This window comes from Eretmochelys imbricata, chromosome 7 (genome assembly GCF_965152235.1).
Source record: "Eretmochelys imbricata isolate rEreImb1 chromosome 7, rEreImb1.hap1, whole genome shotgun sequence".
Taxonomy (NCBI): Eukaryota; Metazoa; Chordata; order Testudines; family Cheloniidae; genus Eretmochelys; species Eretmochelys imbricata.
Genome location: NC_135578.1, coordinates 73,035,271 through 73,323,628, shown reverse-complemented (window position 1 = coordinate 73,323,628; position 288,358 = coordinate 73,035,271). Strand labels below are relative to the sequence as shown.

The following is a 288,358-nucleotide window of genomic DNA, read 5'->3' as shown; positions in this document are numbered from 1 at the left end:
GGAACCTGGTAGAGAAGTAGGGAGAAAGGCTACAGTGCTTCCAAGTTTTCTTGGAAGCAAGTAGTATTAGAAAGAAAGTCAGAGTGAGAGAAACCCTCCACATCACTACATGTGGCAGTCCCAAAGGCATTGTAGGTCTATGATACCTTCCAGTGGGAGTGTAAAAGGAATGAAAAACTGCTCAATGAAATCGTTCCAAAGTTTCAAGAATAGGTTGATCCCTGCCAAAAGGTCACCTGTGTAAGGTACATTTCCTTGACCAGGGGAGAGGATAGTCCATTATATTACAGACCTACATAAAGCTAAAGCCACATGAATTTGAACAGCTAACAGATGGGCGAATCAGAGACTGGATTGTCTGTGTTACAACTGCTAACCAAGTCAAAGCAAAGTTATTGCAAGAAAGAACTTGACTTTACAAAGAGCAGATATTTGCAAGGTCATTGAAATCTGTACTTCTCAAAGTCAAACTAAAGTGCATCTAATTAAAAATAAAGGCATGAAGATAGAACAGAAGAGTAAACAAGAAGCAGAGATCAAGTTTATTCATAGTAAACATGGAAGCAATCATAAAACGTAATGGCATCCAGTAGAGAGGGTGCAAATTACACAATGCAGGGGAAAAACCAGCCATTTTGTAAGAGTAACATTCATAGTACAAATGGAAAACAAACACAAAAGCAAGATACATTCATGAATGTACCACTGGAGGGCAAAGCTCTGATGATGATTGATAGAGAGTTCTTTGCTGGCACTTTTAATAAATTTACAAAGTACGGTTCAATAACAGATTAGTTTCTGACACTGGAAATAAGTACATTTTAGAGTAGATACTGATCCTAGTGCACACTATAGAATAGCTAGGATTACAAAGAGATTAGCCATAGCCCGTAAGAGCTGGTAAATAACTAATTTTTTTGTTTGATAGCCAAACCTCCAAACAAAAACAAAATAAAACCCTAATGTGTTTTTGTTTAGAGTCAAATGAAACGTTTTGTTTGAGGTGCTTTTCAAGTTAAATCTAGCTGCCTTTCTAAACAAATGTCATTTCAAAACAAAATGTTTTGACTCTCAAAAAATAATACTTTGACTGAAACTATTTGCTGAGTTTGATCCAAATTCGTGAACAAGTTTGGCTGACCCAAAACTGAACTTTTTGGTGAACAAACAATTCATTAAAAAAATTTACCCAGCTCTACAGCCATTGTTAAAATACAAAAAGTGAAGCTTGTTTCATACAGTAAACACAAAAATTAGCCCCTTCAGCAAAGCCATGGTGCCAGGTCAGTATAAAAGCAGATAATCCTGATAGTTTGAAACAGTGGCTCAGGAAGTCCCATCTGTGACTGAGTTCAAGAGCAATCTGCAAATGCAGATTATCAAATGAATGCACACATTTTCTATTAAGAGGATGCAAAAGGTTTTCTTAGAGTTTGATGTAGTACTCATTGGGCTGGAATGCCTTAAGGATATGATACCATTTATCACAGATATAAAAACCAATGTGTTGCCAGTTACATGCACCATATTCGGTCCAGTTAGCACTGAATGAATACGTAAAAGCTGAACTTAACTTAATTGTAAAATTAAATGTTAATATGCAAATACAGAGCAACTGATCAAGTTCATAGACGGACACCATAGTAAGACCAAACCAGCTCAGGATTTTAGTGATACCAGGCAAGTGCCACTTTGTGAGAACAGCTGAGAAGGTCATGTCTGCATTTCAAAATAGACAGCATGCTCACTCTTGCACAAAATCTGCAAGTCAGAATCTCAGCTAGTGCAAATCAGGTTAGCTCTACTGACGTTAGGGGAGCTATAATGGTCTACACCAGTAGTCACTAACTGGTTGATCGCGATCTACTGTTCGATCCTAGAGGATCTCCCTGTCAATTTTGATCTCCAGTGGTGTAGCGTGGCTGCGCTAAGGCAGACTCCCTGCCTACCCCAGTGCCACGCCGCTCCCTGGGGACGCTCCCTGGGGACGAGGTGGCAGGGGTGTCCCTCCACACGCTGCTCCTGCTTGCGAGCACTGTCCCCACAGCTCCCATTGGCTGGGAGAGCTGTTGGGGTGGTGCTTGCAAAGAGGGGCAACGTGCAGAGCCATGTGTTTCTTGCCCCCGCCAGGGGCTGCAGGGGCACATTGACCCCTTCCGGGAATGGTGTGGGCCCGGGATAGGCAGGGAAACTGTCTTAGCTTCACTGCACCCACCGTCAACTGGGAGCCGCCGGAGGTAAGTGCTGCCTGGTGGGAGGCTGCACTCCAACTCGCATCCCTGAGCCCCCTCCCAGAGCCAGCATCCTATACCCCCTCCTGCACCCCAAGCCCCACCCTGAGCCGCCTCCCAGAGCCAGGATCCCAAACCCCCTCCTGCACCCCAACACTCTGCCCCAGCTCTGACCCCCCTTCCAAAGCCAGCACTACGTGCCCCCCCACACCCTAACCCCCTGCTCCAGCCCTGACCCCCCTCGCAGAGCCAGCACCCGACACCCCCATCTGTACCCCAATACTGTGCCCCAGCCGGGAGCCCACTCCTGCACCCAAACTCTCTCCCCGAGCTTGCACAGTCCTCACCCCCTCCTGCACCCCAACCCCCAGCCCCAGGCTCAGCCCAGAACCCCCTCCCACACTACAAACCCCTTGATCACAGCCCAGAGCCCGCACCTCCTTCCGAACCCCGATCCCCTGCCCCAGCCCATTGAAAGTGAGTGTGGGTGGGGGAGAGCGAGCAATGGAGAGGGGAGGATGGAGTGAGCAGGGCGGGGCTTTGAGGAAGGGGCAGGGCCTCAGGGAAGGGTAGATCCTGGGTTGCCCTTAGATTCAAAAAGTGATCTTGGGTGTAAAAAGATTGGAGACCACTGATTTACACCAAGAATCTGGTCCTGCATCTTCAATTCCACTTTTGATAACTATAGATTTAAGTGACTCCCTGCCCCTTTTCAGAAGAGCCTTAGTACCAGAGGTGAACCAAACCATCATGTCCTGGATCCTTGAGGATCCAGGGTAAAAGAACACAATGTTCTGCCTCCAAGAAATCTCCAGAAGCTGGGGGCAAACCATTGTCTGGAATGGGAAGACTGGGTGTGAAACAGAAGACAGTAGATAGATTAAAATAAACTGATATGGTGACTGATAAAGTGAGAGAGACTGTTTGGTGTTCTACTGCTTCCCTTGGGAGGCTATTCCACAGCCTGGATAGATCTCAGAATATTCCTGATATTCACCCCAAATTTTTGTTCCCATCCCAAATCCAGATCAGTGTTTGTTGTGATGCCATCATGTTCTCACTGGGAAAAGAACTTAAAACACCAATAAAACCTTTGAACAGCCAGCTGATTATAAGGAGTTCTGGTGGATTCAGAGTAATGACCTATTGTGGAAATGAACATTTTGTATTGCTTTAGAAGTCCTCCCAGCAATCCAGTTCCCCTATTCCCTATCTCCCACCCCCATAAGAAGGATTTGGGCAAGAACAGAGGAAGACATAGCTCTAGGAAAGTTTTCTTTGAAGTCATGCACAAATCATGCATTATGTAGGAATCCTTTTATTTTAATTTCAATATTCAAACTCTCACCTGACCTGAAAAGCTCAGTAGAAGACTTTGAAGTTGTCCATCATGAAAATCTGTTGTAACAAATTAACCCATTTGCCTTTCATGAGCAAATTTTAAAGGGTCATGTACTTTATACAGTATGTACCTCCATACATTTGTATCCAAGAGAGCTCATAGAATATAGAAGTATAGGACTGGAAGGGACCTCAAAGGGTCAACTAGTCCAGTCAAAGCAGAATTAAGTAATAACTACACCAGGTATTTGTTTAACCTGTTCTTAAAACCCTCCAATCACAGAGATTCCACAATCTCCCTGGCAATTTGTTCTAGTGCTTAATTACCTTGACAGTTAGGAAGTTTTTCCTAATGTCCAACCTAAACCTCCCTTGCTGCAATTTAAACCCATTGCTTCTTGTCCTACCCTCAGAGGCTAAGGAGAACCATTTATCAGCCTTCTCCTGACAACTACTGTACATAAAAGGTTATCATGTCCCCCTGTCAGTCTTCTCTTTTCCAAAGTAAACAAATCCAGTATTTTCAATCTTTCCTCATAGGTCACGTTTTCTAGACCTTTAAATCATTTGGGTTGGTCCCCTCTACTTTCTCCAATTTGTCCACACCCTTCCTGAAATGTTGCACACAGAACTGGACACAATACTCCAGATGAGGCCTAATCAGAATGGTGTAGAGTGGAAGAATTACTTGCAACACTTATTTTTGTTGTCTTATTTATTATTGTCTTGCTTACAACACTTATTTATTTATTTAGTATGAATGGAATTTGGCCTGTGTATAACATTTGCTTTTGCCCCTACATGTCTCATCAATAAATAAGACTTTGTAACCACAGTTAGTATTGTTGCTTTCTGTTGGCCTCAGAAAGCTTCGCTAGTTACTTTTCTGTCACAGAACACAACTGGAATTTTGGCCTGCCCCACTCTTTGTTCCTGGATGTGTTTCGGAGCAGTGGAAGCTCATACAATTAAATGATAGCAGTGGTAAAATTTGAAAATTGGCATGCATTTGCAAGACTCTCTAGGCACGGTTGCCAGCTATTTCTGAAGTATAGGAGGACTCCCTTCCTTCTTTGAGGAGGGGAGGGAAATCTAATTGGCTCTTTCATTATTTCCTTTTTAAAAGCCCAATTAGCAATTGTCCTAAATCTTATTATAAAAGAGGAAGTCATAAGGCATTTTTTAAATTAACCCCCTGAGACACTGGGACTGTACAGTATTCAGCATAGTATGTTTATAGCCTGCTGGCTACACTGTATCTGATTACTTCATAGATCATAAGAAACAGAACCCATACACTAGTGGCCTTATATTGCACTCCCGGGTGTTCAATATCAAGTGATTCTTCTTTGGAAATGAAAATTCTTTTTCATTAGTAAAATCACAAGTGTTGGGAGCTTTTGCTTTTCTACTTTCTCCTCCCCCATGTGTGCTATTCCAGGCACACCCTTTGACAATGAATCATTGACAAGAGAAGCCATGAAATCAAATGCCTGCCTTAACACACGTGCCACATTTCGGTTCAATGTGAGGAGTTAATGCAACAATAATTTTTGCACCCTACACAGGTGCAGTTCAGATGGTGCTGTCATCATCTGATTTTAGAAATAGAAACAAAACAGGTGATAGGAAGTGTCAGTGGGAATTCAGGCACCAACAATCCACAAGAGAGATCAAAGGAGAAGAATTATACCCTTACCAGCCATTTTATTGACTTCAGAGATTTGAGGAGTCTGTTACTCACCCAGCACGCAAATTCAATGATCCTATGAGAAGAGATTAATATTTAGCATGAATTGCATTCTGTTAGTAACAATTTTACAAAATTTTAGTCTAAGGTCATATTACCATTCTCACAGAATTCATCTTTGGTAAAACCATGATAGTGTTCACTCTAATAGTCCCGCTGTTTAGATACAGCAGCTTTTGCTAGTGCTTCTAAATACCTGGAGTGCATTTTATATTTTTGTTTCTGCAGTACTCTGTACAGCTAACTCATCTGAGATCTCTGTGCACCGTTTTTTATTCCCTCAACTTTCTCGGGTTCCCTCAGAGATAGCAGATATCTAGAATTAGCTTGAAGTGTGGTTACACTCTGAAAAGTTATTCAAAATGACATCATTAGATTTCACTTTTATTACGTCTCATCAGTTTGCATATCATATTTGTTTTGTTTATAAATAAAGAAGTCTTTTTTCGAACAATCAGCCATGTAAACTCAACTTGACTTGCAGATCTCAGGCTATGTTCTTTCTTGCTCATCACCCATAAACCTGACCCTACTGACATATAGTTAAGGAGCACTGAGCTGTACAACTTGAGGTAAACATACTGCAGTTGGACCTCAGTTAACAATGCAATTGATTATGCAATAAGCCAAAGAGAATCCTGCTCGTTCTCCAATAGCTATTTGAGTTCTGAAATGCAGAAAGTAAAAATAGCAAAACTCAAAACCCCATGTTTGGCATCTCTCAGGTAAGCAGATCTGCCACGTATGGAAGTGCCATATTTATATATTCCCCGGGGTGTTCCTACACTTGAATTTTTAACATTCAGACTAGTTTGATTTATTCTGTGGGTAAAGCAATACCCTTCTAAGAATTCCAAAAGAATGTGTATTCTAAGCCTTGTCCCTACAACATTCAGATTCAGAACAGACAAATTATGTTCACGGCCTGACAAAGCAAAAACTTGAAAGCTATTCATATCCTGGGCAAGGGTCTCTGTCAGGCAGGGATGATTTTACACACTCCATTTGCTGAAATATCCAAGCATGTCATAAAAAATTAAGGTGAAAGCTCCTGTTTAACTCTGGCTTTTGACAGCCCCAAGCAAGACCCTTAGCAATATTTTGAAGGTGATTTTTGCCTGTGACCGTAATAGAAACATGTTATAGAGCCACTCTGATGTTCATTTACTGAATGCAAAAAAACTAGGTTAATACAGTGCTACCATGGCACAGTTAAGGAAGCAAACACATTTTGAGAGAAATTTGAACATGAAACTCTTCCTTGATTATTACAGTGGTTTTTATGTGAGCATGTTTCTAAAATATCATGATAGTCACCATTTTTCTGCCATCTCGGGTGCACACCATGCATTTAACCTAACACAAGTAAGAACTTGAAGAGTACCGCAAAGAACACATGCAAAGGGGCAGAGTTAAGTCACAAATCCAGCATTAGGAGACAAAATTGGAGGTAATATCTTTTATTGGACCAGCTTCTGTTGGAGAGAGAGACACGCTTTTGAGCTACACAGAGCTCTTCACTCCCAGCATCTCAGCAAAATGGAAGGTGGAACACATTGTTTAGCTTAGATCATTCAAGGTAGAGTGGCCTGTTCACACCTCAGCAGTCACTCTACCTTGAATGGTCCCTTGCCATATGTGCTCACTAATTATGGTAAGCAATCTGTTCCACATTGTATTTTTCTGTAATACTGGGAGTACCTTTCTCAGACCCGAAGAAGAGCTCTGTGTGGCTCAAAAGCTTGTCTCTCTCACCAACAGAAACTGGTCCAATAAAAGATATCACCTCTCCTACCTTGTGTCTCTATTATCCTGGGACCAACATGGCTACAACGACACCGCATACAAATTCAGCCTGATGCATTCCTACCATCTAAGCATTTAACCATGCAAATTCACACTTGATTAAATAAAACATTGTATTAATATCAAAGGTTTTCTTTTTTTTTTTTTTTAATTAAAGGAATAGGGGAGGAAATTGGAGTCCCTAGTCTTCTAGGCACTAGTTATCCAGTTAGCACCTAAAAACATCCTTCCTGAACTAGGCACTTGTAGATTTCACATGCTCTAGCTGGTGAGAAGAAACTAGCGCTTTCATATTGCAGGTATCAGGGCTACTACCGGATCCACATGGAGCTCCATTGAAGTTACTGGAGCGTCACATGGGTACAAGGGTCCACCTACATGGATCTGAATTGCAGAATGAGAACCTATGTATACATTTCCATGCAGCCTTAAGTTTAATAAACCAACCACCATCCAAACCCCTTGTGCTCCCCACATATTGGACATGCCTTGATAAGGATTTGCAGTTTAAACACATCTACTGCTTTATGCTATCTTGGACTTCTTAAATCACTTTAATCTCTTAGATCTTTTAAACATGTACAAAGCTTTCTATAAAGAACCTGGAGTTCTCCACTAGAAGCAGGCACAGCTTTAGCAGACTAGGACTGAAAACAAAGCTTTCCTTCTCAATGGGTTTTAAATGAGCATTCAGCAAAATACTCACACTGTCATTTTTTTTTAACCTTGTGTCACAGATCAGATGCTCATTTCACTGCAAACCAACTGTAGAAATCAGCCAAGTTCAGCCACCTCTCCCCATACTTCTTGCAACAAGAGTTCTTCACACAACTGCTCCTGCTTAGCAGCAGATTACAGAGCTCATGCTGGGTTAATTAACAGGCCACCTGTGTCATGAAAGACACTGACTACTTCTTAGCCCCTTAATACAGCCCTACAGTGTGTAATGGAATGGGGTTCATCTCTAATGCCACTCATTCTAGTGAGCCCAAAATGAGCAATGTGATGCTGGCAGATCAGATGCCTGCTCATGCCAAGGCCCTAGGCTTCAGCTGAACACTAACAAATACATAGGTAAAATCAAATTGGTCTCTCCTGTGTGTTAATGTTATTAAAACAGGTATTTGAGTTATAAAAATGTATCTGGTTTCAGTCTTTATGGAATGCCTGTAAAATGCTGCATGCATTAATCTCAAATATCTATATCCCATGTAATAAGGTAATATTTAAAGCCATGTCTACACTACCAGTTATGTCTGCAGAACTGATGTCACTCAGAGGTGTGAAAAAAACCACACCCCTGAGCAACATAAGTTGCACCAGCATAAGGGTAGGATGCACAGCGTTATGTCAATGGGAGAGCTTCTCCTGCCGACATGGCTACCACCGCTCGCTGGGGGGTGGTTTAATTATGTCGATAGAGCTACACAAGATCTTACAGCGGCACAGATCCATCGGCACAGCTGTGTCACTATAAGGTCTCTAGGGTAACCATAGCCCTGGCTATATCTACACTGCACTTTTGCTGGTGAAACTTTTGTTGGTCAAGGGTTTGGAAAAAAAACACCCTTGACCGACAAAAGTTGACGGACAAAAAGTGCTGGTGTGGAGAAGACATTCCAAATAAAAATATTGAAAAGTTATCTTCCTTGTTGGCCATACTATGTAGAAATTCACTAAAAGTCCCCTCTCTTTCAGGCAGTTCTCAGAAGAAGCGAAGAAAAACAAAAGCTACTCCACCCCTCGATATTTAATTCCTTCACAAGACACAGTCATTTCCTTCTAGAAGTTGTATCGGACAAACTTAGCTATATCACTTTAAGTTCCCTCTGAACTCTGACCTTGCATTTACAGAGCCATTCAAATCTTCCATCTCTGGTTTGCCATATATTCCATATCAGCTGAACTGGAATCCTGGGAGATATTCATTAATGAGCACGGACAGCCTCAGATATGGTCTCCAGGAGAGACTAGACAGCAGAGGCTAATGCCAGGTGTAGTGTTAGGCAGGAAATGGGAGCATTCCCCTGCATTCAGCACTGCCATTGTGTCGCAGATATGATCAGCGACACCCTATTTTTCTCTAGTGCTGGACTTTCCCCAGTAGAGGAGGTGGTTTCTTCTCTTAAACACCCATCCATTAGAAAGCTTGGTCACCGGCTGCTCAGTACAATGAAACAACTGCGAGTGTAAAAAAGGAATTGCTCCTGGAACCATGGGGCTGTGCAAAATATTGTCCATCCCCAGTCTTGTCAAAAATAAGAGTATTCGCATGCATTAGAATAAAAATCAGTTAGACTAATAGAAGGTAGAAAGGACACATGGTTGTAGTTCTCATACTGTTTGAGCAGTTTGGGCATTTTTTTAATTGATGCTTTGGCTGTGCTTTTAGCCAGTCATCTCCTAGGGATGTAAGTCAGGGCTATTAAGTGCTGCTCAGTTACAGGCTGATTCATGTTCAGAGGGTTTTCTTTTCCACATGCTGTAGTCTCTCATCTTGAATTGGCATTGCACTAGGGAGATCAGAGTGTGTAATCTACAGCAGCAGCATCTGAGTGATAAGTCTTCATGTTTACCTCTATGAATGTCAGTCACTCTGCATGAACAGTATTCAGACTTTATCATCAGTTCAGACACACTGAAATTGAGCTCTGAATAAATGCTAGGAAGAGGAAGCCTGCAATATGTGAGAACAGTTAACTCAAAGAAAGCACAGCTTTTGTCAATTGCAAAGCTAGCATTTGCTATCCATTTGAGTCTGCTTCCTCCGTAGAAAAACCAATGGCATGATGGCAGCTTATATGATTACAGATTGTGTGTGTGTGTGTGTGTGTGTGTGTGTGTGTGTGTGTGTGTGTGTGTGTGTGTGTGTGTGTGTGTGTGTGTGTGTGTGTGTGTGTGTGTGTGTGTGTGTGTGTGTGTGTGTGTGAGAGAAAGCTATGCTGTAGCTCAGTGATTCTCATACTTACATCCATGCACCCCATGTGGTCACCATAGGTCCCTCTATCAAAATGGGGAAACATCTGTCAGTTTTCAAACAAAAAACACTTTCTGCTAGTAGCGGCCAGTCCAAAACTCTCTATAGAGCCCTTTTCATCTAGCTCTACTCAAAAATAAGTGTCTTTCTCTGCACTTTGATCAGATCAGATGATCAGATTTGTGAATAACTCTAAAACTGCCGGGATAGCATATACTGGTGGACAAAACCAAACTACAAAGTGTCCTGGATAGGCTAGAGCCATGGCAGCTGCCAAGCATTAGGAGAGATTTGGCATTAATAAATACAAAGGTCTATAAATCAGTGGTAAGAGAGAGCACAGATACAAACTGGAGGGATGTAATCAAACAAGGTATTTTAATTTTAACTGCTTAAAGGCAACTTATAAAAGGGGAAAAAATAGGTTTGTGCCCCTTGTCCTCCCATAATGTAGGAAAAAATCCCAAAAGGTTTTCTTTAAAAAAAAAGAAAAATCTGCTTTTTTTTTTAACATTAAAATATTAGGAACATCAGGTCTGCTCTTCCCTGATTTGGCTGAAGATTTTCTTTGGACAACCCAGAGATATGGAGCAGGATGCTTCTCAGCCCTTAAGTGAAGAAGTGGAGGTGTTGAATATTTAACAAAGATGCCCTTTTCTCCCTACTGTTATCTGGTATTGGAGTTTAAAGGGGTTAACAAAAACAAATAGAAGGATTTCTCAGTGTCAGATACTGAGTATAAGAAATATGTTCTGTGGACCAGGTTGTGTACCCAGGCTCATCCTGCTGCTATCTTCTCCTAAGAAGGAGAGAGAGAGAATGAATGCAATTAGGCTACAACTTTCTTCCCCACACTCTTCAAAATAAAAGAAGAAGAAATTTACACACAGAGGAAACTGCAACATCCTGGACTTAAATGAAATGTTTGTGAAAGAAATATGAATGGCAGTTATATATTGAAGACCATATCATGCTTAGAGATGAGATCAGAAAAGAACAGGAAGAAATAGCCTTAAATGAAAAGGAAGGAATGAAAGTAATTGACAGAGGAGGCTTAAGAGAAAGCACAAGTGGGATCATTAAACTGAAAGTGAACAAAACAATATGTAAATTAGTTATCACTAGAATTAGATGCTACAGTACATGCAAAGGACAAGCGGCCTAATAATGTACTCTGGGACTGTAGAATTAAGGTTCATGATTCAATATGAACTAGCCAATTTTTTTAAAATTTACAGCCTAGATATCTTTAAAATGTTATTGGACTTAGACAAACATTGACATCCTCATGCATGGTATTTGGAAGAAATAATGATCTGATCACAAATAAGAGATCAATAAGGAGCTGAAGTGCTGCACTGATGTATCAGAAAGAACCTACATAGAAGTTTGGAAGAGATAGGAGTCATCATGGATTCATAAGAGGCAGATTAAAACTAATAAAAGTGAATACTGGGAGGACGTGAGAGAAGGGGTTGAGTGGGGGTCAGACCTGACATGATGTACTTGTGTTTTTAAGCAAAGTTCCTGTATAGGAGCACACAAAAGATTCACTGACAGAATTGACTTTAGCATAGCTCTAGGGTACCTCATGGGAAGTAGTAAGGGGCTAGTGGAGTGCCACAAACAAGAGAGTAATAGTCTCCAAAAATCAACAGGCTGTCCTACTCATTGCTAGCCCATGTGTTCCTAGTGGGTTAAGATACTGGAGGAGGTTTGAATATATATCCTTCTTATCTACTGAGGTATTTATACAATCCTCACCCCCATTGTAGTTAAGCACTTCAAATACCCCTGTCAAGCTTGGAATTATTATCCCCCTTTTACAGATGAAGAACTGAGGCACATGGTAGCTTAAGCAATTTGCCGAAATGTGTGGCTGAGCTGGGAATCGAAATCTGGTTTCCTAAATCCCAGTCCAGTCCCTTACGCACTAAAACAGTGATTCTCAACCAGGGGTACATGTACCCCTGGGGGTACACAGAGGTCTTCCAGAGGGTACATCAACTCATCTAGATATTTGCCTCGTTTTACAATGGGCTACATATAAAGCACTAGTGAAGTCAGTACAAACTAAAATTTCATACGGACAATGACTTGTTTATACTGCTCAAGATACTATACACTAAAATGTAAGTACAATATTCATATTCCAATTGATTTATTGTATAATTATATGGTAAAATGAGAAAGGAAGCAATTTTTCCAGTAACAGTGGGCTGTGACATGTTTGTATTTTTAGGTCTGATTTCGTAAGCAAGTACTTTTTAAGTGAGGTGGTACACAAGATAAATCAACCTCTTGAAAGGGGTACAGTAGTCTGGAAAGGTTGAGTCGCTGCACAAAAACATTCCTCCGACTTTCTATGAGGCTCAAAAGGGATCCATTGTCCCCACATAATATATCAGTGACCTGGAGCAAGAAACAAACTCCAAACAAATCTGCTGACCATACCACTGTGGGGAGAGAGTCAGTGTAATAACATTCACAATAGCCACACCAGGTGCATTGGCAGTAATTCAGTTTAGAGCAATGTGAGGCAATGAGAATAGATTCCAACAGTTTAAGTTAGATCACACTGTGGGACAAACGTACAGGGCTAAATCTTCATTTAAAGAAGCACCTAGCAATAATGCATGCAAACCCTTTTTGTTGTTGTTCCACGTATTTTCCCCTGACAACTGGAAATTAATACTGTTCAAGATGTAGTCAATATGTTGCAACTAGTTAGAGGACTATTGTCACATTAATTCTAAAATCAGTGATGCAAGATATTTGCTAATTGGACACAGCGGATACCACGTTAAAGGAGCCCTTCCAGAACTATTTTCATTACTTTACTTACAATGAACGTGTGGCTGGGGAAGGTGGAGTATCTCCATAGTAGAATATGTTCTGCCCAAGAATGCATGTGAAGGTATTGCAAAGGTTTCTCCCCTGTTGCGATTAATTCAATGGAGGTTCTGCAGAATGCTTTGCTGTCTTGTTAAAGCCATCATTTGGTTTCCTTGTAATCAAAGCTGAAGTGTCTGGTATTCTGCAATCATTTTGTTCCTCCTTTTTTACTGCATTATGTGATGATACTCTGCTAACAGATTTATATAATTATTACACCAATGCCTACTGATATCTCCAGCAGGATTCACAGAGTAACACATTGTTAGAGAAAGTGAATAAGGAAGTGTTATGTACCCCTTCACATAACATGAAATTCAGGGATAACCCAATTAAATTAGCAGGCAGCAGGTTTAAAATGAACATAAGGAAGTACTTCTTTACACAATGCATAGTCAACTTGTACAACTGGATGCCAAGGGGATGTTGTGAAGGCCAGAAGTATAACTGGGTTTAGAAAAGAATTAGAAAAGTTCATGGAGGATAGGTCCATCACTAATTATTAGCCAAGATGAACAGGGACAGGGACAGAAGCTGGGACTGGACAACAGGACATGGATCACTTGATAATTTCCTGGTTCTGTTCATTCCTTCTGACACATCTGGCACTGGCCACTGTTGGAAGACAGGATACTGGGCTAGACTGACCATTGGTCTGACCCAGCATGGCCGTTCTTATGTTCTAAATAATCTATGTTCTGCATGTCTTACACGAGGTTACAAAAAAATCAAAATCACTCTCACATGTAGCATAAAATAAAAAGCTAAGTAAAACCTATAATATACATAATTAAAAATGCTTCTTTACTTGTCTACCAATTAACAATTTAACTATCAAATTAATAAAAACCTTAAAGAGTACCTGATACTGAACAGAAAGCTTTGAGATGAGAAACGAGTCTGCTTCTCTTCTGAGAGGAGGGGAGAATTTTCTATAGTGCAGATGCAGGTAAACAGAGTTCACCCACTTCTAACTTGGGGAATATGGAGTTTAGGTTAGGTTAGTTTACTAAAAAATAATTTACCACTATACCACTGGTATAAGTTTTGTTTATATTATGAAGGCAGTTAGCATGAAAACAGTGTAATTATTTAACGTTTCATCTGCTCCGACTGCTTATTCTCCCAACTGAAGTCAGAATCATCTTGTGACACAACCACTTCCACACCAACTATTCGTGATATCACACACTGATTAGGACTTCAGATTGGGAATTAGCAGCAGAAACAGATAAACTCTTAAAAACTAAGATCCTGTTTTCAAAAAATAAACAGAGAGAAGAGAAATTAAGGGAACATATGATACTTCAGCAGAATGGCCTCTAAAAAGAGTGCTTTTCAAAGCTTCCCAAGAGGCATCAGTGGCTCCTTAAGAACATTCATGGTTGCATGATGAAATAGGATTTTTTACAGAAGTGAAATTCTTGTGACAAGGTGTTTATTGCTAGCAGTAATGTGCTCAGCAATTTAATTGGTTTCTTTTATGTCTGAGGCTAACATACTCTTTTGCTAGGGAAACTTTTCAAAAGTTTGCCTAAACTCCGCTGGATATACTCACACTCAGCCCCTCCTCTGCAAATAAATGGGCACAAGAGCTTCAGAAGTGTAACATATGCCAACACATTAATGCAATCTTGTCTCTGGAAAGCTGCTTTATTCCTATTAGAGAAGCAGGTGCTGTAATAAGAAACATTGTTTTAAACACTTGCTTTGAAAAGTCTGTTGCTGTGGCAGAGAACATGGACTGAAGGGGAGTGGAGGGGAGGGGAGGGGAGGAGGAGGAGGAGGGCAATGAAACCACACAAGGAGGGAGAGGAGTCAACTTAGAAAGCATATTCCACCTCCTGCAGGAGTACATCCCTGCGCCTAATTAGAAAGCTAACATAAAGTAATTATTTGGCCACAAGTAGCATTTGACAAAGAAGGGAAGAGCAAGGGGAGTATGGTTTAGTGGTTAGAACACAGCACTGAGAATAAGAGTCCCGCCACTAATTCACTGTGTGATCACGGGCAAGTCACTTAAACTTTGTGCCTCAGTTTCCTCTGTGACAGTTCGGGGATATGTCTGTTTCAGATTGTGAATTCCATTTTGTTTTGTGAATGATTGTAACCCTCACTCTGGATTGGAGGATCCATTCTATAGCAGTGTGAGAGGTTTTATACCTAGTGGACAGACCACATCAGAGTAATCAAGGCCCTCAACATTAAATGACTCTTCCCTACTGGATCAATATATTTTCTACTAGCAGGACTGTTGACTTTGAATGTCTCTATACTTAGAAGTCTGGGGGAGCATGGTCCTGGCCCCTCCTCTCACACAGACTATAGCACCTGTGCAAACAGGGAACAGAGTTGGTTTTAATAGGAATGCGTGTCTAAGCAAGGGAGGTCATTCCACTGCCACAAGCAAGATGTCTGTGTCAAGAAGTTGCTAGACACTGGGTCTGCACCTGTGAGTGCTCCTGAGAGATCCAGAGGTAAGAACTGTGATCAGTCACTATCCAGATCTTGGGCATATAAGTGCACGGAATTCAGCAGTTGGATCCCATTACAACAGACTTGTGTTCATCCAGAAAGCAGATCTAAACCAGGTTGTGACATCCCCGTCTGTAAAATGGGGAATCATAATACTTTCCTACTCCCCAGAAGTAGGAATATTTGGGAAGCATTTTGAGATCCTTGAGCAGTGATGCTCTAGGAATACAAAGCATCACTGTTATAAAGAAAGAATCCATTTTAAGTGCTGCCAGACAGGTGCATTGGAGTATCACTGAGGGTGTGGTGATGTTTCCTAAGGAGAGTAACCTTAACTAACATTAAAGCAAGGGTTTTGTTTTTGAAGTTCCTTACTCTTTTAACTTCATTTTTATTGGTTTTATATAAAATATAAATACATAACAAAATAAGACATATATAAATACATACACCAGATGGAAATAGCATATAAATAACAAAATTCAAAGCTCATTATTTGTAAACCCAGGAACAAACAAAACAAAAAGCCTGAACCCATAGTGGTCATGCAGTTCATCAATTATTAGAATGACTAAATAGCTAAATAAGTGAGAACATAACCTATGAGTATTGGGGACTACTGTATACTAACTGCAAAAATATGCAACAGTTTCATGTGTAACCAGACATCCCCATATTTTTTCCTGGCATTTTTATTAGACAGATTCGTTTTTTCCATTAATGCTGTAGTAGAGAGATCACTAAACCAGTGTGTGTATGAGGCGGGATTGCACATTTCCATTTTTTCAAAATAACTTTTGGCCACTAAAATAGTAACTGCAATCCATTTCTTAATGGTAACTGGACATACCAATTCTCACCCAACCTTAACTATGATCTTACTACTGCAAGACCATAATTTGAGGCCCCTGATCTATCCGATATGGCCCCATTACCACAGTATCTGAGCACCTCACAATCTTTAAAGTATTTATCCCTACGACAACTTTGAGGTAGGGAAGTGCTCTTATCTCCATTTTAAAGCTAGTGAACTGAGACAAAGAGGCAACTGACTTGCTTAAAGTCATATAGGAAGTAAACTCAGGTCTCTCAAATCCTAGGCTAGTGCCTTAATCACTGGATGGTCTTTCCTCTCTGGTCATACAAGTGGCATAGATGGGGTTTCAACATCAGAGTGTGTTTCTAGAGGTAAAAGATTGTTGGAGAAGATCCATTTTCAAAGCCTCTCTCTAGATCCATAGATACATCACCTCAAGCTGCATCCTCATGCAACACCCTGGATGTGGCATCAGAGCACACCAGAGAGAGTTCTGGGACCTGTCTTTCAGTTCACTGCTGGTACTCAACTGTTTGGCTTGTATGATGGTTGTACTACCAAGCTGATGACCTCGGGAAAGAACTTTTAGATAAATGTATGACAAACGGGCCATAAAAGATGTCTCAGATTTGACAAGTGAAAATCTCAGGAGCAATCAATTACTTGTCATGGCAAAACTTTCACAGTTTAGAACACTTTAAACAACATCTTCCTCAAACACAACAGCAACTCTTACATATTAACACAAAGAGCAGCAGTTCAACACTATTGGTTTTCTGTTGCTATAACAGCTACAGTAGCCAGCTGTGATGATATTCTATCAGTTCTAGAAGCTATAAAGTGAATCCATATCAGTAACTGGCTCAGATATGCCAAGCTACAGAAGATACTTACTCTTTTATAAGTTAAATGGAAATATAAATCACAGCCAAAATTCCATGCTGAACCATCCACAGTAAAAGTTTGTTGATTGCATTTATTTATTTTTATTATTTATGATCCAGCTTGAAAACAGAAAAACTGAAATGATGGGCCAAATATATTGATGGAAGCTACGCAAGAGGGAAAGTAACTTACAGGAGAGTCAAAAACAAAGCAGGGTGAATGCCAGCTTTGATGTAAGCCCTGGTGCAATCGGGTGCAAATCCCTCTTTATTAAATGGGAATTTCACCAGCTTCCCCAAGAGCTGAATATGGCCACACGGAATACCCAGATAGTATGGGCTGCTCATTTCACACTCCCACTGAATGCCAAATCAATACACATTACACTACTTTGCCATGTAGACCAGTCTTAGGATAACTAGAAATGATCAGCCCCCCTACACACACATTTTCAACACATCTTTTGTTCAAGAAAAGAAAATCTGAGCGACCCCACCCCCATCAAATGAAATTTAACAGAAAAATTCCTCAACAAATTGAAATTTGGAAAATGTTGACCAACTTGCACACAGGGCCCAATTATTGAAGTGAATGGAAGAGGGATGTATGCAACCAACATTATGATCAGGCCCCCCCAGACTGCAACAAGCATCCCTGTTCATTCAACCACCTGTAATGCCATAGGTGAAGTCAGCAATATTATGGAGGCAAGGGGAGAGAAGGATCTCTCAAAACCCTTGAGACAATCCACTGAAGCATGAAGTTAAGTTCTCCTTATGTCAGAAGACAATATTCACTTCACTTACATAAAACTCAAGTAATCAGGCTTTATTTGTGTGGATGAAGGCTGGGTGGGAGGTGAAATACACCACCTCCTGACCAGCAGCCTCAGCTCCTCAGTACGAGTGGTGTGGAGTATGGGACAGCTACTGCAGCCACATAATCACATCCTGGGACACTTTCCCTGGCTCCATCATTGCCCTTTGCATTACCTATGCAGGACTGGCACAGAGAACACCCTCAGTACCTTTAAGACACCCCTCCACTGCTTCCCCCAATTTGCATTGTGCAGCGTAAGTTGCACAGAGGACCTCATGTTAGACCTCCACACCTGGATGAATTTCATCCAGTGTCTCCTGGATTCAATCAGCTGAAACTACTTGACGTTAAGGAGTACTTGTGGCACCTTAGAGACTAACCAATTTATTTGAGCATAAGCTTTCGTGAGCTATAGCTCACTTCATTGGATGCATACTGTGGAAAGTGTAGAAGATCTTTTTATACATACAAAGCATGAAAAAATACCTCCCCCCACCCCACTCTCCTGCTGGTAATAGCTTATCTAAAGTGATCACTCTCCTTACAATGTGTATGATAATCAAGGTGGGCCATTTCCAGCACAAATCCAGGGTTTAACAAGAACGTCTGGGGGGGGCTGGGGTGTAGGAAAAAACAAGGGGAAATAGGTTACCTTGCATAATGACCCAGCCATTCCCAGTCTCTATTCAAGCCTAAGTTAATTGTATCCAATTTGCAAATGAATTCCAATTCAACAGTTTCCCAGAAGTCACCTACTACAGGACAGGCCCAACAAAGAAAATAACAGAACGCCACTAGCCATCACCTTCAGCCCCCAACTAAAACCTCTCCAACGCATCATCACGGATCTACAACCTATCCTGAAGGACGACCCATCACTCTCACAGATCTTGGGAGACAGGCCAGTCCTTGCTTACAGACAGCCCCCCAACCTGAAGCAAATACTCACCAACAACCACACACCACACAACAGAACCACTAACCCAGGAACCTATCCTTGCAACAAAGCCCGTTGCCAACTGTGTCCACATATCTATTCAGAGGACACCATCATAGGGCCTAATCACATCACCCACACTATCAGAGGCTCGTTCACCAGGACATCTACCAAGGTGATATATGCCATCATGTGCCAGCAATGCCCCTCTGCCATGTACATTGGCCAAACTGGACAGTCTCTACGTAAGAGAATAAATGGACACAAATCAGATGTCAAGAATTATAACATTCAAAAACCAGTCGGAGAACACTTCAATCTCTTCGGTCACTCGATTACAGACCTAAAAGTGGCAATTCTTCAACAAAAAAACTTCAAAAACAGACTCCAATGAGAGACTGCTGAACTGGAATTAATTTGCAAACTGGATACAATTAACTTAGGCTTGAATAAAGACTGGGAGTGGATGGGTCTTTACACAAAGTAAAACTATTTCCCCATGTTTATTCTCTCCCCTCCCACTGTTCCTCAGACATTCTTGTCAACTGCTGGAAGTAGCCCACCTTGATTATCACTACAAAAGGCTTTTCCCCCCTCCGCTCTCCTGCTCATAATAGCTCACCTTACCTGATCACTCTCGTTACAGTGTGTATGGTAACACCCATTGTTTCATGTTCTCTGTGTATATAAATCTCCCCACTGTATTTTCCACTGAATGCATCTGATGAAGTGAGCTGTAGCTCACGAAAGCTTATGCTCAAATAAATTTGTTAGTCTCTAAGGTGCCACAAGCCCTCCTTTTCTTTTTACCTCTTTTCAGGCATCCTGTGTACCTATGACGAATTCAATGTTTCTTTTTTATTTTATTTTAGCAAGAAGAAAAAAGGGAAAAAAGACTGTAACTAACTTTCTTAGAGATGAACAACAAAGCTTTAAAAACAAAGCTGTTTCAGATCCCAGACAAACTAACAAAATGTGTGCATGTGTGTGTGGGGGAATAATAAATATGTTTTAAAAACAGAGGCCAAGATTTTCAAAAGTGACTTTCTTTTGTTAAAGGGGGGGTGGGTCCCCTCCTCCCCACCCAATTCTGGTGCCACTGACATGTGCAACCCCCAATACTGTCATTATGAGCTGCATTCCCAGAACAAGAGCAGCATCTGGGCCCGAGGAGTTACCTGCAAAGGGAAAGACAGCTGTCTGTACATTTCATAAGAAGCCAGTGCATTAGTGTACAGGTAATTAAGTTGGCGGAAGCACTTATTAAAATAAATGTGATTTGAAATAAGCATTGTAGCTAACCTTTATGTCCCTCTCTCTTAAACACACACACACACTCTAAACTGCTAGATACATTGTTTGCTACATCTAGTTATTTGAGGGAAATTCTCATGGGATATTTCAGTTTTGAATCTCTGGTCACTTCTGTCTTTCAAAGTTCCTGCAGAACTGTGAATCGACACAGCTTTCCTCAACAGGTTCAATCAACGGTACAAGCATCAACCAGCATAGTTATGTTGCGGCAGTGTTGACTAGGTTATCAGGAGACATGGATTATATTCCCAACTCTGCTGCTGGTTTATTGGGTGATCATGGGCAAATCACTTTTCCCCTCTGTGCCTCAGTTTCTCTATCTGTAAAACGGGGATAATGATGCTTGCTTCCTTTGCAAAGCACTCGAGATCTACAATGAAACTTTCTGCATAAGAGCTAGGTATTGTTATTACTTTCAAATGTCTTTTTCATACAGCATGTCATTTCAAACACTAATTTCAATGATGTGCTCTTTTTACTAGTCTGGGGTATGACAGTACAGGCTTCCTTAACATGTAAATATTGCCTTGCTTTCAGGGGAAAATAGCATTATTGCTCCAGCTTTCTAACAACTATGCAGCCTCACACAATAGGGTCCTAGTTCGTGACTACAGCTCATAAGCACTATGGAAATATAAACAAATAAATAAATAAATAAATATTAGAAGTCTGATTCCGGTGGCAAGTGTGCTATAATCTAATAAATCTTGTATCCTATATCAGGGGACTATATCCATCTCATACAGGGGAATGAACTCAATTAATAGGCTCTCTCCATTTCAGACTTCTGTGATCAGGAGAGTGATACTGCATTGTTAAAAAAATTGCAGCTCCAAAATGACATATTACTGCTTTTTTTTTACCTTTTAAAAAAGGTCACTTATTTCCCAGCTACTCCCAATGCATCTTCCTCACTTTGATTTAAAGAGGACAAACTGGTTGAATTTCTCTTTAATTTTTGCCAGGAGCTTTATATTTTGTGTTTGATGCCTCAGTATAGGGCCTGCTAACTAATTTCACAAAATTATGGTGCAGCTGCTTTGATTTGGCTGAGCAATAGCTCTCACAAAAATAATTGGTGTGATCATGACCGTAGCAAATGGATAGGAATAGAGTAAGAGGTCTGATATACATGCCCAAGTGACTCTCCCTATCCTTAATCCTGCTTCCTCCTTGGCACAGCACCTGGATTTTCCCATCCTGTGCAAAGAGTAAACTAGAACTGGGAAAACAAAGTAATCATCAGCTGTTGACTACTGGGTGGAGAGTGTAGGTGGCTCTAGTTGGCACCATGCTGGCCCAGGGCAGTGTAGGCTTAAAGACAAACTACATTTTCACCTCTAGGGAGGATCTTACTGTCTAAACTAGGATAAAGGCACAGTGATGGACTAATTCAGTTGAGCTTGTGCTGCATCCTGTGCGGTTTCTGTTCTTCTACAGATAAACATGATTTCAGGCTGAGAGCTGTCAAATTAACCACCTTTCACAAGAAAATAAATTTAAAATAAACTTTTTTCCCATTTCAAAGCCTACTTCATAAATCCATCATTTTTTTACTAACTGCCGTAGAGTCACATGGGTGCAGAATTTGGCTCTTTCAATCAGATCTGTCCTCCAGCTCATGTGCACCTTAAACACTGATCAGAGAATCGCAGAATATCAGGGTTGGAAGGGACCTCAGGAGGTCATCTAGTCCAACCCCCTGCTCAAAGCAGGACCATTCCCAACTAAATCATCCCAGCCAGGGCTTTGTCAATCCTGACCTTAAAAACTTCTAAGGAAAGAGATTCCACCACCTCCCTAGGTAACGCATTCCAATGTTTCACCACCCTCCTAGTGAAAAAGTTTTTCCTAATATCCAACCTAAACCCCCCCACTGCAACTTGAGACCATTACTCCTTGTTCTGTCATCTGCTACCACGGAGAACAGTCTAGATCCATCCTATTTGGAACCCCCCTTTCAGGTAGTTGAAAGCAGCTATCAAATCCCCCCTCATTCTTCTCTTCTGCAGACTAAACAATCCCAGTTCCCTCAGCCTCTCCTCATAAGTCATGTGTTCCAATCCCCTAATCAATTTTGTTGTCCTCCGCTGGATGTTTTCCAATTTTTCCACATCCTTCTTGTAGTGTGGGGCCCAAAACTGGACACAGGACTCCAGATGAGGCCTCCAGATGAGGCCTCACCAATGTCGAATAGAGGGGAACGATCATGCCCCTCGATCTGCTGGCAATACCCCTACGTATACATCCCAAAATGCCATTGGCCTTCTTGGCAACAAGGGCACACTGTTGACTCATATCCAGCTTCTCATCCACTGTAACCCCTAGGTCCTTTTCTGCAGAACTGCTGCCTAGCCATTCGGTCCCTAGTCTGTAGCTGTGCATGGGATTCTTCTGTCCTAAGTGCAGGACTCTGCATTTGTCTTTGTTGAACCTCATCAGATTTCTTTTGGCCCAATCCTCTAATTTGTCTAGGTCCCTCTATATCCTATCCCTACCCTCCAGCGTATCTACCACTCCTCCCAGTTAAGTGTCATCTGCAAACTTGCTGAGGGTGCAGTCCACGCCATCCTCCAGATCATTAATGAAGATATTGAACAAAACCGGCCCCAGGACCGACCCTTGGGGCACTCCGCTTGATACCGGCTGCCAACTAGACATGGAGCCTTTGATCACTACCCCTTGAGCCCGACGATCTAGCCAGCTTTCTATCCACCTTATAGACCATTCATCCAGCTCATACTTCTTTAACTTGCTGGCAAGAATACTGTGGGAGACCGTATCAAAAGCTTTGCTAAAGTCAAGGAATAACACGTCCACTGCTTTCCCCTCATCCACAGAGCCAGTTATCTCATCATAGCCTCTCGTCTAAGTGCTTCAGAATTGATTTAGCACTCTCGGATGCAGTGCATCCGGCCTCATGGACTTGTGAACCACTTCATTCTCCACAGAGGGCTGGTCACCTCCTCCCAATGCTGTGCTGCCCAGTGCAGTACACAGATCACTTCTGTTGGTCTCTTTGCTTTGAATTAGAGTCCTGTTGCAGCACAGTGAACATTTATAAACTCAGATCTCCTGAAAAGTAATCTGCTTTTCCAAACAAACATCAATAAAGGGATACATTAAGGACTGTGGTACATGGATAGCAGGACCTCTGTACCAGTCTGTTTACCGTTATTCATGTGGCTGGAGCTGCTGCCTCAATTTTCCTCTTCTGGATAAACAGAAAAGAATTACACATCTTCTGGGGTAAACAAAAGTCTAAACTAGTCTCACAGATTCTGAAACTTTCACCCACTCTTCCCTAGAGAATCATGGATATAGCAATAGTGGCCATTACTGGTTCAGAGAGTCAGGAGGGAGCTCACAATCTCCAGTCTTGGGAGCCCCTAAAAGAATAGCTGGCATCAGGTCTGACAACCGCTCTCCCCAATGCTACTTCCTCTGCTCTGCCAGTCTCTTAATTCCCTTGCAGGAATTGGCTGTCTGGTTCTCTACCCGAACTAACATCGCCTCTCCCAGGGTACCTTACTTAACCACCCGGTTGTCTTTTTAGGCCTCTTTCTGCATCCTCTCCATCCTTTCTGCTGAAAAGACACAGAGATCCTGCTCACAAATATTTTTTCTTCTTTCCCCAGTCTCTCATCCCAAAAGGGAGTTTATTTATAGCCCTGCCCCCTTTCCCAGCATTCCTTACAGCTCTCATGATCTTTCTATGAACTACAAGCCCCAGAATGCCTTGGTGCTTGACTGGACTAAGACCAAGTCTGCCCTGGGTCTGTAGCCTGCCTTAAAGCATCTGCAGACACTGTTAAAGCCTCCTGTCAAGGTTCCTTCCCCGCTCTGAACTCTAGGGTACAGATGTGAGGACCTGCATGAAAGACCCCCCTAAGCTTATTCTTACCAGCTTAGGTTAAAAACTTCCTCAAGGTACAGACTTTGCCTTGTCCTTGAACCCTATGCTGCCACCACCAAGCGTGTTAAACAAAGAACAGGGAAAGAGCCCACTTGGAGACATCTTTTCCCCAAAATATCCCCCCGAGCCCTACACCTCCTTTCCTGGGGAAGGCTTGATAAAAATCCTCACCAATTTGCATAGGCGAACACAGACCCAAACCCTTGGATCTTAAGAACAATGAAAAAGCAATCAGGTTCTTAAAAGAAGAATTTTAAATTAAAGAAAAAGTAAAAGAATCACCTCTGTAAAATCAGGATAGTAAATACCTTACAGGGTAATCAGATTCAAAACATAGAGACTCCCTCTAGGCAAAACCTTAAGTTACAAAAAGACACAAAAACAGGAATATACATCCCATTAAGCACAACTTATTTACCAGCCATTTAAACAAAACAGAAATCTAACATTTCTAGCTAGATTACTTACTAAATTCTAAGACTCCATTCCATTCAGCACAACCTATTTTACCAGCCATTTAACAAAAGGAAATCTAATGCATTTCTAGCTAGATTACTTACTAACTTAACAGAAGTTCTGAAGAGCATTCCTGACCTGGTCCCCGCAAAAGCATCACACAGACAGACAGACCCTTTGTCCCTCCCACCCTCCAGCTTTGAGAGTATCTTGTCTCCTCATTAGTCATTTTGGTCAGGTGCCAGCGAGGTTATCTTAGCTTCTTTACCCTTTACAGGTGAAGGGGTTTTGCCTTTGGCCAGGAGGATTTTATAGTTCTGTATACAGAAAGGTGGTTACCCTTCCCTGTATATTTATGACACCTCCTTATCTTGGTGAAAAAAGCCCCTCCGTCCTCTCATCTTTCCAGTTCTTCCTAGAAAATTCACTTGCTCCGCAAGGGCCATAAACATTAGATGCTCTAATTCTGCTGCCCTTTGTACCTCAACATTTTAGACTAAGGTGACAAAATGAAATTGTGCAAAGTTAATACTTTCCTCTGGGTCTCCCAGTGCCTACTGTTTTATCTGCACCTAACTTTTGGTGTCAGCCTTTTTTGGCAGGCTATATCTTTATGGGGGTCTTGAAAGGTACAGTGACCACTGAACCATCTGTCACTGCTGTGTATAAATAATTAAATATGCATTGGAGCAGGAGGACTGGCACCAGGGTCTGTCACCTCACAAGTGAATCCCCAAACCACTCACAGAATATCAGGGTTGGAAGGGACCTCAGGAGGTCATCTAGTCCAACCCCCTGCTCAAAGCAGGGCCAATCCCCAACTAAATCATCCCAGCCAGAGCTTTGTCAAGCCTGACCTTAAAAATATCTAAGGAAGGAGATTCCACCACCTCCCTAGGTAACCCAATTACCACTGTACTAAGTCATCAGTCTCTCTTTCTTCCTCTTGGCCAATGACTATTTAAGCATGTATATATAAATACATAAAAAGTGGAACAGCTTCAACAATTGAGATTGAGAGAGCCCTGCCCCATATACCCCATAGCCCTGTGGTTAGAACACTCACTTGCAAGAGGGAGACCCCGTTCTAGGGTGACCAGATGTCCCGGTTTTATAGGGACAGTCCCGATTTTTGGTCTTTTTCTTATATAGGCTCCTATTACCCCCCATCCCGTCCCCATTTTTCCACACTTGCTGTCTGGTCACCCTACCCAGTTCATATCCCTTTTCCCCATGAGGTGAAGGAGAGAAATTGAACTTGGGTTTCTCGCACCCTGTAGGAGTGTTCTAACCACTGAGCTAAGACTTATAGGGGAGGGCAACATCTTCACATGCTCCTGTGTTGTTTTCTGCAGCACCCCATCCAGTAGACTTCTTCTGAGACTGCCCACTGGATCGGGCCCCACAGGTGAGATAGGCAAGGGAACACCTCGTCTGAGGATCCTGCTGGGGCATAGGCATGAGATAGCTACCTCAGTGTAGGTGCATGGGGGCCTGTGTGCATGCACACTGGCAAATTTTTAGGTGCCCAGAGGAATTTGCCAGCAGAAATTTAGGGAGTTAGGGATTTTAGGCACCTAGAGCGTTAGATAGTAGCTGAGAGAAGGGTTCGAGAATCAAAATTTTGGATTTAGGCACCCAAAACTACATGTTAGGCACCTAAATCTCTTTGTGCCCTACATTTCTAGTCCTCCTGATTGTGGAGAAAAGCTTGAAATTGTGAAGCAAGTGCACCCTACAAAACCTTACAGAAACCAGCAGGCAAAGGAAAAGAACCCAACGCTTATTTATTTTTTAGTTTTATGAATTTGGCCCTTAGCCATCATATAGGACCAATTTACGAGAGGTGTGGTTAAAAGTATTTTTCAGTTTTCTCTTCCTGCTGTTTAGAATTATCCTGTGTCAGCTTGAAAGAGAAATCTACCTATTTCTGGAACTTGTTTTCCATCCATTGACGTATTATTACAGGACTTCAGGACTGCTTGTTATCCAAGGTTTGCTTAGGAACATTGGTTTGTAATTGAAATATTGCTCAGAAGAAAAAGTAGGCTGAATGCTCAACTTTTTAACTATTCACTTAGGGGGAGATTTTCAAAAGCACTTAGAGGATTTAGGCACATAAGTCCCATTGACTTTCAATGCCATATGTGCTCCTAAGTTCCATAGGTGCTTTTAAAAATCTTTTTTTTAGTTTTTCAGTAAATCTGCGTTGACGGGGTTCATGCCCCTATTGTGTTTCCTTTTCAGACATTCTATTGAACAAGAATATTTGCAGCAACAGCACTTTTTACCGACTAGTGGAGAATATTCATGGAATTCATAGAATGTTGACTTAATAAACGTGAGAATTCACACTGGAAACAATTCCAAAAGTTACGCGCCTCCAAATCAGGAGGCTGAAACACACTACGTGACCTAAGTATCCAGTCAAAACTCTTTGAATGTCTCCTTGTGTACTCACCACAAATTGATCATGAACATACCACAGGCCAAGACTTAGTGGTCAAAATAATTCGTCAGGTAATTTCAAATCATTACCAATAACAAATTTTAGATCATTGTGATCTGTAACCAGAAAGTTCAGGAACGGACCAAGAGCCAAAATAAAACAAATGATTCATCCACTTCCATTGAGGAGGGTGGGCAACGCTGTGGGTCAAATTCACACTTGTGGCTGTCAAGGGGTCTAATTAGTACTCTCCTGAGCCAGTGGGGCACTCTGCTGGAACACAGTGGAAAAAGGCAGCTCCAAATCCTAGCTAAGGCTCCTGGTGGTGTTCTGATTCAGCAGATGGAGCTGGGACTACTAGCAGGAGGGGAATAGTGGAAGTCTATCAGGTGCATGTACCCAGGTACCCCTCAGTACGTCAATCACTGTTCTAACAATCCTTTGTTGAACAGCAGAATGCATCCAGGATGTCTCAGTGAATCAAAAAAGAACTAGATAAGTTCTTGGAGGATGGGTCCATCAATGGCTATTAGCCAGGATGGACAGGGATGGTGTTCCTAGCCTCTGTTTGCCAGAAGCTGAGAGTGGACGACAGGATGGATCATTGTTGATGATTACCTGTTCTATTCATTCCCTCTGGGGCACCTGGCATTGGCCACTGTCAGAAGACAGGATATTGGTCTAGATGGACCATTGGTCTGACCCAGTATGGCCGCTCTTATGTTCTTAAACCAGTATCCCCGACTCACTGAGGTGGGGATCTTCCCATACGAGTGGGCATAGGAAAGCAGGGATTGGTCATTGCTTATGAAGCTGCCACTGGTATATTGCTTGTGAAGTTGCCCACTTGGCCAGCCCATCTCTAGGCATCCATTAATGCAACATTCACCCAACTATGTTGTAGTCTGTGTTAGTGGGGTGGCAGATTACAGTCTATCACAGACAACATGGCCCTAGTACATTACAATCACTGTACGAGATTGACATGTATTACAGGGGCTAATCTGCCAGCACCCTGATGCGAATGCCTTCTCCACGGTCTCTGACACATAACCATGTCCAATACATCGAGTTCTCCCCCAACTGGCTGATTCTCCCTCTGAACTCTCTGACATACAACCCAACGGTCTGCAATGAAACTATCAAATTCTTAGTCATTATTTTTAGATAACATTCACAGCCACCTAAAATATCCACCAAATTACAGTGGGCTGTGGGGCAGGTCTAGCCCCATCTCCATGAATGCTACAGTCCCCAGACAGTGGAGTCCTGGTATACAAGGGATGGGGCTTAGCACACCTTGAGAGTGCAGAACCCAGCTGTGCACAGGGGTCTGGTGGTAGTGAATCATGAATAAGTTGGGAAAGGGCCAGGGGATCTGCCACTGAGCTTATGTTGCAGTCCTCCCGGGCCCACAGCGAGGCTGCAGTAGGGGTCCACAAAGCTACTCTAGCCCCGTGGCCAAAGTAGCAATGGAGTCACTGTGTGCAACCCCACCCTTTTACCTTGCTTCTCCCCAGCACCTAGCTCAGCTACTCAGGCTTGCTTCTGGGTTTAAGGTTTGCCTCTATGTTCAGAACAGGTTTGAGCCAGCCAGCTTCATGTTATATCTTTATTACATTTTGCACAAGGAACAGAAATGTGTTAAATATTCAGAGCCCCAAAATAATAGTATTGTTATTATTTAGCATTCTTACATAGTGCTTTTCATCCATAGAGCTCAAATCACTTTACAAAGGAGATAAGTATTATTATCCCCATATGTGGTCTCTTCACTTCTCACTTTCAAAAATAAAAATCACTGCTGGCCTGAGAGCTGTCAGGCCAAAAATCAGTTATTTTTACAACCTGTAGGATAGATCTTCAGCTAGTGTATATTGGAAGAGCTCCACTGAAGTCGAATGAGTTATGTTAATTTAACCTATCTGAGAATCTGGCCCATCATGATCCCACGATGTTTCCCAAATACAACATAAAAACATGTAGGTTTTTTCCCCACACACATGTGGAGCATATTAAGCACACACCAGAGTCAGTGAAAATTTGCTGGGAAAAATACACCGCTTAAATATGTAGCTAAATTAGCTACATCAACCCTGATTCAGCAAGCTATTTCAGCACATGAATATTCCCTTTGACTTCTTGATGTCAATAGGTCTACTGATGTGATTAAAGTTAGGCATGTGTTTAAGTACCCTACTGAATCAGGGTCACAGTCAGAGACTAGAATTCAAATAAAAGGCTTGTAACTAAAAATATACTGAGCCATACAATAATTAAATTTGTGTTCAGTATACATAAAGAATGAAAAGATAATACAACATGCTACACATAGGTATATAAGGTTGTAGAAAAAAAAAAGTGGTATATTTTAACATTTGTGAAACAGCATGTGATTCTGTAATTATAACGAATATCATCGTGAATATACACACAGGGACAGAGTTAAGGTCATGAGCGTGCTAACTTACCTGTGGCATTTCCTACTTTGCGTGATTGACCACATGATCAAATTTGTAACTGTCTTTTAATGTGGTTTTCTACAGGAAATACAGAATCCATCAGCCAGAAACATCAGCAAAAGAAATTCAGCTGCCTGCGTCAAAAACACAAACAAGTCTTAAATGATTTCAGCAATTTATGATGGTTGAACAAAAAAATCACCCATTATTTTGGAACACAATTTGTAGAATGGTTTTTACAGCTTATATGGGAAGTGTTTCTTTTCTCCTCCTCCTAATTATCATTAAGGATTTAAGATGCAATTTTGCCTCTGATCTGCTAATTTAAACTAAAGCCATGGAAATTAGTAACAATGGCCCAAGGAAATTGAACGATTGAAATAAACAAGCAACTGACTGAGACGAATGCCAACCTCCCCCTGGTCAGCTAACCATGATCAAAGAGGAAACAGATCAATTGTAAGGTCATTAAAGGACAAGAGAAACACAATGGATATTGATGTAAGAGAAAACAAGCTTGGAAAAGTCTAATTGTAATACAACCACTTTAATAGAAGAGCTGTTCAAGTGGGACAAGGCCCACCACATGCCCTTGGATACAGAGGTCTCCTATTATTAGTGTACATGCCTGATTAACTACTTACTCACCCACTTGGCTGCAAACAGCTATCATTCTGTAACTGATCCCAGTGGGACCACCGGGGTTCATCCAATTCAGTGCAGTTATTGAATGTTTCATTATGGCGATCAGCAGTCATCCATGTGCCGAAGAAACTCATCGTATGTCGCAGAACTGCTTTGTGGCCCTTGCTTTAAAATGCTTTCAAGTGGGAGAGTGTTTTGTGAAATAGGGTTCCTTTGGAAAAAAAAAACTGATTGATGAGTGATTTCATCTGTTTCAATAGGTAGCCATTAGGACTACAAAAGCAGCTGGGCCTGCTATACATCTTTTCATTGATCCGCCTTCATTTTGTGGGAGAGGTAAAGAATGGAATGCATTTCAAATTATGTTATTTTCTATCTGATTGCAGAAGGGGGATAGAAAGAGAGGATGCCTTGTGTTGTACATTGGCTTCAGTAAATTAGTGTTGCTGATCGAAAAATATTAAAAGAACAAAATGTAACAAAATTCTAAGAATCATTTATCCCAGGAAATGAATCTCTAATGTCTGTATTCTGTTCCACTAAGAAGTCCAGAAGAGACGGAATTGAGGTAGATTCTGGAATTCAATTTACTAGTTAATTTGTTGGGGCAAGTTTACATTATGGCTGGGAGGCCTGTCACCATTCCTGCCATCTGAGATTTGGGCTTTAATAAGACAGGCTATTTTGATTTAAATTGTATCACTGATGTTGTTCACAGTGGCTAGAGTATAGCTGTAACTTAGATATAAAGGTTTCTTTGTGATAGATTTACCCATTTGGATGGGGGGTGGGGGGAGGGAGGGGGCGGGAAGTGTAATGATCCAACCTTTCAAAACAGAATCCCAATCTTAATTTCCTTTGTTAGATTCTCCCTGATTTGATATTAGCAGCATTATTAATAAACCAAGTCCTGAAACTATGTGTTCTGTAAATGTTAACACAGAATCAGTAAGATAAATACATTTTCACTGTTTCAGGGAAGATTGCAATGGAAAAAGCCCTATGATGAATATCTGGCAGGAATGGGATAATGCAGCCAATATAGAGTAGCCTAAGGATTGAAAGTGACCAGGGAATAAATAGCAATAGACTAGTTCTCATTTTCCTTGCCTGTGGTCTACATGATAATAAATCTTTCTTGAAAGAGAAATTGCACCTACCCATTTTCCCCCAAAAAAGGATGAGTCACTCAAGGTGACGCAAGGTCAACAGTAATTTATCTACATAACTGTCAGGCATCCGAATGACACATTTTATCAGCCTGTTTGCTTAATGGTGCAACATGATAGATCTGGTTATTTCCATTTGTACTTTTCGTTTTTCTTGTATGCCAACAGGCAGCTTTTGTAAAAACACAAAACACATACCAATAGTATGTGGAGAGTTTAAAAAATAAGCACATAAGGATTTCATTACCCACCTAGAGGGTAAAGGAAAACCTGGCCTAAAGGAAACCTCCAGCCAGCTGATTTCTAAGCCCTTTGGGGAAGTGACCACATGCTATTCAAGTCCAAAAGAAAGAATAATATGGACAAATCCATCTGGCAGACATTAACCTTGATTAAACAAAAATGTTGATTTTCAATGCTCTTCTGGGGAGTTATAGCACTAGAACATCCTGTGCTACCAGACACATCACACTTCAATGTACTCCTGCTTAGAGCCTCCTCTTAGTTTATTTTCCTGCTTCACCCCATTCCTCTCGCCTCTCACCATTGTGATTTACACCAGGTTAGATTCTGTTAGACTCGATGGGCAAACGAGGAGGCAATGGATAAGACAGCGTAAACTGCACTTGGGTAAGTGGTTTAGGGAGTGTGGGTGAAATCCTGGCACTACTGAAATCACTGGGAGCGTTGATGGGGCCAAGATTTCACCCTGTGAATCCAAGTTTATGTAAATTACATGCTGAAGTGCCCAGAAAGTGTAAGTCACAGTCACAAACTGTACTCATTAGTGGACCCTCCTGCTAGCCATTTTCAGGATTAGCTCCAGCCAGCCATTGCACCCTCCCCAGCAGGGTCTCTCCCACCACCCTCTCACTCTGTAGCTGTTCTCACTCCAGGAACTGCAGCCTCCACTTTGTGACTCAGCCCTCTGGCCAGGTCACGATGTGGTTTCCCCCTTCTAGGGTGATTGTAACAAAGTCTATCCCAGAACAAATCACTCAAGGCAGTCCACTGTCCTCTGCCTGGTATGTGCCACGTCCCTGGTGGCTGACAGGGGAATCCAGGCATGCCCTCTACTCTAGGTTGCAGCTCAGGGGCCCTCTGGTTAGTAGCCAAGGCCTACTCTCTTCAGAAAGAACAACTATTTTCCAGTGAGACACTGGCACTGTGAGATCACCACTGAGTTTTGGTGGAATAATATAGCAGCAGAGCCACCACAACTGATCTGATCAAGCTATTTTTTTTTTTAAATCCTCTCGATATTTTCCCCTGCCCAGGGATCTCTCTGTCTTGAAGGCCCTGTCTCAGGTGTCACCTTGTCACTTGTGTTTGTTCTCAGATCATCAAAAGATTTTTGCAACAATTCACATGTCAGACCTGACTGATTTGCAGAGGAGGGTAGAGAACAAAAATTCCAAAGGGATCTGAGAGTTGCAAGGTTCGATGATGAAAAACAGCTGCAGGATGATATGCATGTGCTTTGGATTTTGAAATTAAGCTAGTAGGAATATTTTAGGTCTCTTTAAAAAAATACCACCACCTTAGCTGTATGTGCAAGAATGCTTTCTAATGCCTGATTCACTGGCCCCTCAAATTACCAAAGATTTCAACAGCTAACATTCTTCACCACTGAGAGTCACAGACAAACACCAGTCTGGACTCTTAATGCTTCTGGGAATCCATTCTGGTCCACCATGTCCCATGTGCATGTGGAATGCAGCTTCCTTGTCAGTTATGTATGGATATGGGGCCTGAAGGATAATACCTGGCACTTATCAAATGCCTCTCATCCAAAGATCTCACAGTGCCTTATGAAAGGGTTGTATTTTAATACAGAGAAGGACGGCGATAGGCTAAGGGTAAGGTTTGTGTATAAGGACCGTGTTGACCAACACATCTACACCCCAAGAATATCCCAGGAGAGAGTCACCTGCCTGAGGAAGGGATTGGTGTTTGGGGAGGAGGTCAGACAGCAGTAGCGTAAAGGGGACCCTTTCCCTCAGCTCCAGAAATGAACAGTTTATTCTCACTCAAGCTTTAGACTCACCAAGGGAAAAGGAGGCCAATGATAGCTCCTTTTCAATCTCCTGTGGTGCTCCCCTTTCCTAGGCAGTCTATTAATTGAATAAGCAAAGCATGCCACAGCTATCATAGCCCCCTCCTGCCTTCCTGCATTTCTGAAACAGACCACGCTTCCCCCCACCTTGTGCTCATTTCCATTCAAAAGCAGGTGGAAATGAGAGACAGCAGAAGGGTGGGGAGGTGGTATCTTTACAACTGATTCTCACTGGATTAATCAAAGTGGATGTTGGCTGTCTCTTGTTTTCTTCCTGAACAGCGTCTAATAGGATTAATTTGAAGGCTGCGGATGCAAGTTGCCATTCTTTTTCCAAGTGAGGCACAGAGGGGCATGGGGCAGGCTGATGAAAGGCAACCTGCCAGCCAGTTCTGCTTCATGCTTCTCCACCAATTAGTCTTTCAATGTCTGTTCAAAACAGGCAGGTTACCAATAAGCTTGTTAGTTTAGCATCATTTTGTATGTATTTTCTCTGCAAAAAGTCACTCAATTTGATGCTCAGGAGCTGACAGCTGAGAGTCAGAGATGGAAGGGAGGGGAAACACAGGCATAAATTATATCACACATACATATACACACGCACACACATGGGCCAGTTTTGTTCATATCAATAACAAAATTCCCCATTGACTACCACGGGAACAAGTCCACATAAAGAAGGTGTATATCACAGATAAAATCAGCAAGGAGCTGTCCAAATTCTCTCTGTGACTGCGCGTAGGCAGCTGAAGAGCCTCTTCATGCAGCTGGAAGGAAGAAATTACCTTGAATAAAATCTATTGATGTTAAAAAAGCTTTTGTTTGAGGAGAGAGGTCTGGGTAAACTTGCTCTGAACGTGGACATTGCTCCACACTTGAATCCCAAGAGACATTTTCCACTGTTGATACATTAGAAACACTGACTCTAATCCCAAAACTGTATTTTTAGAAACCAATATGATTGTGATCATCAGTCCAATATAATTATATAAGTGTATTTAAACATTTCTAAGGGGGTTAGTTCCTTCTACAATCCCCAAAATGTTACTGTTTATAATAATTTTACTGTTTTGTACTAATACCTTGGAAGTTGGACACTGAAATTTATGTCCTTAGTACAGTTTTCCACTTGCACGGTGAAGACTCTGCTATGGAAGGATTGCTCTCTACCACTGGGTGTTGATTTTATTTATTTAAGACTTGAAGTATTTGCTTTGAACAAAATAACTACACACATGGGGCAGATCATCAATGGGTGTAAATCAAAGTAAATGGAATTGCACAGATTTACACCTGCTGAGAATATGGCCCAAAGACTAGCAGGGATCCTGCAACAAGAATGTCAGAGAGGGAAGCGGCTTGCAAGAGGGGCAACAAATCAGATGTCAAGCCTAATAATTCTGGCAGCGTCACTTTAACACAGAAAAATCTCTAAAAAGATTCTGAGCTAAGTGCACAGAACTCAGGACATTCTGAGTTAAGGCTCCTTATTCCAGCATTCTGCCTCCGTATTGTAATAAAATCATACATACCATGAGGCCAGCTCATCAGAACTGGAAAATATTGCTAGACATGTCTCTCCTAAACAGCTACACCGTGTCATAACGCTTCAGTTGTAAAGAGATGGCACTGAAAGGCTAAAAAAAAACCAGCAACCTTGCTGTGGTGGACGGATATTAATATCTTTCATAGGTTCTGCAGAATTTTCCTACCTGGTGTGCTTCATTTCAGAATCTATGGCTATCATTCAAAAACATCTGCTCCTTCTTTCTATGGTGCACTCCACGTCACAAAAGCAATTGCAAAGCTTTTCTGGGGAAATATTTACTTTTTCCATTCCCCACCACTCCCAAAGAAATCTCAAATGTTGGATCTTTGATGTCTGTTGCAAGAGTAATGAAGCATTTGCCTTCATGTAAGACATTGAATAAAACTGTAGGGGTGGGCTACAGTACAGAATCACAAAATGCAGTCTTTAAATCTGCCCTTAGGGCACCTTTATTTTACAAGAGGATCCTGTGATGGATGGATGTAGCTAAGAAACTCTGCTGCCTTAGTTTTCAGCATAGGGAACTTTTCCATTTCTAAGAACTCTGCCTGTGTGCAAAGACAACAGCCATTTTGTTCTCAGAGTAGTCACAGTCTCTTCTGGAGGTTACATACACTCTTTGCTCTCTCATAGAGACTTCAGTTGTTACTTTTAATTTTAAAAAGCCATTTTAGAGCAATTTAATTATATGGAAAGGGTGAAAAGGTAGTAACAAGCTGTTTGTTAGCTAGATACACAGGAAAAATGTGAGATTCACCAGAAAAAGAAAATCTCTATTTTTAATTATTGTTAACGACCTAACAGATTTACCTTAAAATCCTTGGAAAATTCAGTCTTCACTCATATCTGGGCTGCAAACTTGGTTAAGATACTCTGTCTTCATAAAAAACAAAGATGAAATTCCTACCTTAAGTGGAAAAATTCATTGCAACGTGAACTACAGTGTTACAATCGGCACTTCTGTAAGAAGTGAATTATAGGGCTATAATGCTACTGAGTTGTTCTGGTCTATCTGCTTACACCCATCAAGACCAATTTTAATCTGCACCTTCACTGAAAGAAAGACTAAATTAGGAGCATATTTCTGTTTAGATACAGTTTTCTTTAAAATAGAACATTAGAGTTCAAAGCAGCCTGGGCAGAGGATGAAGAACTATGTATAACTGCAGCCAAGTCAGCAGTATTACAGTGTAAAAGATCCCACACACTTCTAATCTAAAAACAGAAATGCATGCCTAAATTTTAGCAGCAATTCACCCACAGTCAGGGTCGTTTTCATTCTCTAGTAAATGTGCCAGGTGACAGAGGAAACAACAACAAACCAAGTCATGTATCCCACTGAGTTACTCAATAATAGACATTAGAAAATGACGCAGGTGAGGGTGAAACCTGTTTAAATGTCAAAAGCCTTTAGTGTTACAATATTTCAGCAAACTTCATGAGAAAGAAAACACAATTTCACTCTTCTCTTTGTTCTGCCCTTCCATGGCTCTGATTGTGACTCAGAAAATTATAAACATTTGCAGTCTCATTTGTTTAGAAATCAAAATACAGTAAGATGATGCTCCTATACATATGACACGTTGCACCTTTCATTCCTAAGAAGTCCAAATAGTGTACAAATTATAGTCCTAATGCTGCCCCCACTAAAGTCAGAGAGAGTTTTGCCACTGACTCCAGCAGAGCAGAAACAGGCACAAGCACATGAATCAGTTTGCCCACCCCTCAAGAAAGACAAGCTGTTTAGTACACCGTAGTTTAGGGCAGGAAGGAGGAGTGGATGTCTCCTATTGACTTATGGAGGAAATGACAGTAGTTTAATGGAATTATCCTGTTTAGGAATTTGGCAGGACACCAGGGCCAGCTAGTACTTCTGTTCTTGCAAAAAGTCCCATGAGATGTTTAATTGCAAGTCAAGAGCTGTGAGGGTAATTGTAGGAGGGAAGGAAACACATCCACTCCAGAAAAACCAACAACCCTTCCAGCCTGCAAAGTGTGAAGCACAGCAAAATGGGGAGATCGGCTGGCCAGCCCAGGAAGCCCCGTGATCAGCTGTTCCCCACAGAGGCTGCAGAAGCTTCCCTGCAATGCTTCTCCTCAGGCACCTAGGGCTAATATGGAGACAACTGGCCAGGTTAGCCTGGCTGCCTCTACTCCTGCCTTCACTATCTCTGCTGGCTCCCAGGCAGCAGCAAACACTCAACACTAAAAAGATGGGGGAAAAGATGGCAATGGTTGGTCTCTCACTCTCCAGAGGTCTAGCCCGAGTGTCTATTCTCCTCCAGCCCTCACTTCCCCAAGTCAGACCACAGACCCTTCAGGCCCCCAGAAATTTCCCTATTCCCCCCCCCAACACCTCAGGCTCCAGGTTTTCCCATGTGCCTCACAAACATCGACAAAACCCCTGCATCTAAACTCCCTCTCTGCTTCCCATGGTACCCTAATCCACCAATGGCCCAGGCTTCCCAGCCCCTCCACTACCTCCAAGCTGCTCCTTGCACCAAAATTCCTAGACACAGATACTCTGAGATGGAAGAGACAGGATTGGTTATGAAAGCCTTTAATAGAAAGGGGGGTAGTTGGTTTGTTTTGGGGGATGAGTTATGCGTAAACACCTTTGAGGGAATACATCTGCCATTAGCTACTGAGATTTATAACTTGGGGGGGTGACTTTAGACCCTCAGCTGCTGGAAGATCATATTACCACAGTGACCCATTCATTTTTTTACCATCTGTGTCTGGTTAAGAGCTTGCAACCTTTCCTTCAGATGTAATCATTACCACCATTATCCATAATCTTGTTACTTCAAGATTAGACTGTTGCAATGTGCCCTCCATGGGACAACACCTTCCAACCATTCAGAGACTGAGGTTATGCGGAAGGCAGCAGTTCATCTACTAAGTGGGGTGTGTTGCTGGGAGCACGTGACACCAGTGCTCTGGGGTCTGCACTGGCTGCCCACTGGTCTCTGTGTAGAGTTTAAGATGTTGGTTATGACCTATAAATCTCTCAATGGCTTGGGACAGACCCGCTCCAGGGATCACCTCTCTCCAGGCAGACTGCCACAGCTGCGGTCAGCAGCAGTGCTCTGGCTGGATCCCCCTTGTTACAAAAGCTAGGTAGCTGGCAGGGTGTGCTCTGTAAGGAATTTCAGACTCTGGAACTTGCTCCCTCACCCCTTAGACTGAAATGGCTCACATTTGATAAGCTTCTGGGCTCTCTGCAAAAGACACCTGTTTGATCAGGTTTCCAGAAAGCATGGAGGGTGTGCTTCCTACAATGAGAAAAGAAAAGGAGTTTTTGTAGGTGGCTGGCTGAGTTCCTGTTGAGATGATTACTGGTATGATCCAAGACTGGGATACAGTAGGTTTTTGTGGAGGATGGTAGCCATGTTAGAGAGAAAGATGAGCCTGGAGGTGTGAGCGTGCGGAGGGGATGGGGGACGACTAAAGGAATAAAAGAAATAATATCAATGCCACTACATCAGAATGTGCTGGCACCCAAGGATCTCGGCACTCCTTCACAAGAGATAACTACAAATAACATCTCTCCAAAAGGAGGTGTGAGCCCTCCATAAACTCCTGCGCAGCAGCATTAATTCCTCACACACCAACTCAACTCCCATAACCACACGCAGATTTACAGTGAAACACAGGATGCCCTGGCATGGGGCCCCCCAACGCCCCAGGGCCGGGCAGCTGCAGGGGCAGAAGCTTGGTCCTGCCGGCTCCTGAGGCACCTGCTGCAGGCTCTGCCCCCACTGGCAACGAAGCTCGCCCCTCCCCCGCCTCTTCCCCCGAGCGTGCCTTGTTCCTGCCCTGCCCCTCTCCTCCCAGCACTTCCCCTGCTGCCAAACAGCTCTTTGCCAGTGCTCAGGTCGCTCCAGGAGGGAGGAGGAGGAGCGAGGCCGCAGCACAGTCGGGGAAGGAGGCGGAGAAGGGGCGGGGCCTTGGGGAAGCGGGTGGAATCGCGGAAGGACAGAGCAAAGGCAGGGCCCCTGCACTCCCCCTACACATAACCCCCCCCCCCCCCCGCCCCTTGCCATGAGCCGCTCAGGGCAGGGGGCTGGGAGCACCCCCATGACCCCAGCCCCCTGTCCTGACTCCTGCACCTCCCTCACACACCCCAGCCCCCTGCCCTCCCTGATTCCTGTACCCCCCTACATCCTCCCCCACCCTGAGCACCAAATGGGAGTTCCTGCACATACACCCCACATTCCCACCAACACCCCTCACACCAAAGGGGAGCTGCCCAGGTAAGCACTCCACACCCCAACCTCCTGCCCCAACACTAACTCCTGGCCAGACCCTGCACCCCAACCCCCAGCCTGCTCCTGCACCCTAACTCCCTCCCCGACCCTGCACCCCGAGCCCTGACTCCTGCACTGCCTCGCATACCCCCAGCCCACCCTGACTCCTGCACCCTTCCCACATCCCCACCTGCACCCCTCGCATCAAATGGGAGCTGCCCCAGGTAAGCGCTCCACACCACAACCCCCTGTCCCAGCCCTGAGCCCCCTCCTGCACCCTAACTCCTGGCCATACCCTGCACCCCAGCCTGCTCCTGCATGCTAATTTCCTCCCAGCTCCTACACCCCCAGCCCCCTCCTGCACCATAAGTCCCAGTCAGACCCTGTACCCCGACACTTTTTTACATTTTTTTTTTTTATAAAGCACTCTTATCCAAAGCTCTTTACAGTAGTTAGCTAACGGTACAAACAATATTTGGAAAGTTCATTAAGCGGTCTGCCGAGACCCTCAGCGATTTTCAGGTGGTCAATGGAAATATAAGTTAGACTACAAAAACAATCAAGGTACCTCACTTTATTTTCATTTACTTCCTATTACTTATAGGAGGAGGAGGAGGAAGAAAAAAAGAATGAAAAACGGGGGCGGGAGGGAGATGAGAGAGAATGTTCTTTTTCTTGGCTGGGTCCCAAGGAAGGGCCCCAAAAATGAAGCTGAGCACAGGGCCCCACTAACTCTAAATCCGCCACTGCCCATAACAGACAGACAGCAAAGAAAAAATCCTGGTCTTAGCCATAAAAAGATACTACAGATAAACTGTGCTGTGTATGGAGGGAAAGAATCCTAGTTACAAGCTTTTAGTGATAAAGGCTGTATCTGCTGTAGAGGCTCAGTCTTCCCAGGTGGAACACAGAGGAGATGAGGGCCTCAGGGTAATATTAGGTAATATTTGCTGTGGGCCAGAAAGGATTTTCCCATAATACAAGAGTTTTCAAGATTTCAAATATTTTTCCTATCCTGAATTGGGATGAAAAGCCAAAATCTTGAAAATTTTCATAAACCAATCAGTTAAAAAAAATTAAAATCAGGTCAATCTAAATGATTTGTTTTCTATTTTGTTAACTCTTTTTTATTTTTTAAAGTATCAATTAACTAAAATTTCATAATGAAATTCAAACCAAAAAACAAAACTCAGTTTTGAAAATGTTGAAATGGGACGTTTTGATAATTTTGAAGTTTTTTTCCCTCAACTTTTTTTTTTGTCCTCCAAATCAGGAATGTAACAGGGTGCTTGCCTCTTAAACGCTAGAGGCCTGGGGCCAGCCAATCCTAGCTACTAAGGAGTCAGTCTTGAACAGAGAGCACCTGATTCCCCTACAAAAGGCAGTGGGGTGGGGTCGGGGGGATGTTCAGAAAGCTCTACAAAGCCTGAAGAGAGAGCGAGAAAAGCTTCTGCAGGGAAGATCCTGAGACCAGGGGAGTTTCGGGCTGTGCCAAACTGTGCAGAAAGACATCAGACCACAAGGGGGTGTGCAGGTGAAGCCCAGCCCATTGGCAGGCAGATTAATGAAAACTGACCCTTCCCTGAGAACAATCTGAATTTCAACGAATTGCAGTTTTCCAACCAAAAAGAAAAAAAAAATTTCATCAAAAAATCCCTCATCAGCTCTAATGAATATACCTGAAGTGCCAGCCCTATTGTGCAAAAAATCTTGATACATCTCTCTGGTGAATTACATGAACAGCAACAGTGAATGAAGTCAATCCTTCTAGCCTTTTATATCCGATAACATCTTAAAGAACAAAAGAGGTGAACACACTTCAGTATTGCCAACTCTCACAATTTTAATCACAAATCTTGCAATTTTGGTAATTCCCAGCTCTTTGAGTCATATTATTACATGAGAACTTAAGGCTTAATTTAAAATGTAATATAAGTTTCTAGCTCTCATGGTTGCAGAGAAATGTTGATAAATACAAAGTAATGCACATTAGAAAACATAATCCCAACTATACATACAAAATGATGGGGTCTAAATTAGCTATTACCACTCTAGAAAGATCTTAGAGTCATCAGGGATAGTTCTCTGAAAATATCTACTCTTTGTGCAGAAGCTAACCAAAAAAGCTAACCAAATTTCAGGAACTGTTAGGAAAGGAATAGAAAAAATAGTGGTACTATATAAATCCATGGTACACCCACACTTTGAATTCTGGTTGCCCCATTTCAAAAAAGATATATTAGAATTGGGAAAAGTACAGAGAAGGGGGTGGAACAGCTTCCATGTGAGGAGAGATTAAAGACTGGTTCTGTTCAGTTTAGAAAGAGAGACAACTAAGGGGGGGATATGATAGAGGTCTACAAAATCATGAATGGTGTGGAGAAAGTGAATAGGGAAGTGTTATTTATCCCTTTACATAACATTAGACCCAGGGGTCATCCGTTGAAATTAATCTCAGCATATGTGCGATGTGCCCAGCCCTTTGATAGCTTCATCATCAGCCAGGTGAAATTAATAGGCGGCAGGTTTAAAACAATTAAAAGGAAGTACTTCTTCACACAATGAACATGCTTTGTTTCCAGTTAGCTCCAGATAGAGTTCAAACAAGGTACAAGCACTGTTAATTCTCATCAATGAGGAAAGGCTCCTGATACCCACAAGGGCAGTTCTCCTACCCTCAGCAAGCAGTAATGTTCAGCAGTCGGCAAAAGACAACGTATAGAACACATGCAAAAATTGCTACACTAAATAAATGTTACTTCATCCTACTTGTGTGTGGTTTATTTTCATTTCTGCATTCACTAAACTGTCCCTGGGCTAGAACCAGCCCTGGCTGATGTCAACAGTCAGTCTGTGAAATTCTTGGCCTTCACAATATCCATTGGCAAGAAGTATAACTGGGTTCAAAAAAAGAATGAGAAAAGTTCATGGAGAATAGGATCTTTACTGGCTAACAGCCAAGATGGTCAGGGACGTAACCACATGCTGTTGGTGTCTAAACATCTAATTACAAGAAGCTGGGACTGGACAACAGGGGATGGATCACTTGATAAATGCCCTGTTCTGGGCATTCCCTCTGAAGCATCTGGCAGAGGCCATACTGGGCTAGATGGATCATTGGTCTGATCCAGTATTGCCATTCTTATGTTCTTAAGCTTGAAAACATGAGTCCTAATGGCTCAAACACCATGAGGCAAATAAAAAGAACAGAACACTTATTATTCTAAGGTTGGTATGCATATGTATGTCTTCGATGGCTCAGAGAATGATCAATAAGGTGTTAAGTATATCACTACTGAATCCCTGACCAAATGTTATCATGTACAGATATTCACTGAACTTAGGGGGATCAGTCTTAGTCCAGGTCCCCGTGGACAGGTGTAAACACCTGCACAAATGAAATGGCATCAAAGACACACATTCCACAAAAAGGAGTGCCTATCTTTTGCTTTATGTGCACTTGACACCCCTTAAAAATACAGGTTTCAGAGTAAGAGCCGTGTTAGTCTGTATTCGCAAAAAGAAAAGGAGGACTTGTGGCACCTTAGAGACTAACCAATTTATTTGAGCATGAGCTTTCCTGAGCTACAGCTCACTTCATGTAGCTCACGAAAGCTTATGCTCAAATAAATTGGTTAGTCTCTAAGGTGCCACAAGTCCTCCTTTTCTTCTTAAAAATACAGTTACACAAACAGATTATGCTAGGAGCACCTATTCTCCAAAGTAGTCACATAAATCACCCAGCAGTTAAAATTATATCTGATGATCTCTCACCAGAGTCCTCCCAGTCTCTCCCCGTCCCAGAAAACAAATGCGCGTTGCAGAGTGCCCTGAAGGTCATTAAAGGAGCTCTACTAAACTGGCACGGAAAGATCTAGGCTGACACGATGATGTGGGAGAAGCTTGCACTGTCATACCTAAACTACACCCAGGCTGTGGAAAGAGGGACTTCAGGACTCTCAGTCCGTGACCTTTCCTGCTCACTAAACAAACGGCTCCACCTGGCTTGCTTTGTGTGCTATTATTGTACCGTACCGACTTCAGTTATTAAACCCCCAGCCAACTGTATGGCGCCCCGGAGCTAGCAGTCACCAGGAGTCCCGCCAGCCCGTAGGGCTGCGTGTTACCTGCACGGCATGGTTTTACGGCTTCAGGAACACTCAGCAGCGCTCCAACATGGCTTTTAAAGCCACGTGGATCATTGAAAACTCCCTGACGCTATTTCATCCATTCCCAGACCCCAGCCAACGTGAGTCCCCCGCGCTGAAGGCGAGGTGCCGCTTCCAGCAGCAGGGGAGCCCAGCAGCGCGCTCTCGCGGTCCCGGGGCGGGGCGGGGCGGGGCTACTTTTCAATTGTCGCACGGCGGGGCCGGAGTGTGCGCGCCTTTCCAGTGGAAAAAATACCCCCGGATCTAATTGCATTTTGGATTATTAGGATTAACGTCTCTTTGATTCCTAGGGTCACGCTTCAAGGGCTCACTGGAGAGAAACTAATCCCCACTGACTGAATGCGTTTAATAGACTTTCTTTCTGTTATAAGTGACAAATTATTCACGGTTTAGCTTTGAGCACTAGCTTTGTTTTAAACCCCTTCTCCCCGCCCCGGGAGGGAACCTTTTCTGCCTCTCCACGCGTCCCATTTGCAATATAAACAAACCCACCCGTCCAGGTTTCTGGATACACTTTCACGTGTCTCCGAGAAAGGAGCGGGCGGGCGGGCAGATCTAAACTCTCTGTTTCAAGCGCTCGGGCCTAGGATGAAAGCCCGCTGCACTCCGGAGCCGGTAAGGGCGGGCGGCCACTTTCCCAGCTACCGTTTCTCAGCGCTGCCGCCCTGCCACTGCAGAGCCCGGGTGCAAAGGGAGGCGGCGGCGGAGGAGGGGAGAGGTTTCCAGGGAAATGCAAGGGATTTCCAGCCCGCCGGTGCTGCACGCTGGACAGTGACCGATGGCCGATTTCCCCAGGGATCCGTGAGCCCGCATCCCGCGGGACTGGCCCTAGTGCGCACCACAGCCTGGGGGGCCCCGCCTGGGCTCCAGAGGAAGAGAGCGCTGGCGGGCTGGGGATACGATCCTTTCGCGGGGCCATGGAGCAGACGGCGCCGGCGGCTGGCAGCCAATGCCCGGGAAAGGAGGCGGATGCTGGCTTTGAACGTGGCCTTTGATCGTCTGCGGAGCGTCATCCCGGCGCTGCGTAACGAAAAGAAACTATCCAAAGCGGAGACTCTGCAGATGGCCAAGATCTACATCTCCATGCTGAGCGAGCTGCTGCAGAGGGGAGAAGGCGCGGGCGGCCCGCGGGGCACGGGGGAGACGCTGGCCCTGCAGAAGGGGGGAAGCACCCAGGCACGGTTGCGCCCCCATCCACGGAGAAATGCAGCCCTATGCTTCCGCCAGCCAGGAACTCATCCCGGGCGCTTAATTCACGCCGGAGTGCTGCCAGGGAGCCGAGAGCCACACAGTCCTGACCCCACCTGCAGCGCCAAGGAGAGCAGCCCATGCCCACGGGTCTGGGAAGCGCCGGAGGCCCGGGTTTCAGAGACAGGGGCTAGCGCGCCCCGCCCGCCCCCGAAAACAGTGGAACTGCCTGCAGGAAACGAAGCTAGGCAGCCTTTCCAGGGCAAAACCCTACCTTGAAATAAGGCAATTAGAGAAAGTAAATAACTGGACGAATAAAACAGTTCAGGGCGACCTACAACATTGGCAAAAAGTGAAAGACGGCTGCAAAGAAAAGGACTGGGCTGGATGGAGAGAGACTGACAGTAGGTAGCTGTCCAAAACCTTGTTAGAGGCTATTTATCGTCTATGGGGGCTGATTCCAACTGTACTTTTCTATAGAGAAAGGCAGGAGACAAAGCAGGCGACTATGGCAACAGCTCTGAAGGATGGTTGCGTTACACTGAAGAGAAACACTTCAGTACCTTGGCACACTTCGTGCTGTTTTCATGTCCAGTGCTGCTTTTCTGGAGGTATGGTCTAACTTTTTAACTCCTTTAGTAGTAGTAGCCCAGCAGCGTTTCAGTGGCCATGCAGCTGTCTTCCATAAACGCTTTCCAGAGACTTGTCCTTCACCTCTTCCTTTCACTTGAGAATTCCCTAAATAGATTCAGCGATTTGGTACAGCAGGAGAGAGAAAATGTTTTGTTTCCAGTTAGCTCCAGGTAGAGTTCAAACAGGGTGCAAGCACTGTTAATTCTCATCAGTGAGGAAAGGCTCCCGTTCTCCTACCCTCAGCAAGCAGTAATGTTCAGCAGTCAGCAAAAGACAATGCCTAGAACACGTGCAAAAATTGCTACACAATAAATGTTACTTCATCCTACTTGTGTGTGGTTTATTTTCATTTCTGCATTCATTGAACTGTCCCTGGGCTAGATCCAGCCCTGGCTGATATCAACTGCCACTTGTGGAATCCAGGTTCCAGGAGCTCTGGCCTCAGGAAAGTCATCTGGGAGAAAACCAGAGGTGGCACACAGTGCCTGTAATTGCCATTGTAGCACAACTGGAGCTGGCCTGTGCACAAGCCTCCGTCACTGAGGAGGGAAAAGAGGCATGTGCCGATGCAGCACATCCTAGGTAGGCCCCACTAACAGCACTTTTAAAGCAGCCCTCTCCCTCCCCAGCACAAAACACTGAAGGATAGCAACACAGCAAATGTAGTCAACCCTTCCCCAGCAGTAAGGCCCCCATGTTGGGCAGGCACAGGAGGGTACAATTTGCATATCCTTCAAGAAGGGTGAATTGACTGAACAAGCACGAAAGCAATGACAACCAGCATAGCTCATGTTCAGAGAGGAACAGTAAAGCACAGCTGTCCTCTGAGCCTGGACTTGAAATGGAACTGGTAGGGATCTATATGCATTGCCGGTTGTACAGTTATTGTCATATTTACAGTTCAGTTATGTGCTGCCTTTAGTTTAGTGAGGATCTCCCACATTCCTGCATAGCCTGTGACAAACTCCATGTGGCAGAGTGAATGTGCTCATAGGGACAAAGGGAGAAGGACTGTCCCACTTTACCATAGTATCTGACCACCTCACAGTCTTTTAATATATTTAATCCACCACCTTTTGAGGTAGATAAGTATAATCATCCAGTTTTACAGATAGTCCCTGTGTGTAGCAATTGCCTAAGATTCTTACCCAAGGATCACAAAGGACTCAGGGGCAGAGAGGAAAGTTGGGTCTCCCACATCCCAGGCTAACCCTTGCACTATCATTCTTGTGACTAGCTAAGAAGAGCTTTTAAATTTGTTACCCTAGTTAAAGGTAAACGTCTCACAACTGAAGGAGGCACTCCTACGACAGTGCATTTTCAAGTGCTTTTGGGGGAAGTGCTTGCACGCTCTTCCTGAAAATATATTAACAATAGTCCACTGTTTCAGAGCTATAATTTAAAATACAGAGGTAGGAGCCAAGGCTGTGAAGGCCTTTTTGCAAAAATCTAGATCCAGCCTGTATCAGGAATTAACTTTTAAAATCTTAACACTTGATACTATGTGGTCCGTCCTAAAGGCAAAATATTTGCTCTTCCCCAGTACTTGTATAAGCTCAAGCTCTGGCACAGCAGGGTAAGCCAATCCGTTAGCAGAACCCCCAGTAAATGATCAGGAACAATTTAGTCAACTCCCTCAGAAAAAAGAAAACAATCCCATCCCACCCTTCAGTTTTAATAAGTAGCTGTCCCTCATCACTCTCCAGATTAAATTTATGGGCCTAACATCTGAACACTTCCCCCTCTCCCCAAAAAGCCTGCCCTGAACTCAGAGCAGGATCTGAACATCAAGCTGGCCTCTTTCATGTATCATTAGCAGTAATCCCTTCTCCCAGTACAGAGGGGTACTTGAACCACATGCTACATGAGTACCCCAACCACTGGGCTAAATGGAGGTCCACCTCCCTGCTGTTTTGGGCCCCATGTGTGACTTAGGCACCCAAACACTCATCTTTTCTCTGGTTCATTAGGGAATGCTTTGGGGCTTAGGTGGGAGATAGGCTTCTGTGTGCCTACAGTAAAGCAGTAGACAGGTAGAAACGTAGGTGCCTAGGAAACTTTTACTGCAAAAACTTAGGTGTCTATGGGGTTGGGCAGCAGCCAAGTAGGAGTTTTGTGGATCACAGTGGCACCTAAAAGTAGGACAGCAACACCTAAGTACCTTCATGAATCCCACCAACTGTAACTTAGTTAATTTTGTTCATGCAAGAGTTCTCTACTTAATACACAAGAGTACCAAGCCCTTATTATTGCAGTGGCACCGAAAAGGCATGAAGCACTTATCAAACAGGAAGATAGTCCCCGCCCTGAAGAAACTTTCAGACTTAAAGTTACAGCTCTAAAGGCAGTTACTGCAAGAAGATTGGGGAGGAGACTTTAACACAACATAAGGATGGCTTAATATCTTGCCATCAGATGAATCATAGCTGTTCAAGCTCACTGATTACTTTTTAAAAACCCCCTAAAAGTGGGTAGAAGGCCACTACGAATATGTAGAATGCCTATGAATTTTTTGTTGAAGAAACTTAACACCTATGCAAAAGCTGCATTTCTTTACAAGAATACAAGCGGAGCAAAATTTTCAAACTTCCATTTAAAAACCAAGTAAACTCTGAATAGTGTGACAAAGTTCCTGCTCTACCTTAGTGGGTCTTGCACTTATTGGCGGATTTGCTCGCCTTGGAGCTTCACAGCAGCCCTCAGTTTAGCTATTTTTCTGAATTCACAGTCCAGGTCGACTCCTCCTGTGTCTGACCAGGAGTTGGGAGAATTTGGGGGGAACACCGGCCCACCCTCTACTCCGGGTTCCAGCCCAGGGCCCTGTGGAATGCAGCTGCGTGACAGCTACAACTCCCTGGGCTACTTCCCCATGGCCTCCCAACACCTTCTTTATCCTCACCATAGGACCTTCCTCCTGGTGCATGGTAATGCTTGTACACCTAAGTCCTCCAACAGTCCGCATTCTCACTCTCAGCTCCCAGTGCCTCTTGCTCCCAGCTCCTCACACGCACACCACAAACTGAAGTGAGCTCCTTTTTTAAAACCCAGGTGCCCTGATTAACCTGCCTTAATTGATTCTAGCAGCTTCTTGATTGACTGCAGGTGTTCTAATCCACCTGTCTTAATTATCTCCAGAAGGTTCCTGATTGTTCTGGAACCTTCCCTGTTACCTTACTCAGGGAGAAGGGACCTACTTAGCCTGGGGCTAATATACTGTCCTATAGCCATCTAGCCCGATGCTCTCACAATAGCAAAATTGCAAAATAGCCAATTATTTGTGCTTTTAACTTAATTGAACACTTTTAATTTGGGGGAGATAGAGACATGTTCTTGTGGATTGATTTCCTTCCTATTGTGACTCTAGTGACTGTAGATTTATACTAGGGATAAAATTAATCCTGTATGTCACATTTCTGTTTACAGCAAAGCTTATGGATGGATTTCAGAGATGTTGAATTCCTGTAGCTTCCATTCACTGCAAGGGGAACAGCATTAATATGCTCAGCACTAATATGGCTTACTATGAAATGCAGGAATAGTCACAGAATACTTTATTTCTTCACCAAAATTTTGCAACTAACTATTATTTGTGTTACCACCTTAAAAAAAAGATTACAGTTCAGTTAAAAAACTCTGACAGTATTACTATGACTACTTTAATCCTGACTGTAGACCTGTATGGTGGGCAGGGGGTACAACCATATGGATTCATTTCAAGTTTGCAGTTTACATATATGCCCCTATTGTATCAACAGATAATAAAAAGTTAATTAATGTTCAACACCCCAGTCCAAGTTATAATGCACCATGCTACATTTAAGCCAGTGGTCCTTGACTGGTCATTTCTCTAGGGATACAGATAGTGTATTGTAATACCATATATAGAGGACTGTCTCTCTAAAATCCAGCAGTGTCCTTGTTATCATGTTCCAGCTTCTGTGCCAGTTTTACAAAAACTGGCACCATGTCTTAGCTTTTGTAAGCAGCTGCAAATTGTGCTTAACACACAGGTACCTCCAAATAAGCTAGTGATTGCCAACAGGCTTACTGATTGCATAATTATCTTGAGGGTCCTTTCCTATCAGGGCAGTCTCCTCGTTGGAGCTCACTAACATGAGACTGATTCAGCCCTCATCTGGGAACAGTCAAGTCCCCTGCCTGACTCAGGTCAATGACAACAATTGTGAACCACTACATACAAGTAGCTACTGATCCAGACAAATGATGCAAGCACTTCTGCTCACCTATGTGCCAGGGCACATATGGCAACCAAAAGGTTAATTAAAGAGCAGTACTGATGGGATTCAAAGAAAATTGTGTGTGGTAGAATTGAACCAGAATTTCATAGGTCAGAATGTTAAAGCAATGAATCATGATGGGACGTTAAATGTTCAAGAAGCAGAATACAGTAGACCTGGTGAATGTAAGCAAGCTTCAAGGAATACTATACTAGGAACTTGTTAGTTCTATAGTGTAGATCAGGACAGCAAAACAGTGCCCCATGATATATTTATGTGGCCCATATAGTACAAGTAAATATTGCAGAATTTAAGTTTTCATCTTTAAAAAGGTTTAGCCCTCATGGTTGTGAAAATAGCCTTCCAAAAATGAGCTAATTGTAAACTAATGCAGCATTGTCCAAGTCAGCAGGCAGCTTCAAACAATGCCTGAGAGTAGCAAACTCCCCCAGCTCCATTAACTTCCATCATGAGAATGTTCAAGTCTAATGGTGATTTGACAAGTCAGCATTAACTATTTCCTTACTGACCATTTTAGCAGATGGGATGAGGAAGAGGGCTGGAGCGAATCCCACAACAGGGAAATGGAGAGGAAAATTGGGTATTGCTGAAGGGAAGAAAATGAAGGAACACCCAAAGGCACGGAAGGCATGGACACCGAAAAGTGGATGGAGAAGGAAGAAACAGAGTAGAAATAGTGATGGCCCTAAAATGAGCCAGTTTTCCCTACAGTGCTATTGAATGTGACAATACAATACTAAACAAATACAATTTAAGTTGAGATATACTTGATCTTTGTGAAAACGTTCTATGGAGGTCTTTCTGTGGCTCGAGAATAGTAGATATTTCTAAAATTTATACCCTGCCCAACAGACCATAATTAAAAATAGGATTTAGCCGCCTCCATAGGATGAGTTTGACACCTCTGGCCTAAGAGCGTAGAAATAAATTAGAATATTCTTCTAAAGGAATGAAGACATACTCACATTAAATTGCATTCTACTAAAAGGTGTAGGTGTAAAAGGCGAATGCAACATGATAGTCACATTTACCTACGATTCAGTCATATTTAAAGAGCATAAGAACAGCCATATTGTGTCAGACCAATGGTCCCTCTAGCCCAGAATCCTGTCTTTCAACAGTGGCCAATGCCAGGTGCTTCAGAGGGAATGAACAGAACAAGCAATCAAGTGACTCATGCCCTGTCGTCCACTCCCAGCTTCTGGCAAACAGAGCTACAGGACTCAGAGTATGGTGTTACATCCCTGCCTATCCTGACTAATAGCCAGTGATGGACTGTTCTCCAGGAATTTATCTAGTTCTTTTTTTGAACTCTATTATAGTTTTCTACCTCTTTGTTAAACTAAACCTACAGTGAATGGGAAGGTGGAAAGATTCTGTAGCATTTTGTTTTGCCTACAGCTAAGGACATGAGCTTGCAAACAGTCACCCATTGTGTCCCTTACTCATATGAGAAGTCCCACTGTAGTTAATCATAAGTTTCACTAGTGGCATAGGTAAGGATTACTTTGCAGGATGAGACTCCAATTTAAGTTCAGCTGTAGAAACTCATCGGCCTCTTCAGCATATAGGAATTCTAGTTCAAATTTTATATTAGCAGCAAACCTTTCATGTTAAAAACAACTTTGCCAGGTTTTTAATGTATTTATAGCAAAGATGTTCATAGAAGACCCTAAGATTTTTGAATTGTTTATTAAGACAGTTTTGCCTAAAGGTTTGTGGGTTCGTTTGTTTTTTCCATCAGAATATAACTTCACAATAGCATTTTTATCTGGACAGATGTATAATGGTGTTTTCAATTTGGATCAGATATTTTCAGCCTCAAAAACAACCCTGTCTGAAACCCAGAGGATAAAATAATATGGAAACTTGGGAGCTGAGTCCACTAAAACTACATCAGATTTTACATAACAGGTTATACAATAGCCTTACTAAACTATTTCATAAGTTATAGCTCAGTGTGCTCATGGCAAAATGTTTAGGAACTCAGATGCACAAGCTGAGTAAAGTTACAGCACAAATCACTTCCTACAATAAGTTTGTCCTTCTGATTTCCATTTGAATTCCATTCACTCAGATACAACTATGAAGTAAATGGCATGTTGGAAAACAAATGGCACAAACTGGTTACTTTACCAGTTGTTTTTGTCTCAAACGAAACCTTTGGTCTGGAAGAGCCAAACACACCTGACAACATGCCAGTGGCATCACATCCACAAAAGATAGCCAACTACCTCAGCAGTCAGACTATTCTCAGGGGAAATGAGGTAGGTGTTCATGGGCCCATAGCTGAGCCAGAAGTCATCAATTCTGCAAAGCAGCAAGTCAACCCCTTCCCCACACTCCCATTCCCACTCCCCAAATGCCCTGTACCTTGATTTCCATTGAATACCTTTATTACATTGATAACAGCATTCAAATAGCTAAAAATTATCAAATATGCATTATTTCTCAGGCTTGTTTACTTAATCCCTAAATCACATTCCCTTGCTGGCCATGGTAAGCAGATTTCTTACCAATTATAGGGCTGGAATGCTAAAAGGAATCAAATGGCAGGTAAACCCATTGTTTGTCAGCAGGATTACAGCATAATGCTTTCATGCTTGTTGCCCATCATGCAAGGCAGTCTGCTAATAATTATATTTTTTCAATATCAGCTGAAAAGTCATGATTAGTTAATTAAGGTATTTGCAAAATCTAATTTTTCAAAAACTTACCACATCTTGTTAAGTTTCACAGTTTAATTAATTTCCATGGGTCATGTTAAAACAGCAAAAAGCAATCAGTATGCCAAGAAAATTAAACTTGTTACTGAAAGGGCTGGAGCTCAGAAGTTTGATCCTGCAACAGAGAGAGGATGTTTCTTTTTAAGGTGATATCCCATACTGAAGTTTTATTGCAGTAAGTGATTTTTGATCCAGCCTTAACTATTTTACTCCAAGGTATTGTTCCATTAGTGCTTCCTTTCATCCACCTGGTTAGCCTTGGTTCTCAGATGTACAGACACTTACATTGTCACCTATCTCAAAAAGGTGAGACTGCTGCATTTACCAAGGTACACATGCTGGGAACATATGAACATGGTGTGGAAAGGAATCTTGAGACCCTGTGGAGTCAATCACCTAACATCTATTAATCCTTCCTGTTAAGTGCCTACTAGGTTAGTTTTGCTACCATGTTTGTGCTAGTTCCATTTGATAATTTATCAACTTCATGCTCAATTAATATGTCAAACCATGGTTTCTAAACCTAGGGATCACGACACTCCCTTCTTATGGCTTGTGGAAGGGGTGCCCCAAAACTTTTCTTGTTGTAATTGAGAAATGCTGTGTTCAACAATAAAAACAATACTGGACCTAATACCAGGCTCCCTGTGAAGACTCCATTAATCCTTCCATTGAGGAAAGCAGCCATTCACCACATAACAATACTGTTTCCAATCACGTATGCAGTTTTTAAAATTTGCTACAAGACTTCACCATACCATTAATGGTTTTGTTTGATGCATCTTATACATTTTAGTCTGGAAGTTCAATTGCCATGTCTGGGGTCAAAGCTGCTGTTCTAGATTTCTTCTATTCAGTAGGTAGCTCCATGATTTGTGGTTATTAGTGTCCATGCACCTTGTGCACAACGTTAGGAGGTGAAGGTTTGACACTGGATCTGAGCCAGGACTCACTTCAATATCCTCATGAACGGACAACCATACTTACCATTTATCACTCGTGGAACCTCTTCCTTTATTTAGGGAGAAAACCCTAGTATGGGCTAATGTATATTGTTTAGCACCAAACATGTGCTTGGTGCTGTAAAGTAACTACAAAGACAAGGACCTCCTGTCCTAAAAAGCTGTCTAAAATAATTCCATGGATGTGGTTCTCTCCATGCCATTCCAGGCAAACACTCTAGTTTTGGTCAGGAGAAGGAGAGAAAGTGTCAGAAGAGCATTCTCACCTCTTCACAGGTACAGGAGAACACCTTAATCTTCCCCCTCAGGATAGCACAGGCAGAGTCACTTAACACAAAAGGAGCAGGGGATGGAGGAAGTCCTCACAATTAAACCAAGACTCAAGAAAAGGAGGTACATGACTGCTGAGGCCATGTGGCTAAGATGAGATGGGTGATCCCTGTGTAAAAAATGCCACCAGAGTTTCCCATGAAGGAGAGGAGGAGCAGGAGGATTTGGAAATTGGCCTGCTATTAAGAGGGTTTGGCTAGTAAATTGCAAAGGGATGAGTATTTGAGTCCAGCAGAGAAACAACTCAGATGAGGGAAAATGGGAGAGGTTGCTGATGAACTGGATATGAAAAAAGTTTTTTCCTCAGTTGGAGGAGTTATGAGCCTCAACACACCTGTACAGTCCAGAATGAGAATGCCCTAATCAGAACTTCACTACTATTCCAACTGTTCTTACCACAGATGTTAAGCATATGGCAAAAACTAAAACCTTTGACAGTGTTGTGATCACTGTCCAGTTTCTGATTCCATGTGGTTTAGGCTGCTGGCAGCATACAAAATAAACCCATTAGATGAGATTGGAAATATATACCCACTGCTGTTTTTACATTTAAGCTTTTGATATATCAAGTATTCACAGAGTGTTCCAGTTTACTTTTTCAGGATATAAATCAAATGTTGCAAAGCTGTCAACCTCAATCTTGAAACAATCTTATTCTCCTATAAGATCCTCACAACTGTTCTATTAATTTGAAAAACTCCTCAAGGTTATTTCAGAGATCTACTGCTCCCATTACACGTCTAAATATAAAGCAACCAGAATGGAAATATTTCTCCTACTGAATCTGCTCAGAATTTCTAGAGTCACATTTATGAGTACATAACGATATGACTGCCTTTTACAGTACTGTCTATGAATGATTTATGACTCCAGCACTTGGAACTCTTATTAACCACTCTTTACAGCACAAAGAGAAAATTCCATTATAATGATGCTAGTTGATAGAATAGAGTGGTAATGAGATGACACCACCATTTTCACATTCTCTCAAGCTTTTGACTTTTACTGCACTTTGCACCTGTTTGACAGAAAAGATTTAGCTGCATCATTTAACAGAAGAGGTGTTGGAGAAAATCCACCCGGAACAGATTAGAATACCATCATCATTCAGACTAAAACACAGCAAAATTTATTTTAATTTCCTTACTTCCCACTGAAGAGAGAAGAGGAAGTCAGTTAACATCCATGAAGTTATAGTGAGGACTGCCCCATTTTCCCCATGCTTTAATGAGTTTTCATTGTTCTGGCTACAATTCCCTCAGCTGTCCTGTTCCCCAATCAGCTGCAGAGTTGCTGTTGAGTTGCCTGGGGAACTCCATAACTCCTGTCAAGATGCCAATGTGGGATGTGTCCAGAGTACTTCAGTCCCTGCTGGTTTGGGTAATGATTGGCTAGGACCTTCAACTGAATGCTGGTATCTCACATGCAAATGCACAATGGAGCACTAACATCAGGCCTCATCATCAACTTCCTTTTTTTACTGTTCACCTGATACAGCCCTTCTTCTTTTGCAATTTCTCATGGAGAAAGTATGCTTTATTACATGTTAAAAGACAACATGTGTATTGAAAGTAGCAATTTTATTTGAGTTAAAATTATTTACAAAAACCCAAAGACATACTTCATGAAACTGGTACAAACTATTTTTCCTGCCGTTGGCTTTTGCTCCAAAGATCACAGCTGAGAAATACTGTATAAAATAAAAATAGGATTGGATTCAGAAAAGTACTCTACCATTCTAATTTCCAATTGAGAGTATTTACACAAATATTTACAATGGAAAAAAGTTACTTTAAAATTTTAATTTGCAAGTTGGCCTCAAGTACCCTTTAATGCAGTTATTTGAGGGTTTAACACACAAAAAATGCACTGCAGTTCACAGGGTTATTTCTCCCCGCACCCTCAAAAAAAAAAACCATATTCATCAGTGCTTGACAATTAGTTATCTAAAAAAACTGTTAAACACTGAAGTAAATCAATTCCAATTCAAACAATTACCAGTGTAACAGAGAAACATAGTTCCCCCACTTTTTTTTTCGCATTACATCTATATTTTATTATCTCTTGCCATCTGTCCTCAGAAACTTAACTGTTTAATCTTTTTGAATTCTAACTACAAATGAAAACCCATTAATTTAAAATCATAAGACTAAATGGGCAAAACATATCCAATAAATTCATCCTGCCAGAAATAATTTACATATTTCATTTTACTAAGTTTCTCTTTCTATACTGAGATTTTTACCCAAAGGGAAAACACTTCAAAATCCCTTCTAAGTTACACTGGTACACTAAAATTTTAGAAGGTGATGAGAGAAAATGCAAAAAAGTTATGACCAACATAGGATTTTTGCCTCTAATCAGTTACTTCCTTACAGAATTCCCAACAATCTGCATTATCAAAAATAGGAAGACATAGAAGGCAGCCACTGTATGTAAAAAATTTTTTACAGCTGGCACTGATACAAAAGCACGGGTTTGTAACTTTATACATGAAAATAACACAAGATCTAAAAGCAGGTTAGATTTCCTGTTATTTCCTCCATCATTATACATAGAGCTAATATTTTTATGGCTTCAAGTTTTACAAATTCAGTGGAGTAACATGATGTAATTACCCATACAGGTATTTAGAAAATGTTGATGATGCAGAACTCCTAAGAGTCTGCAAATATTCAAGACCAGCATAATAAAAATCATTACCAATTTTGTTGGTCTGAATAATGAGTGCAAGAAAAAACACCTATATTTAAAAAAAACCTAAATGTATTTTCTGGGATTTTTTTGTTCCACTAAAGTCTTCAAACACAATGCTTTGTGAACTAGACCTCAACCTGAACAAAATCTTAACTATATCAGCATTTTAAGGCTTTGTATTGTATGCATTTAACTTTGCCATACTACAGAAGAATGAAATAGAAAGATTATGTCAGCTGGAAACATTAATCCCCATTGGTGTTTTAGCTTCTTTACTGAATTGACCCTAAAACATCCAATTTCTTTGTATTGAGTATTATAAAATATATCTTAAATGCTCCCTTGTAACAAATCAAAACAGCATTTCAAAGTTTTTGCTTAGTATGAAGTGTAAACTACCCTGGGATTGAACATTATTTCACTATGTCCTTTAACAGGGCACAACTCTTTACAGTTACTGCATTTTTTGATAATACACCCTTAAACTGCTTGATGTGTTTATGTTTATGTATGTCTTTTAGAACTATGAAGCGTTATGGTTTATCAGCTTACAGTATATGGGCCATGACAGTTTTAGAACTGAGAAGTAGTTCAACCACCTAATTTCAATCAAAACAGTATAAAAATATAAACAATCCAATCCTTGCCTCTTTGGATTCCAACAATTTTAAATATAGACAGTAGTTAAAATCACCAAAGTATTTAAAAATTTATATTTTATGATTTTGGAATAATCGCGTAACAAAAAAGCAAGAGCAAATTAAACTCAAATAGGAGCGATACTGCTGTCCAGAACTTCTTTATTAGAACATTTGTTTGATACCTCAGTAGCTAAGCTGCCTTGCACCTGGCTGGCATGAAACAGTGGCTCAACAGTAAACAGCAGTTGCACTATCAGCAGCAAGTTTTTCCCCTTTAAACTTGTCATGAACGAAGCAGGAAAAAAAAGGGAGGGTAAACCCTGCCAAAAATATTTAAATACTGCACTGCATCGATTCTATATTTATTTTCTTCAGAACCTTTCCCCCTCATTTTTGATAGTTGCAGATTGATGTAGTAACTGTCTTTTAGAAAATGCTGAATGCATGGTTAAGAGACCAGGTAGCCTTAAAAATCTGAACACGAATGACACAGATGAATGGTCTTGGTGTATCTTCAAGGACTTCTTTCATGATTCCTTCCTTTGTCTAAGGGTAGCTCCAGCATTAGTGTGCCTGCAGCGGAAGTTAAGTATCTAGCAGTGTTCCAAGTATTCAATCACCCTAGAGATAGATTTCTGGCCTGTTGTTCCAACAGCACACTGAAAACAAGCAATAGAAAACAGAAGAACAACAAAAAAAGCATTTATGACATTATAAAAATCTCAGAAAGCTCTTCTCAATTTAGAACGCACATATTAGTAATACAAAATGTACTTTATTTAGGCTGTGGTTCTGAAATATTTTCCATTGACTGGTCATATTCAAAGGGGAACAAGGAAGTGTTTTCCTTTCCATGTACTAGCACAATAAAGGGTTGGCAAATGGACATTCTATATTAAAAATGAAGATATCACCTTCCCCGCCCAGCGACAGAGTTGACTAGCAGAAAAGCTGCAAAGCTTTCATCAATATTAATATCACTAGTGTATGAGATAGGAAATGAAAGAGCAGTTTAAAGTATGAAAAGTAACTACATCTGGCAATCTTAAAAATATGCAATACTTACAGTAAGATTCATGAAACTGAGAAATTTTTTGAGCATTTCAGTCATTATTGAGAAGTCTCCTTCAGGTAAGTATTCCCTCACAGTAGTCACATTGATCTGAGGAAGTCAAACATCTCTTAAGTTTCGAAACATTTTTCAAGCATTGCAATTAACATTAGAGGTCTGTATGTATGGTGTAATAGTATCTCTCTCCCCCCGCCCCCGATGTTTTCCTGAGCTGCTTATTGCTGTAGTTTCTACACTTCAAGTCTCTCACTACACATAAGATTTCCCCACAATCCCCACTGGCAATGGAGTCCCAAGGATGACTTCTCATGACTCACAGATATTAAGGTCAGACGGGACCATTATGGATCATCTAGTCTGACCTCCTGCACAATGCAGGCCACGGAATCTCACCCACCCACTCCTGCAATAAACCTCTCACCTATGTCTGAGCTATTGAAGTCCTCAAGTCATGGTTTAAAGATTTCAAGGTGCAGAGAATCCTCCAGGAAGTGACCAACCCCTCTAGCCAACAGAAGTTGCTACAGGTTTTTATACATAACATTTTAAATCAAGTCAGACTGCCAAGGATTCTTGAAGGCTAAACAGACAGACAAAAGTATCCTACTGACAGGGTGAGACCTGTCCTTTCCAGTGGAATAATATTTCTATTCCTTAAGGGCTGAGAAATACTGACCTTGCACTTGTCACTGTTCCAGAACTGATAATTATATAATAAATCAGCAAGAAGCTGCAGAACAGTGCTCTTCAGACCATATCTAAACTCATTGTATATCTTGACAAGTCTGATACCTCGTCAAAAAAAATCACCCACTTCTTTTCTTTCTGAACACAACTGAACATATGCAGTACTAAATTTTTATTTATATTTAGAACTCTGAATTCCTAAATTTTAAATTTCAGCTCTGAAGAATGTTTCCCAATCTGATAGAGGTGATCATCTTCAAAGAATGCGGGCATGTACAAATTTGGCATTCTAAAAATCACTGACAAAAATGAAATTCCTTGGACTATGATGGAATAATATGAAAAACTTAACTCATATTGAAACTATTGAAACACAGCGAGTTTATAATTATAAACATTTTCGCCAATTTCCTTCTTTTCCAGAATAAATTCAGCTATGAGACTAATCACAAGAAAAACCAGCCTGCAATATTGTCAATTATTATTGCATTAAAAATATATAGTAAGTGAAGACCAGTTTAGAATGGAATACTTCTGCAAACCTTGCACTGAGCTATATATGCGCCAACATGACCCTCCCAATATAGTAAACTTACACAAAATTCTAACTCAACAAAAACACTTCATGACTGCAAGTGGCTACTTCAATGAACATTTACAACCATTTTAGAATGAGTCATTGACTCATTTCCTTACTGGACTCTCCTGGCAGAGACAGCCCAGAAGCAATGCTGTGTACGAGGCCACGATGCAGTCTTCCATGTGCTTCCCAGCATGTTGAAGGGCTGCAGAAATAAGAAAAATTGCTTACATAGTATATATGATTTACGAAGTAGTTTGTTTTCTTATTAGAAATATATCTAAATTGTTCAGTGTCACTTCAAAGCTTTACATTATTGTAGAACAAAAGTAAATTCCTTCCACAGCTAAGGTATCTCAAAGGACTTTACAAAACTAAGTTATATGCAAAGTATAACATACAGTAACTTCTCGCTTAACGTTGTAGTTATGTTCCTGAAAAATGTGACTTTAAGCGAAACGATGTTAAGCAAATCCAATTTTCCCATAAGAATACATATAAATGGGGGGGGGGGGGTGTTAGGTTCCAGGGAAACTTTTTTCATGGGACAAAAAACATTTTTATACACACACACACACACACACACACACACACACAGAGTATAAGTTTTAAACAAACAATTTAATACTGTACACAGCAATGATGATTGTGAAGCTTGGTTGAGGTGGTGAAGTTAGATGGTGGGGTATTTCCCAGGGAATGCCTTACTGCTAAATGATGAACTAGCACTTGGCTGAGCCCTCAAGGGTTAACACGTTGTTAATGTAGCCTCACACTCTAAAAGGCAGCACAAATGGAGGGAGGGGCGATAGCATGACACACACCCTGTATGTGTGTGTGTGTAGGTGGGGGAGAGAGAGAGAGATGGGCATTGCCCCTTTAAGTACGCTGACACCACATTCTAAGTACATTGCCTTTAAAAGGATCAGGAAGTTGAGACAGCAGCTGTGGCCAGCTCTCTCCATCCTGAGCCCTGTTGTGTCTCCCCCCGCTCTATATGGAGAAGGGGTAATCAGGGGCCAGGAGTAGGGGGGAGGGGACACCCTGACATTAGTTCCCCTCTTCCCCCCTCCCCTGCACAGGGAGCAGGAGGCTCTGGGGAGCAGTTCCAAGGCAGAGGGCAGGAGCAGCACATGGCATTTGGGGGAGAGAGAGCTGAACTGCCAACAATTGGTAACCTGCTGGGCAGCTGCTAAACAGGGAACTTAGGAGAGCAGGGAGCTGATGGTGGGCTGCCGGTCCACCCTGGTTCCAAGCCCCCACCAGCTAAGCTGCAGCAGGCTGCTTTTCCTACAAGCAGTGGACAAAGCAGGCGGCTGCCAAACAAAGTTATAAGGGAGCATTGCACAACTGTAAATGAGCATGTCCCCTAATTGATCAGCCACGTAACAAAACATTAACCAGGACCACTTTAAGTGAGGAGTTACTGTACTTAAACATGGCAGCCATTATATAGGCGCAATCTCATGGGATATTGGAACTAATTACCAAGAGGGAATATTGGCTCAAACATCAGGGTTATTCACTATGCACTCTAAATAGCTTTATTATAAAAACTTAGTACTACTACAAGTAAGGTGCACACACAATACAAAACAACACAATATCAATATAGGAATACATGTGAATCTGGAAGGATATACCATCCTCCCTCCAACTCATCTAAATGTCAGTTATCCTTCATGTATTTTCTTTAATATTACTAATATAGTATCTTCCAGCTAGTGACCAGAGAAGACTTTTCGGCACACCTTGGACCAAGCACTAGAAGACAAACTATAAATGGGGAGTAGGGAGGAAGAGGACAGACGAAGGGCAGGTGGTGAGAAAAGAATTCACGCAGAGAGTGGAGTTGAAAAGTGAGAAAGGAAATCTATTTGGAGGGGAAGGAATGTGCTGGAGGGGGACAGGCAAATGAAAGGAGATGGTGCATCTGAAGATCTTCATTCTCCAGAGACGGAGCAGGTACATGGCCACCTGGCCCTGCAGATACCAGAGCTCCTGGGAGTCATTCCCCAAGGGTGGAGGGCACCAAGCCTTGAAACATTTCCATATACAAATTTTAGCTGCATCTGGAAGTGGATGGAGATTGGAAGGGTGGGGAGAGATAAAGACTGTCTGGTGTGTGGCCCAGGGAAAAAAAGTGAGCAGGGATGAGGAAAGATTCTGAGGGACATACAGAAATATTGTGGGAATAGAAAGGAATCGAGGAAAATGGAAATGGGGAGATGCAAGACAGTGGAAGAGAAATAAACATGGGACTTAAGGAAGAGGCAAAGAGATTAGCGGAAAAACTAAACCAAATGAGAAAACCAAAAAGGAGAGAGAATAGGGGAAATGAGAAGGAAAAGATAGACTATTAAGTAAAGGGAAAAGACAGACAGACCAATTTCAAGTTTAACAGTAAGCTCAGGCAAGTGTACAAATGGCCACCAGAACGTTATGTAGGAAACTTTACTGTATTAATGTGTCAATGAAACAAAAAGTCTTTAGAAAAGAATCTGAATTGAGGTCAGGATCCAACAAAGTGAAAAGGGTATTATTGCTTCCTTCACTCCTCATACTCCACAGCAACTGAAATGCTTTTGTTCAAAACTTTTCACAGAAGTTTCACATGTGGACAGACACCAAGCTGAGGACACTTCAGCCCAAGGGGTTATACGTCACTGGAAAGCGGAGGTTAGAATGGAAGCACTTACGCAGTTTTCACTACAGAGGCAGCTATATTGCAATCACACAGCTACTCCCCTCCCTTCATCTGACCAAAGCCAACTGATATACCTTTATTAAGGTCAAGTTCTTCATCATCCTCTTCCTTCTTATCTTTCTCTTCAGTATTATCTGCCTTTTCTGTGGAGACCCACTGAATCTCTCCACTTGTCTCTTGCCATTCGCCACTCTTATCATGCTGTGCTGTAGGAGCTTCTTTGATCAACTCATCTGTCTGGCTCTCTGCCAGCTGTGCTGCTCGTTCACGCTCAAGGAACAGCTGGTAGGAAAATTTGAGGAGACATTCAGTTATAGGCCAAACTCAAAACAGTACACTAATATTTTGAAATGTAATTTCCCCTTCCTATGCATACACCTTCCCATAGTTTTATTCTTCAGTATTACTCTTATTAATGACACTGGAGGAAAGGATTAGAATTCAAAACTATCTTGACAGAAGTAGTCAGACAGAAGTTGTCTAAATTAGAAGTAGTCTAAATTAAACAGAATGAAATTCAATAAGGACAAATGCAAAGTACTACACTTAGGAAAGAATACTCAATTGCACACACACACACACACACACACACCAGGAAATGACTGCCTAGCAAGGAGTACTGCAGAAAAGGATCTGTGTGGGATACTGGATCAAACTAAATATGGGTCAACAATCCAATACTGTTGCAAAAAAGCAAACATCATTCTGGGATTTCAATAGGAGTGTTGTAAGCAAGACAGGAGAGAAGTAACCCTCCCACTCCACTTAGCACTGAAAGCGTTCAAGTGCATAAAAGGCTGTTACAAAGAAAAGGACGACAAACTGTTCTTAACTACTGAGGACAGGACAAGAAGCAATAGGCTTAAATTGCAGCAAGAGAGATTTAAGTTCGACATTAGGAAAAACTTTCTAACTGCAAGAGTAGTTAACCACTGGAACAAAATCACTGGAGGTTTTTGAGAACACGTTAGACAAAGATATCAAGGATGTTCTAGAGAATAGTTAGTCCTGCCTCAGTGCAGGGGCCTGCACTAAATGACCTACTGAGATCCCATTAAGTCCCACATTTCTATGATCATTATCCTCTTTTTAAAAGGATTATACACATACATGACAAATAAGGGTGGACTGCCCCATGGTAAAGATCAAAGGCAACCTGATTCACCGCTTTGAAGGATAAAAACACAAAAGTTAATATAATTGTTTGAGTCAGAAACTTTCTCCTGAATAACAAATACAAAATTTTCTTTGACACTCTGGAATACCCAAACAGCACTTTTCATTTGTAAAACGTTCAGGATGATATTACTCTTATAGGAATCTCTGCATTTAACTTATTTTCCTGTTCTCCTCCACCCTTCCTTTTATGTCCTACAAATTCATAGTCTTTTTCCTGTAATCTCTATTTTTTGTGTCCTCCTAATTCCTGTTTTAGTTTATTTTTGTGCCAATTTTTTGCCCTTCCCCTAAGTTGCTCCAGCTCTCCAAAATGATCCTCTCCATGCATGAGTAGGGCAACAAAGTTCAAACAACAAGTTCTGTACTGGCGCTGCTGGATAAGCGGTAAGCTCCCTGTTTGTACTTCAGTTCCGAGTTTAACTTCTAGAACACCTTTTTGAGCAGCCCTTTGCAAACAGATGTATATTTAAGCATTGTTCTTTTCTATTACTCTGTGTAGTACTTTGATAACTGATGTCTTTTGTATCTGTAGTATACCCACACATATGAGACACTACATGTTTCTGAATAAAACAAAATTGTGACTTCAGTTTCACAACTGGGATAAAATATCAGCCTACAAAAAACAGCAAAAATCTGAAAGTGACCTCAAACTATCACAACATATATACACCTCACTTTGTACAGGTACTGACCTAAGGACTTATCTATGCACAAATTGGAGCTGAAGTTGCTAAATGGGTTTTAATTCATACCTGTAGTAATTTCAGGAGAAGTCTCTATACAGACATTTATTTCAGATTGAGTGGTTGTAATTAAACTGAAACAGGACACTCAATCCAAAATAAGAGCATCCACACACAGACTAGCATTGAAATAATTAAAGGTGTGAATTAAAATCCATTTAGCTACTTCAACTCCAGTTTGTGCCTGATAAGCCGATATAGAGTGTCAGCCTGTTCATTCTTCATGGCTTTTTTGTTTTTATGATTTAGTCAATCTGAACATCCTGATTCATTGAAACTGATATGATTCATGCTATATATTGGTAAATAACATGTTATGTCAAAGTAAATTTCTTAACATTCAATAAAGATGTAATTTTGAGAAGCCATTCATGAAAGGGGGTATGCAAGACAAATGTAGCTCATGATATTGTACTAGAACTACAGCGGGTTTGAACAAATCTAGAAATAAATTGGACAAAAAAAACTTTAGTGTGAATAAAAGCACTTTCAGTGTCAGAAATAATGGTACTACTGTCCTTTATATGGAAAACAGCTTCTGCAATAGAGGGTACTGAAAAAAGAAAAAGTATTGTCACTGGATAACTAAGTGAAAGCTCTGGGGGGAAAACCACAATAGGTTCTACATTTTGTAAGGTTCACAGGAATAGAAAACCTTTGACATGACACTGTCTCTTGTTAACTCGCATCTCCTCCATAATCAAGTAACTTCAGTATTACATGGAGAACTGTTTTGTGACTAAAGTTGCTACTTACCTGTACTAAAGCCTGAACAGCGTCAATCTGACCAGTTATCTTTATGCTCTCATCCCCTTCTCCTGAACAGAATGAATCAAAAGAACATGATGTTTCCATATTGACAAGACAGTGTCTATTCCGAGCACTATACTCTACCAGATTGATCAGCAGACCCAAGCCCTGGAAGAATCAAAGTCAAAGAAGATTATCCACAATGAAGAAAAAAAGAATCCAGATGCACTGATAAATACCATTTTTATACTTTAGCTGTATGGTGCTCACCAAGGTATGGGTACTCCTTTATCAAATGGTCTGACGTACAGAATATGGCCAAATTAAAAAAAAATTAGAATCAGAAGTTAAGTTCCCACATCCATATTTAGGCACCTGAATAAGTGGTCAGATTTTCAAGAATGATGAGTACAGAAAGCTTCTCTCAGCACTTCCAAAGCTCTGGCCCCTTATTTATAATAGAGATATAGGAGCCTAACTTTTGGCTCGATTTTTTGAAAAACATGGCCGATGCATTTTATCTTTTGCCATTTATGCCACGTAGATTTACTTCACTACTGTCAAAAGAGAAGCAAAGCAGATTCGGCAAACAAAACCTGTCCCAAACTGACTACATATACTGTACTTCTAAACTTGAATGGACACTGAAATGAGAGTTTTTTTCTTCTAAAGTGAGTCTAAGGTGATGTCTCCTGTTCACCCAATTAATAGTGGACTTTTACCACATTAAATATATATGGATTACTTCGTCAAGATTGTGTACTGTACGGCTCCCATTTCATTCTAAATTCTCATTTTGTAATGTCAAACATCTGTAAAGAAACATTTCTAGGCATTCTGTGTGCACACAGTGTGACCTAATTTTTAAAACCTTTGTTACAGACTGTAGTCACATAATGGGCACCTTAAAAATCCTTGTACAGTGCCAAGTTTATTCCTTCAAATGCAGTGTTGGTTACTCCTGAAATTCTTATTTTTCATGATTTGGGTAATGCTTAGGCAACAAATCCTTAAGTAATTAAACAGTGTTTCCTCAGACCATACAGAGGTAATGCTTCCATTGACTTCAGTGTGACATTTTCTTGAGAAAAAGCTCAGTAAAAACTTTAGAATATGGAAGTCATCATGAAAAACTGAAGTAGTTCAATACACATAAGGCTGGGGCAAACTCATCCTTTATATTAATAAAACAAAGTGTCTTTTTACTACTCTTAGTTTAAAGAATGGTATCTTACCAACACCCGAATATCAAATCTCTGTTCTTGAGGTAGGAACTTTGGAACCTGAAGCACACAATTCATAGCTGTGCCTATCAGACCATCTTGTTCACCCGTTTTTGTGCTGCCCCACTCTGTTTAAAAAAAAAAGTGGTCAAGCTTCTAAATTTTTAAACAATTTTTTAATAGCATGCAAACATTAACAAAACAAATCTTTTCTAAAAAACAATTAGTTTGTCCAAGACACTTTTCTTATTAACAATCTATTTCCCAGTCCCCATCCAATTTCTGGTGACAATTACTGGTTACTGTATTGCTAAGATCCAGCATACATGAGCAAATTACTATAGAATTTAGGAGGCTAAACATGGTTGGTAGGAATGGCCTACCTTATACTGTTTGATATACAAGTGCAAGCTCTGGAAAGATCCCTTACCATTATCATTTGTTAAGTTAAGTAAGACACCAATGATGGCCCTCATGCAATCTTCCACTGCTTTACCCACATGGTTAGTTACATTCTGGTGAGGCAAAGGCTTGCTGTATGGTAAACAGATGCTGTCTTCAGCACGGTTATATCGCTGGATCAATTCCTCACAATGCTGCAATGCTCTGAAGATAGAAAATGCAGAGAAGACATAATTAAGTAACAGTACCAGGGCATTTTATCTTTCATTATATGTGCATGATGAAAAAGATGATATAAATGTGATGTCTATGCAAAATGTGTTCTATATTATCTAAATGTACTCTAAAATTAATTTTTTGTTCTGTATGTGCCAGAGTTAATTACCTCCATTTCACAATAATTAAATAAATGCCAACTGACTTTCCACCAAGATACAATACACTTCATCGGAACCCTAGACTATGAGCTTGATTCTTTATTTTAGATCAAGTTTATGTTGGCATATGTGACAAAGTGGAGGTGGCGTGGGGGGTGTTCTTTTTTTTTTTTTTTCAATTATTTGCATGCAGTAGGGGTGGGACGCAGTTTCCCTGGTTTAACAAGGTGATGGGAGAGGGAGTTTGTTGTTACAGAGGACCAGCGAGGGAACCTGGGATCCCAGCCAATGGCCTGGAGAATGAGTACCCCAGTGACTGGATGACCGGGAGGCCCAGCTCGGGAGCCACAGCCGATTCTGGCCAGTGGGAGGACAATGGGCTGCGAAGAGAGGACCCCAGTGACCTGACCAGCAGGTTCCAGCCAGAGGGGGCCAGAGGACGGCTGAGGAGAGGAGGCCTGGGTGACCCTGTTTAACTGGAAAGAAGACAATGGATACAGGTGGGGTTTGGAGAAGGTGATATCAGATGCCCAGCTGGGCAGCAGGGGGGCTTGGGGCTGAAGAGAGAGAAGACAGAGCCCACTTAGATGCTGGGGAGACTTAGATGTGATGTGCTGAGGGAGGCCAGGCCTGAGGGCCCTGAGAGTTCCCTATGCTGTGTTCAGGCACTCAATAAACCCTCCTGTTTTACGCTGGCTGAGAGTCACTCTGGTCTAGAGAACAGGGTTGCTTTATTGCCTCTAGGAGTGGAGGCCCCGAAGATCCAGAGCGAGTGGACTCTCTGAGGGGACCCACGGCGAGAGACAGGCATGCTAAGACTCAGAGAAGTGTGGATCCAAGAGGCGGAGAGGCTTAGCCCCCGAGAGAGAGTAGATCCCCGAGAAGGGCTGTCACACTGAAGGGGGCTCCCCCCAGGGACCACACGGGGCCAAGAGTGAGTCCGTGACAGCATAACATACAATTTCATGGATTTCGGCAGTTACATATAAAACTGGGAAAATGCAGTTGAGAACCAGGATCTAAATCACAAATACACAAAGGTCTAAATAGAACACTACATGGGAGATTTTTTTTTTTTTTTTAAGTACTCACTCAAAATGTCTGATTTACCTGCCAATCATGCTTGAGATACTAATACCAAAGCATGCTTCCATTGGCTAGGTAGGGTCAGATTCTCAGCCCAGTTTTATCTCCTTTTTATCCTCCGAGTGGTACAAAAGGGATGCAATCTAGTACCAACTGGCTAGTTGAGAATTCCTCCAAATTCCACAGATGGCAAAGTGTAGAGAAGAACAGAATTCCACTATGCCAATTCTAAGCCAATTCTTTGGAACATAGCCAGCTTCTCTCGCTTGTATCAGAACCCAGGCAGCTTGCGAATCAGGTAACCAGCACTAGCTTCCTAATGGTCCATACTTCATATGCCCAGAAAAAGTCTTGGCACAGAATATTCACTACTTTTCTCATGAAGAGAAAATAGTAGCAACATAATAGTTTTATTCTAAACTATTTTAACAATAGTGAAGCATTACTGATTTTATGTTAGCTATGTTTACACTGGCCTTTTCCTCCCCACTTCAATTTCCCACGATTGCGAGCACTAGTGTAGAGAGTGTGCTCCAGGCAAGTGACAGTATTTTGTCTATATTCACTTAGCTACCACCATTTCCATTCCACTGGTTGTAGCAATATTTGGAAATTCTAGGGGAATAAGCATACATTGTAACCATGGCCTGTGCTTATTTTTGTCAGACCATGTACAAAAATATCGTCTTATGAGAACTTACTTAGCTGATGAGACTATGAGCTGAGAGTCTTTGTATGCTATCAAGTAGCTTTGATTCTCTGGGTTATGCACGGTTACCTAAAAAGGAAAAACACAAAAAACAACAACAGTATTAGGACTGACCTTTTGTTGGAAGAAGGAAGGAACAGTGAACACACCATATTTCTGTTCTTTACTCACCACTTTATTTCCTCATCAATATTTACAAAAACCAGTCAGAAGGCAATACTGAAATTGCCACTTGAAAACCTTATTCTCCATGTGTATTTTTACTTTTTTGTGACAATATTCTCCTAAGATTTTATCTTGTACCTGGCCCCACAGAAATCCACAGAATGCCCATCTCAGTTAGGTCCTACAGAACCCCATCGTCTCATACGAATCCATCTCTGGTATCGTAAACAGAGGAACTATGTGCAATAATACAGCAGAAAAAAAATAATCAATTATCCCATCAGGAAGACAGTATACCTGCTCATACTTACGCTTTCTAAGACCCGTAAACATCTTTCTGCTCCCCATAATGAAGCAACCAATTTTTCTTCGTTTTCGTCACTGCTTAGGTGATCCACACATTCTTTGACTAAGTAATAAAGAGAGCAGCATTAAAGAGGTCTTTCTGAAACCTGTACTTATAAAAGTATAAAGAGCAATGCATACAGTAACAGCAATTCTCCCAATACCTCATCAACCCTATTTGTCACACTTTTACAAAGTTGCTTTATTAATAGGAGTGTGGTGATCATAAAATTAATTAGTATTTCAAAAAGTGTTCTATTTATCATAGTAAAATCCTTTTAAAGAATCCTTTTAGCATGGTCTCAGATATTTTATGTATGCCAAAGTAACACAAAACATCAGCTGCCAAACAATAATGATGTGAATAAAGACTCCTCCATACTATTATTTAAAAGATGGAAAACACTTAAATAGGTTTGTCAAGAGGAGAGAAAAAACAAGTTTATTTTTCTATTGACCAAGAAGAGATTCTGCAGCAAACTCCCATGGCACAGAGCTGTAGATGACTCAGCACATTTTTTGACGAGTAAAGAAGCAGAGATATCTAGCACTGTACAATACAAACCTTTTGAAGTGAAACCAAAGAAGACATAAGGAATTGGCAAACTTGCATTTCAAAACGCTCAGCACCAGCTCATTGCTTTTTTACTTTCTTTTACCCAATTTCAAGAGCTAGCCTTCTCCAACTCATTGATATTTGTTTCAACAGAGGCCTTCCTTCCCATATTTTCACCACACTTCGAGCAAAGTGCACCGACAAGTATCTCAAAGGAGTTCAAACTTATGTCTTCTTGAAGAGCTAGCTTTCTCTGGAGTGTCTTGGAAAGAAAATGAGTCCAGAAAAGGACACAATATTCTAGAAGGGGTATCACTGGCGCTTTGTGAAGTAACAGAATTCCAATACCCATACATGGTATATGGGTAAGAATTCCTCAAAACCCAAACTCCTAAGTTGCCCAACTGGCATCCTATTATCCACCTGAAACCACACACACAATCTATTTAGAATTCAATCGGTTTTCAATGCAACATGCTACACTTTAACGAGGCATTAATTTTTCCCAACAATCTGATGTGGAAGTACGTACTTTTTGGTTTAAGTAGAAGATGCACATTTTTTCTTTCCTCTTACCATAATAGAAATTAAGAAAAGCTAACAAATTAAGGGAAAATCTTCCTCTCATAAATCTATGTCTAATTCATTTATACTTTTCAATACATCAGAAACTAAACGTATTCAATATACCTTTATCTACAATATGATCAAGACCACCTAGAAGTCGCAGCTCTTCTTTAAACCAGTCCCCTGCTCGTTTTGAGGTGAGAGACAGTAGTGTCTCCATTGCCAAATGCCCAGTCTGAAAAAGTCAGAATCTAGAATTAGTAAAGTAATTCCATTGACAACTGCATCACAGAATATAAAAATACGTTATATTAAAAAAAAAAAACCTTAGGGACTTTAAAGTATGCAATAATTCTGAATCCATGAATTAACAAGAAATTGTACTACTGTTTAGCTACAGAAATCATTTCATGAGTGAACAATAGTTTGACAAGCATTACAGATGCCTCTCCTGTGCTGAAAGACATCTACACCACAAGTCTATTGAAAGCACAGCGAATCCAGTAGTTAAAAGTCCATATTTCTATGTTTCGGGGAACTTAAGAGTCATGGCTACTGTCAATATAAAGTCATTTCAGTGTTTAACTCAAAGAACTCCATAAGCTCACTGGAAATTCATCATCCCATTACCTAACTGAACAAAAGTTCTCTGTGTAGAACAGCCACCAGAGGGAGCAAGCCAAACTGGCAAGTGTTTAAAAGAAGCATGACCGAATACTGACAAGGGAAGAACAAAAAAACTTTTGCACTTTCATTTTTATATTTCTCAATTTTGCCAATATTTTAGAAGAGTCAAACTGTCTCCTTTCATTTGCGCTTCCTATTATCAAACACCAAACTGAGGAAGGAAATGGCCAAATCAGTAAATTGGCAGGACAACAACGTTTCACTGGGGGAAAAACCTTCAGTATTTACAATAAAGAATACTTAGGACACACCAGAAATACTGCGAACATTTAGAAGTTTGAGGGCGTTTACCAAATAATTACTCCCTGCCATGTTCTTACCAAAACATGTGCATCCATGAGCTGAACCATTTTAGATTTTATTTTGATGATTGCTTTAGTAAGGTTAATGCCAATGCAGCAACCATGGACAGAAACAAAAGATAGGTTACATATCTTGCACAGATAATTTAAAGCTATAGAGAACTGCACAACAATACAATACAGATATTTTCATCATACACTAAGGATACAGGTAAATCAAAACCTAGGCCATAAACAAATCTAGTAATTTCATGTGTACTACATAAATACAACAAATAAAAGAGCAGATAAAAGAGGAAAGGTTTTCAGTAGAGATAACTGAAGACCACCCCACTCCTAGGCTTTACGCCTGAAGCACAACTTCGAAGCACTGTTTATGCAGCTATGGAATTGATGGATGGATACAGCTATGGACCCTTCAATGGAGGGATCTGGGGCCACATAGGGCATTGTTGTTCACAGCATTTTGGGGCACTACAGTGAGCACGGCTAGCCCAAATCTGTCAACCCAGCTGGGAGATTATGGCTCCCACATGCTCCAAAAACAGTGTAAACATACCCTATGGGGCCTCGGACACTTCCACTGAAGGTCAACATTCTTAAAGTTTTAAATTGCTTTTCAAGGAAGAGGGGAAAGTAGAAGATTGGAGTAAATGTGCACAATCATTCCGCCCAAAGAACTGGTTACAGGCAGATAAATGTCTTTTCATCTTTGATGTAGCCTCCATACACTCTCAGTGTGAGAGTTTAGTTAGCAACACAATATTTTGGGAGATGAATTAATGAATTCTATTTTAACAAAGAACATAGAACCGCCCTTCCAAAGCAAGCCAAGTCCACAAACAAATGGAGTGAGTAATGCTGCGTAAAATAGTGAACAGAACTTCACATAGCAGTCCTGCAGACTGCTATGATGGAAGTGTTCCAGAGACATGTTATCAAGGTTTCCTCCTTCACCCTAGAAGAATGAGTTCTAAATTGACGTACACCTGAAACAAGCCATCACATATTCAGTGCAAAATCTAATCCATTTTGATAACTCTTAAGTGGAAATGACACTACCCTTACGCTGATCCCAAAGGCTATACATTCAGGTAACTTCCTAAATATCTGAGCCTGTGCAATGAAAACTCAAAGACCACCTAATATCTACAATGAGGATTTGGGAAGGCAAAACAGAAGATTAATTGTCTAGTCAGAATTTGCACTATTTTGGATAAAAATTACATCAACCAAGTCAGTCTCCTTGGTGCCAGAACAGACATGGAATAGGACTCTGAGAATGCCACCAATTTGTAGCTGGACATTTCAGGACTAGATGTTGCCTGGAAACGCAATTTATTTGGCAATATATCTTAAGGTTGTTTGTTTAGCTGTGAACTAAACAGCCAAATTAAAACAAATAAAATTGACCTCCAATTCAGCCTCAGGACATCTGAAGACCAGAACATTCTTAGGTCCATAACCATGTGTTAAAAAGCCTAAGAAATACTAATCACCTAAAACTGAAATGCCAACCATATTGTGTTAGGTCATCATAAACCCCTTAGCTGTAGCTAGCAGCCATATGGTCATATTGTTTTCCTTAAAACAAGTCAACTCCTTTCACTGACATAGAATACTGTCTTCTAATGCCAATTTCAATTTGTTCCACAACTGAAAGTTTGAGAAAACTAAGAGGAAGAATGACAGAATTACCAAAAAAACATGCAAATGGAAAAGCCAAGGCAAGGCATGTTTTCTTTTAATCTGTGTAAAATGGAACACATAATGTAACTTGGGGATTACTGCTAACAGCTGAAGATGTTATGTCCAGAGATAACACCTCTAAGAACGTCAATCCACAGATTTTTGACAAAAACTGATTTTAAAAAAGTATCAGACTGATAAAAATTGTGGTAAAATTCAAAACAAAAAACCTAAAAAGCATTAAGGAAAATGCATTACACAACTTAACACTGAGGAAAAACTAAAGCTTACAGAAACATTTGTTACACTGAAAAATAGGTTACATTAGTCATACCATCTAGTGGTAACATACTACAGTATCAGTTGTACTGTTCCAGATCAGACCAGTGGTCTAGCTAGTCCAAGGTCCTACTCAGTGTGTTTGCATTTCTTTTAAACATAGAATTTTGAAAGACTTATAACCTATCCATTATTATTTGTGCTAGGATGAAACTAGCAAGGAAAGTCTCATGCCAGCAGCTTTAAACTAGGGCTGTCAAGGGATTAAAAAAATTAATCGCACTGTTAAACAATAACAGAATACCATTTAAATATTTTCACGTTTTCTACATTTTCAAATATATTGATTTCAATTACAACACAGGATACTAACTGTATAGCGCTCATTTTATATTTATTTTTATTACAGATATTTGCACTCTAAAAAACAAAAGAAATAGTATTTTTCAATTCCCCCACTGCAAGTACATTGCAAGTCTCTATGATGAAAATTGAATTTACAAAGGTAGAATTATGTTTAAAAAACCCTGCATTCAAAAATAAAACAATGTAAAGCTTCAGAACCTACAACTCCACTCAGTCCTACTTCTTGTTCAGCCAATTGCTCAGACAAACAAGTTTGTTTACATTTGCAGGAGATAATGCTGCCCACTTCTTGTTCACAATGTCACCTGAAAGTGAGAACAGGCATTCATGGCACTGTTGTAGCCAACGTCACAAGATATCTATGTGCCAAATGCCCTAAAGAGTCATATGTCCCTTCATGCGTCAACCACCAATCCCGAAGACATGTGACCATTCTGATGACTGGTTCTGCTCGATAACTATCCAAAGCAGTGTGGACCGACACACGTTCATTTTCGTCATCTGAGTCAAATGCCTCCAGCAGAAAGCTGATTTTCTTTTTTTGGTGGTTTGGGTTCTGTAGTTTCCACATTGGAGTGTTTCTCTTAAGACTTCTGAAAGCATGCTCCACACCTAGTCCCTCTCAGTTTTTGGAAGGCACTTCAGATTCTTAAACCTTGGGTTGAGTGCCGTAGCTATCTTCAGAAATCTCACATTCGTACCTTCTTTGAGTTTTGTCAAATCTGCAGCGAAAGTGTTCTCAAAAACAAACAACATGTGCTGGATCATCATCCGAGACTGCTATAACATGAAATATATGGCAGAGTGTGGGTAAAACAGAGCAGGAGACATACACTTCTCCCCCAAGGAGTTCAGTCATAAATTTAATTAAATGCATTATTTTTTTTAATGAGCATCATCTGCATGGAAGCATGTCCTCTGGAATGATGGCTGAAGCATGAAGGGGCATACGAATGTTTAGCATATCTGGTATGTAAATACCTTGTAATGACTGCTACTGAAGTGCCATGCCAATGCCTGTTCTCACTTTTAGGTGACATTGTAAATAATCATTTTTACAGTGTAGATATTTAATCAAGAGTCAAAGTGAGGACTGTATATTTTGCATTCTGTGTTGTAACTGAAATCAAAATATTTGAAAATGTATAACACCTTACTTCAGTAATGGTATACACCTTACAATAAGTAAGGTGTATACCATTGTTTACCATTGTTTATTGTAAGGTGTATAGCAAAATGGTATATAGACGCTCCATTTCAGAGTGTTAGAAATGTGTATTAGTAGTACAAAAGGGTTGGTTGAAGTTTAGTCAAGCAATCCATTGACAAAACGTATTTGAACAGTACTCAAACAGGAAAAGAATTTCCCGCTCCTCTTTTTTCAGTATCTTTTTGGGCTTTCCATCCCCACTGTATGACACAGGAAAGCACCTGAATAAACTGGTACTGGTCACTGTTGGAAGGCAAGATTTTGGAATAATTGGACTGCTGGCCCAATCTGGGATGACAGTTCTTATGTAAGAACTTTAAAAGACCCAGAAAAGCAAGGATATTTAGAAGAATCAAAATCTTTACCTCATCACATTACACTTGGATATTGCGTAACTATTTAACTGCTTGTTGATACAATACACCTGGAGCAGCTTGAGAATAATTTCAGCTTTAACTGTGAATTTTACCCTTCTACAGACAAACCATTAGTGTTATTTTTACTTAATTTTGATGCATGACATATTAATCATATATAGTAAATCAAAACTCGGACACAGTCTGGAAGAAATACTGCTAACAAAACTTTGTAAGCTCATGTTTATTTCTTAAATAATTATAAACCTGTTACTAGCTAAAATAGGACTATAATTTGGTGAACTGCAGACAACTGCAGAATTATTGTAGCTTATTGTATAGGTTTAGAGTAGCCTTGGTCTACAAAAGAATTTGTAAATTTAAAGATGAAAAAGTATGTACTGCACATAAGAAGATTTTCTATAAAGAAAACAGATGAAAATTCAGACTACTCTTGGCCCCCTAATAGGGCATCACAACGTAAACACTTAGTTATAACTAGCATTGAAAGATAGCCGCTGCTAATAAGTTTTGTTTTACCAAGCATTTCACTTTAGTTTTAAAACAGATCCTTCAAACACAATCATGAAACTCACCGTGATGTTTTCAAGATCAAGATGTTTGTTGTGAACAGTTTCACAGAGCCTCCGGATTTTTTCCTTAATTTTGTTCATGTCTTTTTCATTAAGCAGCTTGGCAGAAGAAGCATCTTGCTCTAGCTCCAAAAGCCGAATCATCAGATCTAGACTAGCTCTGTCTAGATCCATGTTCAAACGATCTCTACTCAGGATGTACATAAGAGCTGCTGTACAAAGTGACAGATTCTTGAAAACAAAAAGACAATATAAAATTGTAGCAGCACCTGTGTTAGATGAAGAATGTACAGCACTTAAAGATTTTTTTAATAGACAAAGCTGGTGATTTGGGGGAAGCAATCTGTCAGACTTTGCCTATGTCAGCACTGAAGCTAATAACTAACAGTGTCCAAACACTGTTTTTTCTAGCAAGATACTAACACAGTTTTCCTGGCCAATGTAAGCAAAGCACATATTACTTCTTGATTCATTTTACAAAATCCTGCTAAAGCAGCAAAGCATTTGAAAGTTACCCCAAAGCAGTCAGTGGTGCAGAGAGAAAAAGCAGGCGGAAACTTCATGAGGTGGTGGCAATGCAGAAGGGAATCATGGGAGATATAAGCGAAAAGGGGAGGCAGCAGTGTGCTGGGGATATTATTTGCAGGGAGTGAAATTTTGGTTAGCGAGGAGGAAGACAAGAGAGAGGAGATAGAAATGAAGGTGGAAGAGGCTGCAGGGATGAGGGCTGGGCCATATAAACATCAACCCTGTGAGCAGGAAATCACTATCTATAGTTGGTTAGGGATTCCTAACACAGAGCCTCGTATTCTTAGCGAGGTCTGCTGTGGGGATTCCCCAAACCCAGGAAAACTTTACCCATTGAGGTAAGGCTTCCCCAGTCTTGCCCACAAGAGGCTAGGTAAGAACCCATCCTCCACTAAGTTAGCAAAGAGCTGAGGTCTTTCCCCTAATGTTTTCATCCTCTGGAGATTTGGGAGATGAAGAGTGTCCTCTCCTTGTTAAAAAGAGGGGGACACCACCTCACCCTTCCTCAAGAACAATGCAAGAGTAAATCCTCATGGAGATTCAAAAAAAGCAGAGGGAGGTTTCAGGGCTCAGATGCACAAAGATATTTAGTTTCCTAACTTCCACTGAAATCAATGCAAGTTGGAAGCCTAAATATTATTTTGGATCTGGGCCAGGGTGCCAGAGGTGGGAGGGCAGGCAGAGAGTAAACATGAAAAGGGTCAGTCTATTGGTTACCAACCCCACCTGCTAGTCTTTGTGCAAGGTCAGCACTTTTCTTGAATTTGTAATTAGTTGTCCACCATTCCAGTGGACCTCCAAGCAGTGAGCAGAACTTTCATGAAGCTCAGAGCTTTGCTGGGCAGACACCCTCCAGAAACCCTGACCTTGTTGACATCTGAAGGGAAAGGAACTGATTAACAGTAGGCTGGTCAGATGGAACAGAAATAGAGAGGAATAGGCACTTGTTGAAATTAAAGGCTTGGTTGTTCGTATGCAGACATCAAAAGATCATCAGGGTGACTGCCTTTACACCACAACCTAAAGGCAACTGCTCCACAGACATGCTAAGATCTCTCTGGGGACAGTCACTTCTAACTTCAAAAGCTTTCTTGCTAACCCCCGCAGGCCTTTGCTGCCCATCTCCTCCAGTGTACTCCCACTATTCAGCTTGTTCTACATTCATACTGCACCAGTTCCCTCCCTCCATTCTCCAACCCCTATTTCCTGCCACTTCCATACACACCCCAATCCAGTTTTAAATGTTTAATCTGGACCACAACAAGGGACATAGCCTGGAGGAGTGGTAGGGGAAGGGAGAAGGAGAGAGATGGCATAGACTGTGTTGGAGTGGTTATGTTGGGGGGTGTCGATGAGTAGCACAGAAGTAGAGTTTGGAGGAGGGGGTTAAAGAAGATAGGGGAAATGGAAGAGCTCAAAGTTTCTGTACATGTGCACACAGAAAACCACTTAATCTGTTAAGGGAGCTGATAAGCCTCCCAAAGGCAAGTGAAGTAGGCAAGCAGAGAGGCTGGGAGCTTTGTGGGAAGCAGAGAGGTAGGTGAGATGGCAGGGGCCAGGTGGGAAATACACAGAAAGATAACATGGGTGCCAGGGAGCCCTAGGACAGCAGGACCCTCCTTAAGACACTCTAAGCAAGTAAAGGAGTGTTATTTTATACCTCAGAAAGATTATAAATCCCTAGCTCATTTAAGCAGCTTGGTCATGTCATGTGTACACATCTTTACGCAGTGGGCTGTCTGCCTGACAGGGGTTTGGTTCATACTGAATATTTGCTTAAAAGGTTTAGCTCAACACCAGAAAAATAATATGTGCGCACGCAAATCTACATGGGTCAGTTTAGGAGTTCTAAACACAAGCCTGTGATGAGAAGAGATGCTGAGGAACAGGGTGAGGGGGTCAGTGATGCAAGATTTTATAAAATCCTCATTTTGGATTCATCACAATATAAAGTTTTGAATGTTAGGGTTAAGAAGTTTTCCCAGAAAATATTCCTCCAAACAAACACTGGAATGGGGAGGGGGGAAAAGAGAAGAGATGCTTAAAAAAATAGGGATTATGACAGAAGTCTGAAGGCAACCTTGACTATGGAATTGCAACTGATGCCGCCATAATAGGGTTTTCTTGGGGGGGGGGGGGGGGGGGAGAGGAAGACGACAAAAAACAAAAACAACTCAACTCTTGTTACATACACACCAAAAACTGCAGGCCAATTACTCCCACTCAGAAGAATTTTGATCTTTGTCATTCTATTTATATTCCAGCTTGTGGGAACAGATGGTAATTTTCAAAGGTTCAGCATTATATTTTAATTTATTCTATATTTCTGAATTATTCACATATTCAAGATATTAAAAACACGTTTTTGTAACTGACAATTTTCATGAAAACAGCTTTTGTTTTAAAAATTAATCTACCACTCTGAAGCATTCACAGCATATTCTGAAAAAAGATAGTTAATCAAGAAACTGCAGTTTAAATACCAGTTTACCAATTAGGTGGAACAAGTATTTTTCAAAGATGACAATTTGTATTTGGGAATAACTCTGAGATAACTGGTAATTTTATTGTGTCTACAGGGCACCAAAGAATTTATTCATTGCAGCTACTGTTTCAAACCCTCATCAAGTAAACTAACAATCTGACTCTCTCAAATCCATTATAGAATATAGTTGCAGTGCAGGTAATAACTGATCATCAACATTTATTTCCAATTATGTTGTCATTTGGGGCAAAGCCTTTTCTCTCTTTCCCGAACTAAATATAGTTACAAAAATATGCATATATATGATGTTTCCCTTTTCAAAATCTTTCTAAGTCCAAGTGAAGCTAGCATTGCTAATGTCATGAAATCGACACAATGCCATATGGTAGGAGAAGTCCATTTTTCTATTTTCAAGTAACTGTTTCCCCATTTCCTTTTGAACGGGCTCGAGTTCTGTGATGCTCTTGTTGAGACTTAGGGGCAAAATCTATTTCTAATCATTTGAACAAACTTAAAAATCTTAGTGAAACACAGATGTTAAACGCAACAGCAGTGTGGAAGTATACAGCGGTATTATTTCACGTAAAGCATAAAATATGTATCTCCAATTACAGAATATCACACAATTATTGACAGACATAAACTTAGCTTTTCAGAATGTCTTCGTTCCTATATCTAAAATATATTTTAAAAACATTATATGAAAACCTAACTTTCTTTTCAACATATTGGAAGTAGATGTTTTTACTAAAGTCAAACTGGAAAGAAGAACAGAAAAGTTAACACTAATATTCTAAGTACTACTTTTAAACTAAATGTAATGAATAAAAGTAGTATGAAATTTAAAATGGATAAAGATTTGAAATCATAAACCTAAACTCAGCACCAAAACGTTTAAGGCTATGAGTTTTAAAAAAGCTTTAATCAAGCCTCAAAAAAAAAAAAAAAAAAGGGGGGGGGGGAGGGAGAGAGAGAGTGAGAGACTGTGTGTGTGTGTGTGTGTGTGTGTGTGTGGAAATCAAGAGTTTCTGCCACGTTTGATTGCACGCAAGAGAACGCATGCGCTCTCTTGAATTTCCCAAGTCATGTTTCTGTGTCGACTTCTAAAGTCAGGACATTATTTCCAGAAAAATGCTAAACAAATACAATCAACCTATACTAAAAACCTAATAAGTGCATTTCTGTATTTCCATCATCTCCATTCATTTACATATATCAATACCATTTGAATACCTGGTGGTGTTGGGAGTCATCCAGTGTTTTGAAGACCATGGCTACCATTCCATGTGCTCTCAGGTGCATTCGGAAACTGGGCATGGCGCACTTTGTCGCCAAGCTAATAACACTGGAAAAAAACAGACAGGCATTAACGTATTTTAAAGTCACTACATTTATTTTTAAAAAAGGCTAGTTAAGTAAACTAGTCTAATGAATATAAGTATGTGTCCATCAGAAAATTCAACTGTTTGTGGGCTGATAAAAAGGCTTGTTATATATATTCTTGTAAGATTTACTGCCCATCTCAAATGGTGAAGATATGCAGCATTCTATTTTAGGATTGCTTACTCATACCGGGCTAAAGTCTGGTTTCTTCTTTTAATGTTAGCTACAACAGGGTTGCAAATGGGTAACATTAAGTGTTTTAGGAACAACTTTTAGTTGAAAGAAAAACCTTCACTAGTAACACCAACTTGGTGAAGAGGATCAAGAAAAGTGTATTGTGAACTGACACCCTCACTATCTGTAATCCCTCCTTCACATACAATATTGTGAAATATCAGTTTAGCCTGCAGTTTCACATAGCTAACCTGAGGCCAGGAGGAGGATTGGATTTTGGCAGGGAAAGTTTGGAATAACCCATAAAGGCACTTTTGAACTAGAGGAAAAAGCGTGCCCTGCCCACCAAACCATCAGGTATGCACACACCTCTTCCTTCAGATCCTTCCCATCTCCGTTAATGTTCAAAATACCTGCTTAGAATGGGTAGTCATGGATTTGGGGGTGTTTTTGTTCCTTCTCTTCCCCCACATACAATAATTTTTTAAAAAAAAAAAGAAGTGTGCTTTTCATAGCTATAGTTCGGACTGTCTGAGTTTTCATGTGTACCCAGCACTGCCTACCTTCTGGGTTTTACAGAAGTGTTCCTTTAAAATTTGTGAAGTTTCTTAGTGCTATACTCAACTTTGTTTTAAGGAGGCTATATTTCCTTACCTTTGTTATTAAAAATTAAAAAGTTAAAATGTCTCCAATGGTGCAAGAGGAATAAAAAAATCAGGACTATAATGGAATATTACATTACAAAAAAATCCTCTATGATACCAAAGTAACCTTTAAAAATCATATGAGAATGTCATGTTTAGATCTTTTACAGTCTCCAACCACAGCACAGCATTCAAAGAGGATCAGCTTGCCAACAAGGCTTCTAATTCATCTAAGTCTACTGCTATCCTTACCCCCTATATATCATTTTCTTTGGAAAACACACACCTTGCAATTCATTGATTGGAGGAAAGTTCAACGAGTACAAGTTAGACCCAGTTTCCTATATAATTTTAGAAGTAGAGAACAAAATTTAAAAGAATTTTGAAAGTTTACAGAGACTCAGTGTATTTAATGTGAATTAGGAATGTAAATACAGTTTAAAAAGTTAACCATTTAAATGATTTAAAAATATTTAGTTTAAACGGTTACCTGATTAAGCGGCTGCTCGGGGGTCAGCCGGCTGGCCAGCCAGCCCAGTGGTTAACAGTTAAGGAGGGTTAACCAGTAAGACTAATGCTTACTGGTTAATTGGTTAACATTTTCCATCCCTAAAGTGAATAACTTAATTCTAAAATTCTTAGTTATATTGATTATTTACATAATTGCATATATAAATAACTCAAACAGGATGATTGAGATTTCTGCAATCTATGTTAAATCAGTCAACATTACTGCAATTTGTTGAGCTACCTGGAGAAAACTCTTGATTTAATATCTGCTTTTTAAAGTTCTACAGCTGTTTTTGTTACACGTCAGGACACCAAATAAAATTTCACTGCCATCTAAATCCACAGTTCAAGGTTTTTTTCTACAATAATTGTAGTTTTGCCACATCTGTACACAGAAAGAATTATACCAGTATGGAAGATAAAAGGGATTTTTATATTGCTATAGAACCATTCTCCTTGGTACTTTTAGGTCCACAAACTATACAAAACAAACAGTGATCATGAATAAACATTTTCAGCATGAAAATGTATACATCTAATTCCATTTTTGTTAACAGGATTTAATTGTACAATGCAAGATGCAAATCTAGAGATGACCAAAATTTAACAAAAGACTGACTATAACCTAATGTTCATGTTTTACATCCTCAGAATTCTAACAAGGATTGCTAGTTAACCCCAGGCCTGCAAAAGTTGCAGTGAACATCAGTGTTGGCTATAGCATTCTCAGTAGGAAATAAAGAATAGACTGTTGGCAGAATGAAGGAAACCTCAGCATGATATTATGTTATCACTGTCAGTGAGTGTCTGGGGATATTTTCCACATATATATTAATAATTCTTTAAAAACTGAATTTTCTATTAAAGAGCAGTGGATAGATGCTTCCTCGCTTACAATCGTATCCAAACAAAGAAAAGTTAACGAAGTATAATTTTTGTTTTGAAGCAGTACAATAGTAAATTTGGGGTTGTAATTTTATTGCACAAAATCCTCTTTTATCCTTCCCCACATTATACATTCACACTCATGATACACTGTAAATGTCATCTCCAATATTTTCAGATTTCCCCCAGGCAGCAGAAACTCCAGGTAACTACTAACAACATTTTAAAGTTGGATCACATATTTAATAGAAATATTTAAAACCCACTTTTTTCCTTTGAATAAAAGAAATAGATACAAGATATTTTATGTTAAAATATCTCACCTAAGGCAACGTGTGTTTAGGGGCTGATTGCTCTTCAGTCCGCTTAGCAAGTACTCAATATCATCTGTGAACTCTTGATTTTCACCAAATTCCACTACATCATTGAAGTGCTTTACATGCTGAACAACAGTGTATAACTGGAAGATACAAACGTATTTTGAATACAATAAATTGCTGTTGGGATGGATTATAAAATTAACACATTTAATGTTATCTTTAAAAAACTAAACAGATTTTAACTGATATTTTGTTGAAGACCACTCAGGTCATTCAAATCATCCAACATAAACCATTAACTTTAATGGTGAAAGCTAAAGCCTCACTTTGACACTGTTCCTTCAGTATATATTAGAAATACCAATAATTACCTTAAAAATGTCTTGAAAATACTTACTTCTTTGTCTTCTTTCCTACATTTCAATGCAGTTACTATCTCTTGATAGGGCTGAGTAGGTATTGTCACAGTTTTTATCACTTTGGGAGGTGGTGCAGGAGCCTTAAAAACTCCATCATCTTTATGAACTGCCTCCTTTGAAGATAGCCTTACCTATCAATAAGAAAGTGCTTAAATGGGCAGATGTTTTCAGTGTGCAAACATACACCAAATACATACGAAAACAGAGCAGGGTGTGCATTTTTCAAATTCAAATTTTGGGCTGAGACAGAGGTGTACCTGTACCATTCATCAAATTTGGAATATGTCAGATCATTTAAATGGTGTTTTAAATATAAAAAACTTTATTTAAGAAAAAGAGACAGGTCTGGTGGGACTTCAAAATCAAAAGAGCAGATGGAATCTTTTGCACTGATTAACTTTAACTGATCACCAGAGTAGGTAAAATTACCACGTTTGGTCTTTAAAAAAAAAAAGTTAAAATTCTTTGTTGCCTCTTACTGCACTGACCATCTTAATTCCTGGAGGCTCTAAGCATTAATGAGCTGCTTGTTATATCCAGTCATTAGCACACTTTCCACTAGTCCTGATACGGAGTCTGCTGTTCTAGTTGTGGGTGCAGCTAGCAGAAGATTTGTCTCTTGCCATTTGACCACTGAAAATGCTTCCCATCTGCAGGTAGCAGGCTTTCCAGCTTCTTCCCTAGCATAAGAGAACATCTACAGAGGAAGTGTTGTGGGGCACTATGGATGCTTCTGCAAATTAATGGTATTCTTCCTGCACTGGTTTTATATGTACTCACATTTATATTTTATGTACAACCATTTTACAACATGCACTACGACAAAACTTACTCTTGCCGCACACTTGCAAAAGTAAAAAGTAATGGGGAGCTGACTGTCTGTTTCACTGTTAGCTATCTGGCAAATCCCCAGCCTCCTGGCTGTCTCACTGGGATGGTATTACAGGTTTTCTCCTCACCTACTCCTCTGTATATATTAATAGGATGCTGCTTTAAGCAACAGTACCAGCCTGTCTTCAATCTGCTTCTGTCAGCCTCACCCCCAACTTTTGAGATAACAAAGACGACGGGAAACATTATCCAAGGAAGAAGAGCCAGAGATCCGTAAATATTTCAAGTTAAATACAAAAAAAATCCCAACACAATGGTTGTTTACGCTTATTCTCAACCTCACCTTTTTAAATTGAGGTAATCTTAAGACCTATTAAGTGAAAACTTAAAAATATATATATATATTTTAAGACTGTACTAAGCTCATGGCACTGAGTGTGCATAAATCCCATGAGTAGAAACCCTGCAAAGGAAAAAGAAAATTTCTGCTACTGTACGCTGAAGGCAGAAAGCCTAAATTCGTGTAAGATGTTTCATAATCAAAATTAAAGCATCAACCAAAACTACCAAACTGGACAAAATGAGTTTTCACATGCTGCCCAAATCAGCACATAACACTATCAATTCACCTTAAGCCCCAGTGACATAAATAACTCAGCAAGCCTCTCGCCCGAGTCAAGTTGAGCACGGCCCCGATGAATTCTGTCTTTTGAACTGGAACTAACGTGGACTTTTTGTGGTTGACCAGTAGAGTCCCAAGGAGTGACATGTGGCTTGTAGTACAACTATGTTGCATTGGACCTGAGCCTTGGAGCTGCCTTTGACCAACCAGTCATGGAGGTACAAGTAAATCTGGATACCCGACATCTGAGGTAGGCTGCGACTACTGCTGTGCACTTAGTAAACACCCTTGGTGCTGTAGCCAGGGCAAACAGAAGGCCCGCAATCTAGTAGTGGGCCAAACCAACTGTAAAATGGAGAAAATGTCCGTGTCCTGGGAAGATCACTATATAAAAGTATGCGTCTTTCAGGTCAAGGGCGGCAGAACTGTCTCCCGGATCCAGGGAGGAGATAGCTTCTTTAGGTATCTGTTGAGGTCTCGCAGGTCCAGAACAGGATGCAAACCACCCTTGGCCTTTGGGATCAGAAAATACTGGGAATAGAAACCCTTGTTCCTGTAAGATGGTAGGACCTCCTCCACTGCCCCCAGCTGCAAGAGCCCCTGAACCTTCTGCTTGAGAAGACTCTCGTGAGAAGGGTCCCTGAAGAGGGAAGGGGTGGGGTGGAAATAAATTGGAGGGTGTAGCTGTGCGCCACCATACTGAGGACCCAGCGGTCCAAAGTTATTGCCAACCACGCAGGGAGGAAAAACGAAAGGTGGTGGCCAAAAATTGGGAAAAATTGGATCCAGGGAATAGACTGGTAGGTACTCAGGCATACCCTCAAAACGACTTTTTAGCTCCTTGCTTGGAGCAGGCTGAGCCTGACTGGGCAGAGGGTGGGAGCGGGTGACTCACGCATGGTGATACAGCCCTTGGGCTTTTTCTGCGGCGGGTCCTGCCAGGGCTAGCTCCTTTGCCCCTGGGGTAGTTGCAGTTTGAACTGCTTATGTGCCGGACCCGGAACGTAGAACACCAAGGTTTTTAGGGTAGTTCGGGAGTCCTTCAGCCCATGTAATTTGTTGTCCGCCTGCTCTGCGAACAGAGCCTGGACATCGAAGGGGAGGTCCTGAATCAACTGCTAAGCCTTGGAGGACAACCCAGAGAGGAGCAGCCAGGACGCTCGCTGCACGTAGATGGTAGATGCCATGGTGCGAGTGGTGGAGTCTGCCACGTCAGACGCCGCTTGAAGGGCCACCCTAGCAGCAGCTGTGCCTTCGTCGAGGATCACCCGGAATTCTTTAAGGGAACCTTCCGGGAGGGCATTCTTGAACTCTGTCATGGTTTGCCACATATTAAAGTCACAGCGGCCCAGAAGGGCCTGGTGCTTAGCCACCCTCAACTGCAGGCTAGACAAGGAATAAATTTTCTGTCGAACAAGCCCAGTCTCCTGGAGTCTATGTTTCGGGGGTAGCTCCAGGGAGCCCCTGGCATTCCCTGTGGTTAACTGTCTCAACCACCAGGGAATTTTGGGGAGGATGGGAGTAAAGGTATTCGTGCCCTTTCATCGGGAGAGAGTACTTATCTTTTACCCATTTGGAAATGGGGGGCAGAGAGGAGGAGGTTTGCCCCAAGGCGCTGGATGTCTTCAGTACCCCTTCATGAAGGGGAAGGGCCACCTTAGCAGGGCCTGTGGAGGAGAGGATGCTGAACAGGAGTCTGCTTGCTCCTCTAACTCCTCCACCTGCAGGCCAAGGCTGGACGTAACCCCCTTCAACAGCTCCTGGTGCGCCTTAGCGTCATCCTGAGGAACCCCGTGAGGGTGTTCCGTGATGGCTTCATCCAGTGATGACACGGAGGAGGCCAGTACCGTGAGTTCCACGGCACTCACTGGTGGTCCAGCAGGCTGTTTCCCTTGGTCCACATGGACTTGCAGGACCTTATCCCCTGGGGCCTCATCCCCTGGGGCCTCAAGCACCAGAGGGGGTTGGGTCGTCGAGGCCACAGGCCTGTCCAAGGCTGTCGACACAGAGGGGGCAGGCTGGGAGGGCTGGGTGAACCCCCACGGTTTTCAGGAGTACCACGGGGCCGGCCACTGGGCCTGGGACCACAGAGCAGTTTTCGTTACCGACGATGCAGGTGGGCACCAAGGATCTGGGAGGCTGCCCTGCCGATGTGGAGCCTTGCTCCGTACTGGAGCCATATGCATAACGATTGCTACCCGGTGACCCAAATTCACTGACGTGTCAACTCCGTGCCTGGCAATAATCTCAGTAGCACCTAGAGAAGGACCGGTCCGAGCGGAACGCGCGCTTCCGTGGGGACCTCGGTGACTGGTGGCACTTGGCAGATCCGCAACAGGAGACCAACGATCCATGTCTTGAGCTTCGAAACCGGTACCGGGACGAGGAGTGGGACCTTTAGGTATTGCGGGCTGGGTGGAATCTCCCTGAATATGGTGATACCTGTCTCAGGGATCATTGGAGGACGGTAACCACGGGCCCTGCCAATCATTCCCGGGATCTGTAATGGCATTCCAGCGATGATAATGGCTGGTCCCAACATTCCTGCCAACGAGCGCATGCCTCCATGGGTCTGCGCCAGGTAATCGGTGAGGTCTACCTTGAATCCTGTTGCCAGTGCCCAAGGTCTGGTGACCATAGAGGACTGCAATGCATCTGCCTCCCTAACTCCAAGGCATGACAGCTTCGAGTGGGTGAGCGGTGGCAGGATGTCCCCCGGGATGGGAAACGGTGCTATTGGGGCGAAGGTGGATGGAAAGGTCCCAAGGCGAGCTTACTTGAGGTCTGGGCACCGGGAGCATCAGGAGCTCCTGCGCAACCTGGAGCACTTCAGGTGTCAATGACACCTGAAGCTGATGAAGGCCGGCCTCTACGTCCAGGTTTCCAGGCAAGAAACTGCATCACTCGACATGAGCGGAAGTCCGATTTCACGACGGAGGAGATGAGCTGCCTGCCACGGCTCTTAACTTGTCCCCAGCCCTGTCCTTCCCCTTGTGGGGAGTAGGAGACTGTCCCCTGCTGACCTTCTTTATCTTCTTGGTTGGGGATGTGGATCGGTGCCAGCTCATTGATGGCGCCAGTGGGGTACTACGGACTGATGCCGCAGTGCTGGGTGCCAAGTCGGACCTTTAGTCCGGGGACGGAGTGAGCGCTGGCTCCATCAGGAACGCTTTGAATCTCATCTCACACTCTTTCTTAGTCCTGGATTTAAAGGACTTGCAGATTCGACACGTATCACTTATGTGCCCTTCACTGAGAAACCTTAGACAGTTACTATGCAGATCGCTCACGGGCATGGGCCATTTGCAACGATCGCAGGGCTTAAAGCCTGGGGACCGGGACATGACCTGTCCCCTGGCTAAGTACCCAACGGAACTAACAGAACTTGTAACTACTGCTAAGACTAAATCACTCAACTACTAACCATGTACTCTAACTTTACAAGAACTCTAGTTTGTATGAACGAAGACTAAGCAACGCCAGTAAGAGCAGCGAACATTCATAGAATAGGGTATCAGGGTTGGAAGGGACCTAAGGAGGTCATCTAGTCCAACCCCCTGTTCAAAGCTGGACCAATCCCCAATTTTTGCCCTGAAACCCTAAATGGCACCCTCAAGGATTGAACTCACAACCCTGGGTTTAGCATGCCAATACTCAAACCACTGAGCTATCCCTCCCCCCATTCCATGCACCATCACTGGTGGCAAGAAGGAACTGAGGTATGGGGGGAGCTGGGAGCACCTCTTATATCACACCATGTGGGCGCCACTCCAGAGGGCGCCAGAGCTGGTCCCTTACGGATACTGCTGAGGGAAAAACTTCCGGCATTGGTGCATGTGGCGAGCACACACACCTGATGTGGAATGGACATGAGCAAGCACTCGAATAAGAACTTATGATTGTTTTTGCTATAAATATATCTCAGGGCTGTGATATTAAGTGCTGATCCTGAGTTGGACCAAGTAAGCTGGTATGTATATTGCCTCCTTGGGGACAGCAGACCTGAAATTACTGTGTGTGTAGTGGATATGGGGCTGATCGCTACAGAGGGAATGCTCCAAAATGCTCTGGGGCTGAAGTGTGCCTACTGTTAAGCGGCAAGGCAAAGTAAGGGCTGACACAGTTTTGAAGACATTGTTTGGGTGGCTAACAGACTAGAAGTATCAGGCAGCGGATACCCAGTTAAGCACAAGCAAGTCTCCCTCTTGTTTGAGGCAAGAGGGTAGCAATGTGACTTGCAATCCTGGGCATCCCAAAGACTATCATACTGACGTAGCTGGGGGATGGGTGGAAAGGCATACCTTTGATGGTCTGTTCATGATAATAGAAGGGGTCCCTGGACAACCTTTCTAACACCGCTGTGGAGCATCATAGATACAATTTCTTGATCATCTGTGAGGCAAACAGGTCCCAGGACGGCATTTCCCACTGGGCAAAGATGACATTCAGGATGGAATTGAATATTTCCTACTCATGGTCAGTGGAAAACTCCCCGCTGAGATTTCCTGAGAATTCTGTGCACCTGGTAGGTCTGCTGCTGAGAGCATGATGCAGATGCTGATGCACCAGTTTCATAAACTGACTGCCTCCATACAGAGAGGAAGAAGATTTTGCTCCACCTTGTTTGCTCCACTTTGTTGTCTGACATTATCAGGATATAATAAAACCCTGTAAGAGGGAAGGAACCTACTGCACACTTCGTAGACTGCTCTCAGCTCCAGGAGGTCAATATGCATCCTGGCCTCCCGAAGAGACCATATGCCTTGGGCAGTGTGACTGTCCATGTAGGCTCCCCATCCTATCAGGATGCACCTGTGATTATGGTTGTGTCCCATGCAGGTGGAAGGAAACATGCACCTGATCCTTTTTTGTACACCAGCGTCACCTTGGTATTTATGTTCTCTGTCTGGTGAGTAAAGAGATCACAGCCAGGCCTGCAGGCAACAGAGATGAATCCTGGCTAATGGCGTTACATAGGTATACGCAGCCATGTCTGTCTTTTCCTACTAGGAAAGACTGACTTTGACTACAGTCCTTGGTTTAATGGTTAGCTATTTTATCAGGCTGTGTGTGGCCTGGAATCTGTTGACGGAAAGGTAGACCATTGCTAGCATTGAGTTCAGGGAACTCCTACAAAGTCTGTGGCTTTTGTGGGAATGAAAGTGAGCTTTTCATTGTTCATACACCCCAAGGATGCCAGAAAATGAAGCAAGAATAGTATCATTGACTGGACCTCCTGGCTAGATATGGTCATCAGGAACCAATCGTCCAGATACAAAAAACGGCACAGCCATTCAGAGAAGACCTTTGTGAAGACCCTGGTGCTGTTGACAAACTGATAGTGCTCCAATCCTACCCAGAATCTGAGGAACCTCACTGAGAGCATGAGGGAAGCAACTTCACAGGCATGGACCAACTGACACAAATCTCCAGACTCAGGTGCTTGCACACCTGTGTGTGGAATACACGTAAGGACATGCACTTTGAGAAACTGTCATTTCTCCACCACTCTAAGGAATCAATAGAAGCATTCCAAGTAGCTACCAAAATTAAGGAGGCAGTCTCATCCGATCCAGGAATCGCCTATGAACTTTTGGACCAAAGGGGAATCCCACAGCAATTCTTAAACTTTGGTCATATAAAACTATAAAAATAAAGCCAATACCTTTGTTGCTAAAAATACCTTTGAGAGCACATTTTCTCATCCAGTGACTCAACGTATACACAGACCTCTTAGGCAATGGAAGACATATTTGTTTTCTTGTCACAATAACAATTCCTTTAGAGGACTGAGGCTAACCAGATCTCTACCATATTCCTGAAGTAATATTTTGTTGGCCAGAGTCCCAAATATTAAGTGAAAATTTGATGAAAATGAAAAGCCTTTTCCATATACCAAGAGGCCTCTGTCCCTAATCTAGAGAGGATAGATTAAACATTTAATTAATTTATTTTAAAAAAATAAACAAGATTTGGAGGCCTCCAAGATTTTGTATCTATGAAGAGCTATGAGCAAAAAAGAAACCAGTTTTTGCTGTTATGTGAGTAGCTGACTTGAACGCTGACCTTGTTAATTTATGCAGTGCTATCATGGCGCTTCATTAAATAAAAAAATGACTCGAACAAAGATTTAGCGTATTCAGTGAAGCGTAACAAGATTCAATTTAAATTTATGACCGTTGTGCCTCACTATAGTTTTTGTTGAAGGGATCATGGCCCTGAGACCTTTCCTCTCCCCCCCCTCCCCCCATAATGCTAATAACTAAGAATTATTTTTCAAAAGTGACTTAAAATTCCCAGGCAATATAGTTAACATTTCAGGGAGGCTCCATTATAAAAGGCAAGGGGGACTGTGAAGTAATCAAGAAGGGTCCGGATCCAACAGACTAAAGTTGTCAATCTCAAAACAGAAGGAGAAAGTCAGGCTCATGTGGAAAATAACTGAAGAATTATGACAATGGATGCTAAGAGTGTAGCAGTATTAAATTATTTACACTTTGATTACTTCAGCTGCCTGAATATAAAACAAAAGCAGAGTCACTAAAACAGAATTCTTTTCACATAAGTGACAGCTTCCAGACACACATATAGGCCAAAAGTATTGAATTCTGTTTAATGTAACTGTTGACTAACACTGAAAATTGACGAGTCTGGCTGGCCAGCAACCAACCCCTTTTCCCTCTCAATGACAATCCACTGATACAATCCTGCTCAGAAAGCACCTCACACTTTTGAATGGACTGTATTCAGAATGATTCATGGCATTTAGCCTTCTCCTCTCGCAATAATGCTAACAACATAATTTTTGTGGGCATTTTTGTTGTATGTTTGATTTGTTCAGCTGATATATCCTAGATATCAGAGCAGAAAATTTGTTTCTTAAAACTGTTTTACACAACTCTAGTTAGAACAATTAACACAGGTAATTTAAAATATTTGATTTTCATATTTAAAAAGGACAATGAAATCAAGTTTTTAATTCTAGTAAAGTTCTTCCTTTAGCATTTACTAGAGGATTCCCCCTCCAATTCAATTTCTTTTGGCTCTTACACCCAACGGTTAACATGACCATTTGGACTTCATTCTGAGTTACTACTATATTTGCTAGCCTGTCTTCATCATTTCCAAATATTCTTCAGAGTTTAGGGAGAATTTATAAAGTTTTGGAAAAAAACAGCCTACTCACTGGGATGGTTGGAGTTTTCAGTACTGGTTGTGCCGGTAGAGCCTCTGACTCTGGCTGGTTCCAGTGCCGAGCATTATACACAGCTTTTGTTGGAGACTGAAAAATCAAATAATTGCTTGTTATGTCTTAATAGAAATGTTAGTACTATTAGTGCATATTTTACCAACAAAAATAAATCTCATTTCTTAACATTTTATACCTGTTAATATCATTTAGGTTTTTTTTAAAAAAAGTGTTTCAAAATTAACTTACCTCTCTTCCTCGTATTCTCATTGCTACATCACAGGAATTTTACTTTAAGTTCCCTTACAATACAAGTTACCTGACACAGCTTTAACTTGATTGGATCCCTGACCATTCTAATTTTAAGAATGACAGGTAACATTCATTATATGTTTTCAGGTGTAAAACCATGAATTTACAAAAAACATAATATACATATTTCAAAGTGAATATCCTCATGATGTCAAAATTAAAGCTTCTTTTAATTAAAATAATTTTCAGCATTCCTACTGACTTATATTAGACAAACTCATCTGTTATACCTTGCCATCAGAAATATACACTGAAGATTTTATTAAAAGTGTAACGCCAGCATACTTGTCACTTCTCTTAAACTGATAGAAATTCTCAAATGAAATACCTCATCCCACTGGTACAGCCATGTGTTAAAATAGTTAGCAGAACTGCTGTCCATACATGTGTCAGGACAAACCAAAAAAAAAGATACATAAAAATGAAATTTTCCTCAATAGTTTAATGAAAACAGCTTAACACATGACATAGCAGTTAAGGATAAACATACTAATATGATTTACACATATGCCTGGAAATCTGATTCATAAACATAATTCAAGCAGTTAAATACATATTCTATTTTTCCGTTAGATATCCCCCACTAATCATGTGAAGTAGCTTTTTCCTCTTGTATTAAAACTATTTTCAAAATTTTAAAATGAGCAAAAAGGGAAGCTGTGCACAAGAAAAAAAAGTCTTGTGCCAAAAAGTAATGTAAACCTATGCCTAAATCCCCTATTCTTATTGGGCTATGCATGCTCTCTTTGAAGGTGCAGTAAACATGACATTATGTTCATTGGTAGGTTTCCTACTATCATAAACTTAGAGAGTTTTGGGGAGGTCAGAAATAATGTTAACTTCATGTCTGAAGTGGAATTTCTATTGTGTGGCACGGACATCAATTAGCAGTATTACTGTTAAACATTTGTATAGCACCACAATTTTTCACTGCTTTTTAGAGAAGAGAAAGATGGCTCCTGCCCCACAGAGCTTACAAATGAAACACAAAATGAAGACGGGGGGTTAAGTAAAAAGAGGAACAATAGTTGAAACTAGGGCTCCACTTATGTGATTGAAGGTATGTCTACACTGCAATTAGACACACGCAGCTCGCCCGTGCCAGCTGACTCAGGCTCACAGGGCTCAGGCTGCAGGGTTATTTAATTGTGTGTACATGTTCCGACTCAAGCTGCAGCATGAGCTCTGGGACTTGAACATCTACGCCGCAATTAAACAGCCATTTCTGCTTCCTAAACTACCTCCCACCTCAACCTCTAAATAATCCCATTTGTGTTGACATACCTTCCCTGTACTCTACTACTTCATTAATCTGTGCATTTATCGAACTAATTTCTTCACCCCCAGCTCCCCAGATTCCTTCAGTTCCTGGTCCAGATTACTGTGCGCCATGTTAGCTCTACACAGTTCAGCAGAAGCACAGATCCATGTACATTCACTCCTGCATAGCTTCAACTCTCTTCTCCAGAGCCCCACTTTCGAGTGAAATACTTTTTGTCAACTGTTGATTCCAGTTCTGCTGGTACTTTAGATCCTCTCTTAACCCTTATATAAAACTCAAGCAATGCTAGTGGAAGCTACCATATCTTCTCCCGCTTAGCCACTGCTTCTACAGGCATGTGGGCTCTTCCTTGTAACAGAGCAAGGATAACTTAAGAATCAGCTGTGAAGAAGTTATGAGCGATCACCAAGTGACCAGTAAGTACCAGGCCGACTACCATTTTGGAGATTTGTTTTATGTAACTCTATAGCAAAACTGGAGTTGTGAAACAGACCACTTAAATATAAACGATGTTGCTAAGGCAAGTCTATTTTAAAAGGATTGATCAAGGAAAGAAAATGTTCACCTGCTGAAACAGTTCAAAACACCAGATTTCTCAGAAAAGTCTTGTTATAACACTGACTTTTTTTGTGCAGTGGTCATTTGTGAATTTGTTCTAATTTCTCCCAAAAATAGAACATGCAACCTTTATAACAAATCCATAGGGATTACAGGATTACAAAGTGATTAACCTATCATTTTTTCAGTTTTCTTACATTAAGGATACTACAAAAATCTATTGATATCTAAAATGAGTTAAAGTGATAGCATTGTAATATATTTCCTATCTCACTGATTTCATCTGCATTCCTGACTGAGTTTGTCTCGTGTATAAAAACCAGATTGGGATTTTGGGGTTCTGTAAAATAATGATCTCGACTGAAATTTACAAAGAAAGCTTAGTGTTGCATAACAGAGGAAATTCACAGTTTCACTGTCATTTTTGCAATGTCATATATTGTAAAATATAGTTAGCTGTATCTTTTGCTGAAGAGCAGAGTGGAGAGATCTTTACTCTCCTTCATCCATTAAATGTGTAAAACTCTGCTTATAAAAATGATAGCTGCTGTTTTCATAGAGAAAATAGCTGTTGAAACTATGAATGCCTCAGTGAGAATGTGAAGAACACAATATTCGGGGGGGGGGGTGGTTTGGTTTTTTGGATGCGTTGGTATGCAAAAGCAAAACTAATACAAATGATTTCATAATATGCACAGTTGTGGCTGTCATTTTGAAAAGATCATTTCCCAGTGGCATACACTATGGGGTCATGCTAAATTTCTATCTCCCAAAAGCTTCAAAGCAGAAATGTCAAGAGCTGGCACTCTAATATATCCTGGTGAAGCACAGCCTGTCATTCACATATGTAACAGAAAATAAAAGCCAGTGACATGAGCTACGATGAAAATGCTGGCAAAACAAGAAAGGTAAGAACTATTGGCAAACAAAAACGCTGTCCGACATAGAGGGGACAACCATTGCCATGGTCTACACAAAGGGGAAAAAAAACATAGTATTTAATTTGCCTGGCTTCTGTTAAAAGCAACTGATAAGATTATACGAACCATTTATCAACATTTTATATTTAATATCTAAAACTCAAGAGATTTCATAAGCTAACATGCTAAATTATTTGAAAGTTAGGATTTTATAATCGTGTCTGTATTTTCTCTCTTTTTTTTTTGCATTAAAGAGCCATCTTGTGTGCATCCACCACCCTGAAGACAAAGAAGAAATTTTACAAATTTATTAAGAAATATGCAAACTCATTCCCCACTTCCACTGAACAGTTTTCTCTTTGTGAGGTGAACAAACGTTTAGACAATGCAAAGAAAACAAATGTCACCTGAAAGCACAAAAGGAGTACACTGACACAGGATGAAGAGTTGTGCTACGATATATGCTGTGAATTCTTCAGCCAAAGTATTTCCTTTGGGCTAGGATCTTCCAGCAATGGTGTAAAAACAAAGTTTGAATCATAGAATATCAGGGTTGGAAGGGACCTCAGGAGGTCATTTAGTCCAACCCCCTGCTCAAAGCAGGACCAATCCCCAACTAAATTATCCCAGCCAGGGCTTTGTCAAGCCTGCCCTTAAAAACTTCAAAAGGAAGGAGATTCCACCACCTCCCTAGATAATGCATTCCAGTGCTTCACCACCCTCCATACTTAGTTCAGATTGTACTCGCTCTCTTTTTACTGACCGTTTCCCTGACTCCCTTCAAAGCTCCCCTCAGTTAGCCTGACGCTGGCCTCAGAGTATCTGCTCTCCATGTGTCTCCCTTTATTCCATCTTCTCAGTCTTTCCTACTAGTTCATTGCCTGTTGCCTTCCCTTCTCCCCATATATATTTTATGCCCCAAACCACACCACTATTTAAACCAGTGCAAGTTTGTGTTTAGACAAGGCCTAAGAGAAGCAGTCTGTACAGTGGGTGCTAGAGAGAAGCCCAGCTATTACTAGGGACGCTCTACCCACATCAGAAATGTTCTGAGGGACTGTCAAATACTTCCTTTTGTTGGAAATTGCAAGGACAAAGGAACATAGTAGCAAGAATGGTCAGGCCTGGCTGATTTTCCCAGTGAAGACTATGAACTAAACTAAAAGAGTCAGGGAATTTCAGTAAATGCAGGCCTCATTCCTCACAAAACACTCCCTTTTAAACAACTTCTGGAGGAATTCCTGCCAGCTTCGATGCTGCATGGAATAGGACTCTTTTGGCCAATCCTGATCTACTCCCTTACTGTGGGATTATTTCTTGGCAACTGCAGTTAGGATGAAGCAGATTCCGTGACTCCAAAAGCTACAGACTAAGCAGTAAATGAGCCAAAGTGCTCAGTGGATAGTTTTCTGGAGCCCTGAAAACACATCTAACTGATTTGTAAGTAGCCCATTTTGTACATTCATCTGTCCTGTTAAGTAAGCCTAGAACAAGACTCACTACAGGAACAGCAAGAAATTTTTGGCCTTCTCCTTAGTTTGCCATTTTGGCATTCCCAACTTAAGGGGAGGCCGAATGCAGTAGAAGATTTTTCCCAAGCAGTTAACGTCATGTTGCCCAAAATTATTTAACTCTGCCAGAGGTAAACACTCTGCACTGCTAGTCACAAGCTCAGACTACAATTTATAGTAAGGCAAAAGTAATATTTCTATTCACATTATGAGCTATGAACTGCTGGTTCCCTCTCTATGGAAGCAGAAAGTCTGGTCACATGAGTGACAAGAGCCTGCAGTGCTGAGTCTCTGGCAACAGCATGACAATCGCCAGTTAGGCACTTGGGAAAAGAAGGCCACAACTTCACTCCCCCTGCCCCTGTGCAGGTCACCTTTAAATCATTTTAAATGAAAAACATTAACACTATTCAAGGGCATTAATCTTATTTTGTCTTTGGAAGAGGTGTGGTGAGGCATCTCCTCTCCTAACCGCACACTTTCAAATATACAGGAAAAGTTTGAGGGGTTTTTTAAGCTACTCATCCAAAAAGGTTAATTTTATTAACAGCTGAAAGACAGAGACACAGACAATCCCACCAGAACATAACCCCTTTCCATTTTACTTTATTGCCATCTTTCCCTTGTCCTGCAGGTTGTTTTTTTTTTGCTGGGCATGAGGGAGTTTCCATGTCTCTGTAATTTTCTTTGCTCCCTCTCTCCATGTGTGATCTTTGCTTCTGCCACCCTTGTTAGCTTTCCCAGCCCCACCTCTCTCTACATCCAGAAATACTGCAACTAATAATGTCTTTGTCTCAAGAGTGGGAAAACAAAGACAACACTCCCCTTAGGATTGCTGCGGTTCTGAGCAATAGTTGCTTATGAAGATTGTGGGAGGGAACCAGTTCAACATGTAGAGCTGGGAGGACCTCAACTCTGCCTCCACTCAGAATGTGGGGAAAATGGCAACACATCACACCCTGCTCGCCACCAATTTAACAAGAGAAAGTGAGAAAGAATACAATCTATGAGCAGAACCACTAAAACACTATCTAGTCTGTTACAAGGCCCTTTGGCCCTCACTTTCATTCTGTGACGGCTCCCAGGTATTACTCTCCAGCTCCATACATTAAAAGTGCAGGGTTACTTTCACATTACACAACCTTCAGATAGTTATTTTAAAATCCAACCAATTAATCCTGATTACAATCCTGTTCAATCCCAGTCCTAAAAAGAAATTAAACTATACAAATTGTTTATTTTGGTTGCTTTAGGTCCATTTATACCTATAATTAAAATAAAATCATTACATGATCACAAATAGTCAAACCATTAAGTAATCAATGTAATGGAGTTTCCATACAAAGGCATCTGGATTAGCAAAGGATATAGAACTAGCTAAGTCAATATGATTTCTTGGTTATACCAAATTATTGTAAAGACAGCCTTCATTTTAATCAGGCAATAGAAAAGGTGCTCACTAAACACAGGCTATACAGGATATGAACTGATAAATGACTGAATAAATCAGAAGGCCACAAGCCAAAAGTTTAGCTCTGGGAAACATCCTACCAGTCATCTAACCAACTATGACAAATGCTTTCCACATGAAGTCCAAAACTCTCAATCTAATGCAGCGGTTCTTAAACTGTGGGTCAGGACCCCATTTTAAAGGCATCGCCAGGACTGGTTTAGACTTGCCGGAGCCGAGGGGGCCAAGGCCACCACCCGAGGCTGAAGCTGAAACCTGAGCCCCACCACTCAGAGCCAAAGCTGAAGCCCAAGGGCTTCAGCCCTGGGTGGCGGGGCTCAGTTTATAGGCCCCCTGTTTGGGGCTGAAGCCCTTAGGCTTGGGCTTTGGCTTTGCCCCTGCCCCACCGCCCGCCCAGGACCGTGGGGTTCAGGTGGGCTCAGGCTTCAGTCCCCCTTCCTGGAGTCATGTAGTAATTGTAGCTGTCTGAAGGGGGTTGCCGTGCAATGAAGTTTGAGAACCCCTGATCTAATGATTGGCCACGCCATTTGTCAGAAACATAGTTAGGACATGAAAGTGATGTACTGTAAACAAGCAGTGCACTGTCACCAGCTGCCAGATCTGACTACCACATCTCTCTCTTTCACTGTCAGAGACTGCTGATAAAGTACCCTGCTGGCTTAATGCCATCCTCCAGCAACAAAAAAGATAAAGAGCTTACAGTGTTGAGAGCACTTTGCCTGACAGAATTCCTTGCGGAGTCAAAATAACAGTAGTCAACCAGCAATCCTCCCCATCAATCAAAATTTACTATAATTTTTTTAAAGTATGACAAAACAGTTGTCTGAAATGTAGTATTCCAGCTCTTTACAGTATAGAAAGAAAAAGGTTAAAGTTGTACATTATTTTGATTCTAGAACAATTTTTCCCTGATTGTTACACAAATTAGAGTGTGTCTACACAGGGATAAAAGACCTGCAGCATGGCTGCAGCTGGCCTGGGTCAGCTGACTCAGGTTTACAGGACTCAGGCTGCAAGGCTAAAAATAACTGTGTACACATTCAGGAGATCTTCCACTCTCACAGGGTCCCAGAGCTAGGTCTCCAGCCCAAGCGCTTACACAGCCATTTCTCAGCCCAGGAGCCCGAGCCCTGCAAGCCTCTGTCAGCTGACTCAGGTCAGCTACGGGTTTTTATCCCTTTATAGACATACCCTTCCAGACTCCGCAAATGGTTTTAAGTAGTTACACATTTAAGAAAAAAAAGATACAGTATCACTTACAGGAGTTACAATAATAAAAAATTTGAAACTATTTAAGTAATGGGTTTGCAATTTTGAAGCAAATAAAAAAACAGTTACTGACCTTTCACACCTGTTCTTCACACATTACACACACATCCATTCTACTCTTGGTGCGTACACATGCCATGCACAATCACTGAAAATTTTTCCCTCAGTGGTACCCATCAGGATGGCCTGAACACCCTCTGCTGCCCAATGCTGCTAGCGCTGGCACAAAGGAACCAGCCGACCCCATGACCCCTCATTTCCTTCCTTCTGGAAACTCTGATGTAGAGAGGTAGGAGAGCAAGTCACGGAATGGACATGTGCAATGCATCTCGAAGACAAGTTATAACACAGCCCAACAAAATTTGTATAGTCTCTAGAGTAGTTAGTGATGGTGTAATGGGAGGAGAACATGTACACCAAGTTGCTGCTTTACAAAATGTCGTGAATAGAGATTTACACCAAAAACACTGCTGAAGATGCTTGTGATCTTGTGGAATGAGCAGTCAGGTTAATTGGCAAAACACCTGCCTGATCGTAACAAATACATGACGCTATCCAGGATGCTTCATCGGATGCATCCGATGAAGTGAGCTGTAGCTCACGAAAGCTTATGCTCAAATAAATTTGTTAGTTTCTAAGGTGCCACAAGTACTCCTTTTCTTTTTGTGAATACAGACTAAACACGGCTGCTACTCTGAAACCTATCCAGGATGAAATCCTTTGTGAAAAGATTGGAAGACCTCTCATTCTGTCAGCTATAGCCATGAACACTTGGCTGGACTGTTGAAACTGTTTAGTCCTTTCTATATAGAATACTAGTGCCCATCTAATATGCAATGAAGTCCTTGCTCATCCTTATTTGCATGAGGTTTTGGGTAAAATACAGGTAGGCAAATTGCCTGATTCCTTTTAAATTGCAAAACTACTTTGGGAAGGAAACTGGGGTGAAGGAGCTACAGACAAGCCGAGCAGAAGCATCATGAAATGGTAGCGTGCAAGGTTCACTATGAATCTGAGTAACCTTATGTGCCCTTGGTATAAGTAGGTGCCTCTTAAATCAAGGACAGCACACCAGACTCCGGTATCCAGAGAGGGAATAACGGATACCAGGGTGACCATGCAGAACTTTATCTTTTTGAGATAGTTGTTGAGTTGGCACAAGTCTAGAATAGGCCTAACACTGCCCAGGGCCTTCAGAATTAGAAAATAGTGGGAGTAGAAACTCTTCCCCCCTTAACTTTTGCAGCACCTCTTGTTCAGCTCGCAGCGGAAGAAGGGATTGAACCTTGTGGTGCAGAAGTTTCTTGTTGGAGGGTTCCCTGAGAAGGCACGTGGAGGGAAGGTGTGAATGAGAGGTAGAAATGACTGGATGGTGCATCCCACCTCTACAACTCTCAAAATCCAGTGGTCCTTGGTGATACGGGATCAAACACTGGGGAACTGGGAAAGGTGGTTTGCAAATAAAGGAAAAACATGGTCTGGCACCATGGAAACTGGTAGAGCGTCCTCAAGTGTCCCATCAAAACATCTGCTTAGAACCCTTAGACATCTGGGTGGGACAGGCACTGATGTTATGGTAGAAGCGAGTAGTGACCAACCCCTATTCCTCTTCCTCTGCAGGTCCTGATGGGTAGCCATGGCAGAGTACTGAAGAGACTGTTGAGGCCTCTAGTGCTTCCTTGAAGGAGCTGGGGTGTACAACCCAAGGGAATTCAGGGTCGCTCTGAGTCTTTTAGTCCATGAAGCTTTGCGTCCATCTACTGTGATCCTGAACAGACTGTTGGACTTCCTGTGGCAACCCAGAGGACTGTAATCATGAATTCCTATACGTGGTCACTGCAGAAGCCATAGACCTGGCAGCAGAATCAACAGCATCAAGAGCAGTCTGTACAGCAGCCCTTGTCACAGATTTCTCCTTGTCTAGAACCAAAGAGAACTCTTGTCTAGCCCCTTGTGGTAGCAGTTCTTTGAACTTTTTCATGGAGTTCCACACATTGAAATAGTACCTGTGCAGTTGCACCTGCTGCTTTGCAATTCTGAACTGTCACACACACACACACGGTAAAGTAAACTTTCCTACCAAACAGACTTTTCTGAGTCCCTTGATTTCAGGGTTGTGCTCAGATGTCCCTGCCTTTCTTGCTCATTGGCAGCAGACCCTACAAGGGACCCCAGGGTGGGTGTGTAGAGGAACTCAATCTTGCGCATATACATAATATTTTATTTCAGCCCTTTTTGAAGTGAGGGGAAGGGATGTGGGGGTCTGCCACAAAGTCATAATTGGGTCCACAATGGCCTCATTGAGAGACAGGGCTACTTTGGAAGGGCTCGCAGCAGCCAAAATGTCAGCCAAGCTATGGGAGGACTCTTACTAACTCCATCTGTACGTCCAGATTTAAGGCTACCTTCTAACAACTTTTGGTGAGCCTTACAGTCATCTAGGGGAGGTGACATACAGTCAGAGGAGCAGGAAGGGGAGACCAGCACAAGCTGCAGATGCTCTTCCTCCCTTTCTGTATCAGCAGGATCCTGTTGAGCCGGCTCTTTGGAGACTGGTATTGGACTCTGTACCAGAGTCGAGGCCAAATGCCATGTGGTGGGATGGTGCTGTACGTCTTTTTGAAGCCACAGAACATGAGTGCCTGGAATAAGCCCTAGAAACTTGGGGAAAGCTCCACGGGTTCCTATAGGGCCACTGGACTGGTGCAGGTCCCCAGTACTTGATGGTACTCCTGTGCCTGGACCCACGGAAGAAGTGGTGACAGTGGCTTTGGAGGACAGGAAGAGTAAGACCCGATCTCAAATTCAGAAGGAGGAGTCTGCCTCCAGGGACTACAGAGGTGCAATTCCCAACAGTGCTGGCAATTGGTGCTTGGGCACTAGGAAGATAACCGAGTGGAGCCCTAAGCCTTCTTGTTCCTTGAAGACCAATTACACCAGTTTGAAACAGATAATATACTGCAATTTTCATATCTGGTATTTACATTCGTTGGAAGACGCAGAGGATGCCATAATCTTGGTTTTGGAATTGCATTTAATTCTGAGGCTTAAACCAGAATTAATTTTGTGGCTTAAGTTTCATTCTTCTGACATAGTACTGATCCAACACTTTGAAATTTTCTGCCACTTGCTCTGTATTTGAGGATCATCATCATACATGGTCAGCCTATAGTTATGCTTGTTTGCAAGTGTTAGCATAACTTTCTCTCTATGGAAAATCGCATAAGATGGATCAGTCATGAGGACAACTGGTTCATCAACCCAGCTAGCAGGCATGATGATAAGGCAATCTTCAGAGAAGGCAACCTTCAGGACATATGGGAGAGCAGCCATGCTATCAAAGGTTCAAAGGGGAACTTGGTTAATGCGAAAATGACCAAATTAAGATACTATGCCAGAGCAGGGATTCTGTTATTTGACAAAGTTCTAACTAGAACCTTTAGAAAAATGTACAGCCACTAGATGGGATAAAACAGAGGTCTATTGACTGGAGGGTGGCAGGCACCAATTGACATCAAGTGCACTGGTAGGGAGCCAAAAGGAGAGACTGGAGGTTTTCAGGCTGATCAGAAAATCTAAACAGTGCAAACGTCCAATTCTTTGAGGACATCCAAAGATGTTGGGGCTATCTAAGTTGACTGATTAAACTGTTGTTTGAAATCCGTCTGGGGTACATAAACTCTGGCTCTGAGTCCAGAGCTGCTCCAATAAATTCTGTGGCTGTGAAGGAACCAAAATGGACTTTTCTGCATACACCCAGGTTCCCATTGACACCAGAAGACTGAGGAGGGATGAGGTTGATGCCAGTACCTCCAGATGAGATCTCCCTGTCAACAGATAGACTATCAAGCCACAGAGTCAGAAGCATGGACTAGCCATTGCTAGTCCAAAGAGGAGCACCCTGTACTGACAATTTGGACCTATAGTGAACCCCAGGAATCATCTGTGAGGGGATGATGCTTATATGAAAATAGGCATGGTTCATGGCTGGGACAAAGTACCTCTCTTCTGCCCTCTTAGGAGTAAATGTACATGTTGCTAAAGTATGCCATATAATAATGGCAGGTTCCAGGATGGCCCCATTAACAGGGAGTGCCACTCTACTAAGTCCTGCATTCCATAAAATATCTAGGAGTCTGGGAGTTGTCTCCTGAATTTCCTCCAGAGGACTCTGGAGCTCATCCACAACTGTCCTTAACAGATGTTGAAACTGGTTAGGGTCATCTGTAGGAGACGGCGAGGACAGGCAACCACCTCTTCAGAAGATGACGATGATATGCCCATTAGAACTGTGCTAGGACTGGATCTTGTCCTCCTTGCCTCCTCTTCTTCCCTGGGCTCTTGCAGGAGCTCTGGCTAATTGTGTGTGGGCAGGGGATAGGAGGGAGGGGAGAGAGGATTGTGTAATTCTCAGTGAGATCACACAGATTCCAGATATAGCATGTACAGGTCCCACAGTCCCCAATAAGGCCAATGAGAAGAACCCAACATGGACTGAGGAGATCCTAAAGGCACAGGGGTACCAGTAATTCGAGCTGGGGATCCCATCTTATGATGTTATGGTAGGGCCCAGGAAATTCTGGATGCTCTATCTGGGTTCACCACTCTTGGTGGTGGTGGTGGTGATGTCAGTCCTTAATCATGTCCGACTCCCCCGAAAAGGGAAATGTGGGCTCCAGTTACAATGGTGGTGCTGTCTGTACCATCAATGTAAAAAAGCATTTGTCAGATGCCACCAGGGGATGGGGATGAAGAGTCTTTTCCCTGTGCACCTTGGAAGCCACTATGTCCTTATAAGCTTGCACTGGTATTGGTGGTGCAGGGTGTTTGGGCATCCTTTGTTGGTACTGGTGGTTGCCCCAGCCTTGGCTCACATCTGTCTTTGCTCAGTTCCAATGGTGCCGATGTGGAGGCACTGTCACTCTTTGGAGACTGCAGGTCAGTGCTGTAACCCTTACGGGCTCTAGAGCAGTTGCCCACAAACTTAACATCGTGCCCGTCCTTACCCTTGTCCATGTCCCCAAACCCAGCCGAGGTTGGGGGGACAGTACTGTGAGCAGGGCCGCAGCCTGGGGCTGAGGCTGGGATTGGGGCTGTAGCCGAGGCTGGGGGGCGGAGTTGGGGCCATGAGCAGAGCAGTGGCCAGGCCTTGAAGCTGGGAGTTGGGGTCGGGAACGGAGCTGTGGTTTGGTCCTGCAGCTGGGTGTTAGGGCTGGGAGCAGAGCCACGACCAGGCCTCAGTCAGGGCTGTGACTGGGTGCAGGGCTGGGGCCATGCCTGGGGGCAGAGCAGAGCTGAGGCCAAAGCAGGGCTGGGGGGTTCTCCCTCCCTACCTCCCTCCCTGTGCAGGCTGGCCCGCCACACACCCCTCCCCCCCAGGGGACACACACCTTACATTTTGGAGACCACTTCTCTCTTGCTTCATTGGAACCTGGTGCAAAGAGTCACCAGACTTAGGCGTCACAAAAGCAGACCTCATCTTCAAGGTGGTTCTGGAGGGCGATTTCTCTTTAGACTTTTGAGAGAGCTTTTTACCCTCACAGCGAGCTTGGAAAGGGGAGTCCTTCGTTCTGCCTTTGCTTGCCCCTATATCTGAGGTAGTGGTGCTGGGCAGAATGCTCTGATGCCTCTGCCTGGGGTACATAGAGTTTGCCTGACCTAGATTGGACTGGGACCTCAAAGCATTCTTCACTGGATGTTTTCCAAATTTCTGTTCCCATGCTTGCTGGGTTTGGCTGGGCAAGGAGCCACAGATACGGCACTCAGTGGAAACATGAACTTTTCCAAGGATGCACGGGCATATCTGATGGTCATAGATGACTGGGAAGGATTGGGGGCAGGAGACAGCTCTTTAAGCCTGAAATCGTGGACATAATCTGAGTCCCATACCAGAAGGGAGGCAGTCTGAAATCTAACTAATACCTAATTAGCTTATTTTAGAATATTTATAGATTCAAAGTTTAAGGGGGATCACTGGACACTGGAGGGTTGAGCCTCAGACCATGTGGCAACTGGAGAGGTCTGTACCACTCTATGTCCTCGGTTCAGAGCATGAGGTGAGGAGGGACAGAGGTGCTGACCAAGAGAAACTATTAGCAAAAGTCTTCTCATCTCAGATGCATGAACATCCATGGTAGAATACATACAGGGACCAGTACTCGACTAACCATAATTTCTCCCTAGGGAGGCATCCCCCTACCCAGACCACCTAACAAAAACTTGCTTCTGCAAGGATCGTCACGGAAGGAGCTACTCAGAAGTTCAGGTTCCAAGTTCTAACATCATGATGTTCTCTTCACTCTAATACCAGCCACAATGTTTCATTCATAAGCTTCTCATACAACTGTCTCAGCACTTTTCCATGCTGTTTCCTTCTTCCTGAATGCCCTTCTGAACTGGTCTACAAGTCCATGCTCTTCTCCACATTCAAGCCACTCTTCACGTACTCACTTTGACATATACAAGAAGTAAGCCAAACAACAGTGGACAAGTAGATGGACATTTGGCTGCAGTTTATAAACAGAGTATGCACAGATGGCCAATCACAGTATCCATTTTTTCAACTGTTGTGATAACTGGGGACTAGTAGGCCTACCTCAGTTATGAGTTTAATGTGGGGAAGTCAGTGGAAGTTTATGAAATGGTCCAGTCTCACGTAAGAAAAAATGGTAACTGGAAAAGGTAAGTCCAACTTGGCCTATTACATAACATTGATTATAAAATCAGTAAGAATGAAAAACAAAGACTAAGTTAGTCCAAACAAAAAGGCTTTACCAATGTAACTCAAGGACTGTGTTAACAAGAAAAGTAAGGGATCAGAAATTAACAGATCAAACTTGGATTGTCCGAAATTAGGCCTAATTCAAGAACAAAAGGAGAGGATGGACTATTCCACCCATCAGCCCTTAAAGAGACTTTGATGGGTGGGACTTTGAGGGATTCCAGGAGGGGGAAGGCTGATAGGACTCTGCTCCCGAGACTTCATCTTTCTCCCACGGATCACAGAAGTCACGACATCATTGGAAGTCTGGCTTTCCCTGCTGCATCAGTGTGTTCTTTTCTGCTCCACTATCTTTCCTCCTGTCCACTGTCTCATAGCTTTCCATTTGATCCTGAGGTCAACTGTACCATACAGCATCAACACAATGAGATGAGATGGCACATTTAGCTCTGGCCATCCTAGGGACCAGCCAGACAATGTTGCACATTCCAGACTGGAAGATAAGTCTGAAGCAGGGCAATTGCTGTCATGGATGACCTGTCACCTCAGAGTATCCATTTGTGACTGACCAGCATCCAGAATTCTGCCATCAACCAACACTGTATTTCCCCAACCTTTGCTCTCCTGTCTCTTCTTCCCCTTGTGTCGGTTTGTCAAAACCAGGAAAAGGAGGCACTCTTCAAATCTTGGAACTGAATAACAAAAACCATCCCTTTGCTTCACACCAGGTTTTCAAAAAAACCAAACAAAACCGTATATACTCGTTCATAAGCCAAATATTTTTGGTAAAAAAGTGACGCACCACAGAGCAGGGGTCAGCTTATAAACAGGTCTGCACCAAAATTTATCGATTTTAAACTCTGTGAAATCATTGAATTGAATATCTAATACACTGTTTTGTTTACCTGGAACGTCTGCAGGCATGGAGCACCTCAGTTCCCTGCAGCCGCAATTCACCGTTCCCTGCAAATGGGAGCTGTGGGAAGTGGCGGCGAACCAAGGCCACTGGGAGCTAAGGGGCTCCATGTCTGCAGACACTCCAGGTAAACAAAACATCCCGACCCGCCAGCAGCTTACCCTGATGGGACAGGAGCCAAAGCTTGCCAACCCCTAAAATACAGGGTCGGCTTATGAAAGGGTCATACGGTTTTTACTATTTTTACCTATCCATATTGGGGGGTCGGCTTATAAACGAACTGGCTAATGAACGAGTATATATGGTACTCTAGCTGATATCCTCTAGTTTAAACAAAAGACTTTGACAGAATGATTATTTAAAAACTTAGCCAAAACTTATTTCAGTTTTGAAGTGCTTTATGACTTGTTTAGCTCCTTTTCTCTTGGGTATACTAACTAACAAATTTCCAAACTTTAGCATAAATTTTTTTAGTGCATTTGCCACGGAACTACACAATCCAAAGTCTCTCTGTATGCCAAACTCCAAACCTTGTTTAAAACTCTTTAATGTTGGACAGTTTCAGAGTTATGCTAACATCTTTGACACTTTGGGCTTATATATTCCACCTAAACTAATATACTACCATCCCTGTTGTACCATGACAGCCCAAGTACAGGAAGCGTGCCTTGTTGGTAAACCACATAGCATACCTTAATGCTACTGTATTCCAAACAAGGTACACTGGACAGATTTCACTGAACTTAACTATCTAGATACCAGATATAATGTAGTTAAATTCTGAAATTCAGTAAAAACGTAAGCACTGCTACTAAATGCAACTATTTCATGAAGCACCACTAAGTTTCATTTTTAGATATACAGTTTTTCATTTGAAAGAGTTAACGTTTATAGCCAATGTAGGGGTACATGGTAAACACACTTCAAACCTGTCCCTCAGACTTTGCTCATCAATTTCCTAAGGTATTAACAGAAGCTAAAAACAAAACAAAACCATCCAGTGATCTAAATGCTCGTGAACCTGAGAAGAAACAGGTCTTCTGGAAAGAACCACTTCTAAAGTGTCATTTTATTGTACAAATCATCATTTTTTATATTTGTCACACTACCAGTTTTCTTGCTGAAACTATAATCTTGACAGCATAGGTGAAATTTTACAAGTTTTTATATGTCAGTTTGTTACTCAGGCTCAGTGCTGAGATCCTTATATTACATTAAAGTTACATTAAAATGGAGTTAAGATTATGTGTACATTTCAGTAATTTAAGGTAAAATACATTAGAGAGATACAATTGTCCTCAAAACAAACACTATAAGCTTTTTCATGACACCATGCAATAACCAAATTGGTAGCATTACTGTAAGGCAGGAGTCGGCAACCTATGGCACACGTCCCAAAGATGGCACGCGAGCCAATTTTTAATGGCACGCTGCTGTCTGCTGGACCCCAGCAGACAGCAGCGTGCCATTAAAATTCCTGCCCGGCTGGCCTGCTCTTTTCCACCTCCCCGCCCACCGCTCTCTCCTTGCAGGGCAGGCAAGCTTCCCCCTCCCCGCACCTCTTCCCCTGGCATGCTGGGTTCCTGTCCCTCCTCCTCTCTCTCCCTGCGGCCCGATCAGCCGACGGCCCTTGCTACGGAGTGGGAGAGAGAAAAGCAGAACCACAGTACGCTCTCTGCTCCGGGACCTTGGGGAGGGGGGTGGAATCCAGGCATGTCCCCTCCAGCCATGAGCACATGGGAGCTGGGAGCACCCCCACAACCCCAGCCCACACCCCCAGCCCTCTGCCCTGACTCCTGCATCCCCTCACACACACCCCAGCCCCCTGCCCTGACCCCTGCACCCTCCTAGACCTCTCCCTGCACCCTCTCACACACACCCAGCCCTCTGCCCTCACCCCTGCACCCCCCCCAGCCCCGTGCCCTGACCCCTGCACACACACCCCCCCCACAACCCCAGTCCTGACTCCGGCATCCCCCACACATACCCAGCCCCCTGCCCTGACTCCTGCACCCTCCTCACATACCCCCAGCCCCGAGCACCAAATGGGAGCTCCTGCACACGCACACCCCACATTCCCACCTGCACCTCTCGCGCCAAATGGGAGCCGCCCAGGTAAGTGCTCCACACCCAAACCTCCTGCCCCAACCCTGAGCCCCCTCCCTGATTCTAGCTCCTGGTCAGACCCTGCACCCCAACCTGCTCCTTCACCCCCAGCCCTAGTCTCAGTGCACTCCCACCCTCATCTCAGTGCAGAGACAGGAAGAGAATGGCTAGAATCAGGGAGAAGGTAGGTACCGACTCTATGTGAGCAGGGCTGGGACCCCAGACCGGCAACAGGCTGAGTGGGGCCGGCAGCCAGGACCCAGGCTGGCAGGAGCCAGCGGACGGAACCCCAGACCGGCAGCAGACTGAGCGGCAGTGGGCTGAGCCGCTCAGCCCACTGCCCGTCTGGGGTTCTGGCTGCCGGCCCCTTGCCAGCTCGCTGCCGGCCTAGGTGAATGGAACCCCAGGCTGGCAGCAGGCCGGCGGTGTAAGATCAGCATTTTAATTTAATTTTAAATGAAGTTTAAACATTTTGAAAACCTTGTTTACATACGACAATAGTTTAGTTATATAATATATAGACTTATAGAGCGAGACCTTCTAAAAAACGTTAAAATGTGGTATTGGCACGCGAAACCTTAAATTAAAGTGAATAAATGAAGACTCCGCACACCACTTCTAAAAGGTTGCTGACCCCTGCTTTAAGGTATTACAATGCAATGGTAGTAGGAAATTCATTCGAACTATAGGAGCGGGCATGTAGTGTTCTGCGACCTGTAATGTGCAGGAGGTCAAACTAGATGATCATGATAGTCCTTCTGACCTTAAAGTCAGAGTCTATGAGTAGTGATACCATGGTGGTTATGGAGGGAGTCAGCATAAACGGTTGTTTCCATACTTTAAAATTATGGATTTCTATTGAGTTTATTCCTGACTCTAAATTACCTGGGTTTTATAAACACAATACATTTACAACATCCCTGTAATGTATTCTACCCTAAATTACTGATAGGTACTCAATGTACTTGTTGAGCATTTTTTAAATTACTTTTAAAAAAATTCAAATTGTAATTAAGAAAACATACACCGACAGTAAACAAGAAGCCACAAGGGAATGTTACCATGCAGTATTTCTAATGAAGTTATGCAATATCAAATAATTTAATTTAACTTAACTTTTAGGGACAGATTCACCACTATGCTCTGGCTGCTTTATACCACTATGGAGCAGTGCAACGTAGCTGTGCATGTACTCCAGCTTTCCATTCCTTCTTGCTCTCCACATTCCCTTGTGTGTACTTCCTTCCCAGGTTTGCTGTCTCCTGTGCTCCTTATTGAGCACGTCTGGGGCAGTGGGTAGCCCATGAAGACAAATATTTTATTTAATAAATTTGTCAGTTGAGGTGTAAGAATAAAATCTTTGGAGAAACTCCAGTTTCTGCCTGCTTTAAAAATAGCCACAACCCTGTTTTTCCTCAATGAGAGGAATCAAGCTACCCTCAGAAAAGACGGAGGCTCTCCAATCCTGTCAGAAATCTAAGAGGAATAGGTGAATGGAAGCTGTGACTCTCTCTGCTAAGAACCACCTGTGCCCTCACTCCAACTAAAAACAGGAGTGGGGTTAGTTTTAAGAAGGGCCTATTAACTAAGAGTCAGTGGCCTCAGTCCTACTGCGAATAGGAAATGGCAGCCACTTAGAAAAAAGGCAGTTCTTCACAGTTTTTTTAAAAAAAGAAAAGAAAAAAAGTATGCATCAACACTACTGAAAAATAAGCTTTTAGCTATAGAGAACATTTGCACAAATAATCTACTCCTTAGCATGAAAGGACGACTAGTAATGGACGACACCAAGAATGCTGAGGTGTTTAATGCCTATTTTGCTTCAGTCTTCAATAAAAAGTTTAATTGTGACCAGATGCTTCGCACAAACATGATGTTAATATTAACAAGGGGGAAGGAAACAAAGACAGATTAGGGAAAGAACATGTGAAAGAATATTTACGTAAGTTAGATATTTTCAAATCAGTAGGGTCTGATGGAATTCATTCTCAGGCAAACACCTAGAAGATCATAAGGTGATAAGTAACAGTCAGCATGATTTATCAAGAACAGGGTAACAAGCCTTGTGGATGGGGGAAGCGGAAGATGTGTTATATCTTGACTTTAGTAAGGCTTTTGATATAGTCTCAGATGACCTCAAACAAACTAGAAAATAAGGTGATAAGTAATAGTTAGCATGGATTTGTCAAGAACAAATCATGTCGAACCATGATTCTACACTTAATGAAGCAAATATCTGAACTGTTAACAATTATCTTCAACAACTTGTGGATGATGGGTGAGGACCCAGACAACCGAAGAACTGCAAACATAGTACCTATTTTTTAAAAGGGGAACAAAGAGGACCCAGGGAAATTATATACCAGTCAGCCTAACTTCTAAACCTGGAAAGATACTGGAACAAGTTATTAAACAATCAATTTGTAAGCATTATAGAGGATAATGTTTAAGTAATAGCTAGTATGGATGTGTCAAGAACAAATCATGCTAAAAGAAGCTAGTTTCCTTCTTTGACAGGGTTACCGGTATAGTGAATGGGAGAGGGCAGAGAAATAGCAGATGTGATATAAATTAACTTCACCAAGGCTTCTGACAGTCCCATATAGCAGTCTCATAATCAAACTACGGAAATGAGCTCTAAAAATTAATATGAAGGTGGGTGCACAACTAGTCGAAAGACTATACTTAAGGAGTAGTTATCAATGGTTTGCTGTTAAACTGGGGGGAATGTATCCAATAGACTCCACAGGGATCTGTTCTGGATCAGGTACTATCCAATATTTTCACTAATGACTTGGATAATGGAGCGGAGAGTATGCTTACAAAATTTGCAGATGACACCAAGATAGGAGAGGTTGCAAGCAGTTGAGAGGGGGGACAGGATCAGAATTCAAAGTGACCTTGACAAATTGGGAGAACTGGTGTGAAATCAACAAAATGAAATTCAATGAAGACAAGTTCACAACACATTTGGGAAGGAAAAATCAAATGCACAGGTACAAAATGAGGAACAACTGTGTAGGCAGTAGTATTGCTGAAAAGAATCTGGAGATTATAGTTGAGCACACATTGAATACAAGTAGTCAATGTGGTGCAGCTGAAAAAAAGGCTCAGAGAAGAGCAACAAATATGATAAAAATTTTAGAAAACCTGGCCTCTGAGGAAAGGTTAAAAACTAGGTATGCTTAGTCTTGAAAAAAAGACTGAGGTGGGGACCTGATAAATACTTTTCAAATATGTTACAGACTGTTATAAAGAAAATGGTAATCAACTGTTCTCTATGTTCACTGAAAATGTAGTATTAGGCTTAATCAGCAGCCAGGGAGATTTAGGTTAGATATTAGGACAAACTTTCCAACTATAAACAATAGTTAAATACTGAAATAGGGTTACCATGGGAGGTTGTGGAATCCCAGTCAGTGGAGACTTCTAACAACAGGTTAGATAAACACCTGTCAGGGATGGTCTAAGTATACTAGGTCCTACCTCATGAGAGGGTGGGTGGCAGGGGTGGGGGGGTGGACTAGTTGAGCTCTTGAGGTTCCTTCCAGCCCAACATTTCTATTAATATAATAGGAACTCTTCAGGAAAAAGAAAAAGGGAGAAGGAAAAAAAAAAGCACATGGCAACAGATCTAGGCCTTAGAAAGAGACACCTTGGACAGTCAGGAGATATGGGACCCTTCATTTAATGGAAGCTACAAACTCTCATCTATTCATACAGGTGAGCCCCATTCCAGGTGTATTTTCAAAAACCAAATACTCAATACACTAACTGACCGGACAAGAAAAACTTACACAGCATTGCAAAAGGATCTGGGTTTTATTAGATTCTGCTAGAAGACAAGATCCCTACTAAGAATTCTGAGTAGTCATTTTTCCATGAAATGACAAATAAAACTCAAACACACAAATGAAACAAGAAACAATGAGGACTATATCTATGCCACTTTCCAAGCTTCTGTCCTGATTTCTGTAGCCCTGATCTGAAAATCAAGACTAGAATTATTTTTTTTTAAATATACACACACCAACAGGGAAAGCATATTCTCTTCTCCACTCCCCAAAACCCATAACACTAAAGTTTTGCTGTAGCCTTCTGAAACGGAAGAATATCTTTAAGCAACAATCAAGCATGGATGATTGCCACCCAAAAACTAAAAATCTTAAGCCATGAGTACATGAAAAATGGCATTATAATGGAAACAGTTTTGTACTCTTAAATACAGATTTGGCTTCCAGGTGCCAATTGTAATATTAAAGTTGAAGCAAGTCGATTAAAACAGTGACACATCAATCCAGGGGCGGAAAAGACCTCAAAAAAAGAGTGCCAGAATATCCAGGTAATCAAACCGTTTATTAACTGAATAGTCCTGGGTGCTTTATAATAATTTTAAGATGGGTTAAATATTGCATCCCTATCAAATGGGATAAGACAGAGGTAATCAATAAGCAGACCACTAGACACTTCTGAACAGACCCCGAAACCTCTTTATTTACTTATTATCATGATTATAATATTTTGCTATTTTCTCTAGAGTCTGGACCTTGACAAAGAAATTTGGACCTTGACAAAAAATAACTGACTACCCTGGGATAAGATAGAGATACATATACTACAAGAGCCTCAACTCCACAGCGCTGAATAAAATAAGATAAAGTATTACCACTTACCCTCTTTGGCCCACTAAAAATCTTCCTGGTATTTTCTTTAGATTTATCGCCTTGTTTATTTGTGGACTTCTTATTGCCTTCAGGCACACCAGATGAATCCTCTGAAAAATCTAGTAGATCTGTAAAGGTAAATATAATGAAAAGATATTCTAACAGTCAGCCACTTTCCACAAAATTCTGTTCTTGTATCTAATCTGCTACATTTTTAGGTGCTGAAATTATAGATTAGTTAATGATAGGTTTCAGAGTAGAAGCCGTGTTAGCCTGTATCTGCAAAAAGAAAAGGAGGACTTGTGGCACCTTAGAGACTAACAAATTTATTTGAGCATAAGCTTTCATGAGCTACAGCTCACTTCATCGGATGCATTCAGTGGTGAGCTGTAGCTCACGAAAGCTTATGCTCAAATAAATCTGTTAGTCTCTCAGGTGCCACAAGTCCTTCTTTTAGATTAGCTAATGACATTCTCAAATTTACAATTATTTTTTGAAACTGCTCGAGACGACAATGCAGCATTTAAACATTTGCCAAAAACCTGATGTTAAGGTTTTAGTTTATACTTGTTATAGCTTGAGAAATCAAATTTCTACCCAAACACTCGCTCAAGATCTATACTTGAAAAGGTTAACTGATCTTGAAAGAATTTATACTGTTTCTAACTGGTTGCTAGGATAGCAGAACTAAGTTCTTTATAAAGCTAATATTTCACAAGATAAATGGAAGTTATATTGGAAAAGAAATGGAGTAAATCAAGATGGAAGTCAATGTTTTTAAAGTACATTACCTTGTAATAGGTAAAGGTTGGAAACAAAAATGTATACTACTGGATTAAGAGTGACCATTTCCAGCCCTCAGAGTTCACACACCAGACCTTAAAACTGACAGTGGCCTTTTATATTGACAGCTTTTTTGGCACAGGTATGTACTGTATAGTAATCTCACACCTCAGGATCATGCAACTTTATAAGTTAGTCATCAGTCTGAAGCTTTGTATAAAATTGCTTTAATTAAATTCACCTTTGTACAAATTTATGTTCATACCTCACTTCTGAGAGGAATGTAAATATTACTCAGAAGTATAGTGGATATACTTTTGAATCTTTTAACTATTTCTAGTGGCATTCCCACTTAATATATACCTTGCTGGAAATAGGTGAGTAGTTTGCAGATGAAAGGAACCAGTTGGCAGTGGTCCCAGGGGTTCTCTTTTCAGTACATCCAGTCTCTGCTGCCCAGATCCCTCTGGTACTCAAAGTTTTGGTTGTAGATCTCCAAAATTAATTCATGTGACCCTGCCTTCTCTCCAAGATGGAGTCGACAGGAGAAAATAATTTTCATTTGTGTTGCAGGGTCCTAAGCATAAAGGCTTGGAAACTAGTCTGCATGTTCTTTGATTTGGTGCTACTCAGATGTTATCACAAACTTTATTTGGGAAGTGGAGGCAGGAACGCAACGCAAAATTAAACTCATGTTTAAATAAACAAAACAAAAAACAAAACTGATCATGGGTGTACTCCTAGTGAGCTACCCATATTTTAGAACTGTAATACATGTACATGCTAGATCAGTTGCTCTATAAAGTTATTTTTGCTTTTCCACACCCACACACCAACAAATATTGAACACTAGGCAATATGTTTTTCACAATACAGGTATCTGAACTCATTATGCCTGTAGAAACCATTAACATTTTCAGATGCTTTTTGTTACAATTTGAAAATTGTTAGGTTGATACATGCAATAGTTTCTTTAAATGTAATTTTATTTGAAACAGTTCTAGACTAGAGATCAAAGTCCTCCAGTAATATAATATGCTTTCATTATGGGGTAATAATCCAAAATCTTAAAATTTAGTAGTAGCCCAAGGGAATCAATGTGCCTAATGTGCCATTAAAAAACTGTACAATTGCCTAACAAGTGACAAATCAATCATAGCTACAGTCATAGAAACAAAAAAGTGGGCATGAAGCCTGCAGTGCTGCTGCTATGGCTGGCTCACGGAGCATGCACTGGATTTCATGCAGCAGCATTCCATGATAAGATATGTAAGGCATTTTATTATGGTCAGGCCTTCTTACCTTCTCTGTGAAATTACATAACCAGTAAATGGATCTGAAATGGTGTCAATTTCTTAGGTAATCCCACAATCTAACATTCAAAAGCAAGACAAGTACTGCCAAATTAGGTCATCTTAAAGATCCAACGTAGCTTCAAACTGCATTTAGTTGAACAGCAAGAAAAACTGACTGCTCTGCATTTCAGATCCCTTTCTCTAATTATCAAAAATCCAGCATATTAGTTTTGTATTGGTGCTCCATTACGAGCATTTTGAAATTTGTGATTTTTTTCACCCCACACTTCAAGATGACTTAATTTGATAGTATTCGGGGAGCCCACCAAGCTAGTGCCTGTCAGTGTCAGCAAATATAAGGAAACTTTTTCTGATCTGTCCACTGAAAGTTACTCTACATTTCTGACACCCGACTATCTATATTCAATATCTAAAACTGTGCATGTATACAGTGTGTTACACAAATCAGACTCACATTACGAATTATTTTGGCTGTGCACTGCAAAAATATCACACGTTTATTGATGTCTCAACTTCCTTTTCCCAAGGTGACCAAGTTTAGGGTTTAAGAAATGTCCGACTTTCCGCAGGTCATTTGACACCAAAGGCAAAAAACTTCCTTTGCTCTGCCCTTAGTTCTTATAGTTTGCAAACTGTTTATTTAGTAGCGCATCACCTCTCCCCCAGGTCTTCAGACAAATCAGGCACAATGCCTACCTTGGAACCATCCAAATCAAATTTAAATTAGGTCATCTTTACCCAGGAAAAGTCTCAACTTAGATATTAATTTTAAAAATATTCAGGGTTTTATAAACCAGAGACTGGAAGCCCGTGACACCCCCCGCCCCTCCAAGCTCCAAATATCAAACACCTAGCCATGAAACAATCTCTGAGAAAGCTGACAATGTTCTGAAGGTAAAAGGTCTTGAAGCGATTGGTGACCAATTTATGGAAAAGTCAGTATTTAAAAAAATCCTTAGCAACCACCCACCCAGCAAGCAACAAATTTTATTCTTTAATTGAACAAATTTGCAATAATTTTCCTGTTTTAGAGGAAGATTACAACTTTACAGTAACATTTAGAACTGGACTATTGGTCAAACAGCTTATTTCCTGAAGTTTCATCTTGATAGAAGGAAGTTTCTTCAAAGCATCTCACGTAGAAACATATTTATAATGTATGATTTCAATGTTACGTAAGGTCTATTTTCATAGGCTGTTTCCCTCACACTTCCTTGGAGAACTGTCCCGGGGAAAAGCGTGTCTTCCTAAATCTTGTGAAAGTGTGTTTCTCTTATTTTTTTGGTGGTCTGCAGGACCACTGCAATAGACAAATTTTCATAAGAAAATTGGGAAACTGGAGTATGGGGAAGAGAAAAAAGGATCTATAAAGGGGAACTCTTACAAAATATGGAAAATAAAAATTGAAAAATACTGCTATAGCAGGATTAGAACTTCCAAAACCTAAGAATTTTTCTTTTGTAGGACCTTGGGAAGGACAGAAGAAAATGAATAGAATAGGCATCATTTTCATTGTTTTCTACAGCATACTTAGTTTCATTTTACTCTTAATCTCAGAATCTGAAATGCTCCTTGATTAAGGCCTGCCTATCCTTGTGATTAATTGAAATTCTTCTTGGTTGAGAGACCATTCCCTTTGATTTTCAACCTGTGTAGCCAGTCTGTCCTGGTATTCAGCATTTTCTGTGCACAGCCTTGACAGAATCACGTTGTACTTTGGCCACTGAAATATTGTTGGGGTTTTGTTTGTTTTTTAACGTAGTGGAGTTTTGGTTCTAGTAGATGCAAACAATTTGCTTACTTTCTTGTAGGGGAAGTTAGTCAGGTAGTATCTTTGTTTTGCAATTTTGTAGGACTGCAGTTGGGAGTTGTCAGGGTTCCTTCCCCACTCTAGGGTACAGATGTGGGGACCCGCATGAAAGACCCCCTAAGCTTATTCTTACCAGCTTCGGTTAAAAGCTTCCCCAAGGTACAAACTTTGCCTTGACCTTGAACAGTATGCTGCCACCACCAAGCATTTTAAACAAAGAACACGGAAAGAGATCGCTTGGAGACTTCTTTCCCCAAAATATCCCCCCAAGCCCTACACCCCCTTTCCTGGGGAAGGCTTGATAATCATCCTCACCAATCTGTACAGGTGAACACAGACCCAAACCCTTGGATCTTAAGAACAATGAAAAAATCCATCAGGTTCTTAAGGAAGAATTGTAATTAAAGAAAAGGTAAAAGAATCACCTCTGCAAAATCAGGATGGAAAATACTTTACAGGGTATTTAGATTCATAACACAGAGGTTCCCCCTCTGGGCAAAACCTTAAAGTTACAGAAAACAGGAATAAACCTCCCTCTTAACACAGGGAACATTCACATAAAACAAAAGAAACTAATCCGCCTTGCCTGGTTTACCTATACTGGTTGCAATACTGGAGACTTGGATTAGGATGGGTTGGAGAAGATGGATTTCTGTCTGGCCCCCCTCAGTCCCAAGAGAGAACAAACAACGAGCACAAACAAAAGCCCTTCTCCCCCCTCCCCCTACGATTTGAAAGTATCTTGTCCCCTTATTGGTCCTTTGGGTCAGGTGCCAGCCAGGTTAGCTGAGCTTCTTAACCCTTTACAGGTAACAGGATGTTGCCTCTAGCCAGGAGGGATTTTATAGCACTGTATACAGAAAGGTGGTTACCCTTCCCTTTATATTTATGACAGGAGTGAAAAAATTTTTCTCCATCCTGATGTTAGACTGCCTTTTAATCAGACTATTTTGGGCTGCAACTGAAGACCTGGACACAAGGGAATTCTTATTTGGGAGTGAAAGCACAGATACAAGATTCCAGGCTTACAGCAACTGTGGAGTGCCTCAGGGTTTGGAAAATGTTGCTATGGAAAGGACAAGAATTTGGAGCCTGGAAGATTTTTATCCCTTTTTGTGTTTTTGCCCTTAGGTGGACCAATTCTTCAGGTACACAGGTGAACAAGAGTAACATCTGGAAGGGACTTGATTCAGGGAACTTTCTGATTCACTTTGAATCCTTTTTGGAATAATATGGCCTGCTTATAGTCTTTTGTACACTGGAAATCTGATTTAAGATAGGAGGAATTTTAGAAACCTTTAAATTTGTATGACTGAATGTAAGCTTTTTTCTTCCCATCTGTCAACATTCAGAATAAATTGAAAGGAATAGTGCATTTCCACTTAGCCTAAATGTTATTCTAAGAATATTTTCTAGGGTTCTGTAATTTGCCACAGATTTTTGTTTGACGTCTTACAAAAACAATGGGATATATGTTTAGACAGATCAGGAACCAAGTTGGAGCATGGCAGAGGTGTTGCATGGGTTCTGTATTGAGCCAGATTCCATTTTTAAATATGCTGTAAACTTGGGTATAAATTCAACACTGCTGTGAACTGATGGTAGTATTTAAACTCTCACTGATGCCAATGGGAGTTTTGCACCAAGACAGGATGGAATAGAGCCTTTATGCAGTAAAAGGACATTTTCCCCCAGTACCTTATTCTTTCAGTGGCAAAGTATGTTCACCTTTAGGGCAGAAACACCAGTGGTCCTATCTTTCTTCCTCTTTCACCTTCCTGTTTATCTCCCTTACATTCTTCCCTCTGTATTTCATTCCCTGTAACAATATTCAGTTCCCATGTCCCACTGGGATTCACTCCCATCTGCTTCTCTCTACTAAAATGATCAGTAATGGCAGTGCTAAAGCTCACAAAGTAACACTAGGCATTAGAGTTAATATCTTTATAAGATGATAGTGCTAAGCAGTGCAGTTCATATTTAGTGCTTGAAGGAAAAACTAAACCAAATTCTTGTGAAATTCCAAGGGTTCTGGGATCTTATGTTGTCTCCTTCTGTGGGTTGGAGGTGAAAGACACTCCACTCCCACCCACACTTGCTAAAATGTTTGACATCTCTAGGAGATTATGACCCTGAAGATTCAGGAAGGAAAAGGCTGACTGCTCTGAGTTCTGGAAAATGCATATAAATGTCTTAGGGTCTGCCGGATGCCAAGCTTCCTGAAACATGTCAGGTCTCAACTGTGCTTCTCATTCTGTCAAAGTCTATTTTTAAGAGAGATGAAATAACATCCCTTGATTATATTCTGTGGATGAGTCCTCCTTTTCAGAGGGCTGTCTAAACAGTAAGGGTGCATCTGATTGTCCATGTCTTTGGAATATTTCAACCTATCAGCAAAAAACTTTAAGCTTGACGAATTTAAGCTTGTTCATCAGATGAGGCCATAGACTATCACAGAGACAGCCTGGTTTTCAAAAAATGACTGACACCAGGGAGTGCTCTCCAAATCATAACACAAACAATGAAACTATTTTTTTTGTATGTGGGGAAAAGGGAGATACCAGCTCAGGCACAGAAACTGGGAACAGAAGCATGAGCCCTTTGATCTCCAGTAGGATGATCTGAACAGATTGCTCAAACAATGAAAAAAACAAGCTGTTGATACTACGGACGTTCCCTTACTACTCCCTCAAGTCTCCCTCCCTTATTTCTCAATGTAGCATGAGTCTGGTAGGAGGAAAGAACAAGAAAATTCAAGTTTTTTGGTTCTGAGCTCAAAATTTGAACCTAGATTCATAAATTTTAAGTCCAGTAGTGACCATTTAAATGGACCTCCTGTGTAGCACAGGCCACAGAATTTTACCCAGAACATTTTGCCTCGAGCCCAATAACTTGCAGCTGAATCAGGGCATCAATAGAAAGACCTCTGCCTTCCAAGCATGGAGACAGAACAGTGGGAAGGTGACATGGTTGCATTATGGTTTACATACCAAGTAATGAAACCTGTTTTCAGTAGAAAGAGGAATCTTTTCCTCTGGCATGAGATTAAAAGGAAAATAAACCATTTTTTGTGATAATTATGGAGCAGTAGGCACCCATGACAGACCAGCAGAAACGAAACTCCTACATTTTTGAACTATTGAGTACTGTAATTCAAGAGATTAAGAATCTTAAGGATATCATAATTAGGTTACAACAATTAAAAATTAAGTAGACTTAAGCCTTGAAATCTTATCAAATCCAGAAGAATATTGCTTACCTGCATTAGTGCTCAACTGGGTGTCCTGGGAAAAATTCTCATTGCCATCAGAACTGGACTGAAATGAGGAAGATGGTGCTGTTCTATTTCGTTTTTTGTTAGATTTCCTTTCTGCTAACTGCCAGTCATCTTCATCATCCTCACTTTCACTCAAGTCATCAAACCCAAAGTATTTAATTTTATAATTGGAGCGTCCAGAGCTTTTAGAGCCTCCTTCATCTCCCCCACCCTCATCGTGGTCTTCAAACCCAAAAAACTCCAGTTTGACATCCTTTTTGGATTTTGTATTGCTAGGTCGAAACCTAGTTGTAGTCTTGGTAGTAGCAATGTCTGCTTTCTTTCTTAGACGTCCAGCCTCTCCCAAGTCAGTAGGAGCTGCTGTAGTGAATTCGTCAATACGTTCCATTGTATCCTGTATAGTAACATTACAAACTGACAAGCAAGATGGATGGAGAACAGTGTAGTCTCTAGTACGCCCAACTGTCCCTCTAAAACTGGTCCCACTACTCAAAACAGCTTTTCTTGCTGGGTTCACACCATCATTATTTGATTCATTATTTGCTTTGGATAAAGACTGACTACTGCCATCCATTAGCTTATCAAAATTTGTTGTCCCCTGTTTTGCCTTGTTGGATCTACAATATGTCCTGCAGTTGCTTGGCCTAAGAACAGTTTGCACAAGTTCTTCACTAATGGCTTCCTTTGGATTTTCCATATCTTCTTTATCAAACTCTTCATCCTTGTTCTTAATTTCTGAGAAATGTTCACTATCAAAATCTAACATATACTCTCCAGTTGTGGAGTCTTCAACTTCATCCTCCCATTCATACAAATGAGTTCTTAATGGCCCCTTAGTCTGAGATATTTCTGATAGAGAGTCTGAGCTTTTTCCAATACGGGAGTCCCAAGAGTCAAGAAAGTCCTTGGTTTCTATGTTGTACCCAGAAATGTCTGTGGTTTCAGCATTGGTTTCACTACTGTCTTCGGCATTCTTGTAGATGAAGTGACTGTTCTTATTATCTTCACTAAAATTCTGTATTTTATCTACAAAAAAAAAAGAGGGAAATTAATATAAGTAATACAAATAGAGCCATGTTATAACCATCAACTCCAATACTACCTTAAATCAGACTTGTCTCAGTTCAACAGAGGGAATTCTCAATGCTCACTGGCACATAAAAAAAGTAATAGTCTCAATGAAATTATCCAAAAATTGATTTGTAAGAATTTAAAGCAAACTTAAGATTTAAAATATATTTCAGAACTTAAACATACATATATACAAACTTTTCCGTTTTTCTGCAGCAAAATCCTTTCCCCATGACACTGATCTAATGAGCAGTTTCCTAATAGAATAATTTTGCCAACTTCAAGGTTAGCTCTCTGCCTAAGGCTCTTGTAATTAAAAGAATGTTTAAAAATCCTCTTTGTAACTACTCAACCATTTCTACAACCTAAAGAAAAAAAGGAAAATCAGTAATAAATCAAGTTCAACACAGTTAGCGATGAATGCTCAATCTCACTATTTTAAATTAAACTAAACTCAAACATTAGAAACAGAATTTCATTTACAGTAGAACCTCAGAATTACAAACACCAGAGTTATGAACTGACGAGTCAACACCACATCTCATTTGGAACCGGAAGTACACAATCAGGGAGCAGCAGAGACAAAAAAGGAAAATACAGTACAGTGCTGTATTAAACAAACTGCTAAAAAATAAATAAATAAAAGGAAAGCAGCATTTTTCTTCTGCATATTAAAGTTTCAAAGCTGTATTAAGTCAATGTTCAGTTGCAAACTTTTGAAAGAAACACCATCATGTTTTGTTCAGAGTTAAGAACAAGCTCCATTCCAGAGGTGTTCGTACCGGAGGTTCTACTGTCGAATCAACTTAGTTTTGCACATGAACATGTTTCTGTCCATATACCACTGAACTATCTTATGAAGATAAATAAGGGATTAAGAGTGGAGAAAGGGAACAATCCTAGAGGAGTTTCTAACAATGTTACAAAAAACCACCTTCATCCGACTCCATGAAGATAAACAAGAGAAGATTCATAATTTGTTCTTCAGAAGTTTAAACTTTGATTATAGGAATTCACCTCTATGTATCTTGAAGAGAATTTAGAATACATGAGAAGATATGTTGGGTCCTAGACTTAACACTGACCAGATAACACTATTCAACACACACACAAACAGTCTTTGTCTACACTGAATGTTGAGGTGTGACAAATTTTGTATTAGTTAACATCTTGTTTATGATACATGCTCTCTGAAGTGTGGACAAGCTCTATGTATGGTAAAGCCGAGCAAAATGAGGCTCCAATCTTGGCTGTAGCCTTTAAGTGATATTGTAATGAAGTGGGAGAAGAAAGAAAGTTACTTTTGATTAAAGAACTGCCAAGTTATAATTATAGTAGGGCACCTGTGGCCATAATCTTCTTAATATACTATTTCCCCTCCTCCTCCCAGTTTGATCAAATACAAGCTTTCACTTTACAGTACAATAGCATACACATAACTGCAGTTATTTCAAATTCTGATAGAAGCGATACTTAGTATATTAAATGCCTTTAGATTTCAAGTTCTATAGAAGAACATTCATAATTTTGTTTCTGCACTCCTCTGAGAAATGTATTCTCTCCATTTTACAGTCTGTGAAGCTGAAACATGAGTTGCCTAGAGTAGTACTGGACATATGAACAGGATGCACTCTATGCCCCAGAACTATACATTTGAAAGCTTCCGGAGCAGGTCCATATTTTACTGAAACCCTTGTTTTCTGAAGATTTGCAGTGTTCTTTCAGTCACCGTGAGAAAACTGTGATCGCACTATAAAAATCAGTATTCAGCCAGCTTCTCATTCCAGGTTAATTTTATGTTAAAGTAACCAAAGGAGCTGATGAAGATGCTGGAACGAAATTGTGGGCATGGCAAGGTTTTGCTTCAAAGGGGATGATGAGCATTAACAAGGGTGGGGACAAAGGAGTAAATCTGGGCAGCTGCAAGCAAGGGGGGGCATATTGCAAGGAGCAAGAGGAAATGAGACAACACGGCACAGAAGAGGAACAAAACAGTATTAAAACCTTTGTACATTTTCTACTTTTGAATTAATCTACTATTTATGGTGCACTGCTCCATATTTTGGATTTAGACTATGATAAAGGTCACCTAGTTGAAAAGAGGTCTGAACTGTGCAATAGTGTTAACTAATCACAGTGCCATAAGACTAAAGTAGCCTAGATTGTGATTAAAGTAAACCCACTTGAATTCCTATTAAAAATCCAAGATATTCATAGAATAAAAATCAAACTTTTAAAATACTCTTGTAAAAAATTCAGGTCAACTGGACTTTCCTTAAAAGATTAGTATTAAATCTGCTCAAATGAAAGATATAAGAAATCTATAGTTTGATGTATGTGGAGCTCTCTTTGGACTTCAGGGTTTCCAATGACGAACACAGATGTAGTAAAGGCAGGGTCAACCTTATATCTTCATACACTGCTTCCAACCACTCGTCTTCAGCTTGTCTTTCCCTTCATACATCCTTTGTAAAATACAGTCAACTTAAAAAGAAATTTATCATTTCTCTCTGATTTCAATGATACTTGCAGTATAAGATTAAGAAGAAGGTATTTTCTAGAAAGATTTGTTGTTAATTCTCAAGTCACTGATGAACTCTGATGCTCTTAGCATACAAGTGTGTCAAAGCTTCTGGTTCTTCTGTGGGGATGGAAGGGTTGTTTTAAGTGAAACCTTAACTTTGGTTTTACAGGTTTTCCAAAGCTGAATTTTTCAAGGTGTTTTTCCAAGAAGAAAAGTAGTATATCTGCTCAACCTTACTTCAACTTTAAGTTGCTTGAGAACTTCATTTTTAAGTGTTTGAATTGATCAATGATAGAAAACCTCCTAGTCCTTACCTAGATGGTCTAGACCAGCATTTCTCAAACTGGGGTCTGTGGACCCCTGGGAATCCCTGAGGGACTCCAAGGGGTTCACAGGCCTCACTGAACAACTCCTCCCCCTCCCTATATCTCCCGGAGGCTACTGAAGCCAAACCGGGAGATCTTTAGGCACCGTAAGTCCAGTCGGGTTAAGGTAGGCTCCCTACCTGCCCTGGCTCCACGCCACTCCCAGAAATATGCCCCTGCAGCTCCTGGGGGGCACGAAATCTCTGCACGCTGTCCCCGCCCCAGTGCCGACTCTGCAGCTCCCACTGGCCAAGAACTGCAGCCAATGGGAGCTGCGGGAGCATGGAGACCCCCGACCCTTCCGCTTAGGAGCTGCTGCCAGAGAGATGTGCCAGTGGCTTCCAGGAGCCACCCAAGATAAGCACATTCCAGCTGGAGCCTGCACCCTCTACCACACCCCAACCCCAACTCCCTCCCAGAGCCTGTACCCCCTCCTGCAGCCAAACTCCCTCCGAGTCCTCACCCTACACCCCAATCGCCTGCCCCAGCCTAGGAAAGTGAGTGAGGGTTGGGCAGAGTGAGTGACTGAGGAAGGGGGGATGCAGTGAGTTGGAAGAGGTGGGGTGAGGACGGGGTTTTGGGGGAAAGGGTGGAGTGGGGGCGGGGCCTGGAGCTGAGCAGAGGGGCTTGAGGGTCCCTGAAAATTTTTAAATCAAAATGGGGGTCCCTGAGTTGCTAAAGGTTGAGAACCGCAGGTCAAGACCACATGGTCGTGTAAAGTTAAAATGTTTGCATTTTGTAAATTAGAAACAAAGAAAATATTTATGACAAGCAGACAAAGGGGTAGCTAATAAAAGAGGCAGGAATTAGTACATTACATATTTGTAATAAGTACTGAACAAATTTCAGAACTAAACTTCCAAGATGGGGGTCCTCAACCAAAAGCATTCTTTCCTCCAGAGCCATACAAAACTAGGGACTCAATGTGAGATTTCCTGTAAGCCATGGATGCTGTTTTAAACACACATTCTGGCTAGTGGGAAGGCACTGTTTTCACCCCCCTCCCCAACAGAAGGGGGATGTACTGTTTCCACTACCACCCCCTCGTTCCCCTGCCAGGAGAGGAGCACAAGCTTGCCCGGCCAGGAAAGCCGCCACCTGCAACGAAGCTGCCTAGCTACCTCTGGAACCTGGCCTGGAGCGTGAACTGCTGGAGCCAGAGTTGCGCTTTGTTCAGAGTTACAAACATTTCAGAATTATGTACAAGCTCCATTCCTGAGGTGTCTGAGGTTCTACTGTACTTTCCAGATAGGAAGAGTAACTTCAGATAGGCCTCAGATTTCAGAGCACAGGCTCTCAACATGAAGCCTCCCCCACCCTAATATTAATTAAAAGGAATTCCCCGAAGAGGTTTTCTTGTAAGTGGCTCCTCACCTTGGTACACCAGAGCCTGCCCGTGATCCCATCCTAACTGCTGCAAAGACCATTTTTTCCACACCGCTGGAAAGACAGAGAGCCACCGCAATTATATTTAGGCAGTTCTGTATTATAGCATTTTTACTCATGGGATAGTCACTGACAGCTATATTCTGCCACCTGTAGGTTAAGGTTGCTCAACACTTCCCATTAGAAGACCTTGTTTTCAGTTTACTCCTGGGGGGAGAATTCTGCACCATTGTACGCACGCAGAATTCATGTTTCCTGCAGATTTCTTTGCTTCCCCGCAGAAAAATGACTTCTGACAAGGAAGCAAAGGGAAGCTGCGAAAGCAGTCACACGCCCCTTCCCAGTGGTGCGGGCATGTCGTTTTGCACACCTACTGCAGCTGGTAGAGAGGTAAACCACTGCGGAGTCCCTACACCTGAACCACCCGATGAGCCCCCCGTACTCCCACTCCACCACACACCACTCCCCCAGCACCCAGAGCCCTCCAATGAGCCCCAGATATCCAGACTCCCCCTGCTGAGCCCCAGCCACCTTCACTGGACCCCCCTGCCAAGTGCTATTCCCCTTGCACTGAGAAACCCCCCCGCAATAAGCCCCTGTGCATCCAGATCCCCCATACACCCAGAACCACCACTAAGCTGCCTGCACCCAGATTACCCCACACAGAACCCTCTCACTCCATACCTGGATCCCTGCACCCTAAGCCTCTCCACACTTGGATCCTGCCAGGCTGAGCCTGCCTGACTCCTGGATAAAGAGCCAGGGCTGGGCTTGCGCGTGACACTCTGAATTCTTGCTTGCTATCTTGGTTGGCCTGGCCTGGCGGTGCACGGTCCCAAGGTGTTTTTGGGGAGGCCCAGCCCTTGCACTGTGTCAAAGTTGAGTGCAGCCTCACTGCCAAGTCTGTGTCTGGAGGAGGGGCTGCAGGGTGATCACCCACCTCCGTGCAGCCAGTGGTCTGTGCTCCCCACTGCCATGCTGGAGCCTCCATATTGATTTATTGACAAAATATGCAGAAATTTGCAGAATTTTAAAATATTGTGTGCAGCATTTTTTTTTTAAACAGAATTTTTAATTTTTTGGAGCAGAATTCCCTCAGCACTATCAGTTGCTCCTAACTTGCCAAACTTTAGCCATTCAAGCTGAAATCTGCAAGGGTGGGGGTATGTCTCTGGCTGAATATTTCTGAAAGTTTTGGCAAATAATTTAGACATGACAGATGAGATTAGTAGCATATACATGGTTTTGTCCATGTTAAAAAAATATGTACAGCCGTTTTGTTCAGAAACCGTAGTAGCTTCATGCTTTTGGACGAGGACTTGAAATCTGACAAGGGAGTATCTCCGGAGTCAAGGAGTACATTTTGTTGTTATTCTCATAACTGCCATAAATGATCCTTATGGGGGGAAAAACTGATATATGCTTAGTAGAATCTTGATAAGAGTTTGGAAGCAAAACTCAAAAAAATCCATCTGCAATGACCACACAGCTCTTGCATACCAATCAGATTACACAAGCATCACCACTAGAGTGACTGGGCATACTATATACTGGCGATGCACAGGCTGAGCAGGATTATCCTCACAACTGTTGCTCCCAACTGTGGACTACTGTGGCACCAGACACAGGAAGTGGGGGCAAGGAGACTCACCTGGGCTCTCAATGCTTTCCCTACTGGTGCCCAGACATCAAGGAGGCAGAAGAAGCCTGAACTGAATGCCAAGAGGACAAGTTCTAGGCCTGAGGGAAGATGCGGTTTGTGTGTGAACAGTGGTGGTGGGAGTATGTTGGGACAATGAGCTTAAGGCCAGAAGTAGAGAAGACTGATCAGATGAGAAATAGAAGGGAGCGGGGTAGAGAACTGGGTTAGGCTGGAGGGGATGAGAGCACAAGAGTCTGGAACGGAACTCAAGATCTCACTATTCCACTGCTGTCACCAAATATCTATGTAACCCACTAGCAAAGTGTCTCTCTCACCCCCTTCTTGTGCTGGTCCAATTTACAATTGCTATCAATGACTCCATTAGCTCAACCGGCCGAGATGTGTGTGGTGGATCCAAAGGTTCCACACCTGCTGATGACTCAGCTGCATGTCAATGGAGCTCACATATCTACATAATGAAACTTGCTATTTCAGTTTGCTTTTTCTAAAGGTTAGGATACTATACACAAAATTTATATTAAAAGAATATTAAGGTCACAAAGTCAAGCATTCAAAAATTAAGAAAAAAGCCAGAATTAAGGCTGCTGTGCAACTTGTGACCCTAGTCTCTGATCTAAAGAGGTGCCGATTACTCACTGCAAGAACTGTTCAGAGAGCTGCGCTTTCAACATTTAAAAAAAAAAAAAAAAGAAGAGCAATAGCATGCTAAATACTCTGAAAAAAATCATGTCCTTGGCTCAAATTGGTGGAAACTTGACTTGAGTCTTCGTGCCTCAGATCCCCGTTGTAAAATGGCACTATCACCGCATCAAACTTGTCTGTAGTGGAAATAATTTAATGTTTGTGAAGCACTTGATCATTACAGTAATGAGTGCCTCAGAAAAGCCTATGAGAAAAATCAATTGTTTTGTATTCAGGGGAGGCCTGAGTGGTGTGCAGTCTGTAAAAGCATAGAAAAGATATGTGAGCATGTTAATTAAACACCACAATAATCCATACATATACAAGGGTTGAATTATGGTTGCACAAGCAACTTTAATTCTAGCATTTTCTAACTTTCCAGTGCTTGATTTGCAACCTTAACATTCTCTCCATTTAGCGGGGTGTGTGACTCAAAGAAATAAATGAAGTGCTTAGAATTAGCAAGTCTTGTCTTAAAAAATGATATTTAACATAACCCTGATTTAGCCCTCATCCACATTTCTGGGGTAATATTGTATCCGATGAACATATATGTGCTGTGTCTCATGAACTAGTGCCCCTCAACCATGCTATTTTGGGACACAGACATATAGGTACAGGTACACAGTTGGCCAAAAAATAATCTAATTTAGCATAAAACATTTTTTCCTGTATCAAAGAAGTATGTGGGATTCCAATGAACCCAAAGATGTTCTGTTATCCTGTATTTTTAGTAATTCTATGTACACATTTACTGATAGGGAGTATCTTATATTGTAATAGTTAGCATATGCTAAATTGACAATAGATTGCAATGACAGTGGCTGCTACATAAAGCAAGGTAGAAGGTATTCCACTGACGCTGATCCTTTGAAGTCTGGTCTTGTTAGGTATGAAAACAGATGGTTTTATTGGCCTAACATTCTTGAGGGGATTTTCTGTCTAACTATTATGCTCCAAACATTGCAGACTCAAGAGGCACTTGAGTGGATTGTGTGTGTTGTGCAATCTAAGATGGCGAACAGGCACAACATTCTGCTTCTGACCTTATAAAAGTGATTTGCAAGTCTCAACGCATGTTGCCGTATGTTGAAAACATATTAGATGATACTGACTTTGTGCCAGATCATGTCAAGAGTTGAGAAGGAAGACTATAATTCCATTGATTGTTCATCAAGTTTGTTTTCAGACAATGAGGAGTCCGCGTTTAGCCCTGTTAAAGAACTGGAATAACTTCACCAGTATTCAGCTTGCTGAAGATCTACTCAACGAAAGTTTAACCTATGCTGGAACAATCCAATAAAAAAAGCCAGATATACCCAGTAAGATGCAACCTCATCACAGCAGGGAAAAACTCATCAGTGTTTGGTTTTCCTTGGCCACTCACTCTGGTTTCCTAAATTCCAAAGGACAAAAATCGGTAATTATGCATTTGACAATGCATCATGCCAAGACTACAGGAGACAAAAACCCCACAATTCTCCACTACAATGACATTAAAAGTGGTCTTGATAACATTGATCATCTTGCAAGGATGTATTCCTGCAGATGCAAGGGAAGTAGATGGTTCTTTTCTTCAACATGCTTGATGTTGCTGACATTACCAGGTTTCATAATTTGGGTCAGCAACAACCCTGCCTGGCATCATATTCGATCAAGACAAAGAAGCAGCTTGTTCCTGTCAATCAAGGAGAATGATTTTAGATGCACATATAAAAAGAAGAACCCTTTATATCCATCTTCTCACCATGCCCATCAAAGCAGCACTTTCTTCCTGTGGCTACCATCGAAAGCCAGACACCATGGTAAGGCTTTTAATCCTGTCTCGCATATCCTTTTCATTAACAAACTAGGGAAATACAACCCAGATGGTGTTACCAGATTTGCCAGTTACTTTGGGGTACGCTCATTTATTAGGGTTACTCCTCCGGGAGGGGAAGGGGGGTCCTGTAATTATATCAATGTACTCCTCTCACTTGTGTTTTCATATGGAGCTCCACTTCTCCCTTCTGCAAGTCTCCTCTCAATGGAGCTATCTTGCAAGACCTAGGTTCCCCAGGGATGGTTTCCTCCAGGCCCAGAATGAATGAATGAATGAACGAACGAACGAGAGAGAGAAGCAACCAGCTTAAACATAGAAGTTACTGAATAATAGTGATAACCACACAAGGAGAGCCTAAACATACATAACAGTTACATTATTAAAAGGTTACAAAAGTCATATACAGAAAACTATACCTACCTGCGGTAGAAAAGAAAACAGAAAGAGAGAGAAAGCATGCTGGGATCTCACCACTCCGTGAAACTTCAACTTTCAGGAGTCCCAGGTGATGGTGGTAGCTCAGGGTTCTAAGCACTGGAGACAGGCAGAGCCCCCAGCACGATCAGACAGGAGAAGACGAAATCCCAGTGGAACTGATGCAGAGTTGGATCCATGCATCAGAACACTTACTTGAGCATGGGCAGGGGTTTTTTGTAGGGAAACAACAATGGTTCAAGGGAGAACACTAGATTTGTTTTTTGGGAAACTGATGACTCAAGGGTTTTCTGTAGGCTAGAATAGGGGTGGCCAACCTGTGGGTCCAGAGCCATATGTGGCTCTTCAGAAGTTAATATGTGGATCCTTGTATAGGCGCCGACTCCAGGGCTGGAGCTACAGGCGCCAACTTTCCAATGCGTTGGGAGGGTGCTCACTGCTCAACCCCTGGCTCTGCCACAGGCCCTGCCCCCACTCCGCCCCCTCCCCAGAGCCTGCCATGCCCTGGCTCCTCTCCCTCCCCTGCCAGAGCTTCCTGCACACCACAAAACAGCTGATCAGAGGGTGGGGGGAGGCGCTGATCGGCAGGACAGCCAGTGGGCAGGAGGCGCTGGGAGCAGGCCAATGCTCAAACCACTGAGCTATCCCTCCCCCCCAACCAAGTTGGTAACAGGGGAGTGGGAGTTTGTAAGGGAAATTTGGGGAATGGTGCGGTGGGGAGGGCCCTCCCACTGGAATTTTTTTTTTCCTTAACAGGAACTTAGGAGGGAAGGATATGACAGCTACAGAGGCACCACAGCAGTAGTGACCAGAAGAATGGAAGAGACAGTGAAGATGACTGGATGCAGAGGCTACACGACGTGCATTCTGTTGAGTTCAGAGAAGGATTTTGAGTGGATAATGAAGGAAAGAAAAGAGAAGGCTGAAGGAAAAACCTGAGACTTGCAGATGAACTCTGGACAAGAGAACTAAAAGGGTGAACTGCTGGATGAAGAAAGTGGCCTGTGGAAGCATATGATAAGAACAAGACAGAGGAAGTGACCAGCTAGTGAATGAGAAATATATCTGAGGAAGAGGTTTGTCAAGTTGGAAGATGAAGAGGAGGCAGCAACAGAAGATGATAGAACAAGGAAAAAGAAAAGAGCAGCTAGTCCTAGAAGAAGCAGGGAAGAGAATGGAGATAGCCAAAGTTCAGAGTCCTGAAAGAATAGAGGATGACTCTCAGAAGACTACAAGTAAGAACAGAACAGAAGACAAGATGACTTGCAATCAGAAAGAACAGAAGGAGGAAGGCCTGAGAATCGTACCAACACCAAGAAAAGTCTGATCTCTATGACTGCGGACTCCCAGGACAGGCAAATCTATCACCAGAGTTGATTCTGAGAACAGATGGGTGTGTTATCAAGTGGAAGCTAATATATAGGATGTGACCCTGAGGCTGAAGACCATCCTAATGGGAACAGGAAAGAATTCACAGACTGTTTCAGAGTAACAGCCGTGTTAGTCTGTATTCGCAAAAAGAAAAGGAGTTGAAGTGAGCTGTAGCTCAAGAAAGCTTATGCTCAAATAAACTGGTTAGTCTCTAAGGTGCTACAAGTACTCCTTTTCAATTCACAGACGGTTGTTCATGTGGGAACAATGACACTGCTGGAGTCTCACCAGGATGCATCAAGGGAGACTATGCCAGGCTGGAGTACACACTTAAAAGAAATGGAGGCTCAGATCTTCACTGGAATTCTACCTGTTTCTAGAACAAGTGAACAAAGATGGAGACAATATTATGATGATCAACAGATGGCTCGGGCACTGGTGCTAGAAGATGGGCTTTGAGATGTTTAACGACTTGGAGGCATTCACGGACAGAGGATTGCTCTCATGGATGGACTCAACCTGAGTTGGGAGGGTTAACAGACTTCTGTGAGGTAGATTGACCCAACTGATGAAAAGGAATTCAGGAGAGATGATTGAGAGATGCTCATGTAATCTCTATGCCAGATTCGAATACTGAGCAGGAAGAATATCAAGTAAGAGAGGATACAAAAACAGAGGAAGCAACAGAGGATAGGCAAATGGACAACAGGAGGAAAGATAGTGCCAATATCAGTTTCAGAGTAACAGCCGTATTAGTCTGTATTCACAAAAAGAAAAAAGAAAAGGAGTACTTGTGGCACCTTAGAGACTAACCAATTTATTTGAGCATAAGCTTTCGTGAGTTTGCAAATTGGATACAGTTAACTTAGGCTTGAATAGAGACTGGGAGTGGCTAAGTCATTATGCAAGGTAACCTATTTCCCCTTGATTTTTCTTGTTAAACCCTGGATCTGTGCTGGAAATGGCCCAACTTGATTATCATACACATTGCAAGGAGAGTGGTCACTTTAGATAAGCTATTGCCAGCAGGAGAGTGGGATGGGGGGAGGTATTTTTTCATGCTTTGTGTGTATAAAAGATCTTCTACACTTTCCACAGTATGCATCCGATGAAGTGAGCTGTAGCTCATGAAAGCTTATGCTCAAATAAATTGGTTAGTCTCTAAGGTGCCACAAGTACTCCTTTTCTTTTTGCCAATATCAGTGACAGTAACAATCAACTAGGCAATACTGGCAGTAAAATGTACCTAATCTGGCGAGGAATCTGGGTGAGAAGAAGCACAAACTAAAATGGCTGTTCATTGGGAGAAACCTGGGTAACAAAATGAAGGCATTAGAACTACTGCTGCATGAAGTGAAACCAAACAACAACAGAAACATGGTAGAATAGTAATCATGCTTGGAATACAGGTACTGAAGGATATGTGTTGTTCTGAAATGAGACAAAGGTAAAGGTGCTGAAATAGCATTGTATATTAATGATGAGGTAGACTGTGGAAAAAAAAACAATCCATTTGGGTCAAAATCACTCTGGAGAAGAGTTGTAACACAGTTTCCACTGGGATAGTGCTTGAGGTCTGCTATAGACCCCCAAGATTGAAACTAAACACAACTAGAGACCTTTAATATTTTTAATTAAATAAATAGTACCACAAATTGTGAAATTATGGAAGACTAATTTCCCAGATACAGATTGGAAGACAAATGCTACTAATAATGCTAGGGATCAGACATTCCTGGATGCGATAGCCAACAGACATCTTCACCAAATAAAAAGTCACCAAACCAACAAGAAGTGATAACAATACTAAATCTAAAATTGTAAGTAATGAGGACCTCATAGAAGAGCGGATTGTTGAGGACAATCTTGGTTCAAATGAGCATGACCTATTCAGTTCGAACTAAATGGAAGAACAAACATAGATCTCAAGTAGGATCCTTGATTTCAAAAGTGCAAACTGAAAAAACAAACAGTTAAAGGAATTTGTTAGGGAAGTTGTCTGGACTGAAGAACTCAAGGATCTCAATGTGGAGGAGGCTTGGATTTACATCAAAGTTGCACAAACTTTCTGGAGCCTGTATCCCAAACAAAAGGGTGGGAAATGGTAGGGAAGGGCTCGCAGACCAAACTGGTTGAACAAGCCTCTCAAACAGATTAAGAGAAATCAGAAAGCCTACAAGGAATAGAAGAAGGAATCTATTAGCAAGGAAAGCTACCTCTTGGAGGTCAGAAAGTGTAGGGGAAAGTGAGAACTGTCAAGAGACAAGCAGAGTTGGACCTAATGAAATTAAAACCAATAGTAAAAGTGTCTTTAGCCACACAAATAAAAAGCAAACGGGGGGGGGGGGTGGTTGGAACTGGTAGGCACTAAGAACAGGGTGAAGATTAATGACAATCTAGGTATGACCCAATACCTAAAATCAATACTTTGCTTCAGTTTTTAGTAATGGTAATGCGACGCTATGGGACAGTGGCAAAGATTTTTTTAATGAATCTGTAACATCTGGGGTTGTACCTTATGACTGGAGTATTGCAAACAATAACCAAATGAAAAATAGTAACCCAGGAAACTACAGACCTGTAAACTTGACTTCAAATGTATACCAGGTCTTAGAACAGATTTTGAAAGGGAGCACTTAATAAGACAGAGGTAAACAGTAATTGGGATAAAATAAAATAAGATTTTACAGAAGGTAGATTGTGACAGACCAACCTGATCTCTTTCTTTGAGAAGACAGCTGGTTTTGTAGACAGACAGTATATGGAATCTACTTGGGTTTCAGTAGAGCAATTGATACAGTTCCACACAGGACATTTAGTTAAACTGAAAACCACAGGGTGTGACTTTGCACTACACTGCAATATGCTTTATGCAAAAGATCCTTTGTAAGGTGTCATTACAAACCTTATAATCTACTAAGTGTGGTCATCCTATTTGTTTGCAAGTATTATTTCTGTGTCTGAAGTTAGGAGAATAAGATATAAACTTGCATTAGTGACGTAAACATATAAAATGGAAGCCATTAAGGGTGCTTCAGAAATCAATGAATTGTAAATGGCTCTGTTTACTTGCAAACTTTCCTGTGTACATGTGGGCCAGCCCAGGAAGAATGGAGGCTGGGGTCTTACAGTGACATGTGACCATGTCACCTGATAATGAATTCCATCTTAAATCTGGTACTTTTCCATTTAGAAGGAAGGCTGGGGACTCAGAGACACAAAAGATTCCCGCCTTGTGCCAAAAGCTATAAAAGGGGATGGAGCAGGACAAAGGGAGGCCAGTCATGAGAAAGCCCCTGCTTAACACCTAAGATGTCTGCTGGAAATAACAAGGACCGTACTGGAGAAAGGATGGGGCCCAGACTAGGAATGAGTCTAGTCTGTGAAAGATGCTTATTAGAACATCTCTGAGGGAGAGATTTTACCTGTAATCAGTTTCTTAATGTATTAGGCTTAAACTTGCCTGTTTTTGCTTTATTTTGCTTGGTGACTTACTTTGGTCTGGCTGTTATTACTTGAAATCACTTAAATCCTACTTTTTATACTTAATAAAATCACTTTTGTTTATTAATGAACCCAAATAAATGATTAATACCTGGCGGAGGAAACAGTTGTGCATATCGCTGTATCAGTGATATAGAGGGTGAACAATTTATGAGTTTACCCGGTATAAGCTTTATACAGAGTAAAACGGATTTGGATCCCATTGGAGGCTGGGTGTCTGGGTGCTGGAGCTAGGTGACCTGCTGAGCTGTTTTCAGTTAATTCTGAAGCTTTGGGAGCGTGGACCAGATCCTGGGTCTGTGTTGCAGCAGGTTAGCATGTTTGGCTCAACAAGACAGGGTTCTGGAGTCCCAAGATAGCAGGGAAAACGTGCTCAGAGGTCATCTCAGCACCGCAGGTGACAGTCCCAAGGGGGATCTCTGGTGCCGAACCCGTCACGCAGGGATTAATTAATATGAGAATTGAAAGGTAGGTAAGGAACTAGTTAAAGGGGAGACTACAACAGATCATGCTGAAAAGTGAACCGTCAGCCTGAAAGCAGGTTACTAGTGATGCTCCTCAAGGGTCAGTTTTTGGATCAAATCTTACTTAACATCTTCATTATTGACCTTGGCATGAAAAGTGGGTGTGCGCTAATAATTTGTGGAGTACAAAGTTTGGAGGTTTTGCCAATACAGCATACAAGATCTGGATGATCTCGCAAACTGGAACAACAGAAATGTTCAGTAGTCCAAAGTGCCAGGTTATGCACCTCAGGACAAAGAAGAAGAATTTTTGCTATAAGCTGGGGTCTTACAATTGGAAGTGAGAGAGGAGGAGAAAGACCTAGATGTACTGATTGAACACAGGATGACTCAGCTGCAAATGTGATATGGCCATGAAAAAAATTACTGCAATCCTAGGAAGCATCAGGTGATGTATTCCCAGTAGAGATTGGGAAGTGTTATTACTCGGGCTGTCAAGCGATTAAAAAAATTATTCACGATGAATCACAAGATTAAAAAAAAAATCAATCCTCATTAATCACACTGTTAAACAATACTAGAACACCATTTATTTAAATATTTTTGGATGTTTTCTCTATTTTCAAATATAAGCTCAAGGCTGCGGGTTCTGGGCTTCAGCCCCCTGTGGAGCTGCAGGCTGGGGCTTCAGATCCCCCACTGCCAATGCCTCCCTTTTCACTCAGAGGTCTGCCATTAACACATTAAAAATGTGTTCATTCGGTTTTCAGTTAATCACAGGCATTAACTGCGATTAATTGACAGCTCTAATTATTACCATTAGACAGGGCACTGGGGATACTTCACCTAGAATACTATATGCAATTCTGGTCTCCCATGTTTAAGAAAGAAGAATTCAAACTGGAACAGGTGCAGAAAAGGGCCATTAGGATGATGAGAGGAATAGAGAACCGCTCTTAAAAAGAGAAGACTTAAGGAGCTTGGCACGTTTACACTAACAAAAAAGGCAGAAGAGATATACGACTGTGCTCTGTAAATACATTAGAGCAGTGGTTCCCCAAACTGGGGTTCATGAACCCCTGGGGGGTTCACCAAATGTTACAGGGGGTTCTCAAGAAAAAATTCCCTAATGGCAGATAGAGCTGTCCATAGGGACCCTGGACAGCACGAGGCCAGCAGCCCGGAGCCTTGGGGACTTCCAAGAGCTAAGCAGATCAAAGCAAGCATATCTATCACACTGAGGAGATTTAAACTTCAAGACTCCTTTTACGAAATAGAAAGGGAGGTGGATTTTTTTTGCTGTTTTTAAAATTAAATCGGCTGCTAGTGTTGTTTTTAAATTATTATGAAGAACAAGTTTAAGCTTTGTTGTAATGTGCATTGTTTGCCCGGACTGCTCAAGACCTGAATGCTTGGGTAGGAGGAACTCTGAATTGGCTTCATGATGTTTCACATTTGATACTCCTTGATGAAACATAGGAGTCAGAGGTGCCAGTACAGGGGGGAAACGAGGGTCATGTGCTGCCCCCACCTCAGCGGTACCCCCCACAGTGGGCCCTCCCCTTTTTTCCCCCTGCAGCGCCCCACTACACCCCTTTTTTCTACTGGCAACTCTGACAGGAGTCTTGTCTTATAACAGACTTAATCAAAAGTGACACAAGCTACAAAAGTGAGATCTTGGAAGAGTGTTGCTATTTTCATAATGTAATAAAAATACTGTAATAATAAATAATAATTAATAGTGTGTAATAAGCATGTCAAAAACAAATGTTATATTTCCAAGATCACTGCTTTTATAATTTATGTTGAGGTATGGGAGAAAATCCCTGGAAATATTCATTTTTAGGAGGGGGGTTCATGAGACTTAACATTTTAGTGAAAGGGGTTCACGAGTTATTAAAGTTTGGGAACCACTGCATTAGAGGGACAAACACCAGGGAGGGAGAGGAGTTATTTAAGTTAAGAGCCATTGCTGGCACAAGAACAAATGGATACAAGCTGGCCATCAAAAAGTTTAGATTTGAAATTAGATGAAGGTTTCTATCCATCCCAGGAGTCAAGTACTGGAACAGCATTCCAAGGGAAGTAGGTTTTGCATCCGCTAACTGGCTTCAAACTGAGCTTGGTAAATTTAGGACCATGATGGTATGAGGAGGTTGCCTACATTAGAATGTGGCCCATCCATGACTTTGAGTAGCAAATATCTCCAATAGCCAGAGACGAGGAGGGCTCTAAGTTACTACAGAGAACGCTTTCCCACATGTCTGGCTGGTGGGTCTAACTGATGACAGTATTTGGGATTGGGAAGGAATTTCCATTCACAGACTGCCAGAAACCCTTGGGTTTGTTCACCTTTGTCTGAAGCAGGGGGCACAGGTTACTTGGTGGTTTGAACTACAGTAAATGGTGGATGCTCCGTAACTGGAAGTCTTTAAATCAAAGATTTGAGAACTTAAGTAACTCAGCCAAAGGTTATGGGCCTGTTACAGGAGTGGGTGGGTGAAGTTCTGTAGCCTGTGACGCGCAGGTCAGACTAGATGATCATGATGGTCCCTTCTGGACTTTTAAAGCTATGAGCTCTCAAACAGAGCAACATGATTAAGGAATTTGATAATGGAAGCTTACACTATAAACATGTTTTAATTATTAATTTTTCCATACTTCACTACCCTTTAATTCCTTCTACTTATCCAGTTATTCTGCATTTGACAATTTTGTCAAAAGCCAAAGATGCAGAAACAGTTATGAGTACAAGAGCAAAAAGATGGTATATAAGAAATATCTGCAATTAAAAAGGAGTTTGAAAGCTAATGCATCACAGAAGTGAGGCATCTTAGCTCTTAGCAAGCATTTTAATATTTTTGAACACAAAAGCCATTCCCCTCTTTAGACCAGATACTGCATATTTGTGATCCACGTGTGGAAGGTCTATCCTGCAACACCAAGGTAAAGTACAGTAGTGCCTAGGAATCGCGAACAAGATCAGAATCCCATTGTGCTAGGCACTGTAGAAACAGAGTAAAAAGCAGTCTGACCAAATAAGCTTATAATCTAAATACACAAGGGACAAAGGATTGAGGAGGAAGGGCTATAACATACAAGCAAAATAAATGACTGTTGAGAAACTTCATGATAGTGCTATGTTTGTTGGTTTGGTTGAACAGTAATTAGCTAAACAAAGAGGAAGTGGAGGGGCGGGGTGAGAGGTGATCATAGTGTGTGTGTTTTGGTAACAGTTAAAGCAAACAGCCAATCAATAAAGAGGAGAAAATGTCCTGGGAAAAGACTGTAAAAGGTACAGTGCAGCTACCTGTCATACCTGCTGGCTGAGTTTCTGGGCAGTTCCTCTCAGCAGTCTTTGTCCCTGTGCTCACATGGCAGAGGCCCTGAGTTGGGGCGGGGCGCTCTCCCATGCACAATTCTGAGTCTCAGAGTGCTGGAGAGGAGGGAGGTCTCAGCCACCCGCCCACCATACATTCTGCAGCTGCTTCTCTCTGCTTCTGCTGGCTGAGTTTCAGGGTGGTCCCTTGGAAACAGTTTATCCCCAAGCTCACATTTCTAGGAGCCTCAAAATTTTTCTACAGTCATGCTTAATTCAGGATACAAGATAAATACCAATATTCAAACCACTTAAAAATTGTATTTTTATTTTTTTTCTTCCTTATCCTCTTACAAGCATATTGCCCCATTGATTTACCTCTAAAATCACTCTGTAGTCTAAATCCTTGTTTTGCAGCTTGCAATCCTTCTTTCAGAAAACTGGCTTAGATCTAACCTGAGAATTTTTTTTTTTTTTTTTAAAGTGAAACTGATTGTGAAGATGACCTGGAGACTAAACTTTAGAGGTCAAGAAAACAAAAAGCAGTTTAAGCTTCTCTAATCTACTCCAGTGTGACTCAACACGCATTGTGAGCAAATCATCCCTAGAAAAAATTGTTCCTTTTCAGTGACGCTGAAATCTTTAGTCTTCCTATTGAGAAAAGTATCCATAGGACAGTTGGCAAACTACTAGGAACAGGACTGAGATTAACTAAGACCAAAGAGCCAGTAACCAGTTGTTATGAATCACAATTTGAATCAAACATTTAACCTGGAAAGTCTCTATTGCTGACTCCTGAGGCATTCAGACTCCTCATTTCTGACAACATTTTAAGATACCTTCCTGACCAGTGATTTTTAAATTAACAGTTTTTAAAGCAAATGTCGCCGTATAAATTTAACTCTACTGAGAATTTTTCACACATATGGTACATGGTCTTGGTAAGATTGGGAGCCAGAAACAAGTAGGAAACTTTGGAACATTTCCCATGTGTAAGTAAGCCTTCAGTAAGCATGCAATGTATAGGGACACAAGCTGCAAGTCAAAACTCTCAATTCATACATTAAGTCCTGCAAGGCAATAGATCTATGCTTCCAGATCAAGTGTACAAGAAGCATGTATTCATCCATACAAAACAGGAATTCCTGCGTATCAGGAAAATAAGAGATGTACACCCTTAACTTGTAAGACTAAAGTCCTCGGGGCAGTTTATCTTTTTGAAGTGTTACCTAAAAAGCCTATGGATGATTTCAGCTAAAGAAATTAATATGAAACCGTTAATCACAAATTAATATGGTTATTCATGTACAAGCTTATCAAAAGTCAAACAAGCAGATATTAAAAGGAGTTTTGTAAAAAAAACAGTGCTAAAAACAGAAAACTAACAAAAGGCTGCCTGATCCCAGAAAAAGTAATGGAATATCAAGCTGATCTGTAACAGTTGACTTAGTTGCACATGCTCTTGATTCAGTGGCCAGCACACACACAGATGAGCACTCCTATATGGCCTGTTGCTATAATCCATCAAAGCTCCACTATGGACATAATGGACTTTATCATCCCTAATTTCTCAGGGCCTGAAGACATGAAAAAAGTCGGTTGTCAGTAAAAGAAACAAACAGGCAAAACATTCACGTTTACTTTTTTCAAGACATGGACAGGTTGACAGCCAATCCCAACTTCTAAAACCTTATTTTTATTAAAGGACGAAAGAAGAGGAGGTTGTTTTTGTTTTTAAAAGGGCAAGGGAAAACTGCTTTTCTGAACGTATCTTGTAAGGATACTCATCTCCCTAGTTCAAGACAGACAAGTATCCTAAGGTTATTTGGTCTTCAAGGACAGTATTAGCATGTTGACTTGCAGCCATCTCTCCACCCTCCCCTTTCCTCACCCCAACTAGCAATCTGGAATAACTCTCTGAGTTTAACCCCTATCTTTGGAACTTTCTCTTCTGAAGGGAAGAAGGTGAGCCAGTGACAACCCTACAAGAGAATATCTTCAGAGAAACAAAGTAAGTTCTCCTCTACATATAACATCTGTGCAAGACTGTCACTTCTGTAAGGTCAGTTGCTTGGGGAATTTGCCAAAAAAGATAACAAAACTGCACAAAGCAGCATAAGGGCAATGCCACAAAACAACATACTTCCTCATTCCCTACGTGTAGGCTTAAAATACCTCCCAGCAATATCAAGATTGATGTATCCAAACAGGATGTATTCAAAAATACAATACTCCTCCACCCCCTGCCACAGTAAGTTTAGCTAACTCACATATGGGATATTCTGAAAGAAATAAAACTTTAGGAAGAAGGATATATTAGTTTCCACTGCTTCAGAAAAGAGATTCCACAGGAATTAAACTCTAAAGATGAGATTCCTCACTTGAAGCTCAATCAAAACACCACCACTTGATAAACATATGGAGTAAGAACCATATGGCTACACTGTATGTGTCAGATGGAAAAATCCGGTATTGCTCTTCAAATAGTGTGTGCCTTGATATGGACTTCCAATTTAAGGCCATCCATTCTCTGAGAAATAAAGGGCAATTGAGGAGTTTTCTGAAAACCGGATTTGGTGGATCTAAACAATGTTAAGGACCATGTATCCAAAGCATCCAGGAATATGATCTGGGGTGGGGGTGGGGAGAAGAGAAAGAGTTACAGGGAAGACCCTGCACGGTGCCCCAAGCTCGTGGATTCTTTTAAGGGCATATCAGAGAGCATGGGGATAAAAAGCTCCTACTCTGTTTGACAAGTAGGTATAGACATGCTCCTAGTAGAGGCTGTCTGGCTATCAATTCATAGTTTGGTGCTTGCAGAAAGGGAGCTTAGGATCCTTCAAGCTTCTTATGGTGTTGACATGAAGCTCCCGTACATGGGCAACAAAGGCTTCTAGCAGTCTATCAGCCACTGATGTGAAAGCTAGTTTCCATATGAAGCCTTTCCCTTCTCTTCCTTTCAGGGAGCATTAAAGAGATAGGACAAAAATCCAAGAGGAGATTGATTTTCACCTTGAGACCCTGTGACAGGTTGGATCACAGAAACCCCATTGGGACTGCCAACTGACATGCTGAGACTACCTCTAAACCCGTTTTCCCTGGCAGCTTGTGACTTCAGTGCCCTGCCTGATTCGAGCCAGACACGCTAGCCTGCGACACAAACAGACCCAGGTCTGAACAACGTCCCCCAAAAGCTGCAGGCTTAACTGAAAACAGCTTAAGAAGGGTTCCTGTCTATAGCACTCAGATGCCCAGCTCTCAAAGGGGTCCAAACCCCAAATAAATCCGTTTTAAGCTGTATAAAGCTTACACAGGATAAACTCATAAATTGTTCGCCCTCTATAACACTGATAGAGAGATATGCACAGCTGTTTCCTCCCTCCGGTATTAATACACACTCTGGGTTAATTAATAAGTAAAAAGTGATTTTATTAAATACAAAAGGTAGGATTTAAGTGGTTTCAAGTAATAACAGACAGTGAATTACCAAGCAAAATAAAATAAAACATGCAAATCTAAGCCTGATACAGTAAGAAAACTGAATACAGATAAAATCTCACCCTCAGAGAGGTTTCAAAAAGCTTCTATCACACCTTCTAGACACCTTGGGAGACAGGCCAGTCCTTGCCTACAGACAGCCCCGCAACCTGCAACCACATACCACACAACAGAACCACTAACCCAGGAACTTATCCTTGCAACAAAGCCCGTTGCCAATTGTGCCCACATATCTATTCAGGGGACACCATCACAGGGCCTAATAACATCAGCCACACTATCAGAGGCTCGTTCACCTGCACATCCACCAATGTGATTTATGCCATCATGTGCCAGCAATGCCCCTCTGCCATGTACATTGGTCAAACTGGACAGTCTCTACGTAAAAGAATAAATGGACACAAATCAGATGTCAAGAATTATAACATTCATAAACCAGTCGGAGAACACTTCAATCTCTCTGGTCACGCAATCACAGACATGAAGGTCGCTATCTTAAAACAAAAAAACTTCAAATCCAGACTCCAGCGAGAAACTGCTGAATTGGAATTCATTTGCAAATTGGATACTATTAATTTAGGCTTAAATAGAGACTGGGAGTGGCTAAGTCATTATGCAAGGTAGCCTATTTCCTCTTGTTTTTTCCTACCCCCCCCCCCCAGATGTTCTGGTTTAACTTGGATTTAAACTTGGAGAGTGGTCAGTTTGGACGAGCTATTACCAGCAGGAGAGTGAGTCTGTGTATGTATGGGGGTGGGTTTTTGGAGGGGGGTGAGGGAGTGAGAGAACCTGGATTTGTGCAGGAAATGGCCTAACTTCATTATCATGCACATTGTGTAAAGCGTTGTCACTTTGGATGGGCTATCACCAGCAGGAGAGTGAATTTGTGTGGGGGGGTGGAGGGTGAGAAAACCTGGATTTGTGCTGGAAATGGCCTAACCTGACGATTACTTTAGATAAGCTATTACCAGCAGGACAGTGGGGTGGGAGGAGGTATTGTTTCATATTCTCTGTGTATATATAAAGTCTGCTGCAGTTTCCACAGTATGCATCTGATGAAGTGAGCTATAGCTCACGAAAGCTCATGCTCAAATAAATTGGTTAGTCTCTAAGGTGCCACAAGTACTCCATTTCTTTTTGCGAATACAGACTAACACGGCTGTTACTCTGAAACCTTCCTAGTCTAGGCACAATTCTTTTCCCCGGTACAACCCTTGTTCCAGCTCAGGTGGTAACTAGGGGATTTTTCATGACTGCAGCCCCCTTTGTTCTGTTCCGCCCCCTTATATATCTTTTGCACAAGGTGGAAATCATTTGTCCTTCTCTGGGTTTCCACCACTCCTTCTAAATGGAAAAGATGGATTCCAGTTCAGCTGACATCATCACATGGTATACAGGAAGACTTAGAAGTAAAAAGAGAGCCATCTATACTCAATTGTCCCGGTTAATGGGAGCAATCAAGATTCCAAACCATTGTTAATGGCCCACACTTCACATAATTACAATAGGACCTCAGCTATATTTCATATTTCTAGTTTCAGATACAAGAGTGATACATTTATACAAATAGGATGACCACACTCACTGGATTATAAGCTTTGTAATGATACCTTACAAGAGACCTTTTGCATGAAGCACATTCCAGTTACATTATATTCACACTCAATATATTTTCATAAAATCATATAGAGTGCAATGTCACAGACCCCTCATCTGTTCCCCAAAGAGACTCTTCCCAGGGCAAAGCAGGTCCCTCAAACTTTTTCTAGAGTTCTTCATGAAACCTGGAGAATGGCAGCCAGGCAGACATTTATAATACAGTTGCTTTCACTGTCAAGTCACATACACGAAAGGCTCCCACACACCTAATATCACAACCTCTTGCACAGCTTTTTGGTGATTGTCCTAGGGAAGAAACTTCACCAGATCTTGACAGACTCTCCCTGCCACTTCAGAGCTCTAGCTACCTTCTGTCATTTAAAGTCTGGTAATCCACAATTCAAAGAGTTCCAGGCATTCACTTGTAAATCCCTCCCACTAAATCAATCTTAGTACCAAAGCACAGAGTTCTGAGGGTGCAATACCATGTGATTGACTGGTCTTCACTCCAGTCACTGACACATCAATTACCAAGCTCTCAAGGCAATATATTGTCTCAATCTCCTCTGAAACTGAGCAGCAGTGACAGCTATTTTAAAAAAAAAGGAGTACTTGTGGCACCTTAGAGACTAACCAATTTATTTGAGCATGAGCTTTCGTGAGCCAAGGTAAGGTGCCAGGGCACAAGGCCTTTTCTGAATGTGGGATTCTGGCCTAGATCTTTGCTTAAAAAGATTCCATCGCCCACTCAAAATGTAACTAAGCCAACATCATGTAACTGAAAACATTTATTCTTTTCACAGAGTTGATGTCTTGTTTCTACTCTTCATAACAGATGTATTTGATAAAGAAAAAAACTCGCCAGGTTCAGAGACTACATAGCAGACACTGTCACCCTTACTATCATCCTGTTACCATTCAAACTGCTGAACCTGATTGACTAGCTGAGGAGACCAAGAGCATTCACTATACCTAGAAGACAGTGGAGCCATTTGCCTTTTTCATGTGGGTCTGGGTGCAGCCAAAGATATGGCAGTTTTAATACTTCATGTACTACACTTTCCCATGTAGGTTCTTATACCACCCCCCCACCACCACCACCACGGTATCCAACCGCCTTCAGCAGCGTGACTAACATCTGTCACGTTAGGCTGTTCTCTTGCAGGCAGAACTGCTTGTTCAGTGTAGTCTTACATGCAGATAGATCTAGTGTATTCTTACATGCAGATAGATCTAGAAGAGTAAGTTTCAGCTGCATGAGTTAAGTGCCTAGTCCTTAATGAGGACTATTCTCCTGGCCAACTTGCAAAAAATATTAGCAAATCTGAAAAATTGTGTCATTATACAGTATAAAAGCAGCACTGACCTTAAAGTTATATACTGCATTAGGGATTCAACTCACAAATATGTAGTACAGTAGTTCCACAGTTCTCTAGATAGGAAAGAGCATATACAGCAGAAAAAGCTGAATAATTATTCAAGTACTCGGCAAAAAGATATTTTGTTTTTTGTTTTCCTTCTTTATTCTATTATTTCTTTTAAAATAATATGAGAAAGTTTCTTACAACAACTGGAAATTCTTTGAAGCATGTTGTCCCTATCTGTATTTCACTGTGAGCATGCATGGGCTCCATGGACTCAGAGCTGGAGAATTCTGAAAGCAATGTCCATTAATCCACACATATGCCCAAACTCACCTCATGCCTCCAATCTAAAGAGATAAAGGGCGGAGTAGACCAATCATCTCTCTAGTTCCTTCTCCACCGTGAATCAGAATACCCAAAAGCAGAGTGGAAGAGTGGAATACCGACAGGGACCACATATCTCAAAAAGCCTCCAGTTAGTATAAGGCAGGGGTTCTCAAACAGGGGTCGGGACCCCTCAAGGGGTCGCAACGCTATTACATGGGGGGGGATGTCACACGCTGTCAGCCTCTACCCCAAACCCTGCTTTGCCTCCAGCATTTATAATGGTGTTAAATATATATAAAAAAAGTGTTTTTAATGTATTGGGGGGGAGGGGCGGAAAGGTTTTCGCACTCAGTGGCTTACTGTGTGAAAGGGGTCACCGGTACAAAGAAGTCCGAGAACCTCTGGTATAAGGTAACTCGCTTTCTCTTCAACTGCTAGTCCCTGGGTGTATTCCACTATGAGTGACTGACAAGCAATACTCAAATAGGAGAAAAGCGTGCTAGGTTGGATATGGCAAAGCCAAACGAAGGACTGCCATTCCAAAAGATGCATCGGCAGAAGAGTCCTGTATCAAGACAGTGTCTAGCATAAGCATGGACTGAGATCCAAGTAGCTGTCTTACAAATATCAAGTAGGGGCACCTCTTGAACCGATGCCATAGATGTTGCTTGCACTCTTGGGGAATGAGCTCTTACCCCAAGAGGAGGGAAAAGATTCGACAGCTGATACTGCAAAATACAGCCTGAGACCCATTTTGAGATTCTTTGAGAGAAGATAGCCTTGACCTGTGACCCCTTCCGCTATGGCGACGAATACTCCAGGGGATTTCCAGATGGTTTTCATTCTCAGCAGGTAAAAGGCTAATGCCCACCAAACGTCAAGGGAATGGAGCCTCCTTTCTTCTGAGGATGTGAGAGGTTTTGGGAAGAACAGAGGTAAAGTGGATACACTGGTTCAGCTGAAACTCAGCCTATAGGATGTATATGTAATGAAACCTTGTCCACAAGGAATGTACCATTAGGAGGATCTGCATTAAATGCCCCAAGCTCATCAATCCTCCTGGCTGAGGGGAAGGCTAACTGAAATGCGACCTTCCTGGATAAGACACATAGCAAGAAGCTAACTGCTCAAAAGAAGGCTTGGTGAGTAATGAGAAAACAAGGTTCAAGTCTCATTGAGTAGGGTTTTTTTTTTTTAAATTAAATAAAAAAAGGGACAAAGGTTCTGATTAGGCCTTTCTAAAATTGGCCAGTCAGAGGGAGTGGGAAGATCAAGCAGCCCAGTGAAGACTGATAGTATGCACTCCATGCTAACAGGTTGACCTGTATGGAACCAACAGGCAAACCTGCTGTCTTCAGGGACTGTCTGTGGCTTTTGAAAAAATGGGTCTTTGATGCACCCAGATAAAGAAATGCTTCCACTTGGCTAAGGAACATTTACTATTGGAATCCTTCCTATACAGAAGAGTTTTCTGTACAGCTTCAGAACATGATTGTTCCAAGGACAATGCCCATCCAAAAACCAGACTCTGAGATGAAGTGGCCATGGGTTGGGATGCCTGATCTTGCCATTCGTCTGATTCAGAACATTGGGAAATGGAACAACAAGATGATATGCATAGGAGGTTCGGGGAAAGAAGAGTGAGCCAGTTGGGGGCAATAAGAGTAACTCGTGCCTTGTCCCATAGAATCTCGGGCAAAACTTGGGGCAGGAGTGGTAGTGGAGGGCAGGCATAAACCATGGAAGAAGTAGAGCATCATCACCCCTGTGTGTGTGGTAACCCAAGGATCCTCTGGAACAGCATACGTTGCACTTTCCCATTTGTTTAGGAGGCAAACAAGTCCCTTGTGGGAGTCCCTCACAAAGAAAAAATATTGTTTACTACAGTTATGAAGTTCCCATTCACGATCAACTTCAAATGTCTGCTGAGAGAGTCTACTAGCACATTCTCGTTTCCTGGGAGGTAGACTGCCAACAGGGTGATTGGATTGCTGATGCACCAGTTCCACAGGGGGGCAGCTCTTGCTCTTCTCTGTTTGCTGATGTAAAAAAAGACAGTCATTATGTTGTCTGACATTATGAGGGCAGGTGACCTTGAGTGAACAGGAGAAAGGTTTTGCAACCCCTTTGAACTGCTCATAGTTCTAAAACATTGATTGCACTGTCATTTTGGCAAGTACACAGTTTGAAGCCACACTTGTAGGCAAGATGGAGTCTTGCAAAAGATGCAGCATAAGTGCATGAGGCCACATGGCTTGAGAGAGAAAAACAATTCTTGACAGGCACTCTGGGGTTGGTTATGATTTAGTCTATGATATGTTCATAGCCTGAAACCAGTCTCTCCGCAAGTAAGCCCTTGCCACAATGAAATTTAAGGATGCCCAATGAAGTCCAAAGTCTGTGCAGGTGTGAGAAAGGATTTTTCTGTGTTTGTGCTGACCGTACAGAAGGAAAAGGAGTTGTAGCATTGTCTAAGTCAAAACCTGGGCTCTTGACTGTTGGTTCCTAGTTGATGGGTAATGCCAAGGTAGGGAGAAGACTGTAAAACCAGAATGCTATTAGAGAGAACACCTTGGTAAAGACAATGGGGGAGGCAGCAATACAGAAAGGGAGTACTCTGTACTGAAAGTGTTCAAAGCCAACTATGAACCTGACAGCGCACTGGTGAATGGGGTGAATGTGCACCTGAAAATACGTATCCTTCATGTCGAGGGCTGTAAATCATGTCTTTTTTCAGGGATGAAATTATAGATGTGACCATGTGAAACTTGAGTTTGTGAGTAAAGCAGTTGAGATGGGTTTCCAACTGCCTTTCTTTTGGGGGGGGGGGGGGACTAGGAAATAGGTACAGTAAAACCCCCTCCCTTGGTAATGAAGAGGAACCCACAATCATCATTCCTTGCTGTAAGAGATTCCACTTTTTAAAAATGTTTTTGGGAGAGTGGCCTCTGAGAAATGGTGAAGAAGGGGCTAGGGATGCAAACTATCACAGTTGGAATGGATGACACTGAGCACCCATATGAAAAAAGTGTTAGATTGTTGGATCGTATTAAAGAAGTTCTGTATTAAAATCACAAATGAGTTTGATTCCCCAGAGTTTAAATTCCAGGGTATTACTAATTAAGAGGTCTCTTGGTTTTTGGTAGTGTTTCTCTCCCTCTGTGTGTGAAACTTGCAAGCTGCTAATTGTGTTAGTACATTCTAAGACAGAGTCTATTCTCAAAGCAATTCACAGAGAGAGAGAGACCCAAAGCAATACTCTAACAACAGAAACAGCACCCAGAGACTCCCTGCCCTTTTGTTGTATTAACAATTGTGATTAAAATGGAGATAGAGGATGTATGTGGATGGATGCTTGGTGTGGATAATAACTGAATGATCAGGGAGGTGCCAGCCTAAGAATCCAGTGTCCATCGGCTGAAGAAGGCATCAAGTGGAAATAACCAGAGGACCCCCCGGAGGGCAGACTGGAATCCACCCAACAGCCTCAAGAATGGGAGAACCAAAGAACAAGATAACATCTTGGAGCCGTCAGGAATGTGCTATCTGCTGATTGATTCAGCAACAGCATGATGAAGCAATTCCCATAGACTGGCATAGGAAGAAATTCCTATAAAAATAGACTCTAAAAAGTGAGAACTTTGGGGTCTGATTCTGCAAACCAACTTCCAGGAGCATCAGATGAGCATCTGACAAGGCCCTGCTCCCTCCTCATGTCCAGGCCACCTGGCCAGTGGCTTGGCATGAGCAACTCTAAGGCTGGTAACTATGATAACAACCTTGCAGAACCTGTGTGTGTATGTTTGTATGAATGAATGTGTGAATAAATGAGATTGAATGGAATGTTATAACTATAACTAACTGCTTACTATGATTCTTTCTGTATTCACAATAAATGTGGTATTTTGCCTTTTTCCCTTTAATAAGATCCTGCTGGTTTTTATTTTATTGGTATAACAAGATGACCCCCAAAGAGTGCCTGGGAACTGAGAAGTGTTGGACTCAGTGGTTTGAAGCTCTTAAGCTCTCATGAAAAGTAATGTTTAACTGAGGGCTAGAATTGGAATGAGGAACTGCTGCAAAAGTTTGGGGGGAATTGGGTCTTTTGAGCTCTCTGCTTTTTATGGGGTGGCTCATAAAATCTCTGATGGAAAAAACTGCTGAGCCATTGGTCTAGACTTGTATTGTTGCCAGTGGAATCATCTCTTTGGAGCAGGTATATATATTCCCAGGGAATGGTTGATGCTCCTGGAGTCCTTTAAAGCAAGCACTCATCAGTCTTCAAATTAAACAGATGAGGGTTTAAGGAGAGGGTCCTCAGTGGTGTTCTGGGCCTCACTGGGAAACCGTAAAGCATGAAGCCACAACTCCCTGTGCATTGCCATGGCAGTAGCCATTGCCCTGGAAGATGTATCAACTGCATCTACTGCTGACTGAAAAGCAGTCCTGACAACCATTTTGCCTTCCTCTACGAGAGCTGGAAACAAGCTCTCTCCTGCTGTGGTAGAGACTGTCAAAGTCTTCAAATTGTGAACAGTTCAGGAAGTCATGCTTAGCCAATTATCAAGCACTACTGGCTATCAAACTGGAGGCTAGAAGAAAAGACCTTCTTTCTCAGTAAGTCGAGACACTTGCCCTCCTTATCACTCAGGGTAGATCAGGGATGTTGCTGCCTAATCTGATGCAGCTTGGACAGCTAAAGAATAAGGAGCAGGATGAGAACAGAAATTCCACCCTCGTGGCTGGGACATACTACTATTACTCTTCCCTCAAAGGGGTAGGGGCACAGGTAGCTGAGATATGAGAGCCCCCTCTAGCTCAATGGCTCCAGGAAGGCTTGGTTAACCAGGAGCACTCTTCAACTGCAGTTGGAAAACTGAAGGATGTCCAGGAGCTTGTGTTTAAGACCCCATACCTTCTGAAGAGCAATCTGCAACTCCCCTTCAATTCTGCGAAGGAGTTCCTGGGGGGAGGGAAGGGGGGGGAATGGAAACAGAGGCACTGCCTCATCTGGCAATGAAGATTGCAGTCTCATTGGATCCAGCAGAGCCACCAGATCCAGCATGTACTCCTTCTCACTAAGGGTATGTTTATACTACCCACCAAATCGGTGGGTCACGATTGATCCAGCAGGGGTCAATTTATCGTGTCTAGTCTAGATGTGCTAAGTCAACCCCTGAGAGCTCTCCTGTCGACTCCGGTACTCCACCAGGGCGAGAGGTGCAGGTGCAGTCGACGGGAGAGCGTCAGCAGTCGACTCACCGCAGTGAGTAGATCTAAGTAAGTTGACTTCAGCTACGTTATTCAAGTAGCTGAAGTTGCATAACTTAAATCGATCCCGCCCCCCAGAGTTGACCAGGCCTTAGACCCAGGGGCAGCTGCCCTCCAAAAAAGGAGGGAAAGGCAACTCCCCTTAGACTGAATAGACTCTGCGAGATGATACTGATCCCTCAACCCCCAATACGGCCAATAGGAGAGGTTGAAAGGGGTTTGTGATGGTCCCCAAAGCATGGGATATCCATGGTTCCAAGGTGGATGAGGCTGTGGTGGTTAGTCCCAAGCAGGCCCAGATCTTCTGACTGGGAAGGTGTGTCTTATAGGAAGAGGACATAACGATTCATTGAACCATTCAGAATCTCCTGATGAGGAGAAAACAGATTCTGGTTCCAACAGCAGTACCAACAGTACTGCTGGAGGAAAATCACAGACTGAAGGTGGAATGGGAGACAAACTCCTTCCAAAAGGACAGCTCCCATGGTAGAGTCAACCTCTCTCAAAGAGAGGACCCGAAAATGGGGCGGGGGGGGGGGGAAGGAGAGAGAGAGAGAGAGAGACTTTAAAACTCTGGAATATAAACAACTAATGACCAGTATCTAAATATATTGTCAGGCAGAAAGGAAAAAGCCAAAGCTCTGGACACTGGAGGTTCCAATGCAGATCATGAAGCAGTGAGAAGGAACTGGAAAGGCAGTTCGTTCTCTCCGCCCTTTATCTCCTTTGTCAGAGACACAACATAAGCCAGAAAATGCAGATATTTAACAATATTTACAATGATACTACATGTAGGTAGTGTTTCTATTTCAGTTTCTTTTTAAATGTACATCTGCTATGAGCTTTTATGGTGCTCCAGGTTTTCAAAAAACATACAGGATATGCACGATGGCTCCAGTAATGTAGCTATGGGAACCTAACATTCATTTCCTGAGATGAATATTTTCATTTGTAACTAAGATGATATGCAAAGAAAAAAAAGGTGGGTTACACATTGGCTCTTTAAGATAAAGTCCTGACATTTAATGAAAGCTTTCTGGTTGTTTACCTTAAAACTATTGGAGGTGTTAAGCCCGTCTTCTCTGGTTTTGCTGGACATCCGATTAATTGGGATGGCTCTGATGTCAACTGGAGAAAGGGGTGCTGAATTTTTAAAGACAACTTTTCTGCTTCAGATGTTAGAGTTTAAGTGAGTTAAAAATCTATTTAAGTCCAAATAAAATTATATCCCCTTTTTAGCAGGTTCCAATGCTTTTGTACCCAATGCCAATGCTATTAGTTCTCCAGTTGGCCAGAGTCGTCCCCCAGAAAAGTATCCATTGATATTCTAGTCGCAACCAGATGTCCCAAACTATCACAGCCCTATTGTGCTAGAAGCTGTAGTGAGCTGTAGCTCACAAAAGCTTATGCTCAAATCAATTGGTTAGTCTCTAAGGTGCCACAAGTACTCCTTTTCTTTTTGCGAATACAGACTAACACGGCTGCTACTCTGAAACCAAGTATTCTACTGTCATTGACTAAACTATTCAGGTCAGTGACTGTTCACAAAACCTGAATTTCTACTGCAAGATACAAATAAAAAAGCCATTAAAGCTTTTCAACAGTTTTTAATACATTATAAATGCAACAAAAACATTTTATCTTCCTTTGCAGGTCACCCATACTATAGGGTGATATACTGTTATTAAACTATCTGCTGATTTGTTTTTCTTGCAACACTAAAGGCTTTAACTTCAGGCATGACGACAACTTACAATGTGCAACTAAATTTGTATTTGTATTTTTATTTATGTTACAAATGTTAAGTCTACTGTATTGTTTTTAAGACTGAACATGCGAGTCTATTAGTTCTTCAGGAAAGCAAAGCAGGCTGACCTGAAAGATATGACCAGGACTATTGATCTTAACACAGGCTTTTTTCCAACATGGAGAAAATCCCTAAAGGAATTATACTCAGGCATCGGAAAGGAATGCTGAAGGAAAGATCATCAAGAGAGCTAACTTTTGGTTTCTGGCTATTAAGTTACCTTTACAAAAGGTATACAACTGGAGCTGAAATATGGAGATGAAAAAAGTTTTCCAAATTATTCCAAAGCAAAACTTGTTTTAGAACCCCAAAACATAGGAATCTCAAAAAACTTGTACAACACAACTACTTCCCTCTTGCTTTTTGTCTTGCAGATGAGAACCATACCACCACCTTCAACATGTCATGGCGGAGAGAGCGCGCCATGGCATCCGGTCACTGCTGTTTGGTTTGGTAGATCATAGGGATGGCAAGTAAACAGATTCCCAAGACCTAGTGTTGGGTCATATTAAAGAAGTTCTGTATTAAAATCACAAATGAGTTTGATTCCCCATAGTTTAAATTCCAGGGTATTACTAATTAAGAGGTCTCTTGGTTTTTGGTACTGTTTCTCTCCCTCTATGTGTGAAACTTGCAAGCTGCTAATTGTGTTAGTACATTCTAAGACAGAGTCTGTTCTCAAGGCAATTCTTTGTAACAACAACTACTCACACAGAGAGAGACTCAAAGCAATACTCTGTAACAACAGAAACAGCACCCAGAGACTCCCCTCCCTTTTGTTGTATTCATCTCGCTTTGTTAACAATTGTGATTAAAATAGAGAGATAGAGGATGTATGTGGATGGATGCTTGGTGTGGGTAATAACTGAATGATAAGGGAGGTGCCAGCTTAAAAATCCAGTGTCCATCAGCTGAGATCCTGCTGGTTTTTATTTTATTGGTATAACACTAGTCACACTTCAGAAGATAAGAATTCACCACAACTCAGGTCCCCAGCCACAGCCTACAGAGTGGAGCCCAATGTGACATTACCCAGAGTACAATCTGCACTAATTAACAGCTGTATCACCTCAGTTCTCCAACTTGAGATGCTTTTTACATTACTCCCAGCTATAGGTGCCATGGCCAGCCACTCTTTAATTATACTGCAGAGAAACACCTGCAATTTCCCAGTCCCAGATTTTCCCCCAGAAATGTGAGTCTTGTACTGTCCAGCCCTCTTGTGGACAATACAAACTCAAAGTCATTTTATTAATAAAAAATGATATGCACAAACCCAGTTACCCCAAACAATTTACGAAACACTTCAATCCCAAAAGATTTAGATTACAGCTGTCCACCACAGTTAATTCATGCGATTAACTAAAAAAAAATTAATCGTAATTAAAAAATCACAATGAAAATTTTAATCACACTGTTAACAGAATACTAATTGAAAGTTATTAAATATTTTGGATATTTTCTACATTTTCAAAATATTGATTACACTTTGTATTGTGTTGTAATTGAACAGTTCTCACTTTATATTATTTTTATTACCAATATTTGCACTGTAAAAAAATAGTATTTTTCAATTCACCTTATACAAGTACTGTAGAGCAATCTCTTTACTGTGCAAGTGCAACTTACAAACAGATTTTTATTATATAACTACATACAAAAAACAAAACAATGTAAACTTTAGCATCTACAAGTCCACTCAGTCCTACTTCTTGTTCAGCCAATCGCTAAGACAAACAAGTTAGTTTACATTTATGGGAGATAATGCTGTCCGCTTCTTATTTACAAAAAGTCACCTGAAAATGAGAACAGGTGTTTGCATGGCACTTTTGTAGCCAGTGTTGCAAGCTATTCCAGGTCCTCTGGAACAGTGGTCGAAGCATGAAAGGACATGACATATGACTCTTTAGCACATCTGGTACATAAATAACTGGCGACACCGACTAAAACAGTGCCATGCAAAGGAAAGAGCATTTGGGGTATCTGCTCCCCCTCCTTATAGCTCTCTCTCTTTTTTTGAGAATCATCTCCAGCTGGAGCTCAAGAGACAGAAGGTCGGTGTGGATGGGAACCGGCAGTCGTTTCTTTGCCAATATGTAGATTTTCACCCACAACTCCTGCCTGCCAAAGAATGGCCACTTAACCAGGTTGTGTCATTTTGTTGACATCTGGCTGAGGTGTTTTGTCTCTGGGGAATTGGTTTGTGCCTGCTCCCCCAGACTTGGAATATGTCTTAGTAATACCATACAGAGAAATCTTATACCTTTATGTGTGTATAACACCTTATACCTTTACGTGTGTATAAAACACTGCGTATTTTACCAAGATCATAATGATCAGCAAATTATGAGTTTCCAAATGTTACCTCACAAGCAATACTTTGTACAAATTTGATCATAGTTTTGTGAAAGGGGTGAACATAGGAGTATAGACTGTCACACCCACCATAACCAAACTAATGTGGTAGGAGTCAAACAATCCAACCAGTGACTTGTGCCATGTATCAAGTCTTAAGAAAATTGGAAAAATTCTGGAATTTTTCCATCTATAAAAGCTCTCAAATTCCCCAGCACTTTGAGTCCAGCTTGAAGGCTTTGGTCTTGTAACTTTAGTTATTCATTTGCTAATTAAGTCAACTGGAAGTTCAACCACAGAGTAAACTATGACCTGGAACAAATGTTTGGGGAGTGCAAAATACAAATAAACAGTCGAAATATTTGTCCTACAAACATTGGTTCCTGCTCATGGTTATGCCTATGTGGCATTTACAACTGTGGAATTTAAATGTGTTCAAGATCTCTATTTTAGAAGGGCCTCCAAGCAACAGTACAGAAGTTAAACACAGGAGAGAAAGACCCGAAAATGCGGGGGAGGGGAGAGAAAAGAGGAGCAGTAGAGACCTCTTTTCTTTCCACTTCTCACAGAAAAGAAGGGAGGCTCTGGAAGAGAGGTAAAACAATGGAGACCCTCCCTCCAAACCAATGAAGCAGCTGAAATTCAAAGACAATATTCCTTCTTTCCAATATCAAGTAGTGGACTTAGATTCAAGTGTCGGACACCTACAACTCCGAGAATGATATACAAGATGGAGCCCCAAGTAAGGTCATGGGTAGCATGCTGCAAGAAAACCCAGCATTATTCTTCCTTGAACATAGGATGGTAGGACATCACCACAAACCTTGCTGGAGAGTGCCTTCTTTCTGCCCACCCCATTTGTTTCATATATACACCTCTACTCCAATATAACGTGACCTGATATAACACGAATTCGGATATAATGTGGTAAAGCAGCACTCTGGGTGGCGGGGCTGCGTGCTCTGGCAGATCAGCGTGTCAGGATCTGACACGCTGCTCTGAGCGGCGTTAAGGGTGCTGCGCCGGGGCCAAGGGGTTGGATAAGGGACAGAGGGTCTTGGGGGGCGGTCAGGAGACGGGGGGGGTTAGATGGTTCGGAGGTTCTGGGGGCAGGATGGTCAGGAGATGAGCATGTTGGATAGGGCTTGGGAGTCCCAGGGGGGCCTGTCGGGGGCAGGGGGTGTGGATAGGGGTTGGATGGGTCAGGGGTTCTGAGGGATCAGTCGGAGGCGGGAAGTGACTATTAATAACGGAAATGCTCGAGGGCAAAATAAGTTTGATATAACACGGTTTCACCTATAACGCAGTAAGATTTTTTTGGCTCCAGAGGACCACGTTATATCGGGGTAGAGGTGTAGTTCTTCCTAACCTGTGAACAGACCTTGACTTAGCACCAGAGAACTTTCTAGAGCAGGGGTCTCAAACACGCGGCCCATGGGGCTATTTCCTGCGGCCCCCCAAGCAGCCTGCCCCTGGCCTATCTCCAGGCCAGGGGAGGGCAAACTACAGCCCATAGGCTGTATGGCCCACAGGATTGCCCCCCGTGGCCTCACAAGCCCCGCGCCACTCTCTGAAGCGGCCGGCAAAATGTCCCTGCGGCCCGGAGAGGGAGGGAGGTGGGCCAGAGGGCTCTGTGCATTGCTATGGCTTCCAGACACTGCCTCCCGCATCTCCCATTGGCCGGAAATGGGGAACCGCGGCCAATGGGAGCTTCGGGGGAGGTACCTGGAGTGGCGAGGCAGCACACAGAGCCCTCTGCCCTCGCGCCGCCCCCCTGAGCCGTAGAGACATGGTTCTGGCTGCATCCCAGAGCAGAGCGGTGCAGGGCCCTGGAGAGTGGCGCTGCCACCCTGGATCCTGCACCCCAAACCCCTCCTGCACCCCACACCCAAACTCCCTGCCCTGAGCCCCCTGCCTCACCCCTGCACCCCAACTCCCTGCCCTGAGCCCCCTGCCTCACCCCTCAGCCCTCCTGCACGCCAACCCCATGCTCTGAGCCCCCTGCCGCACCCTGACCCCCTGCCGCACCCCAAACCCCAACTCCCTGCCCTGAGCCCCCTGCCTCACCCATCAGCCCTCCTGCACCCCAACTCCCTGCCCTGAGCCCCCTGCCGCACCCCAACTCCCTGCCCTGAGCCCCCTGCCGCACCCCGCACCCCAACTCCCTGCCCTGAGCCCCCTGCCGCACCCCGCACCCCAACTCCCTGCCCTGAGCCCCCTGTCTCACCCCGCACCCCAACTCCCTGCCCTGAGCCCCCTGTCTCACCCTGCTGCACCTCACACCCCTCCTACACCCCGCACCCCAACCCCCTGCCATGAGCCCCCGCCGTACCTTGCACCCCTCGGGGGGGTGGAGTTGGGGTGGGAACTTTGGGGAAGGGGTGGGAAGAGGTGGGGCGGGGCCTCATGGAAGGAGTGGAGTGGGGGCTCGGCCAGGGGCAGCAAGTGGCAGGTGTTAGTGATGCAGCCCTCAGGTCAATGCATTAGTCCTCATGTGGCCCTCGTGGTCATTTGAGTTTGAGACCCCTGTTCTAGAGGCTTTTCTATAAGGCACAGTGCGGGGCTTCGAAATGCTCCAAACACTTGTTGTCAGAGTTTGACACAGTTGAAGAGGCCGCTGAGGATAATGAGGAGCAGAATCTCTCTCTGGATTTAGGCCTCAGAGCTGAAGGGGCACTCTTTGTGGACAAAGTCTGTTCTCTTGTGGTCAGGGTCCGGTTCCAACGAGGGACACATCACTCCTCCAGAAGGTGGACTTTGAGGCAGAAATCCCCGCTCTCTTTTTTTCTGGTAGACAAGTTACAGAATCTAGAGAAACTGAACAAACAGCTTTTGTGCCTGTTTGTGACAGCAAGCAGAACGCTGAAAGTGGCACCTTGTTTAAACCCTGGGGATGTTTTCATCTTCAATCCATCAGGTCTTGAAACACATAGTAACTACACCTATATACAATAAGACATTCTTTATAGAGGCTGGGGAAATAAAGCTAAACAGCAATAAGGGAGCTCCAAGTCTAACCACTGGCAGTTGGGAGGAAGAGAGAGGGAGGCATCAGCCATGCCCCTTTTATGCCCTCAGCTCGGCACATCAGTGTGTGTATGTCACCTAGTGGTACTGCTGGCCAAAGTCTGACTCCATTGTATTAGGTATACATACGCTGTGGAATGAATGTATACATGCACAATCACTTAGGGAACTAAACTAAGTAATAAGTGTCTAGAAAAAAAAATGGACATAAATTAGAACTGCTGGAAATCAGGGTGGCTCTGAATAGCCAGGGTTACAGAGATACAGAAGCAGCTAAATGCATAAACATTCTATTACTCTGCTCCAAGTTCAGTCACAGAGCTCTTTCTTATAGTATCATGAGCATTACTATTATTATGAGCATTACGTATTACTTCTTAAAGTGAAGTTCTACTCTGAAAATTTATTAAGAGTTGCATTATGAATTTTGCATATGTCAGTTTAGTTTTCACATTGAATTTACTGTTTACCAATAAAGAATTTTTCTATTTGGACTGCCAATCCTATTAACTCAACCTTCGGTCAAAATCTAGCTTTATTTCTGGTATCACCTTCTATAAATGCCATCCTCATTTACATGTGCCCTCAAAGTATATTCCTATACAGGCCTATAGCCCTCTGTGGGATGGAAACAAAGACATCGTGGTTACACATATGGCCCATTAATGAAATCTATGTTGATGTGAGCCAGAAAAGAATCTAATTCACTCAATGCACCTGTGTTTCTGCACAAGTGACAGCATAACAAGTAGTAAAGTCTTCCTTTTCATTACTGAAGTCAACATAAATAACTGAATATATACTGGAAGGCAATCTGCTGAGAGGGGCCTAAATCCTATAGAATTCAAGGAGATATGCACAGAGTTAATCTAAGTGCTTCATCTTCGAAGGATCAGTGCCTATGATGGTGCCATCTTCTCAGACCCCTTTTTAGGGCACTCCTTTCTTTCAAAGAAAAGGCCTATCCTCTCCCTGATACCCAGGACTAGAGGCAGAAGGCAGAAGCCAGAGCAGAGGGAATGGTAATGTCTTGAAATAAGTGAAGGTACAGAAACTATCAGTCATCACTTTCAGAGTCCCCCTACTAAGAGCACACATTCATCTCTTGCCTGGAGGTTAGTGGAGAACCACTATGACCGTGAAAAGAAAAGGAGTACTTGTGGCACCTTAGAGACTAACCAATTTATTTGAGCATGAGCTTTCGTGAGCTACAGCTCACTTCATCGGATGCATGTTTCGGAACATCGGAAACTGTTTCCACGGTATGCATCCGATGAAGTGAGCTGTAGCTCACGAAAGCTCATGCTCAAATAAATTGGTTAGTCTCTAAGGTGCCACAAGTACTCCTTTTCTTTTTGCGAATACAGACTAACACGGCTGTTACTCTGAAATATGACAGTGGTTCTCAACCAGGGGTAGTGTATCGGATGTACGTGGAGGTATTCCAGGAGGTAGATCAACTATCTAGATATTTGCCTAGTTTTACAACAGGCTACATAAAAAGAACTAGTGAAATCAGTACAAACTAAAAATTTCATACAGACATTGACTTGTTTATATAGCTCTATATAGTATACACTGAAATGTAAGTACAATATTGAATTATTTTATAATTGTATGGTAAAAGTGAGAAAGTAAGCAATTTTTCAGTAATAGTGTGCTGACTCTTTTTTGTATTTTTGTCTGATTTTTTAAACAAGTACTTTTTAAGTGAGGTGAAACCTGGGGGAACGCAAGACAAATCAGACTCCTAAAAGGGATACAGCAGTCTGGAAAGTTGAGACACTGCACTAGGACATAACACACTTACACCATTACCTGAGTTATCAGGGCATTCTTCTGCCTGTGGTTCTAGAATGAACTGGGGCTTGTTCTACATAGACTCAGAGTGCCCCTCATTACCATCGCTGATCCTCTTCTGTGCAAACTATGGCCACTGTGACATTCCCCCCACCCCCCGAAAAAGGGGTGGGGGGAAAATCAGGGTCCTAGACCCACTAAGGAGAAGCCAGTTCAGACCTATCCTCAAGTAGGAGATGTCTCTCCATTAGGTGCTTGTGTTCTGCTCACTCCTGAAGAGGAAATGGCATAAGTAAAAGATGAACACAACCTTCTGAGATGTGGAGAAACAACTCCTTCTCCCACTAAGGAAATCAGTGGCTTCTTTCCCAGGGAAGAGGAGGAGCCCACCGTAGCTGATTGTAAAGAGAACAGACCCCATACATCCAAGTCTCCGACACCCCCCAAGCCGTGGCTGAAAGTGCACAACTAGGGATCCTGGGAAAGTAAACTAACAGTAAGCCACTATTACTCTGAGTAGTAAACAAAATTCACCAATCTCTTTGCTTGATTGTTGCCCATAGACCCTTATAAATATCAGGAAGTGAAAGACTGCCTGTATAAAAAAAAAAAAAAAAAAAAAAAAAAAAAGAAGAGGCAGAAATAGATACACAACACTTGAGAGCTTCAAAAGATTAGTTCTAAAGGCCAAGACTACTCTTTTGGCCTACTTGAACTTTCATAATAGCTAGAATATTAATTACAACATAGCCACATAGCGATGAATAAAAAAAGCTTTTAAAATAGCCAGTCATTATTAAAATAAAATGATTCCCCTCACGTTTACATGCAATGTAGTTCTGCACAGGTTACCGTTTGTTATTTCACAAAAGGAAGTTCTTAATTCCTATCAATCTTGCTTCATATAAGAGTTCTATGGGTAATTCCGAAGTCACCGAGATTCAAATTTTACTCTTCATAGAGCCTTTTAAAATGTACCTCTTGTAAAAATGTGTGTTCAACTACTATGATCCAAAAAAACCCCACCTGTACTTCTAAAGGAATTGTATTTTAGAAAAGCCTGTGTCACAACCTCAGGGGTTCCCCTGGGGAAGGCAGATCAGCACTGCATGTTGCAAGTATCTCAAAGCATTTTGGGGAGGGTCAAAGGTGTGAGTGGAAGATTCTTTTGCAGGCTGCAAGAAGCCAAAGGGGGAAGGAGAAAGAGTAGAGAATGGGTTAACTCAACACTGCAGCTAGCAAGCTCTGTCCAACGATAAGACGCTGGCCCCAGTCCAAGGTCACAGCGCTAGACAAGAAGTTTCTCTCTCATCCAGCCACAGCCAGCCATGAGAAAACCAGGGCTGTAGAGATGGAAAACACAGGCAAGACGATGAGGGGGGAGCAGAGCTTCGTGTCCCTGGAGACGCTGTGTTTTGGGAAAGTGAAGACGGACCACAGAAAGCCGGTTTGGACTGGCACAAAGAGCACCAGGAACAGAGGTTGCAGAATGGAACACCCCCAAAGGAACCCAGAACTTAAAACCCTCCTGAGAGCTAGAGTAATTCGGAGATCACAGCGGACCCTGGACGACCTGGGCCAAGGACCAGAACTTCCGTCCACCCCTCCCCCTCTTCTTACATTACACCCAGGCTTGGCCAGTCTCAGGTCATGTGTGCGAGTATGAAAGTGGGTTAGGGCTTGGGGTACTAACGCTTTCTTCCTTCCTCTGAGTGACGTGGGGAGCACCCATCACTCTCCGCTGTTATATTATTTTATCAATAAAGCTTTAAAATTTAGACACTTGGTACGTTCTGTCATCTCCTCCCTTAACGATCCTGTGACCTCAGACTGATCACCTGACACCTCAGGCAGATTGGTAACAGAAATCTGCCACACCTGAACTTACTGTTTAGAAAAATTTATCAATATGAAATAAAGCCTCAACCCCACTGTATCTTCCAATTCCAGTATATCCTTACACAGTCTGTGGTGTAAGAGGTGCTATGTAAACGTAAAATGACGTCCCACTCAAAAAGAGTGAACAGCTTTTACTGGGATTTTCCAAATTCACTCTATCAAAAAGAATTCTCTGACACAATTAATAGGTTTAAACACTGTTAAACACGGCTTTTCACTACACTGCCAGTCTTAGTATTTTGGTATTTCCTCAAAATTTATTTACTTCCTTTCTAAACAAAAACTATTTTATCTCCTGTCCCTGGACTTAATACAAATCATTTCAGAATCTCCAGTCCTCCTTTCACATTCTTACTCCAAACGTCAGCAACCCAGCTGAACCTTCCAAATAGAAAAACTGCAAATTAAGTTGGAGCTCAGTCCATTTAACTGGCAGCACTGAAGTTTCCACAGAGAGTCACGATGATAACCAAACAGCATAAAATGCACCCCAAGAAGATGTGGCAATTCTTGTCAAGATCCAATTTCTGAACTCAAAGCAACCATTTCTTCTAGCTCCCAGAAATAAAAAACATAGATTAGGAGTGATTTAAAAAAAACTGGTTGTTGGATGATAATACAGCCTTTTAATTTGATTGTGTGCAGTGTTTCAAGCCCACAGTAAACATTTATTTCCATTCCACATGGCTGAAATTGATTTTTCTGAGCTGCTGGCATAAGCTGGGGTGCTAGTATTGGTGAATCCATTAGCTGCTGAGCTTTCAAATCCTTGATTAATATTACATGCCCTCATTAAATGGGAAATCTTACATGAGGAAAAAAAATCAGAATTCTGACTATAAGACAAGATTGCATTTTCTCTTATTTATCGAAGTATAACGCATTTTTAGCTTGGTACTAGGTGAATGATGAAAACCTCTGAATACATTTTTTCATTACACAATTAAAATTGAAAATATGACTAAGTAGAGCTACCTTACAAAGATTAGCTATCACAGGCCGTATAAGATTTCTATAAATCTCAAAAATCAAATGCATTAAGACAAACATTACTCATCCAACATACAGCTGTAAAGAGAATCCTGGTTAGCCTACTATTGGCTGCATCCAGCCCCTTTGGATCCCTTCACTGGCTTATCTTCCAACTTCAAATTCAAGACCTTTATCCTCTGCTTACAAGATCCTGCATACCTTAATACTTGCCTATCTCTATGCTGCATGCCTCACCTCTCCCATGGTTTCTCTTCCCCTATGCTTAGAACATTGAGTGACCCTGTCTGCCATGCCTCCATCTCTCTTCCTTCTATTCTCGCTTTAACCCTTCTACAATGCCTTAAAATCCTAGTTTTACCCCCATATATCTGTACAAGTATTTTTTTTTAAATTCATCTGAACATTAAAATGCACATTTACTTAACCAAATGATCCATAGGCTCTCAGTTTAACCTGGTGTCTTCCCCTTCCTGATTCATCTTACCAAAGTTGTACCTTAAGGACATCGTAACAGATATGAAGTACATAATGTACAGTCCCTAACAATATTTATTATCTGTAAGAAAGCGCAGAGTAACATAGAATCATAGAAGATTGGGGTTGGAGGAGACCTCAGGAGGTCATCTAGTCCAACCCCCTGCTCAAAGCAGGACCAACCCCAACTAAATCATCCCAGCCAGGGCTTTGTCAAGAGGGGCCTTAAAAACCTCTAAGGATAGAGATTCCACCTCCTCCCGAGGTAACCCATTCCAGTGCTTCATCACCCTCCTATCTTGAAATATAGTGAAATAGTGTTTCCTAATATCCAACCTAGACCTCCCCTACTGCAACTTGAGACCACTGCTCCTTATTCTGTCATCTGCCACCACTGAGAACAGCTGAGCTCCATCCTCTTTGAAACCCCCCTTCAGGTAGTTGAAGGCTGCTATCAAATCCCCCCTCACTCTTCTCTTCTGCAGACTAATCAAGCCCACTTCCCTCAGCCTCTCCTCGTAAGTCATGGGTCCCAACCCCCTGATCATTTTCATTGCCCTCCACCCGACTCTGTCCAATTTGTCCACAACCTTTCTGTAGTGGGGAGCCCAAAACTGGACGCAATACTCCAGATGCGGCCTCACCAGTCCCGAATAGAGGGGAATAATCACTTCCCTCGATCTGCTGGCAATGCTCCTACTAATGCAGCCCAATATGCCATTAGACTTCTTGGCAACAAGGACGCACTGTTGACTCATATCTAGCTTCTCATCCACTGTAATCCCCAGGTTCTTTTCTGCAGAACTGCTGCTTAGCCATGTGGCACATTAGCCCTATATTATGCATAAAGGTAGCCAATTCCAGTTTATACAAAGAGCTACACTGAATTCTAAGGAAAGTACATAGTAACATTATTAACCATTAAATAAAACAATAACTTTTATTGACTAAAAATACACCAAAGTGAAAATAACTAATCAATTTTTGCATTATAGCAAAATATAAACCTTGAAAAACCAACCACTTCCTAAGCAACAGGGCTCCTGCATGACTTAAGATTAGAAGATGTGCTGCAAGAAAGACAGCTCTGTTTGGCAGAGCTACTACATTCCACAAAAGTTTAGCTTCACTTTAATAGTTTAGGGGCTCCAGTTTAACTTTGTCCCCCAACCACCTCCAATGGAAAAATCTAGTAGGGCCAGATACATTAGTCCTTACTGCTGTTCTGAATCTCAGAGGGACACCCTACAAGTAGAGTGATTCTAACCACTATCTGTACAGCACTGTGGAACCATATCCCCCATGATTCTGTACTTTAGAAATTTTTTTCCATTAGATTTTTTTTTTTTTTTAAACTTAAAGCTGGTCCCCAAGAGCCACACAAACTAATGAAGTCTGAATTTTAGAACACATTTTTAATATAGTTGATAAAATCCTAACAACCCGAAGCTGAAAAGATTTCTTTGCCAAGATGTTTTTCCTCTACTGTGTGCATACTGGCCTGTTACTGTAAGGTACAGCTAATGGAACTACTTTTTTTCTAGAAGCACCGTTTAACTGTTTTGAAAACAAAGCCGTAACTTCTAAACACAAGTATGTAGAGAGAAAATTAGAAAGGCACAAAGGCCAAGGCACAAAACAAGATTAAACTAGCTAGAGATATAAAAGGTGTAACAAAACATTCTACAAATACATTAGAAGCAAGAGGAATACCAAGGACAGGGTAGGCCCATTATTCAATGGAGCAAGCGAAGAAAACAACAGAAAATGTGGAAATGGCAGAAGTGCTAAATGGCTTCCGTTTCAGGTTTTCACCAGAGAGGTTAGTAGCAATTGGACATCTAAGATACTGAATGCCAGTGAGGTAGGATCAGAAAAGAAAATACGGAAAGAACAAGTTAAAAATTATTTGTGTGTGTATAAAAACATCCTCACTGCATTTTCCACTTTTATGCATCTGATGAAGTGAGCTGTAGCTCATGAAAGCTTATGCTCAAATAAATTGGTTAATCCCTAAGGTGCCACAAGTACTCCTTTTCTTTTTGCGAATTCAGACTAACACGGCTGCTACTCTGAAACAAAATTAGGCAAGTTAGAGGTCTTCAGTACCAGGACCTGATGAAACATCCTAGAATACTCAAAGAGCTGACTGAGGAGATATCTGAACCATTAGGGATTATCTTCAAAAAGTCAAAGAAGAATGGAAAGATTTCAGGGGTCTGGAAAAGGGCAAGCATAGTGTCCATCCTTAAAAAGGGAAATAAGGACAACCTGGGGAATTACAGACCACACATCTTAACTTCAGTAGATAGGTAATGGAGCAAATAATTAAGCAATCAATTTGCAAACAGCTAGAAGATAAGGTGAGAAATAACTGTCAGCATGGATTTATCAAGAAATCATGTCAAATCAATCTAACAGCTTTCTTTGACAGGGTAACAAGCCTTGGGGGGGGGGGGGGCTCACGATGCAGGAAGAAGTGGGCAATGTGGTATATCTTGCCTTAAGTAAGGCTTTTGATACTGTCTCGCATGACTGTCTTATAAACAAGCTTGAGAAATACAACCTAGATGGACCTACCATAAGCTGGGTACATAACTGGTTAGAACACCATTCCCAGAGAGTAATCATCGGTGGTTCACAGTCAAGCTGGAAGGGCATATTGAGTGGGGTCCCGCAAGGATCAGTTCTGGATCCATTTGTGTTCAATATCTTCATCAATGATTTCGATAATGGCATAGAGTGTACAGTTAAGTTTGAAGATGGGGAGGGATTGCAAGTGCTTTGGAGGATAGGATTAAAATTCAAAATGATCTGGACAAATCTAAAAAAAGATATACTAGAAATGAAAAAGGTTCAGAAAAGGGCATCAAAAATTACTAGGGGTATGGATCAGATTGGGACTTTTCATCTTGGAAGAGAGACTACTGGGAGGGGGGGAAGATATGATAGGTCTATAAAATCATGACTATTACGGAGAAAGTAAATAAGGAAGTGTTATTTACTCCTCCTCATAACACAAGAATTAGGGGTAACCAAATAAAATTAATAGGCAGGTTTAAAAAACAAACGCACAGTCAACCTGTGGAACTCCTTGCCAGAGGACGTTGTGAAGGCCAAAACCATAACAGGCTTCAAAAAAGAACGAGATAAATTCATGGAGGATAGGTCCAATCAATAGCTATTAGCCAAGATGGGTAGGGATGGTGTCCCCAGTGTCAGTCTGCCAGAAGCTGGGAATGTGCGACAGGGAATTGGATCATTACCTGCTCTGTTCATTCCCTCTGGGGCACCTGGCATTGGCCACTGTTGGAAGACAGGATACCGGGCTAGATGGACCTCTGGTCTGACCCAGTATGGCCATTCTTATGTGACAAACTGTAGAAATGGTCTCAAGTAAATAGGATGACATTCAGTAAGGACAAATGCAAAGTACTCCAATAAGAAAGAAACGATCAATCAGTTGCACACATACAAAATAGGAAAAAGCTTCCCAGGAAGGGGTAGTGCAGAAAGGGATCTGGGGATCATAGTGGATCACAAGCTAAATATGAGTCAACATTGTAACACTATCACAAAAAAAAAGGCAAACATCATTCTGGGTTGTATTAGCAAGAGTGTTGTAAGCAAGACACGAGAAGTAATTCTTCCACTCCACTCTGATAAGGCCTCAACTGGAGTCCTATGTCCAATTCTGGGCGCAACATTTCAGGAAAGATGTGGATGAACTGGAGAGAGTCCAAAGGAGAGCAATAAAAATGGTTAAAGGTGTAGAAAACATGACTTCTGAGGGAAGATAGGAAAAATGAGGTTTGTTTAGTCTGGAGAAGAGAAGACTGAGAGGGGACACGATAATAATTTTCCAGTACATAAAAGGTTGCTACAAGGAAGAAGGAGAAAAATTGTTCTCCTTAACCTCGGAGGGTAAGACAAAAAGCAATGGGCTTAAATTGCAACAAGGGCGGTTTGGACATTAGAAAAAATTTCCCGTCAGGGTGGTTAAGCACTGGAATAAATTGCCTAGGAACGTTGTGGAATCTCCATCATTGGAGATTTTTAACAGCAGGTTACACAAACACCTCTCAGGGATGGTCTAGATAATACTTCTCACACATGGCAGGACTGCAGGTGACTGGACTAGATGACCTCTCGAGGTCCCTTCCAGTTCTACAATTTTATGATTCTTAAACATAAAAGCAGCTAGGAAGCAGTCAAATATTTGGCTTTCCAAAACTTAAAATGAACGGTCTTACAATACAGGTTTTGAAAAAGGAAGAGAGTCTCAATACCAGTAGAAAAAGAAAAAGGCTTAGATGAGCTCTGAACAGGGGAGTAACAGCAACTCGCTAAAGAATCTCTTCTGCAACATTTAGCATTAATTTAAACCACTAAACAAAGCAACCATATTTGATAAAGGAGTTTCCATGATACGTTGTACAGAGCAAATAATGGCCAAAGTTATGCCAATTTATTAAAAAGTAAACATTAACCTAGCAATAAAATGTAACACTAAATTTTAAGAACAGGTGTTTAAAATTGAGTATTGCCATTACCCCATTCTCAGAACCCTTTGGAAAAAAAAACCTACAAAGCGAATGATCATAGAAGCCTCAGAGTGAAATTGAGCACGAGTCAGTATCATTTTATAGTAGCCTGAACTTGGGATGTTAGTGGAGAAGGAAAGTGGTGAAGGAAAGAGGAGAAAACCCACCAAAAGAGGAAAGCAAACATAAAATAAATGGAGGAGGTGATTTAAAAAAATCCCCAGACAGGAACGTTGATTCTACTACAAATCTAACCACTTAGTTCTAACTAAAATAGTACACTGGGAACAGCTCCCAGAGCACCAAAATCCTTTGAGGCTAGAGAGTTGGCTAGCTCTGATGGTATTCCCGCAGAATACCTTGCTCCACCCGCACCCCACCAGGGAACTTTTCTCATGCTTTGTACCAGCCAGTGCATAGCTGCAGTTCCCTTCTTTAACTGTGGCAGCTGTAGCAGTCATCAGAACAGCCAATCCCATTCTGCCCACATCTCTCAAATTTCTGCTTCTGTTTTTCCTTCCCCATACTCCCAGCTGCTGTGGTTCTTACATTTTAAAACTTTAGTTCCTGAAATTTTTAGGGTTAACTGCTATGTAACATAGTTAGTGGCCAAGAGCACACTTAAAACAAAGACTGCTCCCACCTTCAAGAGTGAGAAGAAATCTTAAAACCCCATAAAGAATGTGGATTAATTAGATGGCATAATAGGAAAACGTAGGCCCTCCAGGTATTCAGCCTTCACAACCGTAATATCTATTACGCTATGCAATAGTCTCCTAAATTAAACAGCTTTCAACTCTACATTTCACATTTAAAAGAAAAAATTAGACAAAGCATTATATGACATAATAGATCTAATTACCTACTTCTATGAACCCATATGCCCATGCCACAATTAAAAAACAAAAATAGAGCACTGAAGATATGAAGCAATTTGAAACTAAGAATCTAATGAAGCTTATATTGCCAAGGGAGTTATGAAACAATACTGAGTTTCATCTGCTGAGTTTAAACAAACACCAAATATAGGAGCTCCCCAACCCACACCATCAGAATGCAGAAGGCAGTGCCCTGGTAAATGCATACATTATCAGGGGAACCAGTAGGGAACAGAACTGACTTTCAACAGCCTCCTCTTTAGAGCTACCCATTTCCTGTGAAGTATTCACCACTGAAATTAACTCAAACACTCTTTTTGAGCTAAAGGTGTATTCAGAGCATAAGCACTAGGTGCAAAAACAGTTAAGCACAGCTGTGCCATCTTATTTATGTTCATAGACAGGGTCGTTCCTAGGCATACGAAGCTGCATAGGGCACCATGAAATTTGGGGAAATTTTTCAGGGTGCCCTAGACAACTGCATGCTGCAAACGCAGCAGCACCAGCCCTGGCGACCAGCCCTATCCCTTGGCCAGCCCCCCCTGCGGGCTGCACCCATTGCAAGGGGCAGGGCTGTCACTAGGGGTTGTGGGGTCCCAGACAACTCCCTCTGCCCCACCTCTTACCTTTCCCCCTGCTCCGCTCCCATTCCACCTCTTCCCCAAGTGACCCGGCACTCACCGGCAGCAGCGAGAAGCGGAGCAACCACACCCCAGCCCGCTCTACTCCGCCCGCTCCCAGCCGCTGGTGAGTGAGGGAAGGTTGGGGAAAGCGGCACGGCTGGGGCCAAGGAGAGGGAAGCACAGTGGGCTGCTCCCGGTCCCCTGCTAATCCCCTAAGCCCCCCAAAAGTGCCCCCCACCGCTCCTGCCTCCCAGACCCTGGTGGGGGGGGGGGGAGGTCTGGGGCCCCACACAGCAGGGCTGCATAGGGCACCCAAATGGCTTGGGATGGCCCTGTTTATAGGCCGGGGTGGGCAAACTACAGCCTGCAGGCCAGATCCAGCCATTTTAAGCTGGCCCTCGAGCTCCCACTAGGGAGCAGGGTCTGGGGCTTGCCCTGCTCCGGCATTCCAGCCGGGGAGCAGAGTCGGGGGCCACTCCATGCAGCTCCTAGAAGCACCCAAGGCCACGCTCCAAGTCCTACACACTCCAATGGCCCCCTCCGGCACTCCAACGGGAGCTGCAGGGGTGGTGCCTGCGGACGGGGCAGCGTTCAGAGCCGCCTGACTGTGACTCCACGTAGGAGAAGGGACATGTTGCTGTTTCCAGGAGCCGCTTGAGATAAGTGCTGTCCGGAGCCTCGCCCCAAGCCCCTGCCCCAGCCCTGATCCCCCCTCCCACCCTCCAAACCCCTCGGTCCCAAACCAGAGCACCCTCCTACACCCCAAACTCCTCCTCCCCAGCCCCACCCTAGAACCCACCCACCCAGCCAGAGCCCTCACCCCCCCACTCCGCACCCCACTCCCCCGCCCCAGCACTCCTCCTGCACCCTGAACTCCTCATTTCTGGCCCCCCCCGGAGCCCACACCCCCAACCAGAGCCCTCACTCTCTCCTGCACCCCAACCCCAATTTTGTGAGCATTCATGGCCAATTTCTATTCCCAGACGTGGCCCTCAGGCCAAAAAGTTTGCCCACCCTGGCATAGGTAGTGCAGAGGAGGCAGCGATGAACTACTAGGCAGGACTCCATGAGCCCTCCGTGATAAATGGGGACATTAAAAGTAACTGCCCAGAAATTTAAGATTTCTTAGCAACTTGATCTTTGTTGAATATCCCAGGTAGAATATCTGCTGGACTACAAGTGATTACAGGCCACCAACAAAATATTTTCTTATACAATCAAGAATGGAAATATTTACAGAACTGGAACCCATTTCAGAGCACCTAATAACGAAAGCAATTTATGGAAAATGAGACAAAAATATCACACATTTCAAGAATACTGCATGTGCATGCATCCATCACTCTGTACTCATACTAACTCAATCAAAAGACACTGCCTGGACAACAGCTTCAATTTCAACAACTCCAGGAGCTACAATAGTTAAATATTGCAAGATAAGTAGAGGAGGTATATACTACTACATTTCTGTAGATTCTGAAAACACTACTATTTTTTTCATCTTATTTTTCTATTTTTATAATCTGGAAGATTTTAAACCCATTAGCTTTGAAGTAGACCAGACAGACCTAGACTAGGTCTAAATTCTATTAAAATAGTTCTTCAATTGAAATATTTTCAAAACAACTGACATTTAAAAAACAAAACAAAACACACATTTGACTATTTCTAAGTTAAAGATCTCTTCAGTATTAATTCTATTACATACTACAGAGACAGAAATGTAAGGTAGGACAATGTCTCTAGAACTTCTATCAAACATTTTAAAAGATTCATCTCTTGATCAGCTTGCACAAATATAGTTTGCATTTTTTACTCAGGTTACAGCTGCAGAAAAGTAATTTACTTTAAACAGAACTTAAAATGGAAGCTGGCTGGCCACAACATTTTGCAAAGGACATACTCAACAACTCTTAATGGAATCCCTTAAGAAATGGCACTGTCATATGCTGAGTTATCAAAATAGCAAGATCTCATTACAGAAGTGGGTAACTAAAAGAAAAGGACACGTATCAGACACTGCTCCAAAAAAAAGGGCTTTATAAATTGATTTACTTACTCTCTCAGTCCAGGGCAACTGCACCTATACTCACCCTCTATGGTTCAGCAATGGCATCCCTTCTAAGTTTCCAGCTACGCAGCTGTCGCCTCTCTTAGGTGGAAACCAAATCTCTCTCCATTCTTAGTGGGGTATTTCTAGTCTGAACAGTTCCCTACCTTCAGTGTTATTCTCAAAAGCAGGCCTGTTTTGCTTCTCTCCTTAGACATGGTACAGTGTAATTGCCCAGTTACCACATAGTTCTCTCTCAGCAAGCATATTTTACTCAAAGTAAAAGCAATACAGAAAAAAAAATCTTTAAAATAGAAGAATCTACATGCACGCTAGCAAGCTTACCCAGAGATCACCCCAACTATAAAATGGCACTTTGGCACAAGCAGACCTCCAACCCCTATCCACACATTTTCGTGTGGTTTCAATTCATCACACCCTTTGCTCTGAACAAGGACAAGCATGACTAAGAGTAACTCATTTATCCAGTTTGGCTCTTTACCTTTCATAGTTTCTTCGATGTGTCTTTGCTCAAAGTGCAGCTTCAAAAAGGATTGTCCTGAGCTAGGTCATTTGTATTTTTCTCACCACTCAACTATTTCCTAGGAAACCTATTTCACACTTATTGTCCCAAAAAGTGTTCCTAATATCTCCAGCAGATTGCATTTATCTTGCCTTCCTCTTAGATTATGTCTACACTGCTCACCTTACAGCAGCACAGCTATGCTGCTACAGCCGTGCCTCCGTAAGGTACGCAGTATAGCCCCTCTTTGTTGGCAGAGAGCGCTCTCTCCTGCCGACAAAATAAAACCACCACCAATGAGGACTGGAAGCTTTGTCAGCAGAAGAGCGTGTCCTGCCGACAAAGCTCTGTCCAGACCAGTGCTTTTCCTCTGTAAAACTTTTCTCTGTCAGGGGTGTGTTTTTTCCACACCCCTGACTGACGAAAGTTTTAGCGACACAAGCACAGTGTGGACATAGCCTTAAAGAAGTTGGGACAATCCCACAATATCATACAACATTTTCATTTTCATTCAATACAATGAATTTCCTCATTACTTAAAATTAAACCTTATTGAATCAAGTTTAATTCCCTAAGTAGGGTCTACAATTTCACAGCCATGAAAAATGTATCACGGACTGTGAAATAAACCCTTCCCCGTGATATCTGTTGTCCCCTTGTTCTTAGGAGCGCCCCAGCCAAGGGGGCTCCTAGCTCTGGCTGGGCAGGGACAGGTCTTGTCCATCCCCTGCACAGCTGCACTGGAGGGGAGACTAGACCCACCTCCTGGTGCCTCCCTCTGCTGCAGGACGCTCTAGGACTGGGCAACAGCCCCAGACGTTCCTGCAGCTGGCGGAGGCTTGTGGATGTAGGTCCAACCTCCCCTTGTTCCTATGAGCAAAGCGGGCTCCTAGCTCTGGCTTAGCTGGGGAAGGTCAGGACTTGTCCATCTCCCGCACAGCTGCTCTTTGGGGGGGATGAGGTTGGAGATCAGACCCACTTCCACGAACTTCCTGCGGCTGCAGGATACTCTGAAGGCAGCACAGAAGTGAGAGTAGCAATCCCATGACCCTTTGTGATAAATGAAGGAGGGGTAGCTCCTTTTTATGGGCACCCAGCCAGCCAGCTAGCTATGAAGTCCCTCTTAGTGGCTGTTCTCTTCTTGCTTTACCTGTAAAGGGTTAACAAAGTTCCAAATAAAGGAAAAGGAGTGGGCACCTGACCAAAAGAGCAAATAGGAAGGCTAGAAATTTCAAAATGGGGGGAAAAAATCCTCCCTTTGTCCGTGTGTTGTGGTTCTCCAGGACAGAGCGGAGACACAGAGCAGCAATGCTGTAAGCAGCTTTAAAACCAGATATGAAAAAACATCAAATCATACCTCAACCCTACTTATCTGAAACTCCAAATGTGTAAGTAGATCAGAAATGTTTAGAAAGATGCAATTAGGGTTATTTCTATTTCTTATAGCTAATGGACTCCTCTGTGCTAACCCCAGATGCTTTTGTTTAGCTTGTAACCTTTAAGCTGAACCTCGAGAGCTATCTTGATGCTTAATTTTTGTAATTGTTTTTCTTTTAAGATCTAGCAAAAAGCCTAAGTTCCAAATGTGTGTGGTTTTTTTTTTTGTTTTTTAAGAACAGGATTGGATGTGTGTCCCTAAGAGGTTTGTGTACATGTTGTTTAATTAGCTGGTGGCAACAGCTAATTTCCTTTGTTTTCTTTTGCAGCTCTTCCCCGGAGGGGGGGTGAAAGGGTTTGAGGGTACCGCACAGGAAGGAATTCCCAAGTGCTCCTTCTCGGGTTCAAGGGGGTTTTTTGCATTTGAGTGGTGGCAGTGTTTACCAAGCCAAAGTCAGAGAAAAGCTGTAACCTTGGGAGTGTAATACAAGCCTGGAGTGGCAAGTATTAATTTTTAAACTCAAAAGTGCCAGAGTGGGGATTCAGCCTTGACACCCCCTACAAACAATGCCCCCCCATCCCCTTTTGGGGTCAAAACACCATGAAATTTTAGATTTAAAAACTTCTGAAAATGTGAAGTTTACCAATTTTCAAATCCTATGGCCATGAAATTGACCATAATGGACTGGTGAATTTGGTAGGGTATTCCTTAAGGATAGGGCCCTAATTCCTTAAAGTTTGTTCAAGATATTGTCATAGTTGTCACTCTTACCATAAAGAATCTCTTCAGCCACTAGTGAAATGCAAAGTTACCAAACAACATGACACAACAATTTAAAGGTAGAAAGTAATACTTCGTTTGTTTCAAGCTCCAGGAATATTTAAGAAAGGTATAAATTTAGTTACCTAAATTGGAATTTACCCAATATACATTACTAAAAATACCACCCCATCCTCTTGTGAAATGTGTGACACAGAATCTTTAATGACGACAAATGATCAGGATCTCATTTTTAATCTCATCTGAAAATCTAATATTTTAACATGCAAGATGTAATATGTAAGCACATTATGAGCTTCATTTACAGCCTTCAATAAAAATGGTCACGCCAAGATTTTTGAAAACAGGCACCAAAAGATTTTGCAAGAATGCTAAATGTAAAAAGTTATTAATATTCTGCATACATGTACATTTTATGTTCAATACCTATTTTGAATTTGTGCCCTAAAGAAGGTGGTGATTAATTGTTATTCTATCAAGTATGTCAGGAACCCAGATAAGTACTGCTCCATGGGATTTTATTTGATCCCAGTACAGGTTTACCTTTTGACTATCATTGAGCAGCTGTTTTTTTTCCTTAGTATAGATTAGTGTTTTATATCAAGTCACTTAAAAACTAAATCCCTACTTATAGCTTCTTCCCCAGCTAATTTTCTCAAGCATAAGTATATTTTGACAAACGTATACCTATTACAGAATAGCAACTTTTACCTATGAGTCTTCTGTTACAATCCCTCTATTATATTTCAGCATATTGAACTCTTAATGAACATTCCTTGAGCAGGATTAAGTCATCCCATCTTTACATCAATCGACCATAACAAGGGGATTTACCACATTAGTTGCCCTCAAAAACCTTTTAATTTGAAGGTCACGAAGTCAGAACAAGTAAAATATGAGTTACATTGCAACTAATTTGTGAGCAGACAACTTTAAAGCAAGCAAAAGCACGTGTGTTAGCTCAACCAAGTTACATATGTTTGAAGTGCTCTCAACATTCATTAAGAGTAACATGGAGCCATGTTAGCTATCTGTTTTAGATTAGACATTATATCATGGTTTCAAATGTGTTAGCCTGTGTTTTAGGTCATCTAGAGACTTAAGTTTTAAGATGTGATACTCTCACACGCTAACATTACACCTTTAAATCCTAGTCTAGCCAAACCTTAAAAAACATTAAGAGGGATTTCCAATTGTGCTAAACTCAGTTGCCCTAACTCCGAACACGACTGAAAAACACCCTTATTGCACATTAAGATGAGGTCTCAAGTGTGATCATAGGTTAGTCACCAGCGATAAAGCAAGCTTCTTTTCTTTAGTGTCCCAAAATGACTAAAATGAACTCTCTGGGTTTGAAAAGTAGCCTTACATTTCAAGGTTTATGTAAGTAGTAATCATTGTAACAAGGAAGTCTCTGAAGTAGTCATATTTACACTGGCTGCCAACACTCTCCCCTGCCCACTGGCTCAGTGCTCTGATTGATGTTTTCATAGTGTGCTTTGCTTTGAATAAACCTCGATACAAACATAATGGCTACCCAACTATCTCAGTTTCATTTGCAGTAACTGGCCAAAATAAACACTACCTCTGAAAAGTCAAACTGCTTCTACTGTCTTGGTTTCCTCAAATTTGTTTAATACCCCTATGATAGGATATTGTGTGAAAGTGCATATAATATTGACTTAGATTTCTAAAAATACAAATATCAGAGGGGTAGCCATGTTTGCCACTTTTACAGATCCAGACTAAGAGTCTTGTGGCACCTTATAGACTAACAGACATATTGGAGCATAAGCTTTCGTGGGATGCAGAGTTGAAGGGGGTTAGCCCATTCACACAGTTAACTACTGGTGTGATTAGGCCTGCATTGTTTGTTGTAATTAACAGCCAATAAAACAAGATAAATTCAGAATTTTCACAGTTTATCCACAGCCCATGTTTTCAACATTAGGTTAACAAGTGGATTTTTCCCTACAGTAATAAACTCCTATTGTAAGTCCAAACTTCAAATTATTTTAGTATTGTGTCATTGCAAATATAAGATATTAGATATAGTCTACTTAGTGAAAGTTTACTGCTTCTTGCCAAGCAGTTTTCTCCCTCAGAAAATAGTAGATATTAATCAGCAGAAAACCCAATGAGACAATAGTGAAAGTCTTTTCAACTGTACTTTCATTTCTGGCACTCAAAGAAGTGATTTAGTTTCCAAATATTTTCTGTTTAATCAATAGCTATGTTTTTTTTAAATTTATTTTCTATCTATCCATTAATACTACTGCCTTACTTGTAACTCCTCAGCTACACTCATCTTAAGCCATTAAAGACCATTTTGGTCTATGGTACGTCAAGCAGATTGGGGTCCACTTATTTTTCTGGTCAGTTAATTACATACTGAGACTCAATTTTTTTTTTAAAAACAGAAATTTAATGTGATATTCCAAGCAAAGACAATATAGCAAGGCTGCAAGGTGTCATCTTGACAGGGTTTGGTGCAGTATGGCCCACTACATTTTAAGAACCACCACTGTCCAAAACTTGAACAGTTAAAAGAAAGTTGCAGTTTTAGTAGTTATGATATCAGCTATTTATGTCAAAACTCTAAAATAAATGGAAATTAAATCAAAGAGCATTTTAAAAACATTTTAAAAGTGAATATAGTGCTTAACAACAGTGTTCCAAAGAATTAAGTGTATTCATTTAAAAAAAAAAAAGCATAGGTAAGAACAGTACCAGATCCTCTATGCTACCTCAACCCTGAACTGAAAACAGCTAGAAGCCAGAGGAGGGAACTTTAATCTACATCCCTCTTTAATTATTTGATTTGCATTACACTAATGTGCCAATTATGAAGGTTTTTGTGATGTATACATCTGTGCAGTAGGAAATTAAGCGCACTCACTCATTTTACACAAGTCAATAGCCAGGACAGATGTTAATCCTATCACTCACTACCTGTCTGCACTGGATTTGAACCAGCTACATAAGAACAGACTATCACCAATCCCTTGAATTACTTGGTCTTCATAATACCACATATGCAAGAAACCATAGAACCACTAACTGTACTTGAGGGCAGGGGATATGTGGAAGTATACATGCATAGTGAAGGAAGAATAAACCACAGAACTGCTTGCAACGTTAGTCTTTGTAGAGCAGTGATGGGCAACCTGCGGGCCGCAGGTTGCCCACCACTGTTGTAGAGAGTGCTAGCTGGTCCCTTAACCAAATTATTACTGTAAAGACAGTCTTCTTTTTTCATTAACACTGAATAAATAAAATATAGTATGCGTCTTTGTATCCACAGTTAGCTTTTGCTCTCGATAGGCAAGATTATTTGGTCCTAGGTTTGATTATAACATTTAACCCAACCTCAGGCGATGCAGCAGTTTAAAAAAAGGTTGTACACAGATTACTAAAAATCACGGTAGGTTTAACTGTTTAAATAATACTCTTAGATGTTTAATCTAAATTTACCTGTTATGAGTTTAGTTCTGCTGCTTTTGCTTTCCCCATCCTCTATGTTTCTGTTTGTGCTCTCTTCTTTTAAACCATGAACAATATTGTCAAAAGATATGCTCTTGCTGGACACAATGTTGTCTCCGCTGATTGGCTGATTAATTCTATTAGCTTCAAGTAGAGAAATGAAGTCCTCAGACTGAGCAGCTTCAATGGGTTCCAGCTGAGAGCAGCTTTTAGCCTGCGACACATTCTTTGAAGACACTGGCAGAGATTCTTCATCACTATCAAATCCAAATGGATCCTCTGTTACCTCATCTTCAACTTTGGGTTTTTTAGGAATTTCTGAAATATCTGGTTTGACATTGGGCCTCTTCTGTCCTAATTTGGCCATAAATGTGGTTTCTCCCCATTTTGTGCTAAGGGTGGTCCGTTTGTTAGAAAAGACTTCATCAAACTTTGAGTTGCCATTTCCCCCTTTCCTGCTGTATGTCTTTCCAAATCTGGATGTCATTTTGACAACTGTTTCATATTCTCTGTGGGAAGAGAAAGAATTAGATAAACTAGTTTCTGTATATTGTTACTTTTTAGTGCAAGTGATTATTTTTCCACCCTATTAGAGAACTTTAGTTAGTACTGTACACAGTATTGCCTGTTTATTTTTGACAGGCATAATTCACTTCATTTACACGTGTATTTTTTAAAGTGAATTCTGCAACAAGCATCATGCCTATCAATTTAAAACAGTCACTTACTTCTCCCCATTTATTTAGCAGAAATTCGCCACCCCATAGTCTATAAAAACTTATCTGCTATGAATAAATATTTGGAGTGTTCTATTCTCATGTCATAACTCCTATATAATACCTTTATTTCCAAGGTTTGAGGCCATTACTTTTATGAAAAATTAGAAAGGCTGTATTTTGTCTAACTTTAGACCATTTTCATTCTGCATTTGTATGTGCAGCTCATGTTAAGTAGTTAGACTCTGTAATCCAGTCTGGTTTTTAAAAGGTGTTTTTTTGTAGTAAAAGAAAAGTGTTAACGTATTTCACAATTCTGTAGTTGCCCCAGATCTCAAATCATTATAAACCGTAAAGACAACTTCACTTTTATGCTCTTCTCACAAGGCTGAGGTAGGTTTAGTTAGTAATATTGCTGTGATGTGTTCTGCCCCATCTGTGCATGCAAGGACAAATAATGTTATTAACCGGAAAAAGACTACTGTCATAATACTCAAATGTATTAAGCCCAACTTGTAAATAAGCTTTTGCACAATTCATAGCCCAAAACAAAGTATATAGTTCCAGCTAAATCCATTTCTAAGTCTTTTCAGGATACCCAGTGCAACCACAGCCAAACCTCAGTCTTCAATAGAAAGTTTAATTGTGATCAGATGCTTAACACAACATTAACAAGCGGGAAGGAACACAAGCCAGAATACGGAAAAAACATTTTGAAGAATGTTCAGGTAAGTAAGCATGGCCTGACAAAATTCACCCTAGGGTACTTATGCAACTAGCTGAAGCAATCTCAGAACCATTAATGATTATCTTTGACAACTCATGGAGGACAGGTGAGGTCCCAGACAATTTAAGAAGGGCAAACAGAGTCCCTATCTTTAAAAAGAGCGGGGAGGGACCCAGGGAATTATAGACAAGTCAGCCTAATTTCTAAACCTGGAAAGATATTGGAACAAGTTATTAAACAACCAATTTGTAAGCACCTCAAGGATAATAGGGTTATAAGTAATAGCCAATATGAATTTGTCAAGAACAAATCATGTCAAACCAATCTAATTTCCTTCCTTGACAGGGTTCCTGGCCTGGTGAATGCTGGGGGGGCGGGGGGTGGCATGTTGTGTTTGGACCAGAGATGATATCCTTGGATTTTAGTAAGGCTTCTGACGTATTTCCACAGGACATTCTCATACGCAAACTAGAGAAATGTGGACGAGATGAAACTACTGTGAGGTGGATGCACAACAGATTGAAGGCCCATACTCCAGCAGTAGTTATTAATGGTTGGGTGTCACACAGAAGATGTACCTAGTGGGGTCGCACAGGGGTCTGACCTGAATTCTGATATTCATATTTTCAATAATTACTTGGATAATGGCATGTGCGGAGCATATGCTTATAAAATCTGAGGATGACACCAAACTGGGAGGCGTGGCAAGCATTCTGGAGGACAGGATTAGAATTCAAAATAACCTTGACAAATTGGAGAATTGCTCTGAATTCAACAAGATGAAATTCAGTAAATTCCATATAGTGCAGAGTAATCCCACACGAAGGAAAAATCAAATGCACAAATACAAAATGGGGAATAACTGGCCAGATGATAGTAATTCTAAAAAGAATCAGTTGGTTATACTGGTTAAACTGAACATGAGCCAACAATGTGATGCAGTTGCAAGAAAGGCAAATAGCATTCTGGGGTGTATTAATAGGAACATAAGACACAGAAGGTAACTCTCCCACTCAGCACTGGTGAGGCCTCTGCTGGAGTACTGCGTCCAGGTTTAGTCACCACGCTTTAAGAAAGATGTGGACAAACTGGAGAGAGACTGAGAGGGAACATCATAACAATTTCAAATATGTAAAGGGCTGTTATAAAAGGATGGTGATCAGTTGTTCTCCATATCCACTGAAGACAGGAAAGAATCAATGGGCTTACTCTGCAACAAGGAAGACAGATGTTAGGAAAAGCCATCTAACCATAAGGATAATTAAGTTCTGGAACAAGTTACCAGGAGAAGTTTTGGAATCCCCATCACTGGAGGTTTTTAAGAACACATTGGACAAACACCTATGAGGGATGGTCTAGGTATACTTGGCCCTGCCCCAACACAGGAAAATGAACTAGATGACCTCTCAAGGTCCCTTCCAACCTAAATGTTCTTGCTATCCGATACGTAAGAGTAGTTGAAACAGGTTAGCCACATCCAAAATGGCCAGTGAACAAAGTTTAAAACAAACAAAAAAACTACAATCACAGGTTAAATGGAAACATGTCTGAACAATTCTTTACCTCTGTTTCACTGCTGCCCTTATTTTAATTTGAAGAGGAAGACCGGTTCAAAAAAACAAAAAAACAAATACCTTGTCTATATTTTAACATTATTAAAACTGTAAAACATTTATTTTCCCTATATATGCTGTTTACTTTTAGATTTTCTCAGCCCAGGCACTGATAATGGATCAAGTTATATTTTGTTACAATAAATTTCAACTGAAGTCCATCTTCCGGTCTGCAAACACAGATATGGAGTGGCAAATGCTATGGGGGATAGGATTAGATGTCTCAGTGATTTTTTTATTTAAACTTATGGAAAATTGCCATTGATTTTAGGTAAAAATCTGTTCCTATAAATCCTAAATTGGGGTACAAAGTTGCCTTGAGAAGAATTTTCCTTTCTTAATAGTTACAAATTTGAAATCCTTTACCACACTGAAAGCTACCACTTATACATACCCGTATTATGGCCAGAAAAATTAATAAGTAACTTTTTATGTGTGTCCTGTACCTGCAAAAATTCTACTCACCTTACTATTCTTTTCCCCTTTGGATAGTTGCATCATTTTGCTTTCTCTTGAAATTTTTCTTTTTATTTTGGTCTAAATAATTTCTCAACTTAAAATATTTAACTAAACTTGGCCACAGAACCAGACGGTCTTCCAACCACGTTGTTTCAATAGTCATCTCTAGTAAGAATCCTATTTATATTAATCTCCCTTTCCTGAGGGGGCCAAGTTTCATTTGCCATTAGAACAACCAAATTTTCAGTCTTTGGTCCTGGGCATAAGAAGACTAGAAATACACCATGCTAAGACTTAAAAAGTTTACACTGTTAATGTCACATCTTACAACAACATCCCCTTGAGAATTCCACCTTTACAGTAGTTAATACAGAGGATGACGCAGGATTTACAGATGTTGCTCCTGAACTCTGCTCCATCTTTCATTTCTACTATTTTGCAGGATTAATTTGAAACTGACACCTCTGGCTACTGGTAGAATTAGCATGCTCTGCGATTCTCTCTCCCCCTTCACACCCAACTAGAATCTCCTGGCTGTTGAGCAGTAGCTACTCTCCTTTCACTCTCTAACTCTCATTTTTGTTTCTCCTATATAAATAGTTCAATATTTGCCTCTAATGTTTTATTTTCCCCTCAAGGAGCTGAGTGAATCTGAGGGTTATCCTTATTGCTCCACATGTTTTAAAACAGCAGCAGCAAAGCTTACCAAAATGATAAGTTTTACTATGTTGCTGCTCAGGAACAAGTAACAGCAGAGAAAACTGATCTGTGTCTGAAGACTCAAAGAGACAGTACAGGAACAGTTCATATTTGAAATGCCATCTTTACAACCATAAAGGCTAGAAATAAGATACTAAACTGAATTTTGTAGTAATTGATAACCTACACAGCTCCTACACTCAGGGGGAAAAAATTTTATTCACCAACACGCAAGTTTTGTCCAACCCTGATTCAAAGACTTATAGCACTTCACATTTTCAGCACTCTGCAAAAATATTGTCATGTCTAAATAATCACAAGAAAATGCTTTAAAAAAAAGCAGCAAGTTACCAAAAGTCATTTAATTGCAGCTACAAAGCTGAACCATATGGTCTAACCTCCTTATATTCCTAATAAAATATACTGGTATTTTCACAGATGCTCTACTGTTTTATCTGAAATTTCTAATAAAAATTTCTAAGACTATACAAGAATATAGAAATTAAAAATCTGTGTTGTGCTACTTGATAAGTTAAATATGAGCTAGTAAACAGTTGAGCATTAAGTGATTACTATTACATGATCAATTCATGACCCATCTTTAAGATTCATAATCAGATTTAAAATACTTTAAACGCTTCATAGAATATTTAAAAACTAATTTAACTTCCACTTATTAATGCTGATTCTCTTCTTGCTTTTCCACTCAGCTTCAACAATATATTTATTAGTTTCACTTTCTGGTTTCTATACCCTAGCACTTTCTAGCTCTCCTACTCTAGCACAATGGTGCAATGTTTGGGCACCAAACAATGCAGACAGTATAAATACAAACAAACTGTTCACTGCACTCTGTTCATTGAAACCCATTTTAAGAACCATATTCCTGGTTATTTTAAATACTGTTTTCTGAAAAGCTAAGGCCCAACCAGACCTGACTGACTGTCCGTTTTAAAGGAGGAAAGTAGCCCACTTCTCTTTACTTTCTACCCATCGTTTCCCTTCCATAATCAAAGGGAAGAAAAATAGTTTAAAGGAGACATACGAAGCGGATGAAATCCCAGGGGAGACACCATCATCCTATGCCTCCATATAGACTCAATGTGTGATGCGGTGTCCCTCCCTTCCCTGCCCTCGCACCTCCGGCCCTTCCACCTCCAAGCAGTAAGAACCGAAGTAGCTGCCCAGAGTGTTTAGTGACGAAGGAGGCTCCCACCCAGCGAACAGGAAGCAGCAGGCTCCGCACCCAACCCGGATTAAGCGCCACCTGCTCCTCCGCACACCAGACAGCAGCGCCTGAAGCCAGCCTCCGACCTACCGGGGGAGGTGGAGAAAGTTCCCTCAACTCCCCTTCCCCCCTCCCCGCAAACTTCCGGGCCCGGCTCGTAGGGAGCTGCGTTGAGCGAAAGTTGCCCCCCTCCTCCCGCGCCCGGACTTCCTAGGCCGCTGGAACTTTCCAGCCTCCTCCGCACTCGCGGTGCGGCCCCCCCGCCCCGACAGAGAACAGGCGGCACGGGGTGGGGGGCAGCCGCGCTGGAAGGAGCAACAGGGCCTTTTCCCAGGGCTGGAGGCCTCACAGGCCTAGGGAGCCGGGTAGCCGCCCCGGTCTCTCCCTGCCGCTCGGTACCTACCTCAGTCTCACCCAGGGAGGAAGGAGGCGGCGGGGGACCCCTCTCCTGCTCTCGGCACTTTCCGAACTCGCCCCCGAGAACGCGGCTACCTGGGCTTCCTCGGCCCCGAGTCTCCGCCCGCGGACGCGCTCGCCAACGCGACTCCTCCGCGTCCCTCCCCCCAGCGGAGCCTCCCTCGCCGGGGTGGGGGGTGGGCGCTGGCGCTAGGACCCCCGGCGCCGCCTCCTCCGGCGCCGCTTTCTCCGCACCAGGATTATCGCTGCTCTTTGAACAGGGCCCTGGACCATCTCTCCGCCATTTGCCCCCCGCTCCTTCCGTCACTGCGCTTCCCACACTCGGCCGCCTCCCCGCAGCCAATCACATCTCGCCTTACTCAACCGACCCGCACGCCGCGGCGCATGCGCCCCGAAAGGGCGCTGGGACGTCACTGCGCACGCGCGCTCGGGGTGTGCTGGGAGCTGTAGTTTTATAAATTGCTGGGGGAGTTAGGGGAATCTCTTCCCAGCCCCCACCAGTCTCCTGTGCTTTTTCCCCTTGTCATGGGGAGAGCTGGAGGACTGAGCAATGCTCCTATCAATGCTGCGCAAGTCCATCTGTGTGCATGCTGCCGCTCTGGGCATTGCATCAGGCTAAAAGGGAGAGCGGGAGGGTGCTGTGACGCGGCAGGGCTGCTTGATGGCTGGTGACATTGCAAAAAGAAAAGGAGTACTTGTGGCACCTTAGAGACTAACCAATTTATTTGAGCATGAGCTTTCGTGAGCTACAGCTCACTTCATCGGATGCACACCGTGGAAACTGCAGCAGACTTTATATACACACAGAGATCATAAAACAATACCTCCTCCCACCCCACTGTCCTGCTGGTAATAGCTTATCTAAAGTGATCATTAAATTGGACCATTTCCAGCACAAATCCAGGTTTTCTCATCCTCCAGCCCGCCCCCCCCCCCCAACTCACTCTCCTGCTGGTAATAGCCCATCCAAAGTGACAACTCTCTACACAATGTGCGTGATAATCAAGGTGGGGCATTTCCTGCACAAATCCAGGTTCTCTCGCCCCCTCACCCCCCTCCAAAAAACACACACACAAACTCACTGTCCTGCTGGTAATAGTTCATCCAAAGTGACCACTCTCCCTACAATGTGCATGATAATCAAGGTGGGCCATTTCCAGCACAAATCCAGGTTTTCTCACCCCCCCACCCCCATACACACACAAACTCACTCTCCTGCTGGCAATAGCTCATCCAAACTGACCACTCTCCAAGTTTAAATTCAAGTTTAACCAGAACGTCCGGGGGGGGGGGGTGTTAGGAAAAAACAAGGGGAAATAGGCTACCTTGCATAATGACTTAGCCACTCCCAGTCTCTATTTAAGCCTAAATTAATAGTATCCAATTTGCAAATGAATTCCAATTCAGCAGTTTCTCGCTGGAGTCTGGATTTGAAGTTTTTTTGTTTTAAGATAGCGACCTTCATGTCTGTGATTGCGTGACCAGAGAGATTGAAGTGTTCTCCGACTGGTTTATGAATGTTATAATTCTTGACATCTGATTTGTGTCCATTTATTCTTTTACGTAGAGACTGTCCAGTTTGACCAATGTACATGGCAGAGGGGCATTGCTGGCACATGATGGCATATATCACATTGGTGGATGTGCAGGTGAACGAGCCTCTGATAGTGTGGCTGATGTTATTAGGCCCTGTGATGGTGTCCCCTGAATAGATATGTGGGCACAGTTGGCAACGGGCTTTGTTGCAAGGATAAGTTCCTGGGTTAGTGGTTCTGTTGTGTGAGTATTTGCTTCAGGTTGCGGGGCTGTCTGTAGGCAAGGACTGGCCTGTCTCCCAAGATTTGTGAGAGTCCACTTCCTGGACACTACAGTGCTAATAAACAATGGTCACATAAACACCACCCTATACCGGAAACCTACTGATCGCTTTTCCTACCTACATGCCTCCAGCTTTCACCCTGACCACACCACACGATCCATCGTCTACAGCCAAGCTCTGCGATACAACCGCATTTGCTCCAACCCCTCAGACAGAGACAAACACCTACAAGATCTCTGTCAAGCTTTCTTACAACTACAGTACCCACCTGCGGAAGTGAAGAAACAGATTGATAGAGCCAGAAGAGTTCCCAGAAGTTACCTACTACAGGACAGGCCTAACAAAGAAAATAACAGAACGCCACTAGCCGTCACCTTCAGCCCCCAACTAAAACCCATGGGTCCAGATGATGAAGATGTCATCAATATAGCGCAAGTAGAGTAGGGGCTTTAGGGGACGAGAGCTGAAGAAGCGTTGACCCAACACTCTCCCAAATTGACCCAACACTCTCACAAATCTTGGGAGACAGGCCAGTCCTTGCCTACAGACAGTCCCGCAACCTGAAGCAAATACTCACCAACAACCACATACCACACAACAGAACCACTAACCCAGGAACTTATCCTTGCAACAAAGCCCGTTGCCAACTGTGCCCACATATCTATTCAGGGGACACCATCACAGGGCCTAATAACATCAGCCACACTATCAGAGGCTCCTTCACCTGCACATCCATCAATGTGATATATGCCATCATGTGCCAGCAATGCCCCTCTGCCATGTACATTGGTCAAACTGGACAGTCTCTACGTAAAAGAATAAATGGACACAAATCAGATGTCAAGAATTATAACATTCATAAACCAGTCGGAGAACACTTCAATCTCTCTGGTCACGCAATCACAGACATGAAGGTCGCTATCTTAAAACAAAAAAACTTCAAATCCAGACTCCAGCGAGAAACTGCTGAATTGGAATTCATTTGCAAATTGGATACTATTAATTTAGGCTTAAATAGAGACTGGGAGTGGCTAAGTCATTATGCAAGGTAGCCTATTTCCTCTTGTTTTTTCCTACCCCCACCCCAGATGTTCTGGTTTAACTTGGATTTAAACTTAGAGAGTGGTCAGTTTGGATGAGCTATTACCAGCAGGAGAGTGAGTTTGTGTGTGTATGGGGGTGGGTTTTTGGAGGGGGGTGAGGGAGTGAGAGAACCTGGATTTGTGCAGGAAATGGCCTAACTTGATTATCATGCACATTGTGTAAAGAGTTGTCACTTTGGATGGGCTATCACCAGCAGGAGAGTGAATTTGTGTGGGGGGGGTGGAGGGTGAGAAAACCTGGATTTGTGCTGGAAATGGCCAACTTGATGATCACTTTAGATAAGCTATTACCAGCAGGACAGTGGGGTGGGAGGAGGTATTGTTTTATGATCTCTGTGTGTATATAAAGTCTGCTGCAGTTTCCACGGTATGCATCTGATGAAGTGAGCTGTAGCTCACGAAAGCTCATGCTCAAATAAATTGGTTAGTCTCTAAGGTGCCACAAGTACTCCTTTTCTTTTTGCGAATACAGACTAACACGGCTGTTACTCTGAAAGGTGACATTGCAGTATGCAAGTGTGTTGTTTGCTTGGTTGGTTTGTTTCTGGAAAGGTGGGCGACGTTTTAGTGAGACGCTGCTTGTGACTTATCCAGCCTCAAGGTTCAGTGCGGTAGAGACTAACAATCTGGATTGCCTGTCCATGGCAGTTATTTGGCACTGAGGATTGCAATACAAAGTTCTCAACCCACTGGGTTGAATAACTGAAACTCAAGTTCCTTCCTTCTCTGAAGGCCTTTGAGTGGTTTGGAGCATCCTACTAATGCTTCTCCTGGATCCTGCTCAAGTTTGTGAAATTTGTAAAAGCAACAAGTTCCAGTGTGCAGCTCTGCTGCACTGGCTTGATATTAAAGGGACTTAGACAAGTTAAAAATCATATGTTTGGACTACGGGTAAGTAATAATACATGGCTCTTAGATGGTCTTTTTCATCTAGATTTGAGAGTGCTTTACAAAGGAGGTAAGTACTATCCCCATTTTACACATGAAGAAACTGAGCACAGGGAGGTCAAGTGACTTATCCAAGACTACCCAGCAGACAAGTGGTACAGCTGGAAATAGAGTCCCAGGCTGGTGGCCTATCCAGTAGGTCAGTGGTTCTCAACCAGGGGTACATGTAGGGTTGCCAGGCGTCCGTTTTCTATCAGAACGCCCGGTCAAAAAGTGATCCTGGCGGCTCCGATTGGTGCTGCCAACCAGACCATTAAAAGTCCTGTTGGGGCCTGGGGCTAAGGCAGGCTTCCTGCCTTCCCTAGCTCTGCACAGCTCCTGGAAGCAGCCACCAGTTCCCTGCAGCACCTAGACACACGGGTGGCCGGGGAGGCTCTGCTCGCTGCCCCTGCCCAAAGGGCCAGCTCTGCAGCTCCCATTGGCCAGAAACCGTGACGAATGGGAGCTGCGGGGGCAGTGCCTGCAGGTGCGAAAGCAGCGTGCGGAGCTTCCCCTGGCCACCTGTGCACGCAGGGGCTGCAAGGACCTGGCCGCCAATTTCTGGAAGCTGCAGTAAGCACCTCTGGGACTCTGCGCCCCCTCCCGCACCCCAACCCCCTGCCACCTCCCGCACCAAAACTCCCTCCTAGAGTCCCCCCCAACACCCCAAACCCCTTGTCCCCAGCCCCACCCCAGAGCCCAAACCCCCAGGTGGAGCCCTCACCCCCCTTCTGCACTCCTGCCTCAGCCCAGAGTCCCCTCCCGCACCCAAACTCCTTCCCAGAGCTCACCCCCAACACCCTGCCCCCTCCTGTACCCCAAACCCCTCATCCCAGCCCCATCCCAGAACCTGCACCCCCAACTGGAGCCCTCACTCCCTCCTACACCCCAACCCCCTGTCTCAGCCCAGAGCCCTCTCCTGTAACCTGAACAACTCATTTCTGGCCCCACCCAGAGCCCGCACCCCATCCCGGAGCCCTCTCCCACACCCCAAACCCCTCATCTCTGGCCCCACCCTGGATCTCTCAACCCCCTCCCGCACCCTAACCCCCTTCCCCAGCCTGATGAAAGTGAGTGGGGGTGGGGAAGAGCAAGTGACGGAGGGAGTGGGGATGGAGCGAGCAGAGGTGGGGCATCAGGGAAGTGACGGGGGTCTACGGTTTTGTGCAAGTAGAAAGTTGGCAACCCTATGTACATGTACCTCTGGGGAAACAGAAGCCTTAAAGGGGACACATCAACTCATCTAGATATTTGCCTGCTTTTACAATAGACTATATAAAAAGCACTAGCAAAGTCAATACAAACTAAAATCTCATACAGACAAAATGAGAAAGTAAGCAATTTTTCAATAATAGTGTGCTGTGACACTTTTCTATTTTTATGTCTGGTTTTTGAAAGCAAGTAGTTTTTAAGTTAAACTTGGGGTACGTAAGACAAATCAGACTCCTGAAAGGGGTACAGTAGTCTGGAAAGGTTGAGAGTCGCTGCAATAGGCCACACTGCCTCTTCCAAAGTTTGTGAAATTGCCTTAAACTTAGGTCATTAAAACTGAAAAAAGTAAAGTTAAGCACTGAAGTAACTTTCCACATTGTCTTGGCTTTAATCAGTTTCCACTGTTTGCATAGATCTTTCACACAGCAATAGGACAAAAAAAAATCACTTTTAAAAATAGGAAATTGCAATTGCAAAATGAACAACTAGCAGGAGGACTCAGACGGTGGCACTCAGAAGTTTCTGAGCCTAATTTTAAATAATCTTCAGACGTCAACTATACTTCAAGTTGATGGTGTCTCTTGAAGGCTGTAGCAAATAGTGCAAACTTTAAGATTTTATGTTTGTCAGTCTTTCTTCATTGCTCAAGCTGTTGCAGAAACAACTTAATGGCATCAATTAATAGAGCAGTTGAGCCACATACCTCTGTGCACTATGTTAAATGTATGTATAGTAGTATTTACAAGATGTGCAGCAATGTGAAATCATGTATTTGAGGGAAAGGGTTGGTTTCCCAGTCTAAGACTAAATTTAAAATTGGTTAATCTGGAGTTACAATTTAGAGTACATAACGGTCATTTAAGGGTAAATAATCTTACAATAATTTTATAGTTATCAAAAAATAGCATTAGAAACCCAGTATATTCAGAGTTAAGACTAAAGTTAAAAAAAACAATCTTTGAAAGTATGGAAATGCAGGACTTGTCTACACTACTGTGCAGGGTTGATCTAAGTTACACAACTTCAGCTACGTGAATAACGTAGCTAAAGTCGATGTATATAGATCAACTTACCACGGTGTTTTCACTGCGATAAGTCGACAGCTGCCACTCTCCCGTTGACTCCACTTGAGCTTCTCATTCTGGTGGAGTACCGGATCGCAGTGGGAGAGCGCTCAGCAGTAGATTTATCGCGTCTATGACGAGATAAATTGACCCCTGCTGGATCGATCGCTGCCCACTGATCCGGCAGGTAGTGTAGACAAGCCCACAGTTAAGGCACCCAAACAACCTTAACTCTACCTCCAGAGTGGTGACCTGAGAAAAAAATAAGGAGATGGTCTTATAGATCCATAACAAATTCATCTAATTAATTAAAATATTGTAATGCTTGATTCTTAATTATGCAGTGATTGTACAAACTCCAACTGTACGTACAACTACACACACAGTCCACAGAAGCAAAGTTCCAGTGAGAAAAAAAGCATGACAAAGGTCATCACTGCACATTCTTCATCAAAACTCCATTTGCCACTAATACCACAAGTACCAATAAAAACAGAGCATAGGTATTGATGTATATGTATCGCTAAGGTCTAACTCATGATACTAAAACACTGTAGAGCAAACATCAGTGTGGTGACAACACATTCACTTACAACTTGTCATATATGCAAGTCTGTAGAGTGGTCTCCAAATGTAAGACTTCTGCTTTTATAAATGGCAGATTTCTAAACTTTTTATGAGAAAGAGGACAAAAGGGGAAAAGAAAAGATGACAGTGGTATGATATTGAACTGCTACAGTGGGTTTTATAAATTTAAAATATCTACAGCCATAGCCTGTTAACATGTGAACTTCTCAAACTCCTTAGAAAAAGTCTTTGAACCAAAACATTTTTTATAATATAGGTACCTGATCTTGCAAACCCTCAGCAGCTTGAATAAGAGTTTTCCAGATCAAGCTCTATATATGAAGGAAATAAGGAAAGATTGGAGTCAAACAAACATTGAGTTTCGATTTAAAAATTGTCAGCAATGGAGAATCCATCACAACCCTGTATACATTGATTACTATCACGGTTAAAAAAATTGCACCTTATTTCCAGTCTGAGTTTGTCTAGCTTGAGCTTCCAGCCATTGGATCATGTTATACCTTTCTCAGCTAGATGGAAGAGCCCATTATTAAATATTTTTGTCCCATATAGATACTTGCAGACTGTAATCAAGTCAGCCCATAACCTTTTTGTTAAGCCAAATCGATTGAGCTCTTTACCACTATAAGGCATTTAAATAAAAAGGTTGTGGTCATTTATACCTATAAAGCGGGGGGGGGGGGGGCGGGGAAGAGAGCTCAGTGGTTTGAGCATTGGCCTGCTAAACCCAGGGTTGTGAGTTCAATCCTTGAGGGGACCATTTGGGATCTGGGGCAAAAATTGGGGATTGATCCTGCTTTGAGCAGGGGGTTGGATTAGATGACCTCCTAAGGTCCCTTCCAACCCTGGTATTCTGTGATTCATTTTTCTGGTTAGTAATCTTGTATCAAAGCTGTTAATTTATGTGCTTAAAATTCAAGGGCCTAATATTGACATCTGTTATGTGGTGACTGGCCCTTTAAGGGGAGATGGTTCCAGCCTAGGGTTGCCAGCTCTGACTGAAGCTATTTTGGGAGATTTTTTTTCCCCAACACGACGTTATGTCATTTTCTTACAATATCCTATTAAAATCTCCCAGATTGCTTTCAATAGTCACTGGGAGATTGATGCAGATTCTGAGAGACTCCCGGCCAATCCTGGAGGCAACCCTAATCCAGCCCCACCTGTCACACAAATAGCTCACCTCCCCAAGTGGAGAAAATGAGCAAACTCACATGACAGACAAGTTACGGGTGACTAAATCAGACCTTCTGTGGGTAGAAATAAAACAGAAAAGCCTGTGGGAAGTTAAGAGGGAGACTCTAGGTAGGAAGTGGGGTTGATATAGCAAGGAAAGATTTGAAAAGGCTGAGAAAAGATGATAGACCTTCTGGGAGGAGTGTTTGTGTGAGGTTGAAACGAGGGTGAAAGTTTTGTTTGTTTTGGAGTTGTATTACCTGGAAGGAGTGGACTTTTCTTTTATGATTTAGCTGAAGGACCAAGTCAGTGCCGCAACCAAACCAAACTGGAAGGTCCAGAGATGTAACCCGACTGAGTAGAAACTCTCCTAAAGCCAGACTGGGTAGGTGGTCTACGACAATATCTAACCTATAATTAATTTTAGAGACTGTTGAATGAGCTTTCTTTAAATACTAACGGTGAGTAATTAAAGTTAGTTTTATAACTGTATTTGATCATTACTTGCTCTAGTACTTATCAGGAGTGGAAGGACGCAGTATAAGTACCAAATAACAAATTACTCCTTGATCTTGTAATGAGCTCTATGCAGGAGGAGGCTGCTACCTCCAATGCAGATTCTCCTTGACTGTCATCTGGCTCCATACAGGCCTAGCAGGTATTGTAACATCAGGGCCTTACTTCTCTGAGCCAGAAAATGTAAGGAAAATATTCAGAGTACTAGAGATGATGCTGCCTAGGAAGCTGTTGTATGTCTGAAACCAAAGGTAGTGATTCTGGAGTCTCTTAGAAAGTGGAACGGCAGAAGAATTACAGATATAAGGAAGGTGATTGGCTATAAAATGTTTTAAAACAACCCCCTTTTTAAAGCTGCCATGTACTTGAGACCCTGTGAACTATGTCCATTTTTCCAATGGCATTTCTAGTCTCTGAAATCCCACACTTTGCATTCTAAGGCATCACAGCTTCATTATCTAGGCAGGCATTCGCATGACTGATGGAGGATAAGTTTAGACTAAAATAAGATGACTGCCTTTTTTTTTTAAGACATTCAGCAGATAAAGATAGGGCTAACTAATTAAAATAAGTTATCATTAAAGAATTTAAAGTTTTTTTTAAGAGTAAGCATAAAATTTTCAAAAGCACCCAGTGACTCACTGACTTCCCATGGGACTTAAGTGCCAAGTTCATAAAGTTACTTTGGGTAACATTTTCAGATGTGCCAAAGTAACATAGGTCTGAACATACTAACCCATAATGTTTGCGTTGTATCTGGGTAGTCTCAAAGAGGTGGGTACAAGCAGAAGGAAAATATAAACTGTATCATATCTACTTTCTTTGGCAGTGAGGGGGAAAAGTGCCAGGATTTAACAGGGAGGGGGTATTGTTTCATGGTCTCTGTGTGTATATAATGTCTACTGCAGTTTCCACGGTATGCATCCGATGAAGTGAGCTGTAGCTCACGAAAGCTTATGCTCAAATAAATTGGTTAGTCTCTAAGGTGCCACAAGTCCTCCTTTTTCTTTTTGCCAATACAGACTAACACGGCTGTTACTCTGAAACCAGGATTTAACATGTATCTTATTCCTTCTGCAGTTAGTGGAACTCCATGGCTGAAAGTAGTTGTCTCTCTTTATTGTAAGACATCTTGGCATTGAGTTTCCCCTCTATGAGGAAATGGATGGGAAGCAGGGAGCTCTTCCTGGCTCTTCCTCCATCAGAGGATCAGATGCTTTTCTTGGAAGGCCAACAGATGGTCTCTGTGTCACCCCCATGCTAAACTAGTGTCTCTAATGGTTATCATAAAGACAGAAACTAATGAAGAGAGAAGCTCAAATGTGGCTAATCCACCCTGGCACTCTCCAAAGGTCTTCAAACTCTGTGCCAAGATGTTTGCTCTGGGGTGCAATATGGTCTGTACAAAAATAAAATACAGCTGTTTCCAAATGTGGAGCCATTAACATAAGCTGAAAAGAGATCTTGTTTCAGTTTAAACTTTCCTCCAAAAGAAGAGGGAGGCAGTGCTGCTCTGTTGCTGGACAACAGCAGGGAGTTTTTTGGGGCGGGGAAAGATGGAGACCAAATATGCTTTTTGTTGCCATCAAGGATACATCGTTTGTAGATGTGTCTAGTAGTCAGAACTAGCATGTGACAGATAACAGCTGCTACTTCACAGGAGTGACAATTTAGGGGAGAGCAGATGACTATGTACAGTTCCCAAACTTTCTGGCTAGTAAGCAGAGTGCAGATTTAACTAGGGTTGGATAACCAGATGTCTCGTAGTTTGCTGGCTGTGAGCCCAGTAATCCTACCATATTGTCTAAAACTTCAGTATTAGTAGCATGAACAACTCCATATACACCCCCCAAAAAACCCTTCAAGGCAGGCATTCCCTCTGTGGTGAGGGACAAAAAATTACTCAGGAGACATTTCTCATTATTCCCAGTAGGTCAAACCTGTCAGCTCCCATTGGTTCAGAGATACCCTGTAGCTTCAGTCTCCCTCTCCTTTCTGTGTTTTTTTCCCTTCTTTTGTCTCTCTCATCCTGGCCACTGTTCATCTCTCATACAGTCTGCAGCTTCCTATGAACTGCCCCCCTCTGTGTTCTCCCCAAAAGGGATTGGGAGAGGGGGAGGTTGGAAGGTCCTGTTGCTCTCGCTTTACTCCCAATTTTCACTCCCAACAATCTTCAGGGTCCAGTTAGAGCTAGCTGAAAAAACAGGTAAAAAAATTCTATCAATTAAAAAAAATTTTTTTTCTTTCTTTCTTTTTGACCAGCTCTAGTTTCAGCATTCTACCTCTTCTCCTGTGATTGGAATAATCCAAAACCCAGGGAAATCCTGGCCCCATTGAAGTCAATGAGAGTTCTACCATTGACTGACTCTCTCTCTCTGAAACAGTGTTGAAAATAGAGATGCCCTGTCTATGCTAGCATATTAATGACTTTCGGAACCAGTTGGGGGTCTCATTTTTAGCAACAATTCAATTTCCTATTGTCTGCAGTTCTTAATAATGTGTTAGTTACTCTAGTTGAAAACATGCTAGAATAACAGGATCAAGCAGTATGATACTTAAATGGACAGCTGAATATTACAGTATGATTTGTGGATGCTGCAACCAACATATGAAAAAGGTTGATTTCTGGGAAGAAAGCAGTGGCATTGTGGAGAATTCTGCATATCGCCTTTGACCAAACCCCAGGAAAAGGGACTAATTGGGGTTTGAAAAGGGAGAGCTTGATACAGTTTTTGACGATGTACAGCCTAGTGTAGCTATTTCAGCATGTGAAAGAGCTGATCTGAGGCATTAACAACATAATACAGTAAAAGCTTAATAATGTAATGCTTAAAATGAAGCATCACTGACTGGAATAAAGCATGAGTTACAGGGAACACAGCATGTGGCTACATCGCTGTGATAAATAAGTGATTCAAATCATGGCACTACTTAGTCAGATCCAGGCATCAAGCAGAGAAATATTGTGTTCCTCCACCTTCTTTCTGCAGCGTGCACACTCATCTGTTGCAAGCGTGCCAATGGCAGCATCCTTTCCACTAAAGAAAAGCCACTGGAAATACTGGTTCTACTAGATGAGCCATCAGCAGTTGGCTAACATCTGAGGCTAACTTGCTATTGGGCATCAGATGTTTGTTCAGAACAGTCTTTTTCTAGGAGTTCAAGTCTACTGGAAAAAACAGGTGTCAAATCCTAGTGGAGAGACGACACTGGTAGTTTTGACCTCAAAACACATCATTGAGGTCAACACTATACCCCCCACCTGGGGTTTACCTCAATTTACTGCAGTGAGATTGAAAACTACCTGTCCTGTGTCTCCATTAGGATTTTACAGCAGTTAGTTACCTTGATGTAAAAATCACATCTATTTCTTCAGTGAAGACATAGGCTCCCTTAAGTGTGATCCTTCCAGGTTAGGGTTTAGGCTACTTAGCAGGGTAAAAGGGGAGGTTTCTCTGTATGTGTTGTGGAGTTAATAGAGGACTACGGTCTCTGATATAATCTGTTGCTTTTATCAGAAATAAATTTACTCTTAAAAACTCTTGGTATTCCTCTACAAGTGTGTGAGTCGGCGGGGGGAGCAGGTTTTGGCACTACTGAAATTCAGTCTTCACTGAGTCAGTCCTTAATGCAAGCCGCAGAGATACATTTTCATATAAAGTCGAAAACAATATAGTGCACATGCAATAAGCAATTGCTTTTTAAACTTCATTCTTGTAATGAGCTAGCTGCTGTGTGTACCACTGCCTTGTTCTATTCTTCCACCTGTAACGAGGGAGCTGGACATGATGTTACTGACTGGAAACTGCTGTGTGTATTCCCTGTGTTTCCTTCTCTTTTTAATTAGAATGTATGTGCATGGCACATGCTAAACAATGTAGTTCTTTGTCCCCTTTGTCCGTTAGCATGGGTTATGTGTGTACATCTAGAGAGATACATGCCATATTCATTCAATTTCTTGCTGTTTTTCATAAAATATTGTCTTTTCCTTTGCATTTCTTCAGTATTTGCTTTTTCCTAAAAACTGTGTCCACTCGCAGTTCCTGAACAGTCATCTCCCAGCAGTCAGAAAACATTTGACCATAACTTGACTCGACATAGTGCAACAGAATTACTCCATTTAGAGCAATACATATGCTTCTGCAGGGGTGTGTGTGAAGTAACAAGTGGCAATGATATACACTGTAGCGAGAAAAGCAGTCCAGAAGCAGTTGAAATCTGAAGTGTTGAGGGTAGCTCGATGGCTTTGTGCCTCAGCCTCATGGCAAAATTAATCCACCAATTAGCAAATTAAGCTGATAAAATGAAAATTAAAAAATAATTGCATCAAGATTTTCCGGCAATGAGGGAAGAGGCAGCAGAATAGAGCATGAACATTAGTCAGTGTCTTCATTAATGCCAGGCTAGAAAACAGGCCGAAACAAATTATGCATCTGGCTGCTTCACCCTTTATCCTAATTACAATGCCATTGCCACAAAGAAAGCTGCAACCTGTGCTGCATATTGCACAAGTGCCTAGTCAACATAGCATGTTGGTGCCAATTCTGCAGTCACTCTGAATTTAATAAGGTTCACTGTGTATGCTCTTACCAACAGCGTATATACTGGTCAAAGATCATCCCACTGTGTGCAGTATAAATATCCACTAATGGGTGCTGGCCGAATAATTTAGAATTGTATTGGAAGAAGATAGCAAAAGGTCAAAAAACAACCTGAAAGGATGAGATCACCATGTATTGATTGGCTGCTTGGACTTTCCGAACAAGCGAACCATTACTGGAGCAAGCTGCTTTCAGAGATGAAAGAACAGACAATGCATGTGATGGGTATCCTAATGGTATATTGTACACCTGAAATATTGCAATGGCCTGATCATACTTCAGATTTTCTAGTGTGTCTGTAATTCTGAATGCATGACACACATGGACCTACAACAATAAAGCAAAACGTTCACATTATAGTCATGTATACATAAACATTTTGAAAGGGGTTGCGGGGAATGTACAGTGCAAAGAATAAATATACTCGAACCATTGTAACCAACTAACGTCTACTTGGTGCTTTTCACAAAGTATAGACTTTTCACCTTGTCTGAAGAACCATAATCAGACCTGTTCCAGGAAGAGTTTAGGATACTGAACTGCCCTTTCTCTTCTGTCCTTCTATCTACAGTATGTTAACCTCCTTGAACGACATAACAGGTCTGTACAAAAGGACCACAAGGTTTTGCTTGGTGTTTGCTGTTTGAAAATTCTGTGTGACACATCGCTAGAACACAGGGACACAGCCACTCTTTTGATAGTCATAGTTAAACTTCAAAAGGGCAGTGAAGGAACTTAATTCATTTGAACAAGGAAAAGGTATTGCCCCACGTTCTTCCTCAGCGTAGGCCCCAACAGTATTCAGCAAATTGAGATTAATGTTCTCCTTTTTATTTCTAGATATGATCCAAGATGTGAGACCAATCAAATACGTCCAGCTCTTTATTAAAGAAATATCTCTATGACAAAGGTACAATTAAGTTTTTTCCATGCCCTTCTTTTCAGGGTATTTTAGTTTTATTCTTTTAAAAATAAGCAACTTCTAATCTTTGGGAAAATTAGCACCTGACATCGTTGGAAAATAGGCATTTTCTGTTTATTCCCACAACCAGGTGCAGCAGCGATGCCAAGAGTGGAAGCTTTACTGTCAACATGTTTTATCTGTGGCCTCTAAGGATCAGGTCTCTGGGTGAGAGTGCAGCTCTCTGCTGCATTTCATCTTTGGCCTCTCTGCTGAAACTTTCAACCTGGGTACCAAAGGACATGAAGGTTTTGGGGTGCGGTTTGTTTTGTTTTTAATATGTAAACACCTGACAATTGTGTGTTAGATAGGTCAGTGGTTCTCAACCAGGGGTCCGGGGCCCCCTGAGGGGCCATGAGCAGGTTTCAGGGGGCTGCCAACCAGGGCCAGCATTACACTTGCTGGGGCCTACAGTAGAAAGCCAAAGCCCCACCGCATGGGGCTGAAGCCCAGGGCCTTGAGCCCCGCCACCCGGGGCTGAAGCTGAAGCATGAGCAGTATAGCTTCGTGGGGCCCCCTGTGGCATGGGGTCCCAGGCACCTGCCCTACTTGCTACCCCCTAACGCTAGCCCTGGCTTTTATACGCAGAAAACCAGTGGATTTGTAAACCTGTTAAAACTTCCTAAACAAAGATATAGGGTTTTTTTTAAAAAAAAAAATCAGTGATTTGGAAGGCCAGAGGTTCTGGTTCTTAATTTTTTCTGGTGTATCTTCTGTATCTTGATATACAAAGTTGCCCAGATGTTTCCCTATAAAATAAAGAGGCAACTGGCTTGACATTTGTGTGTTTTGGGTAATAATATCCTCTTCTGGCCTGCAGTGACAGCTAGTGGTAAGTAAGGAGCATAGCAGACATTTCCTGAAAGTGTAGAGCCTTTAATTCATGTGTCTCTGCCCTTTGGATCATTAACAAACTTACTGTGACAGGTTTCAGAGTAGCAGCCGTGTTAGTCTGTATCCGGAAAAAGAACAGGAGTACTTGTGGCACCTTAGAGACTAACAAATTTATTAGAGCATAAGCTTTCGTGAGTTACAGCCCACTTCATCGGATGCATAGAATGGAACATATAGTAAGTGTATATATATATATACACACACACACACACACACACACACAGAAGTTGCCATACAAACTGTGAGTGGCTAATTAGTTAAGATGAACTACTATCAGCAGGAGAAAAAAACTTTTGTCGTGATAATCAAGATGGCCCATTTAGACAGTTGACAAGAAGGTGTGAGGATACTTAAGGAAATAGATTCAATATGTGGAATGACCCAGCCCCTCCCAGTCTCTATTCAAACCCAAGTTAATGGTATCAAGTTTGCATATTAATTCAAGCTCAGCAGTTTCTCCTTGGAGTCTGTTTTTGAAGCTTTTCTGTTGCAAAATTGCCACCCTTAAATCTTTTACTGAGTGGCCAGAGAGGTTGAAGGGTTCTCCTACCGGTTTTTGAATGTTATGATTCGTGATGTCAGATTTGTGTCGATTTATTCTTTTGAGTAGACACTGTCCGGTTTGGCCAATGTACATGGCAGAGGGGCATTGCTGGCACATGATGGCATATATCACATTGGTAGATGTGCAGGTGAACGAGCCCCTGATGGCGCGGCTAATGTGATTAGGTCCTGTGATGGTGTCACTTGAGTAAATATGTGGACAGAGTTGGCACCGGGCTTTGTTGCAAGGATAGTTTCCTGGGTTAATGTTTTTGTTGTGTGGTTGCTAGAGAGTATTTGCTTCAGGTTGGGGGCTGTCTGTAAGCGAGGACTGGTCTGTCTCCCAAGATCTGTGAGAGTGAGGGATCATTTTTCAGGATAAGTTGTAAATCTTTGATGATGGGCTGGAGAGGTTTTAGTTGGGGGCTGAAGGTGACAGCTAGTGGCGTTCTGTTATTTTCTTTGTTGGGCCTGTCCTGTAGTAGGTGACTTCTGGGTACTCTCCTGGCTCTGTCAATCTGTTTTTTCACTTCAGCAGGAGGGTATTGTAATTTTAAGAATGCTTGACGGATATCTTGTAGGTGTTTGTCTCTGTCTGAGGGATTGGAGCAAATGCGGTTGTATCTTAGAGCTTGGCTGTAGACAATGGATCATGTGGTGTGTCCTGGATGGAAGCTGGAGGCATGTAGGTAAGTATAGCGGTCCGTAGGTTTCCGGTATAGGGTGGCGTTTAAGTGACCATCGCTTATTCGCACAGTAGTGTCCAGGAAATGGACCGCTTGTGTGGACTGGTCTAGGCTGAGGTTGATGGTGGGATGGAAATTGTTGAAATTAGTGTGGCAACTCAAGTTGAAAATCATGTTATAAGCCTGGATTATACTTAATGAGAATCTGTGAATTTATTCTTCAAAACAGGGTGTGACTATCTGACTGCTAAACATATTTGAACTACATTTCTATCACTGTTCTTGTCAAGTTACAAAACTTTGGCCCAGATTTTCAGTGGGTGTTAACTGGTGTAGCTCCATTGGTTTCTGATTTTCTCCAGCCGACAACCTGACCCCCCATATATTTTTTAAAAAGAAATTCCTTACCATGTTGTTAACATGATCTTGAATCAAAAGTGAAATAATTTTGAAACTAGTACATTTACTTTTTCTTATATATTCTCACTGAGACACTGAAGAGAACTCTCAGATGTCTCTCATTAAAATTCCACCACCAAACTGAAGGAAGGGTTGTGATGATTTCCCTGTTTATGATGAAATTTGGCCCCCTCTTTGGGAGCTGCTAAATTATTCCTGCCACGGTTGCCTTTATCACTCAGTTCATAAAAATACTTAAGAAGAGTGCGGGGGGGGGGGGGGGAGGGGGCGACACAGAGGGGTTGGGAAAGAACCCCCAGCAATGTATTGGGAGTCTAGTTAAGTCAATTTTTATAGTCTACAATCTTCTCTTCCTCCTGAAGAACAAGAATTCTAGCCGCTGTGGTGTCATGTAAAAATGTGGCAGATGGCCCCACCTAGAGGCAGAGAACGGCATGACTGCTTCTGGGAGATGTTAAGCTGAAACAGCTTAAATTGTTCCCATTGTTAACTGCTGTGCTCACAGATCATTACTTCATATAACCAAAAGTCTCACGAGCACGCATGGCTCACTCAAAGTATACGAAGACCAATTATTCAAGGATCATGCCTAGTTAAATATACTCAAGTATGTTCCATGCCGTATTCATGTGGGATCCTTTACTTTTCCTGGTATGGAAAAGTTACCCAATAAGTTCTAGCTCCCTCTAATTGCACAAAGAGAGTAGCAATATAACATCTCCCCTTACATGTAGATTGCATTCAACCCCAGCATCAGTATAAACAGCCAAAGATATAATAGCCTTTGTCAAAGTTTAAGGCCAAAAGGAAACACCAGATCATCTAGTTTGAGCCTCTGTTTATCATAGGCCACCAACACCACCAAGCACCAGCACACTAAACTCAGGAATTGAAATTAGACCTAAGAAATACAGCCCTCAAGAGACTAGACTATTCTATTCTACAGGGAGTGAGTAGGAGGGACTGAAGTTCACCAGTGCCTGAGGCCCCCGCAGTCAAGGTGGCCACTCTCATGTTCCTGGAATACCAAACATTCTGGTACTTTCAGGGACAGTGTGGGCCCACCCCCATCAACATGACCGTGGATGCGAAATCACACCGCACAGGGAGTGCCATTTTTAAGAGCCATTGGGGGCAGAGTGGCATCCACTGGCCAATACCAGACAAAACAATGTCTGGTTTTGTCCCAGTACCGGATGAGGGACAAACCTCTCAAAGAAAGGAATGTCTGGTCTAACACCTGAAGGCCCCCTCCCCCTTGGCTGGAGGAGCCCCAGGCTAGGCGAAGCCCTGCACCCACTCCCCGTCAGCTGGAGGACCCCTGGGCTGGCTGAAGACCCAAGTTCCCCCCCCCACACCCTCCCACCTGCCTGGAGAAGCCTTGGGCCAGCCACAGCCTGGAGCGCCCCCGCCCCCCTCAGCTGGAGGAGCCCCGGGCTGGCTGCAGCCGCCCCGTGCTTCCCCTTGCTGGACCCAACCTGCCATGGGGAAAAGTGTCTGTTAGAAAATGCTTTTGATTTGCCCATGCAGGTTCTAGGGTGTCTGAGGCAGAACCTGCATGGGGCATAATAAAGCAAAAACTTCAGTGCCAAACCCCGCATCCTGTGGGTCCAGTGGCTGCGCTTACCACACTCTACCTGATGTTAAACTCACCTTCTGGTTATTAGTACATCTTGTGCCCTGATTTATATTGTTTGTCTACTTAGTAAACTCTATGGGTCATCAACTGTGTTGTTCTTTATATTCTATATGGCACCGAGCACACTCTCAGTGTTTAAGTATTTCTAATATTGTTTATGGTTGGTTTGAAGTATAGTTCTACCCTGAAAAATGACTTTGTGTAAATCTTAATGGGAGGTTCCATACTTACCATGTTTTATTGATTTCAGACCAAATTTACTCAGCTTACAATTAAAAAGCTTCCTAAGTGTCAGCCTTGCCAACTCTGTCTGGGATCTGAAAGTCAAGCTGTTTTTCTCCTTTCTGGTTCATCTGTCATTGTCCTCAGTGATAAACATTTTGTAGTTCGTAAGCACATTCTATTTGTAAATGCAGGAGTCATAGTAGACTCTAGCTCAGCCTCTCATAGCTGTGTTGGCTCTGCAGTACCAATAAGAATAAAACATAATCAGATCTCCTTTTAATCACCAAAGAAAGCAGCCATACTCCCAGGGAACAGATCTGTTTAGCAAGAAGGTACCATATTTATATTGTTACTCTTCTGACAACAACAGCTTGTTGTTTTAAATACTACCTTTCAACAGATGGATGCATATTTAGTTTAGCAGCTGGTGAGGAAGCCTTTAGTGTTACTGGTGCAGATAGGAAGATGACCACTTGCACTTTGACTCCTGCTTTGCCTGAACTACCACACCACACGATCCATCGTCTACAGCCAAGCTCTGCGATACAACCGCATTTGCTCCAACCCCTCAGACAGAGACAAACACCTACAAGATCTCTGTCAAGCTTTCTTACAACTACAATACCCACCTGCAGAAGTAAAGAAAAAGATTGATAGAGCCAGAAGAGTTCCCAGAAGTTACCTACTACAGGACAGGCCTAACAAAGAAAATAACAGAACGCCACTAGCCGTCACCTTCAGCCCCCAACTAAAACCCCTCCAACGCATTATTAAGGATCTACAACCTATCCTAAAGGATGACCCAACACTCTCACAAATCTTGGGAGACAGGCCAGTCCTTGCCTACAGACAGCCCCGCAACCTGAAGCAAATACTCACCAACAACCACATACCACACAACAGAACCACTAACCCAGGAACTTATCCTTGCAACAAAGCCCGTTGCCAATTGTGCCCACATATCTATTCAGGGGACACCATCACAGGGCCTAATAACATCAGCCACACTATCAGAGGCTCGTTCACCTGCACATCCACCAATGTGATATATGCCATCATGTGCCAGCAATGCCCCTCTGCCATGTACATTGGTCAAACTGGACAGTCTCTACGTAAAAGAATAAATGGACACAAATCAGATGTCAAGAATTATAACATTCATAAACCAGTCAGAGAACACTTCAATCTGTCTGGTCACGCAATCACAGACATGAAGGTCGCTATCTTAAAACAAAAAAACTTCAAATCCAGACTCCAGCGAGAAACTGCTGAATTGGAATTCATTTGCAAATTGGATACTATTAATTTAGGCTTAAATAGAGACTGGGAGTGGCTAAGTCATTATGCAAGGTAGCCTATTTCCTCTTGTTTTTTCCTACCCCTCCCCCCCCAGATGTTCTGGTTTAACTTGGATTTAAACTTGGAGAGTGGTCAGTTTGGATGAGCTATTACCAGCAGGAGAGTGAGTTTGTGTATGTATGGGGGTGGGTTTTTGGAGGGGGGTGAGGGAGTGAGAGAACCTGGATTTGTGCAGGAAATGGCCCAACTTGATTATCATGCACATTGTGTAAAGAGTTGTCACTTTGGATGGGCTATCACCAGCAGGAGAGTGAATTTGTGTGCGGGGGTGGAGGGTGAGAAAACCTGGATTTGTGCTGGAAATGGCCTAACCTGATGATCACTTTAGATAAGCTATTACCAGCAGGACAGTGGGGTGGGAGGAGGTATTGTTTCATATGCTCTGTGTATATATAAAGTCTGCTGCAGTTTCCACGGTATGCATCCGATGAAGTGAGCTGTAGCTCACGAAAGCTCATGCTCAAATAAATTGGTTAGTCTCTAAGGTGCCACAAGTACTCCTTTTCTTTCTGCGAATACAGACTAACAGGGCTGTTACTCTGAAACGTTGCATAGGTAGTTCATTCAGTTCCATTTTAAGTCTTTGTTCTTTTTTGTCCAAATGAGGTTTATCCTGAGGCCAGAAAAGTACAATAGGTAACTAGAGACCGACTTAACATAATAAAGGTGACCTACTGAGATACAGTAGAATGAATTTAGCATTAACTGGGGGATTAGTGAAGTACTTGCTGATATGAAATCCTTCCCCCAGTCGTACTGGAAGCTTAACAGGAACATTCTCACACGTAGCCAATTTCTGTGCATTCTTTTTTCAGAAACAAAGCTTCCCTGGTGGTTCCAGTGTGCACCTGTATGTTGGAAAATCCACATGGCTTTGACATCTTGTTCTACAAGACAAATTTTAAATAATCAATAAGAACTAGAATTAGCAGTAAAGTCAATTGTGGTGACCCAATGCAATTTAGTGCCAAGAGTCTGCCCGTGCATGAATTAGTATTTCATTTAATTGGCCATAATAGGAAATCCCAAGATTCTCAGTTCACCCTGTCAGTTAATGTCAACTACAGGTTTCAGAAAGTGTTAAAATAATAGAATGGAAATTGAATCCCACTGAGGCAACATCAGCACTTCACAAGGAATGCAAATAGAGCTTAATTGGGGACTGTTGTACTGACATTGTTGGTTCACACCAATGTAGGGCTTGCCCATCACACACTGGAAACAGTGCAATCCAATTAATTTGTAACATGTTGTTCAGTCAGCTCACAGCAAGTGACAGGAATGGAGGTGTTACCAAAAGAAAACAGGAAAGTAGGTAGAGGCGGAAGACACAGAGGTAGCATATGATGGCTGACCACCTATCCTGAACATCCTTTATTTGAGGTCTAATGTCCAACAGTCTGTATCCCATAAGGAGCAAATAAACACAGATAAAAAGGACCATTCGATCATGCAAAGGATCATAGCTTGTGATACAAATCTCTGATTCTGTGCCATGGATAAAATATTTTGGTGCCGTCCTTCAAAACAAGCTTTGTCTTGTCTCTTTCTTAAACTTATTCTTTACAGTCTTGCAACCTAGGAGTTGCGGTCACCCTGTACACAAAAGTCTGGTAATAATATGCACTGATGTCAGGGGAACTCTTCCATCACTTACTGAGTGCAAACAGCGAACAGGATAGGCAGTCAGAGAGAGAGCAGGCTTCTCCAATTGGCAAAGGGTTGGAAATTAGAATTTTTCTGTAAAGATTTCCTTCTGGGTGAAACTATGATAGATTTGTACACAGTTGGGGAGAGCTATTTCCTAATCTATAAGTGACAGATGCCTAGATAGACTCCTTGAGTGCAGTAACCCCAGGGTCCACCAAGCATTTGCTGTTGTCAGCAAAGTGCTGGCACATCATTGTCTTTGCAAAGCAGAGCCTCACTGTCAGAACAAAACATTTCCATTTTGAAATTTTAAATAATTGTGTTTTAGTATATTGCACAATATAATACAAAATAAAAAATAGTTGAAGTTGAAGCATGTTTCAAACAGCCCAAAACAAATTAAAAAAAAAATATTTCTCAGAGAGTTTCAAAATTTTCAGGTTTTGCTCCAATTCAGAATGAAGCCAAATGTCTAAATCTTGAAATCCTCCACAAAATGGAACTTCCACTTTCCACAAACCTCTAGAACCAGAGTGTAGACAAGGCCCTGCATTCCTACTACCATACTATTTAAACCTGTTGAAAGCTGGCCTACCTGATACAATAATAAAAATAAGTCCAGCGTAGACCAAGTTTGAGTTTTCTAAGGTGAAGCTTTGCTGAGGATTCCTTTCAACAGGCAGCAGATTGCTTTTTAGGCTGACGGTTATACATTTTATAACAACACAGGGCAAGATTAATCAAAAATCTTTTTTGCAGCTTCCACCCCTCAGAAGCCCTCTTTTGCGAGGTAGTGGGGCTAACACAGTGTTGTTTCAAAAGGAAGACTGGTTGATTCTTTTGCACTGAACTGTGTCAATAATGATTTAATTATAAACTTGGATCGTAATGCGTTTTGCAATGGAAGCGCTGGATGTCTAATTTTACTGCTCATGTGTATTCCCAGCCTTCTCTGTTCTGTAGTCTATAACCTGAAAAGTGTCCAAGTAGTTCTGACATGATAAACCATAATAGCACCAAATGCCAGTGGGAATCACTCCAGTTCAATAGACCTCACTGGCTCCCTGTATTAGGTAGTGTTCCTAAGAATAATTCTTTAAATTGGCCTTGACAAGCCAGAGCATCACAGCTTCTACTTCTATTGTGGCAAATGTTTGCATTTATATAAACCGCTAGTACATTCAGTATTTACCTGATAGCTTTCAACACATCAGCAGGTAAATACATTAATAGGGTGTATTTAAGCCATGAATTAATTTTATCTTCTGGTATTCTGGTACAGCAATAAAAAGTATATACAGACTATGTCACTGATTTCTCCTGTAGGAACCTGACCTGGACATCGGCTACCACATGACAGAGGGGCATTCTGGTGTCAGTATGCAACACTTGTGTTAGAAGAAAGGGCAACAATATTTTTTCTAAGGAGTGCATTTAGTTTAGGCAATGGTACATCCAACACTTCCCTTGGAAGTCTATTCAACAGTCAAATAGGTCTCACCATTGTTATTATTTATTTATATTGCAGTAGCTTCCTGAGGCCACAAGTCAAGGGTCAGGGCTGCGCTGTTAGACGCTGTGGGGCTGAAACTTTGTGGGGCTGCAAGGTTGGGCCACTGCATCACCTTGGGAGGCTTAGGCTAGGATTCCACAGGAGGACCCTGTGAGCTGGGTTACCATATGTCCAGGTTTTCCTGGATAAAGCCTCTTTTTTGAGCATCCTCTCTCTGTCCGGGGTGGATTTTAAAAATAACAGGAAATGTCCTAGGTTTTTGTGTAGCAGACATGCTGCAGCTCAGAAACAGCCCTGATTGGTCCACTTCCCAATTGGTCCCTCCCCTGCATACACAGCTGATTGGTTTATTCCCCTGTAGCCCAGTTCCCAGCCCTGGAGGGAGATCCTGCAGGGAGTCACTGACTGAAGACTGGTACCGGGTCCTGGGCTTATATCAGCTGCATTTCCACCATGACAGGCAGTACCTCTGCTGCAGGTACTCCCTCCAGCACACTCCAGGTCCCCTACCCATATACACACAGCCCTTCTGCACCTACAAGTATCCCCTCTGACACTTCCCAGATACCTCTCTGTACACACACACTCCTCCAGCACCCACCCCCAATGCCCCCTCCAACACCCCCAACTATACCCCCACCACTCCAGCAGCCCCACCAGTGACTTCTTTTGAAATATGGTTACTCACAGTGCAAGGCAACTTGAAGTGTTGTTCATTTCCATCAAGGACTGGAAGTGTCTGCCTACATTTTGATAAAAATCCTTCTTCAAAACATGGTGTGTTTTTTTTTAAGCAGACTTCCTTTATGCGGAGCAAGGGGGCTATTTGGGTAAGTTACAAATATGTATTCTCAGCTGGTTATGTTCACGGAAGAACACTGTATGTGCCACAGGCTCTCTTTCTTAATAGAGTGTTGGGATGAATATTGACACAGTTGCCTGACTGCACTGTTGCATTCCTAAATGAAAAGGCTAGGTACAAGAAAGTCCATCATTAATGACCACAGGTCTTAACACGAGGAATTAAGAATGTGAAGGAAAGATCTAAAGAAGATAAGGGAAGTGGCAAGGACTACATGCAGGCAAAGATCCAGAGAAACAATATTAGCTCAACAAGCTTAAAATGACTGGGGACTTGTTTGCTTAGCATAAACATTTCCTCTAACCTTGGGTTCATGATTTAGCATTTCTGATGTAAATAAAGTGGACTGTGAAAGAACAGCAACTCCCTCGGGGACGGAAGTGAATTTGCATCTAAACTGAAGGACATCCTTTCTAACAAGGGGCAATTACAAGGCCTGTAAGGAAAAACTAAGGCCTTGATCCTACAAGCACTACATATCAATGGGACTACTCAAGATGGTAAAAATTAAGTCGCTACAAGATGCAGATGTGTTTGCAAGGATCTGTGACCTGAGGTGGTATATTTGTCACAGTTGCTGTTGGAACCCAGATTACATTATGAAAACTCTGGATGCTAACCCATGAAAAGACCCCAAACAGATTTTGGGGAACTGCTCAACATCAGTGTTATGAGGTGATAATGTTTACACCTCCACTGCAACAAAATTGTAATGACATCAGGACATATGAGTAGTCCTTCAGGATAAACCATTACAACAACCCTAGGCTGCTTCCATATGACACTTTTCACACAGCTCTGAGCTTTCCTTTTTAAAAATTCGTTTGTTACTGTTAAATAACAGAAACCACATTATACATCGGATCAGACTCTGATTTCCTGCCAGTTTTATACTAGTTTAACTCATTGGTTAAAAAAGTTATCACTAATTTATACCAATCTAAAAAGAAAAGGAGTACTTGTGGCAGCTTAGAGACTAAGAAATTTATTTGAGCATAAGCTTTCGTGAGCTACAGGTCATTATGCTCAGATAAATGTGTTAGTCTCTAAGGTGCCACAAGTACTCCTTTTCTTTTTGCGGATACAGACTAACACAGCTGCTACTCTGATACCAATCTAAGTAAGGCCTCATATGCATATCACACATTCATATACACAATGCCTTCATTTTCCCTACACTTACTGTAGTGTGAAGCAAGAGTTACCCCACTGATGTCAACAGAGTTACACTTATGTAAATTGGGCTACCTTCTGGCCCAGTATGTATATATAACTATGCTCCCCCCACCCACATTCTTCAAGTTACTTCATGCTGCATGTAAATAGTCTGAACTGTTAACCAATGTATTCTACTGAAAGCAGATTCCTATCTGAATCTGCACCCCCACCCACCACAAGACAAAGAAGGAAATGAAAGGAAACATCATCCTTCCTTCCTTTTCAGTGTGTCTGCCAGATTCTGCTCAGGTTGACTGGATCAGTGTCTCTTAACCTTTCCAGACTACTGTACCCCTTTCAGGACTCAGAATAACAGCCGTGTTAGTCTGTATTCGCAAAAAGAAAAGGAGTACTTGTGGCACCTTAGAGACTAACCAATTTATTTGAGCATAAGCTTTCATGAGCTACAGCTCACTTCATCAGATGCATACTGTGGAAAGTATAGAAGATGTTTTTATACACACAAAGCATGAAAAAATGGGCTCATTTCAGGACTGATTTGTCTTGTGTACGTCCAAGTTTCACCTCATTTAAAAGCTACTTGCTTACAAAATCAGACATAAAAATACAGTAGTATCACAACTCACTATTACTGAAAAATTGCTTACTTTCTCATTTTTATGCTACAATTTTGAAATAAATCAATTGGAATAAAAATATTGTACTTACATTTCAGTGTATAGTATATAGAGCAGTATAAACAAGTCATTGTCTGTATGACATATTAGTTTGTACTGCCTTTGCTAGAGCTTTTTATGTAGCCTGTTGTAAAACTAGGCAAATATCTAGATAAGTTGATGTACCCTCTGGTTCATGAAGACCTCTGCGTACCCCTGGTTGAGAGCCACTACATTAGATCATACTAAATACTTCCTATGATTATGCATAAGGACTATTGTTATTCAGATCTCCATGAACGTAGATAGTAAAGGATTTCCATATGTCATAAACAGCATCTGGCCTGTTTTGCATAATTATTTCATGCTGCTGAGTTAATTACTAATGTCAAACAGTCTAGCTACTCTGCTTCTGAAGAGCATGGATCTTCTCAGCTGCTGATAGATTTGTCTTTCTGTCTCCCTTTCTAGAGACCTTGCCTCTTCAGTACAAATGAAGAACAGGAGAGTCCAAGGTGCTTTGGAAAATATATCCTTGTGGTTACAATCCCGAACTAGGATTCATGAGCCTGGGGTTCAACTCCCAGCACTACCTCAGACTTTTCTGTGACCTTGGACAAGTAATTTATTGTCTTTGTGCCTCAGTTCCCAATCTCTAACCTAGCAATATTAATCCTATCTTTCTCCCGTCTTTTGTCTGTCTTGTCTATGTAGATTGCAAATTCTTTTGGGCATGGACGGTTTCTTTTTTGGCTTGTACAGTGTGGCACAACAGGACCCTGCTCTAAGCTGTTACTGTAATATTATATATATATATATATATAATAACATAAATATAAAATAAAATAATATTTTATATATATTACATGTATATAAAATAAACTTCCAGACCATTTCTATTTTGTTTCACATAATAGCAAGTAGAAGCATCAAACTTTTGTATTCTATCAGTGCAGAATATTCTGGTCCCTCTCTCGCATCCCCGAAGGAGCTGCTTTAAAGGCATTATCTCCTCCCGGAGTTTCATTAGTTGTTGCCACTTGGGTTATTAAAGAGGAACTGCAAGCCAAGAGCAAGCCTTCTCACAGATGGAGTTTCAATGGAATGTTGATAATCCCATAATGCAACAGTGCTGGCTGTTGTCCTATTACACAGAATCTCCTTAAAGAGGAAGATGAACATTTATGTCCTGGCAAATGTTTTTTCTGGGGGGAAGATCAGCAACGTTATCCCTGGCATTTTTGGGAAACTCCATTACATTACTATAACATGCAGTTTTGCATTCCTATCTAATGGTGAGTACCACTTACTCATGTCAGTAGCCTCATTGACTTCAATGACTAGTTGCTTCAGAAATTGTTGCAAAATCTGGCCTATAATCATAGAATATCAGGGTTGGAAGGGACCTCAGGAGGTATTCTAGTCCAACCCCCTGCACAAAGCAGGACCAATCCCCAACTAAATCATTCCAGCCAGGGCTTTGTCAAGCCTGACCTTAAAAACCTCAAAGGAAGGAGATTCCACCACCTCCCTAGGTAACGCATTCCAGTGCTTCACCACCCTCCAAGTGAAAAAGTTTTTCCTAATAGCCAACCTAAACATCCCCCACTGCAACTTGAGACAATTACTCCTTGTTCTGTCATCTGCTACACTGAGAACAGTCTAGATCCATCCTCTCTGGAACCCCCTTTCAGGTAGTTGAAAGCAGCTATCAAATGCCCCTCATTCTTCTCTTCCGTAGACTAAACAATCCCAGTTCCCTCAGCCTCTCCTTATAAGTCATGTGTTCCAGTCCCCTAATCATTTTTGTTGCCTTCCGCTGAACACTTTCCAATTTTTCCACATCCTTCTTGTAGTGTGGGGCCCAAAACTGGACACAGTACTCAAGATGAGGCCTCACCAATGTTAAATAGGGGGGAACAATCACGTCCCTCGAACTGCTGGCAGTGCACCTACTTATACAGCCCAAAATGCTGTTAGCCTTCTTGGCAACAAGAGCACACTGTTGACTCATATCCAGCTTCTCGTCCACTGTAACCCCTAGGTCCTTTTCTGCAGAACTCCTGCCTAGCCATTCGGTCCCTAGTCTGTAGCGGTGCATGGGATTCTTCCGTCTTAAGTGCAGGACTCTGCACTTGTCTTTGTTGAATTTCATCAGATTTCTTTTGGCTCAATCCTCTAATTTGTCTAGGGCCCTCTGTATCCTATCCCTACCCTCCAGCGTATCTACCACTCCTCCCAGTTTAGTGTCATCTGCAAACTTGCTGAGGGTGCAGTCCACGCCATCCTCCAGATCATTAATGAAGATATTGAACAAAACCAGCCCCAGGACCGACCCTTGGGGCACTCCGCTTGATACCGGCTGCCAACTAGACATGGAGCCATTGATCACTACCCATTGAGCCCTATGATCTAGTCAGCTTTCTATCCACCTTATAGTCCATTCCTCCAGCCCATACTTCTTTAACTTGCGGGCAAGAATACTGTGGGAGACTGTTTCAAAAGTTTTGCTAAAGTCAAGGAATAACATGTCCACTGCTTTCCCCTCATCCACAGAGACAGTTATCTCATCATAGAAGGCAATTAGATTAGTTGGACATGATAATGTTTGCATAACAAACTTGCTCTTTCTCAGACACCTTCTGCTTGCCTCATCTTGAAGCAATGGCCAAGGGTATGTCTTCACTGCAGTTGGGACCATGCCTCCAAGCCAGGTAGAGAGATGTGCTAGGTCTGCTGGAGCAAACACATTAAAAATAGTAGTGTGGCAGCCCATTGTTATTGTTAGCATGGTAGCTCAAACATAGCTAGTGCATGTCTGTGTACCCTTGTATGGCACTGATGCCACGTGGATTGTCATGTCACCAACTCTGAGTCCGCACTGTGTCTTCACTGCAGGACCTCTGTCCAGAGGAAGAAACTGACCAAAACCATACTACTGTACACCTGGTAGGGGAATACATGTATTTAAGACTGTTCCCTGTTCAAATTGTTCGTCAAGGAACAAGCTCAGTTTAATAAAGTGGGACAGGGTGACATCCCATTCATTCCTTGGGCTTGGTCTTCACACACTTAGTTGTATCATTTTAATGATATCATTGCCACACCCTAGTCTGGATGCAGTTATACAGGTATAAAGATGCTTATATTTGTATAGCTTATTCCCCGAAGGCATTATAAGCACCTTTATACACAGACATAACTTGGTCCACACTAGGGGTTTTTACTACTTTATCATTCTCTAGAAAAAAGCTGCATTTAGACAAGCTCCTTGTTTAGTTCCTTTTTTACTTTAGCTATGTGTGTATAGGTGGGGTCATGGGGAGCAACAAGGCAACTTTGGCTTAGTCCACCAGCTGTTCTTCCTTTCACTGTGGGTGGAGACAAGAGGAAAATTAACATTTGTTGTGAGTAGCATTGACTCCTGTGAGATAGTTTGGCATTGACTGGGGCTAAACTGGAGAGCATTTGAAGACTGATAAGCACAGGAATCTGTGAAGTGAGTAAGGTACCAGGCAAGTAAGTAATATTAAAAGGAGATTTATTTATAATACACTGCACATAACTAAAATGTAACAACTGAGGAAGCACAAATGCATTCCCTGGCTAGTAATAACCATTTACTCCTCTCATTATCGACAACAAAATGCAATGGCATTTTTCCACAAGATTCCCCAAAACACTGCATTTGATCAAAATTGATTACTATAAAAGAAATGCTTCATAAGAATGACTTATGGCCTTTCTACACTACAACTTTTATAACTGCGTTTGTAAGCACTTGTGTGACAGCTGGCTCTAAATATGGCTTGTGTCTGCACAGCACATGGCTAAAACTCAGTTTGTAACTTGATCAGTTAAATTGTTTTGCCCTGCCAGTATCTTTGGTTGCAGCCAGTTCAGCATGCTTTTTTGAAAGATGACAGGAGCCCCATCATGTTTATCTAACCACTTTGGCCAGTCCTCTTTCTTCCCAGTTTCTGTTCTGAAAAATATCCCATAGTGCTTTGCTGCATATGCTGAACACCCACTCTTTCACAAATCAAGCATTGTTAAGGTGTCTAGCTGAAAACTCTGAAACGGAGGCACGCAAAATCACGAGTCACTTTTGAAATCTTGGCCATTATCTGTCTTTTTTTCTCTAGACAAAAAGCAGAATTACCCCACCTGCTGTTTCTGATCTTTACCTGCTTCAGAGAACTCTTGGTTTGTTTGATAAAAATAACAAAAGATTCAGTGGCACGTTCATCCAATCTGGCAGCAGTTAAACTTCAAATTACAGAGAATAAAAGAAGCAGAAAACCACGTAACCATTGTTCAGTGCATCGGGAAATGGGATGACCTTAAATGCACAGAAAACACATTTAGGAATGCAGTTCTGTTTTATTTAACCAGAGTGTAATTTTCAAATATTCTGTTTTTATTATTATATATATTTTTGTTTATTTTTTTAGGTTTCAAATCTAACAAAAGATTAAAAATAAAAACAAACAAAAAAAAAGAGCTACACCCACATAAGTCACTCTTAAATGGAAATGTTTGTGTCCACACAGTTTTTCACCACTACAGTTCAAAAATCACACCTCAAGTTAAATTGGTGTAACTTTCTCATGTAGACAAGTTCTAAGTTTTAAAATGGACTTCGTTAAAACTTAGTTAAAGATTTCTCAGATAGCCCAGCCTTCCTTCAGGGTGCTAGCCCAAGAAATCAGTTGTCCCTTCCAGTCTTCTCTCAAGAGAGCTCTCTCTCTCTTTTTAACTGCCCCCTCCAAACCAGCCTGAACTCCTTCACAGAGTTCCAGATCTAAAAATAGAAGTATGACACAATGCAATTGCTTATCATTTTTCTCTCTCTCATTAGGATTCTTTGCAGACTGTAATTCAGATTGTCACAGAAAGTTTTGGACAGATTGCTGATCATGTGTTAATTTAGGTCATATATGCAATTCTGTTACTGATTTCTCATAGCTAAAGGAACATTCTGACTTCAGAACCATAGAGATTTTATCCATGCTAGGAATCTGCTGCATATTCTGCACTTGATCCTTATGTGCAAATCCCATTGAAGTCAATCTCTAGCCTACACCTGAAAAAAAATACTCTTACAATAATCATCCAAGGCAACAATGACAGGTTTCAGAGTAGTTTGGGACCATTACTGTCCCATTTATTATTTGCATCACAATAACATCCCAATGATCCCATCTGATCCTTGGAGGAGATTCCAAAGCCCAAATGGTTCCATCTTAGTGGTGCTCCTATGAGGAAGTCCCACTGTGCTGGAGTTAATTCTCTGCCAGGGTTCAAAGAGGAAGGCATTACCTGCTGGGTGCTAATTACTTACAGATAAGCCTTTATAGACTCACGATCTTAAATAATGGGTATTGAGAAGGACCCACCAAAGGCAAGGAGAGATATAGATGTTGGTTTTTCTTGGTTTATTGCTTCTAAAACTACCTGGGACAGGATGCAGCTAGGGACTGTTGCTAAACTGGCAGCAGTCTGGATTAGACCCAGACCCCTTGCAATAATTCTCTACTTGGGGAGAGTGATTTACTCAAACCTACATTTTCAATGAATGTTTCTCTCTTGCTGTTCCAGTCCTGGACCTATGTCAGGGCCTGTGAGTGACTGGGCTGGCTTAAGGCTTGTGACAAATCACTGCACTGCATGGACTCTGGTAGGGAGCAAACCAACAGAAGTTTATTTGGGAGTGGTCCTTCCCTTCAGGGGAGGCCCACTGACTGCAGTAGTTCCATTCAGACCATATGCGGGTCCCAGGCAGAACAGAAAACACAATACCCCAGGTCAAAAACGAAACACAATGATCCTACAACAGGCCTACCTGCCCTCAAGAAGGCACTGGCATGTAGCAGTCTTTGGTTGGCTCCAACTCCTAGCCTCAGCCCAGCCTTCCTTCAGGGAGCTAGCTCAAGAAATCTGTTGTCCCTCCCGGTCTTCTCTCAAGAGAGCTGGCTCTCTCTTTTTAACTTCTCCCCTCCAAATCTGACAGCTCTTGCAGGTGAAGTGGGGCAGGGCTGAGTGAGCTGACCGCAGCTGATTAACCCTTCTCTATCCAGTGTGGAGTTTGTACATCCCATCACAGGGCCCTATTGTCCTGGACAAACACACAAGTAGACACTGCCCTGTCCCACAGAGTTTAAAATCTAATTTGGTCGATACTGTGCAATTTTACTGTAAGGAGCAGGAGAAGATCAGTATAGAATTTATATGCTAATTATGGGATAGATCTATAGTTCTCCACTTTTCTGTACCTTGATCCCATGCAACAACAGAAAAACATTTTGAGACCCTTTCCCCATCTAGCCATAAAGAAAGGAAGGGTCCTGGCCATTTTCATAATCCCTTCCCCCAGGCTGAGAACACATGCAATAGGGATTCACTAAGAATGAGCTGCTGGCCCATGTTTGCTGTTGGGTATTCTGGACTCCTCTCATGTCCCAGGAATTCTCCTCACTGGGATTGTTGGAACATTCAACCTCTTTCTACTGGAGCGGTAAAAGATTATTCTGTCTGCTCCTGTTTACTTAGTTGAATAAAAATTATTTGAATTAATGATGTCGCCTACTCTGAGGAAAATGTGCATGTACATGTGTTATCCTTTCATAACGACTGAACATTTTCAACTTCAGCACCGTCTGCTCCTTGGGGGAAGAAAACAAAGTGTTAACCAACCCTTGTAATGAGACCTACTAGAAATGTAAGCATTGTGTTATTATACATTGGGCCAAAGTGTTTCATTGTGAAATATTCTGTATTTTTCCACTGTTCAGAATACACTACTTCCACCTAGTTTAACAGCCGGTGGCAGAGCATTCAGGTGCATGGCCAAGAGATTCTATAGCATGCATTCCCCGTGGAACCAAGGGGGAGAGGCAAGGCCAAAATGGACTTCCACAGTTTCTCTGAGGGAAAAAGACAGGACCAAAGGGAAGGTGTTAGCTTCTGAATATATTTATAGGACTTTTGTACATTTTTAATCAAAGATCATGGTAAAGAGGACTGAGTGAGGGTGAATACCAAAAAAAAATGCACAGAACAAGAGAAACACATAAGCGGGGCAAGAGTCCCCTATGTCTTTTTAATGACTCTGTGGCCCACAAAGTTTCCTTGTAGGCCTTGGACATAGCCATTTTAGTTCCTTCTATATCAGAACACCCTTCTACTGGTGCACCTTGTCAGTCAGTCATAATGGAAGTAAATGTATTCCATCAAAGATGATTATGATTCAGCTAGTAAATCATGTGGTCGCATATAATTTGTGGTGCTAAAGAATTCTTGAACACAAAATTAAAGGTGGGCAAAAAATCTGAATCATTCCATGTAATAGTTGTTTGCTTTCCACAGATTATTCTTCTGATGATCAGATCCACCTCTTTCCACAGGAAAATAAGAAAAATAGCTTTTTTTTGTGTAATATACAATAGACAAATCCCTCTTCTTATAAAGCTAAGTCAGTTATTCTTCCATAGGGACAGGGAGAGCACAAAATGAAGGAAAGTTTGAGCGAGAGACAGGAAAGGAAGAAAAAGGGCTTATCTACATGACCATGTAGTTCGCAGCAAGCGGCGGTGTAAACCACACTAGCCTGCTGTACACTAAGGGCTAGTCTACGCTGGCAATGCTAAAGTGCTGCCATGGCAGCGCTTTAACGCGGCTTGTGTAGTCGCAGCAGAGTGCTGGGAGAGAGCTCTCCCAGCGCTCTAATAAACCCACCTCCACAAGGGGCGTAAGGCTGGGGCACTGTCTACACTGGCGCTTTACAGCACTGAAACGTGCTGCACTCCGGGGCCTGTTTTTTCACACCCCTGAGCAAGAAAGTTGCACTGCTGTAAAGTACCAGTGTAGACAAATCCTAAGTGTGGAATCTGCTGCCACACACTAAAATTTCTCTAGTGCGCGCTTTGATCTACCCCAGGGGTCGGCAACCTTTCAGAAGTGGTGTGCCGAGTCATTTATTCACTCTAATTTAATGTTTTACGTGCCAGTAATACATTTTAATGTTTTTAGAAGGTCTCTCTCTATAAGTCTATATTATATAACAAAACTATTGTTGTATGTAAAGTAAATAAGGTTTTAAGAAGCTTCATTTAAAATTAAATTAAAAGGCAGAGCCCCCCGGGCCGGTGGCCAGGACCCGGGCAGTGTGAGTGCCCCTGAAAACCAGCTTGCGTGCTGCCTTCGGCACGTGTGCCATAGGTTGCCTACCCTGATCTACCCCCTTTCAAAATGGAACAGATCAAAGCACACTTGAGAACTTTTAGTGCATGTTTTTTTTCGAGTGCTGCCGTGACTACACAAGCCACGTTAAAACGCAGCCGCCGCAGCACTTTAACGTTGGAAGTGAAGATGTGCCCTTACTGCAGAACAGGGTCGCGCAGTTTATACCCCAGCTTGCCAGGAACGAAATGTTCAACATGTGTAGACAAGCCCTGAGAGATACCGCTTGGGGAAAAAAGGAAGAAAAAATGAAAGGCGGAGGGTGGCAACTAACAAAGGAGGAGAATCAAGTAGAACAATGAAAAAGATAAGAATAGAATAAAGTGAGAAGAATAAAGCTATTTTCTGACTAATGGGTTATTAATTGTAGCATAACAGGACAATTCTAAACCAGGTGAATCCTAGTTTGATCTCTTAATCACCTTCCACAGATCAAGCTCTTTTTGGAGGAACACTGAGCTACATATCCCGAGCACCACCATCACAACACACTCTTGTGAGTCTGACAATAGCTATTTCCATTCAAAAATGGACTCCTCTTTCCAAAGCTTATGGGTTCATATATTTTAAAATAATGGTTTGATGTGTATAATATTATGGAGGTAAAATGCCTTGTGTATACCAATCACTTAAGGAGCAGTAAGGTGGAAATACAAAGAGTGGCTACAGTTACTCGGTACTGTAATACATTCATCCATTGAAGTACATTCTTCTGTGGGGGAGAAATGTGCTTCAGTTGATTACAGGAAGGACAGGGGACCAGGACTCCTAGGTTCTATGCCATGCTCGACCCTGGGGAAGCCCCCCCAGCCGGCAGGAAGGGCCAGGGTAAAAAGAAGGGTAAGGGCCCTGCAAAAAAGACCAAGCCTCCGTGGCAGTGGCTGCCCCCACTGCTGTGGCCCCACCACCTCCCACGGCGTCCCTCCCCGTGTTTCCCTCCACCAGCTCTGCGGGTGTCCCTCCCCCAGCCCCCAGGGCATACGCCCAGGTGGCAGCAGCCCCCCCGCCTGCCGCTACATCATCTCTCCTACCCACCGCCTCTGCTACCATCTATAGCAGCCGGGGCCCCTTCCCGATCTTGACCAGGAAGCATGGCATCCATTGCCTCCTTGTGCCCGCCTCGCCCCACATGGAGACCTACCTGCAGGCGTTGGCGAGGGTGGTGGGGCCCACGGTCATTGTGGCGGCCTCCAAAATGTACGGAAAGGTCGTCTTCTTTTTAGCATCGGAGGCCGCTGACCCGGAGGCGGTGGAGAAGGGCCTGGCGGTGGGGGGCATGTTCATCCCTCTACAGCCGCTAGAAGACCTAGGTGTCCATCTGGTCCTGACCTCTGTCCCTCCCTTTCTTCCCGACGTCACCCTATTACCCACTCTCTCCACACTGGGGAAACCCATCTCCCATTGGGCTGCAAAGACCCCACCCTCCGTCACATCCTCTCGTTCCGCCGGCAGGTGCAGCTTCAACTGCTGCCGGTGGCACTTGGTGGAGAGGCGCTCAAGGGGTCATTCTTGGTCCCCTACCAGAGGGCCCATTACCGGGTGCACTACTCTACGCAGGAAGCTCGGTGCTGCTTCTGCCGGGCAATGGGGCATGCCCACCAATAAATCCCCGGGCATGGACGGGCTGACCGTGGAGTTCTACCGTGTGTTCTGGGACGTCCTTGGCCCAGACCTAGTCACCGTCTGGGCCGAGCCTTTGCAGAGCGGGGTCCTCCCTCTTTCATGCAGGTAAGCCGTGCTCGCCTTATTGCCGAAGAAGGGGGACCTCCGCGATTTACGAAATTGGCGTCCCGTCTCGCTCCTCAGCACGGACTACAAAGTCGTAGCAAAAGCCATCTCGCTGCGGCTAGGGTCCGTACTGGCAGACATGGTCCACCCAGACCACACCCACACTGTCCCAGGCCACAGCATCTTTGACAACCTATATCTGGTCCGGGACCTTTTGGAACTTGGGTGTAGGGATGGTCTGTCGTTCGCCCTCCTGTCCTTGGATCAGGAGAAGGTGTTTGACAGGGTGGACCAGGGGTATCTCCTGAGCACTCTGCGAGCATTTGGCTTCGGACCCCAGTTTGTGGGTTTTCTCCAGGTGCTGTATGCCTCCGCAGAGTGTCTGGTCAGGCTCAACTGGACCCTGACTGAACCAGTCAGTTTCGGGTGAGGAGTACGGCAGGGGTGCCCCCTCTCAGGCCAGCTGTACGCTCTGGCGATGGAGCCCTTCCTCTGTCTTCTCCGCAGGAGTTGACAGGGTTGGTGCTGCGGGAGCCGGAGCTGAGGCTGGTCCTGTCGGCGTACAGTGATGACGTGCTCCTCGGGGTCCAGGACCCGGGCAACTTGGTGCGGGTGGAGGCTTGCCAGGCCATCTATTCGGCAGCCTCCTCCGCCCAGGTCAACTGGGTCAAGAGCTCTGGCCTGGTGGTCGGGGATGGCTGGCAGGCGAGTTCCCTCCCACCCACGCTTCAGGCCATCCGGTGGAGCACGGGTCCGCTGCTCTATCTCGGCGTTTACCTTTCTGCCACGCATCCCTCTCCGCCAGAGAACTGGCATGATTTAGAGGGCAGGGTGATAGAGCAGCTCCGGAAATGGACAGGACTACTCCGGTGCCTCTCCCTTCGAGAGAGAGCACTGGTGCTTAATCAACTAGTCCTGTCCATGCTCTGGTACCGGCTCAACACCCTGGTTCCTGGCCAACCTCCGGACATCGATTCTGGAGTTCTTTTGGTCAGTACTGCACTGGGTCCCTGCAGGGGTTCTCCATCTACCCCTGGAGGAATGAGGGTAGGGCCTGAAGTGTCTGCACACTCAGGTCCATGTCTTCCGCCTCCAGGCCCTGCAGAGGCTCCTTTATGATGCAGGTAGTCCGGCGTGGAGCATACTGGTGCATGCCTTCGTGCGCCGCTTCTGAGGGCTCAGATACGACCGGCAGCTCCTTTATCTCCATCCGAGAGGTCTTCCGCGAGACCTCTCCGGGCTGCCGGTCTTCTACCAGGACCTCCTCCGGACCTGGAAACTGCTTTCAATGACCAGGTCAGTGGCAGCCACCAAGGGGGCAGATCTCTTCGCGGAACCCCTGCTACACAAGCCCCAGCTTCGCGTGCAGGTGGCGGAGTCCCCCTCGATGCACCAGAGGTTGGTCCTGGTGGAAGTCACAAGAGTCGGAGACCTCCTGGACTACGACCGGGGAGACTGGCTGGATCCCCTGATGCTCGCTCAGCGCATGGGGCTCTCCAGACTTCGTACTCCCCGGCGTGTAGTTCAGGAAGTGATGGCTGCTTTGCCGCCTGCTGCTCGGGTTTACCACGACCGGGTCCTGCACGAGGGTGTGCCCTGCCCACCCTCCATCCCAGGCCCGCCAGACCTTTTCATTTGGCCCGTGCCCCGTGGACCCAACTGACCCCCCCACCTCTTCACCGTGAGCCGGCTGCACGAGCTGCAGCCAGTCTGCTTCCAGACCGCGCCAAGGAAACATCTATACATGCTCATGCTCCATACCCTTCACGCCCTCACCCTCGTGTCCGGCCCCTATACAAAATGGCAGGACCTCCTGCCACCTTTGGAGGGTGAGGAGCCCTGGTGGGCCAGCCTATATTCCACCTTGGTCCTGAGGCCTGCTGGGGATATCAGTTGGCAGCTCCTTCATGTAGCCGTGAGCACGGGAGTGTACTTGGCGCGGTTCACCCCTATCCCAGACATCTGCCCCTTTTGCGGCGTGAGGGAAACCCTGGCACACATATATTTGGAGTGTGCCAGGCTGCAGCCCCTATTCCAGTTCCTCACCAATACTTTATTACGCTTTTGGTTGCACTTTTCCCCTCACCTTCTTATTTATACACTCCTTATCCACGGCCCCACAAAGTCACGGGATCTCCTGGTCAGCCTCCTCCTGGCCCTAGCTAAAATGGCCATCTATAAAACCAGAGTGAGGAGGTTGGCCGATGGAGTCTCCTGTGACTGTGGGGCCTATTTCTGATCCTCCGTCCGTTCATGTATCCGGCTTTCCTCTGGACGGCATCCACTGACTCCCTTGACGCCTTTGAGGAGCAGTGGGCACTGTCCAGGGTTCTCTGCTCCGTGTCCCCGTCCGGTTCCCTTCGTTTGACCTTTTGACCACGCTCCTGTTCCTGTTATTTCATTAGTTGTCCACCGCATTTATTTGGTGTCCAGGTCCTGTGGATCCCCCTCTTAGGCTGGGGGGGGGATCGTTTAGCACTTCCCGGATCCCAATAGGATTACTCTCCTATAGCCATCTGGCCCGACCTTGTCACACTGGTGAATAACATTCTTTCCCCCTCCCACCCATTTGTTGAAGAAGACCACACTTAAAGGAAATGTCAGCTTTTCTGTACCTGCTTTTTGTACTAGCAATTGCTGAATGCTATTGAAAAGCGGAGAAACCATTCAAGTCTCTGGTAAAACATGACAGGCATCTACTGTCAACAAAAAATATTTGGGAGCCATCTAAATGTTATAAATCTAGGCTAAAGAAAGAATTTCTCTGCCTTAAACCTGTATGGGAAAGGGTTATGACCCAAACAGGGGGAGTGCTGTACAACTGAGCAGCTGTCAATGTTGATCTCTCGGACTGAAGAGAGAGAGCAGGAAGAAGAGACTTGCTCTACTCAGGTCCCATTCTCACAGGACAAAGGCTGCAGGTGGTCAGGGATAGAGGTAGTCTAGGAAAGGCAGGAGAGTTTGGGAAGTGAAGTTGGACTGCTTCAGAGCCTGAGATGGGAACTGGAGTTCCTCTCTCTCATTAACACTGAGGGACTGCTAAGAGACTAACCTTGGATAGGCAGATATCAAACTCCCCCACTGAACACACTAACAATTTAAGTGTGAGATTCTAGACAGATTCTAAAGTCTTGAGTACAAGCTGTCACCAGAATAACAACATTAGTTTTAATTCACACTTTCAGTTATGCTGGTGCAATATTTGGGCACTCTTATTTGTTGTTTTTAATACTGTACCTTAAACTGATTTATTTTAAATGTTTTTTTCCTAATTTAAATCAAAACAGGATACTTGTAATCTCAAATAAGTGTGTCCATACTTTCTACCAAAACGAAAAAAGGTGTGAATTTAAACTGATATCATTATTTTGGTGGCAGTTTGTACATAAATCAGCACCTAGTCTCTGACAAGAATAATCTTTTAACTTCCTAATGACAAACGAGTATACAAATGTTCCAGTTCCCATCTTCTAATGAGTTTCTTTTTGCAATCTCTGTTCACAATGTCCAGAATCTTCCTGTCCTTGAACACCACAGCATCTCTCATCCCCAACACTTAAACCATTATTAAAGGTAACATTTTCACTAACCACAAGCAAATTTCCCTCTTTAGCACCATCTATTAACGCTGAGAAGTGAACATAAGAACAAAGTGTCCTAAATTTTCACACTAACTCTGCTGCATTTCCAAAATTTTTAAAAAACATGCTTTTGCGTTTGCTTCAGAATTATTCTGGAACAGAATCTGAGCCCTGTCACGAACAAGCAGCTCTCGCTGGTGTGTCTTACTGTGTGATTGGGATTTCATATTGGTAAGTATTGGCTGAATTATAAGACACAACTCCAGTCTGACCACCATTTACCCCCGTTTGTGATATTAGGGGTGTCAGATGATCTATGCCGCACTCAAGTCTTTTACACTGAGTTGGATAGAGAAATAGCTCTTGAATTGCCTTAATACTCAGCTCCATGGAGGCAGGTGATTCTTCCACCTTTTCAACTTTTTCCCATATTCAGTTTTTTAAAAAAACCTCTTTTCTTCCAACAATATAGTAACTAGAAGAAACAAATGGCATACACTTGTGTATAGCTAGGGGAAAGGATGACAGCAAAAGGGAAGACAAAACATTTCCCAAAGCAGGGGAAATCCCCGTAAAGAATTCTCAAAAGATTAGATACTATGGTAATGGGGGACATACAATATATGTATCAATCTCCCAAATAACCAGGGAGGGAGAGAGACATTAAAATGCAGACATTTAATGCACAACATTAAAATGCAAATAAAGGAACTCGTCTAAACGCAACAATGATAACATTTTGTAAGTGTTAAGAATCATCATAAACATTATTTCTATAAGATTCCTGTTAGTTAATCTTAGCTTACTGTTGAGTTAGGAATAGGGTTTTTTGTTTTGTTTGTTTGTTTTTTTCCAGCACAAATTGTCTTGTGTCCATAGACAAGATTTTATTTTATCTGGCATCTTATCCTGCTCTAATTAATCCACTTTGGAAGCAACAATTCTATTACAGAATGAGTGATATTCATATGAGGTTTATATGTGCATATCCCAATTTCAGCTTCACCATACAGCTTCAAGCAGTCTGTCCAATACTATTCTTTGCATTGCTGCACCTGGACCAGCCTGTTTTCTTACCTGTGTGCCCTGTACTGCTCCAGGGTCACTTTGAGCAGATGTCATCTCCTTGTTTAAATGCTGGAACCCAGTCAGGTGCACCACTTTAGGTTTCCAGAAGTGGCGAGCTCACCCACACAGAGTCCATTGTAGCAGCCAGGCCCCATGTTCCATCCAGAGGTCCTGGATTTCCTTATCCTCTGGGGAGAGGAACCTGACCAGTTCTATTGTGAAGCTCTATTATCAGCTAGCAGAGCAAATGCAGGTAAAGGGATACTCTCAGTACTCCAGTACAACACCAAAGCAAAGGGGCTCTGGCAGCATTACAAGAAAACTGAGGCCAGAAACAAGACCTCCAGTAATGTTCCTATTATCTGCCCTTACTATGAGGAGCTGGACCAGAGTTTTGCCAAGTACGCCACCACCAAACCCCAGTATAGAGGGCATAGTTTGACCACAACACTGGCAGGCATCCAAGTGACCACAGACCCCAGCCCCAGGAGGAGATCCTTCCAAACAACCAAGATCTCTTCACCATGCACAGTCCTGAGCCAGAAACCCAAGCAAAGATAGCAGCCAAGATGGGCCTCTGAAACCCAGGCAGACAGCCAATATGACAGTGCTGCAGAGGGGACCTCGACTAGTAAGTATTAAAATACAACTATCAACAACTTTGTTCTGGATACTGTTTGGGTGCCACGTTGGGTGGATATGAGCAGTGAGCCTCTCTCCACCTGCTTAGCTTTTATTGCCTCCTTCCCTCCCCCCAAACACACACACTTCAGCATGGTCAAAACAGCATCCATACAAACATCAAACTCAAAACAGTTAATTCCCCTGAAATATCAAATCCCATTATAATCAGGACAAAATATTCCTCCCTAGCCATTCCAATGCTGCTTGATGCTCCCTCCTAGAGGACCATGCCTCTCTCACACACCCCTCCTGCTTTGCCCCATCCCTTCCTATGCTGCTTGATGCTCTCTATCCGTCCTGGTGGACTGCTCAAGATGGTGGCACTGTGGGGTTACAAAAACTATGCACCTTGCATAGCAGACATTGCCCTGATTATTTTAGCTCCCATTTTCGCTTTCAAACACATACTGGAATAGGAGGTAAGCTGTCCAAAGGAAGGTTTCAGAGTAACAGCCGTGTTAGTCTGTATTTGCAAAAAGAAAAGGAGTACTTGTGGCACCTTAGAGACTAACCAATTTATTTGAGCATAAGCTTTCGTGAGCTACAGCTCACTTCATCGGATGCATACTGTGGAAAGTACAGAAGATGTTTTTATACACACAAACCATGAAAAAATGGGTGATTATCACTACAAAAGGTTTTCTCTCCCTCCACCCCACTCTCCTGCTGGTAAGAGCTTATGTAAAGTGATCACTCTCCTTACAATGACAGGTTTCAGAGTAACAGCCGTGTTACTCTGTATTCGCAAAAAGAAAAGGAGTACTTGTGGCACCTTAGAGACTAACCAATTTATTTGAGCATGAGCTTATGCTCAAATAAATTGGTTAGTCTCTAAGGTGCCACAAGTACTCCTTTTCTCCTTACAATGTGTATGATAATCAAGGTGGGCCATTTCCAGCACAAATCCAGGTTTTCTCCTCCCCCCCCCCAAAAAAACCCCTCTCTCCTGTTGGTAATAGCTTATCTAAAGTGATCACTCTCCTTACAATGTGTATGATAACCAAGGTGGGCCATTTCCAGCACAAATCCAGGTTTTCTCCCCCCTCCCCCCAACACACACACAAACCCACTCTCCTGTTGGTAATAGCTTATCTAAAGTGATGACTCTCCTTACAATGACAGGTTTCAGAGTAACAGCCGTGTTAGTCTGTATTCGCAAAAAGAAAAGGAGTACTTGTGGCACCTTAGAGACTAACCAGTTTATTTGAGCATGAGCTTTCGTGAGCTACAGCTCACTTCATCAGATACATACCGTGGAAACTGCAGCAGACTTTATATATACACAGAGAATATGAAACAATACCTCCTCCCACCCCACTGTCCTGCTGGTAATAGCTTATCTAAAGTAATCGTCAGGTTAGGCCATTTCCAGCACAAATCCAGGTTTTCTCACCCTCCACCCCCCCCCACAAATTCACTCTCCTGCTGGTGATAGCCCATCCAAAGTGACAACTCTTTACACAATGTGCATGATAATGAAGTTTGGACGAGCTATTACCAGCAGGAGAGTGAGTCTGTGTGTGTATGGGGGTGGGTTTTTGGAGGGGGGTGAGGGAGTGAGAGAACCTGGATTTGTGCAGGAAATGGCCTAACTTCATTATCATGCACATTGTGTAAAGAGTTGTCACTTTGGATGGGCTATCACCAGCAGGAGAGTGAATTTGTGTGGGGGGGTGGAGGGTGAGAAAACCTGGATTTGTGCTGGAAATGGCCTAACCTGACGATTACTTTAGATAAGCTATTACCAGCAGGACAGTGGGGTGGGAGGAGGTATTGTTTCATATTCTCTGTGTATATATAAAGTCTGCTGCAGTTTCCACGGTATGTATCTGATGAAGTGAGCTGTAGCTCACGAAAGCTCATGCTCAAATAAACTGGTTAGTCTCTAAGGTGCCACAAGTACTCCTTTTCTTTCTCCTTACAATGTGTATGATAATCAAGATGGGCCATTTCCAGCACAAATCCAGGGTTTAACAAGAACGTCTGAGGGGGTGGGGGTAGGAAAAAACAAGGGGAAATAGGTTACCTTGCATAATGACTTAGCCACTCCTGAGACTGGGAGTGGCTAAGTCATTATGCAAGGTAACCTATTTCCCCTTGTTTTTTCCTACCCCCCCCCCGACATTCTTGTTAAACCCTGGATTTGTGCTGGAAATGGCCCACTTTGATTATCATACACATTGTAAGGAGAGTCATCACTTTAGATAAGCTATTACCAATAGGAGAGTGGGTTTGTGCGTGTATTGGGGGGGTGGGGTGGGGACAAAACCTGGATTTGTGCTGGAAATGGCCCACCTTGGTTATCATACACATTGTAAGGAGAGTGATCACTTTAGATAAGCTATTACCAACAGGAGAATGGTTGTTTTTTTTGGGGGGGGGGGAAGAAAACCTGGATTTGTGCTGGAAATGGCCCACCTTGATTATCATACACATTGAAAGGAGAGTGATCACTTTAGATAAGCTATTACCAACAGGAGAGTGGGGTGGAGGGAGAGAAAACCTTTTGTAGTGATAATCACCCATTTTTTCATGGTTTGTGTGTATAAAAATGTCTTCTGTACTTTCCACAGTATGCATCCGATGAAGTGAGCTGTAGCTCACGAAAGCTTATGCTCAAATAAATTGGTTAGTCTCTAAGGTGCCACAAGTACTCCTTTTCTTTTTGTCCAAAGAAAGCTACACAGACATTTCAGTACACAGAAAGAAGACATTCAGAGCTAAACAGATTAGAGGACCACACTTATTTTCAATCAGACCTTAAGCACTGTTAAGCCCACTACAGAAAAAGAGTTCAGACCAATTACTCTGTCTATTTTGCAGTGCACTTTGTGCTGATCATCAAGTATTATAACAGAATTTAAGGCAAAGATAGTCCTTTATTTTGACATTCACATGGCATACACTGCAGCCCTCTTGGGACTAAAGAGGCAGAACAAAAAATACAGAGGAGAGGGACAAAAATTCCACAAATTGAAAATTGAATTATTTTTGGTTTTCAAAAACCAAACCAAAACATTGTTTCATCTCAATATTCCAAACCTACATTAAAATTTTCATTTCAAAGTATTGTGTTGAAATGAACATTGTGTTTAGTTTCTATACAAATTTCCATGGACTAACTAAACAGACACTGGATTTATGGTTTATTACAACCATCTGTAACCCGCTAACCTCCTCTTTGTCCTATGACTGCAGAGGTGTTAATGGACCACTCTACCTTGAATGGTCCCTTATAATATGTGTTAACTGCTTATGCTAAACAACTTGTTCCACCTTGCATTTTGCTGTATGCTGCTGGGAGTACTTTTCCAGACCTGAAGAAGAACTCTGTGTGGCTCGAAAGTTTGTCTCTCTCACTAACATAAGTTGATTCAATGAAAGATATTACCTCACTCACCTTGTATCTCTAATATTCTGGAACTGACATGGTTACAACTACATGGCATGCATGGAAAACCTGAGGTTTTTTGGTTTAAATATCCCCCCTGCCAAAAAAGTGTATTTTCCAACCACTGTCCTCAGAACACAGGGATGTAGGCTTTACACCCGAAAGCTCAGTTTTCAGCTGTTCTAATGTTTTCATTTTGTTTTTTTAGCCTATCCTGATGCCACCCCCAGTAAAAGTAAACTTTCAGTTTTGCCCTTGGGAACTATATCTCTGCCTTCTGACTTGGTTCTCTCTCTTCTTGCAGCATGCTAGTTCGTGACATTTTTCAGTTTCACATGAGAATGGATGTCTCTCAAGAGCGCATTGTTTTCTGAGCCTCTCAGCCCCATGTTGCTAAACGGCCAGTAGCACAAGTTCATTATCAGTGAGCAGTGCAGTGTAAGTAAGTTCAAGCCTGGGCTATAAAATTTGGAGGAATAAACTGATAAATTTCCTCCCTAAAGCTTCCTGGGCCAAGAAAGAAGTAAGCATAATGATTAAAGAACAAACCCAGAGGGAAGATGTCCTTCAGGATCCATAAAACTGTGAATGTGATGATCCTTTCTAGAGGAATAGGCTTAGATAAAAAGCCAAACCATCTTTGTTCAATAAATTATTACTAGATGTTTTTCCTGTGTCTAGCATTTTTTTCTTCTGTAAAATATTTATTTTCTTTTTTTTTAGCTCATACTTTATAGGTGCTGGAAATTAGAAAAACTTGTCTTAATTTTTCATCCTGTAATTTCTATTTATAAGGGATTATTAATGGGAGAGCAATTAGATATCCTCAAACATCTCTGCCATCAACCTCCTCATCACAAGGTAGTCCTCTTGAGAGTCCTTTCAGGACTTAATCTCTCTCTCACACACACACACACACACACACACACACAAACGCTATCTCTCTCTTGGCTTCTTTCACCACTGCTGTGCTTTTATTATATTCTGTCAGCAGGCCACAGCTTGTAGTATTATTTAAATTCTATATTCCATTCCCCATTTACGGCTGGGCAATGGGACTGTACTAGTAGCAACCAATCCTGCCTACCTCAACCTTCCTGTAGGCTCCCTGCTCTCTCCCAGAACCGCCTCCTTGTCTGTTTATATAATCCCAGCTGCTGGGGGTTGCCTCCACCTCCATTAACTCCTTCACTGTAACTCTACTCAGATAATTGACACCCTTTTATCACCTGTCTTCCAGGTAGGTCCCAATGAATATACATGGGTGAGTATTAGAGTGCCAGTATACTGAGTTAACTCCTGACTCAGCATGCCCTGTTTACACCCATTGTATCTCCACGAAATGCTCAAGTTTGTCTTCCCAAGCCCTGCCTATAAATTACTGTTACACAAATCTCAGAGTAACAGCCGTGTTAGTCTGTATTCGCAAAAAAGAAAAGGAGTACTTGTGGCACCTTAGAGACTAACCAATTTATTTGAGCATAAGCTTTTTTCGAAAGCTTATACTCAAATAAATTGGTTAGTCTCTAAGGTGCCACAAGTACTCCTTTTCTTTTTGTTACACAAATAAATACAGGGATTGAGGAGACAAGCTTGAGCATTTAATAGAGATAAAATGGTAGCAATGTCAACAAATTCAGTGTTTGCCTCTAGAAGAGATCGCCAATTGCCTTGATTATTATTGTTAGGTCCTGCAGGAGCCAGCCCTGAAATTCTAACTCTCCTTGAAGATATTTACCTGGAATTGGGGGAAAAGATAGTGATAAATTTAAGAAGCTCAATCTATTTGGTTTAACAAAGAGATGGTTACGGAATGACTTGATCACAGTTAAAAAGTACCTGCACATGGATCAAAAATTTGAAAAGGGGCTAATCTAGTAGGCAATGGTAAAACAAGATCCAATGGCTGAAAGTTGAAGCCATGCTGGAAATAAGGTGCAAATTTTTAACAGCAATGATAGATAACTACTGGACCAACTTTCCAAAGGTTGTAGTGGATTCTCCTTTACTGGCCATTTTTAAATCAAGTTTGGATGTCTTTCTAGAAGAGCTGCTCTAGTTCAAACAGGAATTAATTCAGGGAAGTTCTATGACTTATGTCTATACAATAGATCAGACTAGATTTTTGCAGTGATTCTTTCTGGCCTTGGAATCTATGAATCTACTACCAGTCAGCTCCCAAACAAGGAGACAAGAACAGACCAAGGGCTTGCTACACTTGCAAGTTAGAGCGCATTAAAGGGGCCCTGGGCGCTCTAACTCATGACGCGTCCACACTGGCCAGACACGTGGAGTGCTCTGACTCCGTGGCTAGAGCACTCCTGGTACTCCACCTCGGCGAGTTGAATAACATTTGGTGCACCCCTACTGGAGTGCCGCAGTGCCAGTGTGGACGCCCTGGTCTGTTAGTGCGCTCTGATCAGCCTCCAGAAGTGTCCCACAATGCCTATTCTAGCCACTCTGGTCATCACTTTGAACACTACTGCCCTGCCCTCAGGTGACCAACTGTCAGACCCGCCCTTTAAATTCTCTGGGAATTTTGAAAATCCCCTTCCCGTTTGCTCAGCCAAGCGTGGAGTGCTCTCAGCGAATCTTTCCAGGTGACCATGCCTCCAAGCACCAGGCGATCCCCAGTATGGAGCAATGGCAAGGTGCTGGACCTCATCAGTGTTTAGGGGGAGGAAGCTGTCCAGTCCCAGCTGTGCTCCAGCCATAGGAATTACAATACCTTTGGGCAGATATCAAGGGACACGATGGAAAGGGGCCATGACCGGGACGCACTGCAGTGCAGGATTAAACTGAAGGAGCTGCAGTCTGCCTATTGCAAAGCCCGCAAGGCAAACAGCCGCTTCGGTGCTGCCCCTAAGACCTGCCATTTCTACAAAGAGCTGGACGTGATACTTGGGGGCGACCCCGCCTCCACTCCAAGTACCACCATGGATACTTCAGAGCCCAGTGCAACAAGGCAGGAGGAGGAGGAGCAAAGTAGGAGCGAGGGTGCTGAGGCAGAGGAAGACACCCCAGAATCCCTAGATGCATGCAGCCAGGAGCTGTTCTCTAGCCAGGAGGAAGGTAGCCACTGCGGCCGGTGCTTGGGGAAGGACAAACACCAGAGGAGGTTCCTGGTGAGCGGCTTTTATTTTGGGAAGGAAGTTATTCGGTGCGGGCTCTTGGGGGGAGGAGGGTTAGGGCTGCATGCATGCCTAGATGCGGAATAGGGTGTTGTGCTCTCTCACATTGCAGTAATCGGACTCAGTGATCTTTTCAAAGGTCTCATCCAGAACTTGGGCAATGCACTTGCACAGGTTTCTCTGGGGAGCCACTGTGGTCTTTGTCCCAGGAAGGCTAACTTGTCCAGGCCACTGTGCTGTGAGGCGCAAGGGGACCATTGCTGCACACAGGCAAGCTGCATATGGGCCACAGCAGAAGCCATATTGCAGTAGAAGACCCTCCCTTGCTTCCCAGGTCACCCTCAGCAGGGAGATATCTTCCAGGATGAACTCCTGTGGAAAATGTGGGGACAGTGTTTAGTATAGGGGCCCCCTGCAGCTGTTGGCTCTCCCCAAGGCACAGAAACCCAGATGACAGTACAGCCATGAAACAATCAGTCCCCCTTGACCCTGTTCTTACTCACCATTTTGGGGCTCCCGGGTGTTATATGCGCTCACTTTGGGACGGGCAAATTATGCTATTGGGTAGACTGTGCTTGCCCTTAAGTACTGGGGAATCATTGCTCTGTCTGGTGTGAACAATGCTGCCTCTGTTAAGAGTTGCATTTTGCCTTTACAGATGCAACCTTGTGATCTCAGCTGTACATGTTATCACCGGCCGAAAGACTCCAAAGAATCAGAAAGAGGCCACACAGAAGCAAGGAAGACATGTTGCATGAAGTAATGCAGTCTTCAAGTAATGAAAATCAAAAAGCGCAGGAGTGGCAGGACAGTGAAAGGAGGATCCGCCAGCAGAATGAGGAGCGCTGGCACAAAAGCACGGTGCTCGGGCAGCAAAGCACGGATCGGCTGATAAGCATAACGGAGTGCCAAGTGGACTCTATCCAGGCGCTCATAGCCATGCAGGCAGAGCACTACCGCGTCCGTCCCCTGCCCTGCAGCCCTTGTCCCAAAACTCTTTCCCTTGTGCCCCCATGTCACCTCCAACCCACTTTCCCCAATATCCGGGTTCTTAATACCACCAGCTGCCTCCAACACCTGTAGCTTCACCACTCATCCCTGAAAACTACGACCCTTACCCACTGCACTCAACCCCCATCACCATGCAGTATAGCCATCCTGAAGTGCTGCACTCATTGCACAGTACTTCCAAACAGCAAGGCTGAGTATGATAAAAGGACATACGCAAACCTGTGATTGTACCGTTCCCCACCGCACTCCACCCTCTTGCCCTTTTTGTTTCCCAAGCAGTTGTGTTTCTTTTTCAGTAAATGCATTTTCTTTTCAATAAATGGATTTTTTGGCTCTGAAAACATTCTTTATTATTGCATAAAGTAAAAGATACCTTAGCCCAGAGAAGAAACAGGAACTGCAAGTCAGCGTAGCAAACACAGATTCCTACTAACATTGGAACCACTGCACTTCACTCCCGTGCAGGGCACCAGACGTTACCGGCGGCTTTCAGCCTCAGATTGCTCCTCAAAGCATCCCTAATCCCTACAGCCCTGTGCTGGGCCCCTCTTATAGCCCTGCACTCTGGTTGTTCAAATTCAGCCTCCAGGTGTTGAACTGCCGAGTTCCATGCCTGAGTGAATCTTTCACCCTTCCCTTCACAAATGTTATGGAGGGTACAGCATGCAGATATAACCGCGGGGATGCTGTCATTGGCCAGGTCCAGCTTCCCATACAGAGAGCACCAGTGGTCCTTTAAACAGCCAAAAGCACACTCCACAGTCATTCTGCACCAGCTCAGCCTGTTGTTGAACCACTCCTTGCTACTGTCAAGGCTCCCTGTGTTTCATGAGCCACGGCATTTAAGGGTAAGCGGGGTCTCCAAGGATCACAATGGGCATTTCGACTTCCCCTATGGTGATCTTCTGGTCTGGGAAAAAAGTCCCGGCTTGCAGCTTCCTGAACAGGCCAGTGTTCCGAAAGATGCATGCGTCATGCATCTTTCCAGGCCAGCCTGTGTTAATGTCAATGAAACGCCCACAGTGATCCACAAGCACCTGGAGAACCATAAAGAAATACCCCTTCCAATTAATGTACTTGGAGGCTCGGTGGGCTGGTGCCAGAATTGGAATATGTGTCCCATCTATCGCCCCTCCGCAGTTAGGGAAACCCATTTGTGTAAAGCCAGCCACAATGTCATGCACGTTACCCAGAGTCACGGTTCTTCTGAGCAGGATGCGATTAATGGCCCTGCAAACTTGCATCACGATTCCAACGGTCGACTTTCCCACTCCAAACTGGTTAGCGACCAATCAGTAGCTGTCTGGAGTTGCCAGCTTCCAGACTGCAATAGCCAGCCGCTTCTCCACTGTCAGGGCAGCTCTCAATCTCGTGTCCTTGCGCCACAGGGTGGGGGCAAGCTCCTCACACAGTCCCATGAAAGTGGCTTTTCTCATCCGAAAGTTCTGCAGCCACTGCTCGTCATCCCAGACTTGCATGACGATGTGATCCCACCACTCAGTGCTTCTTTCCCGAGCCCAAAAGCGGCATTCCGTGGTGGTGAGCATGTCTGTGAATGCCAGAAGCAAACTTGCGTCATATGCATTACTCGAGTTGATATCACCGTCAGAGCCCTCACTGTCACTTTGGATCATAAGGAGTAACTCGACTGCCAAACATGACGTGCTGGCGAGACTCGTCAGCATACTCCTCAGCAGTTCAGGCTCCATTCCCGCAGACCGAAAGGGAAGACAGAGCGCACAGTACAAAAAACATTGAAAGATGGCGCCAAATGTGGATGGAAGCACAGGGATTGCTGGGATGCGAACCGATGCATCACAGGGCGTTGGGACAGGACCCAGAATGCCCCGCATCCCCTGCTCCCTTCCCACAAGCCACAACGGCAGAATGGGAAGAGGTGCTCTGTGGGATAGCTGCCCATAATGCACTGCTCCCAATGCTGCTGGAAGTGCCGCAAATGTGGCCACGCCAGTGTGCTTGCAGCTGACAATGTGAACACACGGCAGTGCTTTCCCTACTGCGCTCTCCGAAGGAGGGTTTAACTCAAAGCGCTCTACATCTGCAAGTGTAGCCATGCCCTTAGGTTTGAATATATCCATACTTTCATGTTCTCTTATCCTAAACAACTACGAGAATTCAATGAATAATCTGTTTTAGAGGCCAATAAAGTAAGAAAAGCATCCCATCTGACTGACATTAGAGGATCTTCTTACTGTGACTCCCTGTGGTAATGTGTTAGATTGCAAGAATTTACTCAGTCTCCAGTTTAGGATGGCATGGGATTATGTTTGGATTTGCATGTCTTTAGTGCATAATATTCTCCCTTCCAACAACTATTTCTTAGCAGCGCTGGTGTTTAAGATCGAGCTTTGAGCGTGCTTGTGGACATACCATGTGCTCTGTATGATAGACCCAAGAGACTTTTCCCACCTTTCGTCTCTGGACCTTTAAGGGAAAGATTGTGTGAAATTTCAAACTGCATGTATAGTTTAAATGCTAAATGTGAAATCTTCTGTGCATTGTAAAATAGAATAATACAAATCTGTGAAGATCAAACAAAATAAGAGTTTGCAGTCTTTTGGGGAATTCTCATTAGTCACAGAAAAGTTGCTATAATAGCTGGCTTCTGCGTCTGAGAATGTTTGTTAGTTCATTTACAACTGTACATTGTAGGAGCGCTGCATTTGCACCACTGGCTGTAAACCAGAATGAGTTCTTAAGGACAGTTTTTTAAGTGGCTTGTAACTACGTGCCTCAGTTTTTGGGTACCCAACTTTACACAGAGATATTGAGGCACCCATTGACTTCAACTGAAGATGTGGGTGCGTAGCACCTCTGAAAACCAGGTGCTAGAAGTCTAAAGTTCGGGACCAAAAATTATAGGCCACTCTTCAATAACGTCTGTGTGTGTGACTTTTTTTCTCTTTTAAACTGTGCATGTTGTAATAATTTCATCAAGCTTCTGAATTAGACAAATTCTCCAGTCTGGAAAAGCACGGTACAGGTGAGTCGCATCATACACGCATTTAACTTACGCGAATTCAACTATACGCGCTCGGAAAAAAAAAAAGAAAAATAACAAGATACCTGTAAATAGTGCGGGCGATTCCATCCACCATTCCACTCAATAAGCGTATGCCCCAGAGTGAGCGTGAGATGGGAGACATGAATCTGCTGTTCCCTCAGTCGGTCTCAGTTCCCGCGTGCCTCTCATCGTGTGAGCATCTCACCGTGCTGCGTGTAATTCTAGTGTTTAAAGATACTCTATGTATTTTTCGTACAACATGGCCCCTAAACGCAAATCAACTACTTCATCTGGTGCTCAACCAAAGAAACAGCGATCTGTTCCAACGCTGGAGGAAAAACTGGCTGCGTTGGACTTACTGAGAGACGGTATGTCGGTCTCCAACGTGGCGCATAAATATGGCCGCAATGAATCTAGCATCCGTGTCATCAAGATTCGAGAGAGAGAAATTCGTCAAGCCGTGGCATGAAGTGCTCCAATAACTGCTAAGGTGACGAGCCAGGTGCGTGATAAGACTTTAGTGAAGACTGAAAAGGCATTAAACTTGTGGCTGGAAGACATGAACCGTAAACGTGTGCCTATTGATGGCAAGATGTTGCGAGAAAAGGCTCTTAGCCTCTATGCGCTGTTCAAACCTCCCTCCGAAGAGGGACAGCCTTCTGATAAGAAGGAATTCAAAGCCAGCCAAGGTTGGCTTAACAGTTTTAGGAATTGCTTCAACCTCAAAAACGTGCAGACTACTGGTGAAGCTGCATCTGCAATGAAGAGGCAGCAAAAGCCTACCCTGAACAATTAAAGAAAATCATAGAAGAAAAGGGCTATCTTCTGGAACAAGTTTTTAATGCTGATGAAACTGGGCTCTTCTGGAAAAAAATGCCCAACCGCACTTACACTTTGAGATCAGAAAGACAATCGCCTGGCTTCAAAGCAGCTGAAGACCGTGTGACTGTGTTGTTTTGTGGCAATGCGGCTGGGCATTTAATAAAGCCAGGCTTGCTCTATAGGGCTGCAAATCCCCCTGCCCTAAAAGGCAAGAACAAAAATCTGCCTGTGTTTTGGCAACCAAATAAAAAGGCTTGGGTGACGGCAGCATTATTTCTGGATTGGTTCCACAAGTGTTTCATTCCGGAGATCAAGCGGTACCTCGAAGAGAAAGGACTTGACTTTAAAGTGTTGCTGATTGTAGACAATGCTCCTGGCCACCCTGCGGCACTCCAGTTTGTGCATAATGACACTGAAGTCGTCTTTCTCCCCCCCAATACCACCTCCATTCTCCAACCTCTCGACCAAGGCGTGATTCGCTGTTTTAAGGCCATGTCCACGAGGCTTACGTTCTCACGGATACGTAGCGCTATAGATGATCTTAAACACAAAAAAGAGGCTTACAAGAAGTGGAAGATTGGACAAATGACCAGGGATGAGTATATAAATATTGCTTGGGCATGTAGGAATGGAATCAGGAAGGCTAAATCACACCTGGAGTTGCAGCTAGCGAGGGATGTTAAGAGTAACAAGAAGGGTTTCTTCAGGTATGTTGGCAATAAGAAGAAAGCCAAGGAACGTGTGGGCCCCTTACTAAATGAGGGAGGCAACCTAGTGACAGAGGATGTGGAAAAAGCTAACGTACTCAATGCTTTTTTTGCCTCTGTCTTCACGAACAAGGTCAGCTCCCAGACTACTGCACTGGGCAGCACAACATGGGGAGGAGGTGGCCAGCCCTCTGTGAAGGAAGAAGTGGTTCAGGACTATTTAGAAAAACTGGACGTGCACAAGTCCATGGGTCTGGATGCGCTGCATCCGAGAGTGCTAAAGGAATTGGCGGATGTGATTGCAGTGCCATTGGCCATTATCTTTGAAAACTCATGGCGATCGGGGGAAGTCCCGGAAGATTGGAAAAAGGCTAATGTAGTGCCCATCTTTAAAAAAGGGAAGAAGGATGATCCTGGGAACTACAGGCCGGTCAGCCTCACCTCAGTCCCCGGAAAAATCATGGGGCATGTCCTCAAGCAATCAATTCTGAAGCACTTAGACGAAAGGAAAGCGATCAGGAACAGTCAGCATGGATTCACCAAGGGAAAGTCATGCCTGACTAATCTAATTGCCTTCTATGATGAGATAACTGGTTCTGTGAATGAAGGGAAAGCAGTGGACGTGTTATTCCTCGACTTTAGCAAAGCTTTTGACACGGTCTCCCACAGTATTCTTGTCAGCAAGTTAAAGAAGTATGGGCTGGATGGATGCACTACAAGGTGGGTAGAAAGTTGGCTAGATTGTCAGGCTCAACAGGTAGTGATCAATGGCTCCATGTCTAGTTGGCAGCCGGTATCTAGTGGAGTGCCCCAAGGGTCGGTCCTGGGGCCGGTTTTGTTCAATATCTTCATTAATGATCTGGAGGATGGTGTGGATTGCACCCTCAGCAAGTTTGTGGATGACACTAAACTGGGAGGAGTGGTAGATACGCTGGAGGGTAGGGATAGGATACAGAGGGACCTAGACAAATTGGAGGATTGGGCCAAAAGAAATCTGATGAGGTTCAACAAGGACAAGTGCAGAGTCCTGCACTTAGGACGGAAGAATCCAATGCACCGCTACAGACTAGGGACCAAATGGCTAGGCAGCAGTTCTGCAGAGAAGGACCTAGGGATGACAGTGGATGAGAAGCTGGATATGAGTCAACAGTGTGCCCTTGTTGCCAAGAAGGCCAATGGCATTTTGGGATGTATAAGTAGGGGCATAGCGAGCAGATCGAGGGACGTGATCGTTCCCCTCTATTCGACATTGGTGAGGCCTCATCTGGAGTACTGTGTCCAGTTTTGGGCCCCACGCTACAAGAAGGATGTGGAGAAATTGGAGAGTCCAGCGAAGGGCAACAAAAATGATTATGGGACTGGAACACATGAGTTATGAGGAGAGGCTGAGGGAACTGGGATTGTTTAGTCTACAGAAGAGAAGAATGAGGGGGGATTTGACAGCTGCTTTTAACTACCTGAAAGGTGGATCCAAAGAGGATGGATCTAGACTATTCTCAGTGATAGCAGATGACAGGACAAGGAGTAATGGTCTCAAGTTGCAGTGAGGGAGGTTTAGGTTGGATATTAGGAAAAACTTTTTCACTAGGAGGGTGGTGAAACACTGGAATGCGTTACCTAGGGAGGTGGTGGAATCCCCTTCCTTAGAAGTTTTTAAGGTCAGGCTTGACAAAGCGCTGGCTGGGATGATTTAGTTGGGATTGGTTCTGCTCTGGGCAGGGGGTTGGACTAGATGGCCTCCAGAGGTCCCTTCCTACTCTGTTATTCTATGATTCTGTGGATGCTGATCCCAATCTTAATGTGATGGAGTGTTGGAAGTCCTTCAACACTGCAGATTGCATCACTTATATTAAACAGGCAATGGATGCAATCAAGCCTGAAACAGTCAATGCATGTTGGCGAAACCTATGGAAAGAATGTGTGAATGATTTTAAGGGTTTCCCGACCATTGACAAAGAAGTGAAACGCATTGCTCAGGTGGCCAGGCAAGTGGGTGGTGATGGCTTCATCAACATCCTTGAGGAAGAAATTGAAGAATTAATTGAGAGCCATAGAGAAACATTGACTAAGGAAGAGTTAGAGGAACTGATAAAATCGTAGACAGAAGACGAAGATAATGACGATGAACAGGAAGAGCCAGCAAGTTGGAATCTTCATAAATTTGATGAAGTGTTCCAAGCAGCGAAATATTTGAATAATTTAATTTATGAATACGATCCCTCCATGGAATGAAGCCTCAAAATCACACGTAGTATTACGGATGATTTGAGACCATATCAAGAAATGTTTGAGCAGCTCAAGAGACAACAGCGACAGTTGCCGATCATCATGTTTTTCAAGGAAAAACAACCAGCAGCAGATGAGCCTATGCAATCAACTTCTCAAGCTGAACCAGAGCCAACCACTTTGTCTACAACTCACACTCCATCAGCTCCATCTCCTGGATTGACATCAAGCTCTGACGACCCTCTGTAATTACCCCCCTGTAGTTACCGCCTGTAATTAAAAATACAGTACTGTAAAATTATATTTTGCATATGTACTCTTTATTATATACTGTGCATTACTGTATACATTATACATTTATACATATTACTGTACAAGGTTGTATACACAAAACCATGTACAGTATACTGTACTTTATGGGCGATTTAAGGGATTTTCAAGGGTAATTTTGACTGTACGCGATTTTCGCCTTACGCGCTGACTTTAGAACCTAACCCCAGCGTAAGATGTGACTCCACTGTACAACACCAGTACTTCTAATGAAGCAAATAGACGCATGATTTCTAACACTACTGATTTACCTTTGGCAGCAGCATGATCAAATGCTAGAGTTAATGTAATCCTCAGACAGCTTGTGGGGTCTCTTGTAGAGACCACAGATGTGGATGCTTCCTTCACATAAAAGGCCAATTGGAGCAAAGCTGAAATAAAACATTTAGTGCTTTGGTTGCAGGGGGTGGAGTTATGATGAAATTAAATAAAAAATGTAATTTGTGTAGTGGGGGAAGGAAAGAATAACAGACAAGTTGTCTGTAAGCAGATTAACATGAGATCTGGCATCACTCAAATCTAAAACAAATGAGGGAACTGACAGGATTTGGGCAAAGAACATTAGAAAATGGAGTCAAAAACATCTCTGGTGATTTAGGATTTGTGAATGTGTTTGAAGATTTGGTTTATAGGTCTTATCAATTTGATCCTGTACAGAAAGATGAATGTCATACAATTCCTATCCCCAATCACTTAGATGTACTGATTTCTACACTGTAATATACAGAACAGTAGTACATAAAACCACATGGTGTAAAAATCAGGCACCATTCAGGATCCAAGATTCACAGGTTTCTGCAGGATGGAAGCAGCTGAATTATTGAGTTATTCACAAGAAAATGTGATGGTTTTCAGGGAGACAACTGGGAGAGCAGCACAGAGTGGAAAGCAGGTGCCTGTGGGTCTTTCCTCTTGCTTTTAGCATTTTCCACCCCAAACAAACAGCTAGATGGACTGCCGTTGGAGTCAGCACTCACTGGATGTCTAGGTCCTGTATGATGAAAATCTTTAGCTCATTTTCCTCTAACCTTCTGTCAAAGTTTGACTCAGACTCACAATTTATCAGACCACTCTGTTTTATTAGCAAAGCTGCTCTGCTAATACATTTAGAAGTGAGCCCCCCCGAGTGGGGCTTGTGTCTTTTAATTTATACAGTTTTTTGGAGAACAAGTTACAGAGAAGTTACAGACAAAAGAAGAAAAAGATTTTAGTCACCAACCTTCGAGATCCCTGAGACCAGTCACGTATCTTCAATTACCTGCCACCCTTAACAATCTCCTTTAACAGCTTCCAGTTAACTTAACTAATTGCCCTTCACACTTTCCATTCTGATGCCTGCTTCTTAGACGTGCTGGCTCTATCTTAATTGCTTCTCCATTCAAAAGCTAACTGTCCCTACGGGTGCTCCCTCAGATACTTCGTAACATGTTTTGGCATGCCCTCTCATATACAATGTATCCAGCATGTCCCCTTATACAATGTTATACTTCCACAATCCCCCCTTTTTGGTCAAGGTTACGCCCATGACCAATGACTTACTGGATTCCATACATCAATCGTTCTTTTTCATTACTTTCACTGGTGACATTTAACAACATTAGATTAGCACTCTGATTAGGGGTAACCTGATGGATGGTGTGTCTTGTGCAGTTTTGGATACAACAAGAAATCAATTGAAAACACACAAAGATTATTAGAATTCCAAATAGGATAGTCAGGATTCCTTGAAACAACCAGTTTCCCAGACTAGAGAAATTGAATAAGTTACTTATCCATTTCCACAAGGAACTTGGTTCTTCGTGGGGAAGGTATGCAATTTGCTCCAGATGGCTAGCATGATTTATTACCTCATTAGTATTATCAGGTATGTATACACAGCATTCTGTTCCAATTAGAGCACAGGTCCCTCCTTTGGCTGCCAGTATTATATCTAATGCCCGACGGTTTTGGAGGGCCACTTGTCGGACCGCTCCTGCTTCTTTGGCTAGAGCTTTTAAGCTCTCTCCTGTTTCATTGGCCATGATCTCAACCACCGCTTGTAACCTTAAAAGCCTTTTTGCATGGTGGATTACCCCCCCTACTGGGACTAAAGAAATGCCAACAGCTTCTTCCCAAGTTAGGGGGCTTATGTTATCCACATACCATTTAGCATCTGGCAAGTCCCTCCTTTTTCGCCTGAAATTACGGAGGCGATTTCGTGGGAGGGATTGAAGCACCCGGAATTGTGGGTAAAGCTGAGCAGGATAACAGATACCTGACCAATTTGCTGGTAACACAGTGTAAGCATTTTCCCCACAAACCCAATGATGTCCCATTAAAGCTGGGAAGGGTTGACTGCAACCCTTTGACATGTAAGAATTTACGAAGGAGGAACAGTATCCCCCAAAGGGCACAGGATGATTTTCACTGGGAGAAGAGGTAGCATTCACATGACATTTGTAGATGGTGCTGTTTTTCTCAGGGAGGCTGTAGGGGGAGCAAGAGATTGAATCTTTGGTTTGATCCCAGGTTGAGAGGAAGTTTATCTTTCCATTCCCGGTTCGCCATTCTCCAACCTTGTTTGAATAGTCCCATACACCATGGGACACGATGTATTGGAGACAGCTGCTCCTCCCTAGATTCAGCCCTGTCCTATTACACACACAGAGCCAGTGGCCCTTTCCTTTCACCACACTTATAAGTTTAGGAACATATGTTTTTCCCAGCCCCCAAGTGTCATTTTCCTTCCATGTCCTTTTAAGTGGATAGGGTTCTCCAGCAAGCTCTGAGGAATTCAAAGGGATTGCCATGGTGGGGATACTAGCTTGTGAGTGAGCTGGGATGTGGCTGCAGACCCAGCAATTAGAAATATTCAGGATCTGGGCTATCTGCACCTGTTGTTGGATGAAAGAATTGTCACTGTCACTCTGGATTCCCCAGACCCTCAGGACACAGTAGCTGAGGATTAAGCTTCTCAAAGGACACATGTTGGAAGCAGGACCCTTTCTGGTTCCGACAACCCCTTTCGAGGGAACCGCAGTCACGGTTTTACGTCCACCAGGCAGCAGGCGCTAGGCTCACTACTGCTTCTTGTTTGTTGGGTCCTGCTGTCTGCTTACCCTCTGCTTCTGGCAACTCTTACGAGAGCGCAGATTGTAAGGTATTGCAGGCTGTTCCTCTTTGTCTTCTGGGGTTGAAGCTGGTTCTGCGTGGTCTTGCAGAGGTTGCTTGGTCCCCTTAAGGTGGCGCTGGCTTACACTGGGAGGCGTGGATCCATGCAGCGATGCCGGATAATTTCACTGCTGTCTGGGTGGTGAGCAGTACTTGGTATGGACCCTTCCACCGGGGTTCCAAGGAGTGCTTCTGAAGGTGGTGCCGCAGGTAGATCCAATCACCAGGCTCAAGAGTGTGACAGGCAGCAGAGGTGGGTTCCGTCGGCCAAGCTGCTCGCACCTGTGAATGGAAGGAGCTCACAGCTTGCATTAACCCTTTGCAGTACTGGAGGAGCATGCTGTGAGTTAGGTTTAGGTCTGGGGCTGAGGTAATAGTAGCCATTGTTCGCATAGGGCGTCCCATGATGATTTCAAAGGGACTCAATTTGTGTCTCTGGGATGGGGATGACCGAATTTCCATAAGGGCCAGTGGTAAAGCAGCTGGCCAGTTTAACCCTGTGGAACTACAGATTTTTGCCAGCTTATTTTTAAGCACACCATTTCGCCTTTCAACTGCCCCTGCACTCTGTGGATGGTAAGGGCAGTGCAACAGGTGGGTGACATGTAATACCTGGTTTAGATGTTGAACAATTTTTCCAGTAAAATGTGTTCCCCGGTCACTAGACAAAGTGGCAGGAATTCCCTTGGTAGGGATAATGTGGTTTAACAGACATTTTGCAACGGACAATGAATCAGCTTTGCGACAGGTAAAGGCTTCAATCCAACCCGAAAACAGACATATTGTAACTAAAATGAATTCATATTTCTGACACTTTGGCATTTGTACAAAATCAAGTTGCCAGTGTAGGAAAGGTGCTTGAGGCAAACCCCAGAACCCTTGTGTTACTTTTACAGATTTGCCTACATTGAGGCTTTGACAAGTAACACAAGCGGCACAGTGGCGGGTTGCAAAGGAGCTGAAATGGGGAGGCCACCACCCCGCCTTACTCATAGCAGAGACCATCCCCTCCTTGCCGACATGCGAAACACCAAGTAGCAGGGCGGCTAGAGACGGGTAGAGTGAGAGGGGGGCTACAAAGGTACTGGTGGGCGATCGCCAAAGGGAATCAGAATGCAAAGAGCAACCCAAAGCACTCCAGGAGTCTTTCTCTGTTTCTGGGGCAGAATCCTGGAGCTGAGCGAGATGAGACAGGGATGATGGCATTACAGAGACAGAGAGGGGACCAAGAAACGCTTCTGGTGAAGGTTTTATAGTGGCGGCATGTTTTGCAGCAGCATCAGCAAGTGCATTACCTTTTGCCACCTCGGTTTCTGCCGCTGAGTGGCCAGTACACTTAACAATTGCCAAGGCAGACGGTAGTAAAACTGCATACAGGAGGGCGGCAATGTAGGGGCCATTCTTGATAGGGGTACCAGTAGAGGTAAGAAAACCTAGAGCCTGCCAGAGGGTGCCAAAGTCATGCACAACCCCAAAGGCATACCGAGAATCAGTAAAAATAGTGGCAGAGAACCCCTCGGCTAGAAAGCAGGCACGGGTTAGAGCAATCAGTTCAGCCACCTGGGCAAAGGTCACATAGGGTAAGGGCGCAGCTTCTATGGTCTCAGAGAGAGAGACCACAGCGTACCCTGCAAGAAGGTGGCCTTGGTCATTTCTATAACAGGACCCATCAGTGAATAATACCAGGTCAGAGTTAGGGAGAGGTACATCTGAAAGGTCGGGGCACAGGACAGTGATAGCGGAGACAGTTGCAAGGCAGTCATGGGGTTCACCATCACTAGGTAAAGGAAGGAGGGTAGCAGGGTTTAACCGGGAGCAGCGCTTAATAGTGATATGTGAGGCTGAAAGCAGCAAAAGTTCATACCTAGTGAGGCGAGCAGAGGAGAGGTGAGCAGTGTTGCGTTGCAGAAGGAGAGTTTCCACAGAATGGGGAACCATGAGAGTGAGAGGAGAGCGGAGGACAAGGGACTCAGACATCTCGACCAGGCGCGCTGCAGCAGCTACAGCGCGTAGGGGGTAAACCCTGGGCTACAGGATCCAAGGTTGCAGAAAAATAAGCCACCGGGCGATTTCTGTCACCGTGCTCCTGAGTAAGAACCCCGAGGGCACAAGCAGATTGTTCGTGACAGAAAAGGGTAAAAAGCTTGTCATAGTTAGGTAACCCTAAGGCAGGGGCAGAGGCTAAATTCTGCTTAAGGGAGATGAAAGCAGCATTTGCTTCAAGTGGCCATGGTATGGGGTTAGGTACAGAGGATCGAGTGAGTTCTTGGAGTGGTTTAGCCAGAGAAGCATATTGGGGAATCCATTGCCTACAGAACCCTGTCATGCCTAAGAATTTTCTGACCTGGCGTGGAGAGCAAGGCTGGGGAAAGCTAAGGATGGCTTGTACCCGGGCCGGATAGAGTGTACGGGAGCCCTGGGAGAGAAGGAAGCCTAGGTATGTGACAGAGGTTTGGCAGAGCTGCAATTTTGTGCGAGAAGCCTTATGACCCTTGTTTGCTAAAGCTGTGAGAAGTGTTAGTGAATCAGTTTCTGAGGCAGACAGAGAGGGGGAGCACAGGAGTAAGTCGTCCACATATTGGATCAGTGTGGATCCTGATGGGAAAACCAGATCAGCGAGATCCCTGGCTAGGGCTTGAGAAAAATAGGATGGACTCTCTGTATACCCCTGGGGAAAGGTAGTCCATGTATATTGCTGACCCTTGTAGAAGAAGGCAAAGAGATACTGGGATTCAGAGTGAACTGGGACAGAGAAGAAAGCGGAGCACAAATCTACAACAGTAAAGTGGGTTGCATTTGGAGGAATAGACGCTAATATTGTAGCAGGGTTAGGAACCACTGGAAAAGAAGGTATGACAATACGGTTAATAGCTCGAAGGTCTTGAACAAATTGCCACGATTTGCCATCAGCCTTTTGAACTTGGAGGATAGGGGTGTTACAGGGGCTGGAACAAGGGACAATAATTCCTTGTTCTTTTAATGCAGATATAACTGAAGCAATCCCAGCCTCTGCCTCAGGATTCAAAGGATACTGAGACAGGCGAGGCAGAGGTTTGGAATTGTCTACAGTAATCCGAACTGGGTCAGTATTTAATTGGCCCACTTCAGATGGGTGAGATGGCCATAGGGAGGAAGGAACCTGAGAGATTAGGTGCTCTAGGGACGGAGTTACGGGACAGCAAGGGACCAGAGTGGAGAGGGAAGTTTCAGACAGCAGGGAGGCTACAGAATCACATAAGGAAGACTGAGGGATTTGCAGATAGACACCATCTGGGGAGCAGTAAATAGAACAGCCAAGTTTGCATAGCAAGTCCCGTCCCAGAAGGTTTGCAGGGGTGGAATCAGAGAGGAGGAATGCATGCTCCTCAGAGAGGGGACAGACCTGAACAGACAAAGGTTTTGAGAGGGGAAAAGAGGTAGGGATCCCTGTAATGCCAACAGCAGACACAGATTTTCCAGATCGGGGAACCTCAGGCAAGTCAGTGGTGCGGATTGTAGAAAGAGAAGCTCCAGTATCAACAAGGAAAGGGAGACAGAGATCATTTACAGTCAGGACACATTCTCCAGTAGGGGACAGAGGTAATAAGGGAGCTAAAACTTTGTGAGGTTCCCCAGCATCCCGTCATTGTTGGGGTGAAAAATAGGGTTGGGGATCAGCTGGAGGAACAAGCGGGGGGTTCACTTGATTTCCCATACAATTATTAGGTCGTCTTGGAACTCTTTTTTCAAGTGTCCAGGCTGTTTACAGTAGTTACAAACCCCAGTTAATCCAGCCCCCCGCCCCCTTCCGCAACCTCGTCCCTGTACCCAGTGTGGTCTGCTTAGTCCTGAATAATGCTGTATCTGCAGAGCCATTAACTTTTGGAAGGACTGTTCCTCCTTTCCTTTTAAAGTGTGGTGGCAATGCTCTGCTACTGCCAGCAATTTGTCCATGGTTTCAGTCTCCCATCCCACACTTATTCGTTTCGTTCGTTAACATGCTGCCTGTGGCAGGGAGAAGACCATCAACAAATGCATGTGCCAAGGCCCCCTGCCCATTTACATCGGGCTCTTGTATTCCTGAATGTTGTAGGAAAATATCAGTTAGCCGGGACCTATAGTCACCTGGGCTTTCTCCTTGCCCTTGCTTACAGCAACGTATTGCTGTCCAGTTTGTTTTAGGAGACCACACTTTGGGAATGGCTTGATGCAGGCGCTTCCAAAGAGCCATACACCGGTCTCTGTATGCCGAATCTGGGCCAGTACTTTTTATGGTTGAGTGGCGTGCCTCAGCTGGCCAATTTGCTGCAGCCAACCATTTTTCATAATAATGGCAGGAGCTAACAATTTACACAGTTGGAGGAGATCTGTCTCAGAGGGTTCATAGGTTTCACAGATTAACAGAAACTCCTCAGCAAATTTGACAGAGTTTTCCTGTGGTTTGGGAAAACTTTTAACTATAGATAAAAGTTCCGTACAAGTCCAGGGCTTATAATCCCATATGGACTCACTTTCTCCCATTTTAAGGACTCGTAAGGGTGCCACAACAGTTTGATCAGAGTCTCTCATTAACCTCCCATCAGGTTCTCTTTTCCAAGAAGAGATGTCAAGCGAATCTTTGCAGTCTGCTCTGGATTTCTTCTTCATAATATTTTGCAGAGCTGCGAGGCCAATGAGGGTATCTTCTTCACTTTCATTATCTGTAGTCACTGAAGATTTTTCCTTTTCTGATTTCTTATTTGCGCAGGAGTATGGTGGGGGTCGGGTTTGATCCGGATCATTGCACAGGACTGGGCAAAGGGGAGCGCTCGGACTAGTGGTGGGAGAGACTGCATCCAATTGAACTGTTAGTTTTTTGATAGAATTTTTAAGAGAGGTGAGTTTTGACTCAGTCCATCTACGATTTGCCTCTTTCCACCACTGCATGAAGCAGTCTACTTCTCCTCTCTCCAATTTGGTTTTTGGGAGGACAAGTTTGCTTTTTAAAGCGTCCACTCGATCCTTGTCCCAAGAACCTAACAGTGGCCACTGTAATTTGGGGTTCTCTAGAGCTAATTTGGACCATTTTTCAAGAAACCTACAAGAGTCCGGACCCCTCCTAAAATACATAAAATAAGCTGGAGTTCCCTTAGGGAACTGTTCTACCTTAGACTTCTGATTACCCATCCAGGAGGACTTCACACAGCACTCACACAAGAAGGAAATTCGGGCTCAGCAGAGCGGTACCCGGTGCAACACACAGAAAGGAGCCCACAGGCTACTGCCTCAACTGCCCTTGCTTTCACACCAGGGGTTATACCCAAGGCGTGGTGCAGCTGCAGCTGTGCAGATTCCACTTATTCAGACCGTGGGGATGGGGACCCCTTGGTCAGCCAGTCTCCGGACAGAGATGGCTCCCAGATTCACATACACACCACGGCGAAGACGGATAGACACAAAGACAAGACAGTCCTCAAACCGGTTAAAGCACAAAAATAATAATTACCTGAGACGTCTGATTCCAGAAGCTGGATCCAAAGACCCCTACCCGAACAGAGTGGGAACCAACAAGTTCAATGGCGTAGACTGCGCTGCTGCTGTGTACCTTTCTGTCTTGTGGAGGATCGCTTGGACTAAGCGTCCAGGCGCCGGCTGCCACGATCGTCCTGCAAGGCAGTCAGGGATCACACAGCCTCAGTGAAGCCACTTGCCATCTCGCTGGGACCTCCAAATTGTCAAAGTTTGACTCAGACTCACAATTTATCAGACCACTCTGTTTTATTAGCAAAGCTGCTCTGCTAATACATTTAGAAGTGAGCCCCCCCGAGTGGGGCTTGTGTCTTTTAATTTATACAGTTTTTTGGAGAAGAAGTTACAGAGAAGTTACAGACAAAAGAAGAAAAAGATTTTAGTCACCACCCTTTGAGATCCCTGAGACTAGTCACGTATCTTCAATTACCTGCCACCCTTAACAATCTCCTTTAACAGCTTCTAGTTAACTTAACTAATTGCCCTTCACACCTTCCATTCTGATGCCTGCTTCTTAGACATGCTGGCTCTATCTTAATTGCTTCTCCATTCAAAAGCTAACTGTCCCTAGGGGTGCTCCCTCAGATACTTTGTAACATGTTTTGGCATGCCCTCTCATATACAATGTATCCAGCATGTCCCCTTATACAATGTTATACTTCCACACTTCTGTTTTCCTTTCATGTCACCCCACCACCTGCACCAACATTTTTTTTCTCCCTATAAGAGTCTCTTTTCACTCAACAAAGGACAAAATGTGCTGGAGATACATGTTGTAATTCCCTTGGGGGACTTGGTGACTCTCAGCCTAAGAGAGCTCTCCTTCAGGTTGGGATGCTGTGACGTTCCCCTCTGGTGTTATCTGGACCAGTGATCTGCTAGGTCACTCCAATCCTTGACTCTGGGAGCCAGCTTTATCCTGCTCTGCTGTGAGAACCCCCACTCCTGGGCTGTTCACGCACAGCCTCTGGCATGTAAGCTGCTTGCAACCGAATGACACTGGACAATATCTCCGGTCCTGGATAGAACCCTAGGAAACTCCATCTTGCAGTGTCCAGTTATGCCTGCTGGACGCTGCAAGCTTATATGAGTTTGTCAGTTTAACAAAGAAATTGACTACCAGGCTTGTTATCCCAAGGGAAGACTCTGTCATGCTTCAAACCAAACGCACTGCATCAGCTAGAGTAAACAAACAGATTTATTAACTATAAAGATAGATTTTAAGTGATTATAAGTCAAAACATAACAAGTCAGATTTGGTCAAATGAAATAAAAGCAAAATGCATTCTAAGGTGATCTTAACACTTTCAGTGCCCTTACAAACTTAGCTGCGTCTCACCACAGGCTGGCTGTTTGCTCTTCAGCCAGGCTCTCCCCTTTGATCAGCGCTTCAGTCGCTTGGTGTGGTGTCTGTACGTATAGGTGGGAAAGAGAGGGCATGGTAAATGTCTCTCCCTTTTATCATGTCCTTTCTTCCCTCTTGGCTTTGCCCTCCCCCCTTCAGAGTCAGGTGAGGATTACCTCATCTCAGTTCCCAACTGACCAAAGGAAGAGGGGGGACTCCCTCGAGAGCTTAACGGATTCTTTTGTTGCTGCCTAGGCCAGCGTCTTTTGTTCCTGTGAGGCTGGGCTGGGTTTGTCCCATACCTGCCCTGATGAGGTGTGAACGGCCTCTCTGCTCTTGGAGAGTTTTTGCCTGTGCTTATTTTAAACCATGAGGATACATTTTCAGCCTCATAACTACATACATGAAATTATAACCTATAACATTACTGTAACAGTTACTATAATATCACTATAACAACCATGCTCAGTGCATCATGAGCCTTCTGGAGACACCCAACATGACAAACTTTGCATGACTACCACACAATCATTTTATAAAGATGAACATGGGGGTGTAGGGTGTTCCTCCGAGGTACAGAGTGTCACTGATGCTGAATAGCATCTTCCTTATATGATCATCGGAAAAAGCTGAGTGTGCAGGACTGGTGATGTGAGTGCATGCATTGGGGATAGAGAAGTGGGTTGCATGGAGTAACATTGCAGAGAGAGCAATTGCTGAAACATGCACCTTTGTGCCCCGATTCAGATTAGGTACTGTTGGTAGTAACTCAAGAAAAGCTGTGTGAGAACTGGAATCTCAGAGTGGGCCCCTGGGAATGCAATATTCAATGTTACCTTAAAAATATCTTTTGATGAAGGCTTTCAGAAACATCCCATGCCATCGACTTTCATTACTAATTGCACTGAAGCTAACAGCCCCCATTAGGGTCATACTCAGCAGCACTGAGTGGCTGAAAGGCCTAAGAACTATGACACTGAGATTCAGCTAGCCAGTATGAACTAAGAAAAACCTCCACTACATGGGCCTGATTCTCATTTACACTAAGGCCCCTTTCCATCATTCTGGTAGTGTAAAATGGGCCTTATAGTGGGGATACAGTCCAATTACACACTTTTGACACTGCCACAGTGCTGTAAGGGGGCCTTAGTATAAATGAGAATTACGCCCTGCATGTTCTTTCTGCCAAAAACTTCACAGGATAACACACAATTTCTGAAATGTGTGGTTATTTTTCACTTTCTCCGTAAATGATTTTAAAACTGAGAGGTAGAAAAGGAAGTTGAGCTTAGTGTGACTTTAATTAGTTTTAGCATGTATTTTTCCTGTTTGTTTTTAAACGCAGACTGACCGCTAATCGTAACCTATAGTTATACACAAATAGTTTTGCATCTGAGTTAATTTGATTCCTTACATTTCTGGCATAATTGTATGTTTGCATGTTCCTTAATTGCAGAGGATGAAAATTAATTCACCAGCACAGTGAAGAAATGTAAGATGACTATTATTCAAGTCAGCTAGTAAAATCAACCTTCCCCCTCCTTCTCTTTTTCTAGTCATATTAGGATAATGTGTTGCTATTATAATGCAGATTTAAATCTGTCAGAAACAAGAAGATAACATTGTTTTTAAGTGGACACCAATTTTATAATGTAATGAAACAGAAGCCTTAATTTGAATGGGGCAAGGGCCTAACTGGGCATGTGCAGACCCTGCAGGCTTTTATATTTAAATGGAAGCTGCTGGTGCCGCTTTTTGCTAAGCTGGAGAGGGAAAAGAAGCAATCTGAGGCTCTACTGAGAAATCCTGCATTTCACATAGTTCCAGAGTAGAAAAGCTGACATCCTGCTCAGTACTAAGGGAAATTGGGGTTAATGTTTAAAATTCAGAGCAGAGCTTTTTTGTGACATCTGTCGCTTTTGGAAATTGCTTTTATTTCATCCGATGAATATTCAATCCATTCGAAGGGGCATCTTTTGCCCCCCTCAGAGCCCCAACTGCACCAGTACTGTGGAGTCCCTCAAGGGTGTCTGGAATGATACAGAAGCTAATGCCTACAAACTGGTGGACCTGCCCCCAACAGTAAGTGTGGCACTAAATAGTTTTTCTGTGGATAAAAGCTATAGCAAATAGTTCTGCTGGTAAAAGTTGCCATTAAGGGACATGGACACCTAAGGTGTGTGTTGCCTGCTCACATTTAAAGGTAGCAATGCTCTAACAAACAACATAAAAGGAAACTTAGGAAATGTCATTTTTTGAGATTCTTGTAACGATTTTAACGTTATTGTCAGCAGGGTTACATGAGCAGATGATGAAGTGGAGTGTTTAATGTTAAAGTATATACAGTATATTGTAAAACTATCAAACATAGTCCACTCCTGAATGTGAAATGATTGGCTCAGCAGTTTAAACACAACCACCAAACCCAGGACAGTTCTATAGTAGGCTGTTGGTACAAAGAGAGGGTGTACCTGAATTACAAGAGCTGCTATTTTCGGTCACCTGTAATGAAGTCTGGTTGGAGTTTTTCCATGTACTTCCATGATAAGTTCTACCAGAGCCTTTTTTTTTTACAATTGTTAAATTCTAAATAGAAGGAAACTGCTTTTTTAAAAAGCTTGAGGGTGAGGAGAATCTGTTGCACTGAGATTTCACTGAGGTTTATTCATTTGAGGAAATTAATAAAATGAGAATTTCCTCAGGTTTTCTAAAAGTCCTACAGCAACCAAAAACGAAATTAAAAAAAAGTAAAAAGCTCTTCATCAGTGCATCATTCTGGTTGCTCATATTTTGAAAATGTGTCTGCAAACACTAGTAGGAATGGAAGTTCTCTTTGTTTGCTGTTTAAAGCAGCAGAGTACAACATTTTCTTCAGTAGCAACAAGTATCTGGACCATTTAAAAAACATTAATAGAAATGGGTTCAAGCTGCAAAATTCAGTCATAGATTTTGTGAGCACTCATACTTGGTTTGGCCCAGTATAAAACAGGAGCTGTTTGCATAATTTGTGTTCAGGTTACAAACACCTGAGGGAAGGGGGGGTACTGAATTAGGTGTTTTGGTTTAGTCCAATATTTAATAGAGCAGAAAATATTTTCTTATTGATGTAATTGTATAGGAAGAACAAAGTTTGATTATTACTTTTTTCTGTAACAAAACTGATATGCACAATGTTTTAGAGGCCAGTAAATAGGTAACTTCCCTGTGCCAAGGAGCTTACAAGCTAAATTAGATGGATAATATGAAAGAGGATAGCAGACCACAGCACGGAGGGTGAAGAGAAATGAGAGAAAACAAGTGGAAAAGGAAAAAGTGCTTGACTGAGATCATGATTTCCCAAAACACTTCAGACTTCCTCTGCTGAAAGACCTTTAGAAATCAAACCACTTTGCTTATATTAAGTTATTTTATCGTTAAAATTTCTAACAGTTTTTAACTTATACACAGTTCTGCTTAAGAGAATGCTAGAGGGACTGCATATCTTTTTCAGGATTTAGAAAGGAATCTGAGATGCAACACTAGTTGCACAACAGGACAAAAATCATACAGCAGAGAGCCTCACTGCCCACTAGACATTGGGGCTTAGAAGTTGGCGTCACCCTGCTGAAACCATAATTGCAGTAGGATTACTTTCTTTGCTTCTGCTCCTAACCACAAAGAAAATGCCTATGAAAGCAAGCTCTGAAAACAGATCAAGGAGATGTGAGGAGTAACATGTTTTATCAGACATATGGGGCCTATTGCGATGGCAGAACCCATAGCCGACGTTCAGAATTTCTGCTTTGTTTATTTTTCTGGGATGTATAATTTGCTCCAGTATAAAATCATAACTTGTAATAAATCTGGATGACTAAACTACCCTAAACTGCACAGGGAATTCCCCTGTCTCCGTTAGTATCAGCACCCAAATTTGGAGCAAGAAGAAGTGCCAGCTATGTGATTGAAACTTATTACCAAAATCTGAGGTATTCTTGGAGCCAGGCTATATACTCTGTTAAAAATGGGCACTTCTCTGAACTAGTGAATTCAGTTTGAAGCTAATTTATATCAGGAGGGCAGTAAGATCTTAGTTCCTGTTTGTTTTTTTCTTTTCTTGTTTTATCTTGTTATACATACTAAATTGAATGCCAAATTCCTCTAGTACCTCTGAGAGGAGTACTTGCAAAATGCCCTGATCCTGCTCTGTTTACTTCACAAAGCCTTTTCAAATGCTCTGTATAATTCTAAACACTGTGGACCAAACCAGGTCACTTGCATACAAAACCATGCTGTCATTTTTTAAAAAGAGATATACTTCTCAAATAAAGCCATGTGCACATAACAAGGCTTAACACGTGTATGCAGAGAGGGATACTGAAATACATTCAAGTCCCAGGACAATGTCCTGAAGATTCAGTTTCCCTGTAAGTGAAAATTAGATCTTGCATCATATCACTACTATTAGGAAAGTGTGAAAAGTAGAAAATCATTTCTTTACACATAGAAAATAAATTTATGAACAAACAGTTTCATATATATGTCTGTTGCTGCAGACCTCATTCCCAACTTCAGTGGGACTTTTTAATAACTAAAGTCTCCAGGATAAGACTTGTTAAATGTATGATTTTTTTTGGTTTACTGAGCTGGAAAAATAGAACTCTCTCTTCTGAAAATAGTTTGCAATTTATTCACTACACTTTTCCTTCTGTGTCACAGAGAAGGAAATGCCAGCGGGAAGAGTCAGACTTTAAAAGGGTATGTGTCCTTTCATTCGTGCAATTAAATTAATTTATTCAAAGGTGAACTGAACTTTTAAAAGCTCACTTTAAAATAACTGCTTAAGAGTCCATCTTATTAGAAAAATACATGTAAATGCAGTGCAGACTAGTGGTTAGAGCAGGGAACAGGGACTAATACTGGTTCTGCCAAAGACACTCACTGTGACATGGGGGAACTCACTTAGGGCACAGTTGTGCCTGGTCTTCTGCAGGTAAGGCTCCTCCCATCCTCTTCTCTCACACCTTGTGTCCATGTACAGGGACTGGACAGGATCCCATTGAAGAGTGCAGGTCCTCTCCCTTCCTAGCATCCTTCATGAGTGGTAGATACCCTGGCTGCCTGAAGTTTGCCCCTCTTCTTCCCCAGCACTAGCCAGCGGATCTGGCCAGGCATAGAGGGGTGTAGACATTGCCCCCTTTTCGGGGTAGTCAACCAGCTATTGCATTCATTCCTCAAAGGTTCCTAGAGGAATTCTGCCTTAATTATAACCATTTAGGGCCACTGATATTTCATTCAGAACAATAAGGGTCTATATCTTTTTGACCTCCAGTGTCAGGTCTAGAGGAGTGAGATTTGGACAAACTTGTCTGGCTATCAAACACTTCCTTTTCTCCCAACCCCCAAAAGTAACCCAAGCCTCAGAAAAGCTTACTGCATATTAACTAAAAATATATTCACTTCTGTTTTAGATGTTGTGTTAGAGGACATTGGCAAGTATTAAGTTCACCCCTCAGAAAAAAAATACTGTTCTCCCTGTTTCTACTCCTTGTCTTCTGCAGAGTACCATCCAAACACCAGCCTTCACTGCAATTACAAATATATTCACTCTATGTTTAGGTAGTATAGGCTTGATCCTGCACTCTTGTCACACTCCAAACTTCCATGGATGTCACTAGGAGTTAAGTGTCCAAGGAATGTGTGATATGCGTTCACATCAGGAAACCCAGACTTGTCCCTTTCTTCTAGTGCTTCCACAATGACACACTTAAAACTGCTGGAAAGAAAGGTATGCTAACATGATGAAACTGGAATTCCCTGCCACAAGACTCTATTGAGGCACAGAGCATAATGAGATTTAGAAAAGGATTACACATTTATACGGATAATAAAAATATCTTCCTTTAGGGTTATCATATACAAGAGATAAAACAGCCTTCCAGCTTCAAGGTATAAACCAAATGTTAAACTGCCTAGGGTGAGAAGAAAACTACTTCTATAACTTACACCTTTCTCTAAAACTTATGATACTGGCCACTGCCAGAGGTAGGACAGTAGTCTTTGGCCTGATCTGGTATGGTATTTTCTATATTCCATAGCAAGAAAACAATACCTAACAAAGCCTCCAAACCAAATGTGGTATGACTGCCAGAGCTGAAAACCTTGAACAAATTGCTGTGTTATTATCCAGGTTTTCATATATGCTTGGGTATTACTGTAAAACTAACCTTCACATTCACACATATCCCTGAAATGCAGTCCACACCTAGATGATTTGATTCTATAGCCCTTGCGTTGGTATAGCCCCTGTAATGGAGTGGGCTCCCTGCAATCTATTTCCTCAATGATTTTCACAATGTCAATATTTGTGTTACTGAGAGATGTGTAACATTTAATTGTCTAATACAATATGAAGGAAGCCTGCTTTTTCCCAATGAATTGTTTCTGCAGATTTAGTACCATGCTAACACATCCTCAGCACAATGAGCCTGTATGTATACTCAAAAAGAAAAGGAGTAAAGGAGAAAAGGAGCTGTAGCTCATGAAAGCTCATGCTCAAATAAATTGGTTAGTCTCTAAGGTGCCACAAGTCCTCCTTTTCTTTCTGCGAATACAGACTAACACGGCTGCTACTCTGAAACCTGTGTGTATACTGGCACCCAGTGGTAAAAAGCCTCAGATGCAAGTGTCTTTATTCCCTTCGCTCTTGGTTGGCTCAAGGAAAGCTGGGGGACATTCTTCACCTGCAGGAAGCCCTTAACCTTTCAGCTCATAGTTTTAGTTTCTCCATAAAACACTTGATATTCTGAGCCACGTTATATGAAACAAAAACAGCAGTGTCTGTTTTAAAGGGTAAAATATGTGGTATGCTTTGTTGTTTTTCTTGCCTCCTCTATAACCTGTATAGTGAAGGAGTGCTCCATAGAAGAATACATAAGGGAACAGTGCTATATAGAAACTCAATCTAAATGCTCCCACAGAGTTATGCAATCAACGGGTAAGGTACCTGTAACCTTGCCTTGACAAGGACCACAACAATGGTTACTGCATTCTTTTTTAAGTACTAATACCTTCAGATGACAATGGTGAACAGAGACTAAACAAGGCCCGTGTGCTGTGGAAACAACAGAGAAAAGCAATATGAATTGTCTTACTTCTTGATTGTCCAGCTGACCTGATTTCCTTAAGCAGTTTCTCTCCCTCCTCCTCCTCCTCCCTCCCCCGCGGCTTCTTTTGACCTATAATTCTATTTAGAAAATCTAGAGCCAGATTCTACTCAGTGATGCAAACATTTTGTTCCCCTACTGATGTCAATGAGAGCTATGTATGCTAACCCAGTTTTGAGCGCTTAGGACCTGATCCAATGCCTTTTAAGTCAATTAAAGTCTTTCCACTTTCTTTTGATAAGGCCCTTACTTTTCAGGAAAAAATATGAAATGAAAAATGTTTTAAAAGTAGGCATTATCCTCCTAAAGAATGGCAAAAATTAGATTATAGGATCTGAGTCCCAAACATTGGGAAAATTCAGATTGTAATGTAGATCCACATTTTGTGACTTTGGCCCATCTTTAATACCTCTCTACCAAAAATTTTTCTTTTGCCATTTATTATACATATACTTGTTATTAAGCCTTGACATTTACTTTTGGTCATGAGTGATTTCCTTCCTAGATGATTTGTTTCCAAACTTGTATTTTCCTTTAAATAGCCTTCCTCTCTAATTGGACTTTACTTATTCATTGTATATGATCGTTTTTGTACTTAATCCTGGCTTGTAGTTATTTATTATTTTAATTCAAATCAAAGGCATTTTTGCAATTTGTTCTTTTTAACAATGACAAGTTCCTTCAGTTGTTGTACTTCTATTATCATGACCAAGGTCTGTGTAAAAAGACAAATACAGGCAAACACCACAGAAAAATAGAGAACTGGTTTTTCATACAGAAAACCTTAATCAGGTCTGTGTATTACAACAATTAAAAATGTTCCAATCTCAGTTTTACTGTGTTAGAAAAGGAGATTTATTTTCTCCTTTCAAGTAATTTGAACGCAGACCCCTATTATTGATACAGTATTTTGTGTTACTGTACTGTACTGTCTGAGGGCCAAATTATGCAATCTCTACTCACGCAAAATCCCCATTTTATTTCTATGTTATGTGGCTGAGTCATACTTGCTGTAGAAACCTAAACTGTGAATTTCTCAACTCTTATGAAATTAAATGGTCAACCTTAATGTAATATTAATATTTTCCCCTACAGATAATCTGCCACAACCATGCCTCAGACAGCTTGCCATATGTTTAAATCCCATTAATGTAGAAACACCAAGGAATGTGGCTTACTGACTAGTCTAGCTGCAGGTAGGTCCTCTGTAAGCAAGCAGTGATAATCACAATTAAAATTCCACAGCCACTCCTGTGGCCAGGTTTGGCTATCACTTACACAAGTCTAAATTCAAAGTATCCCCATTAACGCTAGCTGACACAGCCAACCTCAGAGCGCTAATTGAGAATAGAAGGTAGCCACTATTTGCATAACGTTCAAAATAATTGGGATGCCACTGACACAAAAGGGTACCACCATAGCAATGAGTGCCATGTTATAGAAGGAAACTAGAGGGGGAGACTGTGAGGTAAAGTCAGGAGGGGTTGGCCTCGGCCCAACTCCAATTAAGGTGGCCACCTGACCTCTTTTTAACCAGCCTGGACAGTTTTTCTCCTGAGTTGCCGGACTCAGGTATTTTCAAATTACTTGTAAGTTTCAAGTGAACCCCTCCTCCCAGCACATTGCAACTGGCAATCATAGCTGCATGCACATAGAGGGATGCCGGCAGCTGCTTCAACTACAGCCCACAGGTCCCATAGCATATGTCTACACTGTAATGTAAGACCAGGGTTAAGGGGACCCAGGGCTGGACCATCTACACTGATTGTAATCCCTAGGTTAAGAATTGTCTAGCCCAGGCTTGAACCCAGGGCTCTGGTATCCACACTACAGCACATATACCTGAGTCAAATCAACCATATCCCAGATGCCCTAGTGTTCTCCCAAAATGTGGTCACTCTAGCCCTTTGACTGTGGTGCACCATAGGAAAACTTTACTGTCCTCCCTGCACATTACAGGAGGTTTGAATAGACCACCAGCACACCCTGCCAAGGAGTCATTTTGGTCTGCATGCTTCCAGTTAATGTAGCCAACAACATGGAGGATGCATCTTTCGAAGAACTTCTGTTGCTTGTGCTTTCATCCTGTGACAGGAAACAACATTTAACCATTGCCAGGCAGGCCAGCTGCCTTTACCACACCAAAATACCAGAAACAAGAGAACCTTAAAGAAAAAAGTGCCATGGACAAGTGCAAACAATGAAGCCATGTACAATACAGAAACCTCCCTACTGTTGACTGTCCCCTACATTCTCCTTTCCCCATGAACCTGGCACTGGGCAGGAGAGGGGTGCACTCAACTGCATGGGCCACTCAAGCTGTTTCTGGTCTGCATCACAGTACCACTGAGGGGCTCAGGCCATGATATGGGTAATGCAGCAGGAGCTGATGCTCTTGCGGCCAGTAGTGATATGAGCCACTCAAGCAATCCTTTCTGAGGAGCTCTGTCCCCCTCCCTCAGCCGCTGTTCCTGTTCCAGGAACTGTGAAGCAAGTGCCTGTTCCTGTGCTGAAACCCTGTCCTCAAACTGTGCAGCCAACCTGCCTTTCCTCTGGCTGTAATTCCCTTTGTCTTTGGTACTGGACCTGTATGTTGGCCCTGTCCAGAACTTCAACCATAAATTCATCATGGAAATGCTTTCCCTTGGAATGGTCTGTGAAGGTATCTGGGGACAAGCTTGCACTGAACTGTGGGTGAGCTGTGGAGATGCTGCAGCCAGGAGAGATTGAGGGGCCTGGAACAGGACAAGACACAGAGGGTTATAGCCTTAAATACCCCAGAGAAGGAGCACAGAACAAGTCCTTGTGAAACTTCAAGGACATAAAATGTTACTTTTCAAGACTGAACTTTAACAGATTCTGAGAGGGATGCTTTAAACCAAAGAAGCTCCTTGGACATGGCCTGATTAGTCACAGCGAAATAAGTGCAGATATGTTACTTTTCAAGACTGAACTTTAGTAGATTCTGAGTGGGATGCTTCAGACCACAGAAGCTCCCTGGACATGGACTGATTAGTCACAGCGAAATAAGTGCAGAGACAATGGTAAGTTTAAAAATTCAAAGCTGTTTTCTTTCCCCCTAAAAATTGCAGAACTACTTGGGGTTGGGGGGGGGGGGGGCAGAGTCAGTGGCCATGTCGCAAAAGCTTTTTCTATCATTTTAGGCCTTCCACATTTTGGAGGACTTAACATTTCTTGTGGGGCCCAGTTGGCAAAGGGCGATGTTATTCCAAGCTGTTGGTGGGAAACCTGCAGTGTGTGCAATCGAAGTATTCAAACGTAAAGTGACAGCGCATCTATGGGCAGAGTGGATCGGTCACCTACTAAGGAGGGTCTGGAAAATAAGTCCTTCCCTGAAATGTGACGAACTATCTGGAGTTCCTGCTTCAGGACAAGTTTGCAGATATCCACAAAGGGATATCAAATGATTTTGTCACCTATGGACTCCATTTAACTAAAATGGACTCGATTTGTAAATGGAACACACTGCCCCCTCCCCCAGTTCACTGTTTCCATGTGGTTCGTCAACTGCTGAGTGGTTACAGAGCGGCGTAGGTACAGACATGGCAATGTAAGGTTACTGTTTTTAAGAAACAGGAATGCCCTAGCAAAAGTCTGTGCCTTCCCAGTAAAAATTCACTTTCGAGGTGTGTTTACTGTTTGCATTTCCTGGTCACCATTTTGAACTCCACGGAGTAACAGGGGGGAAGCCAAGGCACTGATATACAATCTGCCACTAGCAGAGATACCCTGCTAGCTCGGGCTTCTAATAACTTTGGCTTTGGGTCCTTTGGGGGGCATCAAACAGCTCCTCTGAGTACAGCCCCACCAGGTGCCGCTGCTGCATCTGTATCAAAGGCTCCTCTGGATCTAGTTTCAACAACAGAGTCATTTTGCTGGCCTCACTCTGCACCTGCTGCTGGCTCTCATTGGTCCCCATGCTGGATTCAGGGGCCAGCAGAGTACCATCCCACATGGGCAGGCTAGCATGCACCAGCATTGGCTCTATGCAGTCAGATCCCAGTCAAACTCCTAAAATGGACATGCTGTCAGCAAGTTGCCTGAGGTGTGGGTCTTGTTTTCCTGTACACAATCTTCAGCTGCTTAATCTGCTCCTTGCACTGGTCACACCATTCCAGTAAATTTTCAGTGCTGCCAGCTTCTTCGCTATTTGCTGGTATGCATGATCATTCTTGGTGCTCTTACTAAAGTCCACTGTTTTGAGGGCCTTGTACCAGAGATTTACCAAAATCTGGCTGTGCTCCCACAAACAGGAAGCAGTGCACTTTCCAAAAGACTTCTGTTCTGTCTCCATTGCAAACACAGATGTCTCTGAGGTATTTGCACCTTGGCAGTCAGAAGGGTTAAATGCCGACTCACCAAACTGCTGCACTACACCAAGGGGGGCTGTTTCCACTTCCCTAGAGTCGATTGTCCTCTCTATCCCAAGAATTGCCAAAGGAAATTGGTCCATGGGACTGTGGGATACTTTTGGGGGACTCCCAGAGCATGAGTTCAGTGGGGCAGCATCTACACTGAAGAGCAAGAGGGTGAAACTCTGGGTCCCAGTTTGATGCAAGCTCGGACCCTCAGCCCCCACAGGATCCTGTGACCCTAGATCCAAGTGCAAGAGATTTGCGTGTAGACAGAAGGAGTTTTAGGTCAAGTCTGAGTCTGGGCTTACATTGCAGAATAGGGTATGACACGGCAGTGTATGCCCAGGGTTTGAAATGAGGCTCAAGTCTAACTCCCTCTTCTATCTATCCCAAATTGCTCTAACCCAGGGCTCAGACCCAGGGTCCCAGGACCTCGCTAGGGTGGAAAGTTGAGTCTGCATCAAGCTGGGACCCGGGATTCTAGCCCTATTGCTCTGCAATGTAGATGCAGCCCAATGGGATTCATGCTCTGAATACTCCAAAAGTATCCCACAATCCCATGGGCCTATGTTTTTGTCCTCTGGACAGTCATGTTTCGTGGACAGTCAAGTTTCCGCCCCCTTCACCAGGCACAAACTTAGAGTTGTCAGGTTGTGGGTGGGCACTAGGAAGTCTGGGATATGGGTGGTTGGACACGGGTCTGCATAATGCAGTGTAGCCTGGGGTGGGGAGGGGCACAGGCAAGTGTGGGAGTGGGTCCCACAGAGGGGAAGAAGAGAGGGTCAGCTGGGTGCCCGGGAGGGATACGGGGGAGTTGCAGTTTTTTGCCTCAGAGGTGGCAACCCCATGTCCTAGCTGCCTCATCCACTAGCAGGCCTCCTTTATTAGGATGGCTGCTATCAGTTAGTTCTAGAACAGATAAGGAGTGTTAGGATTAGCTGGCAGCTAGTGCTGGCGGGAAGTAGGCCTCTTCCTACCACTCCACCCCCACTTGCCAGGAGATGCATATTGTCTGTTCTGCATTTCTGGGAAGACTGCTATCCCTGCCCTCACCATACCACACAACACTCTTGAGAACCCTACTTTCCATCCCTTCTCCTGCATTCTTGGTAGGAGATGCTCCAGCTGAGCACTTCCATATCCCTCTTAACAACATTAAACATGACAATTTAGAGACATGTTTTCCAGCTGCTTCTACTAGTCTGGCCTGCTCCTGTACTGCACAGGAAATGGAACACCCCTCCCCTCTCAATTTGTTGGCAATCCTGCAGATAACTGCTGGGAGTGGGGAGCTCATACCTTCCTTCCTTTCCCTTCAGGGATTTGCTTGGATCATCTGTATTTACAGCAGGGTCAGCCTGCACAGCACTCCCTTCTGTCTCACAGCACCTTCTGGCCCCTTGTCTGTACCCAGATGGAGCATTGATAAGTAAACAATGGTCCCATAAAATAGAAGGGTCTTCCACCCTTTCTGGGCTTAGTTCTTTTATTCTTTCTTACAGATCACTGATTCTCAGGGTTCCCCAGGCCCACCAGTCTGGCTCTTCACAAGGTAGATCCTTATTTCCAGACTATTTCCTGGCCACCTGCCTGGGGTTTAACATGGCCACATGCCTCCCTCATGCTGTCCTATCCCCACAGGACTAGTCAAAGGAGAGAATCCCCCTCCTGCAACACTCTTCCCCAGTGGGGTTCTCCTAGCCTTTTATGACTCCTTCCCACTTGGATCTGATAATTGACCCAAACCATCTGATCCCCAGCTGATCAAGATCAGCAAGTAAAGTCATGAGACAGCTACTGACTGGTCACAGGAGAGGCTGTGATCTGGATAGTAGGCATCCTGTGCTGGGCTCAGAAGTGGGTAGCTGCATGTCAGCAAGCATCTCAACTGGGCTTTATTCTGGACCAGTCTGATTCTTGCAGTTCAGTAATCATGGCATGTGATGGCATCAGCTAACTCCCTTGAATTATGAGCTGTGATGACAGCACCCTCACCACCCCAAAGTTATTGTTCTGCATCTCAGAGTGGGAAAAGCTTGGTTGTAGATAAGAGAACTGAGCTGTTAATCCGTGTGAAACAGGATTGCTCTTTGCTTTTTCCAGAGATCATGTTAGTGTGGTCTGAGTTACTACTATTTTGGCACATGCAGATCAATGGCAGTGGAATAGGTGCAGAAAGATATTAACTGACCGATGAGTTTTAGCTCCTTCATCTAGGGGCCAGAGGTCTGATTCTGAATCACAAGAGCATTACCTATGATGGCTATGGGCTCTTTTGACCAGGTGATGTGCATCTCTTGGACTGTGAAGCCAATATTTTCAATCTGGATATACCATCTTGGACTGAGAACTGGTGGCAAGGCTTTAGGCATCTGTGGTGGCTTGTCCTGGCATCAAGAGTTAAATTCCTTTTGGGGAGGATTAGAATTATTGCAGGAGAATAGATCCTTGACCTCACCTATGCTGAGGTGCAAAATACCCTTTCCTATTATTTAGACATTGACTTGTTTATGTCTGAAAGAGGTTAGGTCCCCATGTAGCACAATTTGGGATTTTCCTGCAAATTAGCTAGCATGGGAGGACTGTATCTTGCCTATGCTTCTGAATTGTGCTGATCCATTAGGACCATAGAAAGTTACATGCTCAGGGTATGCATGTCAAAAGTGGGCAGGGTTGTGATACTTTGGGTATCATTCCCCTTCCATCTTCCACTGCTATCAGGTCACCATGCCTCTTAGCTGTTATTGTCTAAGTCACAAAGTTGGGGCCATGATAAAAATGGAACTTGTATCGAACACAAATGTTTAAAAAAATGTTTGTTTGTTTTTTTCAATCCTCAGTTTAATCTGTAAGGAACAGTGTTGTTCAACACTACAAGGTAATCAGGTCATGAGGGTATTAGTAATTCAGCACTGGTTAGTCAATGGGAGAAACCAGATTTCTACTGTATTAAAGGCTTGAATAAACAAGTGTATATCGACTGGACTTACCATTTTCACTAAAGATGTGTAATATTTATTTATTAGAAAACTAGCCAATGATTTAAGGAAATAATAGAAATCAAACTTTACCACAGGCATTGAAATTCTCATCGGATGAAAATTACAAAGAACAAACTTGCTGTTATTTACAGCATTCCTTGAGGTCAAATGCAATAGAGTCCCAGTGTATTTCTGTCAACTATTATGTATTTTGTTTTGTTTTTGTTTGCTCCTTTAGATTTTCCAATCTCTGAAACACTAAACTGGTAGTAAAAACAAAAAAATGGCCCTTGACTCAAACGTTGCTGATACAATCATGCCTGCCATGTTTATTTGCAAAAGAGGAATAAAAATAAATGTAATTTGAAAGGGATTAGTTTACTCCAAAGTGTTTGTTTTTATCCAGCTTTTAACCTCCTTTATCCATCTCATCTCCCAGAAGAATAGCAGATGCTAGCACATTCAGTTAAGTACCACTGTTCATTTATGAATTCCTGCTTGTTCTGCAGGAAATGACAGTGCAAGATGTTCCTCATGTCTTCCCTACACTGGATGTTCCAGACCATGCCCACTACACAATTGGAACTGTCATTCTGATGGTGGGGATCACCGGAACGCTGGGTAACTTCCTGGTCATCTATGCTTTCTGCAGGTACATATATATCTCGTTTGTTCTGTGTGTCTTAAATATTCCTGTGGATAGACTTTAATACTGGTGGGATTGTGTTAAGGAAATGTGGTACAGGAACACTATCATTATGATTGTACTAATGCAAACTAATGAGCTGTGCATCAAAGTAACCCAGATCCATGGCCTTGTATTTCTTATCTTGCATATGAAATAGGCCTTAATGAAAGGTGAAGTATAATTTGCTGCTAGTGGTTTTGATAGTGGAAGTATCCCAAACCAATCTCTCAGATTTTTGTTACAACTCCCTGTGATAGTTATGCAATATCCTGGATAAACCTTACTGAATTAAGTTAAACCTTATTTAATTAAGCTGAATACATTTGGGAACCATTGTATTTAAAATGCAATTGTTTATGTGTTATTGTGAGATTGTATGTAACTTCTCTAGGTGGAGGGTTTATGCTAATGTAATTCCTCTGGATATCAGCCCTTTGAAGGCCTGTTACCTATTCACAGTCTCTTCAAAGGTTCAGACTGGATTCTAGAGACCAGTGGACAAAGAAAGGATGTTGGGATAAATAACCTGGTGGTAAACTGACTCAGGGCTTTTTGTTCAGATCCAGCAAATGGACAGGACTTCTGGTCCATAGAGGGCCCCAATCCTTAGGAAAGGGTTGGAAGGACTTTGGCCTATTAAGGCCCCATAAGACTGTGAGTGATGAAGTAGAAACCACATGAAAACCTTTGGGTAGGGCTTTCAAGGACTGCTCCTGCCAGAGGCCATGTTGAAGGGGTGATCTCTGGTGAACTTTTAGCATGCGTGTAGGTTCTTTTATTGTTTTTAGTGTTTTCTCTATAATGCTTTTCTCTGAAGAACAAACTGTGCTTGCTCAGAAAGAGCTATGTGATAACTTATAACAGTGGGCAATTCACCGTGATTAGTCTGTGAAGAGAAAGCAAGTACGTCTGCTTAGACAGCCTGTCTTCCGATGGGAATAACACTTCAGCCTGGAAACACCCTGGTCAGATAGGACAGAGATGCAGATCTCCACCCAAGTGAAGAGATGGCTGGGGAGCCATAAGCCTAGGGGTGCTCTTGATGGACCATAGAAAGAGAATACAGGTGCAGTTGACCTGAACTATGACCTCCCCCGCATCTAACATTTTCTGTTATGTTTCATAGACTATAAGGTCAGAAGGGGCCATTTTGTGATCCTCTCGTATGTGTCCTCTGAGGACAAAACTCAGGACCTTCAGATTATGAGACTGATACGCTGCCGACTGAGCTAGGCTGAACAAGAGCATTTATATCAGATATTGACCCTTCTGTGGTGTTTGAGACTTGGCCTGCCCACCCAGGAAGATGCTACCATACAGCCTACACAGGGTGGGGGAAGAATACAGCAGCAGCTGGGAGAAGACTAGAGCAGTATTGTGGTGTGTCCCACTCTGGAAGAGGCAGCTCAGCAGGAAATCTGGCAGCAACAGCCGTGTCTGTGGTAGGGGACAGGTGTGGGGCTGGCTGTGTCTCTCCATGGAGTTATCTAAAAATGTAGAGGTGGGTGGGGAGACTAGAGTAGAACTGCAGAGCTGGGGGTGCACTGATACTACACATACCCACCATTGATGCGGTATCAGTAGTTGCATAGCAATAACAAACCACCAACTGCCTAAAGGAGTTAGTTTGTAAACAGTTACTGAGTATTTTGCTGCCCCTAAAACTGCAATTGCAACAGTGCTTTAAAATTGGTGATTGTGGGCTGGTCCAGGGAACATCTGCCAGTTTCTCTAGGAAAACAGAACCTCTTGAGACAGCCTTGTAATGCACAAAGATTGTCAGGGGCTGGAGGGGAGTGACTGAAATGATGTGTGCCCCTGGAACAGCTCTAAGTTACACTGGGGGCAAAACAGAATATTTGCCCTACACACTGATCCTCCTGGAATGCATCTTCCATGCTACAGCTCTCAGGAGTTGCAACATATTATCTGGCCAATTGTGTCTGAAACTGAAAACTCAGGAAAGCAGCTGTAGAGACATTAGATAAAGTGTCACAATTTCAAACAGAATAAAAAGCCAGAATCATTAAGTACTGATATTAAGAACTCTCAATAGCAAATAAGTTTGTACAAAAACACTACAGGGCACTCTATTTTATGTTCGCGCGAATAATTTATGGAGGTGGGTATGTAATAAGTATGGCAATAGGTCCCTTCAAACTCAGTGCCTGGTGCAGTGAACTGCCTGTCATGGAGAGGAGCTGAGATAAAATAAAATGCTGCATGTGGTATAAAGTCAGCCTCCTTAATCCCCATATTTGGAAGTTGCTGTTAATCTCATCAGCAGTGGAAAATGTCCCCTCAGCTCTGCATGACCCAGATCTAGAAAATCCATAGAGTACATCAACTTTAATTTCCTGTTAATCATGGACACAGGGTGCAGTGGGTCAAAGTATTCAGAGAACAATGTCTTCTATTCCTGTTTCTGAGCTGGTTATCAAAACCAGTCCATATCCTCTACTAAGGCACAAAGAAGTGTAAGGAGTTTGCTATTAAAATGATGGTGTCTCATTTAGCTTCTCTCTTCAGGAAAATCAGAAGCCAGTTTGATGTAGCTTGACATATTCTACACCTTGATATTTGTGAAGCTGCCAGTGCTCACAGCAAAGAGCAATAGAGAGCCAAGGTGGGTGAGAGAATATATTTTATTGGACCAACTTCTGTTGGTGAGAGAGACAAGCTTTCGAGCTACACACAGCTCTTCTTTGGTTCATGAAGAAGAACTCTGTGTAAGCTCAACAGGTTGTCTCTCTCACCAGCAGAAGTTGGTCCAGTAAAAGGTATTGCCTCACCCACTCTAATATCCTGGGACCATCATGGCTACAATAACACTGCATACAGCAAAGAGCAATGGCATAATTACCCACAGATCAGCGCTTAGCAATGTTCCTTCTGATCTCTTCTCTGTAGGAGTAAGAGCCTTCGAACTCCAGCCAACATGTTCATCATCAATCTAGCTATTAGCGACTTCCTAATGTCCATCACACAGGCTCCAATTTTCTTCACTACCAGTCTCCACAAGCACTGGATTTTTGGCAAGAAAGGTTTGTACATATATCTCCTGAAAGATAATTTAGTTTGTTGTCCATGGTAATGACTTCAAGTTAAGAATTGACAGTATAAGTATCAAAGCTATGCAAAACTATAGTTACTAAAGCCGAAAGCACATAAAAACTGCCTGGTTTCAAGTTTTGTTGAGCATTCAGGACTTAGTCCAAGTTTGTCAAAAGGTTTAGAACAAGCTTGGGTCTGTACTTGGAGTTATTTATATTTTAGAGGTATAGATATGATAACAGCTGAAATTTGACAGTTTTCAATGAGTTTGATTTTGAATTTTGGACAGGTGTATGACAAGGAGTTGATACAGATGCAAAAATCAAAATTTGTTTTTATCTTTGTCCTTTAAAAAGCCAGAGGAAATTACACTAAAAACTACATTAAAAGAAGGGTATTTAGGTTGTAAAGTCAAGTATTAAAAAGTTAAGAAATGCCAGATTTATGATTGTCTGTGTGACCTTCAGTGAGCCCCTTTGTGCATGTGCATTATGATACAGTTTTAATTACATGATCACATACTTTTTTTTCTCTAGAATGTTTGTCTCCTTCAATGCAAATACTGGATGCACAAAAGGGGAAATCAAGTTTGCATGGGAAACCATAAATCTGGTATTTCCTAACTTCTGAGTGCTTGACTTTGCTAAATTACTTTCTTCTAATGTAGTTTCTGTTTGTTATAAATATATTTACATCACGAAGTCTATACCATTACTGCAAGAATAGTGAGATAGAAAAAGGTCTTCTCTAATGTTTGATAAACAAACATACTCTCTCACAGCTCGCATTCACTCACAATCATCTCGCACCTGAATTTAAAAAAGAGAGGAATAAGGCCCAGGAGCACCTGCTCCCAGCATATCATCTGCCACTGGCACTAATTAACTAGAATATGGAATTTTTATCTTGATATTTCTGCTACTAGAAAGCCTGACAATAAATGTAAGATTTTACAATGTAAATATAAACCAAATATTCTCAGTGTGGTCAGTGAATATGCTTTGTATTTCACGCATTGGGTCTAAATTACCAAACATCTCTCATCAAACATGAGTTACTGTTGTTTATGTGACAGCAGTGCCCAAAATATGCTAAGTGAGAGAGAGGCATACAGGAAAACACAGTCCCTGCCCCAAAGAGCTTACAATCTATAAAGACAAAGCCAGACAAAAGGTGGGTGAAGGGGATACAACATCAAGGAAAGTGATCTGGATAGGAAATGGAACATGATTTGGTTTATTTAAATATACATATGAACTATCCACCCCTGGTCCTTTCTCCCCCTCTCCCGCTTGGTTTTTAATGCGTGTCAGTTACCTTTTTATTTTAAACTGTCTACTTTCAGTGTCTAATCCTTGCCTCTTAAACCTTGTCCAACTATCCTTTCCAGTGACCCATCCCTGATTCTCCACAGGCTCAAAGCTATGTGCTGCTTCACTGAGCTCTCCCTTCCCCCTGCCTACCAACACCAGAGATTCAGATTTAAGGTGAAATCCTGGCTCCTTATAAATGAATGGCTAATCTCCCAATGAATTCAGTGGAGCCAGGATTTCACCCTCTGTGTATGAGACAAATACACAGATCATACAGCCAATCTGATGGGGCCCATCTGTTATACGGCCTAAGCAAATCTGTGGAATAAAGACTCTTCAGGTGGGATTGACAAAGGTATTTAAGTGCCTAACTCCCACTGAAATCAATGAGAGTTAGGTACCTAAATACCTTTGTGAATCCCACCATTTGACTCTTTCCATGCAGGGGCTACTCTTCCTCTTGCTGCAATTATTTCTTGCATGCATGTGGTGGGGGAGGTGAACAAGAGGAATGGTATTGAAATGTTGGTTATTGTTGACTTGCTCATTAAATTAAGTAGATAATAACAAATGCTTGTTTCTGCAGTTCTTCATGTTACAAAACTGAAAAGACTATACACAGATGTATAAACAAACTGTCTAATCTCTAGAGCTGGCTGAATAATTAAAAGCAGACTTTTGAATATATTAATGAGTATGTGCTCTATGGGTGTTGTACTATTTGTATAATTGCAGATATTAATGAAAAAGTTGGTGCATCTCAAACACTTCATGAATTCACACGTTTTAATTCCCATTCATCATTAATTATCTCTTAATTTAAAGATTTCCGTCCATCAGCAGAAAACAAACTGTGACCAATCATGTTCCACAAATAGCAAATAATTAAAGTAAACAACTGACAACCAATCCATTGTCTGAATTATTTATTGAAACTATGCTGACCTCCTCTTGGGATATGAGTTGCTCCATGGTATCTGAGTGACTACAGAAATACTTTTAACTAAAATAGGTCTTTCCATGGGAGTTAGAGTAAAATGAAAACTAAATGAGCTGCCATGGGATCTCTGAAATACTCCCACTAGAAACTTCAGAAGTTGAAAAGTGAATGTTAAGTGAATATATATTAAGTCACTGTCTTGAATAATAAAGGCAGGTAAATCTTTGAAGTTTACATCCATGAATAATATAATTAGCAAGGCCAGCCCACAGTTGGAAAGTATATTGCTGCTGGAAAAGTGAACTTCCTGTTGTTTTAAGAGTTCTGAAAGTAATTAGGTAATGTGTTACTAGCCTAAGGCCACAGGATAAGTGGTCTCCCAGGAATACGCGTATAACCAGCATGGATGGTTAAAACTGTTGGTTAACCCTATTGTACTCTCCATTGAAAGGCTGTGAACTGTATGCCTTCTGTGGAGCCCTTTTTGGCATTACATCCATGATCACATTGATGGCAATCGCACTGGACAGATATTTTGTGATCACACGACCACTGGCCTCCATTGTGGTGATGTCCAAGAAGAAGGCTTTGATAATTCTTCTAGGAGTCTGGCTGTACTCTTTGGCTTGGAGCCTCCCACCCTTCTTTGGATGGAGTAAGTGAGATAGAATTCAAGTCTATTTTCTGATACCAGGAGAAAATGGGGGGATTAAGGAATGGTCTATTAGACACAAGGATGAATAAACAGAATTTACATATTAAGATGAAGTTTGAAGAAATCACTGTGAAGGAGATTGCTTATAGCTAATGAGTCTTAAGCAATTTAATCAGCAGAAAAGATTGCAGTGCACATATCCCACTTAATTATCTTACTTTGTCACTTTTGCAGGGAATCTCATTAGCATGCTGTATAAAAAACATATAAAATAAAGGGCAAAAAATAATGCAAAACAGGCTTCCCTAATAGTGCATAATCTTCTGCAATCCAGCAGAGTTGAACAATAAAAAGTAAAGGGGACAGATGAGCACAGTTTTTAAGTTTTCAAAATGATTTTCAGTGCTCAGAATGACAGCCTGTGGAACCTGAATTCCTCTATTTATACCTTAAAGCGGTACAGTATGGGCAGCAAGAGTGCAATTTTCCACACCCCTACAATGTGCCTCAACCCGATTAGCAGGGACCAATTCTAGAGGTAAGAGTGTTGTTTACTCTCTGTGCCCATTTAGCCCTTGACATCTTAACAAAGGATGACAGGTAGTAGTAATTAGGTAGCTGATTTGCTTGCACACGTTAATTTTGTGTGTGTAAATTGGTATGTGTTCATATTTCACATCTTGACAAATTGAAAATTTGGCCCTTACTGTTGGCTGAGATAGCACTATTTCTGTTTCTCTGTTAGAAACTAGACTAATACCATTAACTTGTTTCACTCAGGCCACCAACTTACAGTCAGCATTAACCTACAGTAGGATGAACTTGAACCTACCAGTTAATCGCCTAAGCTCCAACATTACCCACCCCTGGAGCAGGCCTGGTCCCCACTGGTGGGGCAAGGTAGGGTTAAATTGAGGTGAGAAAGTAGCACTTTCTCACTTGCCTACCAGGCTGTTGCAACAGGGTCAGACATTATTGAGTTATTTTTGTTATTCATTTTTTTCTCCCCCCAAATGTGTAGCATGCATAGTTGGTAAATTCCAGCTGTTTAACATTATGGCTTTTAGCTTAATGAGAGAATTTCAAGAGAGTAATATGACAAATACTCTTAGATGAGAGAACCTTAATGTGATGAGGCAGACTAATTACTTGAAGGGTATTATAACTGCTGTCTTATAATTAGATTCTAATAGTATCCATCAGACTGAGTCTCATACAATAATGAGACATATCTGAGCATAGCACCTGGTGCAATATTTTCTAGACCTGGTTCCACAGAAGTTAGCATTCTGGTTAAATGCTGGCAATTAAATTAATGATTAAAAATATTTGGTGCTGAATTTGCTTTATTCTTTAACTGTCTGACACAGTTTCTCTAAGGAGAATATTTCTTATTTCAGGTAGGAATGTGCATGTGTTTTTTACATTTATTTCATGGCAAAGTTAATTGGAATTGCACAGTACACTTCTGTTGTCTGTAGAATTTAAAAGAGCAGAGGTTAGCATAGTCAGTTTCGTTTCACTCCCAAGCAAGAGAGGTGATAATTTAAGAGAAAAATTGAGACATTTTAATGATTTTAGAAACATGGGTCTGATCCAAAGCCCAATGAAGTTAATGGAATGAGTCCCATTGACTAAAGTGGGCCTTGGATCAGGTCTGAAGGCTGGAATGAAAAAGAATCATTATTTTATTAGTCTAAAGATTGATTCATTAGATCTAGTAAATTCTAAGAGCCTATAAAGCAGTGGAATCAGTAATGGTAAGAAGTGCTTTAAAACAAGAAACAGGTGCCCTTATTAACCATCTTCTCTCTACCAACAGAGCCAGGTTTGATCTTTTTCAAATCCCAGGGATATGCTGAATTCTTTTTCCACTTGTTCCTCCACAGAATGCCCAATAAAAATCTTTTCATGGCTCATGTGTTTTTTTCTTTCTCTCTTCCTAGGTGCTTATGTTCCTGAGGGTTTGTTGACTTCCTGTTCCTGGGACTACGTGACCTTTACCCCATCAGTCCGTGCCTATACAATGCTCCTCTTCTGCTTTGTCTTCTTCATTCCTCTGATTGCCATCATATACAGTTATGTCTTTATCTTCAAGGCTATCAAGAATGCCAATGAGTGAGTTGTCAATAGTCTAGGTTTTCATTCCTTGCTTGGGGGAGAGCCTTTGTTTTTATGGGTTTATATATATTGTTTTATAAACCCCATAAAAACAAAGGCTCTCTCTATATGAAAGGCTATATATATATAAAACTTGCAACTCTATTTTAACAAGTTTTTTCCTTTAATGGAAATGGGTAAGAGACAAAACAGAATAGGAACAGACAATGAATTTTCAACATGGCAAAAATGTTAAATGTGTGTGGAGCGGGGTGGTCTCCAAGGTTTGGTACTTAGCCCGCATTGTTTAATACATTTACTAATGATTTGGGAAAAGGTGTGAATAGAAAGGTGAGAAATCTAGCAGATGATACAAAACTATTTAGGTTAGTCAAGTCTAGATAAAGTGTGAGGAACTTCAGAGAGAACTAATAAAGCTAAGTGATTGTTCAGCACACAGGCATATTCAATGCCAGTTTCTTTGGTTTGCTTCAGCCACTTATGCCATGTGTACATGGCACAAAGTGGCCTTGAAACAGACAGGGATATCCAGTAGGGAATTTCCCTTGCATATGGGTCAACAGAAGGACTATGAAAGGACTCCCCTGCAAAATGTCATTGGTCTACAAGTGAACAGGTGGAAGTTGGCTATGAACTCTTTGTTAAAAAAGGTGCAGTGATGCAAGATGCAATGTGTTAAACCAGCAATTTTCAACCGGGGGTCAGCGGGCCATTTCAGAGGATCTGCCAAGCAGGGCTGCTCAGAGCCCTGAGCCCCGGTACCCAATGCTTGGAGTCCCGAGCCCCAGCACTCTGGGGGACAGAAGCCCTGATCCCAGACACCCCACATGGCTGAAGCCCTGAGCTCCAGCACCCTTAACCCTGGCAGAAGCTGCCCAAGCCCTGAGCACTAGCAGAAGCTGCTCCTTTCGGCTGAAGCCCCAAAAGCCCGGGTGCCTCAAACCCCGGCAGAAGCCACTTGGAGGGCTGAAGTGCCAAGCCCTGGTGCCCCCCGGGTCTGAAGCAGTGGGGCTGAAGCCCTGAGACCTGGCACCCCGTGAGGCTGAAGCCCCGGCAGAAGCCACCCCACGGGGCTGAAACCCCAAGCCACCACCCACCCCAAGGGGCAGAAGCCCCAAGCCCCCTACCCTTTGAGCCAAAACCCTTGAGCCCTCCATCCCGTGGGGCTCCCAAGCCCCTCCCCAGCAGCCTTGAACCCCCCCACCCAACATCTGGAGCCAGAGGGCCCTCCCACAAGCTGTGGAGTTTTTATAGCATGTTGGGAGGGCCTCCCAAAGAAAAAAGGTTGAGAACCCTTGTGTTAAGCGAAGTGCAACAATTTGCATCAGGAATATTTGAAATCAGAACTACTGGAGTATCAAACCAGGGCCCGATTCTGCCATATTAACTCATGGTGAGCAGTACCTTACTACATGTTCAATCCCATTGATTTCAAGTATCTACTCACGTAACAGTGTGAGTAAGGGTGCCAAAATCTGGCCCTAAGAAGTAAATAAATAATTTTCTCCTTCCACAATTAGAGGTATCATGCAGATTAATCTGGGTACCTGAATAATCTGAAGCCTTATTTTGGAAACATATTCCTCACATAGCCCTCCATCCTGCTCCTGCTGAAGTCAATGGTTGTTTTGCCCCTGATTATTGTGAGCAGGAGAGGGCCTCTACTGTGGAAAAGCAATTACACATAATCTACATACATCATAGTATATTACCTTGGGGAAGAGGGGCTGGAGAGGGTTGGCATGATCTGGTTAAAGACCAGTCCTTTGTTCTATTTTGTTAAGTTGTTTGCTCAATTTCTCCCATATATTTTGCATTGTAATTATGGTTTATTTCCCTTAGGGCTGTTCAGAACATTGGTTCTGATGTTAATAAAGTATCCCAGAGACAGTATCAGAAGATGAAGAATGAATGGAAAATGGCCAAAATTGCCTTGATTGTCATCTTACTTTACATCATTTCCTGGTCACCATATTCTATTGTAGCTCTGGTGGCTTTTGCTGGGTAATTATGAATATATTAGCAAGAAAAAAAATCAGTGAGCCCAGAAGGTGTGAAATTGTAAAAGAAGCTAATTATGAAAGGCCAAGTAGTTGTCAACTTTAATGCTCAACAATGGAAATGGGAAACCTTCACATATTCAGGAGTAATCCTTTGTTACACATTTGGTAAACGGAGCACATGCTGGTTGTAATTTTTCACAGTTTGATTTTTCAGCACAGAAAAGCTAATTATTGGCAATACATGAAATCATGCTAATTAATTCTAAAATAAAGTTTCACAATGCTAAAATATTTGAACATGACCATATGGCTATTCCAGGTTGCAAAACAGATTCGTAACTTGTTTTGACTTATTTTCTCTGGGCCTGATTATCCACTCACTTACACTAGTCTGATGCAATAAATCCATTGGCTGCAGTGGAATTACCCCTCAATTACAACAGTGTAAGTGAGCTCAATATCAGGCCCTATATATGGCATAACTGGCTTTAGTTCTTTTGGTGCTGCACTGAAAAGTAACAATGGATGACCTAACCTGAAATATATTTCAAAAAATCCTGGAATGTGTTGCATTTTTTCCTCCTATTTAACTGTCAGCAGTTTATTCAATCATTTTCAATAAAGACATAATGTCCAGTAAAAAAAGTATCCATTAATATGGACTGGTTAAGAGCAAGGGATAAGCAGTCAGACTCCTTCCTGGGTTCTGTTCAGGCTCTGCCCCTGATTTAATGTGTGACACTGAACAAGTCACTTAGCCACCCTGTCCTCCAACTACCTACTTCTAAATCGATTTAATATCTTAAAGCACTTTGATGTCCTCAGGTCAAAGACCCTATGCAAGTGCAAAATAAAATAAATTAAAATTAATGATTATTAATTAAAAATTAGTAGATTAATACTTGCTGGCAGGGTTCCCTCCCCACTCTGAACTCTGGGGTACAGATGTGGGGATCCGCATGAAAGACCCCCTAAACTTATACTCCACCAGCTTAGGTTAAAAACTTCCCCAAGGCACAAATTCCATTCCTTGTCCTTGGACGGTATTGCTGCCACCACTAAATGATTTAAACAAACATTCAGAGAAGGGCCACTTGAAGCTCTATCCCCTGCAAAATATCTCCCCAAGCCCCTTCACCCCCTTTCCTGGGGAGGCTTGAGAATAATATACCAACCAATAGGTTAATAAAGTGAGCACAGACCAAATCCCTGGTTTTCAGGACACTGGAAATCAATCAGGTTCTTAAAAGAAGAATTTTATTAAAAAAAAAAGTAAAAGAATCACATCTGCAAAATCAGGATGGAAGATAACTTTACAGGGTAAATAAAAAGATTTAAAACCCAGAGGATCCCCTCTGACTTTGCTTCCCAGTTACAAAACAGGAATAAAATTACCTCTTAGCATAGGGAAAATTCACAAGCTAAAACAAAAGATAATCTAACGCATTTCCTTGCTATTACTTACAACTTCTGTAATTTTAGATGTATCTTTTTAGGAGATGCTTTTTCCTGTTTGGTCGCACACAACAAAAGAGCACAGACCAGAATGTTCTCCTCTCCCCAGATTTGAAAGTATCTTCTTTCCCCATTGGTCCTTCTGGTCAGGTGTCAATCAGGTTAATTGAACTGATTAACCCCTTAAAAGTAAGGGATTCTGTACCTCTGGCCAGGAGGGATTTATGTTACTGCATACATAAAGGTTGTTATCCTTCCCTTTATATTTATGACACTTGCACTAACCCACCACTGCCTCTTACTTATAATTTTCCAGTCATCTGATGAGAAATGTGCATCTGAAACTTAACAACCAATACAGGATAAAATTGACTGTGATAGAGTTTATGAGAACGGAGGCAGGAGTTACTGCAGACACTAGGAAGCAGAAAACTGCCTTTGTCCTCTCCTTCAACCTTTTCAGTTTGGGGCTATACCTTTTTGTTCCCCTTGGGAGCCACTGTGCCTTCTCGGGGATTAATAGACCAAGTCCCAATGCCTTATGTTGACTTTACCTTGACAGCATTGTCACATACAGCATAGATTAGGAGACAGACCTAGAAACTGTGACTACAGTCTTGCAGTCATTGAGGGTGGCTGGTCTGATAGATTAACAAAATGTACAAAAGCAAAGAATGAAACCTAATAACTACAGTACATGCTGTGGGAGTGGAAGATTTAGCTAACATGATACAGGCTCAGTAGGACTGTTGCACTCCAGCCACCATGACACAGGTGTTGTTTTTCCTGTGTCTGGCCAGCAATGACAGAAAGTTTGTGTCACCGTTTACCTCACTGAATGCACTATTGACTAATCTTACTAAAGCATCCGTCCCCTGAAAGGTTACTACGACCTTAAAATGGGAGATAGCATTCCAGGACATCCTGTGTTGCCAGCAAGTACTATGTTCTCCAAGGAATTCATCCTCCAGATCAATGTCCTAGGAGCAGGGGTAGGGGCCACCCTGTTTCAAGAACTGCAGGAAAAAGAACACACTGTGATCTGGAAACTATCACCAGAAGTGAGTCTTAGGTTAGTGCTGGTAGGAATGCCTGCAGTCAGCTGCCCCATGAAGACACTCCAATATTATCTGCTGGGGACCCATTTCCATTTGGTCACATAACACACACTTCTCCGTTGGCTGAATGTGATGGAAAACTCCATTCCAAGCATGATGAGCTGCCTCCTTAGTCTGCAGCCCTGTTCCTTCTTGGTGCAGCAAAGCATTGGGGCACAACATAAAGCCACAGGCAACTTTCCCTGGGAGAGAGGGAAATGATTCTACAAAGTGTGCTCCTATTCCCACTGCTGAAGGAAAGACCCACTCAGGGTCTAGTTGATGCAAGTTGACCCTGCAATATTACTGATATTTAAGTGTAGGTTCCACTACTGACTTTATTTTTATCAAGACAACCTGAACGGGGCCTGACCTGGGCTGTTAAAGCTAGCAGCACCACAGTCAGAACTTCCACCATCTCCTCTAAACATACATGTCAGGTGATGAAGATCCTGCAAACTCTCAATAAAACATAAAACCACCCTCCACTGCATGAGGATTCTTTGACTTTGGTTCCCAGCTTTCGGCAGGTAAAGTCAAAGTGTAGGTGGGAAGCTGATTTATCAGGCACTCTTGTGTTAGCTGCTTTTCATGCAACACCCTCGTCCCTCATTCAGCACACCTGTTAAATGCCATATCAGTGCAGGTTATGCTACTTTAGCCCTTACAGCTCTTTTCTGACCAACTTACACCACCATTTGGGTCACTAATGAATTTAGCTCATAGACTCCAAAGGAACAGCACTTGCTTATTAAAGGCTGAACTTGTCCCATGGTCTTTACCCTACTGTAAACAATCTGGGATTAGCTTGTGGCCTGCTTAAGACACAACCATGAGTAGAATATGGTACACAGCAGCACTTGTAAAGAGGAGCACCAAAGAGATTGTGCCTCTCTGAAGCACAGTCTGGCATGATCCTTGAATAAAATGGGTATGAAATCTGTCCCATGCGCTAGGTTGAAAAAGAATGTTCCTTGACGGTATGTTGGTCCTGCTCCTTGCCCCTTTTATTTCATCCTACCCTCCTGGGAGAAGAGGAAGGGAGGGAGAGTGGCAGCAGTAAAAAGCAGTCCTTGCACTCTGTAACTAATTTTTGTTTTTTACTGTGTGCTGACTATGCAGTAAAAAATAATCACTTTGCATTTCTTTAGGTATTCCCATCTCCTGACACCCTTTATGAACACCGTACCAGCTGTGATTGCCAAAGCTTCTGCCATTCACAACCCCATCATTTATGCCATAACTCATCCCAAATACAGGTAAGGTTGCTCTCTTCAAACACAAATAACATAGCAAAGAAAACCAAATCTATCTCTGATACAACTTTCTTGGATTCATTGAAATCCCGTTGTATGCTAGTGCCTGAGCTGTGCTTCATCTGCTTATTTTACCTTTATGCTGTTTTTTTTAACCTCTGCAAGTGAGCATGAAGCCAAAAAAGAAAACAGAAAAAGCGGTTCTAAATGCCCTATAAATGTCAGTGGAGTTTGTACTCAGAACAAATTACCGTGCAGATGGGAGCTAGAGACATTTATGGAAGGGTGATAGCTGTACTCATTGATCATCTGATAAAGGGTAGAGACCTTTCCTGGCTAAAAACAAGTTTTATGGTCTTTTGCTTTGAAATATTTCCTTGGGAGATGTACCCATTTGTCAGTGTTGCAAATAGTAGTTTGTCAAGTTACCCAGACCAATGAGAGTTGGAGTTTGGTAAATGGCTCCATTTCTTTCATGTGTTGTGGGCTTCCCATTCCTCCTTCGCGCTTCCATTGTTCAGTCATCTAATAATTGTTTTTTAGTTGTAACATCCAGGTCAACCCCAGTTCAAGTTCAGATGAGGGACATGTGATGTGAACAAGCACAGCTAAGCCATGCAATATTGCTTCTCCCCTTTCAAAAGCATTCTGGGGACTCTGGGGATTCTGGGGTGGGGAAAAGAGCAGTGTAGTAAAAATGATCCCTTACCCCTCATCTAGAAAGAACAGTTTGCTTTAGAGTTTATACGACCACACCGATACTAAGTGAGCAGATGCCCAGGAGGAAGTTACAATAGCTGCTTAAGGAGAGATTAAAATAATTCTCTATGTGGTAATTCTGCACAGTTCAGTTTAAAGGGCCAGAAGCTTTATTTTTATCCCAGTTCGTCTTTAAGCAGATAAAACATTTTAATAGCTGGTTTCAGTGAAAAAATTACATTTTAATATTCTTCTCTCCGCCCAGCAATGTCAGTAGTAAATTCTGACTCAACAGAATGCTGTAAATCACTCATGTCTTGTTTCTTTAAAATTGTCTTGAAGAGAAGTTGCACACAAAGCAGTATCTGAAATCTGGGAAACTTTTCAGTCTCTGCAGCATGTGTCTGTCTGAATGAATTTCATGTTTATGGTGAGTGGCTTTTTGTGCTGGCAGCTTTATTTAGGCAGAGGGAATTGACTGGTTGGTTCTATTTTGTATCCACTAGAATGGCCATTGCAAAGTATGTGCCGTGCCTTCGACCCCTGCTAAGAGTTTCTCGTAAAGACTCCAGGTCTTGCAGCAGGTATCTCTCAACCAGACGATTCACTATTACCAGCCAGTCTGAGATAAGTGAACTGCAGAAAGGAAAGAGACGGATATCCTCTCTCTCAGACAGTGAATCAGTAAGGAAAACCCTTCAGATATGTTTATTTTGAAAAAGCAAGTAAATAATTTTCATACAGCACCCTTCAAAGTGGTAGGTAGATTAGATGGAAAGATGCATTGTGATGCTAGGTACAGAGGCTCTCTGAGGGGGTAATTGGGGATAAAGCAGAATTTAAAAAAGGAAGATAAAGTTTAAAAGCAGGATGCAAATAACATTGATATTCTTACAGGTTTGTGTCACTCATGGGAGAATGGACAGATGCACTAATTGGAAGACAAAAAGTGAATGGGACTTAGTGTGTGGTGCTTCAATGACCACAGATCTGGAACTTGGATACTTAAAAGTGAAATTGCAGTCCCCAAGTAGTGCTTGGAGGGAGGCAAGGTTGTAAAGAAAGAGCCAATGCGCTTTCTGAATGTGAAATGGGCTGCATTTAGAAACAGATTATTTGGCAGATTTAGACAGATCAACAAAATCCATCACAGAACTATTTTTCCAGAAGATCTCAAAAGCTTGCTGCTGCTGCCAAACTAAGTATTGCGAAATGTTGTTTCTGCACGGTAGCCAGAAGCAGGTCAGATTTCTGGAGTCCACATCTCTTTCTAGGTTATTAATGGCACATTAGTGTTCTATTTTCAACCATTTTTATATGATTCCTAAAATGGAAAAATGCCATTATGTTCTATGTGAGTGTTCATGTTTTCAAGCTAATATCCTTTCAGTTGATGTAGTCAAGCTCTGAATTCTGACAGTTACTTTTAACTGTGATTTTTTCCAACTTTTTTTTAATGTTATACTTCTGACTTATCAAGCCAATCAAAATTAAACCTATCAGGCTAAAAGACTTCAACTTGAATGTTTTGAAATTCACTAACAGTTTCTGACAAAACACCCTTTAAATGATGTATCTTGAATTTTTAAAAAAGAAATAATCCTTCAAAACTATTAGTACGCTCTTCCTCTCCCCTTCTCTACTACCCTGCTGATATAAGGGTTTTTCAGCAAGGGAGAAATCTAAGGCCCTCATTCTGCAACCGGATTTGCCCAATCAGGCACTTGCAGTCATGTAGATTGAAGCCTGGCTACACAGGGAAAATAGTGAAACTGACAAACTGTTGTCAAATTCTCAAAGTATATAAATGTTAAAAAGTTGAATTTTTTTCCTAGCTAACTTCTATCAGGCATCAGTAACCTTAGGTCTGCTTTGGAACTACAGTAGATACAAAATTAAAGCTGTCAAACAGAAATGTTATTCCCCCCCCCCCCCCCCTCCCCCGCTGTGTCCTTTAAATTGTTAAGTTGAACACATTACACCCCGATTTCATTAGGAATTCTGACTCATCACTAATTTAGTAGGAAGTTGAAGTTTGTCACACATACCCTTCTCTAAATACTGAAGTTCAAGGGGAAAGCAGGGTATGACTTTAAGATAGAATTTGGCTAAATGTTGTTTTTGACAAGTTTTTCCTTGATTAATATGCTTGATCATCACATGCAATTCCATGAAACCAGGAGTTTCCTTTCCCTAGACATGTACAATACAAAAAGGCAGAGCAAAGACATATTTTGTGCCAAGGTTGGTCAGTCAAGTTATAACTGACTCTAATTTTGCACCCCCACAAGCAGTCAAATTCTCTATCTACAACTTAGTTGCACTCAAAAGGGTGCAATTTTTTTTCATGCCTTTGAAAAATCTCAAGGAAAATAATTTCCAAACAGATCTTTGCAGTAGAAAGTGGCCAAGTACAGCAGTACAAGAAGAGACTGGCTTTACAAAACAGAACTGTAACTCATTTTATAGCCAACTGATCCATTGCAGGTGGTGATAATTAAATCCATTGTATATGTAAAATGTGAACTATAGAATGTGTGATGTTTCACCATTAGGGTGAAAACAGAACAAAACTGGTGACAGATCCAAAAAGGCATTGAAGCAAGTTCAGCCCCGTCAGAAGCAGATGCAAATTCTGTTGAAGTCAACAGAATCATTACAGGGCTGACCTTCCTCTAGATGAGTCTGTATCCTTTTGATAAAAACTTATATCAAGGTTTTTATGCAATTTTGAACAATGGTCCCATGAAAAGGTCTCTTATGTGTCTACTCTTTTTTATTCTAACATGTACCAATTTAAAAGGACATTGTCAAGGTATTTTAAAACATATTTTTTGACAACTGCTTATAACAACTTCCTTGAGTTTGGGAGTGAAATCTGTGTCCTAACTAGTGTTACCCTTTATTAATATTTGGTTTTTTGTTGTAGGGCTACTCACTGCTTATGAATGCTTGCTATACACACTTTTCTTTCTTTGTTTTACACTCTCTCTTGTGCTCTCTCGCTCTCCCAATATAAGGAACAATTAGAGCGGATAGAAAACATGAATTTCTGTCTCGTACGAAATTCTGATATTTTGACATTTTTAAAAAAAAATCAAATCTTTTCACTGAATGAAAAACTCCAAAACATTTTCCAGTACTGAAATGTCAAAACGTTTTGATTGACCTTAATCTCTTCTTCCACTTGAGCTGCTGTGATGCCTCATGGGAGTTGTAATTCTGCATCCCTCATGTCCCCATTCTTCCCAGAGGGTGCTGCTTCCTGGCTGGACTACATTTCTCCACTCCCACACCATGGAAGTTTCAAAAAAACTGATCGGAAAACTTGATCAAAATTTTTCAACCAGCCCTAGAAAAATATGCAGACCAAGTTTTAGGCTTTCCAACCTTTACAGTATTGTTTGCACTAATCTAAAACTTTTTGGGTGTATGATGTTGTGTATAATCAGCTATCTTCTTTGAAATATCTTTCTTACAGTCTTTCCCCTTTATGAACCATGTCCATGTAAAATGTAACTTCATGTTATTGGCCAGAGTAACTGAACCCAAAGGCAACCTAAAGTGCTTGTTTCCGATGTATTCATTGCAGGGCTGGACTGATACAGAAGCTGATGTCGTTAGTGTGATCTCCAGACCAGTCAGTAAACAGCTTTCCTATGAAATTGGCAAATACGCTGTTGAAACCAGTGACACAAAAGCCAAATCTAAACCGAAAAGCCATGATTCTGGGATTTTTGAGAAGGTAATAAATGCTGTGCACCATCCAAGCCCTCAAACAACTGATGAGTTAACAAATCTGCACATTTTTTCATAATTAGAATAGAGTCATAGAAAGGTAGGGCTGGAAGGAACCTCAAGAAATGATCAAGTCCAGCCCCCTGCACTGAGGCAGGACCTGGTAAACCTGGACCATCCCTCACAAGTATTTGTCTAACCTGTTCTTAAACGTCCAATGATGGAGATGCCACAACTTCCCTTGGAAGCATAGGTACTAACACCGTGGGATACTCCAGGGATGGAGCACCCACAGGAAAAAAAATAGTGGGTGCTCAGCACCCACCAGCAGCCCCACGGATCAGCTCCTCCTCCTCCCTCCCAGCGCCTTCCACCTGCTGCGATCAGCTGTTCAGGGGTGTACAAGAGGCGTTGGGGGAGAGGGGAAGGAGCAGGGGCAGGAAGAAGGGGAAAGGGGTAGAATGGGGTGGGAAGAGGGAGAGCAGAATGGGTGCAGTAAGAGGCGGCGTGTGGGTGGGAGCTTGGGGGAAGGTGTAGAGTGGGGGCGAGGCCTGGGGCTGAGTGGAAGTCCAGCACCCCCGGGGAAATCACAAAGTTGGCACCTCTGCTTGGAAGCCTATTCCAGATCTTAATTATTCTTATAGTTAGTTTTTCCTAATATTTAACCTAAACCTCCCTTGCTGAAGATAAAGCCCCTTACTTCCTGTCCTACCTTTAGTGGACATGAAAAACAATTGATCCCCATCCTCTTTATAACAGACCTTAACATATTTGAAGATTATTATTAGGTCTCCCCTCATTCTTTTCTCAAGATTAAACATGCCCAGATTTTTTAACCTTTCTTCATAGGGGAAGTTTTCTAAACCTTTTATCATTTTTGTTGCTCTCCTCTGGACTCTCCAGTTTGGCCAGATCGTTCCTGCAATGTGGCACCCAGAAATGGACACAATACTCCAGCTGAGGCCTGACCATTGCCGAGTAGAGCAGGACAATTACCTCCTGTGTCTTGCCTATGACACTCCTGTAATATACCCCAGAATGATGATAGCCTTTTTTGCAACTGCATCACATTGTTGACTCATATTCCATTTGTGATTCACTATAACCCCTCGTTCTTTTCAGCACTACTGCAACCTAGAAAGTTATTCCTCAGTTTGTAGTTGTGCATTCGATTTTTTCCTTTCTAAGTATATTACTTTGCACTTATCTTTATTGAATATCATCTTGATTTCAGTAATGAGGGTTCCTACATAGTGGGGGAAAATAACCCTGAGGGTTAACTTTATGTGGTTAAAACACTTTACAGCTTGCAGTGATATGAATGTGATGAGTAATGACCTTGAGGTTGTAAAAGGTCCTCAGCTTTCTATTTTCAGCACTGGTTCATTTTCCAGTTGTCTTTGTTACATTTGCAAGGGGCAAAGGAGGCAGGATGTTTGTTCTTTGCTTCTGAACGTCTTGTATTTTTGTTTTTAAACTGTCATTTGTTGCTTATTCATCATGTGTTCTGCAGTGTCTAAATTACTTATCATGAACACACTTTTTTATGCTCTGTAGTCATATACTGTAACTAATTAACTGAGATGGTGGCTAGAAATACAAAATAACACTGTTCTTTGCAGTTCACTATGTTTCAATCCTCCGGTTTCCTCCCCCGCCATTCCCCCTTCTTCTATTTCACATGCCACTTGGTGTAGAATATTGTGACATGCCTGTGTGTCATGTATGGGCTTTTTTTCTCATTTATCTTTTAGACTTCTGAAGATGCCGATGACATTTCCATGGTGGAGCTGAATGTCAGAGAGTGCAGTTCCTCTCCTGTTGTAAGTATTATTTTAGTATTTGTCAGGAGTTGAATTGAGGAAAGAAAGCAGTGATTTTTTTCTAATCTCTGAACATAGACTAAGCTCTGCCACCCACTGTTGACTGTGCAAGATATGATCATAAGTAAGGATGTGAGTTTGTCACGGCGGTCACAGATTCCATGACTTTCCGTGACTTCTGCAGTGGCTGGTGCGCCTGGCCTGGGGGCAGCTCAGGTAGCCCCTGCAGCAGTCGCACCAACCAGTGCTGGAACAGTCTCGGGCCACTGCTCTCCCTTCCCCCAGCAACAGCAGGAGTTTGGGTGTGGGAGGGAGAAGGGGGTTAGGGCCTGGGACAGGGTGAGGCGGAATCTGTGCTGCGCTTACCTCAGAGGGCTCCCTGGAAGCAGCAACATCCCCCTTGCTCAGCTCCTAGGCGGAGGCATGGCCAGGCAGCTCCACACGCTGCCTCCACCTGCAGGCACCGCCTCTGCAGCTCCCACTGGCCGCGATTACTGGCCAGCGCGACCTGTGAAGCCGGTGCTCTGGGCGGAGGCAGCGCGCAGAGCTGCCTAGGAGCTGAGTGAGGGGGATGTCCCCACTACCAGGGAGGAGCGGAGCCAGGTAGGGAGCCTGCCAGCCCTGCCCACCCCAGCACCAGCAGGAACCTGGGCCATGCACTGCTGCCCACCACCCCCAGCACCAGTGGGGGTCCTGGCCAGGCTGCGCGCCGCTGCCCCCCCAGCACCTGTGGTACCCCTGGGCCACACCCCAGCACCCACAGGGTGCCCCCCCCAATTTAGTCAGGGGTATATAGTAGAAGTAATGGACCCCACTGGGCTCCTCACTAGTGCTTAGAAGCCCTTTGTGCTAGGTTCTGTATGAACACATATTGTAGCAAGATGAGAGGTTCCTGCTCCAAATAATTTAATCTAAAATACTAAACAACTAAGCTAATTGTAAAATAGTTTGTTAATTAAATGCTAAACAGGATTGCTGTTGGACTACCAATTGAAGATAAAGTATACTATATAAGCCTTAATTATATCTTGAAACAAGTAAGATGAATGAGGAAGAAAAGAGTTCTCCTGATGAACTTTTAAGTGGAAATCATGACTCTAAAACTTGACTGTGCCCTTACTGCTGTCCGAGCCATAAAGTGTCAGCAAGAGTGCAAAGGAAAACAGAAGGAGGATCCTCAACTCATAAAAATCCTAGAAAATGTTATAGAAAATATATCTTTGCTTGCCTCTTAGATTATTTAAGCAAAAATTGAAAAAAAATCATATCCTACAACAGTTAATGCTGTATTTGGGGTCATAATTGTAACATACTATGACAGGTTTTGCAAGGGCAGTTTTGAAACATCAGGTGCTTATCTTTTTTCCTATCCAAGATGGATCATGCTGGAGAAAGGAAACGGTATGCAAGAGGTTTATTTACTTTCATGCATTTAAGATAAGGGCATAGTAGTCCTGTTGTGTCTTTTTCTTTAATAACAGACACTTCCTTTCCAACCCCCATTAAGAAAGAAAAAAATATTTCCTGACTTTTGTTTTGTAGAGGATTTGCTTTGGAGTAAGGTGTTTCTTCCTACAAAAAGTCAATATTCCACAGTCACTGAATATTGCTGTCGAAAAGAAAGCTGTTAACCTTTTGTTATTCTTTGTGTAGGCCCTGCCATCTATAACCTATAGCCTTGAGGAAATCCAAGTAAGTGTTTTTTGGGGTGGGGGGGGTTGTGTGTGATTTTTTTATGTACTTTTATAACTTGGGAGAGCACCACCCTTTTGAGCAATCCCATACTAACGTATTCTTATCTGATGACAATGCTGTGGCACAGCGATAATCTTTTAACACATCCCATGAGTGGATTAACTCTAATCCATCTGCCCTAAATCCAGCTAGATGGAAAAAAAAAAAGAGAGAAGAATTATTGGCAGAAATCAGCATTTGAGTGTGAATCTGTGTTATCTTTAGACTGCACTGTGAATGCTAACACACGTGCCTGAAATAGGTCTTTTCATAGTTAGTAGTAAGCTTTACTATTCTCTCTACAGCTTTATGAAGATATCATTCCAACACACTCCTTTTCTTGGTCCTTCACTAGTATCATCCAGTATTTTCCATTGCTGAATTAATTCTATTCACCTTTCCGCTGTTTCCTCTCTTACTTCACTGTTTACTTCACTATTTGGTGTCTCATTTCAAGGCCTCCATGCTGTGGTTCATTTTGGTCTATCTTTTATCATCTCTAACCCTGATAATGCCTCATCAATTGCCGTCTGATTTGATTAGATTTTTGGAGGGAAGTAACCATCTATTTTCTGGAATTCATGTGTACTTCTAGCTTTACCAGATCCTTACACTGGCTTCCTTGCACTATTGTTCACAGAGGCATGTGCTATTATTAACCCGAACCTTCATCAGAGTACTGGGGAGTGTGCCTGAAGTATCAAAGTGTTAAGGAATGTAAGCGCTGTTCTTTGGTATATTAGTTTGTTTAGTAAGATATTTCTCAGAAGTGACTCCTGGGATACATCAAAAAAGTTTCTAGGTCAAATTCTTTCCCATTCCTATAAGATTCGCTTTGGTTTAGCAGTGGTGATTGTCACAGTGCTTGTCCAAATGTTTGTCACTTTCCCCTTTAGTGGACTGTTGCAATCTGATCATCTTGCAGACAACTGTGTTTTACATTTCTCTTAAATCCTTGCATGCTTAAGACAGGTGAGGGCCTGAATGGCACTGGACTACGAAAAGGAGACTCTCACTCTAGACCGTCTGCAGCCCAGATACCCAGCATTATAATAACATACAGCAACGTCCAGGAAATGGAACAGCCTTCTGAATACAGCTCTGACTTCAGGTTCCCTAAGAATAGTAGCCACAGCCAGGATAAGGACTACAGTAGCCAACCAGACAGACTGTACCAGGGCATTGCCTTAGCCAGTATCTCAGGAGAAACCACAGATCAACTGAGTGCAGAAGACCTTCCAAAACTGCTCTGATCCACGGAAAGCCACCATTCCTACAGTGACCCAACACGAGATAAGCCAAGGGTAAAAAGAAGATGCTGAAGCAGCATCTGAGCTCTCTCCAGTGGTTGGTTTCCTGTTCTAGCTCGTGTGTTAGGACAAGTATATTATTTCTCCACAATCTAGATCATGAAATTACACTTTTCACTCAGATTTCACTCTGTTCAGGAATTAGCAACTATTGCGTGAACACCACCTTCAGTTACAGTATATGCAGGCTTCATGATAAGACTTCATTCTGGGGGGTTAAGATTCAGATAATGGTCTTTGTTCATTGCCAGATCTCAGCCACAGTTACTATACCAGAAAGAAACACTTTTAGAAGATAAACTATAGAGTTGAGAGTATTTGGGAAAATGTACAGTACCTGGTGGAGAAGGTTTCTTATTTTTGTTAAAGCTCTCTAAGTAGACCATGTTTAAGTGCAATATCAGTGCTCCACTCCCTTCTTAGTTCCATGCTTTTTCTCAAGCTCTTGTATGGTTTTGTTAAAAAGCAATGCACTTAAAAAGCAGTTTGAGGTCTCAGATCATTGTCCTTATCTCAAGGAAGGGAAATCATTTTCAAGTGTGGCCCATGCTCCCCTTCCCTCCTGTCTTCCTTCTGTGTCAGTTATTAAGTGACCAGTCCAATCCTGGCTCAGCTCACTTGCCCCAGAACAATATGAAAGATTCTAGAAGCTAATGAGCTTCAGTCACCATGTTTCAAGGCTGAGGAAGCTGTAATTAAATGTCTTATTGGTAAAGAGCTGCTGCTGGCTCAGAAAGGTATTCTATTAAGAAACTCTTTCAAAATTAACTTAGAGCTCAATGCATTCTGGTTCTGATTTTTCTATTATGAGGGGAAAGGAGGGTTTGACACCACCACCCCAGGCACCCACAAAACATGGAATCCCCATTACCTCAACATTTAACCATGCTTCTTACCTCTTCTGGACAGCAACAGTCAGGGCCTCCTTCAACTGTAGCTATCCCGGCTACTCAACACATGTGAGTGTGTGTGT

General features: G+C 42.5%; 2 protein-coding genes across 2 annotated transcripts; one reads left to right on the top strand and one right to left on the bottom strand.

Annotated features, from left to right (window-relative positions):
* Positions 1-55,027: 55,027 nt before the first annotated feature.
* On the bottom strand, positions 55,028-183,786 carry WAPL (WAPL cohesin release factor). Its single transcript, XM_077821433.1, has 19 exons — positions 183,467-183,786; positions 177,613-178,130; positions 120,326-121,369; positions 113,167-113,285; positions 91,425-91,520; positions 82,764-82,916; positions 82,370-82,506; positions 79,684-79,795; positions 75,441-75,668; positions 70,079-70,190; positions 68,799-68,896; positions 68,315-68,391; positions 66,179-66,354; positions 65,761-65,876; positions 64,532-64,693; positions 61,925-62,132; positions 59,260-59,348; positions 57,871-57,966; positions 55,028-57,463 (listed from the first exon to the last, which is right to left on the bottom strand). The coding sequence occupies exons 2-19, from the start codon at positions 178,106-178,108 to the stop codon at positions 57,398-57,400; spliced, it is 3,585 nt and encodes a 1,194-aa protein (XP_077677559.1). The 5' UTR covers positions 178,109-178,130; positions 183,467-183,786; the 3' UTR covers positions 55,028-57,397.
* A 67,158-nt stretch (positions 183,787-250,944) lies between these two features.
* OPN4 (opsin 4) lies at positions 250,945-287,328 on the top strand. Its single transcript, XM_077821684.1, has 13 exons — positions 250,945-251,082; positions 263,677-263,685; positions 264,009-264,151; positions 267,098-267,231; positions 269,946-270,149; positions 272,096-272,267; positions 274,113-274,274; positions 277,977-278,084; positions 279,287-279,464; positions 282,373-282,525; positions 284,273-284,341; positions 285,995-286,033; positions 287,044-287,328. Exons 1-13 carry the CDS (start codon positions 250,945-250,947, stop codon positions 287,326-287,328), a joined length of 1,794 nt encoding a protein of 597 aa, XP_077677810.1.
* The last annotated feature ends 1,030 nt before the right edge of the window (positions 287,329-288,358 follow it).

Bases quoted from the DNA above. Each gene is read 5' to 3' on its own strand.
- WAPL (XM_077821433.1), bottom strand. From the start codon at position 178,108: ATGACATCCAGATTTGGAAAGACATACAGCAGGAAAGGGGGAAATGGC. The intron at 82,917-91,424 runs GTGAGTAGGCTG...TCTTATTGATAG, and splicing joins TGAAAACTCCAACCATCCCA to GTAAGGCTATCTTCAAAGGA. The intron at 62,133-64,531 runs GTAAGTAGCAAC...TTTTCCTACCAG, and splicing joins CTGTTCAGGCTTTAGTACAG to CTGTTCCTTGAGCGTGAACG.
- OPN4 (XM_077821684.1), top strand. From the start codon at position 250,945: ATGAATATTCAATCCATTCGAAGGGGCATCTTTTGCCCCCCTCAGAGC. The intron at 272,268-274,112 runs GTGAGTTGTCAA...TATTTCCCTTAG, and splicing joins GCTATCAAGAATGCCAATGA to GGCTGTTCAGAACATTGGTT. The intron at 282,526-284,272 runs GTAATAAATGCT...TTTATCTTTTAG, and splicing joins ATTCTGGGATTTTTGAGAAG to ACTTCTGAAGATGCCGATGA.